The sequence below is a fragment of the Urocitellus parryii genome, chromosome 11, assembly GCF_045843805.1.
Source record: "Urocitellus parryii isolate mUroPar1 chromosome 11, mUroPar1.hap1, whole genome shotgun sequence".
Taxonomy (NCBI): domain Eukaryota; kingdom Metazoa; phylum Chordata; class Mammalia; order Rodentia; family Sciuridae; genus Urocitellus; species Urocitellus parryii.
The window spans coordinates 98,180,012-98,468,369 of NC_135541.1; the positions used below are offsets into that span (position 1 = coordinate 98,180,012).

At 38.4% G+C, this 288,358-nt stretch overlaps 3 protein-coding genes across 19 annotated transcripts; 2 read left to right on the forward strand and 1 right to left on the reverse strand.

Annotated features, from left to right (window-relative positions):
• The first annotated feature begins 23,603 nt into the window (after positions 1–23,603).
• LOC144249343 (uncharacterized) lies at positions 23,604–81,387 on the forward strand. Its single transcript, XM_077791586.1, has 4 exons — positions 23,604–23,981; positions 77,331–77,435; positions 79,024–79,130; positions 80,878–81,387. Exons 2-4 carry the CDS (start codon positions 77,387–77,389, stop codon positions 81,385–81,387), a joined length of 666 nt encoding a protein of 221 aa, XP_077647712.1. The 5' UTR covers positions 23,604–23,981; positions 77,331–77,386.
• A 1,169-nt stretch (positions 81,388–82,556) lies between these two features.
• LOC144249226 (transport and Golgi organization protein 1 homolog) lies at positions 82,557–142,447 on the reverse strand. 9 transcript variants are annotated; one of them, XM_077791485.1, is made up of 39 exons: positions 141,609–141,747; positions 137,967–138,121; positions 137,457–137,499; positions 136,989–137,139; positions 136,244–136,328; positions 134,651–134,704; positions 133,878–133,949; positions 133,585–133,705; positions 131,113–131,205; positions 130,424–130,488; positions 128,022–128,343; positions 125,085–125,210; positions 112,062–112,195; positions 109,101–109,187; positions 107,006–107,303; positions 105,381–105,584; positions 103,072–103,217; positions 100,988–101,119; positions 98,743–98,764; positions 97,731–97,819; positions 97,412–97,489; positions 97,215–97,325; positions 95,915–95,986; positions 95,632–95,736; positions 94,899–95,021; positions 94,695–94,800; positions 93,618–93,673; positions 93,439–93,529; positions 93,129–93,267; positions 88,838–88,939; positions 87,917–87,977; positions 87,766–87,801; positions 87,622–87,689; positions 87,402–87,502; positions 87,083–87,220; positions 86,026–86,102; positions 85,829–85,900; positions 84,294–84,444; positions 82,557–83,372 (listed from the first exon to the last, which is right to left on the reverse strand). In XM_077791485.1, the coding sequence occupies exons 13-39, from the start codon at positions 112,188–112,190 to the stop codon at positions 83,131–83,133; spliced, it is 3,036 nt and encodes a 1,011-aa protein (XP_077647611.1). In that variant the 5' UTR covers positions 112,191–112,195; positions 125,085–125,210; positions 128,022–128,343; positions 130,424–130,488; positions 131,113–131,205; positions 133,585–133,705; positions 133,878–133,949; positions 134,651–134,704; positions 136,244–136,328; positions 136,989–137,139; positions 137,457–137,499; positions 137,967–138,121; positions 141,609–141,747; the 3' UTR covers positions 82,557–83,130. The 9 variants fall into 9 exon arrangements, with proteins under 9 accessions (XP_077647611.1, XP_077647609.1, XP_077647608.1 ...); XM_077791483.1 differs by lacking the exons at positions 133,878–133,949; positions 141,609–141,747 and adding an exon at positions 142,381–142,447; XM_077791482.1 differs by lacking the exons at positions 133,878–133,949; positions 141,609–141,747 and adding an exon at positions 141,877–141,948.
• LOC144249227 (E3 ubiquitin-protein ligase TTC3-like) lies at positions 142,447–230,536 on the forward strand. 9 transcript variants are annotated; one of them, XM_077791492.1, is made up of 11 exons: positions 142,453–142,535; positions 146,906–147,060; positions 147,534–147,576; positions 147,894–148,044; positions 148,705–148,789; positions 150,329–150,382; positions 151,328–151,448; positions 152,415–152,566; positions 154,858–154,988; positions 162,269–162,340; positions 167,484–167,605. In XM_077791492.1, exons 2-5 carry the CDS (start codon positions 146,917–146,919, stop codon positions 148,757–148,759), a joined length of 393 nt encoding a protein of 130 aa, XP_077647618.1. In that variant the 5' UTR covers positions 142,453–142,535; positions 146,906–146,916; the 3' UTR covers positions 148,760–148,789; positions 150,329–150,382; positions 151,328–151,448; positions 152,415–152,566; positions 154,858–154,988; positions 162,269–162,340; positions 167,484–167,605. The 9 variants fall into 9 exon arrangements, 8 of the variants coding, with proteins under 8 accessions (XP_077647618.1, XP_077647619.1, XP_077647617.1 ...); XM_077791493.1 differs by lacking the exons at positions 162,269–162,340; positions 167,484–167,605 and adding an exon at positions 230,386–230,536; XM_077791491.1 differs by lacking the exons at positions 162,269–162,340; positions 167,484–167,605 and adding an exon at positions 210,401–210,817.
• Positions 230,537–288,358: the final 57,822 nt, after the last annotated feature.

Below are 288,358 nucleotides of genomic sequence, written 5' to 3' on the forward strand. Positions count from 1 at the left end.
ACTCTGGCCTCCTGTCACGGTCAGCTTCTTGTGTGTACAACAGCTTGCCTATCAGTTAATTCCAAGGCAGCAATCTCAATCCATAGAATTAGGTTTACTTTGTTAAATTTCTGCAGTTCCACAGCCTTTCTCTCACACTGTTTCCTCAGGTGCTGTGAGATGTGATGCCAGCTCTATCATGGAATCAATCCATCAGGGGTACCGTTGCAGATACTTACTCAAATACAAATATTGATAGAACTTTTGGTGTCCTGAGGTCAAAGATGTGGTTAACTGGTAGACCACTTGCCCGGCACAAATGGGATAATGGCTTTGCTTTTAGCACCAGCAAATCAAACAAACAAACAGATAAATAAATAAAAACTTGTGGTGTCTTTTCATGTGCAGCCTCTTTGGCTATCCCTGCAATGTCATCTTCTTGAAAAAAATAATAGTTTGTGGATATCTCACTTTTTCCACATTTCTTAAATCTTCTTCTGATTGGTTCAGTGCCTCTTGGGAGAAATCAGGTTTCTTGGAGTACTGAACTACATTGGATAGTCTTCACTTGGTTGGTAAGTTTTCTCTCAAAGTACTGTTTCTCTTGGAAATATTGAATTTACTTTAGTTTCATTTCCTCTGAACCCTCCTCCCAGGGGATTCGGGTCATGTCCAAGTTGCTTAGTTCAGAGTTCTGGGAAATAATTATTCCTGAGTTGCTTTGAGAAATTCAAGTTTCTGACTTTTTTTTAGCATTAACATTTTTCTTGGATTCTAAGACCAATTCTTTCAGAGTAGTGATTTTTCAACTCTTGAGAATCTCTAACAATGTAAGTTTGTATATTTCCCCAGAAAAACTTAAAGAGCTACAATTGCCTAGGTGGATTCTGTTACTGTGAAGTGATGGCTGTCATTGGTGTGAAGTTATTCTACATGCATTCAAACAAACTGAAAAATGTCCTCTTCCACCCAGGATTCTTGGCAATTTGGTGATGCTATTTAGGTCTCTGGGCCTTTTAGAAGGCTTGAGGCATGTGTGCACTTAGCAGGAGCTTTGTTAACATAGGCCTTCTCTATCAAGATTCAGCAAATGTTAAAAATGATAGCACACACCTGCAATACCAGTGACTCCAGAGCCTGAAACAGGAGAATTGCAAGTTCAAGGACAGCCTCAGCAACATAGAGAGGTACTAATGAGAACCTGTCTCAAACTAAAAAATAAAATTTGCTTGAGACGTTCCTCAGTGGTTAAGTGCCCCTGTGTTCAAGTTCCAGTAAAAGAAGAAGAAGAAGGAGGAGGAGGAGGAGGAGGAGGAGGAGGAGGAGGAGGAGGAGCAGGAGGAGGAGGAGAAAAAGGAGGAGGAGGAAAAGGAGGAGGAGGAGGAGGAGGAGGAGGAAAAGGAGGAAGAGAAGAAAAGACTCAGTATATTGCATCAATAAAGTTGTCAGATTAGAGGGAGGCTGCATTCCTTGTATTCCCATGACTCAAGATTCTAGAGGTTAAAAAAAAGGTTTTATCTGATACTGCTGCTTGCCAGTCATCAGCTAGGGCCTGAAGGTCCAGTGTCAGTGTTCCTGAATGTTTGGTTGCATGATACTGCCTCTGGTGACACTGGCCAAGACCTGGAGGTTCAGTGTTGGTGTGCCTGCAGGTGTGTTCGTATGTGAAGTTTTGTGCTGGGTGTGCTAGTGGCTGCCATCTTGCTGCATTTTTGCATGGTCACTCTTTGGTGTTAGTGCATCCCTGGTGGTCTCTCTGTTTGCAAGCCAGAATGGCATTGAGACCTTGGGACTGCTGTGTGGAAGAGCTTGGGGAATCTGAAGATCAGATCCATCAGATTTTGGAGGGGTCTCAGTGGGGCTTGTCTCAGAGATGCAAGTTTGGTTCAACCTACAGAATCCAATAAACATAATTTATCATATGAATAGATTTAAATACAAGAATCATGTGACCATATAAATAGATGCAGAGAAAGCATTTGACAAAACACAGTAACCCTTCATGTTCAAAACTCTAGAAAAACTAGGGATAGTAGAAATATAACACAAGATTATAAAAGCTATGTATGCTAAACCCAAGGTCAACATCATTCTAAATGGAGAAGATTAAAAATATTTTCTAGGAGACAATGTTTAACCCATTATACACAAATGGGCGCTTTGACCACTTCTATTTAATATTGTCCATGTAAATTTAGCCACATAGAGCTCTAGTTGAAGTCATACATCTCACATTTTAACCTCTGCTATCAGCCTTATTGCCATCTGGGGGCAAATGTGACTTATGAAATGTTCCAAATTAAAAGGTTTCCCTCATATGCAATATCAGGACTGCCTGAGTTTGGACACAGAAGATAAATACACAGGATGAAAAGTCATAGCAGTCCAAAAAGGCCCTTTCCTCCTGATTGAAAAAACCTCAGGATGAAGAGGAAGCAACTACCTGAGAAGGGGGATGTATCACATTGCCCTATGTTAACCTGACATCACTCTGGATTTGGAGTAAAAGCATCCCAGCCTCCACCCTGATTATTTTGCTTACTATGGGCAAGGGATCCTTTTTTATCCAAGAAAATTTATATATCTTTTAATTAAATTATCTTTACAAGCAACTCAAGTATTCTTTTATAACAAACACTTCTTTTCAAAATACATGACTTTATGGTCTATCCTGAAATCCTTTGCCTAGTATTGCTAAAGGTCTCTGTTTTACAGATGGTTAACATGCTCAATAAATACAAAATTATGAAGCTTTATCTTTTGGGGGGGATGGATTACTAGGGACTGAACTCAGGGGCACTTGACCACTAAGACACATATTCAGCCCTATTTTTTTTATTTAGAGACAGGGTCTCACTGAGTTGTTTTGTAGCTTGCCCTTGCTGAGGCTAGCTTGAACTCCCCATCTTCCTTCCTCAACTTCCCAAGCTGCTGAAATTACAGGCATGCACCACCACACTCAGCCTATACATATAAGCCACAAAGAGTTTTAAATTTTATTTTAAGTAGAGTCTTGTTTGGTGACAAGTTAACACTCTCACTAAATAAAATGAATACATTTTGAATGGATATTAAAGAAGAGGCAATCCTGTCTCCAAGAATGTATATAAACTTCTCCAAAAAATACAATTTAAGACATGTCTGGCAAGTACAGTCCACTGAAAGTAAAATCTGATACTTTGTACACCTGCAGAGGTACATATCTGAATGAAAATAAGGCTCCAAAATTAAAAGGTTGATGCTTGTTGAGTATCCAAACAGACTTCCAACAACAAAAAACAATTCCCACTAATACTGCACAGCAGTGCTTTTGAGCTGGGGTCAGATTTGAAGCAAGGTGCTGCAGGCCAGATGTCAAGACTGGCATGCCTAGGAGGCACAGGCACTAGCTAGAAAGACATCAGTGATCATCTGAAGTGCAAGAGAGTGTGAAATAGAACTGAGCCCAGGAGAGGAAAGCACCACACTTTTTGCACAAATCCCTCTGCATGAGGTCACAAATCTGAGTATCTAGTCCAAGTTCACACTACCAGATTCACTGGATTTTTTTCATGTATTACATGAACAATAGCAATCTTTTAATAAAATTTACTAACATTCCCATAGGAAAGGTCTCTAGTTGAATACAAACTATACAGATGAAAAAATTGTCATAGATTACAACATGCACAAATATTTTTACATACCCACATTTTGGTAAAGAAGATTAAAGACAGAGATAGAAAACCCAAGAGGACAAGGTCTATTTGCACCTAATTTATGCAAAATAGGGATACCATCTTATGGGCTTTGCAGAAGACCAGGAAAATGATGCCTATGACACCCATCCCAATTCAGTCTTTAAGAGCTTAGAAAGTCCTTTGTAATCAAGTAATACTCCTTCTTTTTCTAAAAAGGAAAGAGAAAATCCATGAAACATAAAAATATCTGATTTTGTGTTCTTTGTTTTTCTAAGCTAATATACATCTTTCAGTACCTGAAGAGAGGTCTCATCATGTTTGACATGACATAGAAAAACACTTTTTTCCATATAAAAAATGAATTTGGCAATCTTTTTTTATTGGTTATTCAAAACATTACAAAGCTCATGACATATCATCTTCCATACATTTGATTCAAGTGGGTTATGAACTCCCATTTTTTACCCCAAATACAAGTTGCAGAATCACATCGGTTACACATCCACATTTTTACACAATACCATATTAATGACTGTTGTATTCTGCTACCTTTCCTATCCCGTGCTATCCCCCCTCCTCTTCCCTCTCATCTTCCCTCTCTACCCCATCTGCTGTTGTTTAATTCTCTCCCTTGTTTTTTTCCCCTTTCCCCTCACAAACTCTTATATGTAATTTTGTGTAACAATGAGGGTCTCCTTCCATTTCCATACAGTTTCCCTTCACTCTCCCTTTCTCCCACCCCTTCGTCTCTGTTTAATGTTAATCTTTTCCTCATGCTCTTCTTCCCTGTTCTGATCTTAGTTGCTCTCTTTATATCAAAGAAGACATTTGGCAATTTGTTTTCTAAGGATTGACTGGCTTCACTTAGCATAATCTGCTCTAATGCCATCCATTTCCCTGCAAAATCCATGATTTTGTCATTTTTTAGTGCTGCATAATTCTCCATTGTGTATAAATGCCACAGTTTTTTAATCCATTCATCTATTGAAGGGCATCTAGGTTGATTCCAAAGTCTACCTATTGTGAATTGTGCTGCTATGATCATTGATGTGGCAGTATCCCTATAGTATACTCTTTTAAGGTCCTCAGGGAATAGACCGAGAAGGGTGATAGCTGGGTCAAATGGTGGTTCCATTCCCAGCTTTCCTAGGAATCTCCATACTGCTTTCCATACTGGCCGCACCAATTAGCAGTCCCACCAGCAATGTACAAGAGTGCCCTTTTCCCCACATCCTCGCCAGCACTTATTGTTGCATGACTTCATAATGGCTGCCAATCTTACTGGAGTGAGATGGTATCTTAGGGTGGTTTTGATTTGCATTTCTCTAACTGCTAGAGATGGTGAGCATTTTTTCATATACTTATTGATTGATTGTATGTCCTCCTCTGAGAAGTGTCTGTTCAGGTCCTTGGCCCATTTGTTGATAGGGTTGTTTGTTATCTTATTGTTTAAATTTTTGAGTTCTTTGTATATTCTGGATATTAGGGCTCTATCTGAAGTGTGAGGAGACAGTACATTGAGTTACAATACTTTGGACATGATTTACATGTCCATTTAATGTCTATTTAGTAAAATTGCAAACTTCTCAATAGAAAGTTTTCTGACTATATGGTTGGCACTTCAGTCTTTGTCTTTTTTGTGAAAATACTCAGTTTATCCTGATATGGCTAATTTCTCTTCCACTGATAATCTGCTAGCCAAAATTCTTGTTACTTGAAAAAATAACTCTCTTAATACTTCATTTACCTTTCTTTTTTTTTCTTTTTTAAGTATGTTTTTTAAATAATTATTATTTAGGACTTACTGTATCCCTGACTACATATATATATATATATATATATATATATATACGTATATATATATATATATATATACGTATATATATATATATATATATATATATATATATATATATATAAAGTATGTTTCCTCTTGCAAGAGATAAACCAGCAGTGGTGGTGGTGTGGGGGTTCCTGGCTGGCTGCTTTGGGTTTACGGATTTGATATATGGGATTTCCAGAAAGAAAAGTTCACCAAGCATTGTTTATGCAGGAAGAAAGGAACTTTCTGAAAGTGGACTTTGGACTGTAATTATATTAACACTGATCCACTGCTGTTTTTCTGACACACCCTCTTCCCCATACTAATTATTTAAAAGTTATAAAATTTTAAATTTGAATTTTAGTTAGAATATTTTTAATACATAGTGTAAGAGGGTCCAAGTGAAGAATGACAAGAAGTGAGGGTCAAAATTAAACTAAAAATATCAGATATTGATGGTGTCTCTATAATTTCCTTTGCATGTGTGAGCATAAATCTAATACAAGCAAGTCCCCTCAACATTAGTCCTTCATATTGGGCCACAATGAGAAAAAGATAAATATGCTTTGGTTCAGAAGACATAAACATGATGTTTACACAAGCCTCTACTAGGGTGTTCATTACTATTATAAAAGAGCAGAATATTCCAAATTCATCATAATCATTCTATTGACAAAAATTTACCATATTAATACGATTAAAAAGAACTTTCGATTTCCGATGAAACTTTATTTCTTATGTTGGAGAAACCATTTATTATGTTGGAGAAATCTGTGAGTGAATTCTCAGGGTATCTCCAGATGAAAGAAAGAAAGAAAGAAAGAAAGAAAGAAAGAAAGAAAGAAAGAAAGAAAGAAAGAAAGAAAGAAAGAAAGAAAGAAAGAAAGAAAGAAAGAAAGAAAAAGAAAGGAGGGAGGGAGGGAAGAAAGGAGGGAGGGAAGGAAGGAAGGGAAGGAAGCAGGCCTGACTTGGGCACATTCCACAGGGATAAAGAACAGATTGCCATGTCATTTTCCTTCCTAGAAATGCAGAAATTCATTTGATGGTTATTCTGGAAGTATAGCTGGTTATTGATTTCCTACTCTCAAAAGACTTAATACAGAGAATATTTAAGGAACGTTCCTACCATAGGTTTAAATTTTGACCTTTTGGGATGGTTTTCACAAAAGGGAAAAGTAGAAAACTTTCGGAATGTGGAATCTCTTTTTCTTTCTATCCTTCACCAGTGTGGTTTATATTTGGCTTCCCTTTTGCTAGTTTTCAGTAAGCCTGGAGTTTTATATTTGCATGATTGTGATGCACAGGGGTCTACACTGGGAACAGCAATTAGCAAATTTATAAATCAGGGTCTGTTTACACTTCTTTCTAGAAGGATAATCATTAGTTAATTTAAGTGAGGCCCATGCTCTGAGTATCTTGGTGGAAAATGAGACTTGGTAGGGAGGATACCCACTGTGAAATGGTAAGAGGTGGGGAATTTAAGCAACTGGTGAGGATTAATCAACACTTACTTTGTGCTATTAATGGCTTCACTTTGAGAAAGGATATTTTGCTGACTACAAACTGGTGGTGAACTTTTGATACCAAAAGTGAAAATAAGCCTTGCAACCTCTACTTTTTATTTTACATTTAAAAAAACTAGTCAGTATCTAATTTTGTCCTTTAGAAACAATTGTATAAAAACTTCCTTTAGGTGTGTTTACATATAAATTTGTGCATGTGAACACCATAATACCACCAGAATGGTTTATGTACAAAACTCCCCCTTTGAGTAGAATACAGTTAACATTTCAGAAACAAGAAATTGCTGTGTGTGTGAGTGTGTGTGTGTGTGTGTGTGTGTGTGTGTGTGTGTGTGTGTGTGTAGTTAAACTCTTAGTTTAACTGGACAGAGACAGTTAAATTTTTTCTAATTGAAAATGAACAGGGACAGTGGAAATTTTTCTAATTAAATTAGGCATTTAATTTTGTAAACAATGCCACCTTTATTTTGGATGGACAAAATGCTGGTTTTAATTCTGAAGAGTAATTTCATGTTCTGTCATGCGAAAAGTAAAAGGAATAGCCAAGAGATATCTGGACAATAATTACATGTATGGAAATAACCAGGGAAACATTGAGATCTAGGGAAAGTAGTTTAAAAGCATAAGAAATACTACCCCCATCATTTATTTTATATTTTCTACAATATAGTCACCGAGGCTCAAATAAGCTGTTTCCAGAAATTTGCTGTATTCCTTATAGGACTAAAAAACAAACCCAAAACAAACTAATTATCTCTGTAGAGTTTGCTTTCAAAAGGGATCATTAGAGGTCCCTATTAGATACCCAGAATGAGCCCTAGAATTTTAAGGCCCACTTCTCTACTGTGTGCACTGATTTTGTTAATCCCACCACCACTGCCTTCTCTACTGTCCCACAGCCAGGAACATGGTTACAACCTCTGATAGAGTCTCAGAAAACAGTTACCCCCTTACTTTCTCCTCCCAAACTTCCTAAACACACATTGAAAATGGCCATCTCCTCTTCCCCCATTTAAAAAGTTTTCAGATGCTATTTCACCACAGAAGGAACTGGGATTGCATCCCTTCCTGCTAATTTATCCCTGGGAAAAAAAGGCAGTTTTGGTGACCTTCACCAAGTCAGATGGCCTTCTCTGCCCAGTTCTGCCCCTCTTCCAGGCCTAGAGGTGACTAGGGTCAAAGGCCCAGAAGGCCTGTAGGTATGTCCCGCTGCCCTCCTGGGTGTGCCAGCTGCAAGGTCCTGCTCTTGGTTCTGGAGCCTGGCTCCCTGGCTAGTGGTCCCTGGCCGTGCATGCTGGGGATTGAGGTAAAGGTTGTCAAATCTGGGAGAACGGAATCCTGAGGGATGGTCTGTGCTCCTTTTAACTCTAATTACATCCTGGGGAAATGTGGGGATGCTAGGGTAACCTGAAGCCTTGGTAAAAGACATCGCCCCCAAAACTAACGCCTGAAGGGGAAAAAAAAGAAAACCTAAACAGAACCCAAGGATCTTACACCTGTACACCTGGAGCCCTGAGGTGAGTTTTGAGTTTTGCTTTCATCAGCCTAAACAAATTTCCAAGGAATCAAACTGACTTCAAACATTATCAGTTAGAAACCAAGAATCTCTGGCCTGCAGAACTTTTAATCCATAACCATTTCCAAATGGGTAATCCCAGGATCATTAAATATCATAGCCAGTCAGTTAAAAGGTAAGTCATTCTGCCATTCCGTGGGACCCAGAGTATCCGTGGTTGCAAAAGAGGATCCTTAAAGGTAGAAATGCCCCTGTGGAAAACAGGAATCACCCACTGAGATAGAGGGAGGGTAAATATCTGACTGTCCTTCATGCTGTTCTTGGAGACTAAAAACAACAAAGTTATTATTTTCTTCAAAGAGAAACCACCAGCTCTACAAAGTAGAATGATAAGTGACTATTGGTCTCCTAGAAATGATTTAAGTTCTGTAAGAATCCAGTGGGAAGAACCTTCTCTCTTGACTTCAGATTAGTGGGCAGAGGGAAGCCCTATCCTAGGCACCCTCCTGTCTCCAAAGCCTCAGTCTCAACACTATGCAGGTCCCAGAATTTAAACCTTGAGGTTAGGTGACTTATGGGGTTCAGAGCTTCCATTCTGGCACCTGAAAAAAAATGACTGATTTTCACAGTAGGAAAGGGCAATTATTTGTGCCAATAAGCCATTGTGAGCATAGAAATGCTTTGCCTTGGTTCCAATAGTTTCCTCAATCAGAAACTTAATTAATAATATGGTCTTTCCTTGTTTTGACCACAAAAAAGGGAGAGGCTATACCTATTTACTATTTAGAAAAGTGGTTCAGTTAGAAAATTAAAGGTGTAAACAAGATTTCAAAGGAATACTGAATAGTAAAACATTTCAGAAACCTTAGTTGCTTATGGGAGTAACCATGAGTCCTTAGTATACTGCAAAACTTTGAACACAGACCCTTGTATTCTATGTCATATCTGTGCACTATGGTAGAAGAAGTCTGGATTAGTTCAAATAAGGAGTCCCAGATTCTTAGCACTTAGCAAAGTGCTAACTTTTCAATTAATGTTGGAATCTAGGATATAAAGGCAGAAATATTAATTTTGAAAAAAAAAGCTCTAAATTTGTTTCATAGCCACTATTCTTGGTTTGTGAGATGAGAGGGCTGGTTTTAAATAAAAACCGAGGCCCCTTTTCTATAAGATTCCTTTAACTTTTATTTTGATTATGTTAACTTTTGTCTTGTTTTTGAGTATTTTTACATTGTATCCCAATGCACCTTGGCCATTAGTTGACCCATTCCTTACTCTTTTGGAATGAGGACAGTTTTATTGTTGTTGTAGAAAATAACAGCAATAGCAATACAAAGCCAAAACAAACAAAACAAAACAACTTTGTTTTTAGCTAAAATTAATAGCTTTCATAAAGTTCTTGAAAAATATTTGTATTAATATCACCCATTCAGAAAGACCTGGATCAGTGATTTGCAGACTGTTGGGTTTGATGTAACCTAGAAGTGGGTCTCATGTTTCTGTCTTGTGAGGTTTCATTTCCTTACAGACTTCTGCATATGGGTTCAAACCCCAGTGATGGCTCCCCACCCTCATTTGATGATCCCATTTGGCAAAGCCCCTGTGCAGACCTCTGTAATCATGGGGTGTGTGGAGTTACTGGTTGCTTTCTCAGTACTATTCTGTAAACTGCTGTAGGTCCTGCTGTAGGTCCGAGACCTAGTTGTCATTGCTTTTGTTGTTCTAGAACTTTGTACAAGTGGCTGTCACTCAGGAAGCATTTAATTAAAAATAAAATATGATAATGATAATAGTACCAATGAAAATAACAAATAGCAACATTCATTGAACCTGTGCTATGTGCCAGCCATTGTGCTAAGCTTATTTTATATATGCACATATGCATTTTAATTAATAGTATGTAGCAAGTATATATAGTCAAATATTTTTGAAATACTCTTATTAATATCATTTCTATTTGGTGAAATGAGTGCATCAATTATACAGTATAGTGTTACAAGCTCAGATTCTTGAAGTCAGTCTGCTTGTGCCTGAGCCTCTGTTCTACCACTTACTGGTTTTATGACCTTGGGCAGGTTAATCCCCTTTAGCTCCAGCTTCTATACCTGTGACATAGATGATAAATGTGTTCATCAAATGGTAGACATGAGGATCAAATGAGATAGTGTGCATATAAGAAGAAAGGATTTAGCTCATACCTGTTATTTTTATCAACTGGATTAATGATTACTCATCTTAGTGATCAGTTTGGATAATAAATGTTTGCAAATTGTACTCTATAAGGAAACACTGCCCCTTTCCCCGTTCTTTGGCTTTAAGTGGAGGGTTTGGGTTTTGGAATGGGATCCTCATTCTGTTTATAGGCTATGGTTAGAAGCAGTACTGAATTTGAGTAGGTGTGGCTAATGAAGTGAAATAGAATGGAGAACTGTTGCTATTCAAATTGCAGTGAGGCAAAAAGCCAGAGCCTGAGTGGGTTACTAAGGGAGGGATGGTGTCCAAGGGTGGGGATCTGTGGCTAGCACATAGTAGGAGGAAGGGTTGGGCTGAAAATGGGGTTGGGGAGACTTCAAGGGCTCCCCAGGGAATGGCAATTCATGTATTTCTAAGTACTGTTTATTTTTTAAAACTTAGTTCTCAATAAGAAGACTGAAGGGCCTTCCTGGTTGCAGGGACATGGAATAATAGAAGCAGGTTTCTTTGTGATTAGTTACTGATATTTCTACCTGAAGCCCAGAAATTCTCCAAAGAACAGGTTTTGCCTAATAGGAAACAGAAAGATTTATTCTTTGTAAAGCCATATTCTGATGGAACCCCAGGATTCTGGACAAACTGAACCAGTTGTATCAACTAAGTCTGTAGTAAAGGATTTGTGCATCATGTTACTTGGGAGAGAGAGAGAGGAGAGAGAGGGAGAGAGAGGGAGAGAGAGGGAGAGAGAAGGAGAGAGAGGGAGAGAGAGAGAGAGAGAGAGAGAGAGAGAAGGAGAGTGAGAGAGAGAGAGAGTAAGAGAGAGAGGGAGGGAGAGAGAGAAAAAAAGGGAGAACAAATGCAAACCCCAGCTCACTGCCCCATAACAGTTCTGATTCTCCTTTCTGTAGCAAGCGGTGGTCCTTAGGCCTCAGAAGGAACATCAGAGGTGAGAAACAGAAAAGAAAATTACTTTGCATTGAGAGGCCAGTGGAACCAAAGCAGAAAAGCTGAGCGCCCTTTTCATCTGCCTGACATGCAGGACCTGGGAACCTGAAAAGCTCTAGAGCCTTGATCAGTAAGGACCTCTGGGCAAGTGTCTTCCAAGGCACAGAGTGGGCACAGCAAACCCGCTTCTCCTCTCTGACCTGGACTGGCCTTCACAGTCCTGAGTTTGCAAGAGCTGCTTGCAGACAGTATACTGCGCCCAACCAAAGCAAATGGAGGCTGGACTCCACTGCTGACCCCACAGTCGCTCAGGCCCAAAGGCAGGGACTGGGCACACAGCATGATCGCCTCAGGGCTTCCCCTTTTCCAGCAGTTGCTTCTGGACCCACAGGGGGCGGAGCTCCTTTGTGGACTTGGTCGCCTTCTTCTCCCCTTATCACTGCCCCTCCCACTTCTCTGCCACCTCTTCCCCAGGGTGCCGCTCCTCAGCCTGTGGGCAGGCAGGCGGGCAGGGGGGCAGCACAGCTGCAGTGGAGACGCGGGTGTGCGAGAAGGATGGCTGCAGCAGCGAGACCAAGCTCCAGCGTCCCACGTGCATCAAGTTGGGCATCCAGAGCGCGTATTTCTGCTCTCTGGTACACCCCGCTCCGCACTAGCGCTGCCTCCTCTGCGGACCCTTCATCCTCTTCATTGGGATATTTTTATACCTGCACATAACGCAATTTGATCAATTTCATTTCCCAGTACTTCAGCTTTCTCTCCCATCTTACTGCCCCTTGAGCCCAACTTTTACATTACTATTGTCTCTTCTATTTTTATGAGATATTGCATCCCCCCTTCCCCCTTTTCTCTGTACCTTCCACATAGAATGGAAACAGATGACTCTCACTCTCTGAGTCTGGCTTATTTTCACGTTAAACGATTTTCTCTAGTTTCATTCATTTTCCTACAAATGACATAATTTTGTTTTTCTTTAGGGCTCAGTAAAACACTCTCTCTCTCTCTCTCTCTCTCTCTCTCTCTCTGTGTGTGTGTGTCTCTGTGTGTGTGTGTGTGTGTGTGAATTGTACATGTTCTGCATGTTTATAAACATAATTATGTATGCTCTATAGTGTGCTAACTAAGAGTTCTTCTGGATAAATTCTGTGCAGTGGTATAGCGGGGGCATATGGTGGTAAGAGGGACCGAGCTGGCTCACTTGTTCCATCTTGCCCAGGGACCCTGTGTCTGGCAGGGACCTTGCTGATGTGGCTCCCAGACCTTGAACTTTCCAGCGATCAGAGCCCTGAGCTGAATAAACCTTTATTCTTTATGAGCTACTCAGGCTGAGGAATTCAGTGACAGCCGCAGAAAACCCCGTAAGGCAGGGGTGCTGTAAAGGGGCTGCGTGCTGCCGGGCAGGGGGGGGCCGTGTCTTCCTGCTGCTCCTCCCCACCTCTTTGGGGAGCATGAGATAGAAGAGGCATAAAAATTCAAACTGTACTCAAAATAAATGAAAGGGAAAAATATATTTAAGAAGGAGATAACCATAGCAATCACTTTCACTCAAAGGTAATAAAAATAAGTATCACCAACATAAACTCAGAGACGGAGGCTGCGGTCCTCGCCAGCTCTCCCTGCCACGAGAGAACACATTCCGGGGAAGGCAGGACTTTCAAAGTCACTCTTGACATATCCCTCTGATTAAAAACTAGAGGAGGGAAAATATGGGAGGAAGATGGAAGGTTATGGGGAGAAATAACGACCACGACTATGACAAAAATTGAGAATACAAATTATACTCACAGATTTCTCCCCGGCTGACAGACGTCAGCCTGGGATGGATGCCTCTGGTAAGGTGGCTGGTATGAATAATTCACGGGGGCGGGCTCTGGCCTCGGCATGGAGTGTTCTGACGGGGTGGCACCGATGGGATGGCTCCTGAAGCTACCCAGCTGCGTTCAGCCCCTGCAGCCATCTACTGGACCTGCCGTGGTGACGAGCGACCCAGACAGGAACCAGCAGCGGCAGCTGGGCTGTCTGCAGAAGCCACCAGGCCTTCTTGCTGGGACATTAATTTCAGATGGATAAATGGAAATTTTTGTCCTCTTTACTTTTTTTTTTTCTTTCCTCGTTGCTTTCTGATATTTGCCTTCTGCAAGAGGAGAACCAGGAGCTAACGACTGCCAGACAAATGTCCCTAAGTCCTGCTTTTCGGTGTCATGTGATGGCTGCTTATTGCCCAGTGAACACCCGTGGCCGGCCGGGCTCTGTCCCCAGCCCTTTGTCCAGGACACATCTTTCTTTAGCTATGGTGGATGATGTGGCTCTGAGCACTGCTTGTGATTTCTGAACCTCTCCCGTGGGGGACCCTGCAAAACAGAAACAAGACGTCATTGTTCGCTTACCAAATTTGCAAAAATCCCCATAATAGAACTAAGGAAGGAAAGCAAACCCTAGGCGCTGGGCTCTGAGAGGTGGGATGGTGGCAGACTCTCACACTGGTGTGTGTGCAAACTGGATGATTTCTTGTGGAAGTGTCTCAGGAACTTCAAGGTGTTCATGTCTTTGGAGCTGAGGGCATTGCTCAGGGGTAGACTGCTTGCCTAGCATGCATGAGGCCCTGGGTGCCATTCCCAGAAAAAAGTTTCTACCTCTTGGTTGTTGTGGGTGGAACTGTGTCTCCTTACAATACACATCCAAGCTCGAACACCAGGCTGTGATGTCGGCTTCATGTGCAAACAGGGTCTTTGCAGACACAAGTAAGGTAGAAGCCAAGATGATGGAGGGCGCCCCTGGACCCAACATGACCACTGTCTTTATAAGAAGAGGAGAGGCGCTGGGCCCGATAGTGCACTCCTGCGATCCTAGGTGCTCAGGAGGCGGAGGCAAGAGGATCTCAAATTCAAAGCCAGCCTCAGCAATTTAGTGAGGCCCTAAGCAACTCAGTGAGACCCTGTCTCAAAACAAAAATAAAAAGGGCTAGGGATGTGGCTCAGTGGTCAAGTGCCCCTGTGTTCAATCACCCCTGGTACTAAAAAAAAAATAAGAGAGAGACACAGAGGGGGAGATGCTCAGGAGAAGCCATGTGACGACGAGGCAGAGGTGGCAGTGATTAGGATGCCTATAACAGCAAGGACCGCCAGAACCAAGGAGTCTAGATTGTCACCTGGAGCTGGAAGTGGCATGGTCCCGCTGACAGGCGGACCTCTGAATTCCCCCTCTACAACTATGAACTTAGAAGTTTGTTATTTTAAGACATTCACTTTGTGGGAATCTGTGGTGTGTGTGTGTGTGTGGTGCTGGGGATTGAATCCAGGGCTTTGTGCATGTGAGGCAAGCACTGTAACAACTGAGCAATATCCCCAGCCCCAAATTTGTGGGAATTTTATATAGCAGCTAATGAATATGCCCTGTTTGACCATTTAATTTCTAGAAAGAAATCTTGCAAATCTTGCAAATCTTATTTGAATTTCTCCATAGTTAGGCCATATTTCCCAGTATCCCTTGCAGCTAGCTGTGGCCATGTGACTGAGTTCTGGTCAATAGAATTCAGTCAGAAGTGGCATTAGCCACAGACCTGACCAACAGAAGCTCTGTGCTCCCTTCCAGGGGAGCTCCCTCTGGCTGGGTGCAGACTTCCAAGGGAAGAGAGATCCCCAGATGCCTTATTGAACTATGGTGTGGTGAGAAACGACGCTGTGGGTCAGTGTTCCAGCACTCAGCACACCTTGAAAAAACAGGGACATAATCAGAGACAGATCTGCTCTGATATTCATGGGCAAGGATGTTCTCCTAGCCCTTGTCATTCACTCTGATTATGGAAATCATCCAGTTTGCACTCTTCTTTTAGTATTCAGGTTAGCATGACCCTTTAAATCTCTGGGCATGTATGATTGAGCAAATGGTGTGACTCTACATGGTGTACAACCAGAGAAATGAAGAGTTTATGCTCCATTTGTGTACAACGGAATGAAATGTATTCTGCTGTCCTGTATAACTAATTACAACAACAACAACAACAAAAATCTCTGTGCAGCTCTTCTTTCTGGGGTGGCTTTAGGAATTTCTAAGGAAACCTGCAGTCTCCCCAGGTCTGCCCCACGGCTTGCTCCATCCAAAGGGTCACTTCTAGCTGTGGTGGCCCGAAAACGTCATCAGTGTGCCTTGTGCAGTCTGAGCTGTCCAGGCCATGCTGCTGATGCTTGTTCCCTGACCCTGAATCTGCCTCCAACAGTGACTCCTTGGGGTCCCCCTCGCCTGAGATGCTTAGCGATGCTGCGTGCTCATGCTGGGCCCTGTGTGCTGTGCAGAAGTGGTGAACAAGACACACGTGGTCCCTGACTTCCAAGAGCTTCCATCTAGCAGGTGGAAAGGGACATTGACACAAACACGTGTTTAATCAGACCAATGATGCGTGCAATGAGAAAAAAGTGGAGGGTCCCAGGAGAACGGGTAACAGCAGCATAACGAGTGGGTCGTCCAAACCAGGAGATTTTTGAGGATGTAATAAGGTACTTTTGATAGTCACGTTAGAGCAGTGGGTGGACACCAGACTGTCTCAAGAAACCAGGACACAGAATCACCGAGAGAGAACCCAACTTCACCTCTGATGGGCCCTCTCTGACCAGCCCCTCTCAGTTGTTGGCACAGCCCTACCAACAGCTCCACATACACTGCACAGCCTGGAAAAGGCGACACAGCACCGCATCTCTCCGTGGCTTGAGTGACTCTTGTCCTTGCGGAAGCAGTCCTCCTGCCTCCTCCAGGGCCAGGTGGGCTGGAAACCAGCTCCCTGCACTGAGTAGCACAAGGACTTGGGTCCCACATAGAGAATCGCCTGGGAATTCCAGGGTGATATGCTGCAGCATGCTTGTGAGTATGGGTGCAACCTGGGCATCTGGAATGTTAAAAGCTCCCCAGGTGATTCTGATATACAGAATCGAGAATCTCTGCCATGAGCCAACCTGTTTTGAATCATGGCTCCACCACATATTAGCTGTATAATCTTGGGCATGTTACTTAATCTGCCAGTGCCTCAGTTTCCTCATCTGTAAAATGGGTACAATAAGATGTGTTGTGGATATATATATATATATATATATATATATATATATATATATATAATTTCAAAAAGGTGGTATGGAGGAATTGAACTGCTGCAGTCTGGCTGGGCACAAATCACAAGCCACTGAAGCAGGAACAAACTTTATTTCCGAACTCCCGCGAACACCATGCACGTGCCCTTCTCCCGGGACACACCACTCCAACTGGCAATCCCTCCTCCGGAAATCTCTCCTCTGGCACTTCCCCAACCAATGGGATCTCCCCAGGAATCCCTGCTAGAACTCCAAAGTAGCAGGCCAGGGCGGACAGCAGGGGTCTAATATACAATTGAATACACAGCTTAACATAACCATCATCATCTCAATGGCTTGCTGGCGTCACCTCTCAACCACTCCATTCTGGCAAAAATGCCATGCGTCATCCCGACTGGCTGTGGCCCTCAACATTGAACCAAAGGCCTCACTTATGCTAAGCTAGTGCCCCACCACCAAGCTACATCTCCAGCCTGTGCTGTGAGGATCAAGTTAAAAATTTTACTGTCAAGTTCCTTTCCCAGAGTCTAGGACAAGGAAACGCCAGAGTGAGAATCTGAACCTAGACTGTGTCTCCCAGTATGAGCAGGGGCTGGTGGGATCCCCAGCTGCCAACAGGCAGCCCCTGCCCCATGCTGGACCCTGTTCTGCCCACTGTGAGGGCTTGGGCCTAGCTAGTCCCAGACTGGTCTGACTGGAACCTTCGCCTTGCCCCCACAAGTCGAAGGGTCTCGAGAAAGCTATTTAATCTTCTATGCTTCAGCTTCCTTAATGATAAAGTGGATCTAAAATGGGAGTTTTGTTGTTTCTTGCTGCATGGGGATGGAACCCAGGGCTTGCACAGGCTAGGTAAGCACTAGGCCACCAAGCTGCAGCCAGCCTCTTAAAATGGGAGCTTTTACATGGGATTATAGGAAGGATTAAGTGAGTTAATTCTCACTAAAAGGACTTGGCTTCCCATCCACACTCACCAAGTATTAGGTTTTTAATGTCTCACAGGCTCGTTTCTCTAATCTTTGCATGAACGGCAGAGGCGACGTCTGGGTGAGCCTTGCCTCCTGGGATCTCGTGTTCAGCACAGTTCTTGAGAGTCACTGACCTGTAAACACTACGTAAAATAACAAACGAGGGGTTAAGAGGAGATGGCCATATCATTTGTATTTTCATAACGGCATACTCTTATTGTAGGTAACACTATTACAATAAAACATCATAAAAATTCAGTTTGCATTTCTTTATTAGATAACAAATTCTCTCAATATAGTCTCCATCATAAAATCCTTCTTTCCCCGCTTTTTTCTCTTGTCTGAACCCTGCCTGCAGTGAGCACAGACCCCTGTCTTTGTGATTCTACCTCAAGTGTCCTGGGGGAGGAAGGTTACCGCTGCTCATGGAGTCTACACCTGGGAAGGGCGACGACCTCCATTCTTCCTCCACAGAGTTCCTAAGGGTTGGGGACAGAGGTGTCTGATCCACAAAGTCTTGGGGATGGGACCCTTATAACTTGTCAGGGTACCTGGGCTGGAAGTTAGATTCAGTGAGGACTGGTCTTTGGGCACCTTCTCTTAGAGTTTCTTGCTCTTGTGTCTTGCTCCAATTTCTGAGCTCCCACAGAGGCACTTCACCACCTTCCACAAAAGAGCTCTCAGCGTGGGTGGGAAGGACGAAGCTGGGCCGAGCTGGCCTCTGCTCCCTTGCCTGGTGCACTTCCTTCTTGGCTTGGTCCTATTGTGGCTCTTTGAGGCTGGGACTATGCAACAGCCCTCAATTCATCCAACAAGAGGCACCATGCTGGTGAGGGTGACCACTTTCAAAAAATGGGAATAATGTTATTTCTGCTTGTCCAAACCTACGTGCTCATTGTAAAAATAAAATAGACAGGTACAATGTAGAGTGTGAAAATCACATACATAAACATCACCATATTTTTACCTGTAGGAAAAAGAGAAAGGGAGACAGACTTGCCGGCTCCGGCAGCCTGGGTTTCTGACTGGAGGTGACGCTGGGGCCCATCACCTCCACCCCCCATCTTCTCACTTTGTTGTCAACAAAACATCTGACCTGCCAAGGGGTGGTTTAAATTTTGCTAAAAACAGAGTAATGACACTCAGACAAAAGCAAAGTAGCTTCTGTCTATTTTGGTCTCTTTAACACTAAGCACAGATTTCTCTGGAAGGGGCTGGAGCTGGCTGGTCTCCCTGCACAGAGAGCCATAGCTCAGCGAGCACTGGGCTTCTGACTTTCCTGACCTCCAGTCTTGCTCCTCATTCTTGATGACAAAACACATTCAGTGCCCTTGATTGATCTAGCAGAGAACCTGCAGTATTGGAGGACTGATCTCTCCCAGCCTGCCGGGGCCTCGTCCTGAGAAGAGACCTCCCTGTCCTGGCTGAGCCTGGAGGCTGTGCACATCCAGAACCCCTCGGCCTCTGGGAAAGGCTGTTTACCTGGGCCATTGAGGCCTACTCTTTTCCTGCTGCCACTTGCCCAGATCCTATTGTATGTGACCAACACTCTCCGGTTCTTTTATTTGTTCTTTTATTTGTCTCTTGTCTTTTGTTGCTTCTGGTTGCCAAGCTGCTGGGTTTTGGGGCTGGAAGGGGTCATGGACCTACCTTCATATTGTAAGATGAGGTCCCTGCCCGTATCAGGCAGGTGGAGGGTTATTTTGCTAATCTGGATCAGAGCTGGGCCTGGAAGCCCCTTCTCCCTCCCAAGCCCAGGACCTGTACCTGTTGTCCACTGGTGGGATGGTTTCAGGAGCACTTGGCTTGCGAACATGCTTAGGAGCATGCATGTCTTGGGAAGTGAGTGTAAGAGACTCAAGGAGCAGGTTATCATTAATACCCTCCCCCATTTTCATGGCTTGAATCAGTTCGGGCTTTTTGCTTTTTCTGAGATTCATAACACTTGTTTTCAGGATTAAATTATCTCATTTAGAGGCCTAATGGAAGTGGATGTCCTTGCTTGTGAAGAATTGGAGACATGGAAATTGGACCGCAGGCCCAAGCAGCCAGCTGACAGCATGCACCATGGGGCAGGGATCACCCAGGCGAGAAATGTCAGCACTTAAATCTACAGCCTGTCACTGGTTGTAGAGGCTGGGGTGCTCCTCCAAGGACTTTTCTGGAGTCTAAATAGAAGCATACAAGACACACCGGAAGGGGGTTTCTTGAAAATCATGATGCCATAGGCTAAGCCCCCATTTGTTGAAATGGGGTCCTGTTTGCTGCCGAGGCAACTCTGGATTCAAGTGATCCTCCACCTCAACCTCCTGAGTGGCGGGGATGACGGGAATGAACCCAAACACCCAGCTGTCAAGCCCCTTCCTCAACCTTCAGGCTGGGGACTGAGCTCTCACCAGCCCCTTCCTGGGTTTTACCTAAATCACAGTTTGTACCAGAAATACCCTTAGAAATTAACCTTCTTCATGTTCCTCATGCTTTGGGTGGTTTACACTATCATGAGTATTACCTGAATAGAAAATCCAGACCCTGAATTCCTGTCTTCCTGCTCCCCCCTGTGAACGTCTAGTGCGTTCGGGTCCCTGGGTAAGGGTCGTGAAATCACCGGGACACAGGGGATGCAGAGCCAAGGCAGCAATTGCAACTGCATGCTGAGCTTTATTTGCATGTTTCTTTTATAATCTTTTCTAACAAAGCAAGCAATTCTTCAGTAACACTTCGTCCACATAGCCCAAATATCATGCCTCAGCGGGTACACAGAGCTAAATTCAAGTTGTTCCTGTTCTTTTGATAAGTACCCTCCCAAAGTTCTTTGTAGACATTATCTAATCCCCGAATGTACTGTTCCCAGGTCCAGTATGCAGGAAGCTTCTTCCTCTAGGCCAAACCATGCAGAAGCTTCTGTCTTGTGATAAGGGGAAAAGGACCTTTCCTTCTCCTAGCGAGGCATGCCTTCAGCTGACCTAAATCACAGCCACAGCTTCTTGCAAAGTGTCAGGCTGAGGGAGCTAAACTCTGCACACTTAAACCCCAACACCCCCCCATTCAGGGGTTCTGGGGTGAGTCTGGGCATGTTTATTTTTAAACAGTTTTCTGGGTGATCCTGACCATCTGCCATGTTTGGACTCTCACAGGTTCACTTACTACCTTCACCTAAACACCTAATGCAGTAGGTGGCTCTCCCAAAGTCACAGCATTTACAGGCAAGGAAACAGAGGAAATGGCTTTCCAGAGACAGGAAGGAAAAGCACCCTGACTCCGCGCCATTCTGAGGATGGAACCCAGGGTCTTGCATCTGAGATGAATCCCCAGTATATATATATATATCTCAGATATATATATATATATATATATATATATATATATATATATATATATATATATAACAATTTTATATGTATATAAAACAATCTTCAGGTTTCTTTTTTTTTTTTTTTGGTTGTTGTTGTCAATGGATCTTTTATTTATTTATATGTGATATGTGGTGCTGAGGCTTGAACCCAGGGCCTCACACATGCCAGGCAAGTGCTCTACAACTGAGCCATGACTCCAGCCCTAAATCCCCAGCTTTTTTAAAAAAACTTTTGAAACAGGGTCTTGCTAAGTTGCTGAGGCTGGCCTTAAAAGTGTGATCCTCTTGCCTCAGCCTCCCGAGTCTCTAGGATTAGAGGCATGCACACCACACCTGGCAGGAATAGAGGAATTGCTTTGCTGTAGCTGTGGCTTCTTGCAAAAGTGGCTGGGGCAGAGCTACCTGCAGCCAAGGTTGAAGGGAGGGCCCTTGCCTGCACTGGTACCTGCTGCAGGGTTACAAGGTAGGGAGGGGCAGGATGAGAAGGCACTGACAGGAGTTATTTTCATGCTTTTGGTGAGAATAGGGTCTTTCTTTTTTTTTAATATTTTATTTTTTTTAGTTATTGGCGGACACAACATCTTTGTTTGTATGTGGTGCTGAGGATCAAACCCGGGCCGCACGCATGCCAAGCGAGCGCACTACCGCTGAGCCACATCTCCAGCCCAGAATAGGGTCTTTCTGGGACCCTGCAGCCCAGAAGCCTCTGCTCTGACTGTGCTGCTATTCCCTCTGCCAACAGAAAGCAGGGGAGGGAGGGTGAAGCCCCCTCTGGTGTTTTGATGCATTGCCCTGAGTTCAAATGGTAGAATCTGGCTCTGTGGGATGTATAACTAAATGAATATTTGAAATGGTAATTAATGCAGGAACTTTCATTAACCACTTGTTATAGGCTGGAACTGCAGCATTCACTCTCATGTGGAAAGGGGCACAGTAGGATTTTGACAGGGCCTGTCACATTCTGTGAACCAGAATGTGTCCAAACCAGGGAGACCACCCTGAGAAATGGTACCTGATAGAGACCTGCCTAAGGCTTTAGATGAGCCAGACTCATGGGGGTGCTTGCACGGTAGTCATAGAGCCCATCAGCGTAACACTGGCCTGGCACTCACTATACAGTAAGCACCTTCACCAGTTAATTTTACCCTTCATGATGGGTAAAATTCTGGAGTTTGAGAAACATTTCTGAGCTAGTTAAGGGTCATAGAGTTGGAAAACAATATAGCCAAACCTTCAATCCACCTGGCACCAAAGCCTGCAGAGAGGAGGCTCTATCCAGTGGCTCTATGTGCCTTTCCCTAGGCATCCTGGTTATTCAAGGCAGGACTGCTTGTTGCATGTGGCTTTATATTCCCGGCTGTACTAGCACAGTTCTAGCAAAGCTGACTGAATTGAAACAGAAAAATGAAGTCCCAAGGGACTTGTCTCCATGCACACAAATCTACAGCTTCCATCGTTCACATGCAAAGCTGTATCAAAATAAGAATAAACTGCTCAGAAAATAAAATGGATTAAACAAAAAAAATTGCATCCTATACAATTTTTTCACTTGGTTTTCTATGGAAAAATTTAAAAAAATATGATCGATACTGTGGGAAACCGTGTGCCAAAAATAAATTTTTATCATATTATCAATGGTTCTTTCAGAAGCTTTCGTTGCCTTTTCAAAACCTGGAAGAAGCAAGGTGGTCGATTCATTTAATTTAGAAGCGTGTACCTTCATCTGAATAATAAAAACCTTTTTAAAAGAAATAATTCAACGGACATAGTTTCACTCGTACGACTGACTTTCGCAGCCCGTATCTGCAGTGAACCAACGAAAGTGGCACCGCTGTAACCAGGGAAACCGGAGGGGAACTCCGGATACTCGCCCGCGTTCTGGGAAGCGCGGCAAGAACGCTCCCAGAGGCTTGGCCCGCCGGCCACGCCGTAGACTGCGGTGCACGCCGGGCCTTGGCAACATGGCGTCCTCCTTGATGTGCTGATGAGAGGAGTTTCACTGTAGCTCCAAGCCAGAGGGCAAAACTCCTCTAGCGCAGCAAGCCCAGGTTGCCCGTTCTCTCCGCAGGTCGGTGTCGCCCGCTTCTAGGGACTCGTCCTCCGGCAGGAGAAAGCCACGGGGCCGAAGGCCAGCGCCAGTCAGGCCGCGGGGACCCGGGGCTGAGGAGCCGGCCGCAGGCGAGCACGATGGGCTGGTCCTGGCTCCTGCCGCAGCAGCTCCGGCGAGTGCGGGACCCGCAGGGCTGAGACTGCTCGCGCGAGACCCGAGGCGCGCCGAACCTGTTCCCCTCGGCCGGAGGCCTCGGTCCGGTTGGCGCAGTCGGCGAACCCGCACCAAGGGCGGGCGGCCTGCCCGTCCCTGTCCTTGGGTCTGCCGAGGCGTTGGAGGCCGAGAGCGGGGTCGTCGCGAGGCCTGGAGGCCCTCGGCCCTTGACAGCTGGGCTCGCAGCCCCTCCGGGAGCTGAGAGCCTCGGACAGCCTGCGCCGCCTGGGACCCCGGTGTGCGTGTGTCTGTGCGGAGCTCCTTGGGCTGCCCCACTTGTCACCGGCTCTTCCCTCCCCACTTCGACTTCCCGCGCAGAGTTAAGAGAAAGGGTCCCGGACTTTTTGCTGAATAAGGATCTCCGCAAACTCTCCATCCATTTCTTTTCCGACCCCTCCTGTTTCTGTATCTTATTTCAGTGATCCTGGTACACACTAGTTTTTAAGGCTGGAGGTTCTCCAGCGCTTGCTGCCAAGGACTCCCCCCCCCCTCCCCCCCCCCCCATGGAGTCCGAGATGCTGCAGTCGCCCCTTCTGGGACTCGGGGAGGAAGACGAGGCCGATCTTACAGATTGGAACCTGCCTCTGGCTTTTATGAAAAAGAGGCACTGCGAGAAAATCGAAGGCTCCAAATCCTTAGCTCAGAGTTGGACGATGAAGGATCGGGTAAGTGGATTCTCACGGCACCCCTTGCACTTGGTAGTTTTTCCAGGGAAGAAAGTTCAGACTTAGAATGAGTGTCGCTGAGAAAGTGTCAGTATTATTCCCCCAGCCCCCCCACTCGTGTTGCAAACCAACCAAAGAGCAAAAACTATTTGATTCCAGTTTTTGGTTGAAAATGGGAAAGGCTATTTTGATTAGCTGTTATTCACTGGATGAAAACGAAATTTTAATTCAGACAATAAAAATTAAGCAAATTAAAAAATACAGCTTTGCAAGTATTACATGTTCTTGGATATACTTATTGCTGTTAATACTTAGAAGAAAGATAACTTGGAAAAAAAATTTTCTCACCCATGTAGTGTTAAGTGGGGTGAAGTGCAAAAGTTTGTTACAGTTACGCCAGGAAACTGGGAGACTACTGGAAAAGGTTTAACTGGTAACAAATTAATGCAAACTTCTTTTAAAGTTGCAGTGAGCTTCATCCTAGTCTTCTAAACTTTACTCCCTATATGTGCTTTCTTGTTGCTATAACTTGGACACATTTTCTCCAGTGGAAATTAGGGAGTCTGGGGTGTGGTGGGTTAGCCTTTGGGTCTAGGTCTTAGGAGTTCTCATGGTGTTGGATTGTGGACAGTGATTACAAGTAGGTGGTAGGTAGGAAAGAAGCAGTCAATTTTGTTGAATCTGCCTTTCACCAACCCTTACCTATTCCCTTGTCTCCAAAGCAAAAGAGTGCTAATATATCTCACCTCTGTACACTTATAATATGTCTTTTTATGGTTTGTTTTCTTTTAAGTTGCTTTTATTTGTGTGAACATTTCAGTGGTATAAAAGGAAAAGCTAGTCTGACAGTGTGTGACTTGCTCTAGGCTTATGTATATTTTTATAGAGGATTTTTTTTTTTTAGTATATGATGTTGAAAATTTTCAGGGGCACTTGACCACTGAGCCACAACCCCACCCTTATTTTATATTTTATTTAGAGACAGGGTTTCACCGAGTTGCTTAGCACCTTGCTTTTGCTGAGGCTGGTTTTGAACTCGAAATCCTCCTGCCTTCGCCTCCCGAGATGCTGGGATTACAGGTGTGCGCCACTGAGCCTGGCTCAGTCACTCACTGTTAACCAGTGCTTCATTTGTTGTTTTGGCTTACTTTTGAAAGGTTAGGAAAATTTGTTTCATCCAAAAGCAGTTTAAAGAGTAAAGTTGTCATTGTGAAAGGCTGTATAAGTCTATCTTATGGACATCTTTAGTACTAATTATATAGTTAAAAACATTTGTGGTTGCTATGCATAGATGGAAAGAAATTTATTTTAAAGCAACTCTTTAATTTTTTCCTGTTCTACTCAAAGAGCCTTCTTATGTCATTCTTTTGAAATGTTGTTCCTTTTGCTACATTAAACCTATGCTCAAAACTTTTTTCAAAACTGATTAATGGATATATTTTCGATCTTTTAGTTTAAACATTAATTTATAAATGGTCAACATCCCCTCAGAAGCTCTTATTAAGAAAAATAAGGATTCTGTGAATCTTAGTAACTACCAAGATTGCTATTTAGAAAAGAGCAGGTGAGAAGGTTTGCTGTTTGTGACCTTTGCAATGAAGCAGAAAATCAACAGCTAACATTTTTAGCTACGTGAGAGTTTGGTGTCTTAAAGAGTTCTTGTAGTCTCTTTCCTCAGGTAGACCATAAGAACTTTTCAGCATGCCCTGCTAGGACAAAGGTTGCAAATCCAAATGATACTAAGAGTTTGAAGGAAGGTAGCATGAATGAATGAAACAAGCCAGATTTAAGAAGAATAATAGCACAGATTCAAAGGTAAATGGCTGCAGATGTCTGATGTGGTATATGATCATTTTTTGGAAGGTGGGAACATTGCAGCTCTGGAGCTTATGTGTCATAGCTAAAGGGGCAGCTGGGCCTTGGTTAGCCTTTTTTTTTTTTTTTAAATAATGTGAAGTTTTCCAGTTTTGAAATCTTAGCTACTAATTCAGATATTATAAAACAAAAGCAGTTGTACACTACAGGCAGAACAAACCCTATTTGTGGGGCAGTTTTTGTCCAGTGGGTTACCCATGTATGACTTCTGCTCTATCATTGCAATGATTAGCAACTGGTCTAACTCTGGCCGTTGTGAGCAGCCCGCCTCTTGGCCAACCTGTGCTGGGGCTCCTTCAACTTGATGGAGCAGGGCCTTTGTAAAGCAGCACCTGTGGATCTGCTTGTGCTGTATGAGGAGCTGCAGGTACCACTTCCTGGTGACTGTTCACTGCCCTGTGTGCAAGCTCAGTTTCTGCTTCCTGAGACTGATGTGGATTCTATATAGTTTTTATATATGTGTTAGTGCTTAGATACTGTGTCCTGGTTAGTGTCCTTGTTACAGATTCCTAAATTTATAGCTTCACCAAAGTTGACTAATGACCCCAAGAGACTTTCCTGCCCCTCAGCATCTGCCATCCTTCCAGCTATGGCACATGTTCATTCTCAACTAGGATTGCTTGTCTTTGTTTTTAGTCAGTCTGGTTTTCAGATACTTCTATTATCACATTTTAATTGCTAAGTTACTATTAGTTTGATATTGTCATTGTCAAATTAGTTTGTTGTTTGGTTAATTCTGTGTATAGTGAATGATGCATACATGTATTAACAGTGTTTTGGCTTGTAATTTATAAATAACTAGACGTACATAAATTACAGTTCAAAATGAATCATTTATAAACTCGTGGCTAAACAGGTACATAAATATATGTATCTCCCCCATGTGTGTTTTGCTACAGTAATTTATAGTTATTACAGTTTGTTTACCTACTGGAAAGTGGGCATGGGGATAATTGGTTTCAGATGGATCTTGTGCCTGGAAGATGTGGGATGGAATCAGGGAGGCCTGAAAACTGTTGCTCTGAAATAAACCATTGACACACTCTGCATGTGTGTGGGACTGTTGATAAACATGCCCTTTACATGCATGTTGGGCCGTTCACAAATGTGTGTGCATGTGGGCAGGATCACAGGCCCACGTGTTCTGTCTGCATGTGTCTAGGCTCAGGGGCGCTGCTTTGTGGCCATCCTGTGAGCATAAACCTTGCTTGGAGGAGGCAGAGAGGACACATTCAAGAAACAGCAGATGGGCAGTCCCGAGGTAGGCCCTCTTCTGAGTGGTATTGCATCTCCCTGCCTCTCTCCTTCGCCCTGCACCCTCCCCTCAGCTGCTCTGGGAGGCTCTGTTGTATGCCCCTGGGACTGCTCTTTATGTGGTCATTGTTTGTTGCTGAATCAAGGTCCCTTCTCTGTCTTTTTAATTTTTTTAAATTTTTTTAAAATATTTATTTTTTAGTTGTAGTTGGACACAATATCTTTATTTCATTTATTTATATGTGGTGCTGAGGATTGAACCCAGGGCCTCACACATGCTAGGTGAGCGCTCTACCACTGAGCCACAATCCCAGCCCCCTTTCTCTGTCTTAACCTATGTGACCTCTCAGCAGCCTTCCACGCAGTTGACCACTCTGTCCCTCGTACAGTTCTTTACTCACTTGGCCTCAGTGTCTCCCTGAAACTCTGGATTCTTCCTCAGTTTCCTTTATTGTTTGACACCTAATTGGCTAGTTCTGATGAGTGGCAGCCTCATCAGGCCCGTGATTTCAATGCCATCTGCATGCCCATGATGCTCTGACTCCATCACCATCTCGGATCCCCTTCATAATATGCCACACTGCTATTCATTCAGTTATTCAAGCTGTAAATCTAGAGTTTATCATTGATGCTTTCTCCTCATCACCCTCCATTTTCATTTGTAGATCCTATCACCTTTACCCCCAAAACATATTCCTTCATTTTGTGTCCTTGCTGTGTTCCCAGCCTAAGCTCCACCATCTCTTGTCTGGATGACTGCAGGTACATTCTGATTCTTGCACTGCACATAGTGGTCTTCTAAAGGTTTAAATCAGATTCTTCCTGGTGTTTTCCTGGCTTCCTAAGAGTTTGAGGCAGAGAGCACACTCTTCTCCTGGCTCACAAAGTCTTCCGGTCTGGCGGCAGACTTTGTGTCTGGTGCCTACTTGCCTTTTCTGTTTCCTGGATAGTGACACCTGAGATACTCTTCCCTCTGGATCTTTGCACACCTGACTCCTCCTCCCTGGTTGCCCCATCTGAAGCAGCTACCCAGACACTTATGGCCATTTGTGATCACTAAATTTCCCTGACATCCTCCATGCTCCTTACTCTGTTAGTCTACAGTACAGTGCTTGGTGCATAGTAGGGATGCAGCAAAAATATACTGAAGGGTCCAGACATGGTGGCCACCCTGTAATCCCAGTGACTCAGGAGATAGAGGCAAGGGTTGCAAGTTTGAGACCAGCCTGGCAACTTAATAAGTTCCTGACTCAAAATAAAAAAATAAAAAGGGATGTGGCTCAGTGATAGAGCCCTTGCCCTGATGTGCGAGGCCCTGGGTTCAATTTCCAGTACTACCAAAAAATAAAAAAGTACTGATGGAAAAGTGAACAGTGTACAAACGACTTCCACACAGATTACATCTCTTAAGGCTCAACATTATTATAGTTAGTTACTTAGGGATCCTGATCTCTGTTACTGATGAGGAAACTAAGGCTTTGATTTAAATGGCTTGCCTAAAGTCACTAGGTTATATGGCTGGCACTGAGAAGAAGCAGAACTTGAGAAACAAAGCCTAGTTGGAAAAAAGCAAAATACAAAATGGTCAAAATCTCTCTTTTTTTTTAGTTGTAGATGGACACAATACCTTATTTATTTATTTTTATGTGGTACTGAGGATCTAACCCAGTGCCTCACATATGCGAGGCAAGTGCTCTGCCACTGAGCCACAATCTAACCCCCCAAATGGTTGTAATCTTCAACTAAAAGGCTGAGAGCTTATGGGCTCTCAAACAGGATATATTAGGAGAATAATTTAGGTGGTGATGGTTACCTGGAAGTAAATGGGAGACCAGTGTTAAGCAGACTGGGAATGATGCTGGAGTCCAAGCTTAGCCCAGTGTACTTGCAGAGTGTTCCCTGTGCTCCCAGGGCTCCTGTGTCAGGACTGTCTCATGGTAACAGAAGACATTATTGGTCTTTACACCCTGCCCATTCTGGCACTGATGGTGCAAAAGTGACAGTGAATCAGACTGTGGTGTCTTAGCACGACTCCAGGCAGCAGTGCAAACTGTAGCCGTGGTTCCTGTCTTCTTTGCCATGCACTCACAGTGAAGAAAATTCTAATTTCATGTGAGAATATCATTAATAAAGCAGTGAAAATAATTAGTTTTACTGAATCTCGACTCTGGAGCCCACAACCTTTCAATTCTTGGTATAATGACCTTTCTGCTACATGTGAGCCCAGTGGCTGTCTGGAGGAGGAGCCGAGGCTGCAGGCCAGCTCCTGCTTCCCTGGATACCAGGTGCCCCAAAGGAGTGCTGACAGGCCTGCTCTGGACATCAATGTTGGCAGTTGACAGGCACATGTTCAGATATGAGCAAGTGAACTGTCACTTTAAGAAAAACAACTGGCAATATTTGTTGCCAATGAGAAAATTTGAGCTTTCAAATGACAATTAGAGTTTTGGAAAACTTGTATCTCTTCCTGTGAGCCCCCCAACTCCCTGATACTTAAAGACTCTTATGATGACAACATGGTGATATTAATACATGTAACTTTTAAAATATCTTTATTTTCTTTGTTTTTATTTTATTTTTTATGTGGTGCTGAGGATCGAACCCAGTGCCTCACATGTGAGAGGCAAGCACTCTGCCACTGAGCCACAACCCCAGCCCATGCATGTGATTTTTTGACTGGTGTATAATGAATTATGTCTACATTTGAAAACATCTGCATGATTCAGCAAACCAGTATTTCAAAATGACCAATCCATGAAAATGCAAAATCATTCATAGGCAAGTAATCCATTCAAAGTTAGACCAGTGGATTTTACTATTCACTGATAGGCTTTCACATTGATAGATGTTGCAACAAAAGTCTAAGAAACTCTCACTCAGTGTTGATAAAAATCAAAGGAGAATGCTCTTAGTTGTTTGGACACTCTGATACTCTTGCCCTTTCTAACCATGTGTCTTTCTTTGTGAGGTCAGATTTTCTTCCTATACTTCAACCAGAATAGCATATCATAACAAAATGAATGTGGAAACAAATGTTAGAATTCAGTTGTATTTTCTTTCTTTCTTTTAAAATTTTTTTTTTTTAGTTATTGACGGACCTTTATTTAATTTATTTATTTATATGTGGTACTGAGAATTGAACCCAGTGCCTCATACATGCAAGGCAAGTGCTCTACCACTGAGCTACAACCCCAGCCACCCCAGCTGTATTTTCTGAAGTTACATAGTAAAAAGATTTGGAAGAATGTAGCAGTGCCACTTATCTCACTAGCACCAAAAAAACCCCCAAAACAAAAAAACATTGGTGATTGAACCTATAGCCTTGTGTGTGCTAGTCAAGTGTTCTACTGCTGAGCCATGTCCCCAGCCCACACTAGCACTTTCTGAAGATATTTTTTGCATAGAAATATTGTTTGATACATAATGAGTTTATAGAGTTACTTTTAAGTGAATTAATTAATTATTCTTTTTTGTTTTAACCTCTAACATGGAAAATGATGATAAATATTAACTCATGAAAAAAAGGTCTTCAGGGGTCTCCAGAAATCTTTTTTTTTTTATGTTGATGGATCTTTATTTTATTCAATTATTTGTATGTGGTGCTGAGAATAGATCCTAGTGCCTTGCACATGCTAGGCAAGCACTCTACCACTGAGCCACAACCTCAGCCCCTCCAGGAATCTTTTTTTTTTTTTTTAGAGAGAGAGAGAGAGAGAGAGAGAGGAGAATTTTAATATTTTATTTCTTAGTTTTCGGCAGACACAACACCTTTGTTTGTATGTTGTGCTGAGGATCGAACCCAGGCCGCATGCATGCCAGACGGGCGTGCTACCGCTTAAGCCACATCCCCAGACCCCCTCCAGGAATCTTTAAGAGTGTAAAGGGGCCGCTGGCAAAAGTTTGAGAGTTGTAAGCATGGTTAAAAGAGTGGGCATCAGATGTAAACCAAGTGGTAGGGTTTGAGGAGATGAGGTGGTTGGCCAAAATGTCAGACAGTGACTGAAACTGACATTAGATTGGAGCCCAGAAGACCTAATAATTTGCACTCTTTCCATTCTCTCTTTGCCTGTGTAACTGTTGGGGGCTTCAGACTTGGAGCTGGGAGTGCTTTTCCGAAGAGTCAGTGTCTTGGAGAGGCATTGCCTGCCATGTAGCCTTACAGTGCAGGCAGGGCCTCCAGACTTCCACTGTGTCCAAATGGGGTATCACTGCTTGCTACCCAGTAGGATCTTTGAGTGGAGGAGAATCGACCCAATCTGGTGAGGAGGCAGACAGAAGTCTTTACTTCACTTGCAGCATGCTGTGCCCAGGAGGACAGAGACAAGCCAGCAGCTAATTATAGTACACTGATGCATGTGTTGGTTATGATGTCTGCAGGGAGAATGACGCTATTACCAGGAGCACCTTGGTTTTATGTTAAGTAGGAAATCATCTGAGTTGTACTTTTGTGAAACATAAGCTTTCATACTGACCAGTAGTAAACTCAGTAACCAATGACTTAATGTGCTTGTGGTTGGGGAGCTGCTTCTAGGTGTAAGCTGGGGAATGCCAAATATGATTTTTGTCCTCAGGGGCTATGGGTAGAGTGGAGGCTTTGGGGAGAGGTGATCCCAAGAGGAGAGGGAGCTGTGGTGTTCAAGGTGAGAGGTCACTGAACCCGAAAAGAGGCAATCACAGTAAGGCCGGAGGACAGGACATGGAGAAGGTAGAATCACTGGAGTCTGGTCAGAATGTGGGGCTTAAAGAGTGCACAGAGCTTGGGAGCGGGACATTGACCATCTGGTGGTCTTGTCACTCTCTTCATTGTACTTGAAATGTGAACTTTTCTTAGTGTGTCTCGGGTGAGTCTCAGGAGTGAAAGAAAACCATCCACCTAGATTATAAAAAAACCCTGCTTTACGAAAATGTGCCATTTTCCATTTTGAGCAATGTGCTGTAGAAGAGTCCTGAAATGGATATGAATGCTTCCTCCTCATTATCGCCATGTAGGATGCTAAAGCTACAGTCTTAACAAGGTGGTGTGTGGATTACGTGTGGGTGGTGACTCCAGGTTGCTGACTCTCCACCTTTACTCCAAACACACCAGAAGGGTACAGGGGTCTCTCTGTTTCAGCGGAGTGAAGTTTGAACCTTTTTCTTTTAATTAAATACATAGAAAAATGCCATTCTTGGTAAATTATTGGATTATGCATTGATGTCATAACAAGTTGTTAAACCTTGAACTTGTCAGGCACTGGAAGGTGTGACTCTGCAGAGAATTTTTGTACCTTTAGAGGCAGAACAGGAAACAGCTGGTGAGAAGACAGTCATTGATAACAGGTTTTAATTTTACCCAGCCATCATACTTTGTTCAGATGATTTTTGTTCTTGACTAGTACCATTTTGTATTTTTAAATTTTGGTGTAATTTTTAAATTTTTTTTAACATTTATTTTTTAGTTATAGGTGTATACAATATATTTTATTTTTATGTGGTGCTGAGGATCGAACCCTGTGCCTCACGCATGCTAGGCACTTTACCTCTGAGCTACAACCTCAGCAAATTTTGGTGTAATTTTAAGTTTATAGAAAATTTATTGGGCCGGACGCCGTGGTACAGCCTGTAGTCCCAGGAAGCTGAGTCAGCAGGATAGTGAGTTCAAAGCCAGCCTCAGCTACTAAGTGAGGCACTAAGCAAGTCAGTGAGACCTTGTCTCTAAAATACAAAATAGGGCTGTGGGTGTGGCTCAGTGGTTGAGTACCCTGAGTTCAATTTCCAGTACCCCCCCCAAAAAAACAAGTTTGTTGAATAGCATAATGAACTTCCTTATACTCTTTTTTTTTTTAAAGAGAGAGGGAGAGAGGGAGAGAGAGAGAGAGGAGAGAGATTTTTTTTTTTGTAATATTTATTTTTCGGTTATCGGCGGACACAACATCTTTGTTTGTATGTGGTGCTGAGGATCGAACCCGGGCCGCACACATGCCAGGCGAGCACGCTACCACTTGAGCCACATCCCCAGCCCTCCTTATACTCTTAAGGCAGATTCACCAGTTGATTACCTCTTATCTTGCTTGATTTATGAGTCTCCATTTTCATATGTGAAAACATATTTTTTCCCTGAATCATTGAAGAGTTCGTTGGAGACATTGTCTCTTTTTACTCCTAAATATGGATGTCTCCTAGGAACATGTCATTCTCTTATGTAACCCCAGTGCAGTTATAAAAACCAAGACATTTGTCATTTTTTTAAATTAATATATTTTTTTTAAGTTGAGATGGACACAATATCTTTATTTATTTTTAGGTGGTGCTAAGGATAGAACCCAGTGCCTCACACTTTCAAGGCAAGCACTCTCCACCACTGAGCTCCAGTTCCAGCCCTGTCATTGATATTTTTTAAAAAATAAAAAAATTTTAATTTGTTATATATGACAGCAGAATGCATTACAATTCATATTACACATATAAAGCACAATTTTTCATGTCTCTGGTTGTATATAAAGTATATTCACAGCATTTGTGTCTTTATACATGTTCTTAGGGTAATTATATCCATCTCCTTTCACCATCTTTTTTTACCCCATGCCCCCTACCATCTCTCCCTCCCCTTTGCCCTATCTAGAGTTCATCTGATCCTCCCAATCCCCGCTCCCCACCACAGTATGAATCAGCATCCTTAAATCAGAGAAAACATTTGGCATTTGTTTTTTTTTGGGATTGGCTAACTTAACTTAGCATTATATTCTCTAACTCCATCCATGTTCCTGCAAATGCCATGATTTTATTCTCTTTTAATGCTGAATAATATTTCATTGTTTGTATATAACACATTTTCTTTATCGATTCATCTACTGAAGGGCATCTAGGTTGGTTCCACAATTTAGCTATTGTGAATTGTGCTTCTATAAACATTGATGTGGCTATGTCCCTATAGTATGCTGTTTTTAAGTCCTTTGGGTATAGACTGAGGAGAGGGGATAGCTGGGTCAAATGGTGGTTCCATTCCCAGTTTTCCAAGGATTCTCCATATTGCTTTCCATATTGGCTGCACCAATTTTCAGTCCCACCAGCAATGTATGAGTGTGCCTTTTCCCCCACATCCTCGCCAGCACTTATTGTTGTTTGTACTCTTAATAGCTGCCCTTCTGACTGAAGTGAAATGAAATCTTAGAGTAGTTTTGATTTGCATTTCTCTAATTGTTAGAGATGAACATTTTTTCATATATTTGTTGGTTGATTGTATATCACCTTCTGAGAAGTATCTGTTCAGTTCCTTGACCCATTTATTGATTGGGTTATTTGTTTTTTTGAGTTCTATATATACACTAGAGATTAGTGCTCTATCTGATGTGCATGTGGTAAAAATTTGCTCCCAAAATGTAAGCTCTGTATTTACCTCACTGATTGTTTCTTTTGCTGAGAAGAAGCTTTTCAGTTTGAATCCATCCCATTTATTAATTCTTGATTTTAATTCTTGTACTATAGGAGTCTTATTAAGGAAGTTGGGGCCTAATCCAATATGATGGAGATTTAGGCCTATTTTTTCTTGTATTAGATGCAGGGTCTCTGGTTTAATTCCTAGGTCCTTGATTCACTTTGAGTTGAGTTTTGTGCATGGTGAGAGATAGGGGTTTAATTTCATTTTGTTGCATATGGATTTCCAGTTTTCTCAGCACCATTTGTTGAAGAGGCTATCTTTTCTCCAGTGTATGTTTTTGGTGCCTTTGTCTAATCAATATGCATTAATGTCATAACAAGTTGTTAAACCTTGAACTTGTCAGGCACTGGAAGGTGTGACTCTGCAGAGAATTTTTGTACCTTTAGAGGCAGAACAGGAAACAGCTGGTGAGGAGACAGTCATTGATAACAGGTTTTAATTTTACCCAGCCATCATACTGTGTCCTCTATTCTGTACCATCGGTCTACCAGTCTATTTTGGTGCCAATACCATGATGTTTTTGTTACTATTGCTCTGTGGTATGGTTTAAATATAGCGATGTTACCTGCTTCACTCTTCTTGCTAAGGATTGCTTTAGCTATTCTGGGTCTCTTATTTTTCCAGTTGAATTTCATGACTGCTTTTTCTATTTCTATGAGGAATGTCAATGGGATTTTGACTGGAATTGCATTAAATCTGTATAGTGCTTTTGGTAGAATGGTCATTTTGACAATATTAATTCTGCCTATCTAGAACAAGGTAGTTCTTTCCATCTTCTAAGGTTTTATTTAATTTCTTTCTTTAGTGTTCTGTAATTTTCGCTGTGGAGGCCTTTCACCTCCTTTGTTAAGTTGATTCCCAGGTATTTTATTTTTTATTTTTTTGAGGCCATTGTAAGTGGGGTAGTTTTCCTTGTTTCCCTTTCCTGTCATTGATATTTAATACTATTAGTAACTTGCAGTTCACGTTAAAATGTTGCTGTTTGACCAATAATGTCCTTTTATTACCAATTCTGTCCTCTTCCAGGCTTAGTCTTAGTATATAGAATCTTTTAAATTGAAATGTAACCTGTTTGAATCTACAGTTTCTTAAAAATTTTCTGACTTTGATTTTCCCTACTGTGGCAAGGGGTGCCATTTAGGTTTTTCTTGTGCAGTTCAGTGTCACTGGGTGCATTCAGGATGCTGTGTGTGGTGGGCCAGCTTTCTGTCCTGTAGTGAACACCTGAGATAATCCAGTCCACAGTCAGCTGGCTCCATGCTTTTACGACTGAGGCAAGGCAGCACACCATGGCTGCAGCCGTCAGAGGAGCAAAGCTGCTTCACCAGAACTGCTGGGCAGTGAAAAGAAGGAGCTGGGGCCCAGTGTCCCTGTTGAGGGCACCCCCCAGTTCAGTGTCACTGGGTGCATTTATGATGCTGGGTGTGGTGGGCCAGCTTTCTGTCCTGTAGTGAACACCTGAGATAATCCAGTCCATCCTTTGGATGTAGAGCATTGTATAGTTACTGTCTCTGGAACTTTCCACCTATAATAAATTCCAGCCCCTTATTCTGTCCTCTCCCATCCTCAGACCCACCGAGGTGCCCTGCTTTTCTTTTCCTCTTCCTTTCCAGATGTGATTTCGCTGTGCTGCCCAGGCTGGTCTCCGACTTTCGTGCTTTAGCAAACCTCCTGCCATTGCCTCTCAAGTAGCTCCCAAGTCTAGGTGTGTGCCAGGCACCTGACTTCACTGCTATACTTTCTGTCTTATGAATTTGTAGACTTTGATGCTTCTAAAGGGTTCATTTTGTAGAATGTCCCCAATTCCTCATCTTCAGATTGAGGTTCGCATTTTGGGTAGCAGTGTGTAGTAGTTTTCAGAGCATTGTACCAGAAAACATGTTGCTTGGTCTCAATAGTCTCACCTTTGGTCTTTTGATTCATTACTGTCATTACTGACTTTTCTTGCTTAGTGGGGACCTCCTTTGCCCTTATGTCATGCCAGTGTTGAACACGTACTTACTTCTGCGCAGCTGGAAGTTCCAGGCTCACCTTGTGCATTTTCTGCTCAGTCCTGGAATCTGCCTTTTCCCCAAGGAGGCCAGTTCCTGTTAGTGGAGAGTGGAATCTGGCAGCCGTGATCTGGGCGTTGGGTTTGTGCCTTGTTCCTGGCAGGGCGCATTGTTGGCAGAACCTCAGCAGAAGAGGTCTCATGGAGAGGTCTGCGTTTGTGGATGCTCACTCCATGCTGGGAACCTTGAGCACAGAGATAGCTTTAGTGCAGCCTTTCCCACAAGGCACGCTCTGCTCTTCCCCTTTTGTGCTTGCCTTGTCCTTCCTTGCCAGTGAGAAGCCACTCTAAGGTCCTCATCTACTCACTTGCTCAAGCTGGCGTGCACAGAAGTCTCTGAATCATAACCCATGCCTCTTGGGAAATGAAACCACTAAGGAGTTGATATTTATTTGTATTGATGTTTGAGGTAAATGTATGTACAGTGAAGTGCACACACCTGTACTATTAGAGGGAGAGGATTGGGGTTTGTCAGTGTTTTGTGGGAAGATCACTTTTTTAAAAATATACATATTTTTAGTTGAGGATGAACCTTTATTTAATAATATTTATTTACTTATATACAGCATTGAGAATTAAACCCAGTCCCTCACACATCGTAGGCAAGTGCTCTCCTACCACTGAGCCACCACCCCAGTCCTAAGATCACTGCTTTTGTGAACATCATAGGACCATTACATATAAAGTCTGGGACAGAACCTGGGGCGGTGTGGGACATAAAAGGATATAAGATATGGTTATGGCCTTGAGGAATTTTTATTAGAGAAAAATCATATCCTTATAAAAAGTCAAGTGGAAGCACAATGCAGCAATTATCCATAGGCCGTTTATTGACAAGGTGATGATTAAGGAGTTCTGCTTATTGGACTTCATTGGTATCTGTTGTGCACAGGGCACCTGCCTGAGCCCCCTGCTGGTGTAGTGGGTAGTGCATGGTGGGGGAGATGAAAATCTCTGTACTTAGGAGGAGTAACACAGGAAAAGGTCAGTTAATTTTCAAACAATTGACTTGTGGAATTTAGTTTAACTACTATTTATTGAGAACCTGCTGTGTGCCAAGCACCATGGTAGATACATTGGTGAATACTTACTGATTTGTGCGTGTGTGCTAGGATTTGTGTGGATGAGGCACATGCTATACCACTGAGCTGTACCCCCAACCAACAGCTCCTGCTCTTTAGGCAGTACCAGTTTCCTGGGGAAGATGTGGACACACATCAGGAGGCAGGGTGTTAGTGGCCCTGGCAGCTGAGTGTGAGGGTGGACAGAGGAGCTCTGAGGCAGTACGTGGAAGAGAGTAGAATGAACAGAGGCAGGGGGTGAGAGCCAGAGCCAGGCCTCACCTTCTCTCCCAAGGCCTCCTAGGAGATGCTGCTTCTGGCGCTTCTCTTCTCCCACAGCTCCTGTTACTGTGTGGCTTGACCTGGCTTTGTTTCTTATCATCAGCACTGCTACCACCCCAGCACTCAGTTATGTATTCCATATAACAAATGGATGTTGTTAGAGAACCAGGACTTTCCACTCCCCAAGATCAGGGTCATACTGTGTGGGCAATTTTGAATGCATTTGGATCATGGGGGATTGATTCCAGGACCACCCCCTGCTGTGTGGGTACCAAACTCTAAGGAAGCTCAGTCTACATAGAATGGTGTAGTATTTGCAAATCACCCACACATATACTCCCGTGTACTTCGAATCACCTCTGTGTTACTTATGATGCTTAATACAATGTAAGGGCTATGTAAATAATTATTCAGCTGCATTGTTTAGGGTATAATGATTGGAGAAATGTCTGTACATGTTCAGTAGAGATGTTTCTTTTGAATATATTCTTTTTTTCTTTTTTTTGTGGTGCTGGGGATTGAACCCAGGCCCTTGAGCGTGGAAGGCAAGCACTCTACCAACTGAGCTATATCCCCAGCCCTCTTTTGAATATTTTGATCCTGGAAGGTTGAGTCTATGGATGCAGAATTTTAGGATATGAAAAGTTGACTGTATATATTTTTAGTAGTTTCTTCTTTGTTTTTTGGGTACTGTGGATTGAATCAAGGGGTGTTTAACCACTGAGCCCATCCAGCCCTTTTTTATTTTTTATTTTGAGACAGGTTCTTGCTAAGTTGCTAGTCTGGCTTTGAACTTGTGATCCTCCTGCCTCAGCTTCCTGAATTGCCAGGATTATAGGTGTGTACCTCTGTGCCTGGCTTCCTTTTTCTTCTTTTGTGGTGCTAAGGATTAAATCCAGTGCCTTGGGTATATTAGGCAAATAGTGCACACTAGGCAAATATTCTACCACTGAACTACATCCCTAGACCTTTTTCTTTTCTTTTTTTTTGTGTGGAGTATGGGAGATTGAACTCAGGGGCACTCGAGCACCGAGCCACATCCCCAGCCCTATTTTGTATTTTATTTAGTGACAGGGTCTCAGTGAGTTGCTTATTGACTCTCTTTTGCTAAGGCTGGCTTTGATCCTCCTGCCTCAGCCTCCCCAGCTGCTAGGATTACAGGCGTGCGCCACCTCGCCTGGCTTCCGTTTTCTTTTGAGACAGAGTTTTATTGCTAAGTAGTTGAGTCTGGCCTGGACCTTGCCATCCTCTTGCCTCAGCCTCTGGAGTAGCTGGGATTACATGCATGGCCACTGCACCTGACCTCACCCCCAGCTCTTCTGACTATACCTTTTTGATATCCTTGCCCTCGTAAGAGCTGAGACATTACAATAAGATGTACGCTAGGAAGAGAACTGGATTGTCCCCCACACTAGCTAGCTCTTACCATCTTTCCTGCTTCTGGAGGGTCCTAGTAAGCTTGGTGTAGTTTGAGGTAGTACATCCTTGGTCAGGCATCGTTTAGGCTTTCCATACAACAGTCCCTTTAGCTGCTATAGCAGTCCTATCAGCTACTTTTACACTGAGGACACTGAGGCAAGGAGGTTAAATTATTTGCTAAGGGTCACCTACCTGGTGGAGGGTGGAGCACAGGTTTGGAGCCAGGCAGTCTCCTGGGTCCTGCATTCTTGCCTGTGGAAGAATGCAGGTGCCAGTAAATGCTAGGCCATTGCCGGCACTCCAACTGTTTTGTCGTGCAGCTGGGTATTGACCTCTTCTTGTTTTACTTATTGACTTCTTTGTAAGTGCCTCTGCTGTACCATTTCCTCTGAGGGAATGTGAAGGTATAGACCCAGTTCATAACCCTGAAAGGAATTATAAACTACGCTGCAGATCAGCCTAGTGAATCTGCCACAGGGTTCTGATCCTGAGACGCTTTCGGAGTTGTGTAGGGTTGTTACATCACTCAGCCCTGCAGGGCACAGCAGCAGCTGAACCAGGTTTCAGAAGAGGAATCCCTGCTCACAGGGCTTCCCTGAAGGAGGGAGAACCTGGCTGCACCCCGAGGGAGGAGGGGTTGGCTGGTTGGAGTGTAGAGGGGGCGCCGGGGTGCATGGGATCCTGGGTAAGACGGGAAGCGTTTGTGGGAGACGATGATCATATTCACTTCAATGAGATTTACTAAAACATGTAAACATTTTAAGGAAGGGGCTTATCTTCTGATTTTTCTTGAGATCCTGATATTTGTTAGACTTGGTTTTATGCTTTTTTTAAAGAGAGTCTACCTTAAGGGACCCTAAGTACCTGGGTTTGGCAAGAACACCTCCCGCATGGCAAGTGCTTTATGAATTGCTACAGAGGGAGCACACTGGGAACCAGCTGCCAGGCCGAGGCACAGCCTGCAGCCTCCTGGCTTTTCTGTGCCTTCCCCAGTCACCATCCATCCTGGGAAGCCACCCTCTTGGCCTAGATTGCCAGTCCGGTCCTTTCCCCTGAACCTCGTGACTCACTTGCTGCACTGTGTAAGATGCTCACTCTCAGCTCAGTGTGCCGTCCACCGTCTACAGCTCCGGCTGGCTTCTCCTGTGCGTCTAGCATGTATGCTGTTAGGACTGTACTGCAGTGACCCTTCTTCTATGCATCCTTTGGGAACCTGCACACTGATTTCTCCTAGGTAAAAGTGTAGGAGCAGAAGGCTGGATGCTGGGACATGCACTCAGCCTCAGTGGACTCCACTGATCTGTTTCAAGGTAGTTGCACTCATCTGCATTTTTCCCATCGTGGCGTGGAGTTGGGTTCTGCAAGGCCAGCGCTGGAAGCAGCCGGGTAGAAAAAGCATGAAGGCTCTCTCCCAGGTGTGTAGCACTTCTGGGAAGTGTCTGCCGCATAGTAGACACTTTGTAACCATTTGTTGCATGACTTAACCACGTGCTTTTGGTGATTTTGCTACATATGTTTTTATGGAGTATGTAGTTTAGTAGAAGCTGATTGCTGGGAAATAACTAGTTGTTTAGGAGGCAAGGGGAGGGCAGCTTTGGCACAGCCCCCTCCCAACAGTGGTGAGTATCTGTGGAGGCAACAGTAAACAAATGCTTCCTTGTGAAGGAGCCAGCAGAGGGGAAAGATTAAAGACACAGGAAGGCAGGAGAAGCTGCGCTGAGGGTGGAGGTGGGCAAGGGGCTCAGTTCTCAGAGCCATCTCACTCTGCACTCTGTGTCCCTTTCATATCTGCAAACATTTCTCGGCATGGATCCATCTATCTAGTCCAGCACTAGCAGGGTTTTGTTAGAGTCGAGTAACCCGAGGTTATTTAGAGAGGTCAGCCAACCTTAGGAATTCTTTTACTATTAAGTAACAGAGCCAGGAGTCCCAGCCTAGTGCCCACACTGCTCCCTGTTAATTCTCAGGGTGCAGCTTTTGTGGTTTCTAACGGCTCTCCTGATGTAGAGGTGGATTGTCTTGAACTTTTTCCGAGGATTGCAGAGTTTTTTAATCTAAGAGATGTACTTTGGCGTGTGGCTGACCTTGGTCCAGGCTGTCTCTGTGGCCCTCTAGCTGTCTGCTCTAGCCTTAGTGTTCACATGTGCAAACTGGGTCTTAGACTGCCTGCCTTATGGTGCAGTGTTGGGATTTAGTGGGGGTAATACTTGTGAAGGACCTGGGATTGCAGGGAAACAAGGGACCAGTAAATGGCCTTCCTTATAGTTCTGAGGGCACTGGCTTGAGCCTCTTTGTATTTTTGTCCACATGCTCAATGTGGCAAAGCTAATAATCCACCCCATTCTATTTGTGTATGGTGGCTTAGATATTGTAAGTGATTGAATATTTAGAAGATAAAAGAGTAGAAACTGTAGCCTCTTGAGGCAGCTAGCCATACCTAGGATTTCTTTCAGTTGGTGGGGGGCAAAAGTTTCAACAAACACCATCCTAGTGGGTGTCCCAAGCTGGATGGCTTAGATTTCTCTCTCCATCTTTTCCCTTTTTTGGCCTAGGGCAGGAGCTCTCCTAAGATCCTTGTTCTATTTGCTCATGTTGAATGAAGGGAAAGTATTGCAGATTCATCAAAAACTATAGACTTTATGGGCTGGGGCTGTAGCTCAGTGGCGGATGCTTGCCTGGCATGTGTGAGGTACTGGGTTCAATCCTTAGCACCACATAAAAATAAAGGTATTGTCCATCAACAACTACAAAAAAAATTTTAAAAAAACTAGACTTTATGACATATTTCTTTAGGTTAGTGTTTGTGAATGCTCTACGGAAAATGAATCTGTTCTTATAAGCCATCACTCCAGATACTAGGTATCCAGTAATAGCTTTCACACTTTCTTTAGTGGTCAGATTAATTTCATTCAGAATGAGTATTCTTGTTCAAACAGTTCTGGGAATTTTCAGGATCTAACTGGGGTGGAATTTTCAGGATCTGATAGTTATTATTGTAGCCCTATTTCTAATGAAGGTGCTACCAACGTGAGCATTTTCATTGCTCTACTTCGTGGTCTGTGAGGTGAACTGCTTGAGTTTAACAGGGAATTTTTTGGACGTGTCCTAAAAACCCTTATTTGCTGCTGTATGTGCCTCTCTGGTTCTTCTACTCTGCATTTGTCACTTCCCCATTTGAACATTGACATTCCCTTGACCCAGCACTGTTCCAGGTAAAGTGCGCTTCAGGTAGGAAATTCTTCCATTCTCACCTGGAGGCAGATGTGGGGCTGACCTTTGGAATTTGGAAGTGGGTCTGAAACCACACTTCCTGCCGCCTGGATTTGGGTCTTTTGTTTCCTCATCTTGTTTGCAGGGCTTCTTCTTTATTCTGTCCAGGGATTCCCTTCTCTGAAAGCAAAGCCTAGGAACTTGTTGCTAAGATCTAGAACTTGAATTTCACCTGTGAGTTTTGGTTTGATTCACATTCTTCTGTGTTTGTGTTTGGGGTACCTTCTTACCCTTGCCTGGGTTCTGTGATGAAAGGGATCAAGCGATGACCACAGAGTGGCCTGGGGCTTCACGTGCTGTGTCTGCTGCAGGTGCCCTCAAGGAGCTCAGGTGCCAAAAGTGTGTCCGAAGGTTACAGTAGTCTTGGAGCTGGCTTTGTTCCCTTGTCCTCAATCCCTGACACTCTCTGGTCCTGCTGAGTAGGGCTGAGCCCTGGCCCTTGCTTATTTATTGCCTTAACATTGTGTTGATGATCAGATGTCCTGGTGCTGTGTCAGTGCTTTATATTGCTGTTCTTAATTTTGGGCAGGAACTCCTAATTTGTAATCTATTTTATTACCATATTAGAGGTTTTTTTTTTTTTTGTAGTTTTCACTTAACTATATGTATTTGAGAAGGAGTGGTCCGATTGTCCCTTATGCAAAAGAATTTTCTTCCAGAGGCATTTTATGCTAAGGAGATTCTATATATTATTTTTTCTTTCATTTGGTGACTTCCATAGAAATGCATTCTGAAAGTAGTGTGAATATTTTAAAAAATGAATGACTCTGCCTTTATCTTTACACAATTGTAAGCCTATTTTAAAATCTAGTTATAATAAATCCAAGCAAATATGAAAAACTGGCTTTTATCCTAATTTTCCATAGAATGTTTATTGCAGCACTCATCCACTTGCTTACTTAGTATTTATTGAATGCAAATAAACTGCAAATAACTCTGCCATCAGTAGAGAGGGGATCATGTAAATGTGGTACATCAGTCAATAGATTTCAGTGCTGCTGGTAAAGACAGCGGAGTTACACTCTATATGTGCTGGTATGGGAAGTTTCCAAGATATTTTATTAAATAAAAACAAATGAGACATAGAACAGACTATATGATATGTTCCTATTTATTTTTATTATTTTAAAATTATTATTATTATCTTAAGAAAATGGAAAAAGAAGTTTTATTGCTTTGCTAGCAAAGGAGAAGCACAGGGGACTCCTGTTCCAGAGTCTGTGAGTCTGCCCATCAGAGGGTTTTTAAAGAGGTGTTTGAAAGACCACATTCCAGGTGTCCTCTGACAGGGTTGTAATTCACTTGTTAATTTGGAAGATTTCTTAGTGATCCTGTTTTTTTTGTTTGTTTGTTTTTTTTTTTAGGCGCATATACTTATAAAATAATTGTTCATCTATGTAAAAATGTATGCAAAGATACAGACGGACAGGAGTGGGAGGTAGGATAGATAGACTTATACTTAAAAAAGTTTGCATTTTCCTATACTGTAATCCCCCCCCTCCCCTAGGCTGGAGTTCTTGTGCATGCTAGGCAAGCACTGAGCTACATTAGCTTCTGTGCTATAATACTTAAAACCTGCAAGATGATTTTAATGTTAGTTAAAAAAATTGCCCTATTATAAGTCCTCTGTTGTGTATTAGATGTGTTTCTCTTGTTTTAATATTTTGGTGGTTTATAGCAAATCAGATTTATAGCATTACATCCTTAACTTAAATGTTATCAGAGTTTGTCTGCTAAGATGTCACACCCCGTTCCATGTGACATGAGAACTCTGAGATGACAGACTTCTGCATCCTTCTTCTTCTTCTTCTTTTTTTTTAGAGAGAGAGAATTTTTGAATATTTTTTGGTTCTCGGCTGACACAACATCTTTGTTTGTATGTGGTGCTGAGGATCGAACCCGGGCCGCATGCATGCCAGGCGAGCGCGCTACCGCTTGAGCCACATCCCCAGCCCATCCTTCTTTTTTTAAAAAATATTTTTATTAGTTATAGATGGAGACAGTACCTTTATTTGTTTATTTTTTATGTGGTGCTTAGACTCACACCCAGTGCCTCACACATGGCTAGGCAAGCGCTCTACCACTGAGCCCCAGCCCTCTGTGTCTCTCTTTTTGGTATGGATATCTGATTTACTTGTATGTTATAAACCCCATGCTACAGTGTTATCTTTGTATAAAATAGTTATCTTTGAAAGAAATTACAAAATCAGAAAATGTATCACACTTCCCATGTTTCCATTTCCAGTCTGTACTCCTTTGTGAGTTTGGCGTCTTCTTCAGCCTGGAGGATGCCAACATTCTCATAGTCTTGGTCTACTGGCAGCATGTTCTCTCAGCTCTTGCCTTTCTGGGGATGTCTTCATGTCACCTTCATTTTTGAAGGGTATTTTCCCTGGATGTGGAATTTGTGGTTGGCAGCTCTCCTTCTAGCATGGCTCTTTTGTCCCTGGTTTGTACCATCCTGGGGAGGGTTCTCACTGGGGAGTTTTTTGTTTTTTTGGTACTGGGGATTGAATCCAGGGGAGCTTAACCACTTAACCACTTAACCAACATTTCCAGCCTCCGACTTTATTCATATATATATTATTCTGAGACAGGGTCTCACTGAGTTGCTTAGGGCTTTGCTAAGTTGCTGAAGCTAGCCTCAAATTTTTTATCTTCTTGCCTCAGCCTCCAAGTTGCTGGGATGATGTGTGTGTACCACCATACCTGGCCTCTCATTGTTGTTGTTTTTTCCCTCCAGAATGTAAAGAGTCTTTTTTTTCCTCAGTTACTTTTAGGAGTTTTCTCTTTATTATTGGAATTTGGTTGTTGGATTATGATGTGCCTATTCTGATTCTTAGATCTGTAGGAGTACAGTTTTTTACCAAGAGTTTGTAAAATGTACTGCCATTGTTTCTTCCATTTTTTCTATTCCTCTTCCTGCTCCTCTTCAGTTTCTGGTTATGCTTATTTTAGATGCTTGATGTTGTTCTGCTGAGGACCCCTTTCTTTGCTCAGTTTGGATTGTTTCTGTTGTGCTGTCTTCAAGCTTGCCTCTGTTCTCCTATGGCATCTGGTAGTTGTTCTTGTCAGGTCTTTTGGTCACAGTGATGCAAAGCTGACTAACAGCTATGGGCCACATTTTCCTGCTTTTGCTTACATCTAGTGATTTTGGTTGCATGATGGACCATAGTGATAGTCTAAAGAATGTTACGTTTTGAGGATCCACATTTTATTGTCTTTTTAAAATGGTAGCATTGAGTTTTATTCTGGCAGGAAGTTCATTTACTTGTGAATCAGTTTCATTCTTTCAAGGATCGTTTTCTTTCTTTTTAAAAACAGATCTAGGTTAGGGATTGGCACATTGTGGCCTGCAGACCAAATGTGGCCCCTGCTTAAGTCTTTGGGAACCCGGCCACATCATTCATGTGTTGTTTGCTGCTTTCATTCTGCAGTGGCCAAGGTGGATAGACTGTGTAGCCTCTGAAGTCTGGAATCTTGATTCTGGCACTTGCATAAAAAGTCTGAAGACCTCTGCCTGGAGGAGCCTTCACTCTGGGTCTAGGTTAGCCCTGTGCCCAGTGGCTTTGCTGTGTCTGCTGGTGTCCTCCCAGCTCTCTTCTTTCCGTATGTTGGAACCTGGTTTTCCTGGCCTTTTCTAGCCTCCTCTTCCCCAGTAGTTGTTCTTTGCTTGGTTTCCTGGAGTCTCACCAGGAGCGCACATAGCCTGTCATTCAGCCAGGAACTCCAAGTGACTCTGTGTGGGAATCTGGAGTCCAGTCCCTTCTCGGTGAGCATTCTTTTCTTGGGTACTTTGCCCCACCAATTCCAGGGTCTTGATAAGTTGCTGAGGCTGACCTTGAACGTGGAATTCCCCCTCAGCCTCCCAAGGCACTGGGATTACACATGTGTGCCACAGTGTAGTTGATTTCTTGATAGTTGATTTTTTGTAATTAATAAATTGTTCATTATTGGGTTCATTTTTTGTTGGACCTAATTTTCTCACAGTGGAGTATTCTTCTAACTTAAATATGCCATTAAAGTTTAAGATGACTTGGTGTATCCAAAAAATAGTGCAGATGAATGTCTGGAGGAGCGCCCCTGCCCCGTCCAGGTGAGAAGCCTGCTAGTGCTCTGAGAGCCCCTCCCTGCTGGAAGGGAGAGAGGTATTTGCATCTCATTTGAGCTTTGGAAAGCTAGGAAGGTCAGAGGAGAAACTGAAGTAGTTGTTAAACATGCAGCAGGATTTAAGCTCTGAGAATCAAATCCTCTCCTGGTTGGTGTTACAGATCTAAACTGGGCACTTTGTCACGCAGTCTCAGGGCTCTGGATTTGACTTGCTACCTTGAAGGCTTAGTTAATTATACAAAATCCTCTTTGGTGCTAACAGCCATTGGAGCCCTGCAAGGAATAGTCCAACAGCTCTTTTCATTTACCTGGTTTATTTAAGAAGATCCATCCTATTCCTACTTGATTTTCTTTCCTTTTTAAGATAATGAAACATCTATTTACAGTTCAATCAATATTTTAAAAAATCATTTGTGAACTTCTGGTCAGGAAAGGGAACATTTCAGCACCCTGAAAGCCCTTGATGTGCCCTTTTATCTTCACTACTTTCTCACTCTAAGCGGCAAATCTTGCTCTTACTTTTTTTTTTTTTGGATATCTTTTTAGTTGTAGTTGAACACAACACCTTTATTTTATTTTTATGTGGTGTTGAGAATCGAACCCAGTGCCTCGCACCCCTGAGCCACAACCCCAGCCCCTGCTCTTACTTTTTTAATGGTTCTTAATGGTTTCCTATCCATGCATGCATTTCTAGAAACTGCACTTCAGTTTTACCTACATTGAGATTTATCTAAGTGATAGGCTGCATTTATTTATTTTTTTTGTGTTGCTCATTTCCTCAGTGGATTCTCCCAGGTGTTGAGTATGTGGTGTGTGTGCTTAACTCACCTTTGCCCTCTGTGAGGCTGCGATACGTGAGCACAACCCAGCTGGCTTACCCTTCCTGCTACCAAATCACAATGGAGTGAATTTTCTTGCTTGTCCTTGTGCCTGCAAGCACGTGTAGGGCACAAGGAAATTGCATGGTTTCTTTAAAAAAAAAATGCCTATTTGGGTATTTTGTCTATTTTCTGTTGAGTTATCTTTTTATTATCGATTCTAGGAGCTTTTATATATTTTGTACTATGAATACATTTCCACTGTGAAGCTTGTTTGTTCATGATCTTTGTAGGGTCTTTTGACACTCTCAGATTTAATGTCAGATTTTGCAGTCTTTCCCTTTAGAGTTAGTGCTTCTTTATATTTTGTTTATAAGTTTTTCTTTCCTGAGTGTGAAGGTAATTTCTGTGTTCTCTGCAGCAGCTCTGTGTCTTGCCTTCCCTCTTGGGGGCAATTCAGGGCTCCAGTCTCTCTTTTCCCAGGTGGATCCAGAGTTCTTAGTTACTTAACACTGCTGAGGAGCATGTCCTTTCCCTTCTTGCACTGCTCTGTCATGTACAAAGCTGCAGTGTACTTGAGGTCTGCCTGAGGCTGTGTGCTTGTTCTGCTGGTCTCTCTTAATTGCTGGGGCTTTATAGAAAATCGTGTGAAGGCAGATCTCACACTAGTTTTCTTTGAGAATGTCTTAGCCATCTTGTTCTTTTGTGCTTCATATAAGTTTAAGTAGCAGCTTGCAAAGCTCAACTATACATTATCTGTTGGATGTTTGATTGAGACTGCATTGAGCCTGAACATCAATTTGGGGAGAATTGACATCTTTACAACATTGAGGCTTCCAGCCATGAGCATGGCATATCTCTTATATTTAGATATGTAGGTCCCCTGAATGAAATCATACTTTTCCCTATAGAGAGCTTGCCTGTCTTCTGTGGAAATTCTTTTAGGCATTCAATATTATCTTGATGCTTAAAAAAAAAAGGAACAAAAAGCATTTTTAGCTGTTTGTTTTTGTTGGCAGGTGAGAATACGATTTATTTTTGCATCTTGTTTTAGATGCAGCATTCATAGTGTCCCCATCTCATGGAGACCCCCAGCAGCAGTGCATGCAGCTTCTCTCCCTCTCCCCGCTGCACCGACCTGCAGTACCCCCAGGGATGCCAGGCAGTGTATAAGTGTGTGCAGTGGGCACTGAAGAATTCTGCCTTCCTGTCTTCCATTCTAGAACCACAGAGCCGGGTGGATCAAGGGCTCCTGGCACCAGCTTCTCCAGCTGTCTTAGGGGCATTTCCAGGAAGTCAGGGCCATGAGAAGTCAGCCCTAGGTCATCTTCTCCTTGGCTGGGGAGGGTTCCACTTCATGATAGCTCTTGAGCTCAATGGGTTGGTGCTCAGGATTGGAATGATCAGGTCTGTGAATGCTCAGGAGAACTGCCAATGAAACCATTGAATCCTAAAGTGGTCTGTGCAAAAAAAAATTTAAAGTTCAGATTTAGGTTTTTATTAGCTTTCTGCATTTGTTTTTCTTTTTAAGTTAGTTTTGGTAAGTTACATTTTTAGAGGACTTTGTCTATTTCATCTAGGTTTTAAGTTTATGGGAATAAAGTTGTTCATGATATTCTGTCTCCATGATTATAATAATGTTCCTTTTTCAGTTGTGACATTCTGTATTTGCACATCCGCCCTTTTAATCTCCATTATTGCCAGAGGATTGTCTATTTTATTAACCTTTCAAGTAATTAGCATTCTTGACTCTCTGTGTTTGTTATATTTTATTACTTTACTTTTTAATATATTATTTCTTTCCTCTACCCTCCATGGCTTCATTTTATCCCCCTCAATTTTTTTTCTTTTTTAAAAAAATATTTATTTTTTAGTTTTCGGTGGACACAACATCTTTATTTTATTTTTATGTGGTGCTGAGGATCAACCCAGCGCCCCGTACATGCCAGGCAAGCTCGTTACCACTTGAGCCACATCCCCAGCCCTCCTCCTCAATTTTTTGAGGGGGACATCTATGATACTTATCAGTCTTGAGCCATCTGCCTGTCCTAAGATATATGTATTTAGTTCTGGGAATTAAATGCTATGCTGCATTCAACAAGTTTTGAAGTATTTGTGTTAATATTCACTTTGAATTATTTTGTTTTTCATTTGACTTCATTAATTTGCTGCTTAAAAGTGTTTTGGAATTTTGAAACATAGTTTTCCAGGATGTACTTTTGGCTTTGTTGCATCTGATGAGAGTGTCTCTGATTTCAGCAGGGTAGCCTGTGTGCATGCCTGGCTAGGGGGAGCCATTGGCATTATTGTCACATGCGGATGGCGCCCCCTAGTGTTGTGGGTCATATAACTTGCACAATTCTTATGCGTTTACATTTTGAAATTTGTTGAGATTTACTCTGTGGACCTGCATATGGCCAATTTTTGTAGTGTCCACTATGTACTGGAAATAATGGGTATCCACAGTTGGTGCCACCTTCTTTATGTGTCCATTAAGTCAGATACTGTGGATCTGTCTTTACTGATTTTGACTACTTCTGTCAATAACTGGGGGAGCTGTGTTAAAACTTCACCCTAGGGATGGGGAGGTAGTTCAGTGGTAGAGTGTTTGTCTAGAATGCACAAGGCCCTGGGTTCCATCCCAGGACCTTCAAAAAGAAAAAAGAAACAACAACAGCCCCACCCTGTGATAGTACGCATTGCTGCTAACTTTGCCCTGTGATTGCCCTGTGATCTTGCATGTCTGCTCTGGCCAGTGCAGTGATGGTCTGCATTTGCTGCTCTGTGCAGTCCTGGGCCCTGGTGTTGTGCTTCGCATTTGAGGCTCTGTTCCTCATTTGAAGTTATGCTCTTGCATTGCGTCAGCTCAGAATGCCTAGGTATTCTTGGAGTCTGAGCCTGCTGTTGGAGGGGCCCTCTCCCGAATGGTGCTTTTGCTCTGTGTCTCTTTGGTATCAGGAATGTGCTTACACCAGTTTTCTCCTGGTGGCTGTTTAAACCTGTTTACACTGTTTACTTTTCCCTCTCTTTAGGTTGGCTCCTGTGTTTCTTATGTCTCTTGTAAACAGCTTACAGTTGGATTAAAAATATGCAGACTGGTGTTTTTTCTATTTTAATTGGACCACTTAGTCTATTTACTCTTATTTGGACCAAAACCTGCCATCTTATTTTGTGTTTTTTGTCCTGCCTGTACTTTTTGTTTGTTTGGAGTATTGGGAATTGAACCAGGGGTGCTCTACCAGTTACAACCCTAGTCCTTTTTATTTTGAGGCAGGGTCTTGATAAGTTGCCCAGGATGACCTGGAACTCCCGTCTACCTGCCTCAGTCTCCCAAGTAGCTGAGATTACAGGTGTTTGTCACCACACCCGGCTTTCCTTTTTTTTATGGATTGAAAATATTTATCTAGTTTCTTCCCCTTTACTATGATTTTTGGAAATCATGCACTGTTTCTCTTTCTCATAACAGTTCCCTAGAAATTGTGGTAGGAATGCTAAAAAAAAAAATCAAGTAGATCAAGACCTTTGGTCCTTTTCCTGGACAATTCAAAATTTTGGAAATCACTAACTGCTTTGATTCTCATATGATAGTATTGTTGGTATTTCTATTTTTAGCACCACAAGGCTGGGTCTCTCTTACTTTATCTAGTCAGTGTCTTTTCAGGTCAACATAAAATTTATGCCTCTCTTTGCTCTTCACATTTTTGGACCTCAGGAAATCACTTATTTTGATATTTTAGAATTTCCTCTCCTGAGGGCCTGCTGATGCCCAGTTCTCTTTGTTAGTCTGAAAATGTCTTCCTTCAGTTCTCATTCTCCTGGGTGTGGGCTGTTGTCTGGTATTTCCTTGCAGCCCTGGAAGCTGCCAGCCACCTGCCCAGTGCTTCAGCTGTCTTGGTGTGCCTGCTCTCCACATTGGCTCCTCTCCTCAGCTTTGATTTTTGCTCATTTTCTCTTTAAATTTGTTGGGTTTCTTGAGTCTGAATTAGAGCCTTTCATCAGGTAAAATTCACAGCTGTTGTCACTTTGGATGTTGCCTATTTCATTCTACACTGTTTTTGAAACTAATTAGATGTATGTTCTCTCTCTTTTATGTTTTTCTTCATATTTTTGGCCTTTTTGGCTTTCTGTGCTTCATTGTGGACATTTTCTTCTGTTTTTCATTATTGAGTTCACAGATTCTCTCTTGATCAGGTTTAAGCTGCTGTTAGAAGGCTCTGGGTCCCCCCATCCCATTCTATATTCTGTTTAGTTCTCTCAATCTACTGAGTTTAATAATATATATATATATATATATATATATATATATATATATATATATATATATATATATAGTTGTATTCTAATAGGTTACTTAAAAGAATTTTTCAAATGGAGTTACTTTTTGCATTGCATTTTTTTTTACTCTAGGCTTTCTACTTATTCTGACATATTCACGTCCCTATGTGAAAAAAGGTTACTGTAGTGTGCAGCTGCAGCAAATTTTCAATTTGCCATTTTTACTTCACTTGAATAAATAGATATAGCATTGTATTATTTGGTAATTCCAATTTTGAATTTTTGGATCTTCTGTTTGTTGCTTAGTTATTCATTACCCCCTGCAGTGTGTTTGTTTATATGCTGTTATTTCTTACTATTCACTGTTTTCATCCTTGGAAAATTATTTGTTGGAATTAGGTGAATAATCATAAGGGATGAAGGTATCTCTGACCAGAGCGGATTCTTGTTGGCTTTTGTCAGGTGTTTGGTTCCAGTCTTTTGTTGGCTTTTGTCAGTTGTTTGGTTCCAGTCTGGGATCACTTTAAACAAGTTCGTGGCTCAGAGTTGCTTGGGCTATCTGGACATGGGAACCCAACTTGCAAAAGTGCATGAAGCTGACAGGAAATCACCTAGTGTGATTCCCGGTGATGTGTCGGGATGACTCTTGGGGTGTGTGTGGAGTGAAGAATGGTTTCAGAAAAAGCTTGACAGCTTCTTTTTGGATGATGAAAATGTTCTAATATTAGATCGTGTGGTTAGATTTAGCAAAACTCTAAATATTCTAAAATCAGTGTACAGTTGTATACTTATTACAGGTGACTTTTATGATATATAAAGTATAACTCTGTGGGGCGCCATAGTGCATGACTGCACTCTTCCCGTCCTGATGCCTCAGATTCTGACCAACCACTGCATTTGCTCTGGTTAGGGCAGAGTCTAGCTCCGATAGTAAGATGGTCTTCTTGTGGGATGTGTCCCCAGGGTTGAGTTACAGTCACCTGTCCGTGGTAACCCTGCTCCTTCTGACCTTTTTTGGATGGTAAAAGCCCACTTCCGAATGTGCTCGCTCTCGTCAGCCTCTCGGGACTTTCTCTTGCTCTCCCTCTTGGGGGGGCCTGAGGCCGAGAATAGAGAAGCCGCCCTGAAGCTTGTGTAAAGGTAAAGTGTGTCTCTTTTATTTGGTGTCCCTGCAAATTCACAGAGGGACCTTAAGTTCAGCTGCCTGCACAGGTTGGGGGCGGCATAACTCAATAAACTGTTAAAAATGCATGAGGCTGCTTGTGATTCTGTGTCCTCAGGGCCATGATTTTGTGTCTTTTCTCTAATGCTCTTGTCACTGCCAGGTTCCCTGGGGTGTGGGTATGGAGGTGGCGCTTGGTCTGTGAGGATGGCCTTGTGCCTGGATTCTGGGACTCTCATCCTGGTTCCTGCTTTCGGCTGCTTTCTCCTTGAATCTTCCCCTCATCAGAAGATTCTCTAGGTCTGCGGAGGCCCACTCTTCTCCTTGGATTTTGACCTTCTAGTTTCATAGTCTCTGGACAGCTCCTCTGTGTTTTTATTGAGATTATAAATCAAAGAAAGGAAAACATTTGGTATTTGGTCTAGTTTACTCCTCCTCTGCACTGTCCCCACCTCCCCATGTGGAAAGGCAGGCCCCAGCAGCTGGCCCTCATCCCTGGATCTTGAGGTCTTTTCCTTTGCTCCCTCATTTCCTACAGTCTCTCGTGACTCGTCACACACTTTCTGTGGAGTGGGGCTACTTTCTCTATTATATGTTAATGTCATCTCTAATCATACAGGTGACATTAAACAAGCGGTCTGGTGAATGGGGTGAGGCTGGGACTGGGTAGAAACAGCCTGTCTGATCCTATACTTCAAGGAAGTCTGCATCTTGGTTTTACCTGAATAGTTTTAGAAATGGAGCTAATTTTAGCTAGGTGTGGTGGCCCACGCCTATAATCCTAACCTCTTGGGAGGCTGAGGCAAGAGGATTGAGAGTTTGAAGCCAGCCTCAGCAATAGAGAGGCACTAAAAAAAAAAGTAAAAAGAAACTGGTTTGATTTTTATGTGTAAGGTGTAAGTGGTGTTTGAAATAAAATAGTTGCATTGGTATGTTAGAATTTTTAATAAGGAAAATATTTTTTTGCAGTAATTATTACTATAGAAACATAGTTTTTATTCTTTTTGTTTCCTAGTGTTTCTGCTTAAGTATATTAAGCATTGGTTTTTGTGAATCACCCTTAGCTGTTTGCCTTTCTTAGTAAGGACAGAAAAGGAAAGGATGTGGCTTAGGAAAGACACCAGATGTACACAAAGAGAGGAGGGGTGAGATCTCAGTATAGGCACCAGCAATAAAATGCATGAAACAACACTTTTGCTACATTAAAAATAAAAAAAAGCCACATTTACTGAGCTAACAGCAAATGAAAATGAGGTTAATAATATATTTCTAAGTTCAAAATTTATAGTGTATTTACTTGCATAGAAAGAGCCACACGTTTTTCAAATGGAGTTACTTTTTGCATTGCATTTTTTTTTACTCTAGGCTTTCCACTTATTCTGACATATTCACGTCCCTATGTGAAAAAAGGTTACTGTAGTGTGCCTGCTTCCCAGCCGCAGCAAACTGTGACACCTGTGTGGTTTATTTCAGATCCAGCCTCTTCCTGCTTCCTGTCCTAACCTCCTGTTTTAAGCCCCATAGCATTTTGTACTGCTTTGTACCCTGGAACACAAGTTACCTTTGTTTTATAGTTTTCCACTTGCAAGAAAGCAATATCATAGATTTGAAAAACCAAAGCATATAGTATTAAAATAGTGATAATGAAATAATGCTAGGAACCACTTAAATGAGCTTTGGCATTGCTTTTCCTGCCATTTCCCCAGTGCATTACCTTGCTCTCAGGGAGCCACAAACTCTATGTCGCACTCTTTTTTGTTTGCTTATGCAATTCTTCCATGTTACTCAATGTTATTTTTGCCAATTTTTAAACATCTTCTTGTTATTCTACACTTCCACACTTGCTTCTTGTTGGATATTCAGGTTTCTTCCTGTATAGCCCCTGTCCCTCCTGTGCTTGGACTGTCTCATTATCTTAGAGTCTGGGGAGTCAGCTGATAGGGTGAGAGGATGATGGAACCCCTGTGGGAGGTGGGAGTGAAGCTGGAGGACCAGCCTGGAGCCTCTACCTGCCTGGAGCGCTTGTTGCCTTTCTCTCTTTCTTCACTTCCCACAGCTGTTCCCCCTGGTATACTTTAAAATGTTTTTGCAGTGCTGGGATGGAACCTCAGTGGACTCCCACGGCCCTCCAACTTCCTACCTCCAGAGTGGACGGTGGTAGGGGGTCACTTCCATCATCTGAGTTCTGGGTGCAGACTGCTGGCTAAAAGTGGCCTGAGTCTGTTCCCTTGCCTGGGGGCTTGTCCTGCTGCTGTGCTTTCTTAGAAATTCCTTGAGCCTCCTTTTATACATGCTCAGCCACTGCTTCCCATTCTCTGCTTTGTGGTTGGTTTCTGCTGGTGCAGAACCTGAGATTTTGTCTTAGGTTTCATTTGGCCTTTGCCAGATCTTTCTGGATTCCTGATTACTTCCTGGAGCTTATTTGCAATCTTCTCTGCTTAAGTCATTCAAGAATCAGGTAAGTGTACTTGCTGTGCCCTCCATTTTCAGGTAATTCATAAAGGTGCAACAGGGTGGTCAGGGTGCAGTGATTGGAGACTAGCATTCATCTGTAGAATACGTTCTCCTGTGTCCTGCTTCAGCAACATGCCTGTCTCCATCACTATTTTCTCAGAAGGGCTTTGAATCTACAGCCTTCCTGGAGGGAGAGGGTGAATAGCTAAGAAGCAGAAAGGGTTTCCTTCGTTATTTGAGGATTTACATATAATGAAGACATGGTAGGCTCAGACACCTTCATGTCAGTGAAAACACATTTAGGTGTTTCAGTTGATTGAAGGCAAAATGTGGCCCAGCACTGTGAAATGCTGCCAGAATAGATGGATCAGATCCTGGTTATCAACTTCTGGCTGTGCTAACAGGTTCCAGCATCCAGATAAGGAGGAGAGAGCTTTCCAGCTTATGAACTGTTTTTTTTAAAACATCATTATTTTTAAAAAGAGTGTATATGAAATTAGAATTCTTCAGGGTGCATGGCTCAGGAAGTGAGGGGTTCAAAACCCTGTCTTCCAAGGAGATTCGGCCAAGCAGTTGGATTGGTTCAACTTAGAACACAGAGTATTCTTGGGCAAGTGAGACGGGTGAATGGCTTCCTAGATGTCAACAGTCACGAGGAGTTGGCTCTGCTCTTACACATACTTAACAAGAGAAAATTGAAGGTTTTAGAGGTGAAGTAATTTGAACTCGGAACTGGCTGTCTGCAAGGTGGCAGGGTGGGCTGGGGAACGAGGGGAGACATTCTCTGGTGGGAGTTTCTGATCAGCACAATCTGACTGGTGTCCCAGCATTGTCAAGCAACAGGGCAGACATTATTGCTCTAAGTGCTCTGAACAGCTTTAGATCATGTGTGTATTTTTTTCTCTTTTTTTGACAGCATGGGAGATTGAACTCAGGGGCACTCTATCACTGAGCTACATTTCCAGACTTTTAAATTTTTTTTGGTCTTAAGACAGAATCTTGCCAAGTCACCTAGCTGGCCTCAAACTTGCAGATCCTCCTTTCTTCAACCTCCTGAGTCTGGGTTACAGATGTGCACCAACATGCTCAATTGTGTCTTTTCCCTTTGAGTTGAAGCATAAGGAAATATCCCAGTCAGGATCTGGTAAAGGAGATAGGAAACCTTCTGGGTACTTCAGTAGAGGGCATTAGTTAGGGAATTGATTTCATGGGAGTTGGAGGCTAGAAAGACAGACAAGAAAGCTTAAGATGGCAGAATGTAGCTAGAGGAGGCAGCTCACACCTCTAGGACCAGGAGACAAAGTGAAGCAATAGAGAAGACCTGGGGAACTAGAGCTGGGACTGCAGAGGTTGGGAAACAGCCAGGTGGTGCTGTGTATGTGCCTGGGTGTGAGGTGGGTCCTGGGGGCACCAAGGAGCTGGGAGTGCAGGGGGCACGGTTCTTTTGTCGGCAGTCTTCCTCTGGTGTTCCTGATGGCAGAATCCAATAGAAGATTCTCTGGAATAGAGGTAGGAGTTGCACTCTCCTTGTGTCTGCATCTCCAGCAGAGGTTAGGAGGGCATCTGGAGAGTGGGCTCCTTGATCCCCATTGCAGGCTGCTCCTTGGGACAAGTAGCATCAGTTTGTCCGTTCTGTGTATTCTTTTTTTTTTTTTTTTATTCTTTTGGTTGTAGTTGGACACAATGCCTTTATTTTATTTATTTTTATGTGGTGCTGAGGATCGAACACAGCACCTCACACATGCTAGGCGAATGCTGTACGGCTCAGCTACAACACCCCCCCACCTGTTCTGTGTATTCTTGAACCTTTCATGCAGCAGTGGTGGTTCTACTTGCTGTGCCTCTGTAACCATCTGATACACAGAGCCTCCACCGAGGGAGGGTGAATAGCTGAGACACACAGTGAGTTTCTGCTGGCTTGTCCACCTAATGAGCCTCTTTGCTTGCCCACAAGGGCCTCATGGACTCTGTGGACTCCTTTATGGCCAGAGGTTTTTGTAATGAAGCATGTCTTGGTTCATGCCTAGGGAAGCACATACATGGTCATCATGGACCACATGTGGATCTCACATTTCTCCCTCCAAGAGGCAGGGGTCAGAGCCCCACTTAATTCTCTTCAGTGATGACTACACATCTGGGCCTGCTGGCAGTGCACTAGAATTTTTTTAAAAATCAAGAATGAATTTCATTCAGAATTCAGAAACATTCAAGAATGTTTCAGAGATGTCCATGATCCATGTGGTTGAGAAATGTGCAACCTTCTTAGGAACCATACTCTTCACAAAAATCTGGATGTGGAGTAGTGAAGTTCCATTTGTAGAATCAAGAAGGTTCCAGTTCAGTTTCTTCTTAGCTTCTTTGATGAGCGTTTGTTCTCTTTGTAATAGATTATGACTGTGAGATTATTCTTGATGTAGTGCTGTGCAGGAAGAGAAGCCACAGCATCGAATCTGTGATGCTTTGCTTCTGTATTCAGAAGGAGAACCAGAATATTAGAATAGTTGCTTATTGCTCTTCAAAACAGCCAGGGCTGCCCTCCATATGCAAGCCTGCTTCTCTGTGGTCGGGCTGCTTCCCGACTGTAGTTTCTCTGGAATTACATATTTACTGTTGGGATATACCTGTAATTTATATAACAATTTTTCTACTGTTAGATATTTAGTCTGCTTCTGATGTTTCAGTATTATAAATAATGATATATATATATATTAAACCTTTGGTCCAGATTTCTGGCTATTTTCTTACTGTAGTTTTTAGAAGTGATGTAAAAAACTGGAGATGAAGCTTGTAAGGGGTGTTGCTGTGATTTTCAAAATTGCTTTTCAGGAAGGCTGGGCTACTTTCCATGCCCACTAATGGGATCAGAGAGTTTCCTTCTTTGTACCATGGGCAGTGTCATTTAAAAAAGTCTTTGCAGTTATGTAGATTTGATCATTTAATTGTTTTAATTATTAGTGTTACCATAAGTGCACTGAACTCTTTTGCATATGTTTATGAGTCACTATGATTGCTTCTTTTATTATTCTTTCATCTCTTTTGCTTATTTCCAAACACAGAAGTTGAAGGTGAGCTGCACCATATTAATACTCTGGGATTCTGCAGCCGCCTGGTTCTGAGAATTATTTTGTAACTCTTAGGACCTAGAGGGAGGCCCCTTGGGAAGTGCGGACTGGGGCTCAGGTCCCAACCCTTTCTGATCAGTGTGTGTCAGTGCCTTGGGTAAAGATTTGGTGTGCTTACCAAGTTTTCTAAGCCCAGGTAGTACCGTGGATGAGAAAATCACCATGATCATGCTGTTGAAGGACAGACTGCTGGAGGTGCTCAGATACTAAAGGGAGGTGTAGGAAGTCTTACCTGTAGTGTTCTCCCCGCTTCCTCCCCTTCTGCACTCTCCCTCTCTTCCTTCTTTACCACCATTCCCTCTTTCCTTCCTCCCCTTATTTCCTGCCAATTGCCTAAGTGCTGATGGACATTCAGAGTCCCTGTGACCACCCCGGGGAGTACAGAGCTGAGTGTGCAGCCCCTGATGGGTCTCCACCTGGGCTCAGACTCCTCTGTGCTCTGTGCAGTTGAGGCTGCAAGTGAAATATCTTATTTTGTTCTGGATCTTCTTTTTTGAGTGGTATTCGCAGAACTGACCTGATAGGGGGTGGTCCTGAGAGGTCTCTAAGTGACCCTGTGCCCCTCTGTGAGTTGCAGAGAGTGGGGGATATTGAGTAAGGGAGATAGGCTCTGGAAGAATGGATGACCCTCACCCAGGCTGAAAAGGGTGACCATTGGTCACTTGGGGACTGACTTGTACTTGCTGATAGTCATTGCACATAAACTCCTCCACAGGACAGACCTCACAGTTACTGGAGACCTGTCAGGAGGAATTGGAGGCCACTCCTAGGTGATTGAGGATTACTGTGTTGCTAGAAGGGTGCTTGCTGTCATGGAAGGAAGGATACCAGGTAGACCTGATTCAGGGAATAAGGGAATAGTTCAGCTCATTCCTAGACTTGTGGCCTTAGTGATTTTTTTTGGGTGCTGGGGATTGAACCCAGGGTGCTCTACCACTGAGCCACATTTCTAGCCCTTTTTCTTTTTTTATTTTGAAACATGGCCTTGTTAAGTTGCTGAGTCTGGACTCAAACATGTGATCCTTGTGCCTCAGCCTCGTGAGTCACTGAGATTGCAGGTGTGTGCCATGGTACCTGGCTCCTGACTTAGTGGTTCTGAAATCACTTAGAACATTAATTTCCTGCAAAACAGGTATTGATGTGTGCTTCCCACAATTGATGTGTGTATCTAAAGATGTGATGTTGCTGGAGCCACCTGTTTCCCTTTCCTTAAAGGTTGCCTGTGTAGACCTGGTCTTGCAGCTGACTCTGGGACTCTCTTCATGCCTTTGGGTGAAGGTGACAGAAGGCTGATGGGTTGGTTTTTAAAGCATATCAGAATTTTTAGCCTCAGATAAACATTCAGTACTTGTAGAGCAACTGCCCACCAAGTTGCAAATTAGCAGATGGTGCCTGTCATCCATGTTCAGGGCATCTTTCTGCCCTGCATGCCATGCTGTAAGCCCAGAGGCTCGGGGTAGCATCTGAGGCCATTGCTCATGCTGTTTCTGCTCCTCTGTCCCTCGTTCTTACTACATAAGATGGGAATGATGGTATTGGTCTCCTGATCCTGGTGGTGAGATGGAGGGGTAACTAGGCACTCTGAAACAGTTACATGTTCTCTCATGATTGGCTCACCATGTGGCACAGGTGACTTGGACCTTCCAGCCTGTCATTGGCCGTGGGCAAACAGGGGATTTCGATTTTTCTTTTTTGGACTCTGTTGAGCAGAGAGTAAGACCCTTGCTTAGGAATCTGTGTTACTGAAAGGAAAGACTGGGGGGTGGGGTCTCCCTAATTCACTCTATCTCCTCTTCCAGTCCAGGGCCTGCTCTGCAGCTGGGGTTGATGGGAGAATGAGCCAGGCAGTGTCAGGCTAGGCCAGGCCCAAGGGGATCCTATCTTTAGTTTTTTGTTGTTGTTGCTGCTGCTGCTGTTCTGAATGCTTGGTTCCTTGAGTTCTTTCTCTGTCGGGAAGGGAACCAATTAGCATCCTGAATTGCACTTTGATGAAGTTTACTTTTGTTCATTGAGATTCTACTGAGAACTACAGAAAAACTATTCATCTGGGGGTTTCAGAGGAGGGTTGTGTCATGCAAAGTTTTTCTTTGAACTTATAAGGTTAGAACTCAGGGGAGCTAAAAAAAAATTTAAACTTTATAGTGTGGCTCATAAATAACTTACTGCCTTTCAAGACGAGTGAATTCATTTGGGGGAAAGCCCTGTGGAGGTTTTCCTGCCCACATAGAAGAAAGAGGCCACTAGGATGAAGACTTCTGCAGTCCGGTCTGTGGGTGGATCGGATCCTGTGGGAGCCTGCCGTCCGGGGAGTGCGACTCTGCTCTGATGACAGAGGAGGTCTTTTTCCAGGTGTGCTCTTTCTTCCTGACCCTTTCTATTTCACCACCATTTGCCCTTTACCGACGGTGGTGCACTGTGTAACCAGTCATATCCCTTCTCTGTCATTTGGAAAATGGATGCCATCAGTGTGTTACTGCTTTGATCTATTATTTATTTAGAAAAATTTTGTATCATGAGAAAATGGGAATTGTGTTTTGAACTTTGAATTCAATCAAGGCTTTGGTAGCTGGTGAGTCATGAAACTTTATTAAAACAAATGATCTCAGACATGTTAGATGTTTACTGACACTGTGTTACCAGAGTTGAGACATTTAAAGTGAGCCACACATTATTTATATGAACTCATAAAATACAGAGAGAGCATGAGCTGGTTGGGGCTGGATTCTGCATCCTTCTCCAATTCTGCCTCACTTCAAAAGACTGAGTATGTGCTTTTATGTGAACAGGTGTAGAAAGCTGGAGAAGGGTGTCAGCTGGAAATGGAATTAAGCCTGAGTTATGGAAGAATGTTCTTAGTTTTACAGCCTCCTATTACTGTTCTGTTGCTCCAGTTTATTTTTTCCCTTAGCATTCTGAAGCACATGGGGCTGCTCTGTCCGCCAGGGGCAGTTGGGGCACTGTGTGCATAGTCTGCAGCAGGGTGGTCCTGAGTGTGCACACTGCCCTGGGCACTCAGGTGGGCGTGCCTTAAAACATTGCATAGTTTAGGGGCAATTGTCTTTGTGAAGGTGAATTGTACTTGCAATCATTTGCATATGGCTCAGAAGTAAGACACTTATTTTATAATGTATAATATAATTTTTGGTTTAGGTTTTAAAGAATTGGAATGCTTGTGAAACAAATAAATTCCATAGTGATGAAAAGTTCAAAATTTGCAGTATTTCTGAAAAATATTCATCCTGAATCTACTTCCCTTTATAGTCCAGGTATATGTGCAGTTTGCTCAAAATTCCTCACATAGGGCCTTCAGCATTGCTTTGAGGCTGCTGAGCTGGTCCGTGGTGGTGGCGGCTGTGAGCTACGTTTCCAGCATAGATCATAATGCTTTTTGCAGTTTGTCAGAAGGCGCTCTGTGCTCAGGCAGATGGAGGGGCTGAGGCAGGATGTTGAGAATCTGTGAGGACATCAATCCTCCGTTTCTGGCACAGATTTAATTGTTTGGTTCGCCTGGGAAGCCATACGTTAACTTCTGCTTCAACCCTGCCCGATCTCGCCACAGATGCTAGCTTTACACAGGTCTATTTTTCTCTGAAATTGAACCTGAGAGACAAAAATCCACACTGGAGTTGTCATAGATTTTGCTAGATTGAGACTCATTGAGCTGATTGGATGCTTTCTATCTGCCCAGGTGATCCCTTATGTAGCAGTCAAATCGTCATCCCGGGGAACATGTCAGGAGAGCTGCCTTCTAAGATGGGAGTTTCTGTTTTTCATTTCCCCTAATATATGACCAAAATCCAGCACTTAACTCCCTGCCTCTCTTAGGTACTGGGGATTGAACCCAGAGGTGCTCTGTCATTGACTCCTTTTTTATTTTGAGACAGGGCCTTACTAAGTTGCTGAGGCTGGCTTTGAACTTGAAACCCTCCTGCCTCAGCCTCTGGAGTTGCTGGGATTAAAGGTGTGCACCACAGTGCCAGGCCTAAATTTTCTTCCTGAGAAAGTAATGATGAATTCACTTTGCTCTGGTCTAATGGAATCTGTGTTGGGTCAGCTCTCTCCTTTGGCCTCAGGGCCTGTGGTTTCCATCCCCAGAGGGGAGCCAGAGAGCAGCCTTCAGGTGACTCTTTACTTGTCCCACCTGGTCCCTTCTACTGCAAGGTCATTCCTGAGTAGGAGTATTCAGATACTTCCAGCTCCTTGGGGTCTGGCCCAGGAGCTGAAGATTCTGCTGGGTTGGGTTTATGTCTCTGTGGTCTTCCTCACTTGCTCTGTGTGCCCTGGTTGTCCTTGTTCTGCAGACCAGATTTCAACAATCTCAAGGGTGAGAATGTCCTCGGAAATCATCTGTGGAATGAAAACATGAGCCTATTGTGGACCACTTCTTCTGTTTTTGTAACCTTTGTCAGTATTTCTAAATGTGCCATAAGGGCACAAAGATACATAACACAAATACATGTTGAAATGAGTCCCTGGAAGGCAGTGTTGGCGGCTGCAGGCAGGCCCTAGGCCACAGCTTCCCTCCCAATGCTGTACTTACCAGCCTTGCCCCCTGGCTTTCCTTTCTCAGTCTTACCTGAATATCTGTAAACTGCACGTGTTCCTGTGTGCCTCCCGCACCTGCAGAAGATCTGTCTGGTGCAGCTGGGGTCTTTTACAGTCACTGTTGTGCACCACCTGCCAGTATATGCATTTGTTGAATATTTGGGTTGCCCTTGCATATTGTAAATAATGCTGCTTTACGCATTTTTATATAGGATTTCTGCTTCACAAGTGGAATTTTGGGGTGGTTGCTTAAGGATAGAATTGCAGGGTAACAGGGCTCAGTTTTAGAAGATAACTGCCAGTGACTTTTCAGAAGGTTGTGAGCTCCCACCAGCAGCACACAGGCCTGCCGTTGTGCTCTCTGCCAGCACACTGGTCTTTATTTCAGTCGTTTCATGGGTATGGTATTTTGGTTTTAATTTTCCTTAAATTTAAATTTTTTTCTTTTTCGAAATTGTTATTTACTAATGGGGTGAATGTGATAATGTTTTGGTATATATACACATTGTGCAATGATTAAATCTAGCAAATTAGCATATCCATCACAGGGTGAGAACATTTAAAATGTACTTTTTGGGGAACTGGGGTTACACTCAGTGAGTAGAAGAGCACTTGTCTTGCATGTGTGAAGCCCTGGGTTCCATCCCCAGCACTACGAAACAAAACCAAAAACAACAAAAAGAACCCACAACTGTTTTTTTTTTTTAATATTTTAGTTGGACATAATATCTTTACTTATTTTATTTTATTTTGTGGTGCTGGGGATTGAACCCAGGGTCTTGTGTATGAAAGGCAAGCACTCTACCAACTGAGATATATCCCCAGCCCTATTTGTTTATTTTTATGTGGTGCTGAGGATTGAACCCAGCGCCTTGCACGTGCTAGGTGAGTGCTCTACTGCTGAGCCACAACCCCAGTCCCCCTCCCCCAACTATGTTTTTAGCAAACATCTTTTTAGGCTTTCTTTTGGTAAATAGGAACAGGTGAGATTTGCTACTGCGGTGCATGTGTGTGCATATCTTCCCTGAGGCTTGTGCTTGTGTTGAAATCTTCTCACCTTAAGGTCAAGATTTGTCCCAGAATGTGTCCTAAAGCTTTACAGTTTGGTGCGATTTGCTTAGGTCTGGTAACTAGGGTGCAATAACTCCTGGTATGGCCTGGAAGTTCTGTGTCATGCCTGCTCTCTTGGCATAATTATTCGTATCATCCTTTTTCATTCAACAGTGCCCCACGTGGATGGCAAGTTGCACCGACTACTACTTACTGGTATTGGGCTTTGCATATGGAGTGAAGGAGGAGTCCAGTTTCACTTTGTTCCATATAACTATTCATTTGTCCGATACCTTTTATTTCCATGGACTGAGGTTATTCCTCTACAGTGGTCTCTGGCATTGGCTTGGGCGTGCCACTGGCCCTGCCTCTGGCACTCTGTGCTGCCCTGGGTGTGTCTTTCTGTGTCAGCACCACACTCTTAATCTCTGTGGCTTCAAATGATCTGAAAAGCAAGCTGTGACATCTGGTGTTCAGGAGGACCTCTCTGCTTCTTCCCTTTGCCTTGCATACACATCTTGGGATCAGCAGCTCTGATTTCCCTGCTGAAGCTCTGACGGAGTCCGCATAGATGATTCAGCCAGAGACTTGATCTCAATAATAAGTTTTCTAATTTTCTGTGTGGAGGTCTTTCACATCTTTTATTAGAATTATTCCTAGTTATTTAAAGTTTTAAATGCTATTTTGATGATGTCTTAGAAATGTTTTCTCATTTGCTCTGGTGCACACAGGAACATAGTTGGTTTTTATGAACTGATTTGCATGCAGCAGCCTTGCCGAATGTTATAATTTGGATATTTATCCTCATATTTGTTTGGATCTAAAAACACAGCCATCGTCTTTTGCAAATGGTGCCAGTTTCTCTCTTCCATCTTTACATTTTCTCTTTTTAAAACTATGTCACACCATCTAGGATTAGTGTTGAATAGAAGGGGATATCCTTGACTTTCTTCTTACCTCATAGGGAAAGGTTTTAGCCTTTTACTACTAAATGACAATTTTTGCAGAGTTTTTATAGATAGGCTTGATCAGAATAAGGGAGTTCCCTTTCCTTGCTGTGAGAGTTGTTTTGATAAGGAGTGTGTGGTTGGTTAAGAGCCTTTCCTGCCTGGGTGGGTTGGTCAGCAGCCTTCCCTGCTTGGATTTGTTGCAGTGGAGGAGCATGCTCTCAGGTGCAGAGCTGCTCTGCAGGTTGAGCCTGGCTGTATCCACTTTGGGACACAGGTCTTGAGCTCTTTCTGTATAACGAAGTTATTTAAGATTTTTGCCCATTGTTATTGATGAGAATGACTCACTGATTTTGTTTAGTTTTGTCTTTTTGGTACAGTTTTTATACCAACATTATTCTAGTCCAGAATTATGATTTTGGGAGTGATTTCTTATTTTTCCTATTCTCTGCCTTTTAGCAGGATTTGTAGAACTTGTTGTCCAGATCTTGATTTTTTTTTTTTTTTTTTTTTTGGTTACTGGGATTGAACTGAAGGGTGCTTTATCATAGCTACATCCCCAGCCCTTTATATTTTGAGACAGGGTCTTGAGATCATGGCTGGCCTCAAACTTGGGATCCTCTTGCCTTAGCCTCCCAAGTAGCTGGGATTATACAAGGTACACAAGCAGACGCATAGCCTGTTCTGTTGTGAACACCTCACAGGTGAGATGCTGGGGGTGGTCCTGAGTTGAGGTTGAGGGAAGAGTGGATCTGGGGTTCTGTTGTGGTAGAGGTGATGAACATTAGTATAAGTTGAGTACAGTTGTTGGACAGCCTGTCCACTGACTGTTGTCTTTTGTTGTTTAGCAGTTCACAGTAAACCGGAGCTTTATAATTTTTCACTTACTTCCATGATCATTCAGTGTCTTACAGAACAGGAGGTTTAGTTAGGCAAACAGGTCCTAGGAACATTAACTTTGAGTATTCCTGAGATGCTTATCAGAAACATAGAAAGCCCGGTTCAAGGGGTTTCAGGTCATACAAACTCAGTGTAGTCCAGTGCTCAAGGTCTGCTGGCCGTCCTCAGGGGTTCTTTAGGACGCTTTCAGGGTTTGTGAGGGGGGTTTGCATTTCCCCTGTCAGTGTTTCTGCTGGGTGCAAAAGCATGATGGGCAAAGATGTTGGTGTCTCAGTGGCTCCAATGGCACCATCCATGCATTCTTGCTAGCCTGTTACCAGCACCCCAGGCCAGAGGTACTGCTGGGGTCCCCACCGACTGGATTCAGTTGCCTGACTGCATCAGAAATGAGAGAAAGGGCTGGGGATGTGGCTCAAGCGGTGGCACGCTCGCCTGGCATGTGTGTGGCCCAGGTTCGATCCTCAGCACCACATACCAACAAAGATGTTGTGTCCACCGAAAAATAAAAAATAAATATTGAAAAAAATTCTCTCTCTCTCTCAAAAAAAAAAAGAAAAAAGAAAAAAGAAAACAGCACAAACATAAGAATTTAATCACAGTTTGGACCAAACTGGGGTGACAGCTAATCTGCCTCTGTCCATCCTGCAGGAACATTGCAATTCATAGGTACAAAAGCCAGGAGTTATGTGGATTTAGCAAGCTGTGGTCCAGTTTTTCAGCCTTGCTGTCAACTCCCAGTCTTTGGAGTCAGTTCCTCTGTTCCCATTCTCAGCGTGGGAAAGTTTAGTTGCAGAAAAACAATGGATCAGGAAATTTGGGAGGTGGGGGCTCTGTTACAGCCTTGCACTTGCGATAACAAGTTTTATTTTGTTAAATCTTGCGCTTTTGTTACATGTGTTTTTAATATGTTCAAGCACTTCTGCCACACGTGGAGGAATCTGGGTGTCTGAAGGGCTTCCCTTGGGTGCTTGGTACTGCAGTGGGCTTGTGTTTTCTTCCCCACGGAGCACTGCTTTTCCTGAAAGAATGACTGACATAATGTTTTCAAAAAATGGGTGAAGTGAGGGCTGTGGCTGTGGCTCAGTGGTGGAGCGCTTTCCTAGCATGTGTGAGGCACTGGGTTCGATTCTCAGAGCCACAAGAAAATAAATAAGTAAATAAAATAAGATATTGTGCCCCATCTATAACTTAAAAAACAAAAAACAAACAAAAAGAAATCCACCCAAAACCTAAAAAACCATGTCTTCTGGTTTGAGTATAAGGTGTCCTCCTGAAAAGCTCATGTGGCCATGCAGGAATGTTTAATGATGAGATTATGAAAGATGTGACCTCATTAGTGGATTAATCCATTTGATGGATTCATAATTTGATTGAATTACTGGGTGGCAACTAGGTTAAGCTGGAGGAAGCAGGTCACTGGGTGGGCCCTTAGGGATTATGTTTTGTCCCAGGTCCCTTGCCTGCTTCCTCTCTGTATCCTGGCTGCCATGAGCAGAGCTGATCTCCTCCAGCAGCACTTCTGCCATGATGTTCTGCCTCATCGTAGGCCCAGAGCAGTGGAGCTTGCTGACTGTGGACTGAACCTTTGAAACTGAACCAAAATAAACTTGTCCTTCTTAGAGTTGTTCTTGTCAGATATTTTAGTCACAGTGATGAAAAGCGACCAACACACCATGCCATGTGTGGGTCAAAGAATCACTTAAAGTATGAGGTAGAATAATAGATTTTAATGTAACAGTGTGAAAAAGTTATTGAAATGGTTTCAGATTCTGTACTGTAGATGACCTTTAAGAAGCTACCCCTAGGGGCTGGGGATGTGGCTCAAGTGGTTGCACGCTTGCCTGGTATGCATGAGGCACTGGGTTTGATTCTCAGCACCACATAAAAATGAAATAAAGATATTGTGTCCACCTAAAACTGAAAAATATATATTAAAAAAAAAAGAAGCTACCTCTACTTGAGGTTTGGCGCAGTAGCAGAGTATTGGGGTTAGGGATTTAGCTCACTGGTGGAGTGCTTGTCTATATGTGCAAGGGACCCTGAGTTTGGTCCTCAGTCCTGAAAAGAAAAGTATTGACAGTTATTTGAAAAGACTGCATTTAGTATGTAAGGCTGGATTTTCTTTGTCTTCAGCTGAAGCAACACATTGTGCAGATTGCATTTTTTCTTATTTTTTGGTTCTGGGGATTGAACCCATGGGTGCTCTGCACTAAGTTACATCCTTAGCCGCCTTATTCTTTATTTTCAGACAGGGTCTTGTGAAGTTCCCAGACTGGCCTTGAATTTATGCACTTTCTGCCTCAGTTTCCCGTAGCTAGAATTACAGGTGTGCATCACTGTGTCCAGCTCACTAAAATGTTTTGTTTGGGAAAATAATCTTTTTTTTTCTCCCCCTGTGGTGCTGGGGATCAAACCCAGGGCCTAGTGCATGCAAGGCAAGCACTCTACCAACTGAGCTATATTCCCAGCCTGAAAATAGTCATTTTTAAAAAAATATTAAAATGCCAAGTTGGGTGTGGTGGGCACACCTACAATCCCAGTGATACTGGAGGCCAAGGCAGGTGGATGGCAAGTTTGAGGCCAGCCTGGGCAATCTAGCAAGATCCTATCTCAAAATTTTATAAAATTAAAAATAAAAATATCATTTATGTTAACATGTAACTTTTTTTGGGGGGGTACTGGGGATTGAACCAAGGGGTGCTTAACTACAAAGCACATCCTCAGCCCTTTTTATTTTTTATTTTGAGATAGGGTATTGCTAAGTTGCTTAGGGTCTCACTAAGTTGTTGAGGATGTCCTTGAACTTATGATCTCCTATCTTAGCTTTCCCAGATACTGGGATTATAGGCATGCCTGGCTGTGATTAATTTTTTATTGTTAATTTAAAATAAATCAATAAAAATGAAAAAACCCTCATTTTAATTTTCAAAATGATAAAAGCTGATAATTATAGCTGGCAAAAGCTTTTACAGATCTTCCATAATTGTTAGGAGTATAAAAGTGTCTGGAAAATGAAAGTTTGAGAATGGCTGGTTTGTAGAAAAGAAAATACTTAGTGATCTTGTAGTTCTTGGGATGCGGGAGGTGAGGCCGGGCGTTTCAGGTTGATACTAGCCCCTCCTGCCAGCAGAGGCGGATGTCTCTGTCAGTGCTCCGCAGCAGGCTGTGAGGGAATGTGAACACGACCACCCCCTTGGCCTCCGGGTCTCTCTGAGCAGTGAGTGCAGCGCAGTATATTTCTTCTCTTCATCAACCTCGCACGCCCCTCTGTGGGAGGAGAGCTTGTTGGAGGACTGTGGGGCCTGCAGAAGAGCAAAGCCCTAAGCACCACACACGGAAGCAGCCGGTGCTGAAAAGTGAGTGTTTTAATTAAAAATATCCATCACCCAGTGGCTCTTCTTTTTCCTTTATTTCTCAAGTGTGGCAAACGCTAATAAACAGTGGTTGCACTCTGGTTCTGTCGTAATTGTTGGTTGGCGAGTAGGGCTTTTTCCTCTTAGTGCTTTCAGATAAAACCCTGTCCTCATGACAACTCTCCCTTTTTATTTTTATTTTTTTGTTACCTAATAGCAGTTTTTAAAATCATCATTATCATTATTATTTGTTCTTTCTATATACATGGCAGTAGAGTATATTTGACATATCATGCAGACATGGAGTATGACTTCCCATTCTTGTGGTTGAACACGATGTGGCGTGTGAACATAGGAAATTTATGTCCGATTCATTCTACTTTCTTTCCTATTCCCGTCCCTCCCTTTTAAATTTTGGCTTATGTGTATTTCAGAAGTTAGAGATAAAAGGTTATAAGAACCTTCAGGAAATGCCTGCACTGTTGTGTGTGACTGAGAGCCAGAGATGGGGAGAGTTGGGGTGGGGAGAAAACAGCGCCTGCATCATGGGCACCCTTCCCCACTCAACCGTGCTTTGCTCCTGGGCTGATTGTTGGGTGGATTCACCACTGAATTGATCTGGAGGGAGAGGAATCCCAGAGTTGCCTGGAGACAGGGTTCCATTGTGTAATCTCGGGAAATCTCCATCAAGAGCATGTCAACTTTCTCTGCCAATACTGTTTTACTGAAATAGGCAAAAGTATTCCAGGTAATGAATGATCCCTTGTTCTTCCTTGTGTATATGCCCTTTTTGCCTTTGAAGTGGTGGTAGTGAAAAAGTTATTCAGATCAGGGGAAGGGTGTTGGAATTTATGAACATTTTTGTGTTTATTGAGTGGGTTGATTTTGGGGGGGTGCCTACTGCAATGTAGTAGAGGGGATGTATATTGGTTTTTTGATCTTGTGGAAATTGACCTTTATATCAGTCCCCAAGTTTTATTTTAAAACATCTTGTTTTATTAGGTAGAAGAAAAGTCAAAGCACAAGAAATAGAAGTCCAATCTTTTAGTATAACCCCAGGGCTCCCCACTGAGAGCACAGACTGCTGCTTCTGAGGTGGTGGGTGGTGCGTTGGGCAGCAGCAGCTGGGCAGGGGTATTCCGAAGTGTGAGTACACCCTTTGTTGCTAAGAGGTGTTGGGTTTGGTTTGGTTTTACCCTTCTCACCAGTGTTGCCAAGCTCTTTTGATTTGTCATACATGAGTTCTGGCCATTGTAGGGCAAAGAAGGATCCCCTCTATTCCCCTTGGTTTTTATGTGGGCTCTTTGGCTGAATATAGGAACCAGATTAATACAAGAGGTGATTAACAAGAGAAAAGCATAGAAATTTTATTTATTTTATATGTACCTGGGGATCTTCACAGGATTGAAGTTGGAAGAAATGACCAAAGCATGATGCTTATATACTTTTACACCCAGAACAGTAAATGTGTGAAGGATTGACTGGTAGGCAGATGGCTACCTAGACTGGGGTGGTAAACTCTGGGAATGTCACTGTATGAGGGAGGTAGAAGCTTGTGGAAATGAGCATTGCTTCAGAGTTTAATTTAGATTTGCTACAGCCCAGTGGCTAGTCTCTGGTGATCTCTTTTCCAGTGTTGGTATGGGAGGGACATTGCTTCTGAAAGGGTCTTCATGGCTTGCTGCATGGAGGGAAAGGCATACCCAGGGTCCTTCCTGCAGTTACATGTCCTGATGAGCTGGTTTAGCTTAACATAATCAATACTGCATGGGTCTGCTTTGCCTTCATGCCTTCACCATCAGACAGCTGCCCTGTGTTCAGGGTACAGGGTTTTGGGGAGATCTTGCTGGGGACTTTGTAAAATGTGATGGAGTTTATCCCTACCTTTTGGACCCATGCAAGTTGAGTCTTGTTAGCTTTTCCATTGCTATAGTTTTCATCTTACCAGGTGGAACTAGGGTGGTTAGTTTCCTGCAAGTACTACTTAGGTGGAAATGTTGGGCAGACATGCACACTGGAGTGTGCTGGGAGCAGGTCATCTGGGGCAGGTATGGTGTTCGCATTTTTTCTCATTAGTATTTCCATTTTATTTTAAGGAAACCAGTTTATTCCTGCTGTGTTCTCATGCTCAAAATTTCCTATTGAAATTGGAATCAATAAGTAGGGGATTGACCTATCAGCATCTTTGAATGTTAAAAACTTAAGAAAAGTCTGCTTGTTTTCTTAGTTAAATCTATTATAGTATTCTGTTCTTGAGTTTTCCTTCTCTGCTCTTCAGAGGTGCCTCAGAAGTTGGCAGGTGCCCTGAGGCTCCATTTCCCCTGGTTCTTCAGGCAGGCATCATAGAGCTCCAACTTCTTGTTGTTTCAGATGTCTTAGTAGCTATTTATCCAGGATTGTGGGCGTGGGTGAGCACGTTATGTATGCATGAGGTCATGGCTGATGCTAGGGCCATTTGAGCAATTCTCTGTTGTGATGAGAAGGATGTCCATCTGACATTTTAAAATTTCTAAAGTTGTGTAACTGTTTCCTTTTATTATTTTATCCTTTAGGATGGTGTTATGGTGTCTGTATTTGGGATCTCTGGCTGAGTGAGGAAGCATTTTGGAGGAAAGCCCCATGCTATTTTAATCCTAATGGTGCTGATTCTGTTATGTAATTTACATGAACTCAGAGGTTGGCCTGAGAGTTATGGAGTACAACAGAGATCTGGCCCATGTCACAGGTTTACCAAAGCAAAGGGAAGTTTACTTTTTTTTTTTTTTTAACTTGAAAATGTTGTGGTTGTTTCTTGGGTTGTCCATCCAGCGACTATGCCAGGCTTATGCTTTGCACCTGCTCCTTTCCCCACTTGTATGGGTTTCCCTGATGTGCAGTGAAAAGTAGGAACCACTGTGGAGGTTGGATTTGTGGTCTGCCTCCCTCATCACGCTGTTTTTGTGATGAAAATACTTCATTCAACAAGAATAATTTCACTTTTATTTACACAATATGACCTATGAACTTTCTTGAGTAAAATTGAAAATAATTTAAAATCTAATTTTTCTTAGAATCTATAAGGGATGGCAAAAGAGCTAGAGCTCAGGACGAGGAGCATTCGGCATAGATAGTTGTTAGCCTGAGAGCATCAGCTCTAGTGGAAGGCTCAGCCTGTAATCAAGTACTAACAGGCACTGAGTGTTGGGACTGGTGGAAAGGTATGTTTTTGACCCAGTGCTGTCTGTCAGGCAGCCTGTAATTGGTGGTGGCTGGTGCATCCCCTGGGTTAAAAAGGGAGAAAGTTGGTTACCATCTGGCTGTGCAGACGTGGAGCTGTGTTGAATCCCTCAGGCTCCCCCTGCTTTGATGATTCAGCAGAGGCTGCGCTAGACTCACCATGGGTACTCATGGCTGAGGTGTACTGCAGTGAAAGAACACGGAAGCAAACAAGTCAAGGGAACAGGGGTGTGGGCTGAGGTCTGTAGGATGCCAGGCACAAAGTTCCAAGTGCCCTCTCCTAGGGAGTTCCACCAGACAGGCTTAATTCCTCTGGAACAAGTTAGGGCAGCATATATGACGTGTTGCCAACCAAGTGGTTCTTTAGAGAATTAGTCCCCAGTGTTTCTGTTGGATGTTGGTCTTGGGGGCACTCTCTATCTGGCAGATACCAAAACACTAGGCTCCCAGAAGGCATGATCATATTATTTGTACAGATGGTTGAGGCCCAGTGAGCCACTCTTATCACCAGGTGGTCGGAGCTCCCAGAAGTCCAGGCTGCCAGCACCCAGCCCCCAGCCGAGGGTCCACTCTGCATGCAGTCTTTTCCTGGGGACAGTTTAGGTGTGCTGTGTTAGGTCCTCTCTGGGCAGGCACCCAGTTACCTTTTTCTTTTGGATTGACATCTCTTTCTAAAATACAGAGAATGGGAAAACTAAAGGGTAAAAGACAAAAGAGCAAATACTGACACATATATCACTGCTTGAAGTTTCCAACTGACCTGTGACACGTGATGTAGGTGTAGTCACCAAGGGTGAGTGGAAGGTAAGTGGGGAGATGAAAAGACTTACTTCTTTAGAATTGTATGGTAAATATGGGTAGAAACTGAACTTTCCTGAGCTTTGCTGTATACATACTAAATGCTGGTAGAGTTGCTTTTGTGAGAACATCCTTGAAGTACCTATAAAATGTATTTGTATTGCAAAAGTGGTTAAAGTAGTTTTCTTAGTCTTCATAAATTTGGATAATATTATTAAGCAAAATAATAGGCTAGTCTTTAGATGGAAGAGACAAAGAAGGAGAAATTTGTCTCTGGAGCAGAGTAGCTAATGACACTGTTCCCTGTTATTCTGGAAGGTAAACTCCTGTGGTGTTGGCTGCATTCCTCATGGCCATCTGTGTAGCGCATGGTCCATTGCAAACAGGAACATCTGCACGACTAGGTGAATGCAGGTGGTGGGTGACGTCATCGAGAGCTCCTTAGGTGTCAATTATCCCTAGGTCCAGCTGGGCTTCAGTCAGCTTCTGAAGGCAGATGGGCCCATTCCTAGGGTGGGGCAAAGAGAAACATGAATTTAGTGGACTTTTAAAAAAATGAACTTGAGTACAACATTGTAAGTAATAGTTAATCCATGTGTTGTGGTCCGTATTTCATCCAGGCTCTCAGATACCTGGAGCTAAGGATTTAAGGGTAGGTTTTCAGTTAGGCAAGACTGAGTACTCTTCTGTTTTAAATGAACTGTTTAAGATGATTGCAGATTTTACAGTATGCAAAATGATGGAGACCCCATATACCTTTACCCCGTTTCCTCTAGTGCTGATATCTTGAAAAACTCTGCTGTAGCATCACAGCTCAGATTTTGGCATCCATGCAGAATGTTCTACCAACACAGATCCCTCCTTGCCCTCTGACAGATGCCGCTCCCAGCCCCCCAAATCACTAGAAGTCCTCTGTTGCTATAGCTTTGTCATATCAAGAGTGTCTTATAAATGGAATCATATCATACATATGGGACTGGCTCTGTTCCCACTCAGCATGATTCTCTGGATAGCCGTCTAAATTGTGAGTGGAAGTTACTTGTCCCATTTTGTTGCTGGGTGCCCAGAAGTAGATCTGCACAGACATGTTCAGTTGACTCTCAAGGAATGTGTGAAAACAGTGCCGTTCAATGAAGTTTTCAGCAAGCAGTGCTATGTCCCAAGAAAGGGCTTCGCTCAACACTTCACCCCTGCACACCAGCTACACAAAGTGAACACCCCAACTGCAAGACTCCTGACCTTAGAACCTCTAGAAGGAACAAGAGAACCTTCCTGACTTTGCATTAAGATACAGGAGGCATAAGCCACACGATCTAGTGGCACATTGAACTGCATCAAAATCAAACACTAGCTTTGAAACATACCATTGAGAAAAGGAAAGACAGGCAATGACTGAAAACTGCCAAGCATACGTCTGACACAGACTTGCATGTGGTATGCATAAGAACTCTCAGAATCCCACAACTGGGAAAATGCAGCCCAGTTAAAGAATGGTGGCGAAAGACTTGCATGGTCCTTGCCCAGGTGAGACACACAAGTGGCAGATGATCACACGGAGGACCACCGCAGAACCGACCTGCACTCAAGGCAAGATTGGACTAGCCAGGGATGGGAAGCCACTGGCGTGCCCCTTCTTGGCTAACACGGGTGTGTAGGTGTTAGGAGCCACAGCAAAAATATTGATACAGGCACCTTTGGATTTTATTGACTGCCAGCCAGCAATTCACATTCATATGGTAATTGGACTCATGCTGTCTAGCTGGGCCCATTTTCAGGACTCAGGTTACTCATGTCACTCTTGTAATGGGAGAGTTCCCATTGGTTGGGAAAGGATGGTAGGAGGGTGTTCCGGGGGAAGGGGAAACCGCCCGGCTCAGGTAAAACACACACGTGGCGGACCCACCTGTTAGGGGACGCACACGGCCTCTCTCTAAATAAAACTTTGTCTCAGTTTGACTGGCTTGTGTTTTTGTGCCCAACCGGGTTGCAAGATTGCAAGCCCGCGTGCACTGACAGCTCAGCAGGGGATCGCTCAGCAGGGGTGCCGCAGGCAGTGCTCCGCAGCAGGAGCGGGACTCAGCCGGCCCGGGGCCAGGCAGTTTGCGGCATGTAGGCACTTGGGGGACATTTGGCTGCTTCTCATAAAGTTAGGAGCACACCCCAGCAACCCACAGAGGAACCTAAGAAGTTCATGCAGAAACCTATACATCCCACCACCAGCCTCTGCCCCCTGGCCTTCCTGGGAGACGCAGTGGGCGGCAGCTCACTGCCTGGCTATGATGGCCCAGGGCTGCATGCCCCCTTCCTTTGCAAGTTAGGCTTCTCTGGAAGGGTGCCCATCAGGTAGCGGTGGCCGTGGATCTCACACTGGAGATTTTCTTGGTTTTTATTTTGGCCTGAAACTTCATCATCCTACTCTTACTGTAGAGCAGTAGTTCTCCAAGCTAGTCACCCTAGGCTGGTGCCATTTCTTTTTTTTTTTTTAATATTTATTTTATAGGTATAGTTGGACACATGCCTTTATTTTATTTATTATTGTTATGTGCTGCTGGGGATCAACCCAGGGCCTCACACGTGCTAGGCAAACACTCCACTGCTGAGCCACAACCCCAGTCCCCTGGCTGTCATTTCATTTGGCACTTTAAATTTGACTCCATGGGGGCTAGCGTTAGAGCTCAGTGGTAGAATGCTTACCTAGCACGTCTGAGGCACTGGGTTTGATCCCCAGCACCACAAAAAATACATAAATAAGTAAAATGAAAGTATTGTGTCCATCTACAACTAAAAAAAAAAAAGAAAAGAAAAATTTGACTCCGTGATGCCTTCTTGCTAACGAGAAGCCAAGGTCAAGCTGTGTGGGTAGGAAGGTGTCAGTAGCGGAGGGAGGAGACAGGCATCTAGGCTCACCCGCCCTGGGCTGCTCCGCCCTGTCTTGTCCTGGTCCCGGACCTGAGCATCTGAGCTCCCGAGGCTGCTGCTTGTCAGTGACATCTCTTTTGAAGTGTTTATGGGTTCCCTGTGACTGACCTGACCATGAGGAAATGTCCCTTAGCAGCTGCTCCTCCAAGAAGAGCCATCTCAGCCTGGTAGAAGGAAGCCCATGTCCAAAGCCAGTCCTTCCCTGTAGGCGTCGGCACCGTGGGCAGGGCCCAGCAAGGCCCAGCCGAGGGGCTGCACAATTCAGACATGAGCATCTCTTATCACCAAAGGCAAGAAGGCTGGAGGGCTCCTTAAGAGTGGACCCCTGTGGGGAGTCACAGAGCAGGGCACTCACTGCAAGGTGGCCTTGAGAGCCAGGCACACAGGTGGAGGAGGCCAACCTTCAGTACTGAGGCCAAAGAGTGGGTCCTGGGGAGGGAGGCTCACCACACACAGCTGACCCCCTGCCTGTCTGCTGGAGGATGCTGAGGGCACCTGCAAGGCAGAGGGCCTTCTGTGTCTGTGTGAGAGCCCCTTGGGCCACCCTCCCTTCCAACTTCAGGCTGGTGTGTGCGCAGAGCACCGAGGCAGGTGGGGACAAGGTGCAGGCCTAAAGGTTTTGGAGAGAATGGGTCTGAACAAGATGAGCAACTGAAGTACTCAAGGGGAAGAACAGAGAAGGTGAGGCCCGACCCATCTCCCAGCTTCCACCAAGTCCTCCTTCCCACCCCGGGGACAAGCTGGAGGCCACAGAGCTCCCCTGCAGGGATCCCAAGCCGGCTCCAGAGAAGCTCTGTGGCTTCCAGATGCCCAGAGACCACAGGTCCCATTGCCCTGCTGCCAGCTTCCCCAGTTGCCCGACAGGAAGTGAGCACGGAGTCCCACACTGCGAGAGCATGGGGACAGGTGTCCAGAGCGCCTGGCTGCCCTGTGCAGGGCCCACTGTTGGGCATGGTGGAGCATGATGTCCAGGACAGGGATCTGACCCCCATGTGGGGTGCAGGCGAGGCCAGCACAGGGCAGAGGATCATGTCCCCCTCTCTCCTTCTCAGATGATGGCGCCATCAGGGTGTGGAAGAACTTTGCTGACTTGGAGAAGAACCCAGAGATGGTGACTGCATGGCAGGGGCTCTCAGACATGCTGCCCACCACACGAGGTGGGTCTGGGCTCTTTGGGGAGGAAGTCCAGAGCTGCAGGGGTCACTGTTCCAAGGCCTCTGGACCAGCTCCCTACCAGCCACCCATTCACATCAGAGTCCCCAGTTCATTAGTAGGTGGCCTCTCCTGATAGCCATGAGGCTTACAGGCCCAGGGTTCTGAGTGCCTTTGAGTCTTGGGTATGGCCCTGAGCTCTGGTCACACCTGTCCTGGTGTGAAGCTGAATGTGGCTTGGAAACACACTGTGGTTAACTGGCCCTGAGCAGCAAATGTCACATGTTCTTGAGGACCAGTGTGGTGGGCTGCCCAGGCTGGTGAGATCGGCAGCCACCAAAGCAGCTCTGGGCGTGGCTTTGCACCATCCAGCAGTTTGGGAGGACCACCAGGTCAGCCTTTCCAGGCCTGAGTTTCCAGAGCCCTCTGTGCATCTTGGAATGGCCACCTGTGAGCACAGCCCTCTGACCCTGGTGACACCAGGTGAGGTTACTGTGGCCCACCACTGGCTGCTCCTCCTCCTGCCTGTGATTTCCACAGCCCCATCCGAGTCCTCTTCCCAGCCCCTGTCTGTGTGGGGCCTCTCCTGGTTCTCTCAGTTCTGTCCCTGCCCTTCTCTCCTGCAGAGAACATCAAAATGAGCCCCTTCTCTCTGGACCTTGCTATTGAGACAAATTATAAGCAAGTAGAACCTCACTCCTCCCATAGCCAGTGTGTTTCTGGGTCGTCAGCTGCAGAATCTAGGTTCACAGGGAGACCTGCCTTCCAGAGCTCTCTGTCCTTGCCCATCTTTAATGTGGAGTCACAGCTGCCTGTCCTCGGGCCACAGGGCCTACAGGGTGTTGGAGGGATGTGCCAGGGAACCTTCTGGACTCACATCTTAGTGTTTTGTAAGAATTCTTACATTAAAAGTTCAAGATAAAGGGAAGATGAGTGAGAAAACTCAAGATGCCACACACACGAGGCCCTGGGCCCCCCCAGCCCCACCCCCCAAAAAACAAACTGCTGGGGACTTTCAGATCTGGGTGGCGGGTTATAAGGGTTTATTTCCACCGTGTTCCTTCGTGTATGCTCAAAACCTTTATAATTACACAGTTAAAGCCGTGTGGGGCTGGGGACGTCGGTCAGCAGTGGGGCACTCACCTGGCATGTGGAAGGCCCTGGATTCCATGCCCGGCACCACACACACAAAATATTTTTGTATTAAGTAGAAACTATGATGCGAGTGTATAACTCCCTGTCCAGTTCCAGACAGAAAAGGACACCCTCATTTCTTTCCTTCCTATTTTTAACCGGGGCTCCTCTGCGTTGCCCAGGCCAGTCTTGAACTTGGTGCTCCCACCTCAGCCTCCCAAGTGGCTGGGCCCCAGTACTCTTCCCTCTCGCAGATGCCTCAGTGTGGAGGGTTCCAGGGCAGGCTGCCACCACCGCAGCAGCCTGAGCTCGTTGCCCTGGGAGCCCCAGCCTGGGTTCAGGAGGAGGTGGGGACCTGCCCAATGGTGGGAGGGGTGGCAGTGCTCCTTGGAGCCGCTGACTGAGTGGCTGCCTGGAGTAGCCCCAGGGACTGACCCCGTGTCCCGCTTGCCTCCCCAGGAGCTGGGATGGTGGTGGACTGGGAGCAAGAAACTGGCCTCCTCATGAGCTCAGGGGATGTGCGGATTGTCCGGATCTGGGACACCGACCGTGAAACGAAGGTGCAGGTAACCATGGTGGGCCCCACAAGCACCTCTGGTCCCTGTGCAGCCCCTTCCCCCAGGCTCTTCGCTCCCCCTGCACAGAACAGACCCCTTGCTCAAATAACCCAGACCCAGATCTCCAGAGCAAGCTCGGTCTGTGCCCGTCTCAGCCTTCCAGGGAAGCAGATGGGCAAGATGGCGCCTGCTGCTGGCGAGAACACACTCCCAGCCTCGGGAGCTGATCACCACCTTGGCTGCACATTAATCATGCACCTGACCCTGCGCTGCAGCATAATTAAGTCTAAGCTAATCCTGATCATTTTTAAATATTGTCTTATCTGGCAGATTAGGGAGTATCAGAAATCAGCGGGGTGAAATATTTTAAATTAGAAGATTAACTATTCGTGTGCTTTTCAAAGCTTTTTTTTTTTTTTTTTTTTTTTTTGAGAGTGAACCCGGGGCTTCTCAAGTGCTGAGCATGCGCTCTGCCACCAAGCCACAGCCCCACCGCTTAAAGCATCTTTTCTTTTTAGTTTTAATAAAGAAAGGGATCTGCACTGGTTTTGCCTAAGACACCTGTGAGAGGGCCATACAGGCCGCCTGCTAAAATCCAGCTGTGCCCACCGCTTTAGGAGCAGAGGCAAGACCACAGCTACCTCAGGGATGCACCTGAGGGCTCTAGCCCAGGACACCCTTCTCTAGAGTCCCTGGAGAGGCACAGGGCAGAGACCTCCCCACCCTCTCCTGTCCTCCCTACCGATGGAGAGACATTGGCCCCTTGGTGGCAAGAAGGCTGCTTGCTCCACATTGCTAAAGAACTGAGCCAGGAAGGAGGAGTGACAGGAGCTGGACATGAGGCTGGACCTCACCACTGTTAGGCACTGTGGTGACGCCCGGGAGAGCTGCAGCCTGAGGTCACCTCCTCTCACAATTACTGTGCTCGGAGATCCCATGATGGCACCAAGCAACTTTCGTTGTGCTCCTGCTGGGGAGCTTGACAGGTGCCCACTCCTCAAGGGCAAAGCATGGAGACCCTAATGCTCAGATCCGTCTCCCTGTGGAGTGTAAGGGCCTCCAGAGCCAGAGTGTCCCTGGCCACCCACCTCCTCCCCCACTCTCAGCTGCCTTCGCCCAGAGCTGTGGTCCTGGTGCCTTCCTATGTATTTTGTTGCCTCAAGGTGCAGGGAGAAGTGGGGGGGCTCTTGCAAAGGCCTGCCCCTCACACAGAGTCCACATGTGCAGATTTCCCGCAGCGTCCCCACTGGGGTTGGAAAGCACGCGTCCCTCCCTGCCCCCACAGGCCCATCTGCTGCCTGCAGCTCCCCCTGCTGGCGTTCACCAGTCCTCCTGCTGTGTGCAGCCACCAGGGGAAGCAGGGTCCACGCTTCCGCTCTTCCCTCGACTGATCAGGAGTCCTCAGGGGTAGCTAATAGGAGTTCTCCTTGCCAAAGTGTACTCTGTCTCTCTTCAGGAAAGAGGGAGATGGTGTTGGGAAGTTTAATTGGCCAATAGCCAGGTGGCCCTGGGTGCCTCCAGGATGCTGCCGGAGCTCGGCCTGCCCTGGCCAGTGCGCAGGTGCAGGGCAGGTGTTCAGGCAGATCTGGCTGCACCGAGTCCCATGTGCCCCTGCCCTTCCCTCCCATCTGAGCTCCTCAGCCTGCGATGGCCTCTGGCAGGTGGAGGCAAAGGCCGCAGTCCCCAGGGAGGGAGGTGAGGCCCATGTGGGCTTGGGGTAGCGGTGCCCCATCTCAGCCCTCTCTGTCTGGGCCAGGACATCCCCACGGGCGCCGACAGCTGCGTGACAAGTCTGTCCTGCGACTCCCACCGCTCGCTCATTGTGGCTGGCCTTGGTGACGGTTCCATCCGTGTCTACGACAGGAGGATGGCGCTCAGCGATCACCCCCACCCCCGTTTTTGCGGCCCCTGCCCCTCCACACAGCAGCAGTCACCTCACTGCCCACCGAGGAGTCCCAGCTGCTCAGTGGGACATGATGCTTTCCCCAGGAGCCCACAGCAGGTTTCCAGCCAGGCATGTTCCACGCAGGCCAGTCCCCGTGGCCGTGGAAGTGGGTGGACGGCCTTGGGCATGCTGGAGGTTGTTCCTGGAGAGACCGGCAGTGGGGGGGTCCTGGAAAGGCCCCACCATCTCAGCCTCCATCTCACATGGGTTGTGGGCCGGGTGTCCCCGTGGTCCTGTTCCTGGTGTCCCACTGCTTTCTGGGAAGTAGGCTTGGTGCCAACAGGACAGTCCAGGAGTCACAGCAGTGGCCACCAGAGATGAAATATCCTCATGGCCAGGACAGTGGGACAGGATTGAGATGGGTGTTGACTCAGGCACCCAGGAGACACCAGCTCCTGGGGACAGGGGGAAGCCAGGGCACCACAGGCTCTCATGTTCCCTGGTGGGAGGTCCCTGCCAGAACGGGCAACCTGTCCCCAGAGGCACCACTGTAGGCAGCTGGTAGACTGCTCCCAGGGGTGCAGGTCAACAGCAGGAGTCCACTGGAGCCAGCTGAATCTTGCACTTCAGAGTGGATCTCATGGGACATCCATTGTCTCCAGACCTTTAGTTAAGCCATCTTTGTCCCCTCAAAAACACCCATCTGGGCAGGCAGGCATTGAACTTGGGAGTTGGCTCCACAGAGGGCCAGAGGATCCCAGGAAGCCCCCAGCCCCAGGCAGGGTCCCCCTCAGTACTCACCCAGCAAAAGGCAGCCTTGCTCCCATCAGGCCTGGTGATTGGGAGAGAAGTCAGCACCTGTCTTCACCTCCCCCAATTCCCCGGGCATTGGCTGTGTCAGGCAGCTTCTGTGCCGACCTCGCCCTCAGAATACACCTAAGCTGGGTTCGTGGTGGTCCCTCCTCGCCCCAAGCCCAGCACCCTCTGCCCCTCAGCTGGGAGTGGGGACACAGGCTCTGGCCCTCCAGGTGTTGGCCCTACCAGTTCTGCCCTACCCAGTCCCCCAGCACCCTCCCTCCTCCCTTCCCTGCACCCGCCTCACAGCAGTGTCCCTTCCTGGCCTTACCCTGCAGCCCCTCCCGCCAGGCCCCTCGGCCCTCCCCAGGTATTTGAGAATGTTGCTATTTACATCTTGCATGGGGTCAGTCTCCCCCCAAGATGGGCAGTGGCTCCCAGGTGTAAGGATGGCTCAGAGAGCTCTCTAGACTGTGGCAGGAGGCAGCAGGAGAGCAGAGGCGTGCTACCACTTCCCAAGCTGCAGGGCAGCAGTGGGCAGCCCACAGGCCCTAGCCGCTGGTCCCCAAGCTCCAGCAGGCAGGGACACAGGGGTCTTGGAAAGCTGGGCTGAGTGGAGAACCCCAAGCAGGCCTGACCCTGCTGCTTCTGAGGCCTAGGGGTGGATTCTGAGAGTGAGTTGACATGCTTCCCCAATGGCACAAAGTCTCATGACGATCCAATGAATCAACAGACACTTGGGAAATATTAATAAACATTTTTTATGAACTATTACAACAAAGAACTTCAGCAAGAAGGAAAATGAAGTTTATGATCTTTGAGTAAACATTTTTAGCGTAACAGTCTCTGCGACCAGATATTGAAAGAGAAAAAAAATCAAGCTTATAAAACACCATTTCTCTGTTATCAACTGGAATACACTAAAAATAGGATAATGGAAATACATGTTCTTAAAGCATTTCCACAGGAAATGTCCATAATTATGACATTCTAAATCATTTAGCAATTGTATATGCTACATTAACTAAAACAAAGGTATTCCTTATTGCACATTTTAAAATTGGAAGGATACTCTAGCTTAAGTGGGGGATATTTAGGGGGAAAATATTTTGGCTCAAAATGTATACTGCACCAAGGCAGCTTCATTCTAAAAACATAAACCATTTAAAATGAACTTTTATATTTTGAAGCCAATAATCCTTTAACTTGATGAATAGTTTATAGTCCATTTTCTGACTAAGTGTCAGAGGTTAACTTTATGGGCCCTGTTTTAAGGCCTGTGAACAGCCCTCACTAATCTGAGAATTAGGTGTATATGGAGGTTCATCTTTAAAGCCTGAAGGCATCTTTTGCAGCAGGTGGTGGCCCATAGTCTTGGGGACCATGAGTTGGAAGTGGTAATGGGGCACCAGGAATGAAGTACTCTCTTGGGCCAAATGAGCCTAAAGGTCTAAATGGTGCTGGTGCGGGTCCTGGAAAAAAATCACGAGGGTCAAAAGGCAAATCCCATTTTCCAGGTGGAACACATGGTGCATATTCTCTGAAGCCTATTGGTGGACGCATACCAGGACCTGGAAAATAAAAAGGAAGTCTGGTGAACATCCTGACTTGCCAGATGAGGTAAACTGAGATGGAACAAGTTTAGTTATAGCCTTTGACCAACCAGCCATGAAGCAACATATTAAGGATTTAAACATGGCTCTACCTAGCTCCAGGCTTGTCTTTTTTCTTTCCCTACTATATAATTGCAGAATTATTTCTATCTCACAAGAGCTCCATTTATATTTGGAAGTACTATATTACCATGACAAGATGATAGATTATGAAATAAGAACTTTACTACATCAAAGAAATTTTGATAAAAGGAAATTCCACTATTTATTACTGTATCCATTAAAAATTCATGAAGTATTTCAGCATGGACTTTACACATGCCATCAGAATCAAGGTGCATGCCCTCCTGGAAAAGGCCTTCCACAGCCACCTAATTAAATCAGCAATATTTATTAGGTCACTGTTAAATCCTCCTCTTTAACACTTCCCTCTGACTTTTCTCAAGATAAGGAGGGTTTGACTTTTCTATATTCTATAACCTACTGCTTATGCTTCCATTATGGGCGATTACAAACTTTATGTTATAGGATTTTCATATCTGTGACAAAATTTTAAGTTACGGCATGTGTCTCATCCACCTTTCCATCTATTGCAGTGCATATCAACAGAGTTTCAACAAACATCTGCAGAAGTAATATTTCTGGCTTTTCTGTATATAGCCCCTTATCCTTGTCTATGAGAGATAGCTATTGCCTATCTCAGTATAAGATTATGTACTGTCCCATATGTTCCAGAAAACTGGAGGAAAAGTTAAAATGTACTCAGCTTTATCCTTTCATTGTAAAGACCTGAGATAGCAACCAACTGTTTTAGCAAGCAATAGAAATGAAAGATGAATGTGATTTATAAGTCAATCACTACTGTTCAGATCATCATACCAAATGGTGGAGGAATTGGCCGAGGCCCAAAAGGCCCACCGAGCTGAAGTGGTGGTCCATACCGAATGGGAGGTGGTGGAGGCCGTCCCATCGGGGGTCCCATGAAGGGTACCCCTGAGAAAGGAGGGGGCCCTTTCATAGCCATATGAACCTGCAATTTAAGATTTGAAAGCAGTTAAAAGTTTTAAAATTCCTATGTATTAAGACAAAGTATCAACACCGATAAAAGCTAAAACCCAAAACAGGCACCTGTCCAGAGAACACCATCAGTGCAACAAAACTACCCACCCCTCCTGTGTATTCCCACCGACAGCTTACAGAAGTTGGAAGGATGCCACAAGAGGGAGCAGTTTGTTACTGATTATATCTGCACAGGAAAGGGAAAGGCAAGAGGACTGGCAGAGGTTATTAACAGAGGTGATTTCTGACAAGTATGTCATGCTGTATTCACTACAATCTATTTCAAAGGGAGTCCCCCCTCCCCATCACTTCCCTTTCATCACAATAGCTCATTACTTCCATATTAAGAATGAACAGAATAAAATGAAAAATCCATTCTCTACCCATGTAATAATAGCTACTATTCAGAGTATCTTCAGTCAGTCTTTCATATATTATTCAACCTCTGAGATCTTTAAGTAGACTGTCTTATTTTAAATAAGAGGGAACAAAAGCAAATGGAATATCATAATTTGTTGAAGGCCACACTGCATATTAAAGGAACTCAATCCCAGGTTTGCCTCCAAGCCATGCTTTTCCCACCTCTACTCCCCTCTAACAATGGGTCTTTGCTCTCTTTTAAATCTTCTACTACAAAGGGGTTTGGGGTCTTATCTAAGGTGCCCTTAGATTTCTCTAGAGATGTATATTCCTGGAATATATATACACTGGAACTTGAGAAGTATTTTCCATCACAGTGCTATATACTGTACACCATTTGAGATATTGATTTATCATTTCCTATGAGTAGTGGGTTTGAAACTAAACAATTAAAAATTTATTTTATTATAGAGCTGCAGAAGACCTACCGGATATAATAGCAACACAGTTACAAGAGAATACACTTATGTGAACAAATGAGACCATTTCTTGGGACTGGCTCAAGAGGTCATTTCAGATGATCATTGTTTCACTGAAACAGTATTTCACTTTCAGAAAATCTGATACCAATCTAATTCAAATCACTCAAAATAGGGTTTGCGCAAATGAAGGAATTCTTAAATAACATTCTTCCAAACAAAAATAAAAATGATGAATTATATAATTTATAATGAATTTACTTTGCCTTTACTTTTACTTTATATGGTGTTTTGTGTTGAACACAAAACACCATATAAAGTTAGAGTGATAACTTTTCACATTCTATAGTTCATTATAGTTGTACACACTTAAGCAACATTCCCAAGTTAATGAGAAAAGTAAGCTCAATATTGCATGCAGTTTAAAGCAAACAAGATCAGTGTCATGCTCTGAATATCCTTCCCAGAAATGCACAGAATAAAACCCAATTCAGTTCTCAACCTCTAAGTACTTACTCCAACTGGATGCTCAGTCAAAGAAGTAATTGTGGAGACTGAGGGGGTCTCAGGTTCTTGGGGAACAGTTTGCTTTTTAAGAAACAAAAGGGATAGTACAAATAGAACACAAAGAAGGATAAAGCAAAGAGCAAGTACTGTAGGAAAGCTACATGTTCCTGCATGACCACATGATTCACAGTAACTACAGAACTTACCTCACCCTCATTCGTCACCTTAGCTGGAGAAGAACTTCTGGAACTGCTATTCATGTGAGCTGGACCACATCCTGGGTCTGTTAGAGATCAAAGAATGGATTCAGACTTAATTCTAACATGAAAAGAATAAAAATCATCCATCCACAATTACAGATTCTTTGAAGTTACTTGGTCCCTTTACCAGAGGCAACGGGTTTCCCAGATGCCTCAGAAGACCAGTACGAGGTAAAGGTCCATCCATTGACCCTTGGGAAAGAAAGACCAGAGCCCTTGTATGTATTTTTCAGAAGAAATAAATCACTGGTGGACAGGTCAGGTCAGGATTCAACAATAACTAGAAAGCAACATGAAAAATGGGTTTCCCAGGGGTTGGGGTCATAGCTCAGTTGTAGAGTGTTTGCCTAGCATGTGTGAGGCACTGGGTTTGATTCTCAGCACACATTTAAAAAATAAATAAAGATATCATGTCCATCTACAATTAAAAATATTTTTTTTTAAAAAATGGGTTGCCCAATATGTAAATCACAATTTATGAAGAGACTTAAGTAAAATAAAGAACTGCCTTGGGTTGATAGAACAGCAGATTAATAAGTACTGGTCCTAAACTTTAAGCTATAGACTTGAAGTATGTGTAGGCTGGCTTTTCTTTAGTCTGTATAACCTGACTTCCAATCTTACCAAGACTACAGTCCTATTTAGAATTGGAAATAAGACTCAGTATTTCATGTTGGAAATATGTATGCTACATAAAGTTTAAGGCTACTTTTATAATATTTGGGAAAGGAACACCATAGAGATTTAATTTAAAGATAAAGGTTTACACTTCACAGTGTAAAATTTAAAAGAAAAAAACAATACAGGGACCTCCAGGAAAAAAAAAAAATGTTTTCTATTCTAGAACAGATTTTACAGAAAACATTCACTAAGATAAAGTAAGAAATTATCTTCTATATATTGTACAGGCCCAAATTCTATGTTTTCATTAGAATATTCAAAAGGGAAAAAAAAAACCAAAACCTTGAAGTAGTTTACTATAAAGCAACATGTGAATGCTCACCAAATCCGTTTCTAGGCATAGCTTTTTGATTAAGAGTAGCAGAAGGAGGTCTCTCAGCTGGCTCTGCTGTCAGTGGAGGGGAACATTCTCCACCACTCACAGGGGATGGACCAAAAGAGCCATTATGGCTCAGTGGACCTAAAGACAACAATGCCATGTTACTACTTTAAGGCAGCCTTCTCGCTGACACCAACCCTCACCTCCCGCTTTAGCAAATCATTCAGATTATTTCATAACCATTACACACAGAAGTAAAAAGTAATTTACATACATTCTGCACCAAGAAATAAAATAGCTCCTTTTACAAAGTGCCCCCTACCTCTCCGAGGAGGATTTTGTAAATTTGGTCTTCCCGGCATAGGTTTTACAATCACGGGTTCATCTTGCCACACTGCCATCTTTTGGGTCATTTCCAATAGACTTGAATATTGAGAAAGAATGGGCTGAATTATGAAACTGCAATCTATTCCTTCATAGATAATATCTAGCATAACCTTAAAACACTATAAAACATATAGTAAGATATCAAAATCACATACTTCTGTCTCAAATTAGCAGCTTCCCTTTTCTCTTCAGCTACAGCTCTTTCTGCAGAACGAGCTTTGAGCTATTAAAGAGAAAATATTCAAATTCAGTTGCGGTAGGCTATGCACAAAATAAAGAAAAGGGGGAAAAAATCTTACCCAATTATCATGAGCTTTCTTCTCATGCATAGCAATCTGAAAAAGACAACATATTAAAAAATATGTTTTTAGGGACTCATTATAATAGCCTATAATTGTCTGTATTAGATATCAAAGAATTCTGCAACTACAGGACTGTATTAATTACTACCTGGTTTTTAAATGAGCGCTCCGCTTTCTGTAATTCTTCTTCCATCTCTTCAATTCTCCGCCTAAGAATTACAACAATTGAATAACATTTGAAACATTCTGACCATTTTCCCTTTATTCCATCAGCTATACTTTTAAAGACTTTATCATACATAAGAAAAACATTTCTATAGTTATATGAATCCAGTGTGATCAAAACTAATACTACAGGCAAGGTGCAATGCCACATGCCAGTAATCCCAATGGTTGGGAAGCTGAGGCAGGAGGATCATAAGTTCGAGGTCAGTCTCAGCAATTAAGTGGGAACCTATGCAACTGAGACCCTGTCTCAAAGTTAAAAAAAAGGTCTAAGGATGTAGCTTAGTAGTAAAGCATCAAAAATAAATAAATAAATAGATAGATAGATAAAATAAGAACCTAATACTAATAACTTCTTTATCATTTAATTGCTAGAGATTCTGAATGATAACTTACAATTTCCTTAACTGTTCATCAGTGTGTTCTCAAGTAATTCTGTTAGAAATATCTTCCTCCTTAAAACTTTTTTTCTTTTTTTCAAATTATATCCATAGAAGATTTCCAAGGTCTATCAAATGCCACACTTTTGTGGGTCTTGATAAATCACACAGCAAACTGATTTCTTAAAGAATTACTACAACATACAAACCCCCCAGAACTGTTTGCATTGACCAAGTTCCCTATGGTCTTGCCCATTAGGTATAAGTAAATTTTTGTTAACATTTTTCATTTGTTAAGTTGAAATTTATTTTTTTCTCCTGTGTGAATTGAATTTATTCATATCCTCTCGTTATTTATACTTACATGCTATTTTCTTCTATCTACATAATGTAAAAAAAGATTAAAAAGAAAGCTAACACTAGTTCATTAGACATTGACACCCTCCTTTAGAAACTGAACTCACTTGTAATTTTTAACTTCCTGTACAGAGGAAACCACCTTTTCATCTGCAGCTGACAGCCGCTGCTCTTTTTCTAGTCTCTCATATTCTTCTTGGCTTAGTTTCCTAAAATAAAGCCAGTTATCAAATCAAAAGTTTCTCTTTGTGAATATCACTTCCCACAATTCTATAAAATGCTTAGGCACATAAAATAGAAATTCAAACCTGCAATTTCGTAAATCAAACTCTGGCAAATCACTTACATTTTCTAACTTCTCCTCTTAATTCTCTACTTACCAGTAAATAAAATAAATGTGAAAACAACATGTGCCCCAAGGGCAAGTCTCCTGTGTGTAAGATAATAAAAACTCACTTTACTTCAATTTGGAAGATCAGGACTGATCAACCTAACATAAAATCTTCTAGAATATGTCTTTTAGCTATGCAATTAACCACAGAACATTTTTAACACTTTAGATATCTATTTCAAAAGAATTGTAATTAAGCAAAAAGACCAATCTGAGTTTTGATAATGTCTGTCAACCAGAAAAAGAAGCCAAACTGACCCACAATCAGAGTATTATCTACTGACAAGTTTTAACTCTGATCATGAAACTCAAGATGTTCATCTACTGAGACAAAGGTAGACACATTTAATGATTTAAAAAATACTATTTTCTGCTATCCTTGTACTACCCTCTTTAGCCATAGTTCCAATTCAAAAGATAATTAACTTGAAACTTAATTTTCCATAAATCAGAAGAACTATAGTAAAAAAGGATTATTGATACCAAATAGAAAAAGGGGATTATATATTCTTATATAGCTTCTCATTTAATTCTTCAGCAAGTATTTTATGAGTGGCTATAATATACTAGTTACCTTGTAAGATGCTAAAGAATAAAAGAGTTCACTGTTTCAGGTATAAATGATGCCTAAAGGAATATAATAATTTTCCCCACTGGCTTAAGAAGGAATATGGAGAAAACTAAATCTTGAAGGACAGAGAGAATTTTGTTTCCAATTATCAAAGAGTTAGTCTGAGGAGCACTAAGAACAATCAAAACATCTTTATAAGAATATAAAATTGTGTTTGAAGGGATCCAAGCTAAAAAGGCAGTGGAGATATATGGATGTGGCCAAGATCCATTAGAAAAAGGAATCTCAGAATTACAAGTAAGGCTGGCACTTTAAGGTACTTCTCTCCTAGGTTTACCCACATATTGAAGATAACACAAAGATATAATGAGTCTGAACTAAGCCTTCATCCAATTCTTGGGCTTAGAGGAAAAAACAAGTGTTTGGGGCTACAAATAAAGGGACCCTTAATAAAAGCCCTAGCCTTTGAGTTTAGATTAGAAAATACTGCACACTTAAGTGATGAACAGGCAAAAAATCCAAAAGGAATAATACTGAAACATTGAAAAGACAAGTCATTTTTGAATTATCTTAATTGCTGACTAAGTTTAAAGTGACAATCTTACTCAAGTAACCTCAACACTTTTCTATAAGAAGATAACTTCATCTTAGTCCTCAAATTTCATCTATAATTATCACAACAATGTTAGCCAATCAAAACTGACCAGGCACTCCATAAGACAAAATTCTGTGAGAAAAAATACCACAGAAAAGGAAACCACCTAATGGGGTTATCTGCACATGTTTTAAAATCACTGTGCTTTATACAGTCAAAAAAGTAAAGTCAAGATTATGAATTTCAGGGCTGGGAATATAGCTTAGTAGGTAGAGTGCTGCCTTGCATGCACAAGGCTCTGAGTTCAAACCCCACCACCACAAAAGAGGAAAAAAAAAGATTATGAATTTTGTCAAAGGATTAGAAACTATAAAACCAAGAAAAGGTTGGGTGTGGTGACCTACCTACAGTAGAAGATACTCAAGAGGCAGAGGCAGAATGATGAGATTAAAGATAGCTTGGAAAGCAGTAAGACACTAGTCCCTTATGAGAAAGAGCAAGGAGTCTGTGGAGGTAGCTCAATAGTAGAGCACATGGCTCAATGTCCTGGGTTTGAGCTGTAGTACTGAAATAGGACTGGGGTTGTGGCTCAGTGGTGAAGCATGTGCCCCACATGTGTGGGGCACTGGGATCAGTCCTCAACACCACATAAAATACATAAAATATTGTGTTGGGCTGGGGATGTGGCTCAAGCGGTAGCGCGCTCGCCTGGCATGCGTGCGGACCCGGGTTCAATCCTCAGTACCACATACAAACAAAGATGTTGTGTCCGCCAAAAACTAAAAAATAAATATTAAAATTCTCTCTTTCTCTCTTAAAAAAATCCTATAAAAATAAAATAAAATATTATGTCCCTCTACAACTAAAATAATATTTTAAACCCTGAACTTTTTAAAATCCTAAACTCAATGAATGATTTTAGCAGCAGATTTGGGAAGTAAAATAAATCCTAGCGCTTTTAAGATAGGTCAGAAGAAAATATCCAGAAGAAGTAAATCCAGAATGTAGGAGGCAGGGGAAATCAAATTCTAATATGCATTATTATAATCAGAAGAGAGAATGAGGTAAAATCAACATTTAGAAAAAGACTCGAAAATTCAAGAAATGTTTAATGGTCCCAAGCAACATAACTGCAAGAGGAAAAGTGGGTGGGGTGGGGAAAACTACACCTAGGCACTTCCCAATACAACTGTTAAAAAAACAGAGAAATGACTACAGGAACTAGGGGAGGGACAAGACCAAACAACAATGATAATGGATTCCTTAAAGAAAAAATTTAAAACAGATGGTAATTAATTGGATATTTTTAAATTGCTAAAACTAAGTAACAGTCAAAATTCAGTAGCCAAAAGAAAGATCCTTTAAAAATGGAAACTGGTTTTAACTCTAATCATGAAGTTCATGTCAACCTAATACAGATTATAAAGGTAGCAATATTTAGTGGATAAAATACTATTCTCTATTTATCCTTGTACTACTTTGATACAATAATCAAATCTATCATTAAAGGACAATGTTCAAATAGAATGAAAATAATTTCAAATAAGAAACCAACAGTGTAGAATGCAGAACTACAGAAACTTTAAATATGTGTATAAATTGAATGAATGTCTTGTGGAGTTCACAGTATATGAAGTACTAACATACAATGCCACAACAGTTATCAGATTCAGGAGCTACTTAAAGCCCATAAAAAAAAATAATAAACCTATTAATCTATGTCAGGTTTTTATTAAATCCAGAATATATACCATGGCCTTTAAATTATGAGAAGATGAATAAAATTATAATTATAATTATATAATTATAATTCCATTATAATTTAGGATTACATCAAGCTTATACAGGGGATGAGGAAAATAATTAAAAATATTTAAACTATTAAAAAGATACAAGGAAGAAAAAAAAGAACAGGTCATCAAATAGAAAGCAAATTCTTCATAAACCACAGGCACATATTGACATGGACAGACTTATATTTTAGAAAGTCCACTCAAGTGGCTATAGAGAAAATTAATAAGAATATATTATATAAAAGAATATATATATATAATACATTATATATATATTATATATTATATATATTATATAAAAGAATATATATATAAATGCTAAAGAGTAAAATCAGGTGCAAATAAATAAAATCTGACACAAAAAACCTATTTTTAGAGAATTCAAGTATTTTTGTGGATTAAAAACTTCAAATGAACTTTCAAAAAATAACTAGCTCCACACTGAGAAGATTAATATATAAATATATACTACAAACAAGTACTTCTGTAATCATAACTCCTAAGGTCCTTGCCACAGTTCAATTTTTAGTGTGAACATCTGAGATATTCAAGTCCAAAACTTGTACCATCAATAAGTAAATATTATTCCTTTTTGAAGTTTTTATTCTACTAAAACATGTCATTCCAAATCACTCAGTATTTTTAAAGGTCCAGAGTTAGAGATACAAGTTCAAAACATTAGAATTACATAACTGATCACAATGAAAGGTAATTAAAATAAATAGTGGGATCATAGAAAGGGTCTAGATCTTTGAGAGGTATTTCCACATCAGTGACTGTTAATACCAGTTTACCACTTCCTGCCTTCATATGAATTTGACAATTGATTACGATGTCCTCACAGCCTTAGTTTATGGTTCCAACTACCTCAGGACTCTTAAGACTGACGATGGAAAGAAAAATGCAACTTATAGGAAACAAAACACAAAGGAAAAAAGACAAATCTCTACTTATTACAACTAGAAGAAATTGTAAATAATCTTAAGAAAAGATAAAATTATCTGTTAGTTCACACAGTGATAACAATAACAAACAATGAAAATCTTACTTTTGTAATGCCACCTCATTTTGCTGGTAGAGTTCATTTAAAATCTCCACTTTCTGCCTAAGAGTTTTGCATTCCTCTTCCAGTCCAACTTTAGAAGACCGTAGTGAATTGCAGTCACTTTCTAATTTCTTTATTTGGTCTGTAAAGGATAAAACAGCTTATCTCTATATGTGTACAAGGACTTAAGAACTTGTTTGAGGGAGTAGTGCCAAGAAAAGTAAGAAGCATGAAAGCAAGAAGCCATTCTTTATCTTTCTAATAAAATTTTAAGTCTTTCCAACATGGTAATTCCTTCTCAAGAAGAACCCACCTTCTAGATTACATTTTGTGGACTTCGAGGCTCTTAGCTCAAGTTGTAAAAGTTTTAGATCCTCTTCAACTACTGATATTGTAGTTTGTGTCTAAAAGTTGCAGAAAAGAGAGGTATTCTTAAAAGTGAGGCACAGGAAGAATTCACAGGCACTATGGGACTCTTACAAAGAACTATACCCGAGAGACATCCATCATCTGCTTAATTTGATCTTTGATCTTCTCGTTCCGATCACCTAAAAAACAAAAGACTTTAGCTTTTTCTTTCCTTACTTTTAACTCTATATTCTCCTAACTTCCCCAAACTAAAGAATGATCGTGTTCAAACACCGGAAGAAAAAAAAAATCAATTAAATAATTAAACTGATTAGACTAATGACTTTTAAGAGAATTGCAAGCTTAGATTTAAAAAAAAAGAGAGGTGAATTTCAGGTTGGGGTTGTGGCTCAGTGGTAGAGTGCTCACCTAGCATGTGTGAGGCACTGAGTTTGATCTTCAGCATAAAAATAAATAGAAGTACTATGTCTGTCTTAAAAACAAAAAAAAGGTGAATTTCTAGTTTGCACAACTAAAATGTTATCTCTGCTATTCTTGTAAGATAAAAGCTTTTCTTCTCTCTCAGATCTATCTTCACCTGGGCAAGTAAGTAAGTGTCTTGTTTAGAAAGATTCAATCCTACATTTTCTCCCTGAATCTACTACCAGGTGTGGTTTGAAATACTTGCTATGTAAGCAATATCCAACTTGGGAGAAAACATTTGGAAATATTTTCCTCATCAGTAAACACTGTTACACTCCCTCTCTAGCTTTCTGATAGTCTCTAGCCTCTGTTCTCACAGCCTTAGTTTATGGTTCCAACTGCCTCCGGACTCTTAAGACTGACTGTGGACCTTAAAACCACAGAGCCATAGAGATGATGAGTATCAAAATCAAGTATCATCTGCATAAGTTAAGAAATAAATTTCTCTTACTGTACAATGTTCAATACTTAGAGGTATAGGATGTGACTATTGTAGCTGCAGTGTACTTACTAGTTTTCAATGGGATAGAAAAAGTCAGTGTTCTTCACATGCCTATTGGTACATTATACCCCAGCAACCCACCTCTGCCAATGCAACAGACATATCTATAGATCCAGTGATGTGTCTACAACCCTGAAGCTTAAGAAGAAATTCAGCCAGCTGAAAAGTGGCATCTGTATACTTAATTAAAGACAGGAAAGCAAAAAAGGATTCAACTTCCCAGAGACTGATCTCACCTGCTACCTCTCCATTGGTTAATTCATCTGACTCATCTGTACTTTGATCCTCAGATTCAGATTCACATTGTAACCGATTCAACTGTGTGATGTAATTAGTCAAAGCCTAGAAAAGAAGCAAAAGGTTGGAAGACTCTCGATTTTAATTCAGAAGATTTCAGGAGAATTCATGAGATGAAACATGTATTTGGAGTATAAACTTACTTTATTAGTATCATCTTTGTAACTAAGAGCTACTTGTAAATCTTTCTGGGACTTCTCAAATGATTTGATTTGTTCACTGAGCTCAGCATGTGATGTACTCCAGTCTTTGACTTCCTGCTGCAACTGAAAAGTCAAAACACATGAATTCATAAGGACTACAAGACTTAGACAAAGAAATAGAGAGCCATACTCCTCGGTGGACTCCGTCAATCGAGGGGTTTGAGACCTTGGTTAAGGAAGAGGGCAGAGTGGCCCCAACTCTCACAGCTGCAGTAAGAACATCAGAGCTATCAGGAAGTTGACCCTGTTTTATTGCATTCCCCAGAAAATTGCTGTCAATTCAAATAATTTACCTCCAGCAGGAATGGCTGGGCACATATGACTGTCTCCTAAATTTAGATTCCTTATCATGTAATCTTCCCTTGGCCGGTGAATCAGTAACTACTCAAAACAGGATCATAAAATACTTAATTTTCTGGTTTAAAAAGTTTCTTTGAGGCTATGCAAGTTAATAACTGATTGATATTTGATAAGAAAAGCAATAATCCAAAAATCCAAAACAGATGGAGAACATATATATGCACTCAATTTGGGGAGCATTGTTTAAACTTTGCATATCTAGAAAAGGTCCTACATGAATATTCCTTACCTCAGAAACAGATCCAAGAAAGATACAAGATAATGATATTCACTTCTCTAGTTTACATTATGTATGACATCAAATTTTCTTTACCTGCTCTTTCTCCTTCTTAAGCATGGTATTTTCTTTCTGAAGCTTCCTGCATTCCAACTTCACCTTCGCTTCATGAAGCTTAGTTTCAGTAAGGATAATTTGAAGCTAATGCAAAACACTACAGTTAGTGAATTAATTCCAAAGAAAAAACAAAGTTATACTTTCCCAAACCAGACATCATATAGTTCTCATTTTTTGCACATTTTAGCACACCTCAAATTTTTGGTCCGCAACAAATTAAGATGTAGTATTAATATCCGATAGCAAGAGTTGGCAGCTTTACCTCTGAAAGTTCAGAATTATTCACTGAAATGACATCTTTAAGCTTCTCTATAGATTTCTTATTTTCCATTATCTGCCAGGGGAAAACAGAACACAAAATATGCATTAGGATTTCAGTAGAAATACTGATATATATATATATATATATATGTGTGTGTGTGTGTACACACATATATATACTAAAAAAGATAAACACAACAAAATTTTTGTCAAGCCATCCCATTACATTTCAGGTAAATGCAGGGGGATCCAGATTTGGACTAAGCAAAAAATCAAGAACTGAAAGAGATGAGGGAAAATGAAGTCATAAATATTTCATGGCATCCACAACCTTACTGTTTGTAAGATAACCAGAAAAAAAGGTCAAAGTATAGAAAATCGTAATGCAATAAGTAAATAAAATGTTTTAAAGCATAGAAAATTAACTATAATTAATTACTGTTTCAAGTAAACCAGTTCAAATTAGTAATTTTTTTTCTAGTGATAGAGAAAAAAATTTCCCAAGATCATTTTTAAAATTTTCTTATCTGAAGTAAAAAATGATAAAATTTAAGGAAGAATAGACTAATCTCACATACAGAAGAATTCCAAAAAATTTATAAAGATACTTGCTCCTTAAGGAAGTGGACATAACTCTGCAATCTTTGTTTGCAATGCCTGGGATTGAATCCTGGGCCTCATGCATGCTAGGCAAGTGCTCTACCATGAGCTGCATCCTGGGCTTGTAACTCTTCATACTTTAACTGTGGGCTGTGCATGGTAACTTCCAAAGAATACAACATGACAAGGATTGGAAAGAATTTTTACAGTGGAGAAATCTGATAAATACTACCTCAGCTGGGTGATCAAGCTTACTTGGGGGTAGGATATTTCAGAACACACTCTCTACTATCTTTTGCAACTTTTATGTAATTACAGAAACTTATAGAAATTGAAAATGAAGTATGTAAGTAAACTTTTTTTAAGTACAGAAAATTGATTAATTCATTACTCTTTCAAGTAAAAAGTAAACAAATACTGTTCAACTGGACAATAGTTTTTTACTTGTTCTGCATGTTTCCAAGGGCAGAGCAAAGCAATATGAAAATTATCCAAGGTTGAGAATAAAAATATTTCCTAGGCCCATAAAAATAATTTGTTGTATCAGTACTTAAAAGTTCCACAAAATGGGCAGAAGTGGGTTCGACTTCCTTGACTCCTAATCTTACTTTAGTTAACAGCTGGACTAAGTTCAACTTAACCAATTTAACAAAATATTTCAAAAGCCAAATTGCAGTAACACTTAGCAGCGAAACTCGTACCAAGTCCTGATTCTTAGCATTCTGTTCTCTCTCAGATGCTAACGTAACAAGAAGACTTTTAGCTTTCTCATCCAGAAGTTCTTTATCTTTTTCAAGAAGCTTCACTTTATCCTGGAAAAAAAGGTGTCAATATTACTCACTCATTACATTTACTTTTGAGTTTAGAATGTAATTCCCCCCAAAGAAGGGATTTTTACCTTATATTTAGTTGCTTCATCAGAAAGAATCATATTTTTTTTCATGGTCTCTTGGACCTGTTTCTTTGATTCCTTCATCTATGTAAATAAAGCATTCAGAATTAAGATACACAAATTATAGTGCTACTATACAAGTTACTTCCAGACAAGTGACCCTTTCCAGAAGAAAGCAGTACTTAATACATATGACTGTTTAGAATTTGGATGATTTGTAGGAAATAATGAAACAAAAATTTTAAAATACGATTTTAAAATTAAAACAGGTAGAAATGATTCATGCTAGAACCAAGGGAGAAAGAAACAAAAAAAAATATTATACCTTCTGTTCATAATTTGACAATTTCTGCATTAGTTCTTCATTTTCTTTCATGAAATTGTTCATCTTTTTGGAAATTTGCTGTTCAATGACTAAAAGGGGGAAATACACAAGATTATTACAATCACTAAATGAAATTCAATTACTCAATCTACTAAAAGCAAAGACATGTTATATGGTACTATGAGGAAATACTTCTTAGCATAACTATTATGCTTTTAAAAAGCAATCTATGCTTATTAGCAATAAGAGTATAAAAATTATTAAAATTTAAGAAAAATATAAGAACAATGATATTTTGCTGGGTGCAGTGGTACACACCTGTAATCCCAGTGGCTCAGGAGGCTGAGCTAGAAGGATCCCAAGTTCAAAGCCAGCCTCAGCAAGAGCGAGACACTAAGCAACTAAGTGAGACTTGGTCTCTAAATATAGGGGGTTGGGGATGTGGCTCAGTAGAGTGCCCCAGAGTTCAATCACAGGTACCCCTCCCATCCAAAATGATATTTCAATTTAAGCTTATTTCACAGATGGGAAATACAGTAAAGTGTTGTAGCTTGATATTCCTCCCTTCTCAAAACACTTTCTTTTCAGAAAATGGAATCATTCCATTCTTTGCAAAGAAAAACAGAAATGAAAACATACTGATTCACATTACCATTCTTTAAATTATCTACTCAATTACTTAATGCATGATTAAATAATTAGCATAGAAATACTCTTCAAATGTAATACATCTGCATTACATCAATATTCAAAGTTAATCTGCCCCAAATTAAAACTTATCATCATCTCCCTATCCACAATTTGTTCCTCCTCTTTATCTCCTATCTCAGAGTTGGAACCATCATCATCTACTCTATTATCCATGCTAGCAACCTAGGAATAGTAAAATTTTCAGGAGGTAAAAAAGATAATAGACATTAAAAGTCACTGTATCTATTTCTAACATACATAAAACACACAACAAACACCAATACAAAGGGTTATTACAAGTTTAAGAAACCTAAAAATTTACCTTGATATTCTCTATCTTTTACCTAGAAGAGAGAAAAAAGATTAAATTTGATGTCAAACATATGCTCAATAGAAACAGCATTCCTAAAACAACAGTCAGAATCATAACCAAGTGAGAATTTAATAACATTCTGGTTCAGGATAATAATTTATAGGATTAAAAATAAGTAAAAGTTAACAAGTTAACAAGCCTTTTAAATTTAATTGGTAGTGAGATTTCATAAAAACACTAAGATATGTACCTTATTTCACAGTAAAGATGTGTGTGTGTATATGTGTGTGTGTGTGTGTCTTCAAAATCATTTACTTGACAATTCTAAATAACCAGGATAAAGTCTAGAAACAATGACTATTCAAAAGGAATCTGAGGAAACAATATTAAAGGCATAATCTTTGTACTAAGATATGCCACTTTCACTCACCAGAAAACATCTTAGAACTCCAATTTAAATTTGGCTATTGGCTGAATTTAGAAACTAAGAGGCTACATCATCTTATTTCTGCAAACCACTAAATATATAGCAAGAAATCTGAAAGGGAAGACTGCTAGAAGAAAATGCACAAGCAACAAGAGAAATGACAATTAACATATTCTGGAAAGGACAAAAACAATCATTTCCAAAAGACAGCAATAAACTGCCTGATAATAAAACCTAAGCAGAATTTTTTTTAAAACATCACTAAATTTCTTTGTAACTTAGCATATTACTTGTCCTTTCAAACTTATGTTATTAATGGTGATGGGATACTCAGATGTGTCCATGGATCATCCATGGGATCTTCGTAATAGGAAATTGCATTCAGAAAACTCCAACACAGAAATAAATGAACATTTCTTTAATGTCATAGCCTTGCTAACCTTTTACTCAAAATGACAACAGAGGAAAATGGGAAGTAGCATAAAAGCAGTCATCTAAGGTAGGGACTAAAGTTCCAAAGTCAAATGCTGAAACTGAGGAGCAACAAGTTAGGAACCAGATCCCACATAACCTAGTGAAAAGAGAAACAGGTACCGCAGTTCTTGAAATGAAAGAAACAAGAGAGAGAAATATAAAATGGTTTCATGTTTTTCCCTTCTCTTTATCCTTCTATTTCCTTTTTCCTTTTAGCTGAGACAAAGTTCAATGAGATTAGAAAATTCCTCACAGGAATCCAGGCAAACGATTCTTCTATTTAAGAAGGGAATACTTTTTAAGAGATTTTACTCTCAATTGTACAAGGAGAGGAAACTTATCTTAACAACGATATGTCTGAAATAATTAAGAAATCAGAAAAAGAACACTCAGATTTGAAAAGATTTGTATCCAATGCTTTTGGCCTCTTTAAATGTTAGGATTTTCATATGCAAAGTCCATTTACCTAAAATAATTTTCTTCCAATTATGTTAAATAACTATGAAACAGAATAACCTACAGTACAAACATAAGTATGTATAAGCCTATACACACACACACACACACTTATACATATATGTACACACATACACAGACATAGACTAATTCTGCTCAGGAAAAAAAAACTTAATGAACAAAACATTTAATGGATTTTTGGACAACACATAATCTATACTTCCAAATAAAAAGGTATTTTCTGAACATATGATCAAATCATAAAATCTGGGAAAATTTATATAAAAGACTGGAAAAATTATCTCATCTCCTTTTTCTCATTTTACTGTATTTCTTTGCAGCATTTCCCTCTGTTTATATGTGTTTATATTAATATACAGTTCATCAACATTTAAATCTTAGTTTCTGCTTTTTTCCCCACTTCACATTTAATTGTGAGCATTTTCTGTACCTCAAAGCTTTGAAATAAATAAATCTGCCTACTATTCCATTAATCAAACATACAATAACCCCTAAATAAATTATGTTGTGCTAAGTCTTCAATCTAATACACTGTTCCATTGAAAAACATTACCAAAATCTTCAAAGCATAGTTATTTCTTTAAGATAGACTACTAGACATATATGCTACATAAAAGGATATTTATCTAACCTATCCCATCTTTTATCCCACTTTTAAGACTTCTGATACATATGAAACTACTGGTTAGGATGGCTGTAAGAATTACCAGTTCTACCAACTGCACCCACACTAAATTATTTTATAAGGTTAGTTTGACTTAAACCACTAATTTGTGTTTTAGCAACTGAAAAAGAAAAAAAAAGGGGGGGGGCAGTGACTATATAAAATAATCCTTGTGCTTATGTGCTAAGGTATAAGTAAGTCAATTTACTCACAACAACAACAGTTCTCCAAAAGAAAATGAGAAAGGATACAATCCCAAAGAAAACAGTGAAAACTACAGGCTTCCATGGTAGTCCATAAAAATCAGGCCCAGGTTGAGTATCATCAGGCAATGTAGTAAACAGCTGAAACAGACAAATTAGAAAAAATGGGAAACCTTAAATTTATAACAAAACAGTCACAAAGAATCATGGCAATTCTAAACCAACCTCCTCATCAGAAAACCACCTCCTCAATATTTTCCAATAGCTTCTTCAAGAGAGAGGATACTGGCAGTCTCATATTTTTTGTTCTCTTGCAGTGTTTTCAAGTATAATGAATCTAAATACTTTTAAAAAAATATTTATTTATGTATCTTTAGTTTTAGGGTGGACACATTGTTTTGTTTTTATATGGTGCTGAGGATCGAACCCAGTGCCTCATGTATGCTAGGCAAGCGCTCTACCACTGAACCACAACCCCAGCCCGAATCCAAATACTTTAAATTGAGCATACATTTCCAGTTTGTAACAGGCCCTATATCATCACATTGTCTAACACCTGGCTAGAATCCCTCTGGATCATTCTTTTCTCTGATAACCTGGTTTTTAGAATTTAAAAAATTCATTTAAGACAAAAACTTAACTATATGAAAGAACTAATTAATTTTATGGCAACAAATAAAAACAATGATGATATATGTATAAGATTTTAAATCTTACTTCCATTCCACTCTTATATAAACACCTTCTGACTGCCTACATGAGAATTAGGGGGTGTGTGGGGGTAAAACCCTTCAAAGTGCCAGACACCTCACCAGACATTTTACCTTGTCAAATCATTTAATTCTTATGATTGGAGTAAGCATTATCTACATTTTTCAGATGAGGAGAACTTTTTTCAAAAGTTTAGTTATTTGCCCAAACTTCTAAATGATAACCTTGGGATTTGAAATCAGATCTACCTGGCTTCAAAATCTATACATTTTACAAGGAAAACAACAACATCATATTTATTACACAAGCCTTGAAATAACACAACCTACAGGAAACGACTTCAGTTGAGGAGGATTACTGTCACAATGGCCCTCCAACCTCTAAAAGCTTTCTCATTCCTATAATTCCTATAATTAAATTCTCCAACCTCTAAAAGCTTTCTCATTCCTATAATTCCTATAATTAAATTCTCCAACCTCTAAAAGCTTTCTCATTCCTATAATTAAATTCTAAAAGTCCAATATCAACAAATACCAATGTGGGGGAGGTAAGTCCTAAAATGCTTAGATAAGCTTCTAGACAGATTAAATGTCTTGTTTGGATCATGATTTTCTTTAGAAAGATCAGCCTTAAGTGACTCTTTCTAAGAAACAGATCTAACCTAATTCCTTTCATTCTTAAAACTTTCTAAGGATCCCCACTATTAATGGTCTAATGCTACTTTGGCTCATGACTTCCTTTAAGATTTGCTGGCCTCTCCAACAGGCCCATCCCCCTCCAACTTCACACTTTACAACACCAACTATTCACATTCTCCTGCCCTCCGAGAATATCCTTTTCTTCATGTTTCCATTTCTCTGAACACATTTCTTCTGACTGCCAGCTTCCCCCACCGTCCTCCACCCCAGCCTGTCTAATCAACAACAAACCACATGTCAGACTCCTGTTTGCCCTTTGCCTGTGCTTCAAACACATCTCAACTACTTTCTGACCTTATTGATCACCCTTCCAACCATAATAAATGCATTTATGGACAATAATGTTCTACCATCAAATAAATACCTCTCTTTCTGCCATTATCTTACTGTGTTTCAAGTGAATGCTGTTATCTCCCTGCCAGAATGAAAGGTTCTGAGGGGAAGAACCAAGTTTTTACAGGTGTGCAAATGTCCAGCCTTGGTAGACAGCAAATCTTCCTCATGTGCTAAACCAAGTAGCCATTAAAGCCACACCCCTATGGCTTTTGTTCCAGGAGCTATCTACTCAAAGGGTCAGGAGTCATTTTCATAAAGACATTTTAAGTTCTTCACTTCATGACCAGAAGCCACTTAAAAACTAATAAATAATCAACATTCTAATTGAAGAAACTATGTCAAACTTACCATCTTAGACAAATAAAGCAAGAATGAATGTAACAAGAAAAGTATGCTGTCCAAAAGGGTGGCATCTTCTGGCTCTTCCACATTTATCTCTAGTTGGTTTTCTGTATCAGCAGCATCAACAGGAGTACCTTCTGTTATAAGTAGCTCTAAAATTGAAAGGGGAAATGGCTATTTTATTTTATGCTATAGAATAAGAATTGTCTCTCTTCAGTTTCAATATTCATTGAGTATTTCACTAAATATATGAGTCACAGTGCCTGGAATATGTGGCTCTCCTAAAGACAATTAACACAGAGAAGAAAACTTCAAAATCCTAATTAGAGCTGTCAGACCCTTCAATTATAAAATGAACAATCTCCAGTCTACTCTCCACTACTTCCATGGCCATACAACTGCTACCAGAACAATATTTACTCAAGGAAAATTTTTAAACCAGAGATATATAGACAGGGTCACATTCAAAAAACATGGATTTAGTGCTGGTGAAACTTGTGTTTAAAATTTTAGGAAAGCTGAAAGAGAGGGAATCTTGGTTTGCAGATTTGTAGGTGGAATGAGCCAAGGCTTAACACAGTATCTGGCACCTGGCAGAGATACTCAACAATTATTTATTGAATGGACAGATGACAGCTATTTAAAAAGAACACAGTAATACCAAGAGAGACTAAAGGGAATTGGGTACAGACCTGCATTGAGGCTCTGTGAATGAGGTAGAATTCCAGTTAGACCTGAGAGCTTGTAGGGGTGGAATTTCAGTATGAGTTACATGAGCCTGGGGTATGTTTGATAAAACAGCAGGAGTCCAACATGCAGTTATTAAGAAGTTGGACCAGTTGCCTCTAAGGTCTTTCTCAACCCTGAGATTCTATTCACTACTATATTTTTAAGCTTTTGCCTAATTTTTATTTAGTTTTTGATGGACCTTTATTTTATTTATTTGTATGCAGTGCTGAGAATCAAACCCAGTGCCTCATATGTTAGACAAGCGCTCTACCACTGAGCTACAACCCCAGACCCTCCATTCACTATTGGTCTATGAATTTGACTGCTGGTGAAGTCTGCCCCATTGGCTCAGCATCTCAGCACCTGAGACACATTAAATGACATTTGGGAAGATTTTACCTATTAAAGGTCATTGACATCATTTTGTGGTGGAACCTAAAAGGCCAGGGAAATAATTCATTCTTAATTTTGTAAGCCAAGTTATCCCTAATCTTGAAAGTTTTGGAGCATGAAAATAACAAATCTTAATGGTGCGTGATTCATTTTCAGAACCTTATGGAGTTAAAGACAGTTCAGAAGTCAGTAGTGTTCATATATGGATGCAATGTCTTCTGGAAAATGGGAGAACTGATATGTTATTCCTTCTCACATTAACTGAATCCCCCCCCTACTATGAGTTCTCCTACACTCTGTGTGTGCAAATGGTGGGGGGGTTCAGATCAGTGCTGCCAAGCCCTGCACTGGTGCAGGATAATGCTTATAGCTATGCTTACAGACCAGAACCTTTAAAAACACAAAATACAGTAATTACGGCTTCATAGCACCATACTGGATGGATAAAATAAAACAATTAGTCATCATCTAATTTACTGATAAAATGAGAGTGAGCAACACAAAAGTAGAATTCTGTTGATGCCATTATTGGGGATTTTTTTTGAAAAATTGTTTCTCATCTCCCACTGGATACTGTGCACTATGATGAAGTATTCATAAGTGTAAATCTAAAATGGATTGCAGTTCTGTACTGTTTCCTGTAAGTATATAGTATAAAGATCTGGACCATTGACTGCATTTGAAAAAGTTTAATTACCATGTCCAGGAAGCAAGTCAAAACAGGACTTGAGCTATATTATATTCCATTTAGAAGAAAAGAGAAAAAACACAGAATTTATGAGACTATGAACAGTGATTATTCAAGCTAACTTGTACCAGGCCAGACTTTCCTGGAAGGCCTGCTAAACACAGATTGTGGGTCCCACCCCCAGAGTTTCTGGTGCTGTTGGTCTGGTTGAAAACTACAGTTTTAGAGCATAAGGCCTTTGAAGAATAATATTTTAGTTGTAAATGGTTTACACAAGCTAGTCATAGCTAAACATTTGCTTTTAGGTGAGTTACAGTCTCTGGCCTATTTTTGATTTCTGTTCATCTTTATTCTTGCTTTTCTCTCACTTAAGAGATTTTTTTTTTGAACTCACATGTACCTATATCACGCTCTGCTCTATTTCGTACCTTTGGCAACAAATGTCCTTGAAAGCCTTCATTATGATAATGCCTCTGCTTTGTAGAGAAAAATTGGCAAGCTTTACCTGGGTCTACTTTCTCAGTATTTGGGATCTTAGACACTTCTGAAACACCCATGTCCTCAGTCACAGGTTGACTCAAGTGGCTGGGCTCTTCAGGATGGTTCATATTAAAATGATGACTCAGGAGGGGAGGCTCTTCATGAAGATTTCTATTAAGACGATTTGTGTTCTCTTTAGGAAAATCATCTTCATGGGGTGTCTGCATCTCTACAAGGGAGAAGAATGCATTGAGCCAGATGGATGACACTATCTACCCCCACTTAAGCCCAATGATCAGCACTCCCCCTCAGCACACAGCTCCAGATACCTCAACACTGCCCTCCATGTCCTGGCATGCGCCCACGAGAACAACTGGGCAAGGATACGGGAGGGTTAATTGTTTTCATCCCATTTAAAGGATGACTGAACTATACAGTCAAATTTATAAAGAAGCCTTTAATCCAAAGTATTTCATAAACAAATACATTTATGATAGAGGCTTCAATAACTTACCTTCCCTTGGCAAACCAACATACACCCACATGAATAAATGTGGAGAAGAAAATTCTGGTCCAGAACAAAAGTGTGAAATGTCTATTCTGCTCAGAAATAACAGGAACTCTTTCATCTACAAGTGTGCTGGTCTCAACGAACCAGTATAGAGAAGGGAATTCCATAAGTCTAGCTTGCTTAATGTGCCTTTCAAATATGTTCAAAGTGACCTAGGAGCCAAATGGTGAACCTATCTCCTTCCTGAGCTCAGGACATAGACCAATAGGATCCAGAGCAAAGATTATCTCTTTACAGCTTCATATTCTACCCTGAACATTCACTTGCACTTTGCATTCTTATCCAAAATATATCTGCTTTGATTAAATGTACAACTGTTTTCTTCCCCCAATTATCAGGTAAAATTAGCACTCTTGGGAAGTAAATTTTCCAATGGCTTTATGTCCTTCTGGAATTCTTATCATATACTCTCAGTTGAAATATTTCATTTTGAAAAACAATGGATAGAGATGATCAAATATGAAACCAGGAAACAAAGCTTTTATCAGGATATTGGCTCATTGTCAGTTTGACAAATATTTAATTGAAAGGCTTCTATGTGTCAAGCACTACATTACAAGGCTTGTCATCCTGGTTCCATCCTTGATTAATATGAATGTAAGGACCTTAGAACCCAGTGGAGTAAAACCAGAATAAGTGACCTCTCCCCCAAGAGACTGGAAATAGCATGGTATCCACGAAAGATAAATGCTGGGGAGGGGAATTCAGGCAAGCTATCCATTAAAAGTTATTCTAGGGCTAGGGTTGAGTGGTAGAGCACTTGCCTAGTACAGGTAAGGCACTGGGTTCGATCCTCAGCACCACATAAAAAGAGATTAAATACTAAAAAAAAAAGGTTATGCTAGTCACTCCACACGCACATGATCTAGTACAGGTATTTTATGATTAAGAAATTATGTTTAATAAAGCCCTTTTATAATTTTAACATAAAATGTGTACTGTTAACAGGTCTACTTTTGTGCATTAGTTTCTCATTTAATCTTTCTGAGAAATGTTGCTGGTTTTGTTTTTTTCACTTTCTGGCACTTTCAATTTATCTGGTAGTATTTCTTCAAAAAGCTCAAATGAGGTTTGTTCACCCTGAGCATTATCTGTTTGACTATCTGCATGAGGATGGTTCTTCGGAGCCAAAAATTGTTCCTCCAGATCCAAAGTGTTTTCTGAGAATGCACTTTCAATTTGTTGTGAGTTCGCTTCTACTGGTTTAGGTTCAGGTTCAACATCCTGGGAGACTTCAGGAAATTGTTCCACTTTTTCTATAGCTTTCTCAGAATCTTCATTTGCAGAATCATACAATTCCAAAAATCCTAGAAGTTCTTTTACGTTATAATTATCAAAATCATCTATTCCAACATCAAAACACACAAAATCTGTCTCCTGTAAGGAAAAGAAAACCATTAGTGTGTCAATAACAAAGTGTCACAAAAGCAAACTCATCCACGCTCCCAAATTCAGGATTGGTTCTAAAGAATCTTTGGGGTCAACCAGATTACCTTTCTCCAACCCCCATTGGCTAACTCCATCTATGGCTGAGTAAATCTGTCTTTTTCTAGACTACAGTGTTAGAAAGTCTAGTCTTTCTTTCTTTCTTTCTTTTTTTAACATGGGTCATATTCTTTAAAAAGCATAATGAGTAAAAATGGTGACAACTTGGTCTCCAACTGCCTGACTCTTGGGTCTCTCTCAATTTGCTCTGAACGTAAGTAGGGAAAGGCAAGGTATCACTTATGAAATTTAACTCTTAATCATTTGCTCAGGAGAAGCTGGAAGATCCTGCAGCATTGAGAAAGATGAATCAGTTTTAAAGTATCTTACTGAGATACAAGTACATTTGATGGAATGAAGAATGATATTAAGGAGGCTCCTCACATTATTATTACCACAAGAACAAACTGAAAACAAGATTCAACAAGGTATACACCTTTCTCTTCATCAGGGTTTCACAGTCACTAAGATCTCTCTCAGGACTATCTATATATTTATCTAGTCTTCCTTCTTGCCACTAGTAAGCAAATTGATATAAAAGGAGCCATAGTATGAATGGATTTTTTTTTTTTTAAATTTCCATCTCCTAATTAAATCTTCATAATATTCTGCAGGGGTTCCGGGGGTGGGGGAGGCAGTTCAATGTAGTAGGGATGAGTGATTTCCTCTCCTCATCACATGCATTTCTAAGCCATGAGGGATGCATGTAATGGGAAATATAATGAGAAGGCAGAGTTCAAAACAAATGAGTTCTCTGTAATCAGTGAACTGCTGTCACAGCTTAAATCCCAAGAACTCTCTTTACCAACAATGAAGTCCAACAAGCAACAGAAGTGATTTTATGACCCCTGAGATTATGAAGAAATTTTAGGAACAGCAACAACAAACAGGATGACTTTATCCATTCAGCCCATCTAATCTAAGAACTGTCCTAGCCTAGCAGCTTGCATATTCTACAAAGAGCTGTCCAAAGATGTTTCAGTGTTGGTGGGCATCAATTACTATACAATTTAAAACTCTAGAAAATAATCAGCTGAAGTGAGAATTCTAGAACAGGAAATCCTTTCAGTCACAAAATCAATTTAAGTCAGAGCACCATACAGGAATGTTGTATAAAGGAAGCAGTTGGGGCCTTAAAAGATCTGAGACTGAACATCACCTGAAACGCTCAGGTCCCCTTTTCCACATCTATAACATGACTATGAACCCATATATGACTAAGAATAAGAAAACCTTTGTAAGTACATATTTCTAGCCTAGTATAAAAGTTAGAGTTTATTAATTTAACCTAAATATACTTAAAATGTCTAATAACTGTCCAATGAGTTTTGCCTGTAAAATGAAATTATTTACCCCTTAAATTTAATAGCCAAGGGCAAATATATTAAATCATTTATTTTTCACATATAAAACAGAAGAGAAAAGCCCTATAGTTGAGTAAACAGCCTTCTACAAGAATATCTGTTTCAATATATTAGACAACTCTCAGATTATAATATAATCACCCTTGAATGCCTTTCAAACTTTTTTTTTTTACAGGTAGTCTGATTTCAAATGAAAATCTGATACACAAATGTTAGATTGCCCCCCAAACACATTATAAAACTTTCAGAAGCAGTTAACTGAATATAACTGATGGATTTATAAGCCAGTTTACAATTGAGAACAAAAAAGAAATCCATAACTTACATCTGTTGGAATTTGTAGCTCTTCTTTAGTATATTCACGAACTACCTTGATGAAATCTTTTGGAAAGAATCCAAAAATACGGCCAACCTATAGTGCAAAAGAGACAAATATCAAATAAATTCTGTACAAGGAATATAAATAAGAGATTTATCAGAAGTGGCAGGAAATATACACATAAGAGATAGGTATATGGCATAACCAAGAAAGAAAGTTGCTATAAAAATTACACTGAGATTATTATTCCAAATAAAAATGAAGTACGGAACAGTTAAAACATTTCCAACCACTGAAGTTTTCTTATTTACATTTAGCTTAATTCTCAACACAGAGCATATAAAGTTAAGACTTCTGAAGTAAATAAAAGATCTGCATAGGAGATTATTGTATATTATAAATGTAAATCAAAGCTGGTTATAAATGCAATTCCAAATACCCTCTAGCAAGAATTTACCTGTACATTTTGTAGCATTGCTCATAAACCAATATTTATGTATTTCTTAACCAATACACAACAGTCATAAAAATTAATAAGTAAAAACAATACAAAATCTCTAAAATGTATTACCACTATAGCAAATGTATTGATAGTATATGCTTTCCTAGCTTTTTCCAAATCTACTTTTACAAGTACTTGGGGAGAAAATAAAATTACAATATAATGCATATGAAACCACATATCAAGCTTCAGTTTCACCCAAAATAAATCCTCTGCAGAAAAGAACCCCATTTATTTTCAGCACCAACAGCTAAATTATATGAAGTTACATAAAGTGTACAAAAGGTATATAAAGTTCCCCTTGAGAAAGACACTCTTATTACTAACTACTGACTAAAAGGAACAGAAAATTCTTGCCAATAATTAAAGGAAACTGATAGGCAAATCAAATGCCCAAAAAAGAAAATTAAAAAAGACATCTTATCACTACCTCTAAAATATCCCCATTCATGAATGTTCTTGTTACATCTAGAAACCATCTGAGAGCCAGAATTAGTGGTAGAATACTGCCATGAAGATTAGATAAGACGGAGCAATTAAAACCTTCATCACTGCAGATAAAGTCTGAGACTCTAGAAAACCAACAACATTGCAGAATGAAAACTAAAAACTCGAAAGGAGAATCATTTTGAAAACTAAAGAGTTTTTAATTTCTTAAGTATAACACTCATGACATGAGAGGAGAGTCTGAGGGGAAATACACTTTTCCCTTGTGATGAAAATTCTATTAAGGTTAAATTTGGAAAAGGGAAAGAAACCAGAGATGTATGGAGAAAGGAAACACATTTATCTCTTCTTAATCTGTGTCAGTTGAGACCATAGATTATATAAAGCTCCATAATTACACACGGGGTGGTATCCCATTTCTTGTGATATGAAAAAAAAAATGATGCAGAATCATGGAGGCTCATGACTGGAAATAATTGTTGTATCTAATTTTGCTTCCATACATCATCCCTGCCAAGGTGCTGTTGATTTGATTTGTGGGTGGGGAGCAAAGAACTGCCACAAGAGAACAAATTCTGCATAAGCTACTATCAGAACAAATGCACTTAAGTGCCACTGCCCTGAAAGGAAATATTCAAAAGGAAGATGGATTAGACAGGGGTCCTTTCCTAACTGAGTTTTTCACTTTATAGGGAGCTAAGATAAAACACAACCTGACTGAAGGCAAAGAAGACAAATGAATGCCACAGGAGCAATGCAAACAAAGTGCCACCCAAACACTCATCAGTCGGCAAAGATCCTTTCTGGTCAGGTGCTGAAAGCAGGGCTCCTCAGGAAGACAGGATGAGTGCTGCCACCCAGAATGACAAGAGTCCTAGGGATGAATATAGTTAACAGGCTACAATGTGACAGGAGAAAATGTAAATCAAGCCCATTTATCCAAAAGCTCAAAGAAGGGGAGAAAGGCGACTACTATATGAAAAATGCCACTTAGGTACATGGAAAAACAGTTCCAAGTTTAAAGGTTACCAATCCTATTTGGTATACTTGAAAGAAACAACAGATGGTTCTTTATATGGAGTACTGCAACTGGGACTCTGTCTAAATATAAAGTTTGTACCTAGAGGCACCATGTTTCAAGATCATTCCCTAAGAATCAGAAATGGCAGCAAAATGAAACTAGTTTTCCCATAGGGATACTCTTATTATCTGCTGTGTGGTGTTTTATTTAGGGTGAGAACTTTCAAGGATGCAACCCGGAATGTCTCTAAACTGGAACATTCCTACAGTCATCAAAGACCCTTGCTACTATTTTAAGTAAACAATCCATATATCACATTTTTTAAACGAAAAGGACAATACTCATAAGCCTCTCAATGAGGTCACTCCTAGTGAATCTCCCCATTTAAAATATCAAAGCATGATATAAACAATGTCATGTCTTTCATCAGAAGATCCATACAACTGGCTGGAAGTAGAACCCCTGGGGGAACCTTCAGGCATAGAATATAGGAAAAGCAGGAAATGGATGACCCAGAAGTTGCAAAAAAGAAAAAAAAGGGGAAAAAAAAGCACATAATGAACATAATATTCTGCTTTTTTAGAGTAAAAACAGCACAAATGATTAGGTAAAATACACAAAAAATCAACTTTAAATATGCATGCCTGAGTTACTATCTCAGACTTAATTTACAGGATTAACTCTAATGTCCATGAATCCTTCCCTTTCGAAGCAGCAAAGCTAAGAATTGTCAGGTTTTCACCATGACAACCTTTATGATGTGTAGAGCCTTCTGGAACTTGATGTGAGGGGTAGCAACCACAACCAGTTCAGTTCTGTTTCAGAAAGTCTCCTGACATTCTATGCTGTGCCAGGCCTAAGGCGTGTTAGGAGCACAGGGCCTGGCAAAGAGGTCAGGTTAACTCTACAAAGACCCCAAGAAATCAGTCATTTAAATCTACACTGCTAAAAAACCCATCAAAAGTAAGAATATAACACCTGTCAAACTTTTACTTACACTTCCGGCCCAAAGTTCTGGTGATACCTCTGCAAGTTTATAGTAGACATATACAGGGTCACCTTTTTTAAAATTCACAAAACGACAATCTGGTCCTATGAAATCTTCAAGAGCTTCACCTCGATACATTAACACTGTATATAAACATTGAAAAAAGAAAAACATTAGGATTTGATTTTTCACAGTCCATATTGACTAATCAGGAAATATGAATCCCAATATGAACAAAAATCAAGTTTTTCCAGTACTCTCTGGAATCATTTTTAATTCACCTGCTCAAAGTATCTAAAATCCTTAGAGATTTTATTGCTATAAAATACAATATTCCCTGCAATTAGACAAGGGAAAAGGAAGCTTCTCTATTTTTCTCTGTGCTGAGAAATAAAAAGCAAAGTGGCTACCACCAACCATGGCTGGTTTCAGTGAAACTCCTGGTTCTTGCAGGCCTCAATTTTTTTCTGTTTCATAATCATAAAAAGCTTCATTTTGCAAATATGTAAATCCAAATGTAGACACGGACAGGCTTAAGTATGGCTTCATGCAGAGGTAATAGGGAAGAGGTTAGAATATCCAGGAACCCCCAAGGGGTTAATTAACTTGAACTAACTGCTAAAAGACATTACCTTTAAGTGGCTGCAAGTGCTACCATGCAGCCGTAAACACTGTCAGTTTCATTTGCAGCAGAGTTGCTGTCTCTGTGTTCAGGATCTGGGTAAATTACCAGGAAATGTATTTTCTCTGAGCAAATATTGTTGACTATATCCAACATTAAGATTGTTTCAAAACATCCTCATTCGTATTTTGTTTAATAAACAAAATCAAAAGTGGGTATCCTATCTGACAAGGAACAAGTTTAACCACGAGAAAAGGTCAGGCAATACCTTCATGCTTAAAATGCAGGACTAGAATCACAATTGATCTAGAAACTGGTAGAAGCAACATTTTTCTTTTGGTTGACCAAATACACAGTTTCTGATTTAAGACGAAATGGATAATAGATGTATGTAAAAAGCACAAAGAAATGGAAATAACACTTTTTCTAAAAGCCAATTAGCAATAAAATACACAAGAATGTGTGTTTTATAAAAATGTATGTCTGAGGAACAAACACAGATTTGGAGAGGGTAACTTGTTTTTTTGAAGCTAAAATAGGACTATTTTCAGAACTATCAGCATCCTAATTCATATATAATTAAGAGGCCTAGTTGAAGGTGAGAGACACTTTAAGGTGGGGAATTCTCATCACAAGTGGAAATGGCAATGTTTCTCTTGTTCCCCCTTAGGTCATAGAGGATTTACAAATCAGCAATATATTAGGTGACATCATAATGCATACTATGGAGCACCTATTTAGTTCTTTTTTTTTTGGAGCACTTATTTGGAAGGCACACAAGGACACCTGACATACACACCTCACTACTTCCTACAACACAACACAGACCCACCTGTTGTGTTTGGTCACATCTGTTTGGACACAGGCCATTTCTCAAGTTATGTTACCCCACTGAACCTTACCAACACCATGTCTTAGTACTGAGTAAGCATCAGTGATGAGATTGTCCAGGTAGCCCACGTAGGATAGCGCTCGATAGCAAAGAATAGCAAAGCTGAAAGGACATATCATGGCAGCTGCTTTGCTTCTCTGAGTGTTTATTTACTCCAGCCTTAGGGTTACCTCTAGGAACTGCTTAACATATATTGGAGACATCTTTTTTCTTTATTGGAGTGGAAGAAACAATTCAAATTATAAAATTTGTTTTTGGTAACACCAATTTAGGCATAAAGAGCTCAATGGTAAACTTCTTGGCCTTTTTAGCATGAATATTTTAAAATATGTACTGCTTACAATTTATGGACAACACGGTCATCAAGTTGCAAGGTTACTAGAAACCAAGCGGGAGGCCATAAGAAGTATTCTGGGCCAGTAAATATATAGAGGAAAGAGGTTCCAACAACACTAGCGACTGAGTCTAAAACTGAATTGGCTTATAAAATCTTGGAGTATTTATTATTGTTATTGCAACAAACCTCTTCATCTGAATCTGAATGGCTACATCTTCCCCACTGCCCACCTCCAATCCAGGACTGGGAAGCAATTCTGTCTGCTTCCTGCGCACAGAAGAGGCTGCAGTTCCCAGGTGGCTGGTGCAGATCCTTGGCTTCTTTCAAAAGCAAAAGATTATTGGCCCACCTGCTACCCTACCTCAAATATGAAGGGAGGCTTCTATGCACAGAAATGACAGGACTGAAGCAGAGTCGGGGCCGAGACCTTGGAACACATTGCATGCCTGGACTCAGTGCTCTTCCCAAGCCTAAACTCTAGTCCCTGTTAAAAGGCAAAACCAGCCCAATCCCCAGTGCAGCAAAAGGACGAAGGGGCCAGTGAGCCTTTCCCAAGGAGCCCCACCATCAACCTGCCGCTGGGATTAGGGCCACCGAGCCCTGGAGAGCATCTGCCCTTATACCACACCAGCCCAGGTCCCTGTGGAGGGGGCAGAAAAGCGCTCTGCTACAGCGTGGGGAGCCCCGGGCGCGCAGCACACAACCAGATCACCCACTGAGATCCTAGGCGAATCCTGGAAGGGAAGAAACTGAGAGCTGTCCCTGGGGAATCCTGTTTTCCAACCCCCGCCTCAGTCAGTAGAGAAAAATAAAACGCTGGCAACTAGTGGGAGTGGAAGCCCCCCCCAACCTGAGTGGGCTGGCTGGGGCTCCGGCAGAGCTGGAGGGGACACACAGCAGGGTCCCGAGGCTCTATCACTCCTGCGCCCCACCCGTCATCCTGGGACCCCCTAGCCCAGCCCACGGGGCTGGGGACCAGGGGATCGGAGCCCCCGAGGAGACCCGGGTGGGCCCGACCGCCTGCGCACTCACTGCTGCATTCCTCATCTGCACAGAGTTTGTGCTTCGACAAGCGCTGGCCGGTGATCAGGTCCGGTTGGCCCGGCACTCGCCAGGCCGGCCACAGCACGAACAGACAGAAGAGCACCATGAACAGCCAGAAGAGCAGCAGTGGCGCCACAACCATGTTGTGGTCACCTCGGGGAGCCGGTGACACGGTGGAGTAGTTTGCAGCCGGAGGCGGGGCTCAGGGGGCGGGAGGGTAGCAAAGCAAGGAGGGGTGGTGCCCGGGAAGGCTTAAGCCTTTCCCGGGTGACACGTCAGCAGGGATATCTGGGGGTCGATCCACAGACTCTACTGGAGAACTGCACGGAGCTGGAGCTCCGTCCTTCTCTAGTTGAGACCTTCTCCTCAACTGAAGACCTTCTCCTCTAGTCGCTGCCTTGGCAACTAGGACTCTCCTTCTCGTCCAATCACCTGCCTTTGCTTCTGTGCCCTCACAAGCGACCCTCCGCATGATTCTAGTCATCACCCACCCATCCCCCCCCCCCTCCGCCAACTGGCCCTTTCTGGCTTTCCTCAATGTCTCATTTCTGGTCCATCCTGAACTAGCCCACTCCACCATCACTCCCATCCCTCATTCCTGGTCTGGTACCTCCTTTTCTGAACTACCAAATCCCACCCCTGACTTGTCACAGCTAATCTATGGTTCCAGGCTCCCTCCCCTTCAAACTCCTAGAGGTTCCTTGAAGCCCCACCCCAAGATCCCTCTGATTAGGAAAGGGGAAGGTGAATGGAACTGTGAGTGAGGGTGTAAACTGGAGACAGTGGCCTGCTTTATTTTTTAAGGCAGGGACAGATGGGGGCAGAGAGATGGACATTAGTCTTTGGGCTAAGATCTTAAGATTCTTATCTTTATCCATAAGGGAAGAAATCATTTAATTCAACAGCATATTTTTAACTTTCATTTTGTGCTACCATTCATGCCAGACGCTGGACAAAGTCCTAGCATGGTGTGGGAGTGGATGAAAATCAAAAGACAAGATATCTGGTCCTGGTCCAAAAAAGTCCACAACGTAGTGGGAACCAACTGACAAAACTGATTGTCAGAGAAGAAAGCTAGTAGCTAACATTTCTTGAACGCTTTCTTTATGTCCAGTTGTTATTCTGAAGGTTTTATACATATCAATTAATTTAATCTTCATAACAATAGTACCTTACAGTAGTAGTAGGTCCTATTCCAATCCTTATTTTAGAGTAAATTGAGGCAGTCACACATCCAGTGAGTAATGGAGCTAAGTTTCAAGCCAAAGGAGTAGACTCCTTTTCATCACAACCTATCAACTAACAAGCAATTGTTGTACTTTCTGACAAGAGGAGCAAAATCTGATTTAAATCATAATATAGCTGAATTACTGATATGTACAGTTAACAGGGGGAAGGCACAAGCTAGCCAGCCCAAGGAAGAGTGTCTGTAATGCTCCCATCCTGGGTGGAGCCATTCTCGTTTGTCTGTGACCAAGGGCTTGTTACTATAGTCTCTGCTAAGGTTATTCATCAACCTCCAACAATGAACCCATCAGTTGTTTCCCCAAATTAACTGAATCTTTAAAATTTAGAGAAAAAAATCTAGTCCACCATGTTCATAATGTTAAATAAAGAAAACGATGGAAAAAAGGTGTGCATAAACATTTGTCTACAGGGACCATGAGAGGTCCCGGTTGGTCCAGTGTACTTCTGCGCTTTCTGGAGAACCAGTGGATCATAGAGAGAAACTGTCTATCTGAGTCATTCTTCATTTCTTTTCTACCATGTATTTATTATGTTAGAAAATGTATCTAGTAGGCATCTCTAACAACATGTTGAAAACTGAACTCATTTTTCTCTCAAAATCTGCTCCTTTCAGTCTTCCCTATCTCAGAAATAAGAATGACAATTTATTCCCATTATCCAGGTGCTCAAAGCCCAAAACTTACAAACCATCTTTGATCTCTTTTCTCTCACATTCCAACTCCATTCCATTAGACAATATTATGTCTTTATTTTTACAATTTTATTGAGATATAGTTGACCTACAATAAATTGCACATTTAAGGTGTACAATTTGATAAGTTTTGACATGAATATACCTATGAGACTAACACCAAAATCAAAAGAGTATTTCATCCTTCTTTGTAATCCCTCCCCTCTCCTTTTCTGGGCTGTCTCCAAACATCTCCTGTCGTTATAGATTGTTTTGCATTTTCTAGAATTTGATATAAATTATATAGCATTTTATTTATTTATTTTTCTGACTTCCTTCTTTCCAAATAAGCATTTGAAACATGCCCAGAATCTGACCACTCCTCTGCATCTGCTAAGCCAATATACAGGCCAAACCCACATCATAAGTCACCTTAATGATTCCCATAGCCTTCTTCTGTCCTTGCTTCTGCCCTCATTTTCCCCAATATCTATTGTCCTGATGGCAACTAGAGTGATATTCTTAAATATAAATTTGATCGTGTCTCTCTGCTCAAAATCTTCCTATAGCTTCCCATTTCCAAATAAAAGGCAATGACTTTAGCCAGGCCTGGTCATACTCATCTGTAATCCCAGCAGCTCAGGAGGCTGTCAGGAGGATCCTGAGTTCAAAGCCAGCCTCAGAAATGTAGTGAGTCCCTAAGCAACTCAGTTAGACCCTATCTCTAAATAAAATATTTTAAAAAGGACTGTGGGTGTTGCTCATTGTTTAAGTGCCCCTGGGGGTTCAATCTCTGTTATCAGGAAAAAAAAAAAAGGAAAAAAAGCCATGACTTTATTATGGACTGCCCTGCCTTAGTATGGACTGTTCTTATTCAATGTGACTCCCCTCATCCTTTTCTCCCCATTTCCTAACATTCTTCTCTTGTCTGTTAGTTCCATTTAAATACACCAATCCCACCCCTGCTTCAGAGCATTTACACTTGCAACTTTGCCTCAACCTTAACTCCCCAAATCATCTGACTAGCTAACTACCCCCTCACTTTATCATGTCTCTCTAACAGTGGCATTTCATGTGATAAAGGCCTTCCCTGGCCACCCTACACAAAATAGAGCCTCTTGCCATGACTATCAAGCCCATTACCCTGCCTTTCTTTCTCTTCAGACTTGCCTTACCACTTTAGACTTCTCTTACCACTTGCCTTACATTTGTTTATCTACTTGACTGCTCTGACCCAACCTCAAACACAATTTCCAACAGGAGCAGGAAATTAGTTGTTTTGTTCACTACTGTTACATCGGTGACTAGGGAAATGCCTAGAATGTATGAGAGAGTTAACAAATGATTTGTTGGATAAACTCATGGTTCCAATAATATTATAAATATACTACACTATTAAACACATATATTAACTATTAAGCCCCCATATATAAATAGTACTGAGAGGAAATAAGCTATGAGAACAAGGCATTTAAGGTCCACCTCTCAGCAGCATGCATCCTCAACTCCAGGAATGTACCCTGAATGTGTCTGTTGTTGAATAAAAACATACTTGTGTGGAGAGTAGTTGTTTGGTTACATGATACTGGAATATTTAAGTAGATCTTTTAAAACTAGTTTTACTTTTTTCTTATTTTTCTTATTATAGAATATGGTATGTTGTAGAATTTTTCTTATTGTAGAATAGAAATTAATGATAATTCATTGGTGGAAAAATCAGAAGAGCAAAATTATCTAATTGCATATTATCTTCTTGATATTTACTTTGACTCATAATCAGATATACTTTTATATGCATAGTCAGTGCTTCCTGTTACTGAAGAACTAGCTGCTTAGTTTGTAGAGTTTTCAATATTTTGATTTATCAGTATTATTTTTTAAACTTATTGCCTTAAAGACATATTAACTAGTCTGGTGGATAATGAGAAGAAAATTTCTCAACTGGCCACAATAAGGTAGTGGTAGTTCTTTCTACCAGGATACATACAATTAGTGGATGAATCAGAATTCACTTTTACTCATAGCATTTAAATATGTGGCATTGATATTTAACATGATGTTTAATATAAGGTTATATTAAAAACCTTCAGAAAAGGAACAGGATAGAATGTGGTGGTGATTACTGGCATGGAGATAAATAATCTCAAGTGCATTATTCTTTAATACCTCAAAGGGAATTCTTACGGGGTAAGGGTTGAGTAATTGTTAAAGGTAAATGTGACCAGTTTGGGTGGAGGGGACATAAAATTCTAAGATATGAAGGGTTCCTAATGTCAGAGTACAATCTAAATGAGACAAGAAAAACATATCTGAAACAAATAATTGGCAGCATAATAACATATACCATTGGAAATTTGTGAAGGCACTTGCCTAGGAGCATTCAGTAGGCCTAACGCTGCTGTTACCAGGAAGAACCTCATCTATTGTAAATGATGTGCCAGAGAATAGTGTTAAACATTTATGGAAGACACAACAGACAAAATTAGATAAAATCAGATAAAACAATGGCTAAGGTGAAAATTACACTGAATGAGATTAACAGCAGATTCGACATTGAAGAAGTCAATATCAGCAAACTGAATATGCAGTGATAAAGACATTGAAGAAGTCAATATCAGCAAACTGAATATGCAGTGATAAAGACTCCAAAATCAAACACGGAGAAAGAGACTGAAATTAACAAAGCATCAGTATGCACAGCTTCAACAAGTCCAATATATATGTTATGGTAGTTCCTAAAAGAGATGGGAAAAACACATTTGAAGAAATAATAAATAAAAATGTTCTATATCTGATGAACACTCAGATTCAAAAAGCTCAATGAATAAGAAAAATGATAAGGATGACACAAATATACACTAAATGCTTAAAACCAGTGCTAAGAAAAAAATTGAAAAGCATCTACAGAAAACAGATACCATTATGTACAAAGGAGTGAAAGTAAAATGTCAAAATTCATTCAAGAACCATGCAAACCAGAAAATAGTACATCAACATTTTCAAGTTCTGAAAGAAAAAAAAAAAAAAACACTGACATCCTAGAATTGCATTCCAAATGAAAATATATTTCAAAATGATGTAGTCTTTAATGCAAAAGAATTAAGTTAAACCCTACCCCACATAAAAATTACCTCAAAATGGACCACAGACATAAATGTAAGAATTCAAAATGGACAACACATATATATGTAAGAACCAAAACTAAATGTAAGAAAGCATAGGTAAATCTTGGAGTAGACAATGACTTTGTAGTTAAGACACCAAATGCCCAAGTACCAAAAGAAAAAAATAATAAAGTAATGAACTTCATCAAATTTAAAACTTTTAAAGGCTACCATCGAAGAAAGTGAAAACACAATCATAGAAGAAAATGTTTACAATTCATGTAGTTAGAATATAACTACCTAGAATATACAAGCAATTCTTATTGTTCAATATGAAAAGACAAATGGCAAGAAATTAGAATAGGCATTTCTCCAAAGATAATATGCAAAAGCAAATAAGCAAATGAAAGGATACCCAGCACCATTAGGGAAATGTACAACCTCAGTGAGATACTACTTCACATCTATTAAGATGGTTATAATCAAAAAGATAATAATAAGTTGGCAAGGATGTGGATCAATGGGAGCCCTCACACACTCCTGGTAGGAATAGACTACAGACCTAAATGTAGCAGCTAAACCTATACAACTTCTGGAAGAAAATATAAAAAGCTGCTTGGCAGAGACTTTTAAAACTAACTAGCTCTTTCTGCCTCATGCTCTCTTTTTTTCTCTCTCTCCTCTCAGAAATAAATCAGACTTAAAAACTTTGTCTCATGCTGGGCGTGGTGGTGCATACCTGTAATACCAGTGGCTCAAGAGGCTGAGGCAGGGGGATTGCAAGTTCAAAGCCAGCCTCAGCAAAAGTGAGGCACTAAGCAACTCAGTGAGACCCTGTCTCTAAATAAAATACTAAATAGGACTGGGGATGTGGCTCAGTGGTGGTATGTCCCTGAGTTCAATCCCCAGTACCAACAACAACAACAACAACAACAAACTTTGTCTATTCTATATTCATTGTTATGGAAATGGAAAGGTAAGCTGACCGACTAGGACAAAGTATTGGCAAAACATATATCTCTCAAGAGAATGATATCTAGGATATACAAATGATTCTTACAACTTATTAATAAGAAAAATCACCCAATTTGAAAAGATGGGCAGAAGATTTTTTTTCTTCACCAAAGTAGATACAAATATGGTGAATGTGCACATGAAAGGATATCCAACATAAGTTGAAATGTAAATCAAAACTGCAATGTTATTACACATACAGTAAGATAGACAAAATTTAAGACTGATCATAACAAATGTTGACAAAGATGAAGACTATGGTATCTCTCTTAGAACTACAGACTATAACATGTAGTATAAACAATGGCACAAACTGTTAGAAAACTGTTTGGCAGTTGCTTTAAAAATTAAATCACATCTGCCGAGATATTTACTCCAGAGAAATAAAAGCATACATCCACACTGGGACTTGTGCACAACTATTCATGGTGGTTTTATTTGTAATAGTCAAAAAATACCCAGTGTTGGACTGTGGGAACATGTCTGTCTTACATGCCTCAGAACCCTTATACTCATATTAACCATATAGTAGGCATTGGATTACTAACTATTACATGAATGTAGAGATTGATTTTTTTTTACTGTTAATAGAGCTTCTCTTTTATTAAATATAACAGACAAAAGAAAATCACGTATAGCACAATGAATTATCACAAAGTAAACATATCCACTGAACCCTAACCCAGGTCAAGAAATTGGACATCAAATGCACCTTCATGAGCCCTTTCTCATTGCTCCCCTAATTATTCCCTCCGCTCCCCCAGAGTTAGGCACTATTTTAACTTCTAATAACAAGGATTAGTTTTGCCTGTTTTGTTACTTTATATAGTGTAATCATACACATGTGTTCTTTGGTATGCGGCTTTTTTAGCTCCATATGTATTTTTATAAGATTTATCCAAGTTGTTGAATGTGAATGTACTTCTTATTTTCATTGCTTAATAATTTTCCACTGTATAAATATAACCTGGTTTACTTAAAAAAATCCCCAATGTATATCAATAGGAAAATAGATAATAAATTTTGGAAACATACTTAGCAAGAATAAAGAACTATTGATAATAGCAAAAACAGAGAGATTCTGAATGAAATAAACTAGACAAAAAGTAATATGCATTGAAAATTCTTTTTTTTTTGTATTCCCTAGTACAAATATCCAGGGGTGCTCCACTGCTGAGCTACATCCCCAGCCCTTTTTATTTTATTTATTCATTTATTATTAATTTTTTTTTTTTTGCTATCAGAGATGGAACTCTTGGGAACTCAACCACTGAGCCACATCCCCAGCCCTCTTTTGTATTTTATTTAGAGATAGGTACCAATGAGTTACTCAGGGCCTCGTTAAGTTGCTAAGGTTGGCTTTGAAATCCCAATTCTCCTGTTTCACCATTCTGAGCTGCTGGGATTACAGGTGTGTGCCACCATGCCCCGATTAGTTTTTATTTTGAAACAGAGTCTGGCTCAGTTCCCCAAGTTTACCTCAAACTTTCGATCCTCCAGCCTCAGCCTCCTGAATATCTGGGATTACAGAATCTGCCACCACCTTCCAGCAGATTCAGTTATATTTAAATGAAAAAGTTATAAACCAGGTGAATCCTAGTAAAGGTCTTAGTAAAAAAATAATAAAAATAAAAGCACTATGCTTGGTCACAATATGGTAAGTCAGAAAATGACAACAAATATCCATTTTCTGTCAGGTTGACCAGAACAGTATCATTTCTCAATGGATTTCAAAGGGTCTCCTTCCTTCTTTCCCTGCCCTCCCTCCTTCCCTCCCTCCCTTCCTTCCTTCCTTCCTTTCTGAGTTTTGGCGTGTATGTGTGTGTGTGTGTGTGTGTGTGTGTGTACATCATCTTCTGTGCCAGTGTAAGAGGTTTAGGCAATGGATCAACCTTTACACCTGTGCCGAAGGACCCCAATCTTGGATCTATCTCCAAGGGTGGAGGTGACTCTAGATCCTCATTATAATCTCGAGAATGGGAACTCCTAAAAAATAAACAGGTCTTTCTTGGTAATACCAGTTTCCTCCTTGGTAAAAGTTAGTGTAGTGGGAGGGTGGCAAGGGCCCTACCCTGCCACAAAATAAATGCTAAAATGTATTTTGGTACAAATTGTAAACACTAAAGAGTTAAAAGTAAAAGATGAGTCTTGGGATTTGAGCTAGACCTGGATAAGTACATAGGATTCAGATTCTAAAAAGAGAATAAAAGGCAAGTGAATTAAACAGCATAAGAAAGACTCAGCAGAAAGAAGTATGTTTAAAGAAAGTAAGGACACCTCATTTTGCTAAGAGGAAAGGATTCTATAAAGGATGACATATTTGTGTGCTTAGGTCAGATTATGAAATTCCTTGAAAATCAAGCATAAAGATTTAGACTTAATACAATAAAAATGCATATAATATTAGACTTTAAGTAAAGGGATCATATAACTTAAGTGGAATTTAAACAAGTATCTTGTCCTTAAATCCAGGGAAGATGGAGGTTTAGGCTGGGCATGACCAGTAGGGCTGAGGCACTCCCCACAATTAAAAAGTCATGTTGAAGTGTACTGTACTAATGGAAGTGAGTCATATACAAGGCAAGGTCTTCTGCCAGCATCTACTGTTTGTCTAGCCCTGACAAATATTATTCCACTTTCAACTGTACAAAGAAAGAAACTCAAACATCTGAAATTGCCACTAATATATGGCATGTATATGAGTTCCTGTTTCTGGTTCTGCCTAATTTACCTTGGCATTCTTTTCACGGAGGTCAAATATTTGGTGTGTTGAAATAAATGCAGAACAGATATTGGGGACTTGTGGCCTGCACATCTCAATTTCCACAGTGCTCTGTTGAGCTTTATCCATTTAGTTTTCAGAAATATAAATTACTTCCTTACCAGAACAGCAGCAGAAGTAAGGAATATAGCCAAAAAGATTGTAGTAAGAGTCAGAAGTCTAATTGTGTGACTATAGGGAAATCATTAACTTTTCTGAGTCTCAGATATTTCATCTATACAAATATGGGTCAAAGTTAAAATTTTATAATTCATTTTTTAAGAAGAAAATGAAATAATATATGAAAGATTGCCCATTTATGTGGTTTAAATAATTAAACAGCAAAACCCTGGCGGTTACAGCCAATATAGACAATTGACAAAGCAACAAAAGTCTTGGCAATAAATGCTTTCATCACTAAGGAGACATTTTTAGATAGTGCCTACTCTGGAAACTGTTCTCTTCTCACTGAAACAAAGTAAGGCTGATAACATCCTCCCAAAGTGTGCTTGGAAGATCACATGCACCTCTTGGAGGAGACAGGGAGAGTGGAGGAGAAAATATGTTCTTCGGGATAACATATAGTCTTCCAGAGCATACACTGAAGCAAAGCAAACCCTCCTGAATCTTCAGCATTTTAACTGATGCATGCAGTGTAAAATTAGAAACAGGACCATAAACACTATTATGAAGACTATACTCAGTGGGGGACACTGAACAAACATATATGGGAAAGTAAGTTCTCTGTGATTAGTATGAAAGCTCAGTCTTACCCAAATCCACATGAAATTTGAAATGGTTTGGAATACATAAGAGGATCAGTGAATGACATCAAATGCAAATGATGAAATAGAGAATCTGAACATGATCTTTCTCTTATTTCTCACTGATCCCTTAGAACCACCAATAGAAATATAATATTAACTCTACATGTAAATTAAATTTTCTAGAAGCCCTTAGAACCACCAATAGAAATATAAACTCTACATGTAAATTAAATTTTCTAGAAGTTATATTTTAAAAAATAGGACAGATGAGCTTCATTTAATAATACATTTTACATAATTCAATATATTCAAAATGTCATCCTTTTAACTTGTAATCAAAATAGAAACATAACTGTTATTTTACATTCTTCATAATAAGTCTTTGATATCTGACTTATGGCACATCTCAGTTCAAACTGGGCACATTTAAAGACAGTCGCAGCATAAGAAAGTAGGGATTGTAAATTAACACTAGGCCATATCATATACTTGCACTTATTTTAAAGAAAAGCCAACTTTAATAGTATGTTTTAGGTTTTAAAATATTTTTGGCCAACCTCTGTTGGTACTTACGCAGAAGTGAGAAAAGATGATTGAAGGTATCTCAACATCCCTCTTTTTTTTTTTTTTTCACTCAGAGGTTAAGATTTCTGTTGCAATAGCTAGGGATTGCATTGTCATTTCAGATGAATCTCAAGTCTGTAATCAAAAAGTGTAAGTCATCATTAGGTTCCTACACTTGTCATTCTTTTATTATTTTTCGTTGTTATCTTAAATATATTTACTTCTTGACAAACATAAAGAAATAAAGAATTATATTTAAATGGATAATAAAACAATTTGACTGCATAAAATCCCTTTTCGTTTTAGGTAGACCTACTGGTACAAACAAGTCACCTGGGTGGTCTATTTTTCTTTGGTAACAGGGATTGAACTCAAGGGCTCTAGACCACTGAATCACATCTCCAGCCCTATTTTGTATTTTATTTAGAGATAAGGTCTCACTGAATTGTTTAGGGCCTTACTTTTGCTGAGGCTGGCTTTGAACTCACGATCCTCCTGCCTCAGCCTCCAGAGCCACTGGGATTACAGGCATGCAGCACTGCACCCGGCACCTGCTCTGTTCTCTTACTTAACTGCAACTGTGTTTTCCTTGGTAGATTACTTCTTTGCACCAGGGTTTCTTGATAGAACTCTATTGGTACTTTGGTTTGGACTGTTCCTACTAGCTGAAGGTTATATACTATCTATGGGCCTGGCCAAAAAATGTTAGTAGTTTCCTCAGTCATGGTGAAACAACAACAAAATGCCCCCAGGAATTTCTAAACTTCTCTTGATAAGACTAGTATCACTCTCCCAGTTTGAGAGTCACTGGTTGAAATGTTAGTTAAACTCTGATCATTGAACAAAGCACCTTTAGTTGTAAGTATCCTATATTTTGTAGTTTGCAAGTATTCTGTATTTTGTAATTTCTCTTATCAGCTAAAAAGAAAGGATTATAAAATCAACATTTAAGGCCAGGCTTCATGATGCACACTGTGATCCCAGTGGCTCTGGAGGCTGAGGCAGGAGGATCTTGAGTTCAGAGTCACCCTCAGCAATTTAGCAAGGCCTTAAGTAATTTATGGATTTCCTATCTCAAAATAAAAAAAAAAAAATGTAAAAAAGGGCTGGTGATGTGGATCAGTGGTTAAGCACCTAGATTCAATCCCCTGTGCCCATCCTCCACAAATCAACATTTTAAAAACCACAATCACTAAAACATCAAAGAAACTCAAAGGCCCTTGTAAACACAACTGACTTTGCTTCAAAGGTTTTTTGCTTTTTGTTTTCCACTTCAAGTTAACACTACCTTTAAAAAAAATCACATTTTTGAATTTATTTTTTCTAACCTCTAAGAGGGATCTTACATTTTTCTACTTCCCTTTCCAAGACTATTTCCTATTTTGCACTGTGTAATCTTGAATTTAAATCTGAATTAGTTGCATTGATTTTCCCTTGTCTTAATAGTCAAATTATGATACAATTTGAATTATTGAAATGCATATGGAGGGGTTTCTTTTCTTATTTTTAATGAAAACTCATGTTTTTAAAATTAGCACCTAGGGGACTATAGGTGGAGAATTAATATGTAGAGTCATCAGCATGATAATTGTAATTAAATAAACACAAATCAGTTCATCACATCTAGATGCATCGGAGTCAACTGTAAATAATCAATTAGGAGGAAAAAGGTCTTGAAGGCAATTAGAAAAAAGTGGTGTGTTATGCATTGGTAAAAATGACTAAAATGATAGCTGACTTCTTATCAGAAATGAGAGGTTAAAGTTAATGGAAAGGTTTAAGGTGCTAGAAGACAAAAACTGCTAATCCAGGATAAATACTCTTCAAAACCGAAAGCAGAATAGACATTTTCAAATAAATAAAAAGTAAGAAAATTCAATACCAATAGATTTTTACTATTAACAATGCTAAAAGAACCTCTTCAGGATAAAAGGAGATGATCCATCAGGTAGAAACAGATGCAGTGTGTGTTTTAGTTCACTGTGTAATAAACTTAATGGTTTAAAATTAAAATTCTTTGTTATTTCTCCTTATTCTATGATTTGGCTTTACACAACCTGATGGGTCCTTTGCTCTAGGTATTTATTACTGCTTATGTGGTTTCCTTTAGCAGGGATTGTTTAACCAAAGGTAGAACTGACAAAATAGCTTTGTTTACATGTCTGCTACTTGAACCCCAGGGTACATTGTGGTGAGCCGTTTCTGTGAACTGTGGCCTCCATTACAAGATGGCGCTGGTTTCCCCTGTAGTCTGTGACAAACAACTCCTTATCAGAATGAGTTAGCACGCTGTGACTTGGCACCCTATGAGAAAAGTCCACGTGGCAGTTGTGCATTGGGGCTTTATCTGCTTTATTAAGGCTGGGGCACACGGGAGGAGTGCACGGGAGGAGTGTTCGAGAGAGAAACAAGCTAAAAGACATGTCTAAACAAAGGCCTGAATAAACTGCTGAAGGAAGAATCCTGTGTCGTGTTTCCTTTGCTGGTGAGGGGACGCGGCAGTACATTTCTTCTCATCCTTCAACATAGATTTGCCTGACGTGCTCCTAAACAATGAGTCCCATCTGCTTGTCCTAATTTTTCTTCACAGAATCTTAATCTTTCTCAACAAGGCTATTGAGGTGCACAATCCCAGAAGGTACTCAATAGCTCCTAGGTTAGAGGGTGTGTTGGTTACACAGGGTAGTGTCTAGTACTCACAAATGTTTAGTATAATACAAGTCTAGATTTCCCTACTGACTGATTTTTATTTTGTTTAGATCTTTTTAAAAAACATACCGTTCCCTTCTATAGAATAACCTAAAAATGATGTGTGGATGGTAGTATTTTTCACCATACACGTGTATTCCACATTTAAAATATCATAAACGATAAGATAGGAAGATAAAAAGAAATCAGAGACCTACATTTATCCTTCCTACCAGACTAGAATATAAAGGGACATACCAAAGCTATTAAGTTTCTGGATCCAGGTAGCTAATTTGGGTTCCACTTCTTTAAGCTCACTCAAAACATGAAGAAATACCCTTGTCTTTATTCTTTTCTTGAATCAAGTGACGAATGACATAGTCCACTGCTTCATTGAGGAAATTTCTGCTAGAAAAACACGTTGTATAGTCTTCTGTGCTCAGAACTTTCCAAGAGAGCAATTCTTTGAGAAGCTTGGAAGGGTTCAGTATACCCGATTTAATCTTGTCAGCATACTGCTTTATGCACTGCAGCATTCTGTCATCAATGAACTGACAATTCTGACTACTGTCTACAGTTTCTAGGAATAAATAACAAAGGTTAAAGTGATAAATTATACTAATTTGCAATGGCATAACTTATAAAGAAATAACGTAACATATTAAATCATAAGATACAATTAAGATTGATTGCTTTATTTTACATAGACAACTCAAGAAACTTTAAATTAGGAATATAAATATTTAACAATACTTCTATATTCTCTTCATTTCAAACCATTCATGTAATAGCATCTAAAATTTTATTTCCTCTAAAATAGTTTTTTTCCCTCAACAATCCCAACCCAATCTCATCAACTCCAAAATATTTTTAGTTCTTAAACATGCAAAGTTAAAATACATTCACAAAGTTAAAATACATTTTTCAGTAGCAAAGATAATTATGATCAATCTGTAAAACAGTACTGGTATATTAGATAAAAAAAAGTCAGCAAGTGGTAACTATTTCATTTTGGAAATCCAGGCACAATGTAGAAAACTGAGAAAACTTACTTCAACTTAAAACTAAAAATAAATATACTGGTTAAGATGTATACAGGAATAGTAAAATCACGTATGAGACATCCCCATGTTATTAGAGAATGAAAATACAAGCTGGGCAAGGCAATCTCTATGATACCTTTTATGAACTGCCTCTTTATTTGAACTATTCCAGACAACTAGTAGTTAATTTACAGTTCAAAATTTTGGAACTTAAATTCACATAGCAGACTGTACAATGCACTGTCAAACATACAATATGCAGGTCAGATATTATGTTCCAATTCAGTTTGAAGAAGAGGAAACAGACACAGTTTGCCTAGAGTTAGCAGCAGGACAGCATGTGAATCACTGTGTACTGCTTCTAAAATGATATTCTTCACACCAATCCCTTCACTATCTAAGAATAATAGAAGACAAAGATGCTAACTTAATTCTATATTTTAGTGATAGTATGAAAATACTAACTGAAATCTATACTTCAATTAAATAATAATATGAGCCTTATAATTCTGTATTTGTACGGTTAAGCAAATGCATACTATTCTTATCATGTTTGGACTTCTGCATATCTTTCTGTTCTTCGTTTTTTGGGTGGATTACTTTCTCTTAAGTCCTCTTCCATTCTTTCTTGTGCTAATTTTTTTGCTTCTTGTTTTTGGATCTTTCTTTTCAATTTTTTGTCTTCTTTCAGTCTTAGCTTCACTAGGCTGATAAACATTTACAATTAGTGATAATTTACCTTTGTTAATTGCTCAATGAACTACTTTCTGTTGCCTACTATAGAAAACATTCTCCAAGCAATAGGCTGTGACTTTTAATTAAGAAAGCTATGTATAATTTGTATAGATGTTATTTCCATGTACATAATGTATATAAATTACTTCCATGTATATAACATATAAATTATTTCCACATATATAATGTATATAAATTGCTGTGTAGGGTAAATAAGAATAGTGCATGTACTCTGCAAGCAAGATCCCATGATAAAATATTATTTTCACCCCAATAACAATATGAGAATTTGGTTGATTTGGTTACACTGATTCTTTTTCAACAAATAATTCTATACATCTTTTCTTTTGGTTTTCTTGGTCACAAATTATAAGAAAAAAAAATCACTTTTTAGGATGAAAAACAAGAAGCAGGACCAAAAAGAAAAAAGGATTGGAATTATTTGATCTGAACAGAAAGAAACAGAGGTGAATAATTTTGACAATACACTAAGTATTTCAAGGTAAGAAATAGTCATTGGTTCAAAACGTTTGGTGGAGAAACATAAAAAAGCAAAAATGCTTTTGAAATTAAAAGCCAAAAGCTAACTATATAATTTTTGTTAAATGCCAAATCTGTTGATAAGTAATTTCACAACATGAAATGTTATAATTTTACTTACAAGTTCAACCACTAAATAGTGACTTTTTCTAATTTTCAGTATTTAATCATTCTAAAGCTAGTTCTGTTTTAAATATCCATAAAAATAATTTTTAAAATACTTATTTATATATGTGTGCACAGCCAATTTTTAAAAATAGCACAATTTAGAAATCTGGATTTAACAGAGTTATAGACTAAGAGACAATATAAAAACTACTGATTGATTGTTAAAAATCTTACCTAGAACATTTCTGTTTCAGAATAGGTCTTGGAGGAACCTTTTCTTTTATGACCTTGTGTTCAAACTTTAAATAAAACAAAGACATCCAAAATTTGTCTCATACTCCCATGACATAAAGCACAAAACCACAAATAACAAATATTTCAGAAGCACACACAATGTTCAATTTGATAGAACAGTGATGATGTTTTGACCCAGACAAAAGCCCAGAAAGCTTTAGCAAAATAATTTACTGAAAAGAGGAACAAGAGAGTAGACACCGCTTTATGAAGAAACTTTAAATAATTAAGGGTAAGCAGAAGATCCAATAAATTATATATATTATAATTACCCACTCCTGCCACATTCAGATGGTGAAGTTAAAGGTAATCCCTCAAGGCACTCTTCCCCTTCTCTAAAACCCACACCTCCACCACTACCCCTTTTGGGGTATTAATAAAATGGAAGTTATCAAAAAGAGTAAAACCAAAATATAAAAAGTGTGCTTTTCCTAGGAGGAAATAAAAGAATGTGAAAATGCTTCACTGCAATGCATGTCCTAATATTTATTTTCTTAAATGATATAACTTTTTTTTCTTACAAAAGACAAGATTCAAATCACACAACTTCCTCAACCTTAAAACATTTTAACAGGTGTAAACATTTTGGTTACAAACTTAATAAAATTTCTCCTTTATTAGATACTTACTTCACATTTAACTTGACCACCACTGCTGAAGATGATAATCTTAGAAATGATACCTTCACAGTCAGGGGTAAGACAAACTCCTTGTAGAAAATCCTATTTGATTTAAAAGAAGAAGAATGTTATGTGTAGGAGGGATAAATCTATGCATGTATACCAATTTTTTAAACTTCGTTTTTAACTGTAGATGGACACAATACCTTTATTTAATTTATTTATTTATTTTTGTGTGGTGCTGAGGATCGAACCCAGTGTCTTACACATGCTAGGTGAGTGCTCTACCACTGAGGCACAATCCCAGCCCCAACACATATACTATTTTAACCACAAAGTACATTCAAAATATACTATGAAATTTCCTTTAGGGAGGCAACGAAAGTGCCTGATTGCTGCCATTTCAGAGCCTTCTTATAGGAAGACTGTATCCACTCGTATGGGGCAGACCTGTCCCTGTGACTTGCTTTGTGGTAAAGGAAGTCAAACTGCCATAGCATACACCAGGTCTAAATGAGCACTCTAGGAAACACAGTGTGAACTGGCTATTGTTATTTTTCCCTCTGTTAAAGAAACATGTTCCAAAAAAGTACAACTTGGATTTGGAAATAAAGAACATGGCCACAGAGAATAGACCCAGCTGCAGCTCAACCCTGGCCAACAACGACAAAACTTCAGGACAAGTAATATAACCAAGAAAAGACCCTCTCATTGTTAGTCATAATATTTTGGTTGTATATTACTTCAGCATATCATAGTGAAAGCTGAAAAATTAATAGAAGGTATTTAGAATTCTGGGCTTTTCCCCTCTTATGTGCACTTTTAATTACACTTTATCAAATAATTCAAGTATACATAAAAGTACAAAGAGTAACATTAACATAATGAACACCCATGTACCAACTGTGTACCAACTTAGCAAGAAATTAACATTTTGCCATATTTACTTCAGCTTCTTTTGCAGAAGTTTGTTACAGTTGACATCCACTGTGTTAGTTATTTTCCCTCCTTTACCCCCAGAGATAGCCACTCCCCTGGTGTACAACATGCCCATGCATTTTTAAAACATTTTGAATACATTCTCTGTATTAAGAATATGCATATTGTTTTGCATGTTTTTAAACATTATATAAATGGCATCATACTGTACAAATCATTCTGCAACTTGCTTTCTTATCTAAGTTCTACTACTTACTAGACTGTAGAAATCTCTCTTAACCTCATAAGTCTTAGATTGTTCACTTCTACAATTAAGAATAATAGGCTGGGCATGGTGGTGCACGCCTATAATCCCAGCGGCTCGGGAGGCTGAGACAGGAGGATCACAAGTTCAAAGCAAGCCTCAGCAAAAAAGACACTAAGCAACACAGACCTTATCTCTAAAAAATAAAAATACAAAAAAAAAATAGGGCTAGGGATGTGGCTCACTGGTCGGGCCTGTGAGTTCAATCATCAGTACCCCCGCAAAAAAAAAGAGAGAATAACAGCCACCCCACAGGGCTATTATGAGAGAATCAGAAATGGGCCCACAATAGTGGCAATACATGATATTGCTTCTCCACCTCTACCCTAAAACCTGGTCCAGAATCAGAGGCTTTCAAAACAATGAAGAGAATAACCTCTATCAGTATAATACATCCCACTATCTAGTGAGCCTAACAGAAAGAGCTATCTTTATTTAATTCCTCTCTATTATTTAAGTCAATAGACAAATCTTCCCTCTTCACAATGGAGATTGCAGATTATGGATTATCATCAACTAAAGAGTCAAAACATTTTCTGTGTCAAGATTCCTATAAAATATACTCTAAAAAATTTACTGCTAATATTCAAATGCTTTAAAGAAAATCATTTCAGGGCTGGGGACATAGCTTAGTGGCGGAGGACTTGGCCAGCATGCATAAGGCCCTGGATTCAATCCCCAGCACCAGAAAAAAAAAAGAAAGAAAGGAAGGAAGGAAGAAAAACATTTCAGAAAACTGGAGAAATATGTAAGGCTATTTCTCCATACATAAAAGAATAGCAGATTTATCAAGAAAATGAAAATCAGAATTTTACCTTCTGTTATTTTCTCATATGAATAAAAAGACATGGGTCCAGTTGTGAGCTTTTTATTTGAGTATTACATATTATAACTTATGACAACTATTAGATAGGATTTTTAAAGTATGATGCCACAATAATCTGAATGGTAAAAAACAGGATAAAACTAACTATAAGGTTTAAGTTCTCTTATTCAAGTTATACTCCAGGTATGGATAATATGTCAAAATATACTCTGTCACTATTAAAAAGAATAAAAATAAATAAAGGAAATAAAAAAATAAAGTTCTTTTATTTCATATACAGAAGAAAAACACTATAAAGAAAAACATTTTTTAAATGCTGCTAGAATAAATGAAAAATCATATAATTATATATTCCATTTCCCAAATAATACCTTTAAAAACTGAGTTAACAATTTAAAGAACTTATACTTACATTCAGTGAAGAAAATACTTAACATAGACCAACAATTGTCGATTAATCCTAATTTAGGTAGAATTGTTGTATCGCCTGTGTATTTTACCCAATTTAAAGCTTCTTCCATTGCCAAAATTTTCTGTTTCAAAAAGAGGAAAGAAGAATGATACTCAAGTATTCTGTGGCAATATATATTTATCTTAATCAGTATTTCAAACCTTTATACAAAACTTATGTATTTTCATTACTGCATCACACAATAGAGGATAACTGGACTACAACATACAAGTTAACAGAAACTGTGGACTCACGTGTTCCATCTTTGGGTGACCTCCGGCTACCCTGAGTTCAAAATGCTTTTGTAATGATTACAGACCTGAAAGCTGAGGTGTACAACCTGGTCAAAGGCTATCCTTTGCAGTATGAGAGTACAAATTTACAAGGTAGAAAAGAAGTCTCAAATCTCAATTAGACTAGGACTTCCCTCTTTACCCTAAGGTTAAAGGTATAGATTAAAGTTCTCCACAGGGACTACATATTTTACATAGTCTGTGGCAAAAAGAATTATTATGAGATAATCAAGACTATGGCTAGGCAAATGGATGCTCAGAGCATTGATTCTCAGGAAGGGTCAAGAGTTAACAGAAATGTTTGTTCTTTTAATGTATGAAATAACCTCAGAAATTAAATAGCTGAATTGCCACTGCTGGTATAAGGCTTAAAGGAAACATGAAGACATTTCTATCACCAGTACCATTAAAATTTGGTTTATCACTGCATCTGAGGATTACCTAGTAATTATACAGTAAAAATATTCATACTGGGGACCTAATAATTTCATTTGGGGGAATATATGCTAGGAAAACAATCTAAAAGACAAGAAAAAAACTTGTAACATATATGGGTAAAAAAATGTAATGAAACAAACCTGCAAAATGAGATTACACTGAGTAAAATATAGAAACCATACTACCAAATATTACATATAACTTTGAATATATGGTCTCAATACATGGGAAAATGGGCAGTGATGTGACTGCCATTTATTCAGTGGGTGAGCTGGGTTTCCACATTTAACACTTACATTTTCTATTTTATAACCAATTCTCAATAAGCCTTCGATAAGGAATGAATCATTCTGCAAAATAAAAAAAAAAGAACAAAAAAGCATTTTTTCCTTATTCCTGGATTTTGTAATAGGAAAAAAAAAAATCTCCATTTTAGGAATAGTCTTGTGTTGCATAACGACATTTTCCATCAATGATGAGCCAAATGGGACATTGGTACCAAAGATTATAACAGAGTTTAAGATTATTATTACCTAATGACATTGTAGCTATGGTGACATCCTACATACCACAATAAAATGTACTGTTCACAAGCTTATGTGATGCTGATATAAAACTTACTGCCCTACCAATTATATTAAAGAATAGTACAGATAATTATATATATGTATAACACTTGATAATGATATTAAACAACTACATTACTGGTTTATGTAACTGTTATTTTAGAGTGTACTGCTACTTATTGAAATAAAAAAAAAAAAAACAAACTTCACTGTAAAGTATCATGCCATATGTCAGCAGCAGTCACAACTTGTGTTCACTTTGTCTCTTAATTGCATTAAGAGGTCACATCCAGTGACTAATCTACACCATCTGGGTCTGTATAAGTATACTATATGATACTAAGACAACAAAACCAATTGATGGTGCATTCCTCAGAATGTACCCAATCATTAAATAATGTTTAACTGTATTACATAGTAGTATATTTTCCACAAGCACTTACATGATCAATTTACCCCTTAAGAGCTCTAAAACAAGAATTCATCAAAAGTCTTCCACAAGGCTCTAGTAATAAACTGATTTTGTGTAAATTTTAGATGTGTAGATTTTTAAAGTTCATTAAACCTAGGTTTTCTAACAGGGCACATTGGCTGGTTTGTTACTGTAATGAGTTATCAGCAGAAATAAACACCAGAATGCTTTCTAAATTTAAGTTCGCAGTCAGAATAAAAACAAGTATAACACCTGGCTCCATAACCAACTGAAATAAGAAAAATTATCAAATGGCTTTTTAAAAGAGAGAGGAGGTCAAGGCAGAAGGATCATGAGTTCAAAGCCAGCCTCAGCAAAAGCGAGGTACTAAGTAACTCAGTGAAACCCTGTCTCTAAATAAAATACAAAACAGGCTGGGGATGTAGCTCAGTGGTTGAGTGCCCCTGAGTTCAGTCTCCCACCCCCAAAGGAGAGAGAGAGAGAGAATCACCATAGTACAAAGACACCACCTCAAATCTATCCTGATAAATTTTATCCCAAAGGCAAAGTATTTGTCAATAGTGGTATGTTTTTATGTCAAAAGACGGAGTTTGTTTACTTTTAGAACCTGTGATTAAGGTTTCTATGAACCAGGGCCCCCTTTCATTTGTGACAAATTCTAATTTCTCTCCTTTAATATCAAGAAGCTGTCCTGGTCCATTATGGCATGGCAGAACCAGGACATTGGTCATCAACGTTATCACTTCCATACCATGCACACTCTGACAGCAGAATAATCTCAGGTAAAGAAAACTGAAAAGCTTATCTGTTAACTGCTATAAACTGGTCACACAGTTTATAGCAGTTAACAGTTAACAACTGACACTCTATATTTACATTCTACCACTTACCGCAACTTTCTTTGCCAAATCCACAATATCTTACATCAACTCAAGATATTGTAATTTCTTCAAACTCATCTCAGAGGCACGAGAACTGTTTAAAGACAAATTTATTTTGGGAAAGATTACATTCTCATATATACAAATTCACTGAATTTTATGCTTATATTACACGCTGACAAAAACATTCAGTTCTTTTCTCCACTCTAGGTAACATAAATAAGGAATTTATTAAATGGACCAAACCATATATCCTCTCTCTCTCAGTTCTATACCACTGACATTTATAAAAGTATTTTAATTTTTCCTGACTTAACTTCAAGTCTACCATCTAATACTATTCAGAATTATTTCATTATAATGTTATAAATTTTCTTTCATATTCAAATTCCAAGAAATTACTTTTTCTACCTGTTAAACAAAAGCAAAACTGAACAGCATATAAGAATGAAGAGTAAGCCAAGTGTGGTGGCATATGCCTAAAATCCTAGCTATTCCAGATGGTGAGGCAGGAGGATTTCAAGTTTAAGGCGGGCTGAAACTTTGTTTAGCTAGACTGCATCTCAAAATAATTTTTTTAAAAAAGGGTCGAAGGTGTAGCTTGTCAAGCACGGGGGAGACCCTGAGTTCAACCCACAGTATCACCAAAAAAAAAAGAATGAGGTATAAGCCTTCCATTGTATTTGGCATTCCTTAGCACTGTGCAACATGCTTATCACCGCTCATCCAAAATGAATAACATATAGTGACTTACATGGTCTCCACACAGGGATGTAATCGTGATATTACAGAACTGTACTGATATTGAAAAAGAAGTGGCCAGAAGATATATATTTTAATGGCATCACAGTAATCTTGCAGGACAGAAAGTGGTTTACTACACCGTATATTGCAGATGTCAAATTCTTAATTAAAATAAAAAAGTTTAAAATTAATATTTGTGCCCTGATTTTTAATGAATCAACACTGCTATACAGAAAAGGTAAAAATGGATATGAGAAGACAAGAAATGAATTAATGTTTTTTAAACTGCTAGATGTTAAGAATATTTAAGTGTTGGCTAAAACTCAATTTACAAAGAAAGATTTTGGTTTCCAGGAAAAACAATAGTAAGAATCTATTTTTAAGAAGACATATAAATCTGATTTGTTGATATGACTAGATAAATCACCTCCATTTGTGGTCCATCAATAAATTAACGTTAATATGTCAACATGCTCACCTAAATGTTTCTCGCTTTGGGCATAATCTTTATACTTCATACCCTAAAAAAAAAAAAAGAAAATTATTTCGATTTGCAACTGGTAAAATACACAAGTATACTTTTTGATTAGCAGAACTAAACTGAAAAAAATCTAATGTACATTTACTTATATGCTTTGAATATATCTGTAGCCAGTGAGTCTTAATTTAAGGCCTTTTTCATGTTTCCTGAGTTTCTTTCTACAACTCTATTCAAGAGTTTTTCTAATTCTCAGAAATCCGCCTCATGTCTTCACTTATTCTCTGAAATCTATTCTTATTGTTGAGGCACAGCTTATTTCTACTGAATAATAACCTCTTCAAAAGCATGTGTTCCTTCTTATAAAAATCCATAGCCACACACACACACACACACACACACACACACACACACACACATACACACACAAAATCTTTACTCTAATGCCCTAAATCAGAACGCCTTTAGGATATACCATGTTAAAAACAAAAATTTAACAAACCTACTTACCACTCCATCACAGTAAAGCTGGGTCACACGAACATAGTCATCAGTCTTATATTCAGGAGCAAAGACACAATCATCTTCGAAAGGGCTATCTTGCAACAATGCATAATCTGCCACAGTGAAGTCTCCATCAGTAAAATTGTCCATGGCACACAATCCTAAGGAAATAACAATCCAATTCAGTAATTAAATCATTTGAGATGACATGAGCAGCATTCTTCCTGGCTTCTATAGTATAACTGAAAAATACTTAAAACCTATGCTTCAAGGAACTCCAATCAGAACACTGATTTTTGTCCCCATTCTGTGATTCTCCCCCCATTCTCTCCCAAAACTTTATTTGCATAGCTTCACCATGATTGTTGCCATTTCCATATATCACATGTATTTTTACTAATATTTTCCTTTCATTGTACTCACTTGGCCTATGTGATAATGTCCATGATGTCATAGGTTTGATCCACAAGTTATGTTTTTCATACACATAAAATCCTAACTATTAAAAAATTTCAAGTGCTTATCCATGTACCATTTAAAATTATCTCATATGGTACTGTAGGAAAACAATGGCTTCCAAACTGCCAAATGCTAAAATCCCAAATCCTTCTCTTAACTTCTAGACCCTCTGTGCCAATTGCTATTGGATCTTAACCAAGATGTCCCATAAGTCCCTCAGTAAGTTTCAGTAAGTTGAAAAGCAAACAACTTTTTCCTCAAAAAAAAAAAAAAAAAAAAAGCAAATGAAACCAAGTTCTTTCCTCTTTCTATATGCTATTTATCAGTTAATTGCTCTACATGCCACATGGTTACTCAAACCAAAAATCTGGGGGTCAATCTAGACTCCCTATTTTCCTCAACATTTCTATCCAACTGACCACTAAGTCCTCAATTTCTTCTTCCCCAAGATCTAAATCTAGCACACACATACCTCTTCATGTCCAGTGCCACTGCCTTAGTTGTATCTTTACCTTTATTCCTCTCAAAAATGCATAAATGATCTCCTAACTGTGGTTTACTGTCAAACCTGGTATCCTCTAAAACACTGATCATATAATATTACAGCAGAAAATCATTCAACATCCATTCAACATCTTTCCTTCATTATCAGAATAAAGTCCAACCTCCTTACTATAAGCATAGGTTTCATGTGATCCTATTCCTGTTTCTATCTCCAGTCACTTCGTGACATATAACATGGAATCTAGTCATACCCAACTGCTCATCATTCCTAAACAAACCTTACTCTGTGACCACCTAGTGCCTACCAATCCTTGACACTCAATTCTAGGAAGCATTTTCCACAGTACCAAGTTTATTTTTGCACTTCTACTCTACAAGCCTAGAGCACCCTGCCCACTCCTGACACAGTTCTTACACTGTTTGACCACCACAGGTTCATTTCTGTAAGGTCACTATGGGTCCAGAGGATACACTGTGCAGTCTGCTTGCCACCTATACTATTATTTATTTAATATCTCCCTCCAGAATAACCCAGCCTTTTAAACAAATTTATTTTAACAGAAAATTGATAACATAAAGAAATACTATGTTTGATACAACAAAAGTTTTCTAATACAAGCTAAATATATTACTAAAATTAATCTTAAAATACACTTCTGATCACATCAGTTATGATGAACTAGATTCTGAAGGACACTACCAATGCAAGAAAAGCAGATCTTGGATTTCTTAAAAATACTTTTAAGTAATTTCAGCTCACGGAAATACATTTCAGGAGACCCTCTCCCCCCAAAAAGCAGCAAACTTTTAGACAGGAACTTGGCAACCAAAAGCAGTAAGTAGTAGGAAAGCAGATCTTGGACTTTTTAAAAATACTTTTAAGTACTTTCTGCTCACAGAAATATATTTCAGGAGACTCTCTCAAGACAGTGAACCCTAGACCGGAAGCAAAATGTCAGAACTGAAAAGTGGGTCAAATTAAACTCCTGTCTCCCAGCCAGAGCTAATACAAATGCTTTCAGAAAGAAAAGTAACTTCCAGTTAGGCTCTCAAGACTCTCACAAATTCCTACCAAATAGATCTTTAGAGTTTCTAAAAGGGGATCACCAAGCACTGGAAATAAGAAGCCACCATGAGGGGCAGACAACAGATGGGGGAAAAAAAGCAATAAATTTGGATCCCCTAAGGATAGAAACATTGAGATTTCCAGACACAGTCTGTGAATAACTACAAAATGAGCAAGTAACATGAGACTACAATGAATGAATGTGTATATATGAAAAATAACCAAGCTGAACTTTGAGAAATTAAAAATATAATTGTTAAAAGTGAAAAAAAAATGGGGGATTAGAGAGAAAATTAGGCACACCTAAGAGAAAAATGGCAAACTAGACCATAAGAAGGATGAAATTACCCAGCACTAAAAATTTTATTAAGGAGAAATAAGATGAAAAGTAGGATGGGGGGAAGAGTAAGTGATCTAGAAACAGTTACACATACATATAGCCAGTTAAAACTCCAGAAGGGGAGAACAGTCCAAATAAAAAAGAGGCAATATTTAAAGAATCCAAGGCTCCAGAATCTTCTAGATCTCATGAAAGACAACATTCAGAATGAACATCAAGTATCCAAAATTGAATAAAAAAATTAATTTCCATCTAAACTTAGAAATGAAATGATATAAATCAAAGACAAAATCCAATGCAGCTATAAGAAAAAGATATTTTCTTCAAAAAAAGCATAAATAAAACTAGCAGCAGACTTTGCATAATATTCTCACCACATTCTTTTAAGAAAAGGGTTATAAAATAGTTTGAAATAAAAACTGAGTTGACCACCAATCAAGAGTCTTGAACTAAAGGAACTTCTAATCCTACCAATTAAAAGACACTGATTGTCTGATGGGCCTGAAAGATAAGACCAGCAATATGAAAAAAGTGAAAATCAAATGAAAAGCACATTCTAGATAAATTACCACCAAAGACTCTAAGTCAAAAAAAGCAAAATTAGGAATAGAGAGGATCACAACAGAGTAGATATGTTGAGAAAATATTAAGCTTGTATGCAGCTAATATAAGTACCTCAAAATACATAAAAACAAAAACTGTTAGAAGTATAAAAAGTCTATAAGAAGGTAACAGAAGATTCCAACATACTCTTCTCAATTAATGATATGATAAAAACTAATATAAAGACTGAACAACACAATTTCTTACCTTTAATGATTACAGGAAAATTATAGAATTTACTATGGACAAGGTCATAAAAATAAGAATGAAAGAATAACAAGAACACATTCTCTAACAACATAGGTGAAAAAAAAATTAACGTTGATACACCTGAAAATTAAAACAATGAAAAAGTTAATGCAGATACATTTGAAAAGATAAAACACGCCAGGTGTGGTGGCACATGCCTGTAATCCCAGTGGCTGGGAAAGCTAAGGCAGCAGGATAGTGAGTTCAAGGCCAGCCTCAGCAATTTATCGAGGCCCTAAGCATCTCAGAAACAGACTGTTTCTAAATAAAATATAAAAAATTGCTGGGGATGTGGCTCAGTAGTTAAGCCCCTTGGGTTCAATCCCCAGTACCAAGACAAAACAAACAAACAAGCAAAAAGCATTTCTAAATAGTAAGCCAATAGGCGCGTGTGCCTGACCCAGAAGACACGGCCCTGGCCCTTCACCTTCTGCGGCCTCCTCCTGCGCTCAGGTCCCCCAGAGGCCGCGCACCGAGCACGGCGCTGCGGGGAGGCCGGGGTTCCCTGGCCCACGCGCCCCGCCCGCCAGGCTCGGCGAGGCTCCCGCTCAGCCGAAGGCGCTTCCGGCCCCGCCATGCCGCCGCCCTGCCGCCCCGCCGCCGCCCTGCCGCCCCGCGCCCGGCCACCTGACTCTTGCCGACCCAGAAGACCCGCCTACCTGACTCTCGCTGACACAGAAGACGCGGCCGCCTACCTGAGCGCAGCAGGAGGCCGCAGAAGGTGAAGGCCCTGGCCCCCGGGCCCCTTCCGCCAGGCTCGGCGGGAGTCCCAGGCAGAGGAAGGCGTTTCCGGCCCGTGCTTCCGGCCCGCCACGCCGCCGCGCTGCCGCCCCGCCGCCCCGCCGCCCCGCGCCCGGCCACCTGACTCTCGCCAACGCAGAAGACGAGCCCGCCCACCTGACTTGCTGACCCAGAAGACACGGCCCTGGCCCTTCACCTTCTGCGGCCTCCTCCTGCGCTCAGGTCCCCCAGAGGCCGCGCACCGAGCACGGCGCTGCGGGGAGGCCGGGGTTCCCTGGCCCACGCGCCCCGCCCGCCAGGCTCGGCGGGGCTCCCGCTCAGCCAAAGGCGATTCCGGCCCCGCCGCCCCGCAAGCTTCCGGCCCCACCGCCCCGCCGCCCCGCGCCCGGCCACCTGACTCTCGCCGCCCCGCGCCTGGCCACCTGACTCTCGCGGACCCAGAAGACGCGCCCGCCTACCTGACTCTCGCTGACGCAGAAGACGCGCCGCCGCGGCTCAGGCACACGCGCGTGCCGCCGGGCAGCGCCGCCACGCAGTGAAGGTGAAGGAGCAGCGCGAGGCGTGGAGCCGCCCCATCGTGGTGCGCACGGGCGCGGCAGGCCGGCGCCCACAGGTACAGGTAGCACAGCGGGAGGCTCGCCCGCCCGCCGCGCTCCGCCCCGCCGGCAGGCCGGAAGAGGCCCGGCGCACACAGGCTGCGCGGGCGGGGGAGCGCGGGCACCGGGAAGGGACACCGCGCGGGGCGAGCGAGGCCGCGGAGGCCTCTGGGGCGGGTACCTGAGTGCAGTGATGCAGGGAGAAGCCCCCACGTGGGAGGTGTGCAGCGGTCGGGGAGGTCAGGACCCGGAGGGTGTTGGGGTAAAGACACTGCAAGTAGTTCCTCTTTTTTCAGTTGTCTGAGAGAGTTTGGATTGGTCTGATTTGTTTCTTAAAAAAATTGGTGAAACCTATTTGAAAATGACCTAGATTTAGTATTTTCTTTGTGGAAGCTGAGTAGTCATTAGCAGTTGAGTGGTAGTAGGAGTGTTCAGGTTCTCTATTTATTTTAGTTTTAGAAATTTGTCCTTTCATTAGCATGTTTAAAGTTTATTGGCATCAAGTTAACAATATTTTAATATCCCTTTCAATCTTTTCTTTATTTGGATGTTCCCTTTTCTCATTTTGAATATTATTTATGTCTGACTTCTCTCTCTGTCTCTATTTCTCTCTTTTATTATTGCCAAAGTTTGTCTGTTTTATTAATCTTCACAAAAGACTAACTTTTTACAGGGGCAAGGCGGGTGCTAGGGATTGAACCCAGGTCCTTGTGCATGCTGATTTTCCTCTTTTATTTATGATTTCCTTTCCTTTCTTTTCTTTTTCTAACTTAAATTGCAAGTTTTAACATCAATTTTAGCCATTTTTGTTTTCTAGTATAAGCATGTAATGCTATGAATTTTCTTGAAATTCATTATTTTCTTCATCTAAGTTTCTAATGCTTTCATTAATTTTCAGAAATTAAGTTCTTATAAAAAGCTCAATTTTCTTTTTTTTTTTTTTTTGGCTTACTATTTAGAAATGCTTTTTGCTTGTTTGTTTGTTTTGTCTTGGTACTGGGGATTGAACCCAAGGGGCTTAACTACTGAGCCACATCCCCAGCAATTTTTTATATTTTATTTAGAAACAGTCTGTTTCTGAGATGCTTAGGGCCTCGATAAATTGCTGAGGCTGGCCTTGAACTCACTATCCTGCTGCCTTAGCTTTCCCAGCCACTGGGATTACAGGCATGTGCCACCACACCTGGCGTGTTTTATCTTTTCAAATGTATCTGCATTAACTTTTTCATTGTTTTAATTTTCAGGTGTATCAACGTTAATTTTTTTTTCACCTATGTTGTTAGAGAATGTGTTCTTGTTATTCTTTCATTCTTATTTTTATGACCTTGTCCATAGTAAATTCTATAATTTTCCTGTAATCATTAAAGGTAAGAAATTGTGTTGTTCAGTCTTTATATTAGTTTTTATCATATCATTAATTGAGAAGAGTATGTTGGAATCTTCTGTTACCTTCTTATAGACTTTTTATACTTCTAACAGTTTTTGTTTTTATGTATTTTGAGGTACTTATATTAGCTGCATACAAGCTTAATATTTTCTCAACATATCTACTCTGTTGTGATCCTCTCTATTCCTAATTTTGCTTTTTTTGACTTAGAGTCTTTGGTGGTAATTTATCTAGAATGTGCTTTTCATTTGATTTTCACTTTTTTCATATTGCTGGTCTTATCTTTCAGGCCCATCAGACAATCAGTGTCTTTTAATTGGTAGGATTAGAAGTTCCTTTAGTTCAAGACTCTTGATTGGTGGTCAACTCAGTTTTTATTTCAAACTATTTTATAACCCTTTTCTTAAAAGAATGTGGTGAGAATATTATGCAAAGTCTGCTGCTAGTTTTATTTATGCTTTTTTTGAAGAAAATATCTTTTTCTTATAGCTGCATTGGATTTTGTCTTTGATTTATATCATTTCATTTCTAAGTTTAGATGGAAATTAATTTTTTTATTCAATTTTGGATACTTGATGTTCATTCTGAATGTTGTCTTTCATGAGATCTAGAAGATTCTGGAGCCTTGGATTCTTTAAATATTGCCTCTTTTTTATTTGGACTGTTCTCCCCTTCTGGAGTTTTAACTGGCTATATGTATGTGTAACTGTTTCTAGATCACTTACTCTTCCCCCCATCCTACTTTTCATCTTATTTCTCCTTAATAAAATTTTTAGTGCTGGGTAATTTCATCCTTCTTATGGTCTAGTTTGCCATTTTTCTCTTAGGTGTGCCTAATTTTCTCTCTAATCCCCCATTTTTTTTTCACTTTTAACAATTATATTTTTAATTTCTCAAAGTTCAGCTTGGTTATTTTTCATATATACACATTCATTCATTGTAGTCTCATGTTACTTGCTCATTTTGTAGTTATTCACAGACTGTGTCTGGAAATCTCAATGTTTCTATCCTTAGGGGATCCAAATTTATTGCTTTTTTTCCCCCATCTGTTGTCTGCCCCTCATGGTGGCTTCTTATTTCCAGTGCTTGGTGATCCCCTTTTAGAAACTCTAAAGATCTATTTGGTAGGAATTTGTGAGAGTCTTGAGAGCCTAACTGGAAGTTACTTTTCTTTCTGAAAGCATTTGTATTAGCTCTGGCTGGGAGACAGGAGTTTAATTTGACCCACTTTTCAGTTCTGACATTTTGCTTCCGGTCTAGGGTTCACTGTCTTGAGAGAGTCTCCTGAAATATATTTCTGTGAGCAGAAAGTACTTAAAAGTATTTTTAAAAAGTCCAAGATCTGCTTTCCTACTACTTACTGCTTTTGGTTGCCAAGTTCCTGTCTAAAAGTTTGCTGCTTTTTGGGGGGAGAGGGTCTCCTGAAATGTATTTCCGTGAGCTGAAATTACTTAAAAGTATTTTTAAGAAATCCAAGATCTGCTTTTCTTGCATTGGTAGTGTCCTTCAGAATCTAGTTCATCATAACTGATGTGATCAGAAGTGTATTTTAAGATTAATTTTAGTAATATATTTAGCTTGTATTAGAAAACTTTTGTTGTATCAAACATAGTATTTCTTTATGTTATCAATTTTCTGTTAAAATAAATTTGTTTAAAAGGCTGGGTTATTCTGGAGGGAGATATTAAATAAATAATAGTATAGGTGGCAAGCAGACTGCACAGTGTATCCTCTGGACCCATAGTGACCTTACAGAAATGAACCTGTGGTGGTCAAACAGTGTAAGAACTGTGTCAGGAGTGGGCAGGGTGCTCTAGGCTTGTAGAGTAGAAGTGCAAAAATAAACTTGGTACTGTGGAAAATGCTTCCTAGAATTGAGTGTCAAGGATTGGTAGGCACTAGGTGGTCACAGAGTAAGGTTTGTTTAGGAATGATGAGCAGTTGGGTATGACTAGATTCCATGTTATATGTCACGAAGTGACTGGAGATAGAAACAGGAATAGGATCACATGAAACCTATGCTTATAGTAAGGAGGTTGGACTTTATTCTGATAATGAAGGAAAGATGTTGAATGGATGTTGAATGATTTTCTGCTGTAATATTATATGATCAGTGTTTTAGAGGATACCAGGTTTGACAGTAAACCACAGTTAGGAGATCATTTATGCATTTTTGAGAGGAATAAAGGTAAAGATACAACTAAGGCAGTGGCACTGGACATGAAGAGGTATGTGTGTGCTAGATTTAGATCTTGGGGAAGAAGAAATTGAGGACTTAGTGGTCAGTTGGATAGAAATGTTGAGGAAAATAGGGAGTCTAGATTGACCCCCAGATTTTTGGTTTGAGTAACCATGTGGCATGTAGAGCAATTAACTGATAAATAGCATATAGAAAGAGGAAAGAACTTGGTTTCATTTGCTTTTTTTTTTTTTTTTTTTTTTTGAGGAAAAAGTTGTTTGCTTTTCAACTTACTGAAACTTACTGAGGGACTTATGGGACATCTTGGTTAAGATCCAATAGCAATTGGCACAGAGGGTCTAGAAGTTAAGAGAAGGATTTGGGATTTTAGCATTTGGCAGTTTGGAAGCCATTGTTTTCCTACAGTACCATATGAGATAATTTTAAATGGTACATGGATAAGCACTTGAAATTTTTTAATAGTTAGGATTTTATGTGTATGAAAAACATAACTTGTGGATCAAACCTATGACATCATGGACATTATCACATAGGCCAAGTGAGTACAATGAAAGGAAAATATTAGTAAAAATACATGTGATATATGGAAATGGCAACAATCATGGTGAAGCTATGCAAATAAAGTTTTGGGAGAGAATGGGGGGAGAATCACAGAATGGGGACAAAAATCAGTGTTCTGATTGGAGTTCCTTGAAGCATAGGTTTTAAGTATTTTTCAGTTATACTATAGAAGCCAGGAAGAATGCTGCTCATGTCATCTCAAATGATTTAATTACTGAATTGGATTGTTATTTCCTTAGGATTGTGTGCCATGGACAATTTTACTGATGGAGACTTCACTGTGGCAGATTATGCATTGTTGCAAGATAGCCCTTTCGAAGATGATTGTGTCTTTGCTCCTGAATATAAGACTGATGACTATGTTCGTGTGACCCAGCTTTACTGTGATGGAGTGGTAAGTAGGTTTGTTAAATTTTTGTTTTTAACATGGTATATCCTAAAGGCGTTCTGATTTAGGGCATTAGAGTAAAGATTTTGTGTGTGTATGTGTGTGTGTGTGTGTGTGTGTGTGTGTGTGTGTGTGTGTGTGTGTGGCTATGGATTTTTATAAGAAGGAACACATGCTTTTGAAGAGGTTATTATTCAGTAGAAATAAGCTGTGCCTCAACAATAAGAATAGATTTCAGAGAATAAGTGAAGACATGAGGCGGATTTCTGAGAATTAGAAAAACTCTTGAATAGAGTTGTAGAAAGAAACTCAGGAAACATGAAAAAGGCCTTAAATTAAGACTCACTGGCTACAGATATATTCAAAGCATATAAGTAAATGTACATTAGATTTTTTTCAGTTTAGTTCTGCTAATCAAAAAGTATACTTGTGTATTTTACCAGTTGCAAATCGAAATAATTTTCTTTTTTTTTTTTTAGGGTATGAAGTATAAAGATTATGCCCAAAGCGAGAAACATTTAGGTGAGCATGTTGACATATTAACGTTAATTTATTGATGGACCACAAATGGAGGTGATTTATCTAGTCATATCAACAAATCAGATTTATATGTCTTCTTAAAAATAGATTCTTACTATTGTTTTTCCTGGAAACCAAAATCTTTCTTTGTAAATTGAGTTTTAGCCAACACTTAAATATTCTTAACATCTAGCAGTTTAAAAAACATTAATTCATTTCTTGTCTTCTCATATCCATTTTTACCTTTTCTGTATAGCAGTGTTGATTCATTAAAAATCAGGGCACAAATATTAATTTTAAACTTTTTTATTTTAATTAAGAATTTGACATCTGCAATATACGGTGTAGTAAACCACTTTCTGTCCTGCAAGATTACTGTGATGCCATTAAAATATATATCTTCTGGCCACTTCTTTTTCAATATCAGTACAGTTCTGTAATATCACGATTACATCCCTGTGTGGAGACCATGTAAGTCACTATATGTTATTCATTTTGGATGAGCGGTGATAAGCATGTTGCACAGTGCTAAGGAATGCCAAATACAATGGAAGGCTTATACCTCATTCTTTTTTTTTTGGTGATACTGTGGGTTGAACTCAGGGTCTCCCCCGTGCTTGACAAGCTACACCTTCGACCCTTTTTTAAAAAAATTATTTTGAGATGCAGTCTAGCTAAACAAAGTTTCAGCCCGCCTTAAACTTGAAATCCTCCTGCCTCACCATCTGGAATAGCTAGGATTTTAGGCATATGCCACCACACTTGGCTTACTCTTCATTCTTATATGCTGTTCAGTTTTGCTTTTGTTTAACAGGTAGAAAAAGTAATTTCTTGGAATTTGAATATGAAAGAAAATTTATAACATTATAATGAAATAATTCTGAATAGTATTAGATGGTAGACTTGAAGTTAAGTCAGGAAAAATTAAAATACTTTTATAAATGTCAGTGGTATAGAACTGAGAGAGAGAGGATATATGGTTTGGTCCATTTAATAAATTCCTTATTTATGTTACCTAGAGTGGAGAAAAGAACTGAATGTTTTTGTCAGCGTGTAATATAAGCATAAAATTCAGTGAATTTGTATATATGAGAATGTAATCTTTCCCAAAATAAATTTGTCTTTAAACAGTTCTCGTGCCTCTGAGATGAGTTTGAAGAAATTACAATATCTTGAGTTGATGTAAGATATTGTGGATTTGGCAAAGAAAGTTGCGGTAAGTGGTAGAATGTAAATATAGAGTGTCAGTTGTTAACTGTTAACTGCTATAAACTGTGTGACCAGTTTATAGCAGTTAACAGATAAGCTTTTCAGTTTTCTTTACCTGAGATTATTCTGCTGTCAGAGTGTGCATGGTATGGAAGTGATAACGTTGATGACCAATGTCCTGGTTCTGCCATGCCATAATGGACCAGGACAGCTTCTTGATATTAAAGGAGAGAAATTAGAATTTGTCACAAATGAAAGGGGGCCCTGGTTCATAGAAACCTTAATCACAGGTTCTAAAAGTAAACAAACTCCGTCTTTTGACATAAAAACATACCACTATTGACAAATACTTTGCCTTTGGGATAAAATTTATCAGGATAGATTTGAGGTGGTGTCTTTGTACTATGGTGATTCTCTCTCTCTCTCTCCTTTGGGGGTGGGAGACTGAACTCAGGGGCACTCAACCACTGAGCTACATCCCCAGCCTGTTTTGTATTTTATTTAGAGACAGGGTTTCACTGAGTTACTTAGTACCTCGCTTTTGCTGAGGCTGGCTTTGAACTCATGATCCTTCTGCCTTGACCTCCTCTCTCTTTTAAAAAGCCATTTGATAATTTTTCTTATTTCAGTTGGTTATGGAGCCAGGTGTTATACTTGTTTTTATTCTGACTGCGAACTTAAATTTAGAAAGCATTCTGGTGTTTATTTCTGCTGATAACTCATTACAGTAACAAACCAGCCAATGTGCCCTGTTAGAAAACCTAGGTTTAATGAACTTTAAAAATCTACACATCTAAAATTTACACAAAATCAGTTTATTACTAGAGCCTTGTGGAAGACTTTTGATGAATTCTTGTTTTAGAGCTCTTAAGGGGTAAATTGATCATGTAAGTGCTTGTGGAAAATATACTACTATGTAATACAGTTAAACATTATTTAATGATTGGGTACATTCTGAGGAATGCACCATCAATTGGTTTTGTTGTCTTAGTATCATATAGTATACTTATACAGACCCAGATGGTGTAGATTAGTCACTGGATGTGACCTCTTAATGCAATTAAGAGACAAAGTGAACACAAGTTGTGACTGCTGCTGACATATGGCATGATACTTTACAGTGAAGTTTGTTTTTTTTTTTTTTATTTCAATAAGTAGCAGTACACTCTAAAATAACAGTTACATAAACCAGTAATGTAGTTGTTTAATATCATTATCAAGTGTTATACATATATATAATTATCTGTACTATTCTTTAATATAATTGGTAGGGCAGTAAGTTTTATATCAGCATCACATAAGCTTGTGAACAGTACATTTTATTGTGGTATGTAGGATGTCACCATAGCTACAATGTCATTAGGTAATAATAATCTTAAACTCTGTTATAATCTTTGGTACCAATGTCCCATTTGGCTCATCATTGATGGAAAATGTCGTTATGCAACACAAGACTATTCCTAAAATGGAGATTTTTTTTTTTCCTATTACAAAATCCAGGAATAAGGAAAAAATGCTTTTTTGTTCTTTTTTTTTTATTTTGCAGAATGATTCATTCCTTATCGAAGGCTTATTGAGAATTGGTTATAAAATAGAAAATGTAAGTGTTAAATGTGGAAACCCAGCTCACCCACTGAATAAATGGCAGTCACATCACTGCCCATTTTCCCATGTATTGAGACCATATATTCAAAGTTATATGTAATATTTGGTAGTATGGTTTCTATATTTTACTCAGTGTAATCTCATTTTGCAGGTTTGTTTCATTACATTTTTTTACCCATATATGTTACAAGTTTTTTTCTTGTCTTTTAGATTGTTTTCCTAGCATATATTCCCCCAAATGAAATTATTAGGTCCCCAGTATGAATATTTTTACTGTATAATTACTAGGTAATCCTCAGATGCAGTGATAAACCAAATTTTAATGGTACTGGTGATAGAAATGTCTTCATGTTTCCTTTAAGCCTTATACCAGCAGTGGCAATTCAGCTATTTAATTTCTGAGGTTATTTCATACATTAAAAGAACAAACATTTCTGTTAACTCTTGACCCTTCCTGAGAATCAATGCTCTGAGCATCCATTTGCCTAGCCATAGTCTTGATTATCTCATAATAATTCTTTTTGCCACAGACTATGTAAAATATGTAGTCCCTGTGGAGAACTTTAATCTATACCTTTAACCTTAGGGTAAAGAGGGAAGTCCTAGTCTAATTGAGATTTGAGACTTCTTTTCTACCTTGTAAATTTGTACTCTCATACTGCAAAGGATAGCCTTTGACCAGGTTGTACACCTCAACTTTCAGGTCTGTAATCATTACAAAAGCATTTTGAACTCAGGGTAGCCGGAGGTCACCCAAAGATGGAACACGTGAGTCCACAGTTTCTGTTAACTTGTATGTTGTAGTCCAGTTATCCTCTATTGTGTGATGCAGTAATGAAAATACATAAGTTTTGTATAAAGGTTTGAAATACTGATTAAGATAAATATATATTGCCACAGAATACTTGAGTATCATTCTTCTTTCCTCTTTTTGAAACAGAAAATTTTGGCAATGGAAGAAGCTTTAAATTGGGTAAAATACACAGGCGATACAACAATTCTACCTAAATTAGGATTAATCGACAATTGTTGGTCTATGTTAAGTATTTTCTTCACTGAATGTAAGTATAAGTTCTTTAAATTGTTAACTCAGTTTTTAAAGGTATTATTTGGGAAATGGAATATATAATTATATGATTTTTCATTTATTCTAGCAGCATTTAAAAAATGTTTTTCTTTATAGTGTTTTTCTTCTGTATATGAAATAAAAGAACTTTATTTTTTTATTTCCTTTATTTATTTTTATTCTTTTTAATAGTGACAGAGTATATTTTGACATATTATCCATACCTGGAGTATAACTTGAATAAGAGAACTTAAACCTTATAGTTAGTTTTATCCTGTTTTTTACCATTCAGATTATTGTGGCATCATACTTTAAAAATCCTATCTAATAGTTGTCATAAGTTATAATATGTAATACTCAAATAAAAAGCTCACAACTGGACCCATGTCTTTTTATTCATATGAGAAAATAACAGAAGGTAAAATTCTGATTTTCATTTTCTTGATAAATCTGCTATTCTTTTATGTATGGAGAAATAGCCTTACATATTTCTCCAGTTTTCTGAAATGTTTTTCTTCCTTCCTTCCTTTCTTTCTTTTTTTTTCTGGTGCTGGGGATTGAATCCAGGGCCTTATGCATGCTGGCCAAGTCCTCCGCCACTAAGCTATGTCCCCAGCCCTGAAATGATTTTCTTTAAAGCATTTGAATATTAGCAGTAAATTTTTTAGAGTATATTTTATAGGAATCTTGACACAGAAAATGTTTTGACTCTTTAGTTGATGATAATCCATAATCTGCAATCTCCATTGTGAAGAGGGAAGATTTGTCTATTGACTTAAATAATCTTTCTTTGTAAATTGAGTTTTAGCCAACACTTAAATATTCTTAACATCTAGCAGTTTAAAACATTAATTCATTTCTTGTCTTCTCATATCCATTTTTACCTTTTCTGTATAGCAGTGTTGATTCATTAAAAATCAGGGCACAAATATTAATTTTAAACTTTTTTATTTTAATTAAGAATTTGACATCTGCAATATATGGTGTAGTAAACCACTTTCTGTCCTGCAAGATTACTGTGATGCCATTAAAATATATATCTTCTGGCCACTTTCTTTTTCAACATGAGTACAGTTCTGTAATATCACGATTACATCCCTGTGTGGAGACCATGTAAGTCACTATATGTTATTCATTTTGGATGAGCGGTGATAAGCATGTTGCACAGTGCTAAGGAATGCCAAATACAATGGAAGGCTTAAGGTGGAATGAAATTGTACCGGTAGTAAATAAAGGACACCCTAAGTTAAAAAATATAGTATACACACTGAACAGGTTCTCTCAGTTCTTCCTAGGAATGTACACAATGAGTACCACCCAAGTACCACCTGAACCCAAGGGGGGATGTTCATTACATCCAGTGGCCACCTTAGGAAACCTGGTTGAGAAAAATAAAATGAAATATAATTACAGAGTAGATTTTACTACTGCAGGAGCTTCTAGACTTGATTTATTTAAAATATATTCTTTAGAGTTTAGAGTAAAATTTTTAACATACATGAAATTTGAGATGTAAATGTTTTAATTTTTTAGGCAGTTTTACTTCGGAACATTTTCATGATGTTATTGGGCCTCTGTTAACTAAATCAACTAATTTTTTCTGCTCTTGCCTACCCCTTGAGCCCTGGGCGATTTGATGCTTTCAGGGATTCTGTTACGTGCTGTGCATATGTTTTACACTGTTAGTTTTGCTGAGATATGGCTCCTCTGTTGGGGTTTGGAGCCTTTTTGTGGCTGGTGGTGGTGGTGGTGATAAGGCTCCCCCCAGAAGCCTTGGATTTTCGTCCCCACCCCAATATGTGTCTTGTTTTGGGTAGGCTAAAAAACCCTTTTTAAAGAGTTTTTTCTTTTTTTTTTAAATGCTTCCTAAAGAACAGCAAATTAATTTAAAAAGGCATTAGCCCACCAAAAACAAGGCACTAAAATCCAGAGATGCTCAAATCCCTTATATAAAGGGATGTGGTATTTGCCTATTATGCAAAAAATCTTCCTTATATTCAAATCTTTTAATTTATTTATTTATTTTTGGTGGTATTGGGGATTGAACCCAGGACCTTATGCATGCTAGGCAAGTACTCTACCCCTGAGTACATCCTCAGCCCCCAGATCAATATATATAATACCTAATATCGTGTAAGTGGTTGTTACTATATGATTGTTATTACCTAAACTGCATTGTTTAGCTAATAATGACCAAAAAAAAGTCTGTTCTTGTTTAGTACAGATTTAATTATTTTTCTTTTTCTTTTTTTTTTTTTGGTTTGAGTCCAGGATGTAGAACCACTGATAAGGAGGGCCCAGTGGGACCATATCTGATCTGCTGACCAATCTTGACTATAATCTCCTTTTAAAAAAGCTAAATTAGGGCGGGGAATGTAGCTCAGTGGTAGAGCACTTGCCTTACATGCATGAAGCACTGGGTTTGGACCTTAGCATCACATAAAAATAAATAAATAAAGATTGTGTCCATCTACAACTAAAAAGATAATTTTTTTTAAAAAAAAAGTTAAATTGGGCTGGGGATGTGGCTCAAGCGGTAGCGTGCTCACCTGGCATGCGTGCGGCCCGGGTTCTATCCTCAGCACCACATAGCAACAAAGATGTTGTGTCCGCCGAGAACTAAAAAATAAATATTAAAAAAATTCTCTCTCTCTCTCCTTCCTCTCTCACTCTCTCTTTAAAAAAAAAAAAAGCTGAATTAAAATCACTCTTGAATTTACATTTTCTCTAAAATATGTTTGATGGTTTTTTTGCATATGGTAAGGGTCTTTCCCAGAAATATCCTATCTTATCTCTGTATTTGTTTTATTTTATTTTTTTGCAATGCTGGGCTTCAAACTCAGGGCCTCATGCCTGTTAGGCAAGTGCTGTACCACTGAGCTATACCCTCAGCCCTGGGTTTGACTGTTTTGTGAGTTTCAGAAAGATTATGCACTTCCCAGGTCTCAGAGGAAAGAACAATTTACTTCAGTATGAGTAATGCAAGCACAAAGGACAGCTGCCTTGTGCTGCCAGGCCTGGTGCCCCTGGGAATGAAGGACCAGGTCTTAAGACAGCAGTAGCCAGGCAGGCTCTTCCAGACCTCCTCATTCTTAAATGTGCCTCAAATGTGATTTGGAAAACTATGTGCTAATCTGTATGCAATGGTGGTCAGAATTAATTGTGTGAAAACAAGTATCCAGAGACTTTAAAGCTGTCAAGAGTCTCAGAGGGCTTTGGGGCTGTTTGAACAGTCACGGTTAAACAAGAAGCACAGGGTTAATGTCTGCAGAAGAGCATCAGATAACCTTAGGTAGATCTTACCTGGAATTGCAGAGGGGCGGGTATGTCAGGCATGCTGAGATAAGTGGCAGTTGTGGTTTGAAGTGACACTGAATCCTCTATGTTTCTCTCCCTCTCTGCAGTCCATTGATGACTTGAAAAATGGGCCCTGTTTCTTGTCTCTCCCTTTATACTTGAAGCAGAACACATAGCATTTGTGACAGAGAGCATTTGGGTACAAGCTGACAGTTTACAGAGACCATCTTCTGAAACAGTGAGTACTATGTTTTTTTTTTCTTGTGTGTCATTTAGTCTTAATCCTAACCAAGTTTTTTTTTTTTTTTTTTTTTTTTTTTTTTTTATGAGTGATCTTCCCTAGCTTTTGTAGGTGTCTTGCTATCTTTTTGGATATTTTGGATTGTATCAAATGTATTGGTGTAATTTCTTTCACCTCTTTATTCTTATTTTTTTATGTGACTATTAGAAAATTTCAAACCATGTGTATGACTTTTTTTGTGGCTTACATTCTGTTCGTTTGGGACAGCATTGCTCTGTGCTCTCTTCCTGGCCAGTTGGTTTCTCCCTACATCTTCTCACTCCTGCAGACAGCCTGAATGGCTGGGTTACATCTGTAGACATCCCACCCTGAGGATTCTGAAAATATGTCAAACTCAGTCACATGTACAAACTTGTTTATGTTCTGTTTAAAAAAAATGTCCCCAATTAACACCCGAATGTACTCTTCCTCTTACCTGCTCCTAACTTTCACTGAGTTCCAAGTTCCACTGATGTCACTCCCCAGAGGTCACGGCTTTGCACCTTCATTGCAGCTGCTCCTGAGTTCACTGTCATCTTCAGTGTCTTTACGCTGTGAAGATGTCTTCCTCTCCTTGGGTTTCCTCTCGATGGCCAGAGTCACCGTCCCAGACACACTTCCAGCTGGGACCCTCTTGCGGAAGCTCTGGGTGCTGGTCTGCTTCCCCTGTGTCTCTGATGAGTCACTCTTGTCTTTCTGCCTTCGCCCACATGCAAGGCAGGCGCTCTACCACTGAGCTACAGCCCCAGCCCTTGTCATCACTTTTAAAGGGATTTTTGAATAATATTTATTCTCTTTACAGACTCAAGTGTTTTGAAGTATTTTTAAACTCTACTGCAGAGAATTTGCTTGATTATAATCCTGTGAAGAATGTGACCTCCTACTTGGTTTATGCTTGGTCCTCATCCGCTCATGAATTTGAAGTAATATAAATTCCCTTGAACCCATCCCTTAATATGGAAGCTGGAATATGTACCTGTGTGGGTCCTACATGGAGTCCACCTACCTGCTCCCTCCCCTGACTTCACCTTCCCTTCCCTCAGCTTCTTTTTAGATATGTTAGTTTACTGGATGAGTAAACACCACCTTTCTGAACACTTACGTAACTCTTATGTGTTATTAAGTGTATAAATATGGTAAGTTTTTCTAATATATTTTAATATATTAGAAAAATAATATAATATGTTTTAATGTTACTTATCAATCTTACTAGATTTTAATTTAAAACCAAAGCTAGGATTTCCAAAATATTATAATTACATATAATATAAAATATGGACAGATTCTTCTTAACACAAAAATATATGTAACTGCTGTTATTTGTGTTTGTTTGTTTTGTTTTTGATTTTGGTGTTGGGGATTGAACCTAGGGCCTTGAGCATGCTAGGCAAGTACTCTACCCCTGAGTATACCTCAGCCCCCAGATCAATATATACAATACTTAATATAGTGTAAGTGGTTGTTACTATATTATTGTTATTACCTAAACTGCATTGTTTAGCTAATAATGACCAAAAAAGTCTGTTCTTGTTTAGTACAGATTTAATTATTTTTCTTTTTCTTTTTTTTTTTTTTTTTTTTGGTTTGAGTCCAGGATGTAGAACCACTGATAAGGAGGGCCCAGTGGGACCATATCTGATCTGCTGACCAATCTTGACATAATCTCCTTTTAAAAAAGCTAAATTAGGGCGGGGAATGTAGCTCAGTGGTAGAGCACTTGCCTTACATGCATGAGGCACTGGGTTTGGACCTTAGCATCACATAAAAATAAATAAATAAAGATTGTGTCCATCTACAACTAAAAAGATAATTTTTTTAAAAAAAGCTAAATTAAAATCACTCTTGAATTTACATTTTCTCTAAAATATGTTTGATGGCTTTTTTGCATATGGTAAGGGTCTTTCCCAGAAATATCCTATCTTATCTCTGTATTCGTTTTATTTTATTTTTTTGCTCATATTTTAAAAAATTCTACAGGCAACATTATCTAATTTTCCTCACCCTACACTGAGTTCTTCCAGCTCCATGTTTTCTTTAGATCTCTAAACATGCAGCAGGAACTCAATGTGTATTTAGTGGGGTTTGTTGTGGTGAGCCGCTTCTGCTGCTTTTGCAGATTTTGGTCGCCATTACAAGATGGCGCTGGCTCCGCTGTGGTTTGTGACAAACAACTCCTTATTTGGGAGAGTTGGCGCATGGTTTCTCAACACCCTATGAGAAAGTTCCACGTGGCAGCTTCGCATTGGGGCTTGAGATGCTTTATTAAGGCTGGGAGGGGCATCCGGGAGTCATTAGAAGGAATATCAAGGGCCTGAATAAACTGCTGAAAGAAGATTCCTGAGTTGCGTCTTCCTTGCGGGCAAGGGGTCGCAACAGTTTGTTGTTGTTTTGACACTTTTAGTTACATAAATTTGAGTTGAGTTATGTGGCACATTTCTGTAATCTCAGCAACTTGGGAGGCTAAGGAAAGAGGATGGCAAGTTCAAGGCCAGCCTTGGCAACTTAGCAAGACCCTGACTCAAAATAAAAATAAAAAGGGCTGGTAATGTAGAACAGTGGTAAAGTGCCTCAGATTTCAATCCCATTTCCTAAAACCAAACAAACAAATGTGTTTGAGTATTTTGTATTACATAGCATTGAGGAATGTATAGTATAGCACTTTATTTTTCACCCATATAGTAAAACACTTAATAGCTGACAAATTTGGTTTATGAGATTCTACAGTGAAGCTTTCTCTCAGCCACCTATAATGGAGCCTGGCACATAGAGCTCTCTTAATGTTACTTCTTGCATCATTTTGTACCTTTTAAAATTTTCTCAATGACTCAAATCCTTGGCCTTTGAAATGTGTTTTGTTAACTGGAAAGATGTAAACATCTTATTTAACTTGACCTTCAAATGTTCCTTCCATTCTCAGTACTTCCTGTGGACATAGCACAGCCTGTCAGTATCTGCTATAGCTGGGAATTGGCATCTACCTTACCCCAGCTCTTCTCTCTCATGATGCCAGTCATGCTTCATCAATACTGACAAGCAATTATTAGTCTTTGTTTCTTTTACACTGTATATTGGCAAAACAATCATTGAAAAGAATTGTAGAGGTAGACACCATTATCTCTGCACTATTGCAGTAACACAGCTTTTTAGGCTTGCTGAGAATATCCATTAGTTTTGTTCTCTTATCTTAAAATGATTCCTTCTTTGCTTTGTATTGCTTCAGGAGTTGCATATTTCACCAACTTCTGCCACATTAAGAATAGATACCTTTATTTCTTCACCAGCTGAGGTCTTTTTCCTACTTGCCTTTGTACCGTGCTTAAAGGCATCCTTGGTACATTTCAATTCTAGTTGTATTAGCTGTAATTTGGTTACTTTAAAAAAGACTATTTGATTCCTATGAGCTTTTTTTCGTCATCTTTATTGGTCTGGCCTCAGTTTATTAAGGCAGATCATCCTGAGTTGCATCCACATAGACCACTCGTGTACACAGGTAAACAACAACTTTCCTCAAAATAGAGCTAAGGAACTCTGAAATTTTTGATTGTATCAGGCCTAGGAAGTTGTGCAAAATTCGCTGAGTAAAATTATTCTTTCAAATTTTATCATAGTCTCTCATGATCTGCATTTCTTAATGTTATTACCTACGGAAATAAGCAAGGACTACCCCCAAATAATTACAAAAGCTGGTTATTCAGAGTTTGCTATTGCAAGGGAGCAGCCATAGTCTCTTGTGTTTGACAGAGACTCAAAGACACACAGAGGATAGAAGAGCTTTATAGTGACAAAATAAAAAAGGCTATAGCAGTCCCCAAAAGTCAAAGGTCAAATGTTTTCTCTGATATGTAGAAGCTACTCCAAAATTAGGTGGTCAGGGATAAAAAAAATATAGAAGAAAGATTGACAGAGGAAAGAAAGGGGATTAAAGGGGAGGAAGGAGGGTTGGGAAAGGGATAGAACAGTGGAATGAATCTGACCTAACTTTCCTGTGTTCATATATTAATATACCACAATGAATCTCATTATCATATCCAAAAGACACTAATTTAAAAAAAAAAACACTATAAGTACATAACAGAAAGATTAGTAGAGAGAACAGGGGAGGGAGGAGGAGAGGGAATGGGGAAATACTGGGAAATAAATTAGAGCAAATTATGTTCATGCTTTCATAATTTTGTCAAAATGAATCCTAATGTTATATAGGATTCAATACAAAGAAAAGAAATAAGATAGGCTTCAGGTACCTAACTGTAGGTAGTTGGCATGGGAAAGCTACAGGTAGGCTACCTAGAAGCAGGACATTCTATATGATTAGTTAAGGCATATATTTGTCTTTTTCTAGTTGTTCTTGGGTTGGGTGTGGGGCAAAAAGTGAGAAAGCTGAAAGTTTTTGATCAAGTTCTTGTGAATCTTGTGATTTCAGTCTTTAAAGTTGTTATATCATTATAGTTGCACATAAATAGAAACGAGAAAAAAAATCTTTAGAACAACACTTAACTCCCTGAATGCAGTGGAACGCTCCTATAATACCAGCAGCAACAGGGAAGGACAAGGCAGGAAGATCACAAGTTCAAAGTCAGCCTCAGCAATTCTTATCTCAAAATAAATAACTTATAAGGATTGGGATATTACTCAATGGTAAAATGCCTCTGGGTTCAATCCCTAGTCCCCCACCCCCCCTCAAAAGATAACTTGTTAAAAGTTACCAAGACAGTGTAAAATTTTCGGAAGTGATAAATCTGAGTGCTTGCCAGAAAGGTTATTTTGTATAAAATATGCACAGTGATGAAGGAGCAAGAACATCTCCTTGGAGATGCTGTGCAGACAGAAGTGTGGGGCAAGAGTTTAGTTCCATCATAGGATACCATGTATTTTGAGAAGGAAGGTGGCCCAAGTTTCAGAGGTCCCCTGTGAGAAATGAGAATGGTGATTACCAGGATGTAAAGCTGCTCGTTATATGGTATTTTGGATTCCTTTTTTGTCCTGCTTACATTTCCTGCCTTCAAGTTGGTGTAAAGAAAAATTCAAAGTTGGTATGTAAAACATTTTCAGCTTCTTTAATCTTAGCTTAGAAGTGGGTCTTGATTAATGTGTTTCTAAGGAATGATTGAATCTCATGGCTGTTCTGACTTTCCTATTTCACCCCACTCTCTCAGATAACTGATTACATTGCAGTATTACAAAATAACCAAAAATAGCAAAACATTTTTTAAGAAATTGAAAGGATAACCATTATATGAATATGTATGAGTCTATGCTCTATTGCTTTACAGAATACCTGAGACTGGTTAATTTATACAGAACAGAGCTTTATTTGGTTCATGGTTCTGGAGGCTAGAAAGTTTGGGAGCACAATAACAACTGCCAGGAAACTTGTGCTTCATCTCATGGTGGAAAAGTGGGAGGGCAAACAGGCATAGGAGAGGGGATGAGAGACAAGGGCAGCCTCACTTTGTAACAGCCTGCCTTTATGGTAACAAACCCAGTCCCCAGAGAGTGAGACCTCACTCGCTATCATAAGAAGTAACACATTCCTGAAAGAAAGGCATAGTCCATCTCAACACCCAGTCACCTCTCAAAGACCCTACCTTCCATCTCCTCTAGAACAGCAGCCATAGGTTTTGAAGGGGACAAGCTGCATTAACACTATAGCAGAACCATTTTCAATGGTACCTGATAGATGGATTGTTGAAGAAAGTTGTCAGATGCAATTGATTAATATTTCATAGGGGTGAAAATTATATCATGTAAAAATTCTCTTTGCAGGAAAAATATTCTCAAAAGGGAATTAATTTTAGTATATATTTCTGTATGTTATGTAAACTTGTAATTGAAGTTTTGTCATAGCCATAAATTCATTTTGCAGTTGTGAATATTAAAAATATGATTGTACATGTTTGATCATATATATCTTTCCCAATGGCAAATTTATATTAACTATATTGATTGGTCAGTAATAAATATTAAGGATGAATAGATGAGGAAAAGTTGTGAACTCTTTCTATAATGTTAGGAAGATAAGCTTTTAGTTACTTATGCTATTCCAAATTTCAAATAAAATATGAGCAACTTGCTCAGAGTTACTAATTGTCCTTCTTTCCACTGTGTTTTATCACAAAAGGAGGTAGAAAGAAAAGACATCCTATTATTTTGATGGAAACATTTTGTAAGTGAAAAATAAAGATTTCAAACTTAGGGGGTTTTAGTGCAAAAAGAGTTCCTGAGTGAATACTCCAAGGATGTGAAACCCATTGTGCTCAGTTGAAGGATCTAACATTCATGGTATTTTTGTACTTGGATTGGATTATCGATGAAATGGGGAAACTAAAAGGGGAGGAATGAAAGAAGGATAGAAGTAGGGTGGGAAAGATGCCCATAAAAAAGAACTGAAAAAGGTCTGCTTCTAAAAAGCCCACAGCCACAGAATGAGCCAGATTCATGGGGTGATATTTAATCTGGGCCCTTTCTCTTTGTTCTTGCTCCTTTCTGGTTTAGTCATTTTGATAAAATCTTTCTCAATTCTTTTACCTTCCATGGATTCACAACAAAAGATGGCAGCTAGGCATCAGCAATGGGCATACTCATTGTTCCTACATAAGTGGGAATAATTCTCCCCTTGAGCATATGGAGTATTCCTTTGAATCACAACCTCTCAAAAGTTCCCAGGGATTATTTTTACATGTTTATGCTTCTAAAAAGTGAGAGAGATAATCTATATGTTCAACCTTGCTCTTACTTTATGTTATGTATGGTAACTGAGAGTTTGAAATCAGACTAAACTGGGCAGACAAGTAAAAAATGAAGATTAAACAAACAAACAAACAAACAAAATAAGCAAGCAAAGCAAGCAAACAAACAATAAAACCGTAAATGAAGTATCTAGACGAAGACTTCAGCGTGGCTCTCTTCACCACCCACAAGTTAATTTTCTTGGCTACACTGCCTTCTTTTTCAACTATTGTACAAGCTCAAATTAAAATATTTATTTTGACACCAAAACTTGGTTTCCTGAGTTTCTTGACTAAGTACCGACTGTAAAGCACTTTGGCCAATACTATCCCACAGGATCCTTATGGAGCACCCTTCTCTACTCCTTATTTGGTTTTCTTATCTGTAATAAAATTCTACATCCTCAAAGAGGAAATTAGTTTCCTTCATACTGTCTTCTAGCTCCCTGCCTTCATTCATTAAATTGGTCAGTTTCATTTATTGGCTGCCTTCCTGTGTTGGTCTCTATATAGATACTGGAAGATCTCAATGAACAAAACAAAGATACCAACTTTCAATTCAGCATGGGGGTGTGGAGGAAACAGGTAAAAAGACATACATTTTAGAAAATAAATTATAGAAAATAAGAGAATGTGAAGCATGCAATGAAGTAAGTGCATGGAAAACCTGGTGAGGTGGGGCCAGTTGCTTCCCTCAACAGTTCGGCTCACACAGTCCTCCCAGAGAATGCAATCCTGCAGTAAAGGCAGGAGAAAGGCAGGGATGCAAGATCAATGAGAAAAGCATCCCAAACAGAGGAAAGAGTGTAAACACTAAGCTGGGAGCATGACTGCCATGGCAGAGGAGCAACAAGAAGCCAGATGGGATGATAAAGGGATCAGAACAGAAAAGTTCTCGGGAACCACATGGATGCTTCTCCTGACTGGTGCTTTTGCTCTGAATGATATTTGAACTGCTAGAGGATTTTGAATAGAGGAAATCGTAATCTGTGGTTTAAAATGGCTTCTGGCTGCTATTAGAGAATCCACCCTAGGGAGGCAAGGGGAATGCAGGAGAGCTGTGAGGAGGATACCATGACTCCAGAGGACACGAGCAAGGACCAGGGTATGAGGGTTCAATGCGGTGAGCGGTGGTAAGACTCTGGATCTTTTCTGGAGTGAAGTCCAAAGGATTTCCTGAAGTGATGGAGAATGAATAGAACCAGACAATACCAACTGTACCTCCTTTTCAGTATTTCACCACAACTGAGCTAGAGTGCTTGCAAGAATCCTCTCCTTCCAGGAATGCTAAAGAGCTTGCTATGTGGGCTCTGCTTTCACTCCTACACAGCTATATTTTATTTTTACCACAGCAGCATTAGTTATCTTTTTAAAACTTAGGTCATTAAAAATCTCTATTGAATTCACATTATACTTAGAAATATATTATGCCATTAACATGTATTTGAAGTATAAAAAAAGGAAAAAGTGGTCAGACTATTCACCGATCTCTTTGACCTTTTATACAGTCTCTCTCCTTGTTACTGTATTTCAGCCACCACTTGCTTTATTGTCATTTCTAAAACAACCCCAACTTTTATGTTCCTTAGGATTAATACTACTCTTTTCCATGAAAAGTTATCCCCCAAGAGTTTTCTGTGATTCACTGTTTCCCTGATTGTCATTTCCTTAAATGTCACTTCCTCTGATGGGGCCCTTTTTTGAATCTGTGACATCAACTCCCTCAAACTCATGTTCCCCTTTTCTTTGGCCTCGAGCTTTTATGGAGCCCAACAGACCATGAGTAGAAGTGGTGCATATTGTTTTCTACTAATCCTCCCACATAGAGTCCTTCACAGTCTTTTCACTTTCCAGTTGGCTGGAAGGCAAACAGTCTAGTGATGAGTTTGCAAGATACACTGATGCCCAAAGTCAAAGAGAAGATATTGAAGATAGCCAGAGAACAAATTCACATACTATAAATAAAGGAACAACAATAAAACTGAAAGTTAACCCCCTAAGAGAAACAATGGAAACCAAGAAGAGTACAGTGATATCCTCGTGGGGTCCAGATGTTTCCTCACTAGGAATAAATGTTTTCAAAATTTCAACAAGTTTTTCAGAGAATAGGAAAAAAGTGAGAAGTTTCCATCTTATATTATGAACTTGGTGTGTCCTCAATTACAAAGTATGTCATGTAATCCATCATAAAGAAATAGTAAAGATCAGTCTGTCCATGACCACAGATACAAAAATTACAAAGTATGTCATGTAATCCATCATAAAGAAATAGTAAAGATCAGTCTGTCCATGACCACAGATACAAAAATACAAAACACTATATTAGCAAATTGAACCAAGAAATGTGGATAAAGGATGACAGATTAAAAAAAAAAAAAAACAACTTGGGTTTATTTGAGGAATGTAAGTTATTTTAAGGTTTTAATATACTTAAAAATAATTACTGCATTAACAGAACAGAGAAGGAAAATTATTTTTATCATCCTAATAGTTGTAGAAAAAAATATTTGCTAAATTTCAACACCTATAAAATCAGCCAGACACAATTGTGCACACCTGTAATCCCAGAAGCTCTGGAGGCTGAGGCAGGAGTGTAGCAAGTTCAAAAGCCAGCCTCCAATTTAGCAAGGCTCTAGGCAAAATTAGAAATAAACAAAAATGTGTGGGGATGTAGTTCAATGACAAAGCACCCTGGGTTCAATTCCTAGTACCAAAACAAACGAACAAACAAAAAATCATATAGCAAAGAGTAAAATTAATCTGATAACATATACTTGCAGAATACATACAGATCATATAATTAATGATAAATTTTGAATGCATTATCTGAAATCAATATGAAAAAAAATCTACCATCATTACATTCTTTTAAAATTATACTGGTGGTTATAGTCAGTGCAAAACAAACAAGCAAACAAATAAAAACAAAATAAAAATTTTAAAAATTAAAAAGAAAGATAACAAATGCTCAATAGTAAGTTATTAGTGTGTGATTAAAAATTCAAAAGAATCTATATATATATGCTATTTGAATAAGTAAATGAATATAGCAGAGCTTCTAAATTTCAGATAATTATAAAAATAATTTTGAGTTTTTATGTAGCAGCAAAACATAACTAGAAAATGAAACAATACCAACCTCTCCATTAATGTAAAAATAATCCTTTATCTAAGATAAATCTAAGAAAAGATAGGTAAAATTCAACACAAAGCACTATGTTATTTTACAAAAAAAAAAAAACCCTGAATAAATGGAAGTTTTCAGTATGGTTATTGACTAGGGAAGAGTCAAAATTTTTTAGAGTCCATCTGTCTCAAGTTGATCTACATACATAGTACCACTAAAAATTTCTACTTTTTTGTATGATCAATACAAAGAAAGAAAGAATTATTTCTTAAATGTACATATTTACTCAAAGTAGCAAGGAAAGCCAAGATACTTTTGAAGAATAAATATGAAACATCAATTTGTTGTTGAAAGGCAAGATAGTAGTTAAATTTGGGGAGGATTGTTGGGATATTAATTGGAGGCAACAGACATGGATACCATACTTCTGTGCAGTTCCTCTATTTCTCCACAATAGTCACTGTTAACTGAGCTCAGTTGCTGTTAATTCACTGGCTCCCTATTTACAATTTGTTTACTAATCTGCATGCATGTTATGTTTTGATTTTTAAATTTCTATAAGAAATATTACAAATGGATCTTATATTTAATCCTGATTTGGAAAAGGAATTGCAGAAGCATTTTGATTACTATTGGAGGACATGAATATGAAGTTTTACATGCAATAACATTAAGGAAATACCATAAATTTTATGTCACAATTTTATTGTTTTTGGATTGAAAATGTCTTCATTTTTTTTACTGCAACATTTCTAAAGCTATTTAGGGTTAGAACCACATGGTATCTATAGTTTCTTTCTGAATGCTTTGGTAAAGCAATTTCTGACAAAAAATGGCAAAATATTAACTGCTATTGAAATTAATTTATGTTTTTATTATAGTATTCATTATATAGTTTTGAATGCTTTAAAACTTTTATAACAATCATAACAATTAAGGAAGATTCTGGACTAGATTATTTCCCGTAGAATACTTGCCCCATTTGGGTGATTATTATTGTTTATTGAATGTCTGAGTGAAAGAATGAAAGCCAAATCAATTTTACTAAGGAACAAATAAGGTTAAGAATTATTGCAACCAAACATTTTCTTTTTTAATTTAAGAGATATGAGGGACTTTTTTTTCAGGAATAAGCCAGAGTATTGTATAATTTTTTTTAATTATAATTTTTAATACCCATTTTCTGTATAAATTAATGTGTTTCAGCATGTTATTTCCATATATGCATTTATCTTTCTTTGTTCATATCCACCCTCCCTATTGCCATCTTTCCCCCCTAACTCTTCACCCTCCCACTGTTACTTTTATCCTTTATTGAAAATCCCTATTCTATATTCAGATATTATATCATAATATATTATATAGTTTCCACATAGGAAAACTAAACATATTGAAAACTTTTTAACCAACATGTCAATGCAAAATCATAATACATTCAACTAAATTTATACTTAACTAAAGTGCTTATATTGTCACTATTTATTTTGTGAATTTTATTTTGTTAAGTATTCTTCATAGGAGAATTTTTTTCTTGGAGTGAGGGGTTTATTCACCACTTAGGCATAAGTTATCAGACTTTAACTGCACATATGAACCTTATAAATGATAGAGTCCCACATAAGCTACTCCTGGGTTAATGTCACTATTTTTTAAACCTGATAATATATATATATATACTTTGCTTTATTTGTTCGTTTGCTGTTTATATGCAGGAGAATGAATGCTGGTGTAGGATGGAGCAGAAGAAGCATCAATTAATTATTGGTTTCTGATTACTTAGAATAATCATATCCACAGGAAAGGGGAGCTTTCAGGACTTTAGAGATATATTGAGGAGATACCAGTTGTATGGAAAAGAAAATCCTCTAATTGCTCCTGTTCTGACTAACAAGATGTCATCTTACTGAGTTATAAATTCCATTTCAATACTTTTCAAAACTTCTATTTTTTTAGAAATAAATTAAAGCTAGGAGAGAAATTTTTTTTTGTGACAAGGTCTTCCCTGAGGCCAACTTTGATGTAATTTTTATAAATTCTCAGTACATACGAGAAAGAAAGATACCTTTGTGTGTTTGGTGAAAATCTACTAAAGCTTGCAGATCTTACTGGAAAAGCTGCCTCAAAACCTGTAATTATGACTCCCAGTAGTGTTTAGGGACCTTTTGAATTAACATGAACCTCTTTCTTCAGAAAGGATGTGCCCATTATAATACTGTGTTCTGTAGGCTACTCTTGTATGCAGCTAAGAAATTTTATACAATATTTACATTAGGCCTCATTCATAATTACACCTTTCCTTGAAGCTACTAGAAGTATTGAGAAAATGATATTTTTCATTTGGAATTTGTCTTCCAGCGAAGCCTGGAGTTTTTCCACAGAATAGTTTGTGTTCTTTCCCCCTCCATGAGCAATAGTGTAGATTTAAGAATTTAAAGACTGAGAAATCTTAAATGTTATATCAAATAAGCAGAATTCTCAATTGAGGAACTCTTAATTGTTTGTGCTAATGGTGGTTTGCATAACCCAGATAAATTGAAGCCAGGAAAAACTTGAAACTTTATTTGAATTTAGTTCTTGATTTTTCATCTTTTTTTCCCTCAGGCTAAGTCTCAAGAGTTTAAAATGAGCAGTGGAATTCAGATGATTTGATATTCTCTGTCATTGTTTCTTTCATCATCCGCTTTTTGAGTTGAGAGTAACAATAAAATGATGGTAACACAGAAGAGGTGAAACAGGGTGTGATTGCTTTGTATAATGCATAATTCAATACTGGATAATGGACGGATCTGTATTTAACTTGTATTAGCATAAAACAAATTTTGTATCTTTTATATTGTTGCATTATCCATGGATCAATAACACAGATGTGCATATTTGCATGGGTGTGAGTGAGATCTGCTTTCAATATTTTGTCTGGTCAGAGAAAAAAAAAAGCAGTACACAAAGTGGGCTATGAACATTCTGTACTTGGCTCCAAAAGCCTTATTCAAACAATGCATTGATATTTCAGTGGCATAATAGGTAGCAGGAATCATTATCAGTTATTATGCATCAGGATGATGGGTTGTTCTAATGCCTCAATCATAGCCTTCCAAACAAATATTTATATTGTACTACTTACATTACCAGGTAATAGGTGGTGTACTAAATTTATTTTTTCAGACTTAATGGTGAAGTATTCTTGCAAAGATGAACCAAGAAAATTATCCCGAAATAGCTGATTTATAGTACATTATTAAAGGCTATTGAAGGCGTTACTGTAAAGTCCTATGAATAAATTTATGTTTTTCAGGACTCTTCACACATATCTGAAGTTATTCTCAACTTTCTGGACAAAAGTGTTTACTTTTAGATTGATAAGTAGGTTTAGTCATTTTTATCTCTGGGCCATTTTCTGGTGCCACACATAAAACCATGTACAGGCAACTGGAGATAAGTTAGTGAACAATATAGATAAGATCCAAGCTGACGTGGAGTAGCTGTATTTATAGAGCACTGAACACGGGCCTGACATTGATCTCAAGTCGTTCTCATAGCAACTGTATGAGGCAGCTATTGATATTCAACTGATATTACAGATGATGGAACTAAGGCAGCAGATGGTCCCAAATTCCCCCCTTAGAGTGAAAAGTGATAGAACCTGGATCCAAACCCTGACAAGGTAGGTACAGACTGTAGTTTTACTCTGCCATGCTATCTTGCAGTGAGGCCACAATGGAACTTATATATGTATGATGACAATGACAATAAATAAGGAAATAAGTTATGGAGGTAAAGTAGATGATTTAAGGTAAAAAATCCTAATTCTGATCCTTTAGACTATGTCTGAACTTTCAGAAAATTAGAACTTGGAAAAGCAACAACCATTTGGGAAACATTTTAAAAAACTTTAAGTATCATACAGTATAGGAAGACAAACCAGGTAACCTTAGGATACTGACTGTGCTTTGATGAGCTATTTCTCTATTTCAGATCCTTAAAAAGGCAGAATTTTGCTGCCTGGTGATGAGTACATTTTTTTTTCTTCCTCTAATTCACTTTGTATTTTATTGGCCAATTTCTCAGGAGGTATAAACTGTGAATAAAGATAGTTTCATCTCCCCTTACTTTGAAAGATATCCATATTCCATATGCTTTCACTTTCACCTCATTCCAGACCTCCCATGCCAAGGAGATGATTGGGTCACAAATGTCTTGGATAAGTAAGCTTTGGGAAATAGCCATGAGAGATATTTTATAACATCTCTGTACTAGAAATGATAGGCTAAGTAGCACTTCAGTGACATATAATTTCAAAATTTCAGTGTCTTAAAAAAATAGAAAATTGTACTTTGTGGAGTTCTTTAGAGACTCATGCTGATAGAGACTTAGCTGTTTTACAAATATACAACATATTTCAACTATATCAAAGGAGCTTACTGGGTCACCTCAACAAGGGAGAAAATATCAAACTTTTTAGGTATATATCACTCACGTCTATATGCCACTGGACGAATCGAGGAATATGGCCCCATCTGAATTCTAAAGGGCTACAAAAACTGGGATGTAAATTTTGTTAAGAACAATATTTATTTCTCCTGATATACTACATTCAACTCCTCTGGTCACAGAATATTCCTCTGCTCTTTCTACACTTATGACATACTAAACACTTTCCAAATGAATCCAATCAATTGTAGCTGACATTCTGAGTTCAGACTCTAGGATCCCCAGATGACCTGCACTGTTTTCCATATGCAGTTTGGAATTGGCATCTTTAGGTCTAGAAAAACAATGAGCTCCAAAAAATGATTTTCCATCCATTCAAGAGAATACTACATAGTGGTAATACAAAGACAAGATCTACAATAAGTATTACTATGTGGGAAGAAGAAGGATGGGGGCTGCAATATAGTTTCTGGAACATTATTATGTCTCAAATCCCAGTAGATAGATATTGTGTGTGTGTGTGTGTGTGTGTGTGTGTGTGTGTGTGTGTGTTGTTGTGGGAAATGTTCCTTAAATGAAATCAAATTTTTCTCCTTTGCTACTAGTCCCCTCTTCTTCATAGTTTCTGATTCTATTGCAGCATATTGTTTCTGTTCATTTATCCTCTTTGGCTACATCTAAAATGAACATTAGGAGGAAATAAGCTAATTGGAAAACAACTTTCAGCACACTTCATGTTGTATGAGGATTCTGTTTGGGGGTGCTTATAGACTTGTTTAGTCCAGACTTATGTATTATTTGACAGGTCAATTTTCTAAAAAATATAATAGGTTTGTTATATTTATGATTCTAGTCCATTCTGCATCCTAGTAATACCTTCCAGTACTTTCCCAGCCATAATTCTCAGATCAATTCTATTCTGCTTTCTGCCTTTGTATCTGTCTCTCCTGATATAAAGAGTTACCTTGAGAGTGTCAGGTTTTCTCTTAATCATATTTTGCCCTGAGCTAAAAATTTCAAAAACAGGCAAAACTAATCTATAGTATTAAAAGTCAGGACAGTGGTTACCTTGGTGGATAGGGACACAGAAATTATGAGGGGAATTTCTCAAGTGTAGGAAACATTTTATTTTCTGATGTGGTTATACAAGTGTATTCACTTTGTAAAAATTAATCATGCTAAGTATGATAATTTAATTTAAAACATTACTTGAAAAAATACTAATTAGAATTTATCTTCCTTTACTGATAGACTACCTAATTCAGACCTATTCTCTAAGAACAATAGGAGGAGGGGACAAAAACATTCAAATTAACACAAAATTAGGTAACAAGACAATGAAGAATTACTGGTCAATATCCTAGAAAAGAAAATAACCAGAGTTGAGTGTACATTTTGTCTAGATTTCTACTAAAGACATCTATTGTATTTTAAGCAGACATCAGAAGATGAGAAGTTGAGTAGAATTGAGCTAGGCAAGGAAGATAAAAATTGAAAAATTAGCAAAATTAGAGGCAGTGCTATCTTTGTGATAAAGGTCTGCATGTTAGAAATAAAGAAGATGTGGAAATTATCCAGTCCTCTTAACTAGTGAAAGTCAGTTTTGAAACCTTTCATACCCTGAGATACTAGTGTAATTTATGATATAATTCTTGGTACCTGTCATAGGCTGCATGTTTGTGTCTCCCAAAACATGTCCTAATCCTCAATACAATTGGTATTTGTAGGTGGGGACTTTGTGATGTGATTTGGTTATAAGGGTAGAGCCTTCACAAATAGAATTGTGTGAGTGCCCTTATGAAAATCCCATAAATCTCTCTCCCCAATGCCACACTTCTCCTGGACTGATTGTCTGCAAAAGATAATTTGAACCCTATTTGGAAGAATTCAAAAGTATGTGGCACCTCATATTATCTACAAGTTTTCATAGACAATGTCTTTTACTCTAAATACATAAAAGAAGAGAAAATACTATTCCTCAAAATAAATAGAAACAGTAGACTATAAAAACAAATCTATGGAGGATCCAAATATTTGTCAGACATAGGTTGAAACGGAGTATGGAAATGTCAAATGCTGAAAAGATATGGAGCAATGAGATCTCAGACACGTTTTAATCTCACTGGGAGGTGTTTAAAATTGGAACAACCACCTTGAAAAAAAAACTTGGCATTATTTTATAAAATAGAACACCATTACTTCCTTAACTCAATGATTTAATTACTTATAACAATACTCAAGAGAAATTCAGTCAGGAGGCAATCTAGGATTTGTGGGCTCTGAAGCTTATGTAATATTATGCAAACTAATGAGCAACAGTAATATAAAATTATAAATTCAAATTATGTATAGTTCTTTGGAAACAACTTCAAATGAGACATCTGAAGGTTAATTTTCATGAATTTTACAGTAAACTTGCCTGAAGCATGTTGAAAGGCATTAGCAGAGAAACAATAACCCAAACAGAAGAAGAAATAAAAAAAAGTACTGTGTAATATGAGCAATATGGTTAAAGTAACAGGAAAAAAAACAATAAGCCAATGAATTCTGACTTTTAAGCATTAAAACAAAATATGTTTACATATAATGAAAATACCACAAACTGCACATATTTTCAGTGTATAGTATGAATTTTGACGTATGTATATATGTGTGAAACCATCATCACAATCAAGATGACAATATGTCCATCATCCCCCAAAGACTCCCATACTACTTTTTAGTCTCTTTCCCACACTTGCCCGTTCCATCCCTTCTCCAAGAAATGAGTGGTTGTCATTATTTCTCTGTAGATTGGTTTGCATTTTCTTGAGTTTTGTATAAATGGAATTATGGAGTATGCATGATATTTTTATCTGACTTCTTCCACTCAAAGTATTGTTTAAGGATATTAATAGAATTTTCTAATCATAATTACAATTTCCAAGAACAAAAATCATGGGTCCACTTAAAGATAACCAAAAATATCGTTGAAATCTGTTAAAGTGGATACATTTTCCCAGGAGGCAGCAGTGGCTAAGATATAGAACAGAGATTTTGTTCTTTCCTAGCAAAGAGAAGCAAAAAATATTAAAGAGGCTTGATTCAATGAACCACTTTAAGTAATCATAGGCTTCTTGTGGATACATGGATAGGAGAATGCTGACAAATACTTCATTTCTGGTCCTATTTGCCTTGACAATTGCTTGAGGTAAATCTACCAGTGGCATGTAAACATATATTTTTATGAGAATTTCCACAGCAAGGTATGCCTGTGGGATTTAAAATTCAAGTTCTGCCATGTAATATATGTACATGGAGAAATTACTAAGCTTCTCAGTTCCTCAGTTTACCTGCTATCAGTAATAATAGTAATAATAATAGCAATGTCTGCTATCTTTTAGTTATGGTTTGATTGCATCCACAAAGGTTCATGTTTTTGATTTCCAATGTGACAGTATTATAATGAGGAACTCGTTAGTGTGAATTAATTAGGTAATTGTGAGTTATATCCTTGATGTAGCTTTCAGAGGACCCAAGTTAGTTCCTTTGAGAGCAAGACTGGTTCCTGAATCATTCCTTGCCTTCCTTCTTCCTATATGACCTCTCCCTCTTGGATGTTCTCTTTCCATGATGCCATCCATGGTATCATGAAGTAGCCAAGGGGGCTGTCACCAGTGGATGAACCTGTGGCACTACCTAATCTTGGACATTCAGCCACATAACTGGGAGCTAAATATCTTTTCCTCATAAAATATCTGACTTTGGATATTTCGTAATGGCAACAAGAAAAATGGACTAAGGCAGTACCTATCATATTGGATTATTGTGAGGACTGAGTATATGTGTGAAGAGCTTATAAGAGTGGCCAGCACACTGTAAGCTCTCAGTAAAGGTTAGCTATTCCTGTGACTGGAAGAACACACACACACACACACACACACACACACACACACACACACATTTTAACAATGGGTTCCTTTGGTTGGTGGCTATTAGAAATTTTTATTTTGATCTGTGATCTCTTCTACATTTTCTAAATCTCTCACAATGGGCACATAAAATGAGATCATCCTGATAGTTTGACTAATCTAGTTAAATATTTCTGAGAACCAATAAAAATATTTCTGAGGGTAGAGAGTGTGTGAATCCCTCAAATAAATGCCCTCCACTGTAAAGGCTGGAAAGTACTGCATCTATCATATCGTATTCCTTCATGATGTAAGGTGGGAAGTCTCAAGAACTCACACCTCCACAATCAGGGAAAATTTACCTCCCATTAGTGTAAATTAGAAAATGCTTCTGGCAAGTGGCCAACACAGTCCATCAATCAGAAAAGTGAGGTTGGGTGCTTATTTATTAAACAATTCAAGTATCAGTTGCAAACTACCGTCCTCTCAGAGTTTCAGTAATCCACACTTTCTCTTTCATGTTTAATATTTGGAGCTGCTGCTGTTGCTCCTGCTACTGCTGCTCTGCACCACTTCAGTTGATTTGAAACAGAAGCAGCAGGCCTGTATGATGTAAGGCCACTTAATGATTAATTAGTGTCTCTCTTATGCAGCACATGGAGGATGTTCTTGCTGGAGTCATGATTAACTTCAGTGTTGCAGATGTTGGAGCAGTTACCTCGTAGCAGCGCTGTGTTGTCAGTTGATATGTTTAGATATCTTTATGCTTGGTGATTTAATTGCATCACCAGAAAGTGTTTGCTTCCTATTATCCTTAAAATAACATCATCATGGAAATCCCATAGATGCTTATGGAAAAAATAGATGTAAACACATTCAACATAAATGTAGCAGTGTGCCGGTGCTATTTATATTCATGTATATGTATATATTCATGCATCTTTCAAGGTTTTTCTAGAAATCCATTTGTGTAATTTATTTGAAAAAATGCAAGACATACACATATAATATATCTCAGGATTTGTTTATTGTGGGACTGTATTCTAAATGTATAGATGAATTAAAAACTCAAGAGCAGGGTTAAAATTTACAACCAAAGAAGCTGAGAATAGCTAAAAACCAGACTGGTTATAAATATGAATGATAAAGACCTCCCTTCATTCTCTTCTTATTATTTCTTTGGGTATGGTCTCGAACATTTGGGTTGCTGTAGATACAAATTCTAATAATCCACATGATATTGAAAATCTGACATTGTAAAAATATATTACAAGGCATGTGGCTTAAGGGAATAGGACAATCAGAGGTTAGATCATATGTATAGTCTTTAAAAAACATATTACTCTTTATTTTCCATCTAGCTTTATTCACTACATTTCCCAAGTTTTAATACTTGCTTAGGACAGCGTTACTAAATTTGGTGGTGTGTGTGTGTGTGTGTGTGATTTTTTTTTTTTGCATTTTAGTCAAAGTGCAATGACAACTTTTGTTTTTAATGTGCTATATACTTTCCCCTTACATGTTGTAAAAAGGAGGAAAAGACATTTTATAATAGCAATAATTCCATATTTATTGATGATGTTACTAAAAATCACTGTCATTGAGATATGCAATGGAAATGAAGCAATGGAAGAAACTTGTTAAATTAGAGTCAATTTCTGTTAATCAGGACTCAGATTTATACAAATCCCCAGGGGCCTGAGGAGAAAACGAGAAAATACAAATAAAATGCCTTTGTAAACCAAACAATGTTACATAAATTGAAGGTGGTTATCATTAATATTATCATCTTTGCAATTTGTTTTCCTCTGTATTATTTTGATTTCACTTTATAAAATATAATTCTTACAACTAGAGTTAAATGTATAAATTTCTATTGGCCTTTTTCCACATGTCATACAAAAAGAATCATAGAGTATCTACTTTTCTGGAACTGCCTTCTCTCACTTAGAATGGTGTATTTGAGATTCATCCAAGTTGTTCTATGCATCACCTGTTTATTCTTTCTTAGGTTATTGAGTAGCGTTTCATTGTTTGAATGCATCACAGTTCATTCATATGCCAGTCAAAAGATATTTGGGTTGTTTCCAGCTTGGATGATTACAAAGCCAGTGTAAAAAAAAAATTGCACATTTTATTTAAGTATATTTGTGCAATACCTAAGAATTGTATTATTGAGTTGTATGATAAGCTCATCTAAATTTTTAAGAAACTACTAGCATATATTCCAAAATGACTGACACTTTGCACTCCTACCATCAGTGTATGAGAGTTTCAGCTTTCCAGGTTTTTTTTTTCTGTCATTGATATTACAACTGTAATAAAACTTAACATTTTCATCTACTTATAGTTATACTCTGGATGTAAGAATATGTGATTCACTTAAAATATTTTTCTCAATGTATGCATTATCTATTAATTCTCCTACTAATTTGTTTCAAATAACAGAATTTCTTAAAAAGTTCAATTACTCTTGTATAGATTATACTTTGTGGGTTGTATTTCAGTCATTTTTGCCTGAATCTCATGGTCATAAAGATTTGCTGCTTTTGTTTTCTCCTATAAATTCTATAGTTTTAGGTTTGTCATTGTAGTTTTTTATAGGTTCAAGGTAAAGTTTGAGTTAAATTTTGTATGAGGTATGAGGAATGGAAGCAATACGTTTACTTATATATGAGTTTTCAATAGTTTCGTCGTTCCACAAAAAAATCTGTTTTCAATGTGGAATCATATTTGTACTTTAGTCAAAAGTCAACTGAGTTGAATATTTGTATAATCTTGTAGAATTTGTGTTCTGTGATTTTGCTAGTGACAGACTCTCTCGTTGCTATAGTTTACAGTAACTTTTGAAATCAGATTCAACATCCTCAATTTTTTTTTCTTTTTCACAGCCATTTTGGCTATTCTGGTTTCTTCGCCTTTCAACAGTAAATTTCTATCTTACTGGTTTCTAGTTATCTAGCTGGACTCTATTAAAATTATTTTGAATATATAGATCATTTTTTTTCACAAATAATATCATAATAGTATTGAGTTTTCTAATCTCTAAATATAGTGCACCTTGATGTAGTTTTTTTTTTTTTCATGATTCTCATGCTAGAATTTGCTGAGCTCTTTCAGTTATAGGATTAAATTTTTTATTTTTAAAAAATCAACTCCATCTCATGGGATCAGGCCCCAAATTCCTTAATAGGACACCTATAGCACCAGAGTTAAAATCAAGAATCAACAAATGGGACATATTCAAACTAAAAAGTTTTTTCTCAGCAAGAGAAATAATAAGTGAGGTAAATAGGGAGCCTACATCCTGGGAACAAATTTTTACCCCTCACACTTCAGATAGAGCTCTAATCTCTAGAGTATACAAAGAACTCAAAAAATCAAACAACAAGAAAATAAATAACCCAATAAACAAACGGGCCAAGGATCTGAACAGAAACTTCTCAGAGGAGGATATACAATCAATCAAAAAAATACACGAAAAAATGCTCACCATCTCTAGCAATCAGAGAAATGCAAATTAAAACTACTCTAAGATACCATCTCACTCCAGTAAGAATGGCAGCCATTATGAAGTCAAACAATAACAAATGCTGGTGAGGATACAGGGAAAAGGGTACACTTGTACATTGCTGATGGGACTGCAAATTGGAGCAGCCAATTTGGAAAGCAGTATGGACATTGCGTGGAAAGCTGGGAATGGAACCACCATTTGACCCAGCTATTCCCCTTCTCAGACTATACCCAAAGACCTAAAAAGAGCATACTACAGGGACACAGCTACATAAATGTTCATAGCAGCACAATTCACAATAGCTAGACTGTGGAACCAACCCAGATGCCCTTCAATAGATGAATGGATAAAAAAAATGTGGCATTTATATACAATGGAATATTACTCAGCACTAAAAAATAACAAAATCATGGCATTTGCAGGGAAATTGATGGCATTAGAGCAGATTATGCTAAGGGAAGTTAGCCAATCCCTAAAAAACAAATGCCGAATGTCTTCTTTGATATAAGGAGCATGACTCAAAACAGAGTAGGGAGGAAGAGCATGATAAGAAGGTTACCACTAAACAGGGACAAGAGGTGGGAGGAAATGGGAGGGAGAAGGGGAATCGCGTGGAAAATGGGAGGAGACCCTCATTGTTATACAAAATTACATTTAAGATGGTTTGAGGGGTAAGGAAATAAAAGAGAGAGAGAAATGTGTCATAGTAGATTGGGTAGAGAGAGGTGATGAGAGGGGAGGGGAAGTGAGGGTGGATAGGAAGGGTAGCAGAATACAACAGACACTAGTATGGCTGTATGTATAAACGTGGCTGTATAACCAATGTGATCCTGCAATCTGTACACGTGGAAAAATAAGAATTCATACCCCATTTGAATCAAATATATGATATGTCAAGATCATTGTATTGTCTTGAGCAACTAATAAAAAAAATCAACTTTGGGCTTTTTGCTATTATTTCTTCAAATATATTTTTCTCTCTCTTCTCTCTCTCTCCTCTTTCACTAACTCCAATTACATGAGGCAGCTGAAAGAGCTCACTGATTTTGTGGGTGTTTTTTTCTCATCTTTTTCATACTGTTTCCTTTTGGATAATTCCTGTTGCTATGTCTTTTTCTCTAGATGGTCTGTTCCATTCTGAATCTTATCCAGTGATTTTTTGCTTGTTTGTTTTTAACCTCAAGCTTTTTATTTTTATATCTAGGATTTTTATTTGGATTTTATTTAACTTTGCAAAGTGATCTACTCGTGCTCACATTTGTATTGAAATGGATAAAGATCTGAAATAATCAAATGCATAGATGCAGAAGATATGGTCTGTGAGAGTCCTGAACATGGACGTTCAAAGCTTCCCCCTACATAATTACCCTCCTGAATCAAAGTTAGATATTAATATTGGATTTTATATGTTCACCAACCCCGAAGCTCTCCTGAGGTTTGGTGTCCAGACTTTTAATTGCAGTTTCATTATATACACATTATTGATTAAATCATTGGCTTTGTGATTGATCTAAATCTCCTTTATCCCTAAACAATAAGCAGACTACATCAAAATCTCCAATCTTTAATTTTGTGGTTGGTCTTTCTGGTGACCAACAACATCCTGAAGTTTTCTAGAAGCCCACCAGGAGTTCCCCAATTTGCAGTGAACTTATGCAGTCCCAGAACTTATGAATAACCATTACACTCCTAACGCTGTGGAAGTGGAAAAGTTTTAAAAGCCCCTTCCAGGAACCAGAGTCAAATACCAGTGAATTCTTTATTATAAAGCACTAGCCATCATCAGCATTACAATGAACTTGATCTGTTTAAATATTAAAATTATGAAAGATTTAACAAAACCGGTTTCTAACAATTTTTCACTGAGATTTATTATCACATTTGGGTACAAAGCAATAAACTTTAAACTTTGAAAACAAATTTCAAAGGGATAAAGTCACATAGCTAACCCCAAACAGAAAGGCTTCATTTCTAAGTATTATTAATTCTTGTAAAGTATGTTCCAGAATTCGCAAGGAAAGAAGGACACATCAAGTACAAAAGAACACATAGCATAATATCAATCTCATAGCAGTAACCTACTCTAAAAAGTAAATATATGGGGATGTTGAGTACTGTTAACTATTTTAAAAGGTCCCAAACTAAATGAGTAAACCACTGAAAACTTATGGTAACGTGTTGTTAAAAAATAATTAATTGAGGCCAGGTGTAGGGAAATACATTTGTAATCCCAGATACTGGGGAAGCTGAAACAGGAAACCCAACTCAATGTAAATCATGGCATCCTAGACAAATGAAACTTAAGCTGTGTCAATTAGAAACTGCCAACTAACTTCTTACCAGGAACTTCACCAATTAGAAATTGTCAATTAACCTCTACAGGAAATTTGTAAGGCTATTACTCCACCTTACTCAGTTATATTCTTGTTCTTGCTTCCATGAACTTTGTGAAACTTTTCCCTTGCATTCCTTCATTGGAGCCCCAGCCACTCCTGTTCTGATGCTGCCCAATGAATCAATGTCTGCTCAAATGAACTCCTTACATTTCAATATGCTTAAGTTTGTCTTTAAACAGTGTTAACTTCTCTGTGTAGAAGCTACCTGGGTTTTGGGGTTTTTTTTAAGAATTATAATCCTATAAATGTTTCTTTGAAAGTGGTTTTTGTTAAAATCAAGACTGATACTTTCTACAAAATTTAAGCTGAACTTCAGTCTTTCATATTTATCATTCTTCATTTAGAAATTCAGCCTCTGCAAATACTATTTTAGGGGTTTTACCAATTATGATAGCTTAAGATATATCTTTGCTGATAAATGCCCATAGGAAGCTTTTGAAAAAAAATTCAGCTCTAACAATATAAAATCTAAGGCTCATCTAAGAGAGAATTTCCAAGGTGGTCCTCTTTCGTTCTTGACCTGCAAATGCTTATTGAGCATATATTTTGTTTTCAAAAGACTATACTAAAGTTTTTCTGCAAGAAAAGTGTTGTAGGACTGATCACACAGGCACACCAAAGATAGAGGCATAGGCAGATTTATTGTCAGGCCTTCAGATGGGCAGCTCTGGGCAGAGAGAGAGAGAGGGGAGGGAGGAAGGGAGAAGAAAAAGGAGAGGGAGGAAGAGCAGCAGCAACTCCCCCTTGAACACTACCACTTGTAGGCCAGGATCATAACGGACCCTTAGGGGAGGGTTTAGCCCTTGCTACTGGCATAGCAAGCATCTCCTGATTTTGTTTCTTAAGAACAGAGAACAACAACTTTTTTTTCTCTTAAGGAGAGAACAAAGACCATCAAGTCTCTATCTCTTGAGAATAAGAATAGTATTCATAAAGTTGGGGTGGGGTAAGGAAGATGGTTGTAGTTATGCCAACACTTTCTGTGATCAGGCAATGTGTTTTATTTTTATCTACATTCATAAGAATATTTGCAGAATTCTTGACCTTCTAGTCCTCCCAAATAACAATATATTCCCAAGACATTCTTTTCTGAGTGGGGTTTGATATGGTTATATTAATGTGATTTCCTAGGACCTACACTCTCAGAAACAAAAATGTGTGTCTCTAATTTTCAACAAGTCACACTCAGTGTACACTTGAGTAAATAAAATTAATTATGCAAATAAACACACATGGGAAACTGAACAGTGAAAACTGTTTTAATTTAGTGGATTTGTGAATCTACTACCAATATTCAAAAGAATATTCTTTCATATTTTTAATAGATATGTAATATCTAATGATCAAAAAGCATATCTGGATTGTATTTCATTAATTTCAATTATTATGATTTTACTCCTATACATAAAACATAAAAGTGGTTCTTAAAATAAGGTCATGTTAACTTGCCTTATAGTTAATGTTCTGTAATACTGTAAATGGTACAGTAACAAATCATGCTTAAAAATAGGAATACTTTCAGATGCTTCATCTGAAAGAATATTTCTGTCACTGGAAAAAGGTTCTCTTTATTTGACTGGATATAAAGATTGTCATTGTTGCTCTTTAATATAATTTTATAGCCCTCAGAAAACAAAATAATCTCTATGAAATTTATTAGTTATTTTTTATTCGATCTGTGCAAGCTAAAATAAAACCTAAAAAAAGTAAAGTAAACATGCATAAACACATTTTCATGCATGCAGGCATGCATGTGGACACCTATGTACTCATACACAAAACAAAAAAGTATGGAAATCATGGTTTAGGTGTGAGGATTTCCCCCAAACTCTCATTAATGCAGGAATATTCACAGGTAAAGCTATTTTATTATGGCAGCTGTAATCTAATCAGTTCTTCATAGTTTGAATGGACTTCCTACTGGAAGAAGTAGGACACTTGGGAGTGTGCCCTGCAAGAGTGCATCTTCCCCATGCCCCTTTTCCCCATCCTTCTCTGCCTGCTCTAAGCAATTTTCCTTTTCTGGACCCTTCCCCCATGATGCACTGCCTTACCTTGGGCCCAGAGCAATGGAGTTGGCCATCTGTGGATTGAGACCTCTGAAACCATTAGCCCCCAATTTTTCCTCTTGTAAGTTGTTATTTTTTGAGAATTTTGATCACAGCATTGAAAACCCTAAATAAAACAGGAAGGAAGGTATTTTTTATTCCCTTCCACACTGAAGTCATAAATGAATGCTCTGGGAATTGTTTGTCTCTCTTGAGCCAAATTTCTATTTTTAAACTTCTCCTTTGCGTAGGTCATATGGTGTGTGTGAACTCTAAGAGTATTCTGACTTATTGCCTCTCTGATAATTCAGCTGGAGCCATTTCTATTTTTAGTAAACAGCTCTGCCACATATTTGAGATTCTACTATGCTTTAGGAGAGTGTTTTGTTTCACAGTGAAATGATATTAGCTACATGAAACATGATTTTAAGGTAGTGGGTTTGTCTTTCATACCATCAACACCTCCATTATGAAATAATGGTCATTTCTAAAATTCTTTTTAATGTTGTTTAAAAAGTATCTTCATATTATCATAACAGTTTATGCATACAATTCATATCATAGCACAATATAATGGTATTTAAAGTCTACTACAGTAATTTTATGAGTAGATTAAGGATGAGTGTAAGAAAAGAAAAGAAGTTTTAGCAAATGAATCAGATCAATTTTTTTTTAATAATTCCAAAGTTTTTTAGGCTTTTAAAATTGCCTAAAAATATCATCTATGGTACACATTTTGTTTTTCAAACGTCACTGTTCCTGTAAAGGGAGCTGAACTATTACTAACAAGTCATATATTGGGAGAGGTTAGCTTTATCCACCCTGATGTGATCCTTGAAGCTTCTGAACATCAAGTGTGTTTTGTTCATCATGGAAAGAAGCTGATGACTTCAGTGAGAATGGAGCCTGGTTGGAGATGAAAGAAGAAATCTTGATACCTTGCAGGTGTTTCACTGTTATCTTGTTTCTAATCCATGACACAGCCATACATGATTCCAACATGAAGAAAACTTACCACTCCGAACTGTGATAAAGTGAAAATAACACATGACTCCATGTGGAAGGAAAACCAGAGAGTCTGTCACTAACCAAGTCCCATAAAGATGCCTGTGGTATGCATGCATTTGATTTATACACGTTTTATTTAATGCATTCATATTGATCTATTCAGTACACCAGAAAGCAACAGAATGGCAAATTACCATATATCTTCCACCTGAGTCCATTTCATATATGTGTACCCATAGATAGAAACATTTATCGCAATATTTTATAAGAGAATTTGGAAGGCAAAAAAAAAAAGTTTGTTTTCTGACCAGTCATTTGAAGATTAATAGATCTTAAATGTTTATTACTCATCATTATTCTAGAGGAATTAAGGTGATAGTTTCGTCTATTCTGCCATGGCTTTCATAGATTCATTATGCAGCTGAGAAAAAAAACAGAGTGTATTTGCATATTTTGTTAAGAGACACAATAGAAATGGAAAGCAATTCTGTGGCATAAATTATTTTTCTCCTCAATATAAACATTAATCATTGACTCAAAAATTATAATAAGCCTATTGGTCACTTTTGTTTTTCCATATTAAGACTCTTACAAATATTTTTGTACAGTAAACAAATTAACTGAGTATTATTCCATTTGACCATGCATCTAGAGACTTCCAACTTCTTCAACAAACTAATTTATGTTTTGACTTGAAGTTTATCAGTTTAATGACTTCATTCCCTTTATTAAAAATGACATATTTATTTATATTTAAAGTTCATGATGTGAGCTTAATCGATATTTTTGAGATGTAGAGGAGAATCTTATTTCAATTTCTAGAACATTTTCTTCTTCCAACATGCTCAGACTTTTTAGGTCAGAATTTTTTTCCTAGCTTTGAAGATGTAGCATGAAAGTCCTCAATGTGCATTATGAACAGAATTTGGAGACTTTATTTGTAAGGAGCCTGCTTTTGTGACTGAGTTGTTTGAGATGATAAAGATGTAGACTGAACGTGAGTAGTATGGGGGGGCTTGATTTAGCATAATAATGCCTTTGAACCAAGAATTAAGGGAACATAGTATTGAAAATGTGGACTAAGAGGTGAGTCTTTTTAAACCTTAATTAATTAATTAATTTTAATTAGGTATATATGACAGCAGAATGCATTTTGATTCACTGCACGCAATTGCAGCACAATTTTTCATTTATCTGGTTGTACATGATGTATTGTCGAACTGTATGTGCAGTCATACATGTACCTAGGGTAATGATGTCAATCTCATTCCACCATCTTTCCTGCCCCCATTCCCCCTCACCTCCCAACCCTCCCCTTTGGAGGTGAGTCTTTTCATATGAAAGTTCTCAATCTTGTTTTTGCTGTCACACATGGATATGTATTAACCCACACCACAACCCTCTGCAGGCTTGCCTACAAATGCAACCTCTTTCACTAGGCATTTACGAGATTATGTAAAGCTATAAAAGGAGATTATGTAAATTTATAAAAGGTTATAAATTACAGCTAATAGTTCAGCTATGTCCGTGTCTTTTGATTTATTTATTCTGTTTTAAATTTTTGGTAGGAAGCTGGAAGAGACTGTGTGAAATTCAATGGGATTTTTGCTTTTTGGTTTGTTTTGGTGTGACCAGGGATTTAATCTAGGGACTCACACATGTTAGTCAATTGTCCTAGTACACAGTGACATCCCTATCTTTCAACAAAACAGTTCTTATAGATTTAAAATTTTCCCATATTATCATTGACAAAAGAAAATGAAACAGATGCCATATATATTTTCTTAAAAACACTGAACAGTATAAAACTTATTCTTCATTTTTTCCACTTGAAATCACATAGCTCTTATTCATAAGTCTGGCTTTTATACATTTGTATAGCAAGAAAGAGGAAATTTCATGTTACTGTTAGAATGTCAGTACTTTGAAAATGTAGATTTTTTAAACAATAATATGAATAAATTTATACCAAATATTCATTGATCAATGATTGACCTGATTGTATAATTCCAGGTATTGAATCATTAAAGAAAACTGCTCAAAGCATCATTCTCATTCTTGCAAAATGTAGAGGTGGGTGTTCTTACTGCTTATTTCTTTTTCATCTATCATTTTCTTTTCCATTTACATACTATTTATATCAACAGCTATATAAAATGAAAGTAAGAGCAGAATGAAAACTCATAACAGTTTAATAATTGATATTTGGAGCAATATATACAATAGGGTATGGCATGAATAACATTTGTTTCTATCTTTGCAATTATATCCTGTTATCATACACTAAAGTACATATAAATTGTAAGAATAATATTATTTGCCAAAAACTCTTCTCTTTTAATTTTACTATGTCAAAAGACGTGTGTGTGTATGTGTGATTAGCCAGTTATACATAGAATCCTTAGGAACTATTTCTTTAGAAAGAACTTTAAAATTTACTCTTTCCAATTTCTAATGGATAACTTTTATTGTTTTGCTGGAGATCAAGGGCATCTGAGTAGTGCTACGAGATCAAAGCCATTATCTTACAGCACAAATTCTGAAAAAACCTCCTCCTTCAAACCAACTAAACCAAACATTTACATCTCCCAAATCCTTAAAATTCCTTGAGAAAATATATAATCTATCAGACCATAAGAAGAAGAGGAAATGAAGGTGAATAAAGAGGAGGAAATAATGCTGATTTTTTTTCCTCTACATGATTTAGACTGGGGGATAGTGCAATTTTATTGAAGACCTAAAGATGGGAGATGTTCTTAGAAAAACTATCTCAATTTCAGAAGAAAGAGGGATGAAAATTAGCAAAGAGAATGAAAGAGAAAGTTAATACCTGGGTATCTGGTGAAAAAGTTTCTGCCAATAAGATATATAAGAATGAAAATGGATAGGGGAAACTAAATTACATGCAGAAGGATTAAAGTAAAAATGTTCTCTATTCTCATGAGATAAAATCAAGGATAAGATTCAGTTGGCTGGAGAGACATAAAAGAAATAAAATCCTAACTTGTGATACAAATGGAAACTAGTACAAATTCAAACATAGAAAAATCTCATAAAAACTAAGTAAAAGAATAAGGAATTAATTACTAGAACATACATAGAGAAATTAAAAGTGGTATTAATTTTATGATAGGTAAAATTATATTAAGTCTTAATTTTTGATAGAAGTAATACAATACTAAAAGTAATGTCACTTGATATACATTATTACAATGTTTTTAAACTATGTTTTCAAATCTTCTTCATGTATTTCTAAAATTCCTATCATGTAGTTCAACCAATCACATTAAAGCTTTTATGAAAAATCATATTTTCCCATTTTCTTATATTTGAAGACTTAGATGTTAAAGTATCATTAAAACAACAATGAAAATAGTAATTATTATCACAATCTTTGTTATCCAAAGAAATTATATATAAATGTACTTATGCAAGCAGACTATTTGATATTTTCTATACTTGTATGAATATTTACACCTTCCCTTTCAACACAAATCTGTCCCTTCCTCCCCAAAACCTACATCATCATCTTCATCAGTATATTGTAATGTATTCTTTAATTTTCATGTAAAAGTAACCATGGATATAAATATAATTTCACATACAAATATATATTTTTAATTTCTAAAATTACAATAACATTTTTGGAAACATCATATTTTTATACATGTCATTATTTCTTACTCAAAAATGCTAAAAGGTTAGGTCATCTGATATAGTTCTAATTAATATGCAAGCTGCCCTTTATATAACTTTAGGTTCCACATCCATGGATTCAACCAATAGCAGATAGAAAATATTAGAAAAAGATGTTGGGTCTGAACTGAACATGTACACATATTTTTCATGTTGTTATTCTCCAAATCAGGGCAATTAACAACTTTTAGCATAGAATTTTCATAATAGATATAATATATAATCTAGAAATGACAAAATATATGGAGGAATGGTTCTAAGTTATCTCTCCATACTAGGCCATTTTAGATAAGAGACCCGATATCTGCTGCTATTGGTATCCTTGGGAGGTTTGGTTTGCATAGTGAGAATATCAGGAATCATCATTAGGCAACTTTCAAAAAAATTTTTTTTCAATTATTATGCAGGCAGAAGATATGAAATTGTAGCATGATTTCAGAAAGTATTTGATATTTTCTATACTTGTCTGAATATTTATGCCTTCCCTTTCAATTATCTGATATATTTGCTGATCAACTTGGATATTTTTGTCTAATGATTTGTTTGAGATGGTATAAAGTTGTAGCTTTAAAATTTAATTTATATGACTTTACAATCTTATTTAAAATATTCCAGGACACTTCAATATTCTTAGGCAGTGCTGAGTTAATGATATATTGGCTTAAGAAGAATTTCCTGTTTTCTTTTTGGTGTGCTTTGCTGTTTTTGCGGTATGCCTCTAATTTTATGAGAAAGCTGCATGGGAAAAAAAATGTGGCAGTGTGAGGCTGTGCACCAAAATATCTTTCCAATAAGCTATCTGTCTCATTAATAATTAAATTATTTTTCAAGAAACAAACATTTAAGAGGAGCGGCAAGCAAAGATTTGTTTGAATAAATAAATAAATATCAATGCTTTTAGTCATAGAGCCAGCAACACCCTTCTGTTACTGCTCAGAGTTCACTGCATTTCCAACTTATTTCCTGGCTAATCAAAATCAGAAAATTAACCCAATTGTGAGGTTGCAAATAAATGAGGCATAAGTTGAACGATGAGACTTGGGTCAGTGACTTGGAAGGAAAAATGGAAGAAAAATGTCAGAAAGAAGCCATTGGGAAAAGATAAGAGAGTCAAAGGATGTCTCTGGAAGCCCTAACATGCAAATGATAGAAATTCCAGGAGGAGGACCAAGAACAGATGGAGGCCATTTAATAATTAAATAAATAATGGAAGAAATTTCCATTACTGGAGTCTTAAGATTTGTAAGAGGAAAGGCTAATGGGAGACATCATACTCCTGGGCCTATTTTTGTAAAAGTCTTGAAATCCAAGGCCATCTAGAAAAATACATAAAATACAATTAAAAAATCTAGAAAGGAAAAACTGCCACCAATCTTGTGTACTACTTTGGGATATTCCAAAAGACTGAACAATTCCATAGTCCACTATGAGTGAAGAACTGAAATCACTTAAGACATCACAGACCTGATGCTGTACTTTTGTGGGAGTGGTGATCCTGCACCTGGGGAACTCGATTGAAAAGCATACAAGTGGGTGGCCATGGAATGAGCAGTGTCAGCATACATTATGAATTGTTAGGGCCCAAAGGGTGTGTTCTTTGTTTTGTAATGCTAATGAATTGGAACTCAAAACAAACTAAAATGCTGAAAAACAAACAAATAAATAGAGAACCCAGCTTCTGGATCTAGTTTACAAGTAGGAAGTAAAACAAAACAAAACACAAAACAGCTGATGGTAAAAAAAAGTTAAGAAAATCTTCCATACCTGGGGACAAGAAGAACAAAACCAGTCAACGGGGACCAGCAAGGCACTCTGCAGTAACAAAAACCTATAGTTAGGAATACAATTGCTTCATCTGAGGGCTAAAAGATTATGTAAAATACACAGCAAGGATACAAGCAATTCATCATCATACCTGAAGAACAAGTGGCAAATAATTTTCCAAAAGGGATGAAGAATGTCAAACTAGAGATTTAAAGCAAAACTTACAAACAACAGGAGGAAAAATTCAAGTAGTATATCTGAAAAAAAATTGCAGAAACAGCAAAACATAACAAAAGAAACTCATAAATACAATAGTTAGAACCATTAACAGAACAGCCATCTGTTTGAGTTTATATCTCAATTGAAACAATGGATATTAAGGAATAATGAAACAGTATCTTTAAAGAACAAAAAGAAAATGACTATTGTTTAAGAATTTGATAGAAAAAAAATATTCCTCACTAATGTAGGTGAATGTGATCATGAAAAGGAGGTGACCAAGCAGGACATCAGTACATGCAGGAAACCAGCCAGAGCAAGCTCACCAGGAAAGAGTGCAGAGAATGGCCTACTGGGTGCTATCACACAGAGGGGACACAGGTCTCCATGAGAGGGAACACAGGTCTCCTTGAGAGGAGACCTCAGATCCCAGCAGCACCATCTCAGTTCTCGGCTGGTGTTATGCATGGCATGATGAGGAAGGCAGTGGCCGTCCTGGGCAAGCTTCAACAGGAACACGGTAGGATACAACCTAGACTCTTTCTAGTAGCTAGGTTTTCACATCTGGGGCTAAGCACAGTCCCTCCCTGGGTCCTCAGAGACTTAGTTTTCCGTGGTTGCAACTCTATGACATCATAAAAATGCATGATTCACATCAACTTTCATGGTTGTTGAAGCACCACTGGCTTGACAAGGAGGTTAGACCAACACTTGAATTTGCCTACAGTTGATGCCCTCACAGTGGACCTGACACATTGAAACTGGCTACAGTTTCAATGGAATTTGCTAAAATTAGATCCTTTTGTGGAATAAATTTCCCCATTATCCATAAGGCCAGTGGTGAAGAAATTGGTACTGAAATCTCAGTGAAATGAATATATTTTAAGCCAAATAATACTTGAGAGAATTTATCACCAGAAAATCTGCAATGCAAGAAAAATTAAAAGTGTTATGTGAAACAAAAGCAAATGAATTTAGATAGAAGTTAAAGGATGCAAAAAACGAGTTTTTTTAATATTAATTTAGAAGCAGATTCAATTTAAATTTTAAAAATGTTTTAGAAAATACTATAAAATAAAATTAAAAACTATAGTACCTATAGACTTAGTAAAATAATAATAATAGTTAACAATAATAATGTCTTGTGAGATTTTAAATATGTAATATTAAAATATTCAACTACAATAGCAAGTGAATCAGTGGCAAGATGCTCTTGTAATACAGCTTCCAAGCCCAAATCTATAAAAGTAAGTCATAAAATTGCTCAAGACTTTTAAATTAATCAAGGTTGCAGGTTGTAATTGTCATCTTTATCGTTGAAGAAAAGTAGAACAAGGTATAAGTAATGAGAAAACAATGTAGATGTGAAAAGTAAATAAATAATGAAAATCATCACAAGAAAGATTAAGAGATGTAAAACAGCTGGGTGTTAAGACCAGTATGTGATGAGCACTAAGTTGTACCAGCAATTCAATTAAAAGATAAACATGTCAGATTGGCTTAGGGGAAAATCCCAACTGTATACTTACTGTAAAATCTCAACTCTATACTTACACACAAAAATGTGAAAATGAAGAATTCAAAATATTGAAAGCAAAAGGAGAGAAAACATCAATCAAAGGGGAGTTGGGCTGGGCATAGTGTGGTGCATGCCTATAATCCCAGCAGCTCCAGAGGCTGAGGCAGGAGGATCATGAGTTCAAAGTTGGCCTCAGCAATTTTGTGAGACCCTAACCAATGAGACCCTTCCTCAAAATAAAAATAAAAAGGGCTGTGAATGTGGCTCAGTGGTTAAATCCTGGATTTACCATCTGTTGCCAAAAACAAACAAACAACAACAAAAAAAAAACAAACAGAAGTTGGGATAGTTTCACTATCAACAACTTTTGACTATTATTTTTAAAAAATAAATAAATAAATTAGAAAGAATGTTTTAATAATAAAATGTTCAATTCATCTAAGAGATACAATTCTCTGTGGGTGCACCTGATGGTAGGACCTCACATAATATAAGGACCTAAATACAAAAGAACATTCTTGCTTATAATGAGTCTCTCACTAAATGGGTAAAACAAAAACAGCAATAATCATTACATTGCAAAATGTTTGACCAACACAATTAACAAAGTAAATAAACTGAACCTTAAACAGATAAATAAACTGAGCATTGAGCCTTAACAAGTTGAGAATACACAATTACTTCTCTATGTTCAGACAGAATATTTATAAAAATTGATCTTATATTAGAACCTAAAGGAAGTCAGCACATTTTCTGGTGGTGAAATCGGAGTATTTATCTGCCTGTCATGGAATTAGTTTAATTAGTTTAAGAATCAATTTAAAGCAAAAAAATAAAATAAAATAAAATAAAATGTGTGGCAATTAAGCAACCAATGCAATAATACAAAGGCACATTTGAAATTTTAAAAATGCATTTCAGTTGATTCACAATAAAAATGCAGTAAATGGAAACGTGCTACAGCTACAATTATGCTTGGAGGAATACTTTTATATTATGTTATTATATTACATTTATTATTATATTATATCTATTATAATGTCCTAAAATTTTCTAGGAGCTAGAAGTAAAATGGTAGTTGGTAGAGAAATCAGAAGGGTAAAATATGGGCAGAAATTATTGATATAAACAAAGATACAATAAAAAGAAGGAAGCCTAAAGTTAGCACTTTGAGTAGAGCAATATAACTAATGAATTCCTGAAAATACTAAATAAAGAACAGAAGGAAGAGGCAAAGAGGCATACATTACAAAATATCAGATGAAAATGTGACTAACACATACACCCTACAGAGAGAACTTGAACAATAAATTTTGCCAGATATTTATGGAGTAAATGACCTTGAACATACAGGAAATCTGCCACGTGTACAAAAAGAATTGACACTGCAGATTGCTTTGCAATACCAGCAAAATCTTGATAACAAATTTTGACACTAACATTAGGAGGATAAAAATCACAGGTCAATGTCGTCATGAAAATAGACACCATGATCTTTACCAAAGATTAGCAATGTGAACTGTGTAACTTTACATCACAATAAAGGTGAGCTCACTGCATGCATCCAGGGCTGTTCAATGTGGAAAAAGCATTCAAGTCCTTTCATTGATTCAGCAAAATTATACTATGAACATATTAACAGGTAAAAATTAACAAAATGGAAATATTTTACAATAATAATTAGCAGACTGGCACTAGAAAAATAATTCTCAATTTGTTAATATCTATTCATAGAAATGTAGAGTAAATATTTTGCTTGATTACAAAAATATCAAAAGCACAAAGGTATGATGATTCTAGATGGCATTGTTTTGGCAGTACCTGAAGCATCATTGTCAGGAAGAAGTTTTGAAAAGTGGAGATAAAAAAAATTAAATTCCTATTACTGGAAGGCAACATAAAAATACATCTAAAATATGAAAAATCAGTATTGTTTAAATTACTACACATGATGAATTGTACTAGTGCATAATGAAAAAAGGGTTAGGCTAGTTTTGTTTTTAAAAATTCAAGTCAGTTTTTGAATTCTTGTCAAAAGAATATGAAAAAAGGCAGATATTGGGGAATAATAATCTGCAACATGTATAAGAATTCTACACAGACAAAACAGACATTAAAATAAATTAAGAGACAAATGAATTTGATTTTTTTTTTTGCACCAGCACTTGAACTCAGGGGTCCTGGATCACTGAGCCACATCCCCAGCACTACTTTATATTTTATTTAGAGACAGGGTCTCACTCAGTTGCTTAGCGCCCTGCGTTTGCTGAGGCTGGTTTAGAACTCTCAATCCTCCTGCCTCAGCCTCCCAAGCCTCTGGGATTACAACAAGCTCGGGCAACCATGCCCAGCCTGAGAATTTGAATACCTCAGTCACGGAATAGTAGTCTTTCAGCCAAGCATGAAATAAACATGGAAATAAACATGAAAATCTACAGAAACAAAATAATTAAAATAAAGAACATGGTAGGTTAAATTTTCCTGCAAGGTTATTGCGAATTATTGTTAAATAGTAATAATTAATAATGTTGTTTTTCTGCAAATTCCAACCTATATATTAATAGCAAATATGGGGGAAAAAAAACAAGTAATGTTGTGAGAAGATTCTCCCAGAAATACTTGGCCATTTCTGTGCATCTGAACATCAGCATTAGGGCCTGTGCCTGATGCCTGTTTTTGGGACTCTTGTTGAGGATCACCTTTGGGCTATTAGAACTGTTGGGCTTCACAGCAGAAACCTCAGGTAGTGTCCAGGCCTGAGGTTTCCACAAGATGGCTGCCGGCCCTGGCTCAGCTTTCTTTTCACGGTTTGGCTTTAAGCTGTTTGTACTGCTTTAAGGAGCCTCCTGTTAACTCTGCGCTTTCAATTTTATCTGATTTTCTGGCAGTTTGAAGTGAGTGGGCTGAAGAGGAGGTCTGCTCCCCCATCTCTCTCTCTCTGTTGCCAGTCCCCCTTCTTATCCCCAGCTTGGGACTCAGGGGAGGCACTCGGGTCTGTTGTCTACTTCTGTAACCTGTCTGTCAGTCTCTCCAGGTCTCAGAGTGTGTAAATCAAGTCTAAGAGCATTTATTGTGTCACCCACCTCTCAAGTCTGCTTTTCCTTGGCCACCTCCTTTCTGTGGAGAGGGAATGGGCCTGGCTCCTTCCACCATCTTTAGGAATCCTGGAATTCTGATTGTGGGGAGGGACTAAGAGAAATGAGAGGGAGGGAAAGATACTATTCCAGACTTATCATACCATTGAAGTGGTGGATATAAGTGAAAATAAACTACAATTGTGAGAAAAATAGTAAATCGGTGGAGGAAATAGTTGGTCATTTGTTATGAAATATTTGTAGAACAGGGCTTGGGTTGTAATTCAATGATAGAGCACTTGCCTAGCCATGTGTGAGGCCCTGAGATCGATTCTGAGCAGCACATATAAAAATAAATAAAATAAAAGTCCATTGAAAACTTAATATATATATATATATATATATATATATATATATATATATATATATAGAATAATTGTGGAGAAATACACGTGAATAAGATAATAGGATGGAATAAAAACATTAGTGGAAAGAAAGAGCATAAAACTTCAGAACTCATGAAGATTACTTGTTATTATATATTTTTATTAAGCCAAGGTGTATAATAAATGCAGAAATAATGGAAAAAGTAGACCTAAATTTCACTACACTGACCAAGATGGTGTTGGCATTCACTTTGGCTTGACTAACATTCAGACAGAATTTTTTTCTGACATTGACCCTGATCTCCTTTTTCTTAGAGCATTCTTTTTAGAAAACTTGAAATTGTAATTCTTTCTCTGTGACTTTCGGCTATAAATCTTCTACAACCCAGATGTCTTTCTCATAGTGCTGGGAGCCATCCCTTTCAAATGTAGTCATCAGAACGATAAGGACTCATCTCCCAGACTTGGGAGGGAGAAGCCCAACTCCCCCAAGCACCCACTGGCAAACACCCAGGGTCTAATCACTGACAAACCACACTGACATCTCCCCACACTTTGCCATTGCTCACTAGGCAGTGAGAAATTCTCCTGCCTTTGAAGGAGTTCCATCTCTTAGGAGTCTTAACCCCTCCTCCCCATCTTGTACAGGGTCCTCCTCATATTTAATGTGTCTAGTGCAATTTTTCTCTTAACAGAGCTCAAACACAGGAAAATTAAGATTTGGTTAAAATGAAATCCTGCTATATGCCATCTATAAAAGCCATAAATCAGTATGACAGAGAAAGATTTAAAGAGAGAAAGAGGTAAAAAGCTATAAAAAAGTTTTTCACAGAAACACAAGGCAATACAACAAAAGATTTTTTTTTTTAAAGTCAGTTATGGATAGACCATGAAAATACAAACTGAGAGGCAAAGAAGTTACAAATGTTGGATAATAAGCCTATATTTAGAAAATTATAAGGTGTTATTAAAGGAAATTATTTAAAATATATGAACCCATGGGCAAAGCTGTGATTTTCTGAGACGGGTGGAATTAACAAAAATTCCAGTCCTTGAAATTCTGCCACAGCATGTGGACTGTGACTTTACCTGTTTTTTTTTTTTTAATTTAATTCAGGTGCCAGTATGATACATGGCAAACAAATCAGTAAGTATGGAACACAACCTCTGTACCCATGGTATACGGACTTTACAAGGGGAAAGGAAAAAAAAAAAAAAAACTCCTGTACCATCAGTGGGACTCTCAAATACTTAAAATTTACAAAATTGGTCCACTCTTGGAGATTGGAGGGAGGTTTCTTTGGAGAGTGCTCTGGCAGATCACTGCTTAGCCTGCCAATGGGAAGGCCCTGTTGAGTCACTAGTTTGAATTTGAAACCTGCTTCCTGCAGACCAAATACACAGATCAAGGGAATGTCTGTTTGCTGAAAACAGCAAAGCATATTAAATGGAGAGGAAACAAGAGGTGACCCAGCATTCACACTCTGAATTCACTGCAAACCTTGTAATGCTTTATGAACTACAAGTAGAGTGAAGAGAAGGTCCTCTATCCTTGAGCAACTTAAAGTGGGTGTGAGAATGCAAACAGTTCAACAAGCATTTGCAACTGTGCTACATGACATGAGTACTGTGGTTTAATATCACGTAAAGTAAAAAGGCCCCAGAAGAAATGATACAGAAGCTCATTCTAGAAGAATGTGTAGATATTAGTCAAATTAATAGAATCAAGAAGAGTTCAAGCAGAGGAAAGAGATATGGGAGAGGGGAAGCAAAGACAGAGCAGTGAGATCCAAGGCTGAGAGCAGCCAAACTCGTGTGTGTGTGTGTGTGTGTGTGTGTGTGTGTGTGTGTCTCCTCTGAAATTTTTTTTTAAATAACCTTTTATATTAATATTTAGGCAATTTGGGCTGGGGCTGTAGCTCAGTGGTAGAGCTCTTGCCTCATACGTATGAGGCACTAGTTTCAATCCTCAGCACCACATAAAAATAAATAAATGAGTAAAGATTTTGTGTCCATCTACAATTAAAAAAATAAAAATATATATATTTAGGCAATTTGACTAAAGTACTTCAGTGTGTATAAAATATGTATAATAATCCTTTTCAGAGGATTTAAACAGAGATGGGTCCACGCCACTGGTTTTTCCTTGTTTTGTTTGGATTTTGTTTGTTTTCCTCAGCACAATATTTTTATGGCTATTTTGCAACAGTTTGCCTACATGGAAGAGAGGTGAACTAATTAAATATGAAGACTATGCATGTTTGTCATGAAAGGAAAGAAAAAGAAAGAAAGAGAGAGAGAAAGAAAGAAAGAAAGAAAGAAAGAGGGATGGGGAGACAGAGCAGAAGAATGTGGCAAAAAGGTTTAGTGCTGACAGAGCTTCCCCCCAGAGGCCCTTGGGCAGTTCTTCCAATGTACAGCCCAGCATCTGTCACCAGGAGCAACACAGAGCGCATCAACAAAGACTCCCTCCCCAAGCAAGCCTCGGCAATGATGGGCCTTCCTCTGGGGAGACCAACATCTCCCCTCACACTGGAGAGTTCACCAGTGGTGAATTACCGAGAGCACCGAGCCACAACAACACACACAAAGCAGTGAACTGAGGGCCAGAGGTCAGGGTGGGTTGGGTGCAGGAAAGAGGAGAAGGACAAAGAGAGAGACAGACAGAGACAGAGAGACAGAGAAAGGGGGAGAAAGGGGTGGGGACACTTAACTTTGCTACATAGGGGTGAGAGGGCTCCTACTCTGTTTTCTCTGCTCTGACTTGGATTTATAAACTATCTTAGAATCCTTCTAATAAATTTTAGATTTTTTTTTTACTCCTATGCAAGAAGGTAAAATGTGAAAATGACCTACCAATTTCCACCTAAAATTTTAAAGAATTTCTATGCAGTTAATCATTTATATTTAAATAAGTTACGTTATACATTTATGTATTCACCATATTAAGTGATTGCATTAGTTTTAGATACGCTTAGCTTAATAGAAGCAACCCTTTAAATAGTTCTAATCCCATAAAAACATAGGAAAATATCCAAATATAATGCAGGAACTATTTACACCTAACCCTATTTGCCCAAGGTGGAGTGAGTTACTTTGGCAAAATTACCTTGACTAGCAAGTAACTTGATAGTAAAACCTAATGAGTATGTGTGTGTTAAACCCAAGTGTATCGTATTTCTGTTCTTCATCAGCAATACGTCCATCTTATAAGGAAGATTTAACATATTGATTATAATACTCTGGAATACTTCATTTAATATTCATGTTTACATAAACTGTCAGTAAATTTACTCATTAGAATTTCAGCATTTGCTCAGACTACACTTTATTAACCACCATTATTCTAAATAGTAATGGTTGAGTTGATAAGACGGAAGTCAGTGGGAGGGCATACTCACTTGTTCAGGAACAGTGGCTGTTAGTCATGAGCATAATTTAAAAGGCTCAAGGGCAAAGAATATGCTGAATTTCAGTATCTAGTTGAATCGGGTAGATTAATTTTCAATGTATTGAATTATTCAAGAAAAGAATAGATTATGCTTCAGAAAATTATGAGTGACATGTGAGATCAAAATGTAATTACATAAATATTTCATCATAGTAAATAAAAGGTAAAGTTCGATGATAATAAGCAAAATATATTTTTTAAATTTGATTAGTGAGAACTGATGACTAATGAGTTGGAACTGAGAGCAATTACCCTCTGTCCTGTTTGTGATGAATGTGCCAATGACCAAAGTTTATCCTCACACTACACTGCAAGAAAATACCACAGAAAATTCCATTGTGCTTCCAATGTGTTAAAATGACAGGCACTTACCTTAGTAAAAAATTGTTGGTCTTTGAATGTAAGACTCTATCCTCAATACACTTTCACAATATAAGAAGATATATAAAATGCAATGTTATTTACTGGAATTAGAGACAAATAGACTCTTCTTTGGTCATGTGGTCAGGAAGAATTTAACACTTAATTTTATTTGAAAATTTCAACCATGAATTCAAATCTTGTATTTCTTTCCATATGCTGACAGTAACAAGTGCCTGGCCAAACTCCACTGAGAAACCACAAGATTGCCAGGCATGAGGGGGCAGGCCCGTCATCCCATCTACTACTACTGTCTAAATCGAAAAAGATTTGGGAGGCTCAGGCAGGAGGTTCACTAGTTCAAAACCAGCTCAGTAACTTAGCAAGGCCCTAAGCAAATTAGCAAAACCCTGTCTCCAAATAAATCATTAAAAATAGGACTGGGGATGTGGCTCAGTGTTTAAACACCTCCAGGTTCAATCCATGGTACAAAAACAAGAAGGGGTGGGGGAGAAAGAAAATAAGAGAAGAAAAAAAAAGAAACTGCAAGGAAGTTCTAAAACACCCCCGTTGTCAGGCAATTTATTATCAAACAATTGATCTTTTATTTAATTAAAATATATACCATTCCAAATTCAAACTTTGAATTTTGTTATATTCTATGAACCTATATAGGAAGATGCATTCTTTATGCCCACTAGTTATCTCTCGGAATTCTGCTGTCTCATATTATCCATCCTCAATTAAAGTTAACTAAATTTAAGTTAAATTTTCTTTATATTTATTAAATTTTATTATATAATATTAATTATAATTATTATATATTTTATTATATATTAAATTTTCTTTTATATCATTATTATTATTAATATTTTGCAGTATTGGGTATTGAATTTGAAATTTTATACATATTAGAATTTTTAATTTTTTTTTATCTTTATAATTTTTTGATGATTGAACTTCTTTTGGTAGTACTGCTTATTTTTTATTTCCTTCATTTACTTTGTTTTCCGTGTTGGTTGGAGGAAAATGCAGAGAACTTTGCAGTGTTTCTGTAACCTATCCTGAATTAGAGGCCACTTTTGATTCCAAAGTTTCAGAAAACCTATCCAAATCTAATTCTTCCCTTAAAATTTTACTTCTCCCATACCAGCTTGGCAAAATTATATAATGACCCCAAGCATGATGTATATAAATAAGATCAAGGATAGGAATGGTACCGTGCTGTTGATTCAGATGTGTCCTTCCATAGCATCCTTTCACATTAAGGCTTCTGTTGTCTGTCTCTATTCCTTGTGCTATTGGTTCATAGTTTTCAGCCATTCCTGCATCCCACTGAATTTAGAAATGATTATCTAGGTAGACCATTCTCTCTAATACACCGTAAAAATACCTGGAATTCCTTAAACTTGAAAACATTTCCCTTAATCGAATTGAGCTGATGATTTATACTCAAATCAACATCCCCATTCATAAAACACACCAAACTTACTTATCTAAAATAACTTGCATTCATCTAAAACTCTATATACAATTTCTGTCCATTAGGTTTTTGTCTATTCTCTACATATTCATTTATATTTTAATCTTTAATTTTGTCTAAAATTTTGAGATTTCTATTTCTCTTCTATTCTCTAAGCAGCTTCTATATTGTCTTTTTTTTCCTAGAAAGCACACTTTCGTGATACTTAATTTCCACTCACAGAATTTTTTCTCTTTTTTACTCTTATTCTAAAATACCAATCCAACAAAACCACAGCACTCACTATAATTTTAAGGAATGCTAGAGTCTAAGCTTTGTTTTTATATTCAGAGAATTAAGAACTACTAGAGAATAGCACATGTCGTGTCCAACAGTGCAATGCAATTTTGGAGACTCCATTCTTATCCAGATTGTACTGTTGACTCTCATTTAATTTTTCACTTTTTTATTTTTGTAATTCCACTGAGTTGAGACATCAGGGCATCCAAACTGCTTGATATTAAAGAAAAAAAATTCTAAGGAGAGATGGATCATCAATAATGATTCACATGAGGATAAACATGGGAAGAAGAGAGGCTACCACATAAATCACCAAGAATAACTCACCCTTTATTTTATGTATTTATTTATTTTTAGCAGATTGAAAAAAAAATCTGAGTGAATGTGACCCTGAGAGTATAGACGCTCAAGGAGATACAGACAAAGCTAGAGTTTACATCTATTCATATGCTCTTCTCCGTCTTCCCCACAGACTTTCTTTTTTTTATTGGTTGTTCAAAACATTACAAAGCTCTTGACATATCATATTTCATACATTAGATTCAAGTGATGTTATGAACTCCCATTATTACCCCAAATACAGATTGCAGAATCACATCAGTTAAACATCCACATTTTTACATAATGCCATATTAGTGACTGTTGTATTATGCTACCTTTCCTATCCTCAACTATCCCCCCTCCCCTCCCCTCCCATCTTCTCTCTCTACCCCATCTACTGTAATTCATTTCTCTCCTTGTTTATTTTCCCTTTCCCCTCACAACCTCTTATATGTAATTTTGTATAACAATGAGGGTCTCCTTCCATTTCCATGCAATATCCCTTTTCTTTCCCTTTCCCTACCACCTCATGTCTCTGTTTAATGTTAATCTTTTCCTCCTGCTTTTCCTCCCTGCTCTGTTCTTAGTTGCTCTCATTATATCAAAGAAGACATTTGGCATTTATTTTTTAGGGATTGGCTAGCTTCACTTAGCATAATCTGCTCTAGTGCCATCCATTTCCCTGCAAATTCCATGATTTTGTCATTTTTTAGTGCTGCGTAATACTCCATGGTGTATAAATGCCACATTTTTTAATCCATTCATCTATTGAAGGGTATCTAGGTTGGTTTCACAGTCTAGCTATTGTGAATTGTGCTGCTATGAACATCAATGTGGCAGTATCCCTGTAGTATGCTCTTTTAAGGTCTTCAGGGAATAGTCCGAGAAAGGCAATAGCTGGGTCAAATGGTGGTTCCATTCTCAGCTTTCCCAGGAATCTCCATACTGCTTTCCAAATTGGCCGCAACAATTTGCAGTCCCACCAGTGATGTACAAGAGTACCCTTTTCCCCACATCCTCGCCAGCACTTGTTGTTGTTTGACTTCATAATGGCTGCCAATCTTACTGGAGTGAGATGGTATCTTAGGGTGGTTTTGATTTGCATTTCTCTGACTTCTAGAGATGGTGAGCATTTTTTCATGTACTTGTTGATTGATTGTATGTCCTCCTCTGAGAAGTGTCTGTTCAGGTCCTTGGCCCATTTGTTGATTGGGTTATTTGTTGTCTTTTTGTCTAATTTTTTGAGTTCCTTGTATACTCTGGATATTAGGGCTCTATCTGAAGTGTGAGGAGTAAAGATTTGTTCCCAGGATGTAGGCTCCCTATTTACCTCTCTTATTGTTTCTCTTGCTGAGAAAAAACTTTTTAGTTTAAGTAAGTCCCATTTGTTGATTCTTGTTATTAACTCTTGTGCTATGGGCGTCCTATTAAGGAATTTGGAGCCCGACCCCACAGTATGTAGATTGGAGCCAACTTTTTCTTCTATCAGACGCTGTGTCTCTGATTTGATATCAAGCTCCTTGATCCATTTTGAGTTAACTTTTGTGCATGGCGAGAGGAGGGGATTTAGTTTCATTTTGTTGCATATGGATTTCCAGTTTTCCCAACACCATTCGTTGAAGATGCTATCCTTCCTCCATTGCATGCTTTTAGCCCCTTTATCAAATATAAGAAAGTTGTAGCTTTGTGAGAGCTCACAACAACAGACTGGAGAGGGAGAGGAGAAAGTTACCTCAGGGACGAACCCCAGTGGTGAAGAAAAGAGTGGGCAACTAGCACTGAAAACACAAGACGTCCCACTTGCATTCTTCCTGGCTATGGATTGAAAGTTAATTTTCAGGAAAAAAAAGAAATAAACCACATTACCCCACAAAGAAGAGAATAAGGAGGGAAATCTCTATCCAGGGGTCAGTAGAAATGTGCCATATTAAGAAAATGCCAGTAGAGATGATTCTCCACTGGTGAAGGGTCAGGATTACTTAAAAAGTCCTTCCTCCAAGCTGAGGACCTCCCTCAGCCTAAGACCAAGTCATGACAATGACAGCCATAAATACTAGACAACACTGCGAAACAACAACCGTGATTGCCAAGTACTGCTGAGAGGGTACGGGAAGGGGTGAGGGCAGCCTCTCTGGGCTGTGGGCACAAAGGAAAGGCTCATAGCAGATTCTGGAGGAGACAACTAGAAAAATCATGTGGTGAGCAAACCTCACACTAGGGACAACGTCTGTCATGCTAGAAGCCTTTGAGGACAATAATCCATTGGAAGAATTATCATACCAACAATATTTGTAGGCAATTCAACTCATGACTCAAATTACCCCCTTCACAGACCTAGCAGAGAGAAAAGACATCCATTTCCTGACAGAAATAGACGTACTTTCTGAATTTCAGTCCAAACTTCTGAGACAGACACAAAAGCAAGGAGGAAAACAGAAAAAGGAAAATCTACTGTCCATAGACAAAATAATCAATGGGCCCTGACTCAGTGGTGACCCAGATTCTAGAACCATCAGCCAAGAAATTTGAAATAGCTACGGTGAAAATGCTAATGGTACTCTGGAAAAGGTAGACGGCTTGTAGGATGAAAATGGGGTATTTCACCAGAAAGATGGAAAGAGATTAGTGGAAATGCTTGATTAAAAAAATAATAGTACCAATGAAGCTCACTTTTGATAGGCACATCAGTGAACTCTTTCACCTAATGCTTTTAGTTCAGAATCACTTTTACTCGTGTTCAAGTTTAAAACTATTAGTACAGTGTTTTTCATGAAATACGCATTTAATAAATGTCACTGAATGACTATATTTATCATTTTAATAATATTTATTGCAAGATTTTGAGTAATCCTTAGAAAACAAAGTTACTTAAGAAGAATAATGCATACCATAAAGTCACCTTTTGGAAAGTACACTTTAACTGGGTTTGGTCAATTTAGAGAATTTTAGAACATTTACATCATGTCACAAATGCTTCACACCTATTTGCCATCAATACCCGAATCTATTTATCTGCTGTCTCTGTCTACCTATCACCTATTAACATCTGCTTGCAGAAAATCTTGACTCATGCTTTAGTTTTCTTTCTTTTGTTGTGCATATAAAATGTAAGAGTTATTCATCATCTTGATCTATTGCCCTTCATTGTTACCTGATTACAGGGTTTCTGGCCTTGCTGCGTGTGTACATGTGTACATTCCTTGAGTGTATCACAAATAGAACAGGATTGAAAGAGTTGATCAGGATACCATGTGCGTACACCTCACTGTGTTGTGGAATCACTTAAAAGAGATTCAGGCCAAGTTATTCAAGTAGCTGATATTGGGAGAGCAAGGGGTAGAGGAAAAGGTGAGTCTTGGGAAAGGGAAGCTGAATCCATTTGTAACCTGCTTTATGTAAATCACAGGTCTTCCAGACACATGAACATGAGCATAACAAGCACAAACCAGTGGATAGCGGGGCTCAGCACTTACAGAGCTGTCATGTTCTGGGGTTATTCCAGTGGAGGACATACACTCCCAAAAGGTGGATATTCCAACTCATTTTAGATGTGACAGCAAGAGACAGGGGAAGGATGAACAAAGCCCATCTGTGACCACGTGGACTCCGTAAGCCAGAAGCAGATGTTCTCTGTCAGACTGTACAAACTCCTGAGAAAACTGTTGGCAAAGACATTCTGAGGCACACACCTTCTGACTACCACCATGAGCTCATCCTAGCACAGAACTCCTTGGCTGTCAGAAAGTCAAATCCCAAGGGGCCTTACGGCTACTAATTGCCTAAACTGGCAATAAAACTCAACATAATGCATCCCCCAGTCTGAGCTCAAAGGACTAAGATCATCGCATCATTGACAAACAGCAAAGTAACCTCAACAAAGTCAACCACAATATTTCTGAGAAAGTGTGGGCTGAAATGTACAGGCAGCAACTCAAAATAAACCAAAGAAAACATGAAGCCTAAAAGTACAAAAGGGATAAAAATAGCATTAAAAATGAAGAAGCATATTGCTCAAAATTTATTTATTTCTAAAAAATAAGTTGTGCATAGTATAGGAGCAGCAAATAAAATTTGTTTTTTTTTTATGTCATAACTGTTACAAAATTGAGAACAACAGAAAAAAGCTGAAAGTAAAATGAGGTTATCTACTAACAAATAATTCAGGAAAATTTAAAGCATGTCTACAAATAAAAACTTTTAGTAGAATTAAAAAGTTGCTAACACCAAGTAACCAGGGACAATACACTTCATCTGCCATAGCATCATTTCCATCCCACAGTCACTAGCAGAAGCTTAACACAAATAGAAACAATACTAAGGAGCAGTGAACTTCAAAGGTTAGGCAGCTATCAAAAGTATCAGATAGTTGGGGGAAAGTATCTAAAAATGAGGTGGCCATAACAAACTGAGAGAAATAACAGGAAAGGAGACCTTTCTTAATTACCTTCAATGCTTCTCACAAGAATCATCTCATTCCTATAGGAATCAAATATAAAGTGTCCTTAAAAAGCATAAGGGAAACACAAATTAAAGCATAAACTAGAAGCAAATTCTGTTGATTATCACCTATCAAAATACGTTGATAATACTGTGGGCACTGATATACTGTGGGACTGTAAACGGCTAGTGACTCAAGAGACTGTGACTATTGCTCAAAATTAAAACGAATGATTCTGGACCCAACTTGCTCACTTCTCCAAGTGGAGCCTATGGGAATGTTTGCATTGTGGTCAAAAATGTGAATTTAATATGCTAATTGACAGCATCCAAAAACGAAACAAACTTGATGTCTAACAGTACTCAAGCAAACTACGCAACATCTATCAACACACACATACATATGACACTTTAACTATAAATGCTGTATTGATGTGGAAGTTTCATGAAATGTATACTTAAGCATGAAAGTCATCAATGTAATTGTTTACAAATAAATTACAAAAGTGTTTGTTTACATACATATTAATAGAAATCCAGATAAAATCCGATGTGTATAGAAAGTTCAAGCTCACTGATGTGGGAAGTGCACTGTTGAGCCAGCTGTGAGTATAGGCTATCAGACTTGGGGTTGGATATAGGGATGCACATATCTTTGCAGAGACTCAACTTTCATAACTTATTTTTGTAAATTATAGAGTGACATATTATGTACCATCTTCTGGTAAAGTATTTTTTTTATTATTAAGAGTTCAAAGTGCTTCAAGAATATAATCAGAACTCTTAGTCCAAAAGTTTATATTTTAAGTTCCTGATACATTACACTGATACATTACAGTAGATATACCAAAACCTGAAATATTAAGTAATAATAATTGACATTTATTACATGCTTACTATCTATTTTAATTCTCACAATATTCTAATACATAGCTACTTCTGTTTACCAACAGGGAAACATAAGACCATAGATATTAATAAAGATAATTGTGGCATATAGTAAAATATATGAAATAAATTATCTAATAATTTCAAGGTAATGCATTAGTATTTATAAAGAGATATTGTCAGAGTTAATAATATATTAAGGATTAATTTTTTTTCCTGCCACTCATATGGAATCTCCACAGGCAGCAAATATATTCATTTAACCAAAGAAAAAAAAAGAGAAGAGTCAAGGAGCTGAGAGAAAAGAAAATCCTTATTTCCCCGATATTAACAATAATACTGTGCTTACTTTGACTTGCTTCTTGCCTTCTCACTCAAACTTACCCCTTTTAAGTGTTATGTGTTAATTATAAAATTTAAAACTTTGGGGCAATATATCCTCTAACTGCTTGACAATGATTAAATTTTTATGGCATCAAGTTCATTAAGCAAATCCTATTGGACTGTGGGTTTATTGTCAATTTTAACTTGTTCAAGTGTTTCAGTTACAATTCCATTTTGAACTGTAATAAGGTGGCTGATAAATGACAATGGTTAACAGCTGCTATTAAAACTACCCAGGGCAGAGCTCCATAAATGTGGAACAATTAGAGTAACAAATGATAGTGGCAACATGCTATTATCTTTACGTTACTCAATTGATTTGGTACAGCATTTTAATTATTCTTTCTAAAAAAAAATCTTCCACTTTGTTTCCACTGGTTTAGATCTCTGCTTCTCATTCAATTTTACCCTTATTTTATGTGTAAAGAAGAATAGTGAAAGTTAAGATTCTGCAAAGTGAACATCAGGCAATGTGGACAAGTAGTGGTGAGTTACTGACAAGACTCTGTGAACCAAGACATAGAGACCAAGATTCAGGGCAAAATTCCATTTTGTCAGCTAAAACAGTATAACCAACAATGAATTTGCTTATTTTATCCCTTCCAATGTTCAAATGTGTGAATTAGGAAAAAGGTCACATAAGAGCTAATCACTTTTTTCCCATTGTAAAAACTACCAATTTTAATGGATACTCTTTGCACTTCATGGAAAATACAGATGCTACAGTGTTTTCAAGACCTCAAAACTGCATTATGTCACATTTTTCTTCACCCAGAAAATTAGATTACACATTCAGGACAGTAGGTTACTCTGAATATCTGTATTTAATTTAAGAATTTTGTCTTTAGTCAATGGCATTACACTCATTGTTTTCATCAAGTTCTCGTTAATGATTTACTTATTGATGTTTGTAGCATTTTAAACACCATCCACCATTCTCCACATGGATATATTCTCTGAGCATCAATTCAGCTGGATCACCAAGTGGTTTGACCAAGTCCAGAATTGTCTTCAGAGAAATTGCCCACACGTTAATATCTGTTTGTCAAAAAATTTAAAAGCAGTCACTTTTAGAAAGCCTCATTTTGGAAGTGACCCCCAAAAAAAAGAGAAAAGAAAAGAAAAGAAAGGAAACAGGCTTAGAGTAGGGAACGGGAGGGAACACTGGGCTTCACATAACAACAATTTGGTGGAGAAAAGCCCCACCATCTCTCTTGATGATTTTTCCAGAGCACTTACTTTTGTTGTTGTTGTTGTTGTTTGTATTTATTTATTGTTTTTAGTTACACTTGACAGTAGAATGTATTTTGGCACATCATGCATACCTAGAGTATAACTTCCCATTCTTGTGGTTGTACTTAAGGCAGAGTTACACTGGTCATCTATGAACATAGAAAAGTGATGTCCGATTCCTTCTACGGATTGATTCTACTGTCTCTCCCATTTTCATCCCTTGTTCCTTCCCCAATTCGCCCCTGTCCAATCTGGTGAACCTCCATTCCTCCCCCTTTCACCACCTATTGTGAGTCAACATGTGCATATGAGAACAAACATTTGGCTTTTGTTTTTTGGGGATTGTCTTATTTCACTTAGCATGATAGTCTCCGGTTCCATTCATTTACCTGCAAATGACATAGTATTCTTTACGACTGAGTAATATCTATGTACCACATTTTCTGTTTTGGTCTGGGGGGTGAATCCAGGGGTGCTTAACCACTGAGCCACATACCCAGCCTTTTTTGTATTTTATTTAGAGACAGGGTCTCACTGAGTTACTTAGGGCCTGGTTAAATTGCTGAGGCTGGCTTTGAACTTGCAATCGTCCTGACTCAGCCTCTTCAGGCGCTGGAATTACAGGTGTGAGCCAATGAGCCTGGCCTGTACCATATTTTATTGATCCACTCATTTGTTGAAGAGCATCTAGGTTGATTCCTTAACTTAGATATTGTTAATTGAGCTGCTATGAACATTGATGTGGCTGCATCACTTCACTATGCAGATTTAAAGTCCTTTGGGCATATGATAAAATGTAGGATAACTGGGTCCAATGGTGGTTCCATGCCTATTTTTCTGAGGAATCTTCATACTGCATTAAAGAATGGTTGCACCAATTTGCAATCTTACCAGTAATATATGAGCATGCATTTCCTCCCACATCCTCACTAATATTTACTGTTACTTGTATTCTTAATAATTGCCATTCTGACTGGAGTGAGATGAAATCTCAGTTGTCATTTTAATTGGCATGTCTCTAACTGCTAGTGATATTGAACATTTTTCCATACACTTGTTGACCAATCATATTTCTTCTTCTGTGAACTGTCTGTCCAATTTTTTTGCCTGCTTATTGATTGGGTTATTTGATTTTTTTAATGTTAAGTTTTATGAGTTCTTTGTATATTCTGGAGATTAATGCTGTATCTGAGGTTAGTGTGGCAAAGATTTTTTTTTTCCAATTTTCTAGTCTCTCTGTTCATGTTATTGTTTTGTTTGCCATGAAGAAGTTTTACAGTTTGATACCATCCAGTTTATTGATTCTTGATTTTACTTATTGCATTTTAGGAATCTTATTGAGGAATTCAGTTCCTAAACTGGCATGAGTTAGGCCTACTTTTTCTTCTAGTAGACACAAGGTCTACTACTTTTCTTCTAGTAGGCACAATGGTCCAATGCCTAGGTCACTTTGAGTTGAGTTTTCTGCAGCCTGAGAGATAGAGGTATAATTTCAATTTTGTTCCACATGGATTTCCAGTTTTCTCAGCACTTTTTGTTGAAGAGGCCATCTTTTCTCCAGTGCATGTTTTGGGTGCCTTTGTCTAGTATGAGATAACTGTATTTATGTGGGTTTGTCTCTGTGTCTTCTATTCTGTACCATTGATCTTCATATCTGATTTGGTACCAATGCCATGCCATTTTTGTTACTATGGCTTTGCAGTGTAACTTAAGTTCTGCTATTGTGATGCCTCCTGCTTCACTTTTCTTGCTGAGGATTTCTTTGGCTATTCTGAGCCTCTTATTTTTCCAAATGAATTTCATGACTGCTTTTTTTATCTCTTTGAGGAATATCACCAGAACCTTAATAGGAATTGCCTTAAATCTACAGATTTAAGAAGAACACTTAAGTTATAAAACAAGATTTTAAAACTTTAAAACCCTATTGGGTTTGTAATTAACTTTCCTTAAAAAATGTATGTGTGGGTGTATATGTGTGTGTGTTTTGTGTGTATGTGTGTGTAATCACAAATAGTGAGAGAGCAATATTGAATTATTTTAAGAAGACTTGATATAAATATCTCTCTCTCCTAAGAATAACTGAAGCAAATCAAAAATCAAGTTTAAGGTTCTTAACAAACATTTTTAATACCTTTTAATATCATGGAGAATATTCTGACAGTCGCTGATTTTACAATGATGTTCTTTTGTGAGAAGAGGTTATAAACTATTTTTACTTGTGATCCATATCGTGGCTTTTAACTCCTGACTCAGTTACTTTTTCACTTCAGAGCTTTATATAACTAAGATTGTTCATACATTTGCCATCTTGAGATAAAATACAAACATATAAGTACGCTTTATTTATGTATGTTTTGCTTGATTCATTCAATTTTAAAACCGTGCTGAAACATTTCACTATTTGTAGCTGCTAATAGGGAATAAGGCTTCAGATAGTTCATTAGTATTATTTTAACTGAATTATCAAAGACTGGTGCCAATTAGTAGGAAGTTGGTAAAAGAAATAAGGCTGATATATTTCCACCCCATGAAGAGAGGAGAGGGTAAGTGGATAACAGGCAGCTGTGACTTAGGGACACAGAGTGCACAGACTCAGGGCTCCTTCCTTCTCCCCCACAGCAGCACAGGCAGAACCATGTTTGTTTGGATACTATGAGAGAAAAGCCCAGAAGAGGTGCTTAAATTGTGACAATTATGATTATATGTTCACATACTGAGATAACTTAATATTCAATTTACTTTGCTGAGATCAACAGCAGTGTATCTCTTAATCCTGAAAAAATTTATATTTCTCTTAATATTTTGAAACGATAAACTTGCTCTTTATGGTTAAATACATGTCCATGGGTTGAGAGCTGTATACAATTCCTAATAGCTCTGAAAGTTTTTAAATGCAATGTATTTATAAAGCTCATATTTATATGGATTTCAATTTTCTTTATTAATGCCATTAAAATGATGAACTGGTGAATCCACAGGAAAACTACAAAGCCTCATTTTAGCCATCAGTTTCAATCACCTGCATTATCTCAATTTTGCATGGAACCATAAAAATATATTTAATAATAAAACTGAGCAGTAAAGCATCCCCCCTTCCCTTCCTAATCTATTAGTAAATAGTAGAAGGAACCACATGACAGAGATCAACCAACAGGACAAAAGACTACATGAACGATGAAGACAGTAAATGTTGATTAATAAAAATGTTCTGCAGATTGTGTTGAACATAGAAACAATTTAAACTGTGAGTAGAAGAAGTGGAATCTTTCAAGAGAGACAAGATAAATCAGCAACATTCTTTAAGTATAAATGCCTCCAAATATTGTTCACTTATTTCAAGTATCTTTAATCCTCAATCTATATACTTCTGACAGAGTATGCAAAAAATAAGTACCTATGTATTATAGCTGTCATCACTTCTGGTTTTTATTATTAGTATTTTTAAATCAGGGATTGAACCCAGGGACACTTAACCACTGGAGCCACATCCCCAGCACTTATTTTGTATTTTGAGACAAGGTCTTGCTCAGTTGCTTAGGGCCTCACTAAATTACTGAGACTGGTTTTGACCTTGTGGTCCTCCTGCCTCAACCTTTGGAGCCACTGGGATTACAGGCCTGTGCCACCAAGCCAGGCTGCCATCACTTTTTAATGAAAGTGCGTGACTCAAAATTTTGAATCATTGACTTAATCATGATGTTGTACAAAATCCTTTAAAAGTTGTTAAGTTTGGACATTATTCTAAAGCGTACTTAGGAGTCATGAAACAAAGTGTTGCATTGTATCATGTTCAGACATTTTCTTTGACAAAAATGTCATTTTTACTTGCCTAGCTTCAGCTTTCTTTTTGTTCCATGAAACACTGCAGCACAATGGAAAGAACATGAACTTTACAAAAAGCCTGGGTTTTAAATTCCTGTTCCGCTTGGTGAATTACAGCCTGCTCTTTTAAAAATCTCTAAACCTTGGTTCCATCATTTGAAAAAAATGAATATTACATACATTAATGGTTTGCCTTGAGGAACATATTAGACATTATTATAATTGGAATGGACTTGGCACATGTAAGCATTTCACAAAACATAAGTTTCCCTCATTCCTTCCAACAATGGAATCTACCTTTAAACAGAAAAGCGCTCTATCACTAAGTGAATTAAATGAACAAACAGAGAAAATTAAGAAAATATTTGGTGAAATATTCTAAGCAATGTCAATGTTCTTGAAATAAATTTATGGAGAAATACCCCCAATTCCCATTATCAAATTTAAAGGGAGATCCTCATGCTCTTGTATGTGTTTAGGTAGTTCAGGGACTGTGTGGTTTCAAGAAACATCCTGCTAATATGATAGAAAGTCATATTATAGGCATCTGTGCCTTGGTTCACAGGATACAAGTAACAGTCTAATTTTCCCTCTGTTTGGTAGAAGGATTAAAGACCCACTTAAACCCCCTGACAAATACCTTAAAGCCCTATGAGAGGGAGCAGAGCTCCCAGTGTATTGGAATGCTTGTTTAGGATGTTATATATTCACTCCAAGGTGTTATTTTAATATCTTACATTACTAGTTCAATCTTGGGTATATGTATCCTCTAATATGCTAATGTTCTCTCTCAGTATAGAGATAAATATGATGCCAACTTATCAAACTTAGAAAGTCACTATGTTTAAATTTGACAGTATTATTCTGTTGAACTTGAAAGAAAAAGAAAAAGGAAAAAAGAAACTATTTTCCTTCCAGAGGTATCGAGGAAGTTAAGCTTGGAACATGCTGGGGGAACAAAGAAAGAGAAGAAATGAAGAAGAGTCAGTGCCATGAAAAATGAGAAGGATCCCTCCACACTCTGCACTGTAATTTCTTCTGGGATTTCTCTTTCCTTGGAAATGCCCCTTTAGTCAAGGGTTCACTCATTTTTCTTAGCAGACATTAAGTAATTTTCTGCATTTCATGAACACAAATCTCAAAGTGTAAGCATTTCTTCACATCCACAGCAACATGTGCTTGCTGACTCAGTTCCCGCTTAACCATCAGATCTCTGCACAAAAGTGAGACAAGCAAGGTAATAAATTAGATTGTTCACAGCACAGTTTTGCTGCAATTGATTGCACTTGATTACTGCCAGACCATCAAATTAAGGAGTATCAAAAAAATCTGTTACTTTCAGAAATCATTATTTGGTAACAAATTTTGTATTTTTTCTTTCATGCTGCAAAATTTGATTTTCAAAATCCCAAGATAGCTTAGAGATAAGATTGTATTCAAATAGGGAAAAAATAAATTCTATGGTGTTTGACTGCATATATTCTTTTTCTGATGTGTGATGTCATGTACATCAGATTCAGCTTGTCTGTTACAACTGTACTCAACTCTATCTCATTGTTAAAGATGGAAATAGTACTTGACTGAATTGTTTGATCACCAATAATTAGAAACAAGCAAAAATGCAAATAACCATAATATAGAAATAGCAAAAATCATAAGTCAGATAAGATGGCAGTGGTAGAAATAGCATTGTTTTGAATCTTGCACAAAAGTTCTTTCCACAAGAGTAGATGGAGCAACAGGACCATCACAATAACACAATACTTAACCAAAAAAAAAAAAAAAAAGGTGTACTCAAAAGTCATTATGAGGTATCCCCACACTCAGAACTGTGAGGTGTCTATGTTTAGAGCCCAGAGTGGGAATGCCAAACTGCTAACAGCTGCAAGATCACATAATTTTGGCAACTGTTCTGGAGTGATTGGACAGCAGAAAAGGGACTCACAGCCTAGAGAACTAAGAAAACAAATACTCAAGCAAGTAGCCCAAATGGAAGTGATCCTAACTCAGCCTGAAAGCACAGCTGGGCATTCCAGGAGCAGCAGGTCCAGGCTGAGGGGATCTCAGCAACATGTTCGCTGGGGGAGTAAAGAAAAGCATGGAAAGTTTGGTTCTCATGCAAATCTTCTGAGTCTCAGAAATTTCACTTTACTCAGAATTCAAAGTGCCTTCTTAGGCAAAGCCTGAAATGGAAGAATTATAAGATCTGCAAGGAAAAGCAACTAAACTGAAAGAGACAGTGGCATTCATTAAGAGCAAAGGAAAATGAATATCCATATAAAAATCAAGAGAAAAATGGGGGTGTACCTCAGATAGTACAAGTGTATTACTTTAATTCTAGAAAATAGTTGGTTGCTTTTATTTGGGTCCATATTTCAGCATAACATTCTCGTGTTACTAACCAGATGACACTCTTTCTTGAGCAAGCTTTGCCTGGATATCCCACAGAGCATAAAAGTTGACAGCTTTATTTTTTTAAATTAAACTTTTTAATTTGAGAATCATAAATCCATGCGTACTTGTAAGAACTAATACAAAAAGAGGTCTGGTAGCCTTGATCATTTTTCCCACTGATGACATGTTACAAAACTATAGGACAATGTCACAGGGCACTGACACTGGTGTTGTCAAGATGAAGACCAGTTCCATTTCCACAAGGAACCCCTTCTAAGTGACATCTACTTCCGTGTTCCTCCAGCTTGCACCTCCAAGTAACCACTAGTCTGTTTTCCACTCGATAGCATTGTCATTTCAAGACTATTGTATAAATGAAATTGTGTAGATTGTAACCTTTAAGTGTATTTTTTTTAATTCAGCATGGCTAACTAAAAATACTTTAGTTAGCTTGTGCATCAACAGTTGATCATTTCATGCTGCTAATTAGTGCACTGTGTCATGGACATTCTGCATTTCCTTGGCCGTTTGCCCATTGAAGGACGTCTCAGATGCTTCTGGTTTTAGCTGTTATAAACATTCCTGTGCAAGATGCTGTCCACAACAGAAGTCTTGATGTTTCTGGAATGAATTCTCAAGAGAGCAGTTGCTCAATTGTAATAGAGTTGTATGTTTCGATTTTTATGAAACTGCCAAACTTTTTGAGTAGCTACATCATTTTATATTCCACCAGCCAGGTATGAGTGATCTAGTTTCTCTTTTCTCTCGTCCACATATGATTTTGTCAACCTATTTTAAAAAATTTAGACATTCTAACTTCTATATATCAATATCTTATCATGGTTTTATTTTGCATTTTCCTAATGGCTAATGACTAGCAGGAGAAAATCTATTTTCAATTGTTTTTATGCCATCTTTCTTTGGTGAAATATCCTTTGATGTCCTTTGACTCAGAAACATGTTGATCTCTTTTATAAATATTATGTAATTTTCAGTATGCATATTCTGTGTGTTTTTGCTAAATGACTGCAAATATTTTTTTTGTAATTATTTTAAATTTTGTTTGAGTTTATTATTAGTCTCCATGTGCTCATTGACAGTATGTTGAAATACAATAGATTTTTGAAGGTGATGTTTTGTAAAACTTTTCAAATCAACTTAAATTCAAGAAGCTGTCCTTTTGTTTGTTTTGCTGTTGTTATTGTTATTTTCTTCATTCCTTTCCAATTAGCATGTCTTTAATTTCCTTTCTTTGTCTAATTGTGACAGCTAGAAATTTCTAGCAATAAATTTGGTAATAATGGAAACAGCAGAAAACCTTCATGATGTTTCTAATTGCATGATGTTTCTAATTGCAAGAAGAAAACCTTCAGTAGTCACCATCAAGTACAATGTTATTCACTTGATGAAGTTGAGGAAATTTCCCTCTTTTTCTACTTTTCTGAGAGATTTTTCTTTATTAAAAATGGTTACTAAATTTTTTCCAGTGATTTGTACACATCAATGAATATCATCATGGGCTATTTCTTCTGAAGCCTGCTAAAATGGTAGAACACATTGATTGATTCTGAATATTGAACCAGCTTTGCATCACTGCATTAAAATTGGTAGAACCTTTTTTTTTTAACTTCCTAATTATATTTTCTATTCTACTGAAAAATTTTGTATGCCTTGGTTAGGGATATTGGTCTACAGATTGTTTGTGTTTTTGTTTGTTTGTGTTTTAAGCCATCTTTGTTTTTCATGGAAGGCCAATACCAACTTTATAAAAAGGGAAAGGTAGTCTTTTTTCTGTAATAAAACATCTAAGGTTAATGTTAAATCACTTTGTGAAGAATCAAAAAGAGAATATCAAAGTATAGTGTCTAGAGTATATATTTAACCTCCCCTCTTTGTAGTATAAACATCTTATTTAAATTATAACAAATGTTTTCAGTAAAATCTTATACAATGTTGTTTTGTTAAAAGATGATAATAAGGAGATTAATGTTACTGTTGGAAATTAAAGGATAGTTAAATGAAATTCCAGAAAAACAGATAAATTTATTTATCTGAAAGCAAGCAAATTTTTTTTAGGAAAATGAGAGGAAAGTGTGAATTGGAAAAATCCATTGATAAGATGTTTGGATTCAATCAATATTTTCAGAGAAAGCTGATACGAGTGTAGAAAGAATCTTAGACAAAACATTTATTTCATAAATAAAAATTAAATGAGTGAATAAATACCCAATGCAATGCTGAAAATGAAATTGAAGGTGACATATTTTAAAAAATTAAGGAAAAATATATAGGTGTAAAAATAGGCAAGAGAAGTCTGCAAGGAAAAAATAATGGAGCTCTGAAGTAAAGGAAAATCTAGAAACCAAGTTTGAGGTTAAAAATTTTTTTTGAACCTGTATGTTGAAAAGTCATACTATATTCCTAAAAACTTAGTGAATATTGGGCAACAAGATGTAAATCAAATAATAGGACTACTTGATTTGAAAGGGGCTTGGTTGGGAATTCATTAGGCATCAAGTCAAATTAAAGAGTTGATTTAGAAGAGGAAGACAACTATATCACCATCAATGTTTGAGAGCAATGCTTTATGCCAACAAACAGGAGATGCATATTTTAAATATTTAAGGAACGTGTTAGCCAAAGATTACATATCCAAACAAACTTGCAAAGGCCAGATAAAATGTATTATAAATATTCACACACACAGGAAAGAAGTTTCCCCTAACCTATTCCTGGGGGGATTCACCAGAAAATGAGTCTCAGACTTTCAAAAACTTCTAGAGTCACCTGCACAAGGGGCATTGGAAATCAGTGACATGTATTTACTTCTAAAATTGCAGGATATTATATTCACGTGGAGGGGATGAAGTGGGTGAAAGTCAGTGTTCTGACATTGTAAGTGCATTAGGAATGTCAAGATAATGGAAGGAGATGAAGAATATGTAGAAATTAAAGTGCTGTTTGCTCTAGTGGCCTGCAGTAGGAGAACAAGGCAAGTACTTCAAGTGAGAAGCTGGATGGTGGAGAGGAGAATGTACCCAAAATACATTATTGATTAATATTAATGGTGTTCATAAAAGAGAGGCTTACAGATTTTCTCCAAAGAGATACATAGAAAGAGAAATATATAGCACTACAATGACTGAGTGAAAGAGAGAAAATATTTTTATTAAAAACAAAACAAAGCATTAACAATATAAGAAACTGTCAGATGGTTGAAAATTCTGCCTCATGGGGAATTTGGAGTCTCACAAGGGAAGAGAAGAGAATGACTGATGTAGACTGGATAGTTGATCTGATAATGACTGAGAACACTTCAAAACTCATGGGCCATTTGGAACTGTGTATCCTTGATCTAAAGGAAGGCACACTTTAGATCAGTGCTTCTTCAGATTTTCATTTTCTAAATCTGATTCTTGGTTCAAAATATGAAAAATTGAAAAAATAAATAAAGGAAATTTGAAAAGAAATTGCCTTAGTTAAGACAATTTGAAAATTTAATCGTCTTAGTTAAAAAATTCCACTGAATTTTTTCATGAGTTGGGAGGAACCTCTTGTGAGGTATTTAATTCCCTAACATCTCTGGCCTCCTAATGGGCAGAGGAAAGCACTCTAGTGACTAAAGAATACCCTCAATCATACAGAGTTAGATATTGGGCTTCCTGTGTAATATTGATGGGCAATCTGTGTGGGTCACCAGTAGCATCCAATATATCAACCAGCCACAATGCATTGATTTTATACCTTGATTATATAAAAATCAGAAAAATTTCAACACTGATTAGATATTGATATCATTAAGAAATCAGTATTAGTTTTGTATGACTTATAGTATTATGTAATGCAAAATCAAGTAACTCAAGATATGGTAAAATATTTGAAAATGAAATATTGTATACACAGCTTTATCTCAAAATATATCAGGAAGATAGGAGGAAGTTGGTAGAAGTATTGATGAAATTAGGTGGCATGAGTTGATAATTACTTAAACCGGTAACAGGTACATAAAATTTTATAACTGTCTCTTATGATAGAATTTATTACTCTTGATAAAAAGTAAACTAGAGAGATATAGGTGGTTAATACTTAGTAGTTTAAAGTAGCAAAACATTTCTAGTTACAATTCAGAAAATTTCATAGCAAAATCTTTCCTTGATGATCAGATTTAATTAGTTTCCATTTGAATGTCATTTATAATAAAGCAATAAATTTGAAGAAAATCTAGTTTGAAATGTTAATAGTAAACAATCAATACTAATTCAAATTACAATAACAGTTAATTGCTTAATAACAATTTTAGTTAAAATGTTTACAAGAGGATATTTGAAAAAAATATTATGAAATCATTCGTAGGAACTACATAAATTTTTGTGCACAGTATGTGTTTTCCCAGAAAATTTTGACCCTTTTTAGACAACTAGTAACCGAATAGTTGTCTCCTTACAGATTTTTTTTTACCTATAAGCTTACTTTTAAGTTTGTTTTTTTTTAATAAACCAAGCAATGTTAATGCAGTAGACCCTGGTGCAAACTATAGCAATATGGTCATTTAACTGGAACAATGATAAAGGCTCAGTGTTTAGTTGTCTAATAATTTAATAGAGCACAATTTAGTCATTTGGAAACTATCCCAAGCTATTTTTATATTTATTTCCAGAAATACACAGCTACACTGAATCATCTATTAGATCAGGCTAATTTATATGGTTCTGTGATTGCTAATTACAAAGAAGAATGTGTTTTCAAAAATAGAGGCCCATCCAACATGAGTAAATTTCTAACATCAACACAAACAAAAAAGACTCACATTATGTTTTCAAAATGTTGAAAACTCATTTAAATGATAAAACTTACATAATTGCTTTGTTTTTTAGTATGCTGGAGAACAGATTTGACTGCCTTTTTCCTCTTCCTGATTAAAATACTGATTTTTATCTCTGGTAGCATCTAGATAGTGTCACAGTACTGAATGTTACCCCCTAAAAAGGGTTGTATCAAATACAAAAACCAATTTAAATATCAGTACTTTTGCCATTGAGAAAATATGAAACACCAGTTTGAAAGTCTAAATAGGGCACATATTAATCCTCTTGATATCTCTCAATATGACTTGTATTGTCAGCAGTCATGGAAAGATGTTCAGGATGAGCAGGTAGTCAGAGATGATTGGCAGCATTCTAGACAATCCAGGTATTTCCTTGGGAAGTAAGTGTTCTCAAAGCAAATTAACAAATGACATTGTATTTCACTGGTCACTGAAAATAGTTCTTAACATAAGTTGGTGACCTTCAGGCCTAGAAATGAAGCCATGGATCCTCATTCCTTGCTGGTTGTGTTCCAATACTCTTGTGCAAATGACTGTGATTTCATTGGTGTCCAGAATCATACACTTGTAGGAGGTAGAATTGCAGAGCACGGAAGAGTTGGGTTTAGGTGTTTCCCTCACAGAACTATACACACCTTTGAGTCTTCTCAGTAGTATTTATATGATTTCCAGCTCCTACTTCAGTTCACTGACCCAGAATATCTGGAGGACTCTTGAACCACATAAAAACACATGAACAAAACTTCTCTGAAAGATTTATTTACACAAAGTCTCGTTCTAGAAACTTTAAGGTGGAGTAGTCTTCTTGTGCAGCACCTGAGTGCTCCCCCCAGTGCAGGTAGGAGGGCTTCCTGTACCAACTCATGCAAACCTGACGGAGGGGCATCTTAGACTTAAAAGTTGTCATTTGCAACAGTCTAATGATAGGATGATGATGTTAAGGCAGCACAACCACAGCATTCCAGGACCCTATCTTGTTCCTTCCTTCCCATTAGCATAAACAGCTGACTTTTGGAAATATTCTGGAGTATTTATCAGTACCATTGCCCAGCTAAAATAGATTAGCATTTTGTCAAATTGTCAAATGAGCTACAGTAACCGTTCTTTGATGTTTCATGTTTTATTCATTATTTTGCTACCTCACAGTATTTGTAATTCCATTAGCATTTCTAAACTGAAAAATATAAAGTGATGGCCGGAAACCCATTAATTCATTTGAAAATCTTGAAAGATTTAGGGAGATTTCAAAATCATTTGAGACTATAAGTGTAAAATAATTGCTCCTATCTGAAAAAAAATGCAATATTGTTGTAAATTCATTTCTGCTTTCTAAGTTTGCAATTTATTCATTTCCTTCTGATCAAAAGATTAAATAAAGAAGTTTTTGTTGATTGCACTTAAAATTTTACACTGCTAAAAGGTGAAGGTTGTTTTTCTAAGGTAAGTAACCTAATTTCTTAGAACAAAAAATATCTATAAAATTATTAAAGGAAGGAGAATGGCAGCATTTTAACTGCAGAGAAAATGCTCAGGAGTATTTGAATGCCATAGTTCAAACCTGGGTAAGTGGTCTGAATTATATGTTAAAGTTGTATTCAAAACCCTGCCTGTCATCTGGTTCAAAGTTAATCAAATTCAACTGGCTTGAATTCACAAACTGCTCATCTTTTCCAAAGTGGACAATCAGCCTTCAGGGCCAGATGAGATCAAAGGATAAATAAGAGTAAATCAAATTCTGCCTCTTTGGTGGAGACCCTGGGAAGCATGCACCTAAGATTCAAGGAAGCTCTACCTACAAACCACCTCATTCCCAGCAGGGGCCTTGCAGCAGACATTGCTGGGAATGCACAGAGGATTGAAAACACTTCCTTTCTCCTTCAGAATCACTATTTTTTTTCTCTTACTCTTACTGCTTATCTGTGCGTTGTTATTCACTGAGTAGCCTAAATAGCCTGTGTCTAACTTGTGTTATCTTTCTGAGGTTCATCATCATGTACTTTTGACTTCACTAAATTTGAGTCTTTGAAACTCTGGACTGTTTTCCATTAAGGTAAGAATTATCTGACCTTCATGGGCAATGAAGTATCAAATTTGGGGCTACTGAACAGTTTCTCCCCCACCCCTTGGAGCAAGTTAATGCTTTAATATTTAGATTTTAAAAATATTTTTTCAGCTAATTGAAAATAATTTGGTATTCTGATCATCTACTCGTTTTAGACACTGGTAAGGAATTTAGAAGCCATAAATTTGCTTTCTTTAAAAAGTCCATATTCCTATAAAAGTTGACAGACAATAAATAAATAACAGATTGTGAGGGAAGACAGGATGGTCAGGGATAGCCTCCCCCAAAAGGCCGCCTCTGAACAGAGCTCTGTGGCAGATGCTCTCTGTGGCTTGGTCTCTGCACCCAAGCTCTACTTTCAGGACACATGGTTGTCCACTCCAGGCTCCAGTTTCTAGTCTCCCTGGTAACTCCATGGGACTGTCTGCAGTGAAATGAAGTAGATAGGATGCATGAAGGTTTCACCATCCTTAAAAAAAAAAGGCCTCTTTGGCCTGCATTTTCTTAAATCACATGTATCTTATAAGTCCATCAACAATCATTTGGATCAAAATCAATACCTAAACTTAGAACTGAGAGAAGGTTTATGGACATATGTCTTATTGGATCTATTTTACTTTGGATTTCCTTCTTATACAACCTTAGCCTCAGGTCAAATAACATAGAGCAGTCAGAAGTAAGGTTGGAAGACAGCGATACCTGGGAGCAGCAGGAATGATAACAACAAGTTCTCATAGGCAGCAATATCCTGGGAACATCTGGGGAATTACAAGTAGAACTGCATAAAGATAAGTGTGAGAATAAGAATGAGAGATAAGGTGAGCAAAGAAACAGGGTCCAGCTGTACATTCGACATCATCAAAACTGGTTAGCTCTTTTAAGGAATTCAACTCCCAACATTTTAAGATGCTGTTAAAGGGATTAAGCAAAGATGCATAAAACATTTGTATTGCAAAAATTGCTCTTGCCGCTCTGTTGAGACCAGAATGTACAGAGGCAAGGCAGATGCAGAGAGACCAGTCAGAACAAATTATAATAAAATGAATTTATTTGTTCATTATATCAGTTCTAGCAATGACTATAGTCAAAATACAAAGATGGTAGGAAAGTTTTTTTTTTGTTTTTTTTTTTAGATATTGGATATATTTTTAAGCAGAGCCAGTCAGACTTTCCAATACTTTGGAGATGGATTGTGAGAAAAACAAGTAACTTTATTATAATTCCCAGTATCTTAGATTGAGTTCCTGAAAGAATGAAGTTCATATCACCGGCAAGGTGGACAAAGATTGGGGGTAGAAAAAAAGTCTAATATACTAAGTTTGGGACATGTCATGTTTTATGTGTTAGATACCAAGTTAGATAGACATCCAACAACTGTATAGAAACTCATGTCAAACAATGTGGAGTGCAAGGGAGCTTCAAACTGGACACACAGGCTCATATGTCAGTGTTTTGTGGTACTCATGGCCTCAAGACTAGAGGGTCCAACCAGGAAGCTGGTGAAGACTGCAAAGTGAAGAATGTAAGGGTTAACTTTAGATACTGCAGTACTTTGAGGTGTTCAGAGATTAGAGGAACTACAAGACAAGACTAAGGCCGACTACATTAAAAACTATAAATGCAAGATACCATGGGATCCAATAAAATAATATGATTCAAATGGAAGAGAATTATGATTTGTGTGACATGAAAACTTCAAGATACAGACCAACCAAGAAAGATAAACTCAGCATGTAGGAAAGTGGAGGTGGTGATTGTCATGAGCAAGCTGTGCCTATAACAGACCAAACAGATTTGTGTCTTTCCATAGTGTCACAATTTACTGAAGAACAATGAATTCACAGGATACAACACTTTTATCAATGGCAGTTCACTGGACACTTGTGGGCCCCCTGATAGTCATAAAACAAGCAAATGCAAGTTCTTTTATTCCAATTTTAATTTCTTATATCTATAATACTCAAGTCACACATCACACTGTACACAATTAGATGTACAGGTTGCTGAAATGTTAAGAAAGAGTTAAGGCTGCCACAGGGGTTCAAAGGGCTGAACTGAGAGCAAAGGTAAAGAACATACAGACTATAAAGACTCACTGTAGGTGGTCATAAAAGTCAAGCGCCAACAGAAGACCTGTGCAGGGAGTAGAGCTGTCAAAGTGGAATGGCTTATTCTAGGCCAAGGTCTGGACAGATGGCCATTTCAGAGTGTGAGCTTGCAGTGTCATCTTGAGATGTCAGCTTGGAGTGGGACCTGTGTGGTCATCATGGCAGGAGGAACCACAGTCTGCTGAAGTCCAAGGACAGATTCAGACATTTGTCACTGTGGTGACTTTCCTAGGCAAGTCTCTTGACCAGCAACCAGGTGATGTGTCAGGGTGCACCTGCGTCCAGTCTCAGGGTGCCCCTCCTTTTGTGGGCTTCAAGGTAGGGCTGACTTCCTTCATTCAGTGGTCATGGGCCTGGTCTTTCTGATATGAGTTTGAGACGCCCGTGCCTTGTGTGCTTCTGATTAATTGGTAGGTTCCCAGGTGGTCCTTTTCATTAGTAAGATGGTATATCAGTGTGTGCCTATGGTTGTGGTGGGCAGGTGGTAGTTGTTTTCTTGTACCAACAATGTATAGAATCATTCCAACTCAGCACTTAAAACGGAGTTTATTATGGCCAAGGACTGCTTTATAAAATGGAGTAGCGGAGGTTGAGGCACAGCCTGGAAATGGTTGTTCTGGACTTCATGGAGTAACTCTGAGCAGGGCACAGCCAGTGCTCCACAGAGCTCTGGAGTACAGTGCAAGTTCAGTGACTGGCTGTGACTTCTAGCAGCGGGAAAGGCGGAGATAGGAAATGTGGCCAGGAGGGCTGTGCAGGTCTGTACAGATCGGGGTACTACCCTCAGTGGCTTAGAAAGCCACAGAAGCCCCTGAGACTGGGGTTGAGGTTAACCATTTTAAAATTCTGTGAAAGAAATTGAAGTTATTAAAGTAGAAATGAAAAGGGGGTAACAAGAACACAAAATCTCACCCTATTCTAAGAGACTAAACTCGAAACATTATCCAAATGGGCCGAAATGTTCACTTTTTAAAGCTGTGAATTGCCTTTAAGAGGAATAGTTATAAGAGAGTCTTTATTAAAAGCAGCTTCTTTATTAGAAAAGGCTCTCCTGACACCGATTGTGGAACTATAAATTATTTTGGATTCCCAGAGGTTTTATACTCCACTAACATTTATGATTTGTGAGAGGTAAAAGTTGGAAAAAGACTGTGAAAGGGAGAGGACACCTGGCGGAACTTCAAATCTCCCCAGCAGATCAATTTCAGGAAAGTGGAGGATTTTAAGACCTAATGAGCAAGTGTTCCTTGGCCAGGCCTCCTGTTCCCTGGCTCTGTGTCACTCACAGGAAGAACAAGGGCCTGGGAAGTACAGGAGGTCACAGCTGCCAAGCAGTATTCATGGAGGTAGGAGTCGGGAATTTTAAGCCGTTTAATTAAACTCCGCTTCAAAAATAGTGAACCTTCAGGGAGCCTTAAATCCTGCTTGCATCTTCTTTATTTTTGCAATTTGGTTTTTTCCCACATTTTTTCCTTCCTAGATGACTGTGCTCTTCCTCTCCCTGATCTTGAGTTAAATGTTCATTTTACTCCTTGCCAGTTTCAATGGCATGAGAAAGTGCTAAATGCAGCTATCATTAGGCATACACACAAATGCACTGGCCACAACCCCGGGGGTTATTTCTCAGGTAGTCTAGCAACAATCTGCTCAGCAGGGAGCACTGCCGAGTCTTTGATATGCAAATTACCCAAGAAAGTGGTGATCAAAAATATGATGTACCTGGACACACAAGTATCTAGAGAATGGCTGCCTGGAAATTGAGGGAGACTGGGTTCTCAACAATCCCTGAAGGGAGAGGCACTTCACCAGTGAGCTCGGCCAGCCACAGGACTCCTAAGTAATGAGAACACTTTGTTATTACCACTTTTCCTGTCCATAACCAAAATATGAGATGTGTCTTTGTTTCAGCCTGTCTTCACATGTTGCTACATATAGGTCTTTGAAGCGAGGGCACTAATTAATGATCACATTGGAGACTCTTACAAAGGCTTAGAGAAATGTCTTTCTTTTTGATCAGCCAGCTTCTGCATGCCTATCCTGTTGGTGGAGAAACCCCATTCTAAGCAGCTCCTTCTATGGAGGACAAAGAGAATTTGGAAAAGACAACCTCTTGCTTCCCCAGAGGGGCTTACCATCACTAGAGTGCCAGAACATGATGGCACTGCCTGGCATGTTGAAATTGATCCTGTTAAGGATAGAGAGAGCTCACCACTTGCTGTGGCTGGGGTAATTTAGCTGCTGCAATAGAGGCTCCTTCCATAGGCAGCAGGGACAGTGATTGCCAGAAGGGCACCCAACTCCACAAGCTGTCAGAGTACACAGGTGGCCCCTGGGACTGTGCCTTTGGGTCACAGGAGTGTCACGCATCTTAGATCTCCTAGCCTACCATATGAACTAAGCAAGATCCTGATAAACCACCTCCTAGTTATGTCTTCCTTGTATAAGGATAAACAGAAAGCTAGTTAACACTAACTGCCTAGGTTAGTGAGACTGGGCTTGCATTGTCTTCCACCGTAGCCTACATCAACATGCTACAAGATGAAGAACCTCACAGGAAGCCTCCTGAATGCAGTCTCTCCTCACCTGGGCAAGTGAATCATTTTATTTACTCATTTCAACAGTTTTGTAAAAACCACATTTTCTATATTTTATTGTCTATCAAAGCCACCCTCGTTCAGACTGGCTGTTTGTATTAACTAGCTTTCTGTTTATCTTTCTACATGGAAGACATATCCTGGAGACATGCCCTCCAGTCATGTCTTTCATGTTCTCTGACTGTACAAGACTGAAGTCCCTTGATGTCCAGGAAGGGCTCCCACTGAGGCCAGGGTTGTGTTGACTGGCTCCCTTCCAAAAGGCTACAGAGCTATTTTTTTGTCTCTGATTTGATTCATCATTCTTGCCTATTCTACACACATATTGATATTTTCTGAATGTTTTGCTGTACCTAGTAATAACTGTGACATCATGATTTTCAATTGATCACAATAGGGGATTTGAGTCATGACAAAAGTGATGAAATATAATAATACACCAAGCCCATGGCTGAAGTCTTGTCCAACAGAATCAGAGCTGGCTACCCCCTGTGTAGCCACTAGAAGGGCTTTCTAAACATGCAGCACAATGGTTGAAAATAGAAACCACATCACATTATGCAATTTTAGAATACTAGGAACAAAGAAAGGATTTTGCAAGCTTTCCTAGAGAAGTAGAGAAAAGGAATTAATCAAAAGTTTAAAGAATTATAGTGAGTTCAGTCTTTCCAATACCAACACTGGAGGACAGAAATTCAAGGACAAACTGTCTCCTGTCTCTCTTGTTGTGCAGCAAGCCAAGATGGAAATGCTAATGGTCGAACTTTACTCAAAGGATGTGGGAGACATCTCTTAGAAAGGAGGAAAGAGTGTTTCATTCCTGTGAACAAATTAAGAGATTCTTTCACATATGAGAAACGAGGGTGGTCCAGAATTAGCAATAAGTAAACAAAAAAATCTAGATATGCAAATATACAAGAAACATAACAATATATGACAAAAGTTGGTCTAGTTAAAGCATGACTGTGCAGGAAAGTAAAGAAATCAACCATTACCACGGGGCTCAACCAAGTCAAAGTAACATAATGATGTAAAAAATGAACACAGAGTATGATATAAGAGTGAGGGGTTAAATTTATCAGTGTGCCCCAGCAGCTTCCAATAGTTCAGGGATGGGTCCACTTGGATTTGTTGGAGAAAGGGCTGTACCTGTGGTGAAGTGCTTTCACCTTCAGCCCTGAATGTTCTGTGTTCAGACAAATTAGAGGCCCTGGAAGGGTAAGCAGTGGAAAGTGCTAATCCACATATTTTAAATTAGTTAATAGGCATTTTATAAACCCCCCCCCCAAATAAGTATTTCCCTAAAAGCATGCTATTTTGAAAATATGCCTAGAAAAGCAATACCAAATAAAGAGGGAGAGACAAGGAAAATGTTTTAATATAAAATATGTATTTATTTTACCTTTCAAAACACATAAATATGTAACTCTGGTAAAACAAGAAGTTCCAAAGATTTCATGTGTTTCAAATGTTCATTTGATCACTTTGTAGTATTACTGCATGCCAGATTAGACCAAAAATTATAAAAATAAAAATGAATGAGATTGGCAGTCTTCCTTTTAAAATAAACACTAAAGATGATAAAAAGAAAACTAAGTTTGTTGTAGTTTGATTCTGGATCCACAATAGCCCAAGAGACCCAGGTGTTAAAGGCTTGGCCCCAACTGGTGGTGTTTGGGGGAGGTGGTGAAACCTCTAGGAGATGGACTTCATGGAAGGTTTTAGGTCACTGGGTGTGCCCTGAAATGGGACCGTGGGACCCTTGTGTCTCGCCTGTCTCTTTTACATCCCAGTCATGAGTTCTGCTCCACCAATGTACTCCCACCACTATGTGACCCACCTCACAACAGAAGCCTAAAAGCAGCAGATCCACCCAATTTTAGACAGAAAGCTCAAACTGTCAGCCAAAATAAACCTTTTCTATTTCAAAGTTGATTATCTCAGGCTTTTGTTACATTGAGGAAAGTGAACACATCCATAACCACTGTCACCAGTGTTTGCTCTGGTGACTATTCTCTTTCTCCCTGTTCTACACACACACACACACACACACACACACACACACACACACAATGATAGGTCTACAAAATGAAGCCAGGAATTAAATTGACATTAAATTTCACATTCTAGGTTCACCTAATGTAGAACTTGCCTATATGGCACTGGTATTTCTAACTGTTATTTTAAAAGAGACACCTGAGTAGTTGCACATTTGAGATTGCCCACGAGATTTAGAAAGAAAGAAAAGCAAAGCAGAAGGGACCTGTGTTTTGCTACCTAGTAAAGTCCACTGAAGATGGATGGCATGACTTCAGAGAAAAAAAAAATCGTCTGTGTAGCCTAGGTCTGTGGGACCTCATGCAGCCACATGGAGTTTCTTCCATTCCTATGGCCTAACAGCTACTGAATCATTGATGTACACTAAAGTGGCAGGGACGTTTCGGAGAGAGCCTGGCCCTAGAAACGCGCCTGCCCCCAGGGCTAAGCAAGAATCTGCAGGGTTTGTGTGATGCAGTGATGAAGCAGCCTTGACAAGGCTTGAGATAAACAGGAACACTGATGACCTCCACACCTGAGGTCCAAGACCTCGGGCCTCCACCAGTGGCAGTGCAGAAGCAGGCTCAGGGCTTACTTGAAAACGTGAAGAATTGTGAACTTTCAATAGATGAATGGATAAATAAATGTGGTACATATACAGAGTGAAATATTACTCAGCATTAAACAAGAATAAAATGATGGCATTTGCAGGTAAATGGATGAAGTTGGAGAATATCAAGCTAAGCGAAGTAAGTCAATCCCCAAAACCAAAGGCTGAATGTTTTCTCTGATAAGTGGATACTGATTCATACTGAGAGTGAAGGGGGAAGAATAGAGGAACTTTGGATTGGCCAAAGGGAAGGGAGAGAAGGGGAGGAGACATGGGGTAGGAAAGAATGTGGAATGTGATGGCCACCATTACCCTAAGTCATAAACCTATGAATGCACGAATGGTGTGACTGTACTTGTGTACAACCAGAGAAGTGAAAAATTGTGCTCCATTTGTGTACTATGAATCAAAGAGCATTCTTCTGTCATGTATAACTAATTAGAATAAATAAATAAATTAAATAAAAAAAGAATTGGGAACTAAGACTGCATTCACTCTAACTTGGAAAAAGGGGATTTTGTGTATAAGCAAAGTAAGTTTACAAAAAATTATGTATTTATATAATGCTACCTATCTCTCTAGCTATATATTTATCTAATGTATTCAGGACATGTGTGTATGTATGTTTAAATGAAAATATGTATGTATGCATGTAAATGGGTATGCATATATATGTATAAATACTATTATTTTCCTTTTTAATTTTTTAAATTAATAAATGTTGAATGATCTTAGATAAAATTATTTTAATTTCTTTTTAATATTTATTATTTTTGACTTACATATCATAATTATATATATTTATTGTCAAAATGTGAAGTTTTGGATATAAGTTTACAACGTGAAGTGATAAAATTAAGATAATTAGCTTATCCAGCACTTCACTTACCTATTGTTTTGGATGGTGAAACACATAAAATGACTTTTTTAGTTATTTTGAAATATGCAATATATCATTATTGATGATAGTCACCCTGCTATACAATAGATCTCAAAACTTATCCCCTCTGTCTGAAACGTTGTACCCTTTGATGAATTTATTTTAACTCCTAAAGATCTATTAATACAAATTAAATGACTGTATTGCACGATGAGAAAACACAAATGAGTCATAGAAACATGGTCCTACTTAGATAAAATATGTATCCAATTGCTAATATAGTACTAAAAATGTCTAGGTAGAGAAATCCTAAAATAAAATGAAAAACTTTTTGAAAAGCTATTTTAAAGTGACTTAAAAAGCATACTCTTTTAGAATAGTTGGAAATAATTTTAAAATAGTACAAAGTCCACCAAAACATACTTCTAAAATCTTAACATGAGAAGGAAGAATCATAAGATGAATCTAATAAACTGTATTTTATATGCTTTCTTAGGGGTATAAGGAGGTTTGCAGCAAAAGCATTAAAATGCACAAATTCTGCTGTAATGTAGTCATTCCCATTTTCCAAACAATCCCAGGCTTATGGATCTTCACTAGGATTCTCACTAAAATGCCACTGCTCACGTATGTGTGTGTCCAAAATCTCAATTGGTGAGAATTGGAATCCATAATAACTCACCCATCAGAACCCCGGTTCTTGTAAATTCTTAAATCCATGTTTAAATCATGAACTAATCAATAAAACAATACTATCAAGCTAGAGGACTGTGTTAGGGTTCTCCAAAGTGCAGTACCAGACTCCAAGCCAAAGCTTTTCAGTGAATTGATTTATGGGCTCCTGCCAAGCTTGGGAAGGAAGAGAAGAATGCAGCCTCAATTAGAGGAGAAGGGGAAAAACAGAAAAGTCAAGTGCTCAGGAGTGTGCAGTGCATGGCCACCTGGTTCTCAGCTCTTTCTGCACATGATAATTCCAAAATTTCATGTGTGTGAGTACACTCAGGAGAGAAGTTTTCTATTTTCAAAAGCCTATTAAGTTTCTATCATTCTTTCTGTATTTTCCTAATTATTCATTCTCCATTTTCCTGGATGTCGATTTTGCATTTTATCTTCTCTATTTAAGTACTTAGCACCTCCTCACCCAATCTCACCCTGTGGCCTGCTTCTTGCTTTTCTAAGAAAATAAGAACAAGGAGAAGAGAAGCCCATGACTCCTAACATCACAGAGCACCACCTCGAAGGCTCTCCATGCAAACCCCGCTTTCATTCTTCTTAGTTTCTGTGTACAAGGAAACTGCACCCTAGATACATACCTTTGGTTACCACATTTAAAAGCACATAATCACATACTTGTAGAAATTTTCTGAACTTACACATCATCAAATTTTCCATGTCAAACATGTTGGAATATCCATGTTGTAAACTTTTTTTTGTTTTGTTTTGTTTACAAATCTCTCATGATCCCTACCACTTCCTTCAGAAACTTCACTCATCCAGGCCCATTTCCTACAAAAGTTCTGTAAAAATGGATCACAAAAATCAGCTCCAATTCCTCTCCTCCAACTTTATCTTTAATTCACTTTAATCAGTTTGTGCCCTTACCATTCTGCTGAAACCCATCATTAAAAGACTGTTAATAACTGCATCCTGCCATGTCAAATGGTACATCATCTGTCCTTATCTTTTCTGACTGGTAAACAGCATATGGAATGATGAATCTCTCAGTTATCACAAATATACATTCCAAAATATCACATTCTACTACTTTTTTTGGGGGGGAGGGTGGGTACTAGGGATTGAACTTAGGGGCACTTGGCCCCTGAGCTACATCCTCAGCCATATTTTACATTTTATTTAGACACAAGCTCTCACTAAGTTGCTGAGTGCCTCGCTTTTACTGAGGCTGGCTTTGAAGTCAGGATTCTTCTGTCTTAGGCTCCCCAGCCACTGAGATTACTGGCATGCACCATGGTGCCTAGCTATCTACTAATTTTTATCTTGTATCTTTTTTTTGTTTCTTCTAAATCTTTTTTGCTTATTCCTGTCCAGTTAGCATTTAAATACCCTGGATTTACTTCTTATATTTCCATGTAGCACCTAATCTCGTAGCTTTAACTTATATGCCAATGACTCCTCAATTTATATATATTAGTTTTGGGCCTCTCCAGGCTCAAGTATTTAATAGTGTGCAAAATTTCTCTTTATGAATGATATAAATATCTCACCATTAAAAAAAAACTGGACTAATCTCCCCCAACCTTTGTCTCCCCAGTTATTATCTTACCCATGCCAAAAGCCTAGTCTAAATCCAGAGATGACTCTTCCTCCTGCCTCAGTCATTGTGCAATAGTAGAAGTGCAACTTTAACTCCCTCCCTGGTGGCAGCCTTGACCTGACTATAACATCTCTCACCATTTATTTTGTAGCTAATATCCCTGCGCCTTCCTTACTTCCCTGCAGTGTGTTCTTAATACAGAAGCTAGAGTGCTTTTTAGAAAAACATGTCAGACTCTATCAGTCCTCTGCTCAAAAACCCTCCTGTGGCTATTCACCTCATTAAAAGTAAAAGTCAAGTCTTCGGATGGCTTACAAAACCCTGCATTTCTGTAGTGTCATAAACTCTGAGTCATCTGCTACTGTCCACACCCTTGTTCCCTCCTCTTTGGGGCCCGGATCTCATCTTCCAGAGAATGTGCGTGCTGCTAGCTCCCTCACTGTCTTCAGATGTTCCCTAACAATTAGCCATTTCAGTGAATCTTGATTTATCATTTCATTGACAATGGAAAGCGCAGCCTGTGTTCATTGTACATTCCTTCCAGCTTGATCTCAGTGGAAATGATTGGCACCTGAAATACATCATAATTATTTATCTACTTTATTGGCATCTTCCATAGAGCGTGAGCTCCAGGAAGCCAGAGATGTTGTTTCCTTACTGCTGTGTACCAGCCCTCCACAGACACTGATTAGATGGATGAATGAAAAGTAGTTGTAACACTTACAGCTGATACCACTTAGGAAGGGAGTGGGATATGGCAAATCTCACATTTTATATGTAGACTATAAAATTTTTGAACAACTTATAATGATAATAGCAAACCTTCACGTGACAGTGACATGGGTCTTTTGATAAGTAACAGCCGCTAATCTCAGCCCAGTGCTCAAAAATGTCATATGAACCCAGCCACATCTCTGTTGTTTTCCTAGAGCAGTTACTAATCTATATTAATCATGATCCCTGTGTCCCCTCACTCCCAGCAGTGATTGTAGCAAAAAGAAAGCAGCCACAAAAAGCGAAACACTCTTAATTTCTCAAACTCCAATCTCTAAAAATGCTTATATGTGAGTCCATCTTCAGTGCCGTCCTTTTGCAGCACCTCTTGTTTTATCTGACAGGGTCAGAAAGAAGGCCCTTTGCCCCCTCTGATAATGAGACGCCTGGGATCTGAAGCACTCTGCTCCGAAAGGCTTGAGATGCTGTGGACAACTGGGAGGCAGAACACGAGCAAGAGATGGAGCTCTTTCTTTCCAATGGATGTTATACTTGAGTAAAACGCCAATCATTCCCACAACTTTGACCAAAGATGGTCTTTTTTTTGTAATATTTATATTGATTTATGTATATTTATTATAGACTTTGGATTATTATCCAGTAGTACTTATTATTTGTTCAAATTGGCCATTAAAAACTCAAAAAGTCTTCTCTTGTTCTCCACTGATGTAATCACCGTCTTTGTAATTTTATTTTATTGTTTTATTTTTGAACACTTCTTACTATTTTGCACCACACCATGCTTCAGGCTTGCCCGGCCTTTTGAATGCCCCATCCTAGAGTCAGCAATTTATTCAGGGTCCTGATCCCATCTAGAGCTGGACACATGCATGTGTGAAAGAGCCCAACTGGTATCCATTAGCCAAGCCAAGAGTAAGAGCTCACCCTGCGGTGGGCTCACTAGCTTGTGATAAACAATAAGCAGCTCACATTTTAAGTCGCCAAGTTTGTGGATGGCTCCCAACTCCATTCTCTCCCTTATAAGTGGCTTCATATCTACATGGCACTGTACTATTCCCTCCCTGTTGATTCAGAGACAGGTGGAATATATCTGTGCTATACTCATGGGAAGTTTGGAGTGCTTATTCAAAGGATCATGCAAACAAACTTAATCTTTACCTACATAAGAAGTATCCTGGGGGATGGGGTTGTGGCTCAGTTGTGCAAGGCGCTGGGTTCCCTCCTCAGCACCACACACAAAAAATGATAATAATAATAATAAGTAAATAAATAAATAAAAATGAAATAAAGATATTGTTTCCAACTGCAACTAAAACGTATATTATATATATATATGTATATATATATATATATATATATACACACACACACACACACATATATATATATATATATATATATATATATATATATATTAACCTCTGAATTGTGAGAAATTTGAAGTACCTCAAGTTAACTGAAAAATTTGGTTCTTCTTTGAATTTTGGTTTGGAAAATCCTTCTGTGTGCTAGTATTATTCCTGTAGCCCTATAATCATCACCTTTAAATAAACTGCATAGGAAAGAATTGATTAAAAAACACATTAATGAAATAATGAGGTATAATACTACTACATAATACATATACACACATATTTACATGCATGCATTAGTGTCTATGGAAGCACAAAGAAATTATAATTAGTTCCAAATGAGAAACTAAGTCATGGAAAACATCTTACAGTTAGTGGTGCTTGAGTCAGGTTTTTAAAAATGGGTACAAGGTAACCCAGTGACTGATGAGAGAAAGGAATCCAGACAAGAGGAACCGCTCCTATATGCAGGGTTGAGCCTGATCTCTCTCCCCTACTCCAAACCCCAATTTTAATGCCCTTCTTTAAATAAAGCTTTTTAAATGTCTTGAAAACAACACTTACATTAGCTCAAAGACTACTGAAAAATAAATATGGAACCAAAGCATGGGAGTAAGTCAGCTTGTTTCACAAAAGGAGACCTGACAGCATGAAAGTCATCAGAAATGTTACTTTTTGCCTTCTTTTTGCCTCAGATGCCAAATAATCTCTTCTGTCTTCATTTCATGCCCCATTCTTTTCCCCTCTTGTGATTTCATCTGCTTACCTGCCAGTCTGCATAGGGCTTTCCCATCTTGTCACTATGTAACCATTCAGTTCCAAGCAAGAGATTGACTATGAACAATAACTAGATCTGCACAGTCATGGAAAAGTGATGAATGCAGGCAGATATAATTACACACACACACACACACACACACACACACACACACACAACACCACACACTACACCACACACACACAGACATATATACATATACATAAAAATATATATGCATATATGTTCAGATGTGTGTAGATGCATACATGTAGATATATGTGTGTACACACGTATACACATGCAGTAGATCTGCATTATTCACAGATTCTGTATTTGCAAATTCATTTACTTGAGAAAATGCATTTACAGTTCCCAAATAAACATTCACTGATCTTTCATGGTTATTTACAGACATTTCCAGAACAGCAAAAATTCTGTGTCACCCAACATGAACATTCCCAGCTGAGGTAAAACAAAGCTGCTTTCTACCCTCTTATTTCAGCTGTCATTCTGTTAACAGGTGTCTATTTTGTGCCAAGATTTTTGCATTTTTGTATTTCTTCTTGGTAATTTATCAGTTTAAAAAGTCCCCCAAGCATAGTGCAGAACTGATACCTAGTGTTCCCAAGTGCAAAAAGCCTTTGATGTGCCTTACAGAGGAAATAAATGTGGTAGAGAAGCCTCATTTATACATGAATGAAGGTGCTCTTGCCCTGAGTTCAATATTAATGAACCAGAAGAATATACTGACATATACATTGATATCCTGGACTATTAGCTTACCTTTACAGGTAAATTTCCATGCCCATTTTTGGTTTCTTTCTAGTATGTACCTTCAAAGTTTTAGTGTTTTGGATTGTTATTTTTAAGAACAAAGCAACTGGCACAATTGGATGATGGAACTTCAAATTGTATAAAATATGCTATTTTGATCATGGTGTTGGGATTCAGAGCAAAATGAAATTAGTAAAATTATGGCCTCCAATCTTTGTGAAATTGGCCTAAATGTAGATTTTTGAGAATACCAGAAAACATGGCAGTGCACATCACAGTAGATGACAAGGATACCTGGTTGACAATCTATGGAAGATATTTTCTTTATATATTCCAGAAATTTTTCCTCCCATACTGATTATCTTAATCCAAAATGAAATTGTTTTCCTGTTAAGTGCTTATTAGTACTATTACCAATAGTAATTATTAATATATTTAATAAAGAATTATAAAATTTAATCTTTATAATCAATATCATTTTAATGTTCCTTTTTTGTGTTTGTATTTTTGATAAACAACCTAAACACTAAGTACTTTGTTAATTGTGAATTTATTCAATGACATTTGTAAATCCTATATATCATATCCCTTACCAAAAACATCAGAAGACCCACAAATGCCATTATTTCCTAGTATATTTCAATGGAAAAAACCTTCATTAGTATTTTGATATTTCATGTTGACGGTTCTTAAATATAAAACAACTAAAAACTATGAAATAATTTTTCATATTTTTAGGGAGTTTTTAATATGATGCCCCATGGTGAGGAGGACTCCTGTTGACAAGGAATCTTAGTGCAAACTTTTCAGCCTTCTGTTTATTGGGATTTTCCTTTCCCATTTATTCCCACTTGTAAGCACCCCCACCTGCCGCACCAAACTTTTGTTACCCAGTTCACAAATGAATGTAGTCTGGAGAGGTGAGAATTCTCTTCTCAGATATGGAATTTTCTATATAATACTGAAATGTCCATGAATCTCTTTGATTTCCACCATCTAAATCTATTTTTTGCAAATATTTTAAAATACCACAATTAATTAATAAAGCATGAAACATGCCAAGACATTATATATTTTTAATGAGATTTCTCATCTGTTTATGTGAAATTTGACAGCCCAAAATGAATAAAATAAGTTCTTGAGGATGCTCTTTGATATCTATTAGCATATCCTAGTATTATTTTCCAATTTTCCAAAGTAGATGTATGAATTGATAAACCCTAAAAGGAGGAGGTTATCTTTAATAATATGGTCAAATACAGTATATAGTTCATGCTCTTGGTCCAGACAGAAAGAGTACCCAACTTTCAAAATTATTTAAAGCACATGCATCACATTCCTCAGCCTCTCAGTGGTTTTCTAAGGAGCACAAAGTCCAAACTGCTCAGTGTGACCTACAAGATTCTCCACAGAGTGGCTCCAATCTGCCTCATCAGCCCAATTACCAGGAGCCTTTTGTAAACTACCCACGCCCTCATATTAACCATTGGGAATGGCCAAGAAATTTATACCAAAACGGGAACACCTTTGAAAGTAAGTGAACAATATTCAGAGTGGAGGTGAAAGAACAGGCCCAGATTTGACTATCTGGGAAATCTGACATTCATCACCCTAATCAAACAGGACTCCTCTGAACCCTGTACACTGGACATGCTGCTTGTTGCTACCCTCTGAATATGGAGCAGGCAATGCTGCTATCATTCACCAGAAGACTGACAGTGATCAACATTTGAAAAAGAGATTCAAGAGTAAAACAAATAAATAAGTTATAAAAAATAAAATCTAGGAATCAGAGTAGAAGGACAACATATCAAGCAATATAGAACACTCAATTCACAGTCTGACACATGTGCACTGGTCTATAGCTAGCAGAAAAATATTATTAGAAATGTGTCTCCTCGTATTGACTGCTGAATATTAAAACTTTTAAAAGATATTAATACCTGTGTTGTCAAAAATATCGACAAGACAATATGGTCTTTCAAACTGATGTGAAAGAAAGCCAAACCTTATTCTCACAAGAGCACACTGTATATTCTACATCTTAGTTGTACAATCCCATGCATACTTCTATACCTATTTATCTGTCTTGTCATCTTTACAAACATAGCATTTCTAGATTTCTTAACTATTCATAGAATTTCCATGTTTATTTTGGGGAACAGTGAATTCAAAGCCTACTTATCTTTTCTAAACTATTTTTTTTCTCATTCAATTGAAAATTGAGTGTAGTTATAGGTCAATATTTTATTTTCCTCACTTAAATTTCCTCTAGGTTTTCTATTTGTGTGTTCCATACTATGGATCATCCATGGTTTTACAGATGGACTATTTGTAAGAAAGGACAGTTTTCTCCCTCTCTTGATATTTCTTCTTCGTGGGGGGATATTTCTTAAGTTCATCTAAATTCTTTTCTCAAATTCCTCCCACAGATGTGGCATTTGCTTCCTCGTTGTTTAATAAAAGTCAGTGCTGTTCATCCTCGAGGAGGTGCATCTAATTCACGCAGATTGCTCAGCCTCCCAGGAGGATTTTGAACCTATTCCTCCGTTTCACTCCCCCAAAACCAGGATGTCACAGGGTGCGTCATAACTGCTCTGTAAATGTTCCTTCGTGTGGTCTGTCTTAATTTGATTTTCTGGTGGCCAGGAGAGGGCACTGTCCTTCTGACCAATCCACTCAGAAAGGGTGTTCAGCACATTCACCTGGTAGGCCTGACAGATGTTGGGCTTGTTTCCTGCCACCTTGAATGATTCACGTCTTTGGGACGTGATTATTAAATACAATTATTAAATATTTTGAATATCTACTTCACCTCAAGATACATTCTCTCATTCTCTGTGAATGATTTTAATTTTCTATAGACTGACTTTTTGTTTGTTATTTAGCAATTAGTTCATAATTCAGTCAGGGAAGAGAAGAGCCATTAATTGACTTTATTGAAAACCCCAGGAATGCCATGTTATACTAATCCAGGGATTACTGCTCACGCTGTCTTTTATGATAAATGTACTCCCTGGAGCACAAGTATGCAAAGTCCCAACAAATAAATCAAATAAAAAATTACCTGTCTTTTTGTACAAATGAGTATTTTGAATTGCTCCTTAAAGATCTCTTCAATATTTTCATAAATTCGTAATTAATTTTGGACATTTATGTCAGTTTCTTTTGTCTATGTTTTTGTCTTAACAGAAATCAAGTAAATAGAAATACTGAAAAGTGCTATTACACACACACACACACACACACACACTCTCTATTTCTTTAAGCCTCAATTATTCATTTTTAGGTAGTAGGTATATAAGACACTGAATGTGATAAGTTAGGTCTATTCTCTTCCCTGAGTTTTGTGGGAACTTGAGTTTCTGGCATTTGAAAAGGAATGATTAAGCATGGATTTGCTCTACCCCAAAACACCATCCCTCTGATTGACAAAGGCATGTGAACTTCACAGGTGGCCTTTCCTTAATCCCCCTCCTCCCAGTTGTATTTAACTGGGTTTGTCTCCAAAGCTGCCTTTGACACCTGGTTTAGTTCAGTATGATCTTTATAATAATATCAGGAAGAATGAAGCTAGAAAACATACAGTATGACTTTTCCCCAGGTTCAACACATTATCAAGAAAACTAAGACTCAATAATTACACCAATAATTAAAACAATAATTAAACTTCAACAGGACGTTATCTACTTCTGAGTTGCTAATTGTGCACGTTAACTTTGTAGATTCATCTGAGCAGAATAAAAATGGCAGGTCTGTGTACCCAGATACCCAAAAGAAGCTTTAAAAGGGAATGGATAAACACAGCAACTTGATAACCAATGTGTAAAATATAGAATATAATTATATATACATTTATATATATATATACACATGCACATACATGTGTGTATATATTCACTTCTGTCTATCTAAACACCAATCATTTCTTACCAGACTATTCCTCACATTCTTAATTCGCCAAGTCTAAGTAATGAAGTATTAAAAAAAAAAAAATAAAGAAAACCTGCTGTAAGTTACAACAGAGGGGAAAGAAAGGGAAAAAGAGAAATCATCATAATTTCTTTTTGTTGTCATGTGAAAGATCATAATCATACTCTAACTAGGAGACTATGAAAGAGAAATCGTGTGGGGGGATTACTATCCCTAATCCAAGTATATTTCAGTCAAGAAGGAATATTGAAGAGACAGCACATCATCAAAGTGATGTATAGTCTAAACAAAACAAAACAACAAAAATCAAAATCTCATTAACTTGGTGGTTTTCTAGTTCATGACCAGAGATAAACTCACTCTCTGAGAAATGTCTCTCTCCAGCTTCTTCCTCCTGGGCCCCATGCCCTGCTTTCTTTATCTGTATTCCCTCTCTGTGGTAGAGCCTATCCACTTACTTCATCTGGATCATGCAAATTACAAGTGCTTAGGCTGCTCTTATTTTTGTAATTTTGTCATAAGTTTAAAATTATTCACAAATGAATTAAAAAAAATATGTAAAAAGATTAGGAAGAAAAACAATTTATACAAATCATATAGAACCACACCACACTTGTTGGCTTGAATTATTTATCATTCAAATTTTTATAGTGCTTAGGTTTACTTTTGAGAACTAAAAAAGTTTTGCATATCAAACTGATTGTGCTATATTGGTAATATTTTATGCAGGGAGAAATTAATTCAGTTGTTACATTGATCCATTTTCCTGTCTTAGAAGAATTTTTGTTCTGGAATTTTCATCTTCCTAGGACATATTGACAGCTATCAGTGCTGATGTTTTGAGAAAAACAGTAGGTTAGCTTCTTAAAGTCTTTACATGTTTATAGGACACTCTCTATGAAAAAAAAACAAAACAAAACAAAAAAAATATTATTTTAATTATCTTTGGTTGTTACTGTTAATTGAATGATGTCAAATGAAAATTATCCCTTTGGTTATTTTATTTTCTTTCATGCCATTTTTAATAAAAGAAAAGTCAAGTAGATTTTTTTTTTTTTTGGCATGTGTTATGGTTTGGATGTAAGGAGTCCCCCAAAGCTCATGTGTGAGACAATGCAAGAAGGTTCAGAAGAAGTAAAATGACCAGATTATGAGAGCTTTAATCTAGTCAGTGGGCTAACCCACTGATATGGATTAACTGGGTGATAGCTATTGGCAGGAAGGGTGTGGCTGTAAGAGGAAAGTCACTGGGTCTGGGACAAGCTTTGGGTTTTACATATTGTCTCTGGGGAGAAGATTTCTCTCTCTGCTTGCCATGTCCTGAGCTGCTTCCCTCCCATGCCCTTCAACCATGATGCTCTGTCTCCCCCCAGACTCAGAGCTTGCAGCTGGCCAAACATAGACTGAACCTTGAAATTGTGAGCCAAAATAAGATTTTCCTCTTCTACATTGTTCTCGTCAGATTTTTATTTGTAATGATGAAAAAGATGACTAAAACAGTATGTAAGATCATCCACTGATAAAGATTTTAACAAATGCCATTTCAGATCAAATTGTATCCTTTCTGGTTTGGAATTAATAATAGATTTTGGCTTATATCCAGTTTTTTTCTGAAAATTTTCAATTTAAAACATGCAAAATAATCTTAGTTCTGATTATTATAAAAGCCTAAGCCTAATCTCATGTTAATTCAAACGTTAGAAACATCAGTAACATTTTCAAAACTAACAATGAACAGTGACATAAAAAATTACTAGAGAGTGTATTTGATGGAAGTTGTGAAAAATCTGTGTACTCACTCAATCTATAAAAATTTGATGAAAGAAATCAAAGATGACACAAATAAAGGGAAAGACATTCCACATTCATGGACTGGAAGAATAATATTGTTAAAATTTTGGTGCAATTATTTTTTTTCAGTAGAAGTATAAAATTGAAGCACTTTATAGGGAGAAAATTGAAAGGATTGTTAATAGCTTTATAAACATCTCCAAAATGTTAGAAGAACTCTGAATATGTTTTTTATAGTTGAGCTTGGAAAGAGAAATACAGAAGAGATGTTACAATTCAAAAGGGAATTGTTCATTTGTTTCCAAAGGCAAATACTTCTTGGAAATAAGTTAATCGGTCTTCAGATGAGCTTTCTATGCAGTGCCAGAAAAATGTAGATAAGTTAGCATGTAGAATCATTTGTCTGTTGAGACAAATGGCAGTATCATTCATTTATTTTGGATTTTTAAAAATAGGCAACTGACAAAATCATGGAATTTGCAGGGATATGGATGGCACTAGAGCAGATTATGCTAAGTGAAGCTAGCCAATCCCTAAAAAATAAATGCCAAATATCATCTTTGATATAAGGAGAGCAACTAAGAACAGAATAGGGAGGAAGAGCATGAGAAGAAGATTAACATTAAACAGGGACGAGAGGGGGAAGGGAAAGAGAGAGAGAAGGGAAATTGCATGGTAAAGGAAGGAGACCATCATTGTTATACAAAATTACATTTAAGAGGAAGTGAGGGGAAAGGGGAAAAAACCAAGAGAGAGAAATTAATTACAGTAAATGGGGTAGAGAGAGAAGATGGGAGTAGAGGAGAGGGGAGGGGAGGGGAGGGGGGATAGTAGAGGATAGGAAGGGCAGTAGAATACAACAGACACTAGTATGGAACTATGTAAAAAAGTGGTTGTGGAACCCATGTGAATCTGCAATATGTATACGGGGTAAAAATGGGAGTTCATAATCTGCTTGAATCAAATGTACGAAATATGACATGTCAAGAGCTTTGTAATGTTTTGAACAACTAATAATAAAAAAGAATCAAAAAAATAGGCTACTAAAAATTTTGAGTGGCTATATTATAATTTAGTTCTGGCAGCAATTTCTTATATGTTTATCTGCTTGTTTACTTAAATGGAATTGATCAATAGCTATAATCATCTTTTTTCACATAAATTAAAATCATAGTAACATATATTCTAAGAAGCTGATAAAAGGCTATTGATAGTTTCATTCATATATAAGTAAAATGAATGATTATTATTCTTCCATTTTGCATCGGTTTTTAATTCATTCATGCTTTTCAGTTTATAAGATGGTGAGTCCAAATGGGAATGAGTTTACAATATTATTTTAGTTAATCTCACATGAAGGATATTTAATAGATTTATGTTGGTTAATAGTATTGGAATTAAATTAAAATGAGTATAAGTAGTTACTATTTATACAGATTTTCCCAAATTATATTACAACTTCTAGTTTAAATCTTGGTTTCATTGCAATTGATTGTGTTGTGACCTTATTATTAATATTCTATAATGAGTTCTTAGTATAGAGCAGATTTTTAAATATGTCTCATCCTTATAAGGAAGATTTTTCTATTTTAAAATGTTTCTATCTCTTAAATTGTTTGTACCACCTAAACTATTTTCAGTCCTACCTGCGTCTCAAAGCCATAACACCTGCAGTTCTTCAATGCTCAACCTTCCCATCTCCTATTGTATTCATCCTTGAAAGTTTCAGCTTTACTACATTTTATTTTTATTTTTATTTTTATTTTTTTGTGTGTGTGTGATGTGGAAACATTCCTTTCTTCAACAAACCAGGCCACTTGTCCCAGTTGTAAGCTCTCACTATAAAAAAAAAAATCTCATAATTGCTTATTTGTCTGATGCTTCATAATTCTGTGTATACAGAGGGTTTATTATATGATAGAGTTTAGTATAATATCCGGTACACAGCCATGACTCAGTAAGAATTTTTTGTATTCATGATACAACCCCAACTTACTCTGGAAAAACTAAAGAGAGCATGAGAAGCCTCAAAGACTCAAGTAGAGGGACTAGGATTTCAAGCAAGTTTGTCTTAGTTCAGAAGCCTGCCTATACCTATTCCACAGTAACTATGCCCTTGACATTGGTGTATGATTAGTCTGTGAACACAGAGGTATTCTTGGGTCTGATATCTGGAAAGAAGTGATCCAAAGAATATTATATTTTGCATTTATGTTATAATATCCAGAGACAGCACATACTGTTTATTGTTAATAATGTAAAGGAAGGAGATGGCACAAGTTACAAGGAATGTTTTAAATATATTTTATGCTTTTAAGTTAGATGTAATAATAAGCAACATATAATGAAGAATAAATGAGACAAATAATGCTAAATACATACTGAATTATTCTTGTTATATAGCAAAAATTATTTCCAGTGAGTTTTGTAGACTCCAAGATGTTGTTTTCAACTACTTCTTATTATTATTTTAACTAGTACTTATTATTATTATTGTTGTTGTTATTATAACTGCTACTGTTATTGTTCTTATATTCACGGTAAATTAAACCCATTCCCTAGTAACACATAAAATCACAAGTATTGTTGCAAACCTCTTTGACAATGGCTCTGAGGGCCTTTTTTTAAAAAAAAATTTTGTAGTTGTAGATGGACAGAATGCCTTTGTTTTATTTGTTTATTTATTTAATTTTTTATGTGGTGCTAAGGATCGAACACAGTGCCTCCTGCATGCTAGGTGAGCACTCTGCCATTGAGCAACAGCACCATCCTGGTTCTGAGGGTCCTACTAAGGTTAGGGAAGGGTGCAATGTATTATGATGTCATTAAAATAGCATGCATTAGCTCAGGCTTATCTTCTGCATGTCAGAATCTACCATATGCTCCCTTTTTACAGGGTTACACACACACACACACACACACACACAAATATTGTCACTTAACAATTCATAGAAGTGCACTTCTCAAAAACTTATTTCCAAATTTGGATTTAATTATGTGATGAAATTCCAAGGACTTTAGCGTAGAATCTTCCAGAAGTTCAGTCAGATTCAACATCATTTTCTTTTTTTTTTTTTTTTTTTTTTTTTCATCAGAAAAACAATTTTTATTGGTTTGCCAATGTGATTAAATACTGTAGATATACTAATAAAAATGAAAAAAATCAATAATCGTACACTCCAAATTATGCAAGTTTCTCCACTCACATTTTAATTATTCCTTAAAGTCCATATAATCACTATAGAAAGCAACTAAATATATAATTCTGAATATATTTGTTAATAGTGGTTTGAAAATTTGTGGTACTTAGTTTTCAGTTAGACATCTATAGATTTCATCTGTAGTGGCCATGGGTGGTTATCAGAGAAAAAGACCAACTGGGTAGGAGGCGTGATTATGCTTGGCCTCCTGAGAGGCTTATGCCTACAAAGAAGATTTAAAAATCAATAACTGGAAACTTTAAGAAGTACTTGAGTCTAAAAATGTTTAAAGTAGTTACCTAAATAAGGTTATTTAATCAACATCATTTTCTATTCCATTCCATTCACATACATAACACCTAACCCTCAAAAAGTCTTCCATTGTGTAAATAATTGCAAAGGAAGAGGGAAAGAACAGAGAAAGAATGCAGATCTTTGAAGTGAGAAGAGCAGGGTAGTTTAAAAAATTGTCCCCAAGTGAGCTCCTAATTCTCTTGTAAGTGGTGTGTGGATGATAGGAGAGGTTAGTCTAGCACTATCCCATGCTGTAATGAGAATCTGTGTTTTTTGGTCATGAATTATATTTTAATGATGGTTGAAATAATTGCATAATCTCAATAGTACCCAGTTTCTTTCTTGTCTTCATGAAATTGTATAGATTTTATAACAATTCTCAATTCTTGAGTAAAATCATAAATTGATAAATTTCAAAATATTAAAATCTTCTGTCTCTCTTTTTTTCCCCTTTTGTGTATCTGACTTCAAATTCTAAAATGTAATGGGTGAAAAGTGAAAGAAATAGTCTCAGTTCATTACAGATTCACAACTTTTTTTGCTTCAAGGAAAACAATCAGAGAAAGATACGATGCAATATCTTCTATACATATAGGCTTAAAGTGATTTCTTTCTTTTTACCATGGAAACTTGTCTAGTAATAAAGGCATTGAATTCCCAGTGAGTGAATATCTTCATTTCCCCCCCCCATGGTAGTCTTTTAGACTTAAATATTTAATTGTGAGTTCTTCATTTTTAAGATTTTATTCCTTAATTTTCCCAAAAATTCAGCTCAATTTTATGATATTAATGTAAATATTTTGTTAGCCATATTTTCTGTTATATATATATATATATATATATACACATACATATATTTAAATAACTTATATACATTTGCATCCTTGTATTTATATATATATATATATATACACACACACATACATATATTTAAATAACTTATATACATTTGCATCCTTGTATTTATATATATATATATATATATATATATATATATGTTTATATATGTATGTATATACATATATATAAATGTCACACACTGACACATTATACTCTTATGCTTCATAAATTCTATCATAAAAGAATAAAATTCTGCCCTATTGCATTTGAGATCTTTCTAGATAAACTAGATTGTACATCTCACCACTTATACAAAAGGAGAATCAGTCATTGAAAAATAGTGCATTTGAGTTGGAAATGTTTCTATAGCTCACATCTGTAATCTTCTTGAGAGAAAACTGATATGAACCAATAAAGGGTCTTGTTATAGTTCTGTGTAGATCCACCTATTCTCCCATAGACTATCTCTAGTATTAATTTAGAAAAAAATATATAATTAATTAAACCTCAGCTGAAATGATAATTTCTCTTTCTAACCAGTTAGATAATTTTGGTTTTGCTTGTCTATTTGCCTTCCCAAATATAAAACTGTGTGATAGATATGTTAATTACTTGATTTAATTCTTTCATAAAACATCATGCTGTACATTGTCACTATATACAATTTTTATGTAACAATTAGGCCTTAATAAAGCTGAATAAAATGTGTCCTTTATAATCTTTTGTGAGAACATTCAATCAGAATACTTGCTGCATTCTAAAAACCGTTTTATATGTTATCATGCATCCAGTAGAGGATTCAGAGTAAAATAGCATTCAAAAATATAATTCTCTAGTCTTTCCCACCAAAACATCCAACCAGCAATTACTTCTGATCTTAAATATTCTGATCTTTGTTCATCTACTGGTCTCTGCCTCCTAAGTGCCTTGGTATGTGAGATGAATGCAAATTGAAGTAGGGCTAACAATCAGTCACTATTCTCCTTTGCAGGCTGGAGATGATTTGATATACACTGCTATTAGGCTATCTCTTGAGCAGCATGTCTGAATGAAGCAGGCTGTCAATCTTTCCAGCAGAGCTGACTGGAGGGTATGGATGTGCTGATCTCAGAGAAGCAAAAGACTTTGTTTTGATCACCGAAAGGAAGAGATCTGCAACTGCCTTTATTGTAATCTTACCCTTGCACCTGGCAAATCCAGATATTACAGAGAATTATTGTTCAATAGAGTAAGAAAATGTAATGTGATTTTGTCTCCTCATATTTCTCCTGAGAAACCGGGTAAAGTAGAAGTCTCTAATTCAGAAGCATTTGTTAATTTGCCAAATGCAACTTTAAAAACAGTACTATTTTCTTGAAGAACTTTGTTAAATATAGAAGGCTCCCTTTGATTTCCAACAGCTGGGCTTACTTGAGGGCACCATATTCATGAAATCAGGAGTTGGTTTGGCAGCTTTTATTTTTTAATCCAAATCTGTATGCCAGTAAAAGCAGTATATTGGCAATGGCATTAGACTGAGCATTTAGAGAATTGAAGTTTGGTGGTAACTGTGTCATTACAGTTAACTGCTAGGTGACCTTGCACAAGTCATTTTTGCTCAGTGTGCTTCCATTTTCTCATATGTGACTGTGAATGGGCAGGGAAACTCATTTTGCATGCGTGGTTTTTAACTATAACTAAGCAGAATTACTTGGGGGTGGTTTTAACAGTACAGATTCAGGAGCAAACCTATGGGGATGCTAATTCAGTAACTCTGAAGGGAGCGAAGAGAATTTACATGTTCAATGTGCTTCCCAACCACTCTTATGAGGTGAATCTATAGACTGGCATTCAGGGCTACTAGGGCAATGGTGCTTGACATCCCTTTGGGACCAGAGATGAAATGCTCCCCTGTGGTAGATCACAACTATACCTTATAAAGACTCAGTACTGAGGTGGGCAGAGAGGGTGAATGCCTATAAATCCACTGACTTGTAAGGCTGAGGCAAATTACAAGTTTGGACTGGTCTAGGCAATTTAGTGAGACCCTTTCTCAAAGTAAATTTAAAAAAGTAAAAGGGCTGGTGCTGTAGTTCAGTGGTAAGTGCCACTGGATTCAATCCCCACTACTGCAAAAAGGCAACAACAACACGGTTTTCAAAGTTGTGGATGCCTAGCAGCTCGTACCAGACATTCTGCTTTGGCTGATCTGAGGTAGAGTCTGAGCACGGGCCCCCTTAAAGTTCTTCATGCACAGCCAAAATGTCAACTAACTGCTTCAACAGGCTTTTTTGGTTTGGGGCTCCAATTAATTGAAGGCTGAACGCTTAACATGTGTACCACCTTGCACATACTTTCTAACTAAGCAGGAAGAAACTGAGGGTTTTGGATTTACTAACTTGCCAAGAATCAGTCAATGTGAGGGAGAGACTTGTAGCAGTGACTATGTGACTCCTGTGTTGCTCCCAGTACACCACACAATCTTTCACTGGTCTGCAGAATAGCTACAATGTACTGACATCAGAATTGGGTAAATTTATCAATGTGGCAAGATTCCCAGTTTTACTAATCCTTAGATAAAGTTTTCTTATGGGAACTCAATCTGTCAACATTCCCTTGGAAGACTCAATATCAGGAAACATTTGGGGTTAAAATCAATTGATATAATCATGTAAATAAATCTTAGCACCTATTTCTAGAGTCCCCTTCCCATGATCCACAACCAAATTCGGTATTTTTACAATTTACTGAATTTGGAATTAATCTTGAAGTCCCAAACCAATTAAGAAATTGCCAGAAATTTTTGGAATAAATCCCACTGACTCTGTTTTAGGAAGCACCAGAGTCAGACGTTTTAATCAACTCCAACAGTCGGTCAATATGTCACTTGTAGAAAAGCCAAGAATTTGGTTCTCAAAAAAAGTGCCCAGTTTCCTTTTCTGGAATGAACACTGCTGGTCTCAGGAGTGATATTGTGGCCAGGTGGTGAAGTTGTAATATCTCTGAACTGTTTCTTCTGTGTACTTATCCATGTATTCAGTTTACTTGTTCAATTTTCTGATCACTCTCAGATACTGGGTTTAATACTCTAATACAGAAAGAAGAACTATTACTGGTGATGAGACTTGAGGTCCCCAGTGGAACCCACCTCTTAGCAAACACTATTCCCCAGTCTTTGATAGAATTGCAGGATATACTTTCTACTTCATGTTGAATTTTATGTTCATTTGTTAGAATTTGTAAATACTTACTTCTATCTCCATTCCCCCCGCCCCCCGCTCTTAGTTGTTTTGTTCCACTGTTTTAGGTTCCCAATCTCAAGCTTTACTGCTCATTCTTCTCTCACAACCAGGTTTTCTTGATCTACCCACAGCTTTTTTAGTGTCTCACCTCAACCTATTTTCAGGTGCTCTCTCAGTCTATATCAGTGATAAAATGACTTACTGAAAATCTCTGTTGAACATTATTTATAGAAACTTAGAAGGTGATGTATGTCTGAGTGGCCCAGGACAGATGGGTATTACTTCAGTAAATTGGTCCACTAATGAGGATTCCTACAGAAATTCCCCCAGGTCATCTCTAAAATGCCCGTACCAGTCCTGGTACTCCTGAGGTTGACCGTATTCTTATATGTACTTGTGATTCTCGATTCCCACATTCCCATTTTTTGGAAGTTTTCCTCTCATGCCTACCTCAGTGTGTTCTCCTTACAGCCCATTATCTGTCTCGAATTCTGACTGACTGTCCTGTGGCTTCATAGAAGTGATTTCCTGTCCACAGAATTAATGCAGATCACTGACTCTCAATCTACTGAAATTCTACTCAAGGTATTTGAGTTTTATCTGCAGCACAAATTCTAGCAAATGATTCAATTTGTTGATTAAATAAACAAACTACAAGTGGGGGAAAATAATTTTGAGTTTACTTTCACTTTTATCTGTTTAAGTGTGTTATACTTTAAAATACAGATAATGCTGTTTGTTTCTTGGAGGATAATTAGCCTTTTTCATTTTTTTTCTAATCAAGTGGAACATAGAAATGGGAAAGTTCTAGTAAGGATATATTTTCATTCAGAGTAGCTGCATCCTACAGATAAACTATTTTAAAATGTCTATTGTCAAATCTAAGAAAGAAACAGAAATATATAACAGGGCATTTTACTTGATTATAAGCAATCTACACATTATACCACATGGACTAATAAAGTCTAGATAAGACTTATCTCCAGCTGACTATTTTTGAGAATTTATGATGTAACCTTGAAACTTATTTCTGCAGAATGATGCCAGGCCTGAATGGAGAACCAAATATATCTTGAGTCTGCTGCTTGTGACTGTGATTCAAGGCCTATTGATCTAGTTAGTATTTTGACTTTGCTATTCTATTTGGTAAAACAGTCATTCTTTGGCTTTCTATAAAATTGCAATATGCCTAATAAGTATGAAAAGAAGCCAAAAATACTATTTGTTCTATTCATCTTCCCACTCTAGGAAGAAAACTTTAACAACCATTGTCAGTTGATGAACACATTATTCACTTAGCATATCAGAAAGATTCCTCTACATGCGATTTAAGAAAACACAAAGAAGAATTAAAGATAGAATCATACTGCTCCATAATGTTAAAATATACATAAACCGTATATTTTATCAATCAAATTATAAAATTATATTCTAACTAAAAATTGCCAAACTGTTTGCAATGCTGACTAGTTATAAAGAACATTATATTATAATATTTTATTTTAATTTCTGTTTATGTTTCATTTTTTCAGTAATGGGTTTGGAACACTCTACCATTGAACCACACACCCAGCTCTTAGAATATTTATTTTCTAAGGGTCCTAATAAGGAAGTGTGAAACTCTGCTGAGAGGAGCCAAGAACATTTGCTTATCTTTATTTGTTCAGCGTGGAATCACTTTCACTTGGCTCATGAATGCTGGTAAATTTTGTGAATCAAGTTGATCACTGACATTTAGAAAATTAGCACTTCTTTCAAAGACTTAAAGTTTCTTCTTTAAAGACAGTACATATTCAATCTCCAGCATTACAGAAAGAAAGGGAGCAGGGTGTGTGGGGGAAGAATGATGAACAAGGTATTCTTAATTTCTAATACCCTTATTTTTATTAATACTGGAAATTTATTTACAGGTCATATTTTCTAGTAATGATCTTTGCATTACTATGTTGAGTTCATGCTTCTTGAAAGATGTTACACATTTCCCCTTCTATTAAGTGAGAATACCAAAGAGTTCATGTAAAAGAGTCAAAATAATTATCAATATTAATGCAAAATAGTACATATATTATAAATGGTATTATTATACATGTTTTGTATTACAATTGCACCTGCATGACATATATATTAATAAATATACTTAGGTGTCTATTCAATATGTACTAAATTTGAGAATATCCAGTAAAATTTACACATTATTCTTAATTGTGAGGATAAGTAAATACATAAAAATGTATTTAAATTAGTTTAAATTAATTTTTTGACTAAAAAAATGCTTAGTTTTTATTGTTTCCTAAAATATATTTATGCATCTTCATTCTATTGAAAATTAAATTGTGATCAAAAGAGAAAAATAATATTACACCTGTAAATACATGTTGTGTGTCTATATACTTTACATCACCTTTAAAAAAAAGGTGTGCATATATCTGTATGTGTTGGTGTGTGTAAATGAGAGAAAGAGATGAAGTTGCATAACATGGATAGACAGTCCTACACTGAAAGTCAGTAGCCATAATTATTATCCCAGCTCTGCCTCTGACTGGTGACTTCACTGTTGGAAAATAATCACTTTCTGAACTTCATTTTGCTTGTCTGTTATATCATCTTGAATATTGCAGTTTTAATGTTGGTGCTTCAATGTTTAAATTAATCTGTGCAATCTAAGGACATAAGAGTATGAGTGGGAATATTTAAATATTTATCAAGGACCAAAACTGCTGCAATTTTTCTCAACAAAATTAACTCTATAGGAAACAATATAAAATATAATTTATTAGTTTTGTTTTACTCTCCCAGTGTCTGTGCACAAGATCTGCTAGATTAATACCTGTTAAATTTGTTTTGTGGTTTCTAGTTTCACAAATATATTGACTCAAACAAAATTTCTGCAGAGATATCAGGTCTGGGCAGGAAGTTTAAGACTGGAGTAGTGGCCTGAAAGTACAGTAGCCATTCTCCCATGAATGACAATCACAGAGTGAAGACAGGTCAAGGAGTGCAGAGCCTAAGACAGCCGGCAAGAGCTGAACACCCAAGAGAAGTGGGTGTCCTGGATCCAGGAAGCCTGCCCATGGCCACAGGTAGATACTGCATAACAGGATTCAGAGAGATTGCACACATCAAACAGGAGCCTATCCGGGCAAGGTGGTGCATGGCTGTGAGGCAGAAGGATTGCAAGTTCAAATTCAGCCTCAGCTACTTAGAGAGACACTAATCAACTTAGTGAGCACTGTGTCAAAATTTCAAAAAAGAAAAAAAAAAGGGAAGAGGATATGGCTCAGTGATTAAGCAATGCTGGGTTCAATCACTGGTAGAGAGAAAGAAATAAAAAGAAAAGAAACCAGGAGCCAAGCCTGGGGTTCTGGTAGGAATATCCCAGAGAATTCTGTCTTCCTTCATCGTTTCTGGAGGAGCAACCTCTGATCCAAATTCATAAAATGCTTAATGCTTTCTGCCTCTTTTTTTGTAAATAAGTTTGTCTAACACAATATCTCCCTCTTAAATTTCCAGGAACATCTGTAACAACTATTATCACATTAAAGGAAGAAACAGTGTCAAAAGGTTTACATGACTCACCCCAAATCCACAGTAAGTGTGAGGTTGTTATTTTTTATTTTCTCAAAGATACAGTCATGCCAAAGATAAATTGCAAATCAAAGTAGTAAAAATAATAACAATGATAGCAGTAATGACTAACATAAATTGAGTGCTAGTGTAATATAATGTTAAAAAGGACAATGATAATAATGGTGACACACATTTATTGAGTGCTTTACCAAATATCAGGCAATGGGTTTAGGGATTACCACACAAACAAAGGCAGACAGCACACACACCAGATAACTGGAACAATGTTTTTTGATAAAGATACTCATGGAATCTAAATTGTGCAGGAGAGTGGGATGGTTGCCTAAGCACCGGTTTGGAGCTGCTGTCTATGGGGATAGATTTGCAAGCCAGATTGTAGTCTGAGAGCTGAGCTGTGGTGGGTTGGTCTCACTCAGGCTCATACTTATCACATTTTAAAAAATTCATTTGCTCATGATATCATCTCAATAATCAAATGAGATAGAATGCAATTGGCATTATTATTATAATGAACTTTACATATCCAAAAGTAAATGCTTAAGAAGTTTGAAATATTTTTATGTGGATTTTATAAACATTTAAGAACATATTTGAATCTTGAATCCAGTTCTCTTCCACTGTAGCCCATGTTCTAAGCACCTCTGGTCAATTATAATTTTAGTAGAGACTATGTATTTATGTTGACAAATATTTAGGGATTGAAAGAATTTGAAATGTTTTGTAGTCAGCTCATTTGCCTAGAGATTTTGTTTACAAAAATGGAATTTAACTTTTCTCTCTTCCTCAATTTCTCTTATAATATAGGTAGATGATAATAGATAGAATTACAAATATATGAATACATAGATATAATATATTTTATACACATATATATCTATTATATATAAAACATATATTGAAATATAGATATATATGTATATAGATCTAACTCATATATTTGTTTTAATGTAATATTATATATATATATATATATATATATGTGTGTGTGTGTGTGTGTGTGTGTGTGTGTGTGTGTGTGTGTTTGAAAGAGATGCATGAACATAATTCTGGTGATGCACTACCCCCACTTTGAATTAACCAGTTCAAGAGGAAGAATAGTTACAGACCTGAGATTATAAAAGGGTTTTGTTACAAAGTTCTCATTTGCTCCACAACTCAGCTTTCTCTAGGATCTGAGCTAGTTCCCAGTACATATAAATTTTATCTTCATTTCTATGACAAACATTTTCTCTCAGGTGAATTTTGCATCAGAGAGTCATTCTTACCCCTCTGCTCTTGGTGAACGGTTTTGAGAAGGTGTTAGTGGGAGGGAGAGCTCAGACAGGGAGAGGAACAAAGGACCTACCATCTACCTGAAAATCCTACAGCAGGACAAATTCTTTTGTCCAGGGCCAAGAAATGATTCCACACATGAATCTTCTTCTTTGTTGGCGACTTCATGATGTAGGTGATGTCCCCTTATTGTTGCATCCCCTGTTAGCTATGACATGAAGCTGTGATTTTTAAATGCTCAGGGTAAAGGATTCAATGTAAGTGAATTAGGTGTGCATTACTTTGTTTTGATTTCAAAGCAATTTTCTTATTTTTTTCAACTCCTGGATGCAGTGTTCAGAAATGTCAGCTCAGCTGACATCAAAAAATTTTTAAAAAATTATTTAATATTTTAAAATTTAGATATAGAGAAACTGGTACTAGATTTCCTAGCCAGGCTAAGCCTGTTGCCATGACCCTGACAGGCAGAGACACTCTATTATGTATTTTCTTTTTGCTTCCTGGGTTTTATGGAGACTTTCTCAGGAGCATAGTTAGTAAAGATTAGCTCAACAAACCAAGGAAAGATGGTGGAGAGTCCCAGTTCTCTCCATTCCTCTGCTTTCGAGACAGAAAACAGTCATTTACTTCTTCCCACTGTGTTTCTGATACAAGAGTAGCTATGGTGCTGTTCTCGTCTCCCAGTTGCCCATGTGAGAAAGCTGCTCTCTTCCATATTTTCTCCCTGGTTGCTTGACACTTCCAGGAACAAATCACTATGCATTCCAGTGTCATAAAGGCTCCTCCCATCTCAATGTGCTCTTTCCAGGGCACCTACTCTCCTAGGCTGAGTACACACAATGCGCTCCGTTAACTCACTCAACCTGTTAAACATACATGTGATGTGAGTAACTCCTTCTATGTTAGAGATGTGAAAACCTCACGACAACTACACAGATCAGTCCGAAGCCAGGTAGCTGCAGGGCCAGAGCTGGGCTTTTCTATACTTTGCATACGCCATGGCAAATATTAATCAAGCTCCTCAGAGTTGATTTCTTAGATACCTGTGTCTAAACTTGAAAGTATTCAAGTTCAAGTTGAAAGTATTCACTATCGCTGCCAACAGTGGATTATGGACATACATTTTTCCCATGTATTTGGATTTATGTTAAATGACTTGCATTCTCTTTTCACATTGATAAGATTTTCTTAAAAATTACTCCAAATATTACATTTGCTTCTGTTAATGCTAAATCTCTGCAAAATGTATTGTTGGACTGAAATCAGTTTTTTGACAATCTCCATCCCATTTTGGCTGTCACTGTGACTTATCTGGGTAATTCCAAACCACAGCCCTTATCTATGGGTTCAGGTTCTCCTTGCCTCTTATCAGTCTTGAAAGAGGAATGAGATTACTTTGCATAAATCTCTCCTCTGCTATACCTGATTGAAATTGACACTCCATCTCTGAACCCAGTCAGAACCCCGTCTGAACTTCAGTCAATGTGTCCTTTTCTGTCAGCCCTAAGATTCTATATCATCCAGAATACTTTTTCATTACTCCAGAATTTTTTATATTGTTCAAAGGTATTAACCAATGTTTCCTACCAAGAAAAAGAATCTCTATCTGCAAGGCACTGTTGGTTTATTATACAAAATGTTTGATAGCACAGTGTTGATGCTTTCAATTGTCAGTGTCGATGACTACAATGTATGGCTCAGTGCTTTGATATTTCAAATTTACAAACTTCCTCCCTAAATGTCTTATATTTATTTACTAGTTACAGTTTTCAAAGGACATTCATGTGCATTTTTTTCTTTGTTCATCACAATACTCCGTGAGTGAGACAGAACAGATAGTATAAAAATCTTTGTTCACAGATGTGAAAATTCTGACACAGGAAAGTTATAAGTGACAAGATCACACAGTTAGCAAACAAAAGCCAAAAGTAGAGTAGATCACAAGATTGTGTGTGTGTTTTATGTCTCTCTCTCTCTCTCTCTCTCTCTCTCTCTCTCTCTCTCTCTATATATATATATATATATATATATATATATATATATATAGTGTGTGTGTGTGTGTGTGTGTGAGAGAGAGAGAGAGAGTGTTGCTGTTGCTGGAATCTAACCCAGGTCCTTGATCACACTAAGCAAGAGCCAGTTCTAATAGTGAGCTATATCCAAGCCTGCAATAATTTTCATTACTTTAAAAAATGGTAAAGGATTTTGCTAATTATCACACTCCCCATATATATCAGGCCTACTGCCATCAAAAGAGTGAGTTTATAGTCATCAAAAAGGCAGTGTGAATGGGGGGTGAGGCATTGAGCAATAAAATGGAATTGTGAGATCTAAGTAAACATGAGGGGATATTTACAGTTTTGACGGTAAATACTTGACACTATGTCTTGGAATGCCTTTTTAAAAATCAAGTTTATTTCTTCTGTATTCATTCTAAGGTAAGCAAAGAAGCAGGAAAAGGAGGCAGATGAAGTTAAGAGGATCAAGGAAAGTGTCTCTGACGAGGTAGATTGGGAAAACAACCTCAGGAAAGGGCGTTGGGCGCCAGGTGGTGTTCTGCGGGGGAGGCGTCAAGGTCGCGACTTCTCCTTGAATGTTTCTTACCTGTTGGAAACAGTGCCACAGGACCACACATTCCCAAATCTGTTGAAAACAGAGTGAGGAGGGGTAGAGATGACTTTTAGAAGGTGGTCACCAGAGCTGGGGTTCTTGTACCTAGAGTGGTTATCTTCTAGCTGTGTTACAATACTTATTGAACATTCTGTATATACAAACTGAGTGGCATGTACCACTGTTAAAGCATTAATTTGTGCCAAGTAGAAGGCGTATTTTTACCAGTTAATTGTCAGCAACCCACTTAAAGGAAGTATTATCTTACAGAGGTCACAACTGGGGTTCTGAGCAGTTAGGTCATGATCACTTGGTCATGGTCACATGACCAGGCACCAGATTTCTTGGATTGTTGAACAGTTTTCTACTGGGAAAATGCTGACATTTGAACCCAGTTTACTAGATGGAACTTGGGAGTAAGCTCTAGAATAAAAGATTGGGTAATTCTTAAGTTCCCAAATTACACAAAGAATAAATCAAACTTCACTATGTGAAGGAATTTTTGAGTCATATTATCTGATTCTCCATTGGTGTGGGGAACTGAGCCTTTTGAGGACTTGGTCATAACCATTTCCAAGAAGTGGATTTTATTGGTGGGAAATTTATGCATATGTTACTACTGCTCATCATGTTTGTAAGAATTTTATTTCTTTTGGGCTGGGGATGTGGCTCAAGCGGTAGCGTGCTCACCTGGCATGTGCGTGGTGCTGGGTTTGATCCTTAGCACCACATAAAAACAAAATAAAGATGTTGTGTCCACCGAAAACTAAAAAAATAAATATTAAAAAATTCTCTCTCTCTCTCTCTCTCTCTCTCTCTCTCTCTCTCTCTCTTTCTGTCTCACTCTCTCTCTCTCTAAAAAAAAAAGAATTTCTTCACTTTTATATTAGTAACTTGTGATCTTTGGTAAAATGCCAACAAACACATGAGCAAGAAATTAAAATGACTAAAAATTATCATTTCATCAGCTAAAGATAACTTCTTTAAGAACTAACAAAGTAATCTACATTTTCTACAGGACACTTTTTGTGCAATTAGATACATTAAATAAATAATTGTTTTATAAAAATGATCTCATTTTATGTACTCCACATTATCTATATCGAGGTTATGTTTTCAATCAATTATACATGTTTATTGTTGTTACTGATAATATCAATTATGTTGTATTCATCTTATAGCACTTAAGTAATCAATTTTATATTTCCAAACATATAAATTTTCCCAATTTTTGTTTTATAGTGAATATCTCTATCCACTTTTATATACAAAAATCTTCACTTATTTGTATTATTTTTTAATTGTATTTTTTTCTTACATGTCATTGTAACTTATTCTTTCTTCCTGAGTATTTTCCATAGTTTACAAAGAACTAAGTTTCTCCCATCCTAATTTTAGCAATGAGGTTAAATTTTTTACCTGGTACCCTGTGTATGTTTTATTAGCATGTCTTTCCTGTGTAAATATAAATCGATATATATTTAAACATATTTCTAAAAAATGTTTAAAGTAAAACTTCAAATGACCAGTAAGTATAATTAGAAACAATATGGAGATTATGGTCTGAAAACATTGTGAATATTCATAAATGTTGCTCCTTTTATATCTTTCTCTGGTTCCTAGTAGCCTATCTTCCTTTACTCTATTTTCTCCAATCTTGTTATGTTGACCCTGGAATTCCCCCCCCCTCCCACATCACCTTCTCTATCTACACATTTTATCACCCTCAGAAAGTCTTAGTGTCTGCCCTTGTGATTCACTTCAAAGGCTGAGGCTATGTCTTGTGTCTTCATACACAGTCATGGCCTGGGAAATAAGGCGACACAAGATTCCTCTTAATGGCTAAAGAACTAAAATGGATGATGAGATCACATGTTTAAAATGTTCATTTGCCTTTCATAAAACAAGTGACATACATTTATAATGATAATATGCCATAGAATAGGAAAATGTGACATATTTTATGGAGCAAAGAAATCATATGCAGAACTTGGGGTGTAGACTGCCTTGAACTCACTGAAATATATCCTATAACCAACTAGAGCAACCTTATAGTTGTAGAAATACCTCTCTTTAGAGTTGAAAAGTATTGGAGATTTAAAATCATGCTTTTCATTAAATAGTTTAAGTCCTTACTAGTAAAAATTAAAAATGAAACAATACAAAAAGACATACTGTAAGAGTCCTGAAAAAATCATTCATATCTCCTGTATTTTCTCTCTGCCCTTATGGTAACTTCCTAAGAAATATTTCCTTCATGCAATCTGTAAAAAAGCTAATGATAAGCATGTAGGGATCATTGTCAGAGAACTCTTCAACTGAAATTCCTATTTGAGTATCTCATAAAAGGATAATAGAATGTACTAAAATTTTAGAGTTAAAATCTATAGAAATGTATAATTCTTGTGTTACAGTTGGAAAGTAAGACAAATCAGACAAATGTAATAATACAAACTTCTCTGAAATTTTACTGCCTTGCAACCATATCTGTTTTCAACTCAGCTAAAAACTTGGGGGTAATTACCTACAGAGATCATTCAAGGAAAGCAAATAATACATCTCGGATGTTAAGCACTAAATCAAGGACTTTGTAGACAATGTCATTCTGTGCTTACCTATAATTTATTTTAAGCTTATGTATATTTTAGATATATATTTAATAAATATGGTTATCTGATTATCATGTTTATAGCAAATTAGTGGTGGTAAGGGAGATGACTAAATGAATACACACCAACAAAAATAACAAATAAAATTACAAAGCAAAAAATATTTTTTGATAAGCACTGGAATTTTAAGTAACCTATAATTAATCTAAGTATAATACTAGTAGAGCACACCTGTAAAAGTAATGCTACAAAAACTTGCATTCATAGTGATTACAGTAAGCAACTAAGAAAATCTTTAAATTATCACTTTTATTTCAAAAGTCATAGAAAAGTATTATCCATTTTAGAATGATGCCTTTCCACGTGGTTACAAAAAGTTTAAAGTCAAAAGCAGTAAATCTCTAGATAGCCAAAAGGCTTAGCTTACAGAATAAATTATTTCCCAAAGGTTTTGAAAAGCAAAGCTTTCATTCAGTGGAAAAGAATCTGGATAACAATAAAATAGTAATGTGGCACAAGGTAAAACATGATTAAACCTTTGAATGAAGTATATAAGCAATTGCTGGAGGAGCTCACAAAACCATCATTGTGATGAGCAATTGACACTTGTGAGTTTTCAGCTAGACACTGAGGGAGAGAAAGATTCAGATATGCAAAAATGGAACCTTGATGGAAGGTTAGAAGTGCAGATGCCTTCTCAAAACTTTTAACAACTGCATTGTGTATTCAAGGGGCAGGTAACAATGGAGAGTAGCTGCTACTAGGAATGGTGAAAAATAATAATACCAGGGAACAATTTTTTAAATATAAGTGGTATCCTCTGTAGTTTTACATAGGAAATGAGAACTTACTAAATGCTTTGCTTAATATAGAGAAATACTTTAATATAATGAGTTTTAGAAGAGATAAATGTGGAACCTCTATTCAGGATGGAGGAAGATTAACTTGGATTAAATGTAGAAGGGAAATAGTTGCAAAATACTATTAAGAAAGATATCAACAGCAAATAAGCAAAAGTTGACAGTTCTGTGGGAGTGGAAGACAAGGAATGCCTTTCAGCCCACAGGGGATTCAGGGTTGGCCCCAGATGTTTTGCAGAATCAGAGTCTTGGAGAAGGAAGGCCAGTAATTTGCCCAAGGTCACATCCCTAATTAATGCTGAGACTAGAACTAAAGTCCTGATTCTGAGCCCAGAGATATCTTCTGTTTTGATAAGTATTTAAATTAGGTTCCTTTCTTTATTTGTTTTTTTCTATAAAAGCATTAGCCTTCAGAAACTAGGCCAGGAGCCAAGAAATTGAGATTTCATTTCCTGTTCTATGCAGAACTGTTTTCTTACTGTCACTTAACCCAATGGTGCCTTTTCCTTACAGCTCTTAAATTAAGGTACAAAGAACATTTCTGTTAGATATTTGTTAAGGAGAAAAGCCATTCTTCTGAGAAGGAGGCAGAGTAACTGTGACTTTGCAAATGTAGCCTGTTGTGAAATACCCGGGAGTCAGCCAATTTCTCCATGTTATGATGGATTTTGGCATGAATACCATGAAAGGGAATGTGCATTATTCACAAAAGTATGTTCTTCATATATATCATTTAATCTCCCGGGAAACGGGTTTCTACTGAGCCAGCAATAAATTTCTACTAAAAAAAAAAAAAAAAAAACTTGGAAAGAAGAATGTGTACAATTACATAAAATAAAAAAGGAGTTTTTTCATGGACAAAGTCAAGCCTTCCATCATCGAGTCACAATTCCCTCTTCTTTTTTTGTGTGTTCCTGTGTTCATTTAGCATGACGCTGTGTCCGCAAAGACCTCTCCGTGAAGGCTGAAGGAAGTCAGCCGGGGACCCCAAGTTAACACGTCTTCAACTTGCCCTTTGACAACACCAACATATTTCATTCTTTTCAGTAGTTTGTTTCATTTTTTGTAATCAGGTTTTATTTGTGTCAACCCAACATATTCTTCTTGAGGCACTATTTTTGACCTCTTTGATTTAGTTTCAATTTTTGCTTGAGCCTCCCTTCAGGTTCCCTGTTGAGTTACATCTCTTTTTATGTTTATGCTCCCATTTGGCAATACTGTTAGGTTTTATGGCTGATTTTCACACTCACATCCCCAAAGTCACCCACTCAAAGTCAACACTCCTTTAGTTTCCTCAAGACGGTCTTCAAACAAAGTGCAATGCTGATCACCGAAAGCGGGTCAGCAAGATGGACTTTTAAAGCCAGGCTTCCCCCCAGGTGCTGTGTTTCTTTAATAGAGTTTTCAGTTTACTTTATGTTGTTGTCTTTTCGTGTCTGAAAATAGGGAGTAGGAAGCAAACAGAAGCAGGGGCGATTAGAGCAATCCTTCAGGACACTGGTGCAGTCAGCGAACCCTGCTGTGATTTTCCATCCTAACTTTTATTATTTTTGCCACATTTGTGGTTTGGTGCTTAATTATCTTGAAGAGTCCAATGCAAGAAAAGGTATGCCTTGACAGGTAGACAGAGCAGAGGGATGGAGAATGTCGGAGCAGGTGGATTTAGAGGGACAAGCCAAGAGGCAAATGGTTGTGACTGGGCAGTCTGTCAGCAGTAACAGGGCCCTGGGCACCTGTCTAGGAGGCTGAAAACAGTCAGAAAAGCCAGCTCTGTCGTGCTGTGGAACGAGCTTCTGATACAGACCTCTGGGTGTACACACAATAATTAATCAAAGACAAAAACAAAACCAGACAAGTGTTTAGTCGGGCACCAAGAATACAAGTCTGAATGGGTCCTGCAAACACGGGAGCATCCCAGATCTGGAGTCTGGGTCACAGCACTGTAGAAGATGGGTAGCCCTGAGAGCTTAGCAATGAAGTCCTCTTGGTGAAACTGCTGATGTCCTCTTTCACTAAGGTCAAGAGGGGCTTAAAGCCTGGAATCGCTCCAGTCTTCAGACAGGCTGTGAAGGGGGCAAATCTAGTCAGAAAAGGAAGGAGGGGCTATTAGGCCAGGCTGAGAAAAGCTTTGAACTGAAGAACAACGTTAACAGCAACCTAAAGAAGGACAACAGGACTAACTCAGAGAACAAACGAGTTCCTGCAGACACATTAAAACAGGGACAACACTAACGATTACAGAATCATTTCTTGTGATGAAAACTCATATCTATCTTGACTATTCAGCAAGCTGCAAAAGACTACACTTTCACCTGCAATCCCTCAGGCTCAGGAGGCTGAGACAGGAGGATCACAAGTTCAATGCCAGGCTCAACAACTTGGTGAGGCCCTGTCTCAAACTAAGTAAAATAATAATAATAATAATAATAATAATAATATTGTGGATATGGCTCAGTGGTAAACATCAAGTGATTTCACAACCCTGGTTAAATATCAGGTACCAAAAATAAACAAACAAAAAAGCTGCCTTTTCTTAGGTAAAAATATATGCTTCCTTTCAACACAACAGCACTTGAAAAATGGCTTAGAGAGAGTTGGTGCTATACACCAGAATGAGCAAACACAGTCATCTATACATGAGACCTCTTCTACTTTAATTGAAACTTCCAGAGTCTTCTCACAAGTAGACCATTGTGTTGGGTGAAGGACTGGGGGGCATGCTCTTCTAGCCCTAAGAATTTACTTCATCAGAATTTAAGGGGTTGGGGGGGACAGGTGTTTAGTCTGCAGGCATTAGGTCCCACGATGAGGGGTTTTAATACAAGATCACTGCTTTTACCAGCTACATAACTCTAATGTATGGAACCCCAAAGTCCTAAGTGATGAATCGAAAAGTGTATAATCCGCCATATGACAATTCAATGACAGGACAGAAAAATAGGATATGAAGAATATTCAATGCAAAATAAAGTGTGGTTCTCGTTAACCAATGTCAGTATGGAATATGAAATAAGAAGGGTTAAATATCTTTTCTCTCTCTCTCTCTCTCTCTCTCTCTCTCTCTCTCTCTCTCTCTCTGATGGACAAATGTGACTGCTTTTGAATTATGCAAAACCCCAAACTGAAAAACCCCAACCTGCCCAGGCTGCCCCTATTAAAAGTGGACAGCTTGTCCTGTTGATATCCATGGTTCATAGGCCTTCTGTATCTTTCCTCAGGGACTGAGGCTCCCAATGGAGACAGTAGCTGACCTTAGCAGGAGATGGAATTACTTGCAGAGGCCACTTAACTTCTCTGTCAATGGCTGTTCCCAGTGACCACAGTGACCACAGTGAACACAGTCCCGGGACAGGACATTCTCTCTGTGTCAGTTTCCATCCACACACGAGTGCATTCACAAACTGAATAGAGCTCTGAGCAGCTGCTCTCGGCATAGCTCTGGGCTGAGGTTGAAAAGGGAGTGAAAACAAATGGGCAGGGCTCTAACCCTGCCCCCAAGTGGGGGCGGGCATTATGTGCCTGCAGAAAAATAACTAAATGAGAGGTTACTTACTTTATCACATGAAAGTTCCTCCCGAACAAAGCAGAATAAGCAGGCTTTACAGAAACCTTGTCTGGTCATAATGTCTCAGAACTCGCTGTTTCCATCTGTGCCATCTTTGACCTGTGGTTTTGAATTTCATGTTTTTAAAACAGGTGTCCCAAGTTCAATTTTACTTCTGAATTTCAGGTAAGATGAGAAGAATAATAAGGAAATTGTAGGAAGAAAGTGAAACTTTCCTCAAAAATGACCGACAGATAGGGCTGGTGTTGTGGCTCAGTGGTAGAGCACTCACCTAGCACATGCGAGCCCCGGGGTTCGATCCTCAGCACCACATAAAAATAAATAAAATAAAGGTATTGTGTACTACGACTAAGTAAAAAAAAAATACCAACATATAAATGAATTCCCATTGGTCAAAATGTGTCGGTGGGCCTCAACCGATGAAGGAAGGGGGACAATTGTGTTTCAGCCAGGCTTGGTGCTGTCCCAAAGCAAGCAGGCTTTGTTAATGAGACAGAGGGACTGGACAGTGAGCAGGCAGAGAGCAGCTTCTGCCACATCAGGCGTTGTTATCTCTGTCGAGAAAAGGACTTACGTTCCACTGAGCTGGCCTCACCTGACAAAATCTCTCTGACCAACAACTTTGATTCAAGAATGGCTGAAAGCCTGTCTTCTGGAATCTGATTCATGGGTTGGAGCCCTTGCCCTCTGGCCTTATAGCTCTGTGACTTAGGACAAGGGTTTAGCCTGACTATACCTTAGCCTCCTCACTTTACTAACAGTAAGGGTCCCTACCTCTGTGCACTGATATGAGGACTAGCCCCGAACATGCAGATTCACTGGGCACTAAAACACAGGCTGGCTTCCATCTTTGTATCTGCTGTGTTTCATATTAATCTGGAAGCCCATTTGTCTTACTTGGGCACCACACAGATACTTCTTCCGTGGACCAGGAGGAACTGACCACGGATGTGATTAATTCCGGTCTGCTTGGCAGTCATTCTTCATTGTACTCTCATCCATGTACTCCTCCTCGGGTGTGCTTCTGTTTTGTGTGAATGTGATTATTGATTGATTGATTGACTGATTGCAGGGTATTTGTACAATACAAAACCTATGTGCATGCGAGGAAACCAAGTCAATCTGTGCTCCATAAAGTTTGCAAAACTGCAGAGCTGAGAAACAAAACTCCCCTCTGTGGGTCAGAAGCTACTCTTACGTAGAGGCCCCTTACAGGGAAATGATAATACAGGCATGCTGGTCCTCTCGTTTTCAACCCTGAGAACCTCATATTCCTTACTACCTTGTTATTACAAATGCATCTGAGTCCTTAGTTAACACCCTTTTTGAAAAGACTCCTTAAAACATTCAACCCAAACACCCACAATGAACAAGAGGGACGATCAGTAATTCTGAATCTGGTTCTGACAGTGACACTCTGTGGGGCCGTCTACAATCTACTCTCTGGGTCATTAACTTTCCCGACAGCTGCAGAATACCTCAAAGGAACACTTGGCTGCCTGGCTCTTGGCCCTCATCAGGCCCATGGCTTGCTCTTTATTGCAGGGTATTTATACAACACAAAACCTATGAGTCTTCCTAAGCCCAAATGACCACTGGCCACTGGCCAGTGATGTCGGAGCCAGGGGAGAAGAGTGTGCAAGGTTGTTCCTCTTTGGAGACGCCTGAGTTTCAAATACTTAAGTGCCCTGTGGTTTGGAAAATCTCAGTTGCCAATTCCTAAGCAAAGATCACTAAGGGTAAACTGAAAATTTTCTATCATGCTGAATTTAAGTGTGAAGTGAACATCTCTGGTACATGAGGGAATGATTCCTCATCACTTAATTTCAGTAAGATTATTGATAACATTGCTTCTGCTAATTGATTTGTTTGGGATGATGACCTTAAAGGAAAGCACATAACTTTCAATATATCAATAAAAGAATTACTGTCTGCTGATGTTTCTGATAGATATTTTATCACATTAGGAAACTTCAAGATTAATCATGACTATGATCTGTTTACTTCTAAACTCTGAAAAGGGTTCATATTTTAGGAAATGCTTAATGCTTTCTGTTTGGCATTATTTTTTTTCCTTCCTAAATTAAACTCTGCTTTTTCATAAATCTTTATACATCATATGATTTGATTTATTTGTTTTTGGTTAGGGAAAGAGATGGGAGGTTGTGTGGTATTAGTAACTGAAGGCAATGTGATTCCTCCATCCGATTCTCTCCTTTCTATAAGGGGTGTCCACTAAGAGTTGCTAGAGCTCCCTACATATCATAGTTTCCTACTTTTTTAAGCTCATTAACCTCCACTTCTTGCAGGAATTTTTGTTTTTTTTTACTTCAGGACAAATTTATTATTGATAGATTATCAAACATCTTGGGTCCTCAAAGGGAAAAATATTTTAAACTGATTTCAATTATATTCTGTTACTAAATTACAAAATAAGCTTACCTTAATTATTATTATTTTGTTCTAGAAACCCATGTTACCATATAGAAATCTGATATCAGTCGAATTTGCATTCCTTAAATAACTGAGTTTTTGGTTTATCTTTATTTTTTTGTGTGTGTGTGCTTTCTGAAAGATATATTTGATTATTTACATTCCCCAAATCCTTCTTTCCTCTCCTTCAAATTGTGGAAATAGCATTAATGATAAAATTACTGCTGGGTCAAATCTTTTATGACTCTTAACTTTGTATGATTTCTTTCTTCTCTTTTGTTTCTTTTCTTATTCTCTTTTTTTCTTTTTCTTTCTCCATATCTTTCTTTTCTTGCCCTCCTTTTTTCCCTCCCTTCCTTTTTTCTTTTCTTCCTTTATTTCTTCTTGAACAATTCCTCTGTGCTGTCTTCAGGAACACACATTCAATCTTTGATGATTCTCACCAATCATTTAGCCCAGTTAGCAGTAACGTATTCAGAGGGTGTGCGCTAATTTCCAAAATCTTTACTGGTTTCTCTCTTCTACTGACTTTGAGAAAAAGACCTGCTACTTCCTGCATTCAGGAATTCACCTGTGGAGTGTGAGGGTAGTTTGCTTTGTCCCAGCATTGCTCTATGGAGAGCATGGTTGGGTGTTCTGGCAGACATGGTCTTCTGTTTATGTGTGATGAGCATCCTAGCTGACCTGCATTGATACAGACAATCTCCTGCCTCAGCACTGAATCTGCACTTTGCCAGGAAGGAGTAACTGGAACTCTGGATGAGAGGCGCTAGCCTTGGCAGAATCTTCCTGAGTGTTCAGAAGGTTTGTGTTTTGGATGGCAGTGTCATGACCCACGGCAGAAGTGAGGCTCAGAATATGCCCTGCCAGGGCCCGTTTGGGAATTTCCTGTGAATGATCTCCCACGCTAGATAATTGTGTTAATGCTGTCTCATCCTAGGATTAAAAAACGTGAAGGTGTTTTTTCTGAAGTTAAGCAGAGCTTCGGAAACCCCCCTGGGTGACACTGCTGTCCGCCTGTCATTGTGTGCTGCTGCTGGCCATTAAGAAGCTGCTGCTGGCCTTTAAAGACTCTGCTCCCACACTTTTCTGTTCTGCAGAATCTCTGGTTTTCAAAGTTCTCTCCTGCACACAGAGAAGACTAGAAAGTCTGCAGCTCTTGGTGTCTTGAAGCAGTCTGACCCAACCAGCATGGATTTCCTGAAACTCCTTACACTTTTTTTTTTTTTAAATTAATGGCACTAGTCCCAGATTTTCAGTGCTGCAACAAATTTATTTCATTTTAAGAGTGTTTGGCAATGAAAGAGGTAAACTCACATTTTTCTTTTCCACCAAATACTTTCAAATTTCCCATTTATTAAAGGCACTATTTTATAACATTTGAACATGTTTATCTCATTAAAATCTAAAAATGTGATATGTATAGAAATCATTTTGATAAGCCTTAATCAAATGATTCCAAATACATAAGCATTTGAACATGAAATTTATGGCCTTTTCATCTAAAACTGGGTTGCTCCTAAAAGATGAGCTAGTCTGAAATGAGCTTCTTTCCAAAAGTTGCTTTAAAGAGAGTTTCAGAAATATATAAATTTCCTGTGCATGGGGTGAGTTAGTGAATTACACTGGAATTTCCTATGACCTTACTATAAAATTAGTGAAATATATTAGTGGAATATTTCATTGTGACCTTGGTATTTTAAGTAAAGTCACTTTTTTTTCAGTGCTAGAGATGCAACCCAGGATATCACCTGTGTTAGGCAAGCACTCAACCACCAAGATACTCCAGCCCAACTAGAGTTGTTTCTAATTCATGTGTTCAATCAATCACACTCAAAGAATGACATGTACGTACTAGGCATCCTCACATTAATCATCTTAATTGGCTGAAGAAGAGACAAATGCCCCGAGGTTGAGGAACCACTGAAAGTCAATGGCAGGGTCCTTGTTCTAAGCTAATAATTCTCTCAATTCTTTTCAAAAAGAAAATGTCTGGAGTATTTGGAGTAGAGTAATGCAAAAGCTATTCTCTGAATCAATCAAACAACTTAATCTTGATTTTAAACTAACAAATCTAATTATAAATATAAAAAGTATTTTTAAAAGTGCCATTATTACTTTTATTCTTATTGTTTGTGTATAAAGCCTATGATACACAGAAGTTCTGGGGACACTGAATTGAAGGTGCCCAACTTTTACAGCTGTCCTCATTGTTTACCAGATGGTGAGGGCCGAACTGTGCTTCTCCCAGCCCCCATGAAATGCCCATGTGGAGACTCTAACACTGAATACCTCAGAATGTGACTGTGTTTGGAGACAGGGGCTTAGAAAGAGACAAATTACTTACATTGTGGTTACAAATTGTACACTGATCCAATCATACTGGTGTCTGTACAAGAAGAGGACATTAAAACACCAGGACATTTCAGGCGTACAGGTGTACAGAAAGAGGACCACGTGAGGACACACCAAGAGGTCAGCCCTCTGAAGCCACAGGGAGAGCTCAGAAGAAGCACCCAGCTGGCACCTTGATCTTGGATTTCTAGGCTCTAGAATTTGCAGAATATAAACTTCTCTTGTTTAAATCAACCAGTCTCTCTTTCTTTCTTTCTCTCTCTCTCTCTCTTTCTTTCTTTTTTTCTTTCTTTCTTTCTGCAGCTCTAGAAAATTAATTCACTTGGAGATATCAACTGATACAATTATATCAACATTAAATTTAAAGTCTCACTGGAAAACAATAGGTGACTAGGTTTTATAGGATTGTTTACCTTGAATTGTGACATATTTTCTCACTGTTCCTTTAAGCATAATACAAACTCCTTTGTCTGATTTAAAAATAGACTATCTAGTACCTCAAGCTGTCCAACAATGTCATCAAACAGTAAATTTAAGAAAAGAGGTAGAATAAGGTACCTCTCAGTATGCACAATATATATCACAAGGTATCTAGACAAAAGTTTAACTATTCTACTCATTAAAAGAATCTCAGGAACTCTCTTATTTGCTTTTACTTTAGATACAATCTGACACAATTTGGTTAAATGGCTTTCAAATTGATACTGCTATATAATATTAATGTAAAAATGGGGAGAAGGAGGAATCCTGAGAAGCATGATAACATCATGCAATTTAATAATCTGCATCGTCACATCAATTTAAAAGAGCAGAAATTCTTAAACATTAAGCTCAGTAGCTGAGGTAGACTAGAACCATGTCTTTGATAATTTTATTGTAATAAATTACCATAGCATCAATAACTGAGATCCTTAATGGTGATCTAAGGTCATTTAGAAGACAGAATATTATAATCTGCAACCACGATAGTAAAGAATATTTTTGATTACTCTCTTTTAAAATTATTTACATAAATGAATTTTTTTAAAAGTAAACCCTCAACCATGTAGAAATATGCTTCCTTTGGACTTCAGGATAATTCATTTCTGAAGACTTAATTTCTTGATTTATTATTTATTTAACTCTGTACTTTATATATAACAACGTGAATTTTGAGGAATACAAGTGAAAAAATAATACTATTTTAAATTATAACAGCATTAAAATAAAATTATGTGTGGTGCAGGTTTTAAAGACACTAAGATGTGAAGTTCTAAGAATAGAGGCTGATCAAAATAGAACTGGGATATACTACAGGTGAAAATTTAAAATGTCATTGCAAAGATGAAAGGGAAAAGCAGTCTGCAAAAACACAATCAACTAACAGCATATCCCATAGATTCTAATCTTAATAATGAAATGGAAATACATCTTGGAATGTCTAACATGGTAGGTATTTTATAAGAGCCATGCACTCCAGTTTATCCAGGATTTCAGCTCATGCATGCGTGTGCACACACACACGCACACACACATGCACAGAGTCTCTCTCTTTGCTTCCTGGTTCATTATGTGAGCACTTATTGCACCATGCACTCCTGCCATGATGTATTGTCCTCACCAGAGGCCCAAAGCCCAATCTTGGGCTGGAACCTCTAGAAAAATCAGTCAAATAACCCTTTTTTTAGTAAATTAATTGCTCCAGATATTTTATTATAACATGAAACTAGCTAGTATAGTCTGGATATTTCTGCTCCCAATATAAGATTACGATTTTACCATCATCTCTCCTTGTTCCTTTTTGTAAATTATTATTAAATTGTTATCTATGTCAAATGCATGTGTGTGTGTGTGTGTGTGTGTGTGTGTGGTGTGTTTTCTAATTAACCTGGGTTCTTATAGTTGCAGAAAGGAGAACCAATGTCTATAATACTTAAATAAATAAATAAATTGGAAAGGGAAAATAATAAAAGTGGAAAAAGTTTTCCATTAGCTTCCATTACAACATGGGTATCAATTTAGTTCTAACCTGAGATGTCCTGGATATTTAAATGTCCAACTTAGAAGAGAACAAGAATTTTGAGCGTCCCTTTACGTTCACTAATTCATTGCATCACTAAATAGATTTATAAAACATTTTCCAGCAAAAAAAAATAAAACAAGTAAGTATGGAAATAATGTACAAAATTTTGTGATGAATCTAAGCTGCTAGGATCACTGAATCTGCTTTAGCCTGTCCACTCCTACCCTGTCACTTTGATTTTCCATCCAATAATTTTAGGGAAACAATTTTTGTTGTTGTTAGTGGTGGTGGGTTTTTTGTTGTTGTTGTTGTTGTTGTTGTTGTTGTTGTTGTTTTTTAGTTGTTGATGGACCTTTATTTTATTAATTTATATGTGGTGCTGAATCAAACCCAGTGCTTCACACATGCTAGGCAAGCGCTCTACCACTGAGCCACAACCCCAGCCCTGGTGTTGGTATTTCAAACCAAAAGTTAAAACAATGAATAAGGAAGAATGGGTTTACGTAAGTGCTTTGGTGCCTGTTTGGCAAACCTACACCCGAGGAAATGCTACTGAATATTGGAGCAGAGCAAGGTGTTGGCAAGCCTGGGAGTCTATTCTTCACCCTCGTCTGCTAAACACTTTTTAAATGTTCATAAATTGTTGGTGGAACTTTAATAAAACACAATCAGGACAAAAAGATAAAGGTGAATCAACTTTTAATAAAGGATGTGTAAATGATTCATTTAATTCAGTGGCCTCCCACTGTTCCTGGGATTGTTCTTCCTTTGCTCTTGCTCAGGCCACAGCCTTCAACATAATATGGTCCTTGCCATCTTCATGGGACCTCAGAACACAAGTTACAATGGCTTCCTTTCAAATTCACAGAATCACTGTGCTCCTCCTGGCCACAGGGCGGCAGCTGAAATTCCCTGGGTTGGCTTGCACTTTCTCTCATCTAGGTAACTTGTAATCTTCCTTGACAACACATCTCAAACATCACAGGACTTTGAGAACTTCCTGAACTCCCTTGCCAGAGGTCATCACAGCCATCGGCCTTTGTGGCAGTAACATTGAATTGAACACCATTATGAACTGACATGCTTACCTGCAGGAATGTATTGCTATACAGCAAGAGTGGTGCTTTTCTTGCTCACTGATATGGCCCTGACTCCTAGTACACTACCTCACACAGTGAGGGCTATCAAAAACTGCGTGCTGAGAATCTGATGACTGAAAGGATGGGACAAATGGCAGAAAACAACAGAATTGTTAGTGATGGGGTGTACCTCTTGCAAAGGTCAGCTGTACCTCCACACCACAAGAAAAAAAATTCATAATAATAACTGTTAAGCTGACCTAGAGTTTTAGAAAACAAAACTGACTGTTTTTCCAGAGAAGTCCCTGGGCTAACTACATCGCTAAAGTACGATGTCAATGACAAGAGAATAGTTAGCTTACTCCATCTCTGTTCTGAATGAATTTACCCATCCCCACAGTAGTAGGTTTAGCCCTGCATCTCAGAATCAAAACAGACACCAGAATATTAAAGAAAGGCAGGGGGAGGTGGCATATGTCATAAAGTAATAGCTGGAGAGACTCTAGATACTGAAGCTTTTCCAGATATCTGAAGAACTCTTCTGGTAGAGGGGATAGACTTTTTTTTTAAAGAGAGAGAGAGAGAGAGAGAGAGAGAGAGAGAGAGAGAGAGAGAGAGAGAAGGTTATTCTTTTTGTTCACAAAAGGAAAAAAGGATAAATTTTTGTTCAAAATAAGAATTGTTGGAAATGAAAAATCAAATAATCTCAGTTATCTGTGCCCATGTGGGACATTGTGTTCCTACCACAGTGAGGTCCAAAGCACCAGCTACAGGACCAAGCTTGGGTCCAAGGTCTAGGCTAGTAAAGACAGGAGGAAATGAGATCTGACAGGTTTTGTTTCCTGACAGTCGTTTTAGTTTGACATAAAAAAATGTCAGTTTTTCTTGCATAGGCAAAGATCACAATAAAAGACAACATCATGCTAAACCATTTTACATGTAAATTGTTTGCATGTTCCATCATGAGCTATTAGAAAGAAAGCCAATTTATATTTCAGACTAACATCAGTACTTAAATTGGACTACAGTGATAAGGTATTTCAGTACCATTATACAGTGTGTACTGTCTGAATTAATGTCATTTCAAGTTTGTCATTAAAAAAAAAAGGTGTCTGTATCAGTTTGGCTTGAAGAAGTTTCTGGAAATCTTACTATTATAGGAACACATTTTGAACTAAGCCAATTGATTCCATATGCTCCTGAAGAATTACCCATTAACATATGTCGATGTCTAGAAGTTATTTGTTGGAATGCCTACACTTTTTTGAAAAAAGTTCCAAAATAAATCTGGGTATGGAATACCCTCAAATTTACTCTGGTTGTCTGATTTATTAATCTCTTAGTAAGCCTTATTAGCGAATTTTTACTTCTCTCAAATCTTTTGTAAGTGTGTGTATGCATATAATTTAAAACAACACATGACAGAGTCAAGTTTAAAACAAAACTGGAATAGACAAGAAATGTTTAATTTTAAAAGACTACTTTTCACAGATTCCAATCTTTATCTTCTCCTATGCACAAATTTCCCAAGATCTTTGTTCAAAGTTGTTAAAAAGTGGACTGTTCAGGCTAAAAGTACCAAGAGCTATATTTTGTAATTGTAGTTCATTATGAATATTTAGTTGCATTGATTTTTATATGGGACATGGAGAGGTTTGTGGAGGACTTCACAGTATAACACATCACATATAATAACAGACAGACCCACTGTCTAATCTGTTGCTGTGTATTTCGTATAAATATGTCACTTCTAGTCACTTTGTTCTCAAAAATCTGTGTAAATTGTTTAAAATTGGGTCCACCTGCAACATTATTCCATCCAAACCTAAACAGGGCCAAACTCCAAATTCACAGGGATTATTTCTCACTTGTTTTAGTCATTTCTTCTCACCCTGACATTTTATTTTTTCATGAATCTATTTCAATATATTTATTATTCACCATACTCTATTATTACACTTCCTCCTACCAACAGACCTCCACTCCATAACAGTGCCAGAGGAGTGGAGAGCAGATTGCCTCAGGTCTGTAACTTGGATACCCATGTCCCCTTCCTCTGTCCCACATGGCTGCCCCCCTACCACTTCTCCTTTAATAATTCTCACCTTCAGGGATTTCAAAGACGGGACTTTTGATTGCTTTTCTATTTTTATTTTTTATTTTTTATGGTGATGAGAATTGAATCCAGCATTTCACACATGCTAGGCCAATGCTCTGAGCTATATCCCAGACCAAGATGGAACTTTTGAAATGAGTTTTTTTTCCTACCTTTGTCTTTGAATAAAACCTATTTTCCTATATTTGACTCTGAATATTTCTGGTACAGTAAGCATTGTGGCCTAGCCTCTATCTCCCCTGGCTTGTACAATTCCAACCAGTAATACCATCTTTCTCTCCAAGTATATGCTCAATAAATATTTATTGAGGAAAAACTGAGGTAGTCAAGATTTTCTCCACTTTATAGATAATCAGAAATTCAATGAGTTTAATTAACATGCCCAATTTCACACAGTAGTGACAGAAGTAGGACTCCAACCTTGAAATTTTTAACTTCCAAGCTCAGTCTCTACTATTTTGCTCTAACATTTCCATATAACTCAAGAATTGGATTCTTTATTCTCAGCTCCACATGCCAAATAAAATATCTTAGAATTCCACCAGCATGAGCAACTTTTAAAGTAATGCTTTCTCTGGTATGAGTCATAATAACACATTTCACATTTCACATTCAAAAGAAACAATACTCTCACCAGAACTATGAGAAGTAGGAGGTATGAGATTACCCTGCATTTTTTTCATCTATTCTTATCTCTCCATATTGATTTACAGATAAACCAGAACTTTTTTTTTATGAAACATAAATTTTTGCACAATTTTCCTCTGTGAGATTAACAGCCCATCTACAAATGTGAAATGGTATTTCAAACAATTTAGAAACACAAAATTCTAATATTTCTTTTCCTTTTACCTTCATGTTTAGGAAGTAAAGACTTGTTTTTGTTAGTAAATAGAAGCATTAAATTCTACCTCGTTGTGAATCAGTGGGCACCACTTGAATTTCCTCTGAGGAGAATACAGAGTCTGCTGACTCTGACAGAGGGCCCGGGCTTGCCTAAACCTCAGGCCTAACTGCAGACTCCAACATCTCTTTTCTTAGAGCGAGTACTTCACAAAGCTAATGGACTTTTTCTCAAACCCTTTGACACGTAAATCTTTTTAAAAACCTCTTTGGGGTTTAAAACACAGGAATGTCCACCTGAAGGACCTGGGAATCCTCTTTTAAAATTCACCCACTGAAAAAGATGGCACTTCTGTCTTCCAGCCTCTGTGGACAGTAGAGGTACAACTTCAGATAGCGCCAACTAGCAAACCCAAAGGCCCCATCACAGAGAGTGGATGCCAACCAGGCTCCAGGTCCCCACTCTCCTGAGGTTGCCTCACTCTGAGCCACACCTTTGCTTCTTCTTCCACTATGAGGATGCTTGGTTGGACCTGGGAGGTAATCCAAGATCATTTCCCCCAATTAGCCAAAGTACTTCTCTTTGCCATGCCACATATTCACAGTTTCTAGGGATCAGGAGGTGGACATACTGGGGAGACATTTCTTTGCCTACCACACACATCTGTACATGTTTTTTTTTTTCCTTCTTCTTCTTTACTCTGAAAAATTCTAGATTACTAAGACATTAAAACTCGATACCATCAATTCTCAATCCTTAGCAAATTTAAGCACTCTACTGATTAATGATGTTCGGGGCACAAAAAAGAAAATGCAGTGCTCTGAAGTGTGGAAATGGATAATATATTTGTAAATTTGTGGGTCTTCAGAACTCTATGTAAACACTTCTCAACTGAACGAATCCATTGGTCACATATCATATGCAAAACTGTACTTTTGACTGTAAATAAAGCAAAATAGTTTGCCTAAAATTGCAATATGGTGAAAATGAAGCATAATAAAAAGTAAACAAATACTCCTTTAACATCTAAAATTTTTAAATATGTCAATATAAATGTCTTCCAAATCTGTAATGATTGTTTTACTTTACAAGTGAGGAAAATGATATTTGTCTTTTATTTTTCCTCTTCGATTGCAGGGCTATGCTGAACATGAATTTTATTTTGAATCTTAATGAAAAATAATATTGAGCAAGAGACATATTTAAAACCAATGTAGAATCAATCAACAAGTACATGAAAAAATGCTCACCATCTCTAGCAGTCAGAGAAATGCAAATCAAAACTCACTCCAGTAAGATTGGCAGCCACTATGAAGTCAAACAACAACAAGTGCTGGCGAGGATGTGGAGAAAAGGGTACACTTGTACATTGCTGGTGGGACTGCAAATTGGTATGGCCAATCTGGAAAGCAGTATGGAGATTCCTGGGAAAGCTGGGAATGGAACCACCATTTGACCCTGCTGTTGCCCTTCTCGGACTATTCCCTTAAGACCTTAAAAGAGCATGCTACAGGCATACTGCCACATCAATGTTCATAGCAGCACAATTCACAATAGCTAGACTGTGGAACCAACCCAGATTCCCTTCAATAGATGAATGGATAAAAAAAATGTGGCATTTATACACCATGGAATATTATGCAGCACTAAAAAATGACAAAATCATGGAATTTGCAGGGAAATGGATGGCACTAGAGCAGATTATGCTTAGTGAAGCTAGCCAATCCCTAAAAAACAAATAATAAATGTCTTCTTTGATATAATGAGAGCAACTATGAACAGAGCAGGGAGGAAGAGCAGGAAGAAAAGATTAACATTAAACAGAGACATGAGATGGGAGGGAAAGGGAGAGAAAAGGGAAATTGCATGGAAATGAAGGGAGACCCTCATTGCTATACAAAATTACATTTAAGAGGTTGTGAGGGGAATGGGAAAATAAACAAGGAGAGAAATGAATTACAGTAGATGGGGTAGAGAGGGAAGATGGGAGGGGAGGGGAGGGGGGATAATAGGGGATAGGAAAGGTAGCAGAATACAACAATTACTAATAGGGCATTATGTAAAATTGTGGATGTGTTACCGACGTAATTCTGCAATCTCTTTTTGGGGTAAAATTGGGAGTTCATAACCCACTTCAATCTAATGTATGAAATATGATATGTCAAGAGCTTTGTAATGTTGTGAACAACCAATAAAAAAAAATAAAGAAAAAAAAATAAAACCAATGTAGAAAATACCTCAAAATGACATCAGTCAGTTCTCTAAGGTTAACTGAATATCCTTGAAAAATTTCAACATTTTAATATTTCTCTGTGATTTGTTTGTTCTTTGAGATATGGAATTTTAACATTATTGTCTCGTATTTAATCTTATGGAAACTGAATGTGAGTTTAACACATTCAAATATATATGTAAATATAAATATATAGACACACACACACACAATGATCATTAGGGTTAGCCAAACTTTCTCACCTAGAAGATACCAATGATTATTATTATTGTTGTTGTTGTTGTTATTGTTATTATTATTTTGGTACCAAGGATTAAGCTCAGGGGCATTCAACCACTGAGCCACATCTCCAGCCCTATTTTGTATTTTTTATTTCAAGACAGGGTCTCACTGAGTTGCTTAGTGTCTTGCCTTTACTGAGGCGCTTTGAGCTTGTAATCCTCCTGCCTCAGTCTTCTGAGCCATTGGGATTACAGGCATGCGCCCAGCTAAAGATGCCAATAATTCTTGTTTAGAAAGTTTATAATATTCTAAAGCAAGGTAAAGCAGAACTATGAAGCACTTCACTAACAAAGTAGAAAAGGGCATTTCTGTCATAGTTTCATCCTCACATAGTCTTAACCTCTTAACCCTATACCAGCTAGTCTTCTTTTGGCTTGAATGTTTGCAACATTTTCTTTCTTTCTTTTTTTTCTTTCTTTTTTTTTTTTTTTAGTCATTAACATTTTCTAGGCATTAGAATTTGGGAATCACAAACCAAGAGTTTCAGGATTACACAATGATTTCATTGTTTGATTTTTATTCAAATGAAGAGAGGAAGGCAAAGCTATATCCTCAGTTTAAGGCTTATAGTCTAGTACTTTTATAGTGTAGTACTTTTGACAGGTAGAGAAACTACCTATTTCTCAGGGAGTCAACACTGGATATCATTTCCTAGTAAGATCTGGTGCATGCTTCTCTAGACACTAATACTGTGCTGATTGCAACTCCATCTATATAAAAACTTCCAAATTAACTTAGGTCTTCCCAATTGCAATTGTTTAAATATAATTTAAAGCAGCTGTTGTTTCCTAGTTAAAATTATGTAATTTATTTTAAATTGTTACCAATACTATTATAATCATCTCATCATCAGTGATAACAGACATTAAAATTGTGATGTACATCTTTCAAGAATTTTTCTCTGCAGATACTGAAAATGAGAAGTTTATAAAATCGTATTAAAAATCTATACATTCTGAATTCCTTTTGACTGCCAGGTCTTTCTTTCCAACCCATCCTTTTGAAAATGGATTCTGTAATTCATTTCTTCATTAACAGTCACTTGCTATGAATTCCCTTTCCTTCTAGGTGTTAAAGAAGCATTTATTTCCTCTCTGAAGTATATTGTAGCTTGGAGATTCTAGATAATAGTAAAGCTGTATTTCTAGGTATTTCAGATTTTATCAGAGAATGAGGGAGATATTAATTCTACATGCAGCTATTAATCTCTCTAGTTTCCCATGCGCTGTCCCCGCTGGTGTGAACTTAAGGGAATATACACAGGTTGTGATTTTTTGAAAATTTTCCTCCCTGATCTCTCCTTCAGATGTTTGAGTCCATGGAATGTAGGAATTATGGTTTCCATCTTTAAATTTTCTTAATTTTTGCAGATTCTATTACATAGTCACTCAACAAATTGCTGCATTACCTTCAATGGCAAGCAAAACCATGATGAATTTTGATAGGTTCCAGAATTCACAAATGTGAGCACAGAATATGTATTGTTGAGAAGACTGAGAAAGATCCCATTTTATCCAATTCCGAAGCATTGTTGTAAATCCTGTTATGCTCTTTTTTCCTTGTTTCTCACCTAGATAGCAATCAACTGATATTGTAATCCTAAATACATAGACTTGAAATTTTGCATTGAGATTTTGGGGCTTTTGTACCTTTTGAGACTAGTAAGAGAAAAATAGTACTAAATTGATTTCACTGGAAGTCTTGAAACACCAAAAGTAAATTTGACCACAGGCAAAAAAAGTCCATGAAGGAAGATTTTCTGTACCCACGGTTCTAATTAGCAATTTGTTACGAGGAGCTAATTTTGGATTTTATTTAGCTGAAAAGCTTTAGATTTGCTTTAGCTGAGTTCAGCATAGCTGGTTTGGAGTAAGCTGGTAAGTTCAGGCCTGGAATGCTCATAATAAATGATAGGGTAGTAATTAAAGTCGGTAGAAATAACCAAAGAAATATTTCGGTTGTCAGGAAACAAAGAACTAAAGTTTAAGAAATATTTTTTGAAAACTCATTTGAGTTTCTTCAACTGTTTTAAACTTTATGCAAAAAAATCCTCATAAACCAACATTAATATATAAAGATTGAAGGACTGTCTTCAAACTGTCAGAAATCAAATAAGAAATTCAGGACTCTCCATGAGAATCCTCTGTCAAAAGTCTTAAGTACTGGATAAAAACGGTACTCTTAGTGGTGTAAGGGCCTCCTTGATTATTATTCACTCTTCCTGACTCTTCTAAAAGCTGGCTTCGTGCCTCTGTGGTCTGTATATTTACTCTCACAGTGTGATGTGGCTTTTGATGCATAAAAACTGTAAGTACAGGAAATAGGGAAGTAAGAACATGAAGGGAAAAAAAGTGAGGAACAATAACAGAAACAGAGGAAGAGAGAAACAGAGTTGATGATTCAGCAGGCCAAATTTCTGAACCTTTTGAAGCCTTCAAGTTGTGCTGGAGTGAACAAGAGCAGAGAATTTATAGCTGAGAAGCATTTTTCCTCCTCCATCCTGTCTGGAATTCTATCCAAAATGTTTTCATTGTGATATGCTTTTATTAAAGTGAAAACAAGGTAAGATAATATTATTACAAGATGGAAGTAAAATTATATATGGATGTATTAGTGCCAGGAAATTTTGAGTTCTAAATAACTTTTAAAGAAGAAAGAAAAAATATATATAGCAAAATTATCTCATTTTACATTACTCTTAAATTTGCTGCCAAATCTTTGAAGTATTCATTTCTGACTTACACTTTTTCTTATTAGTCTTCCAAGTTTCTAGCAATAGCAGGCACAGAGCAGCTCTGCTTTCCACCAGAAATATAATGATCAAGGCACTTAAAGATTTCAGGCAGAGTTTTATCTCCAATGAGTCAGTAGGATATGTGCTCCCAAATTAAAAGAAGCAAACATTTATTTCAGAATGGCAAACTTCAATCTCTATATTAAATAAGTAAGACTGGGTGGTTACATATAATGGTGTAAATTGTGAATTGTTCTGTTATTTTATAGATGCTTTATTATAGTGATGTAAAAAAAACTTTCTTTTTTATTTTTTTTTTCTAGTAATAGGGATTGAACTCAGGGGCACACATTTCCAGTCCTATTTTGTGTTTTTTATTTAGAGGCAGGGGTCTCACTGAGTAGCCTAGGGCCTCACTGTTGCTGCTGAGGCTGGCTTTTAACTTGTGATCCTCCTGCCTCAGCCTCTCAAGCCAGCAGGATTACAGGTGTGTGCCACATGCCTGTCGAAAAGCTTCTATTTTAACACTTCCTGGAGATCCAAATATGTTCCATTGAAAGGGCAGATGTTCCAAGCATTACAAGAATGGTCCTCTTAGTTACACATCAATATACAAAAAGTCCTTAGGGAGGAAAACAATTCTGTGAATGTTCCCCAAGCAAGAAATGGTGGAGTGCATTGATATGCATTTCTCTTTCAGTAGACCTCTGGTCACTTCTTTAGTAATCTGTCTTTATGCTTCACCTGAACCACCGACACTGATTTATCTAGAAGTCTTATTGCAGTCATTTCTAAAACTTGGGGAATATGCACACATCACCATGTGCACATTCTTACCCACTGGAGGCCAACTGTACTAGTAATACAACAAATAGCAATGATTGGAGACACTAGCCAAAACAGGAGGCCAAATTAATATGCATTCTGGCCACTTGCTTTTGTGATGTGTCTTCTCTCTCTGTGTTTCTCTCTCCTCCTCCTCCTCCCTCCCTCCCTCCCTCTCATTCTTTCCCTTCTTGTCTATCTAATTATGCTTTGTCTACCACCATAAGTTGCTCTTCCACTTGTGGTAATGTGTGCAGATTCGCTACTTAAAGGGTAAATTGCTAGAATATGTGCTGCTTGGATATTTTCATATCTAAACATAGTGTATATCTATCTGGGTTTTACTAGCACCTTCTACAAATGACATCAATTATAGTACTCACATCACACTTCTCTATCAAAAACAAGATGATATTTGGACATATTATATGAAACTTATGGACCTTTTAGAAAAGCTTTGGATACTTATTAAATTGAGGTTAAATCAAATATTGAGGACTCTTAAGAATGAGACACTGGCAATATTTCATAATAAAGTCCATTCTGGACTTTTTGACTCACAATTCAATTCCTTTCCTTGCCTTTTGCACAAGAGAGCAGGCTATTTACAGTGCTCTAAATGCAGGCTACCAAGAGAACAATTGTTTGTCTTGAATCCTGTGTTTTAACTCCAGGACCTGCCAGAGCTTTCTGAGCTGGAGAATGATATCAATATATCTAGGTATGAATATTTCACTCAGTTGAACACTCAACCGTGTATGATGGGAAGGATGCATAAACTTTGGAAATCAAGGGGATGAGGGTCACATCTGGCCGGTCAGTCCTCTGGAATGGTGCATCATAGCCCCATGGAAACTGCAGGCTGGCTGCCTGAATGGGGGAGGATATATTGAATGGAGGGCATATGTTGAAACCACTCTTTCCAGAATGACTGAGTCCTGAGACACGGCCCCAAGAGGCCAGGAGTGCCCAATTTCTTCATGTTAAGAACTGTGCTCACTTGCTGTAGAACTGCTAGCTACTCTCAGAGTCCTGGAGAAGAGACCCATTTCTCATGTGCACATGAAGAGGTCACTTTTCCTGGGCCCTTTTTCTCTCTCCCTCCCCATATCCCTCTCCCTGTGCGTCCTCTCAAAAGCCCTCAGAAGTTCTTCCCAGTGAAGTGACTTAGAGTGAGGAATTATAAAGTAATAGATTGAGTCACTTCTCTTGAAAATTATTACTCAACAAGAATTGTTTAGAGGGGGACGTTGGAGGTTATATAAGCACAGTTTAGACTGAGGAATCAAAATTTTCAAAATTCTTATTGATTTTTTTTTAATCTCAAAGGCTTAGCTACCTTCATATAAATATTTCATGAAAGGAAAAATATAGTTTTCAAAATCACCAAGCATGAAAAGGCATTTTGTCACTGAATGCTTTTGAAATTTTGGGCTACGCCCTCCTCTCTTTACTGGAGGGGAAAAAATGCTAGGAAAAAATGATTTTTATGACTTTTCCAGAATTTTAGAGTAATTTCTTCCATAACTGAGATCATTCTCCAGTGGCATTTTCATTCAGAAAAACCACAAACATTTTATGTCTTTTTCCTCATGTGAATTTTAATGGAAAACTGTGTCAAAATAAAAAGATGCTCATACACAAGCTGTTTAGAGATTGCCATGAGCTAAATTTCATGGTGTTTTGAATAAGTCTTTGAAACTGCTCTTTGAATTTGCCCTAAAGGACACTAAAGCTTAATTAATTATTAATGACTTTTAGGGAGAGGAGTGTAAAAATAAATCCTTTCTCCACCAAGTACATTACAACTCACATGCTTCACATAACCACACATGACCGACTGACGCCCACATCTGGCTCTTGCATCAGCAAATACCACACGGTATTAGTGGAGGGGAGGGTAGAAGGGTCGCCTGTGCCCTGTCTCACTACGCTTTCTCCTCCTTCAAGGGTTTCCATTCCACCTTATTCCTGTCATTGAGATAAAAAATAGCCTCATAACTTGTTCCTGTCACAAGTGTTCTACTCTCTTCCAAGACTTTAAAATCTCAAACTCCTGTAATTGACTTCCCCTTATGTACCATAGTAGATGTAGATGATTTAAGGGCTAAGAAATCACCATTTACATATAATATGCTTATGGCTGATTTTCACATATTTTTAGGCCTTCTACTAAAAAATACAACTCATTTGGGAATGCAAAATAAAAAAAAAACAGTTTTTGCATTTCTCTACACATTTACCCTAGCTCAGCAATTAATACCACGGTCATATAGAATCAAGATTAGTTTGGTAGTTCCTATTCATACTGTTTTTTTTTTTTTCCTGAGAATGCATTGCTGTTTGTCATTCAAGGTATTCAGAAGGTAAAGCCCATTCGTGCCTCGCAGAAGCGTGACTAGGACAGTGTTCATATGCCAAGCCAGACAGCTGGGAACATCTGTCCTGTGCTTCCAACTGAAAGTGTCCCCGGGAGCTTCATTTTCCGTTGGAAAGCCTGGTGGCATCCTTAGGACTGGGAGGGCTGGGGTAGTTGTGAAGCTCACGTTGAAGTCGAGGTAAATCTAAGAAATGAACATGGGTCAAGTACACATCCTAACACGGTGTCATAAATTAGAAACCAGGCAGGCCACCATATGCTAGAGCGTGGCTAATGGGCTGGAATCTGACTTTCACTAAGTACTCGGAATGAAATGAGAGGGCAGACAGGAAGAAAGTCTCTGAGATCAATTTATGAAAGTTTTACTTTGGGTTAACACTGTACTACAGGGGAATTGAACAACTGAGTTAGTTTGTCTCTCTATTTTTGTTTTATTTTTCCACAAAGCATTTCAATGACAAAGCAATGATTACAACACAGCCAGTTTCTAATTATAACTTATCATGGTGTATTCTTTTAATAATACAGCTTATCTTTATCAGAAAAACCTGGGTGTTTCAGAGCTGGAAGGAACCTATAGGCCCAGCCAACCAAATCTATTTTTCTCATTAAAAAAAAAAAAAAAGCTGAACTAAGGTCAAGAGCGTAAATGACTTGCTTATAGAGCAGAGAGAAAGTGTTCAAACCAAATCTATAACACAGGATACAATTTTCAGGCTGATCCATACTCTCTTAAGTTACTGGTAGTCTATCTACTTCAGAAGACAGTTTTTTGAAGTATTATGGTTTAGAGTCCATTTGTATTAATGAGGCAATAGCAGTGTTGTAGACTGAATGCTTGTGTTCCCCCAAACTCATACTTTAAGTCATGACCACAATGTAGTGGTCTTAGAAGGTAGACCCTGTGCGTGGTGATTGGCTGTGGATGAGACAGTAAGGCTGGAGCCTTTTGAAGGTATTAGCCCTTAAAATAAGAGGAAGAATGGCCCAATTTTTCTCTGCTGTCCTGTGAGGATACGGTAGCTGTGTGTCTGACTACAAGCCTGGAAGGGGGCTTCACCAAGAACCTAGTAATGCTGGCACTCTGACCCTGAACTTCTAAACTCCAGAACTGTGAGACATAAATGTTTGCCGTTCAAGCCTTTTGGTCTGGTGTTTTGTTATAGCTGCTCAGGAAGATGAAAGCAAGCAACGTGCTCAGAGAGGCCTGCTGTGGCCATAACACAGCATGGGAAAGTCTCCTGCAAGTGTCTACTTGGGAGAAGCCTCTTCTGCTGTCCTCCACACCCCAGGGATCACCATCTGGACTACCACTGCCACTTTGAGACTATATTTGATGATACTGACTGATTAGATGGCCTAAATTTGTTCCTGACATAGCACAGTTCCCTGACAAACACTGAAAAGCTGTTGGGTACCAATAAATTCCCCATTGAGAGGAGAATGAAATCTACATTCCCATCTATTCTGAGCTAATGTCAACAAGACAATATTTTTAAAACAATTCTATTGACCCAAGTATTCAAATATTTTTTTTAAAATTTAAACAAATCCAAGTTCTTCATAAGTTACTTGGATTTGAAATCACCATACTTTTTCAATTATTTATGAGAAACACCTACTTCTGATATAGAAATCTCAAACTATTCTGGCTTTATGCACCTGTAGTTCAGTCTTCCTGGGATTTGGGAGGAAAATGTTTTGAGTAGATATTAGTCAAATCTTGGACATAGCAGGAACTATTATGAAATAATTTATCTTTTACTTGACTTTCTTGTTTCAAATCTTGATATTTGTACATGCTAAAAAATATTTTGGGAGCAAGAATTTTATATGAAATCCTGCACTAACCAAACTGAAATTCTAAAATAAAAGTAGAGACAGCTACATTACATAATAAATAACAAATGATGCAGAGTGAGGCACAAATACAAATGATTCCAATTCAGAGAATCAGAATCTAATTCAGAGAATGTTGTGTAATGGGTGGAAAGTAATTGCTACAGGAGTATAAGGAAAAGGTCACCATTGTGGTCCTGGGTAATACAGGGTAATGTGAAGACGTCGACAATAAGGAAAAAGAGAGAGAAAATATTTTATAGAAAGGACTCTTGATAGAAGTGAATGTAAACAGAAGTCAGACGACCTTCCAGACCCGAGTCCTCATGTACTTCAAGACTCAATAGGACACGGAGGTGAAGGGTAGACCAAGAAGGGAGACTGAGAAACAATGACTCACTAACCAAAGGAGAAACCACAGAGTGTGGGGTTTCCTGTAAGCTCAGCAAGCAGAGTGTTTCCAAAAGGCAAAAGTGACACAATATGGAATTGCCACTGGCAGGTCAAGTAAGATGAAGGCCAAGAATGTGCTCAGCCATGTCTGGATGTCTACTGACTTGCACAATAGCAGCGGGGTGGGGTGGGGAGGAATGGGGATATAGCCTCATTGAAGTGGATTGTTAAAAGATGTCAGTGTTTCTGGCTTGCTGAACATGGTCCAGGTTTGTACTAACCTTCCATAATTATTAATAGTTTTTTTTTTTGCTCTCAATAACATCTTGGTTAGCCAAAAATTTAAGCCATCATTTATTTAAATAAAGAATAGGAGGAAATAAATTGAAGACAGCAAACAAAGAAGTTGTACTGAAAGAGAGTAGAGGAGCAGCAAGAGAGGAACTGGATCAGGAGAGGGTTTTGTTTGTTTTTGAAGGACAGAGAATTGACCGCAGTGTCTTATGCAGATGGATATGTTCACGTGGAGAAGGGAGTCTGATGATGATGCGGAGATAAGAAAGTTGTAGCGCCCTCAGGAGGAGGACAGGATGCGATGCACCAGGGGAGGGTGGGCCTGGAGAGGAGAACTCCTGATTCAAGTATCAGTTCAGAGAGCCGAGCACATTCATGAGCGGAAACGGGAAACACACACAGGCTCTAAAAGTGAGGGTGGAATTAATGTGCTGAATATCAGAGAGAAGAGAGGAGAAGGTATTAGATACCTAAGAGATGGTTCAAGTGATCGGGAAGGAAACGGAGGAGCATTGCTCAGTGGTGCCATGAATCCAACCGTCACCACTGGAGAAACACCTGACAGGGCTGCTCATGAAGAAGAGTGGTCCACGTAACTTACAGCCTTGCAAGCTGAAAGTCTGAAGGCAAGGGACAGGCTTGGCTTGGCAAAGACTACCCCTGGCTGTGTCTCCCTAGGTGTGGATAGTGGTGGAGGGAGAAGAAATGAAATCTGAGCAGGAAACAGAGAGCGAGGGAGGGGCCAGGCTTGCTCCTTCTAATAACTCACTAGAATAACACATTAACCAGGAGCAAAGGGAACTCTTACACACGTTGGTTGAAATCTGTGTTATTAAAGCCACTATGGAGAACCAAGTGGAGGTTCCTCAGGAAACTACAAGCAGCCCATTTCCTCTCCTGGGATGGCCCACTCCATGATGGCACACACTTCCATCGCACTAAATAAGTCCTTCATTCCTAAGGGTAACTGAGCCTCTTGATAGAAACCTTTCTTCCAGGAAGATAAGAACCAAGGAAACTTCCACCCAGCACCATGTATTAGTGCCAGTGTCTCAAATTTTGCATGGAATATCAATGGAAAGGAGACCTGGGTGCTAAGATGTCAGTACCCCAAGATTCACCCATGGCTGCATTGTGAGGAATGGGGATAAGTTTAACCCACAAACCTTCAAAAGACAAAGGCTAACTTTCTTTTGTTAGGAAGCTGACCACAATATCATCTTGGAACTAAAGAAGCATGGCTTGCCTTCAGGAGCAAAAACTTTAATGACATCCAACAATGAGGTCTTCACTGCCACAGTCACAGGGAAACGGACAGAAGCAGCATATGTTCCAGTGTTCTGGCACTAAAAGACAGCCCCATCTTCTGTAGGACTGCAAATTCAATCTAGCAATCATGGCCTTGTTAAAACGCCCATCTCCTTTTCTAAAATTCAATGCAGAAAATGAGGAAGCCCCAAGAACCAAGGGGGCCCATCCACCAAATTAGAGCCTTCTGCTTCTTCACTGCAGAAAGTAAAAACAGTCCTTAAAATTCCCTGTCATTGCATTCATGTTTCCCAACAGCCTACAGAATTTGTCCTCTACAGGACGTTGTAGGGCCAACTGGATAACCTGATAAGGTATGGGTTTTCTTTCCCCTACACAATTTTAGGCAAGTAAAATCAGACTTGGGCAAATTCTCAGATGACTCCGAGTGATATACTGATGAGTTTCAGAGGCTAACTATTTCCTCTGGCCTCACCTAGAAATATATAAACATGGTTTTAAACAAAACGATTACACAGGGAGACAGGAATGCAGTTCTATTTGGGGATGGAGCCCATAGGACAGACTCCACCTGCTATCCCACTGAAACAATTTCTGTTTCTCCATCTGATCCCCATTGGGATTACAACACTCTTGAGGGAATTTGGGCAAGAAGTCCCTTGATGTTCTGGAAAATTATGAACAAAGCTAGGTAAAGCCTGTAAGTTATGACAAATTGGCTACCACAGAGCAAAGCCCTAATGAAAATCACACAGCCTTCTATGGGAGGCTTTGGGAGTTCTTTATTTAATACAGTGGCCTGAGCCATAGCACTCCTCGGGGAGCATTAGTTCTAAACAACACATTCATCATCCACTCCACTCTGGGTTTCAATCCACCCAATCCAAAAATTATAAAAACCTGGCCTTCGAGCCTAACACCCCTGCTGCAGATCTGATGAAGAGAGCCTCCCCTGTCTTTTAAAATTGAGGCCAGATGAGGAAGAAAATGATGTGGAAGAGGAAAGAGGCCAGGAAAAAAGGAAGGCCCAACTATTAGCTGCTTTACAAGTCCAACCACCAACTCCAGACTGCCCTTGGGAGATCCATCCTGGAGGAAACGCCATCTTTGTGGAAAGCCTGCACCCAGGAAAAATGAACGTCTCAGAGGCCAAAAGGGGCCAGGCACCCTGCACTATGTGCAAAAAGCCAGGCCGTGAGAAGAGGGACTGCCCCAAGGGCTGAGGGTATGTGGATCAGGTCCCCACCCACTGATGGCCCTGGAATGAGGGTGCCCCCCACTCCAGTCAATTCCTACATCAGGGATATTTTTCAAAGAGTCAGAGTCCAGAGTGACCTTGGACATGGCAGGCAGAACTATGAGTTTCCTTTTGGACAGAGGATCTGCCAGTTTTTTGTTAGATTCTGATTCTGGAGTTGTTCTCCCTGTATCCTGTCTGGTGGTGGTGGTGGTGGTGGAAGGGAGATGAACTAAGCTGTGATTGATTTATATCTCCCTTGTATGGTTGGTTCATGGAAGAAACTTTCTGTTTTCTCATCAATTTAGGATATGTCTGAATGTCCTTGCCCTATCTTGGGAAGGAATATACTCCAGTAGTTGGGAGTTTGTTGGTCTTTTCTTCCCAGCCACAAATACCTAGTCTTTGCTCTGAGCAGGATTCTCATTCAGACCTCAAGGAGGCTAGACTGGACAGAGTAAACCCAGATGTCTGGGCCTCAGAAATTCCAGAGAATTATAGTCTCCCTGTAAAGATTACACTTTAAAACCCAACACATTTCCCACATCAAAAACATCACCCTATAAAACCCAAGGCACGAGCTGGGTTACAGTCTCTGTTGACAAGTTCTTAAACTTTGGCCTATGAAAGGCTTGAAATATCCCCATTCTTCCTACAAAAAAAGGACAATGAGGAGTAGAGGATTGCCTAAGACCTTTGGCCCATGAATAAAGATGTGATACCTAAACATTCAGCAGGGTAAACCTTTGTGCCATTTTGGGAAAAATCCCTTCATATAGCCCCATGGTTTTCTCAGTGTTAAACTTAAAAGACATTTTTTTTTTTACATTCTTTTAGGCACATCCACCCAGTATTTGTTTGCCTTTGAATAAAGCCATTTCTACCATGGAGACCCCATCTGTACCCTCCTGGAAAAGCTGCCCATACTCTATTATAAGCCAGAGGAAAGTGAATGGGCTGTAACACAGGTGTACTGCCTTGCCCTTGATGGGTGCTCCAGGTAATCTGTGTTCCTAAAAGAACTCTTCCAGGACCATACACAGAGTTTGTTCATCATGTCATCATTGTGTTCAGAATGACCCAAGAGCTCTAAGCCTTCCCCCTGGTCAAACCCATACAACACAGAGGCATACATCTGGGGGAAGACTAGTAACTACGTTTCTCTCAGCTACCCACTTCCAGGGGTTTTCAGTGCCTCCTGGTTATAGAGACTCCTTCGATGGGGTCGATAGAAACCTTACAAGCAAGACAAAGCAGGCACTGAAGGTATATTAATTCCTTCTTAAGGTGAGAATCCCCAGCTTTGGCATACCTTCATCTCTCCAGAGTGATACTGGGCCCTCCTGTGTTTCTCAGATTACTCAGCATGTGGCAGAGACCCTAGGATTTAAACATTTCCTCCTAGAAAACTTGATTCTTGGGAACTGTCGAATGGGCCAAGCAAACCTGAGAAGGTACTCTAGGCAATCTGCCAAGAGACCTCATTAACTGGTTGGCACTCCTTCCTGTGGTACTTATTGGGTCTAAGTAGCTGCAAAAAACTCACCCTCAGCTTTGCCGCTTTAAAATACTCCACAGCAAACCATTGCTATGTGCAGACCTGATGTTTGATACCGAGGAAACTCACCTACCCACTAGGTAAACTGCTTAAGCCAGTCCTAACAGGTAACACCCATCTAAAGACGCCAGACAGAACGACCTCGACCAAGGAGCATCCTTTATGAGTCTGGGAGACAGGTCATAAGCACAACCTGGAAGGACAGATCCCCAGAATCCAAACTGAAACCCTCATGGAAAGGCCTTTCACTCATCTCTCCACTGCCCCTCCCCACAGTGATGGTACCTGGGATTTCTAGCTGGACGCAACACACTTGAATAAAACTCTAGCTTTCAGAGGGGCACATAGCCTTGTCTTCACATAGCCTTGTCCATGCTCCAACATCAGGACAAGGCTGTGTGAAGTTGTGAACCCTTAAATGGCCTAAAGTTCCCTTTCATAAGGACAGATAGGTATGACCTCCATGGGCCCAGAGACCACTTGCCTGCTCCACTTTCCAGTTCTGTGCATCCTTCTTGTTATCTTTTTGGTAACTCTTCACTCTGCCACATTCCTCTGGTGTTGAACCATATCTCCTGCTGAACTACTCACTTTACCCTCAGTTTCCTGCTAGTTTGGGTCCACTATTGCTTCTTCCACTTTCTTCAGGTTATGCTCCTTTCTCTTGTTTAAAACAGAAACACCCCATGATCACTCTCTCCTCAACAGTAAAATAGCCTAGCGCTGTGTAAACATCACAGACTCCACTTGTGCGAAACCCTGTTGTCTTTGTGTAGACTAACCCAATGGGAGAGTAGGACTCACTTTTTCATTCTCTATTAAACCACCTGAGACCACAACTCCATTCTACTCTACTAGGAACACATGGGACAACAGCCTGCCACGCCCACCAACCCTCCAATACCTCTGCTTGAGAACACCACACAAGATCTGAGTTCCTCATCTACACCCCTTTGGCATACAGTGAGGACTCGGGCTGTGAAAGATCAGTGTCCCCTTCCAGCAGGAAGCGGTCACAGAAGCAGCTCAACACCTCGTATCTGAAGGACTCAGAGTGGAATGGTAGAGTAGACAGCTTAGATAGACTTGAGCAAAGGAGGTGAGGAAATCAAATTCGGACTCTGCCCTTGGGCCACACCCACCTGCTCATAACCCAGCCAGGGACAGCCTGGGAACTGCCTTTTTATGATTAGACATTTCCCTATTAATCTGGAGAAAATGGATATGTTCTATAGTATAAATTCTTCCAACATGGCAAAACTGGCCCAGGCACACTATGTCATGGTTGGAATCTGTAGTAACCACCCCAAATACACAGTACACAAGGAAGGTGTCCAGAACAAATGTAAAGATTTGTCATAAGGGAGACCCCAGCCCATTTCCTCTCTTGAAAGCCACCCACTCTATGTCAGGGCATACTTCTATCTCATTAAATTGATCCTTCATGATTTTTTTCTTTTTAAGAAAGAAAGAAAGAAAAATAAAATGAAACTATATCTAATGTTATCCAACAATTCTACTACTGGGTGTGGATCTGAAGAAAATGATATTAACATACCAAGGAAATACTTGTACACCTGTGCTTGTTGCCACACTGTTCACAATAGCTAGGAGATGGAATCAGCCTATATGCCCAGCAACAGATGAGCAGATAAAGAAATGTAGTATATAAACATTCAGTCATAAAAAGAATAATAACGCATAAGTTGCAGCAAAATGGATAGAACTGGAGGATATTATATTTAGTGAAATAATTCAGATACATAAAAACATCACATGCTCTTGCTCATAAATGGATATTGAACAATGTTGAT

Excerpts from the sequence above, each read along its gene's own strand:
- LOC144249343 (XM_077791586.1), top strand. The coding sequence starts at position 77,387 with ATGGTGACTGCATGGCAGGGGCTCTCAGACATGCTGCCCACCACACGA. Across the intron at positions 77,436-79,023 it reads CATGCTGCCCACCACACGAG|GAGCTGGGATGGTGGTGGAC; the intron begins GTGGGTCTGGGC and ends TTGCCTCCCCAG. Across the intron at positions 79,131-80,877 it reads ACCGTGAAACGAAGGTGCAG|GACATCCCCACGGGCGCCGA; the intron begins GTAACCATGGTG and ends TGTCTGGGCCAG.
- LOC144249226 (XM_077791483.1), bottom strand. The coding sequence starts at position 112,190 with ATGTATCGAGGTGAAGCTCTTGAAGATTTCATAGGACCAGATTGTCGT. Across the intron at positions 109,188-112,061 it reads CAGAACTTTGGGCCGGAAGT|GTTGGCCGTATTTTTGGATT; the intron begins GTAAGTAAAAGT and ends TTTGCACTATAG. Across the intron at positions 107,304-109,100 it reads AGCTACAAATTCCAACAGAT|GAGACAGATTTTGTGTGTTT; the intron begins GTAAGTTATGGA and ends TTTTCCTTACAG.
- LOC144249227 (XM_077791493.1), top strand. The coding sequence starts at position 146,917 with ATGGACAATTTTACTGATGGAGACTTCACTGTGGCAGATTATGCATTG. Across the intron at positions 147,061-147,533 it reads AGCTTTACTGTGATGGAGTG|GGTATGAAGTATAAAGATTA; the intron begins GTAAGTAGGTTT and ends TTTTTTTTTTAG. Across the intron at positions 148,045-148,704 it reads CATCCCTGTGTGGAGACCAT|TTCTCGTGCCTCTGAGATGA; the intron begins GTAAGTCACTAT and ends GTCTTTAAACAG.